Source organism: Sylvia atricapilla, chromosome 16 (genome assembly GCF_009819655.1).
Source record: "Sylvia atricapilla isolate bSylAtr1 chromosome 16, bSylAtr1.pri, whole genome shotgun sequence".
Taxonomy (NCBI): Eukaryota; Metazoa; Chordata; class Aves; order Passeriformes; family Sylviidae; genus Sylvia; species Sylvia atricapilla.
The window spans coordinates 1777726-2063571 of record NC_089155.1 but is presented as its reverse complement, the minus strand read 5'-3'; the positions used below and the strand labels follow the sequence as shown (position 1 = coordinate 2063571).

Sequence of the window (285846 nt, the reverse complement as noted above, 5' to 3'; positions counted from 1 at the left end):
CCCCAGCTGGTTTTAGCAGCTGGTGATAGAATACAAACTGCTGGTTACATCTTGCATTGCAGCCTAAGACAGCTGGTGTAGCCCAGCTTAGGAGGATTCCTATCTCCCTGCACATTCATTTCTTACTAAGGTTGGATTCAGGCTCAAAATCAACCTGTTGCTGGTCTGCTCCCACCCTCTCCTGCTGTTTCCAGCTGAATAACCAGCAGAAACCAGAGCTCGAGGCAGAAGTAGTGTTGGGATGGTGAAAGAAATCCATCTACACAAAATCCAGGAAGGAAAATGTATTTCTAGAGGGGCGAGGAACCCTCACAGGGGAAAGAGGAAACAGGGACAGATTTAATAAAGTGCATAAATCAGGTGCACAGCAGGAAGGAGCCACAGCAGAATCTCACAGCAACAGGAGCAGCAGAGGCACCTCTGGGGGCTCAGAGATCCCCTTCTTTCCTGGAGACGTTCCAGACCCTTCAGGGAATGACCCCCTGAGCCCCAGACACTCCTGCTTTGCCCCTTCAGCCACCAGTTCCACGGGGCTGGGACAAGGCAGCAAAATCCATTGGCTCCAGGAATGTGCCGTGTCCTTGGACACACAGAGGTCTCATTTAATAAAGGCAAGTGTCACCCTGGCCCAAAACAGGGGCAGGATTCAGGGAACAATAAAACACCCAGGAAATGCTCATAAAGGGGAAGCAGAAATTACAGGATTGGTGCTCAAAAAGACACACAAGCAACTTAACTGGAAATAGTTTTGTCTAAAGAATGAATATGACAGTACATCACGAAAATTGAGGGTTCTGCTGATTAATATCCAGAAAAGAGAACAGTCCAGGAGGACAAAGGTGGGGAATCTGAAGGATGAAAAAGGAACCCTGACTCTCTGTCTCTACACCTTGTCCCAGGTGAGTGCAAGCACAATCAACACTCAGCAAGACAGGAGAGATCTGCAGATTTGGAAGCATTTACATTAACAGAGAGCACTTAGAGGTATCAGTTACACCACCAGCGCTGAGCAAGGGGGTTCTTCTTTGTTCATCAGACCTGAAACTAAACGTTAATTGTTAAAGATAGAGAAGATACAATGTGTGGGCGAGCCCCTCCATTAAGTTCTCCTACTTTGCTCTGAAGAAGCAGCTATTTTAGTTTCAAATCCTGACATAAACCTAAGCAAGAGGCCCCTGATCCAGCCAGAGAAATCTCATGTTCCTCCATTGCTTACATTAATTTGAAGGCCACCTTTTGAAGTTGCATCCTTATCTCAGGATTGATCCTTTAGGTACAATCATTAAGCCAATTATTTATGCCCAGCCCTCTGTGAGAAGGTCAGCTCTTTGGATCCGCTTAGTGACACCGTGCTCTGTGCCCTTCTGTCAGAAAACTCCTGGTTTCAGAATTGTATTGTTTGATTTGAGGGAAAGGGCAGTCCAGAGTGGGATGTTCAGAGAGATTGCTGGGTGCTGCTCTGCTTGCCTTTATTTTTTTTCCCCTTTCCAAGCATTTCTCATTCTCTGGTGTCTGGTAAGTCGTTTAGGGGTGGGCTGGATTGCAGTGCCAGCCCAGAGGCGGGGTGTGGCAGAGCTCAGGGGTGACTGCTCAGCCCTGCAGAGCCTCCCTGGGCACTGTGCACACTGAGGCAGCTCCTGCTCCATCACCACGGCAGAATATCGACATCCAGCCATCTCCCCAGAGCCACTCCCAGGACTGCAAATGAGGGGAACAGAGGCGCCAGAAGACGTCCTGAGCGAGGAACAGTGCACAGAGGAGCCAGTGCAAGGTGGGGACACATCCAAGGGGAAGCCAGATTTATCTCAGCATCCTCAGCAAGCCAGACAAGCCCAGGACATGCCACAGCCTCCCTAAAATGCCAGGGAATCACAGCATCATCCCTCTGTTGCATAAATGACATTCAGAGCACGCAGAACTTCTCCAGAGATCAGTGCAAGGGCTTGTCATGATGTGACATCTGTCCCATCACATCCCCAGCACGTCACCCACGGGGAGCAGCACAGGGAGGGGGTGGCTGGGGAAGGCTTCCAGCACAGCACTTCCTGACCTTTCCTCCTCACATCTGCTACCAGGAGATGAGGGAGAAAGTGCCCAGCAGAGCCATGAAAACAGAATCAAGACGGATCTGTCTCTCATTTGCTTCTTTTGAGCAGCCAGAGACAGCTGCGGGCTCTTCCATTCCTAAAAGCACAAGAACTACAGCCTAGAGAAAGTTGTTGGTTTTTTTTTTTCTGGTGGTACAACAGAAACCTATTCAGCAGCAAATTTGATAGGAAAAAGCCAAACAAATCCTGTTGCCCAAGTTTTCAAGTCAAGTCTCTCCATTTTCTAGTAAATCTCAGCTTTATCCTGTCAGATGACAACAAATCCCAGAATTATGGACACCAAGGAACTCCTCCAAATGCTGCCCCTTCTTCCCAGTCTGACACATGCCCTGTGCTGCTGCATCCAGCACAGGCAAGGCAGAGCTTCTTCAGGAGTTCCCATGGGATCACCGAGATCCCTGCTTGGCCTGCTGGGTTGTGAGAGGATAAAAGAGCTTTTGGGAGGGTTATCCATACATCCATTTATCCAAATAAAAGCTAAAGAGCAGCAAACCCTGAGTTTGGAAGGCATCACCACCTGCTCTTCCACAGAGGTAAAATAACCAAACCCTTTGGTCCCCAAGGGCAGCAAGGCACAGTCACTACAGCAGGTTTTTGATGTTCACCTGCTCGTGAGCACAGCTATTTTTAGTAGGTCATTTATTTGAGATCAGGCTCTGGGAATATCCATTTCCTACTCAGCTGGGCAAACCGGGCTGTGTTTGCTGCTTGCTGAGTTTCTACACAAAAAAAGCTCATCAGAGCTTGGACAAACGTGTGTGAGGCAAGGGGAAGCAGCCCCCAGGCTCCAGGGATGGCCCAGAGCTGCCAAATTTTCACCAAACACCCCCACATGCCTCCAAATGAGTTTTGCATGGCCAGGGACAGCCCTTTGTGGTGTTGCACACACTGGGGAGGGATCAGGCAGCAGCAGGGACTGGGCTCTGTCAGCAGGAAGGGGGAATCAGCTCCAGCATCTCACCCCAAATCCACAGCTCACTGAGCCCAGACTTGTTGCTTCCCAGTGCAAATCCTCAGCTGGAGGGAGGAGGCAGACTGGCAGATACCCTGCTCTGGGATCCTGGGGGAGGATCTGCCCCAGCTCTGGGGGGAAAAATCCTGCTTTGCCTGGTGCTCCCCTGTCGTATGGCACTAAGCAGTCAGTTGGTTTGCACTGGGTGTTTTTGGTTACACCTTCCCAGGGACCTTTGTACCTCCTTCACCTGCTATCCCTGGATCTCCCTGGGGCAGTCCTCAGTGGTCAACAGATCCCCTCTCCCCTAGGGCTTCAAACTCCCCACATGAGGGGTCTCACTCTCCTTTGTCCTCCTGGACTTTGTCCTGTGAGTTCTACATTAAACCCGGACTGTTTCCCACGAGGAATCAGAGTGCCTTTGTCTTTATCTTTGTCCCAGCCTAGATTCCTCCCCGAGGTCCACAGCTAGCCTGGGCTGCACCTTAGGGGTGAGGCCCCCTGCACACCCTGCACTCCAGCCCCTGGGACCTCCTCCTGCTCCAAAATCAAACCTCAGCACCTGCCGAGCTGCCCCAGAAGGGACTAACCAGGGGAGCCTTGGAGTCCTGCAGGGCACAGGGACAAATTCCCTGTTCCGTGGGCAGCTCTGAGCTGAGCCAGGCACGCTCTGGGCTCAGTTCTCTGTGCTGTTTTAACATCTGCAAAGCAGATCCCTGGCAGCACCTTTGGGGAGGTGGAACATTTGCCTCAGGATGCCACTGGGAATTACCTGCTTGTTCTTTTATTCAGATTCTGATGGAACCCCAGCCACCTCTCCCTCCCTAAGTCGGTCTCTGCTGTCTGAATGCCCCCACACATCACCTTGCACCATCTCCGTGGGTTCCAGCCCATGGGAAGGCAACCTCTCCGTCCACTCCCTGTTATTTCCTCCTCAAACACATTTTGTCTTCTTCTCCAGGTCCTTCCCACCCCCTCTGAGATCCCCACTGAGCTCCCACACCTCAAGGATCCATCCCTGCACCCTGGGGCTCTTGCTCAGCCTTGTTCAGCTGTACCAAGGCTGTTTTCTGGGAGCTCCCCCATCATCTCTGAGAGCAGAAATCCCAGGGGACAGTTCAAGGGAGTTGCTCCTGCTGATCTTGCACTCCCCGGATTCCAGTTTTGGAGGTTATTAGTGTAGTTACTGAGATAACATTTGGTGCTGTTTTTCTGAATCTTGTGAGAGAAAGAAAGAGAGAAGGAGAAGGCCCAAATCTCAGCCATGGTGTCCTGATTCAGTGCTGAAACCAGAGCACTGTGGATGTAAAGCTCAAACCACACTGAGGTTCAATTTTCCATCTTACCCTGCTGCTTCTTCCTCCCCAGAATGACCCAGCTCTGAATTTAGACACCTTGAGTTCCTTTGCTGGGCAAACTCAGCACTGAATCCCACTGACACCTCTTGTCTCACTGTTATTTCTGTATTCGTTGACATCACAATTAGGGGAACAAAAACCTTTTCAAACTCAGCTGGTGGCAAGAGCTGTGAAGAGACAAAACCTCCCTGAGCCTTTCCAAGGCAGAGTCTGCTCCTCAGACACCACAACTCTTTACAACCCCCCTTGTGTCTCATGCTAAAGCTTCTGGGGTCAGTGACACGTTGAAAATAGGGTCAGCTGCCACAGATGCAAAGTCCTGCCACTGCCTCCAGACATTTCCCACCCTTACCCCAACAGGAAACATTTCAAAGCTTTCAGACAGGCTGTGTGAGTAAAACTCAGTGATCCTCCTGGCTTTCAGCACTGCTCACTTTGTTCCTGGCTGTGGGGCACAGCTCAGCACCTTGGTGCTCACAGAGGAAGAGGCACCATCTGAGCCCAGCAGGCTGAGGGCTAATTGAGGAGAGATTATATATATAGATATAGATTTAAATGAGCACCCAGGCAAAGGAAAGGATCCCACACAGCATCTGCCTACCCACAGTGTCCAGAAATCGTAAAAATATTGGATAAAAAAAAAAAAAAGAGCAATGTAGAACTTGCAAATAACAAATCAAATGTGACCAAGACTACTTAGAAGTCCCTTGCAGGGAAGAGAAAATGAAGAGGAAAAGCTGGAATTCATACTCAATCCCATTTCTGCAGGAGGGGACACTAAGAGAGAAGATGAGGTTCTGTGCAGACATGAACAGGGCCGAGGATATTCCCCAAAGATCCTGTACCTGTAGCCCCAGGAAGGTTTTGGTCCCTCCTGCAGCACGGCTGGGCAGAGTGTGCCAGCACAAAGTCAATTGAAAGTTTTCATCAGAAACTTTACAGAGCTGTCGCTGGACTGCTCTTGCTGCAGCCCAGAAGGGAAGGCTGGACACTGATCTGTGTTTCAGGAGCTGGGAAATCCATGGGGAGCCAGCAATGTCCAGGACAGGCCCATGGAGCCCATCCCAGTGAGGCTCAGCCTGGCAGCTCCCTCATCCCACCCCAGGCAGCCACACACAGCCTGGCCTGAGACAGAACACCCAGAGACAGAACCAGCCCAGAGAGCACAGGACAGCACAGACAGGGCCTGCACAGGGAGCACAGCTGGGAGTGTGAGCACAGAGCACAGCTGGGAGTGTGAGCACAGCTGGGAGTGAGGCAGCCACAGGGCAGATGCAAAGGCAGCAGTGGCCGAGTGTGGGCAGGTTCTGCAGCTGCCTTTGTGTGCCTGGGACAGCTGTGGCACAGCCAGGCAGCTCCAGGCTGGGAGAGTCCCTGTGCCAGCCACCCCCTGCCCTGGGTGGAGGGCACCACAGAAACTTTGAAGAAAACCCAATCCATGAGTGTGTCACAGAATCCAAGGATGGTTTGGGATGGAAGGGACCTTAAAAATCATCTCATTCCAATCCCCTGCCATGGGCAGGGACACCTCCCACTGTCCCAGGCTGCTCCAAGCCCTGTCCAGCCTGGCCTTGGGCACTGCCAGGGATCCAGGGGCAGCCACAGCTGCTCTGGGCACCCTGTGCTAGGGCCTGCCCACCCTCACAGGGAACAATTCCCTCCCAGTCTCCCATCCATCCCTGCCCTCGGGCAGTGGGAAGCCATTCCCCTTGTCCTGGCACTCCAGGCCCTTGCCCCAAGTCCCTCTCCAGTTCTTCTGGGCCCCCTTAGGCACTGGAAGGGGCTCTGAGGTCTCCTGGTGCCTTGTCTTCTCCTGGCTCGACACCTCCAGTTCTCCCAGCTTTTTCTCAGTGGCTCCTGCTCTGGGCACTGGGATCATGGCAGTGGTGGGGACAGAAGCAAACTCCTCCAGGTTGGGAAGGGACCCCAGGAGCACAACTTGAGGGCAGCCTTTCCTGGTGTTGGCACATGGGAGCAAGCTGAGAGTCCATCCATCAGGCACAGCACAGGCAGAGAGAATTGTTCCACAGCCTTTATGGCCCAGAGCAGCACCAAGAAATGCAGCAACTTTTATCAGGAAAAGGCTCTTCCCCAGAGGGTGCTGGCAGTGCCCAGGCTCCCCAGGGAATGGGCACGGCCCCGAGGCTGCCAGAGCTCCAGGAGTGTTTGGACAGCGCTGCCAGGGGTGCCCAGGGTGGGGTTGTTGGGGGTCTGTGCAGGGCCAGGGGCTGGGCTGGCTCATCCTGGGGGTCCCTCCCGGCTCAGGATTCTCTGACTACCCCGTGCCAATGCTGTCCCGCACATCAGCCAAGCACAGAGCTGACTGAGGTGATCCCTGTGCTCTCCCTTCACTCCTGAGTCCCTGAACCCACAGAAGACACCTTCAAACCCTTCCCAGCACGTGTGGATCTGCTTTGTTCCTCACAGCCCCGGGGTCTCAGCAGAAGGTCACTGCTGAACAAGCAGCTCCCCTTTTATTTTAATCTTTTGATGAGGAAGGTTCTCACCTGCAGCTGCCAGTCAGGACATCAGGCTCCTTGCTCTGGTTTAAAACACAAAATAAAGGAATCCACTGAGATGTCAGGCAGCAGCCTCTCAGCCTGCCTCTTGTCAAAGAGTAAGTTTAAAATAATAATAAGTAATAATAAAGCCCTGTCATCTCTGGAGTTCTCTCCCTTATGTGAGGCTGAAAGTGGTAAGAACTTACAGAAAGGAAAACCCAGTCAGAGACAACGGGGCCTTTCCAGTGGTCTTTGGTATTTTTATCACAAAGGTATTTATCACTTTGGTATTTTTATCATTTTTATCACTTTGAGCAGCCCTTTCTCAGAGGAGCAGAGTGCAGAGAGACCCTTCTGTGTCCCTGGGCCTTTGGGGATGTCACTCGAGCCCCAGCAGCTGCTCTGGCTCCCTGGGCTGGCTCAGAGCATCCTCCCCAAACCTGTGTCAGGGAATTCCAGAGCATGAGGAGCCTGGGTGAGACACCACTGCTGAAACTCCCAGAAGTGCAGATCAGGCTGCACAATTGTGGCTCACAAGCAGCCACCCTAATTACCAGCCACTGGGACAGTAAATCAAGTTCACCAGCTCCATATTTCAACATTTGTACCAGTATAGGGCTGGCAGAAACCCCTTTCCTTTGCTTCCGTTCCTGTTTAATGAGCAGCAAGGCCTCAGGGCCTGATCCTGTACTTTTCAAAAGAGCACAGGGTGTTTTGCAGGGTTACTGAACCATCTGTGCTTTGGACATTTATTGCTTCAGACCCAAGCTCTCCTTACTTAGCTTTTGCAGGAATCAAGGTATTGGGGGTCACGGGAGCAGATCTGTGCTATCACAAGCACTTCAAGGGCTGTGAATTCAGCACATTAGTCAGGAATTTAAGTCCCTAAATATCCTCAAATCGTTCAAATTATCAGAATGTTTAGATCAAACATCAAAACAGGCAGTGGAGACAATTTAACTTCTTTTACGTTTCATTTCAAAGCGCTGGGTTTTTCAAACTGATAGAATTTGACCATTAAAATTCCAGCTTTATGCAGTACAGCAGCAAAGCATGCCAATTAAAAGATGAAAAAAACGGGGGGGTTGTCATTTTTCTGACGATATCAGAGTGGCAGCCTTCTAAGGAGAAGATGATTTGAAGCAAAAATATTGTCAGAGCAGCAACGGGGCCAAGCTCCAGCAGAACAGCCTCTGGGAGCACCAGAGCTCCTGGGCAGCCCTGCTTTGGAAGGTTGGGGGTTTAGAGAAGTTCAGCTCCAGCCCAAAGCTCTGCAAGGCCAGGGATCAGCTGACAGATCAGCTTCTCTTTGGACGTCAAGGTCAACATTTCCTGACTCCAGGTAGACGTTTACAAGCACAAACTTTCAATTCACCACTCAGCGCAAGGAGAAAAGAGTCAAACAGGGCATGGAGTTACAGCTGTTAATCGGTGTTTTGTGTAGGTGGCATCTTTCACAGGAATCCCCCAGCTCTCCTGCCTTCAGTGAGCAGTTCTGCCTTTAGTTCAATACTTTATGAGGAAGAAAACCCCGAAAATCAGCACAACAAGGCAGTGCTGCCAGCAGTGACAGATGCCTGAACAAGGCCAAGAAAAGCCTGGAAACTGGTGACATTTGGCCACACATGACAATGGTGCAGGTACAGAGGAAGGCTGAAAACAGGGGGGAAATACCAGCTTAAAAATTGCTGAGGTTTGCAGCAGCACACCTGAAGCTGAAATCAAAAGAAGCACTGCTTGTTACTGGAGTCATTTGAAAGCAGGAATCTGTCAGCACAAGGAAACGTCTCTTTCACTGGCCTTATCTAGCACTGACTGGGCTTCAGCAAAAGGGGAAACATTTTCTTCCCCAATTGTACACATGTCCCATGATTTATATTCTTTACAGTGTTTTTATGAGCTTCTTTAGCACATCATCCAGTGTAATAACAGCATGGTAATTGTGTTGGCTGCATGTCCTGGCACTTAATTATAATCCTGTCATTGTCATTTCCCAGCTTGTCTAACAGAATAACCTTGCCACGTGGCTGACATCCAATGAAGGGAGAGGGAGGAGAAGGAGAGGATAAGTACACAAATATGATATCAATAGAAAAGACAGTTGCTTGATGGCTTTGTGATAACGTCCTTGAGTTACCACTCTGCACTCAGTGCCCACCTTCACCTGCAGCCTTCTCACAGGGGATTCTGTGTGCGAGGACCTCCTGCACTTCAACATTTTCCTTAGGATTCTCTTCTTCCTTTCCTTCTGGACCAGCACAGGTCGAGCTCCATCCTAACTCTGGCAAATATTTGCTGTCCTCACATGAATGGAGACTTCTCCCTTCCCTGGGTACAGCCCCAGCCCCAACCTTGAAATAACTGCCTGGAAACACCCAGGGGAAGATGCAGAAGGAAAAGATTGGTGGAGAATGAAGTGACACTTTGGAGAAGGCAGCAATGAGTTAATCCCTAATCCTGTGCATTTTCTAGCTGAGGTTTCTGTTCCTTGTCTCCATTCCTGCTGGCTAGCACAGCTGATGGGGCTGGCACCCTCCTCCAGAGCAGCCTTACTCACCAGCTCCCACCCAAAATCCGATTGAGAAGATCTGGCAAATCTGTAATAGCTCAGCTACCACCTCCAGGATGCTCAGTGTGTTCCAAACCCCAAATCACTGCTCAAGGCAGCGTCTCTTGATCAAAGCACCCGACATGCAGGACTAAACTCACCTTGTTCATCCAGCCTGTCCCCTCCTGCCCAGGGCTTTGAGGGGAGTTTGCTCTGGGGTCTCTCACAGAGGCAAGTTCCGATGGATGGGGCATGGGCCCTGCTACTACAGCTGTGTACTCACAGCTCACACAGGGGCTCCTACTACAGCTCACAACACTGCTGGTAAATAACTCATTCGTGCTTCCTGAGCAGCTCCACGGAGCCAGGGTGTGCTCCCTGGCACAGATGGATGCAAGTTTTTTGTCATCAGAGCCAGGTATTAGAAGTTCATCATTAAATGATCGTTATCTGGTCCCACAGCTCAGCAGCACAACTGAGGAGACACTGGAGCTGTTTCCCACTGGGAACTTCAGTGAATGCAGGATTGCTGTGTATTCACTGTCCTGTTCTGCAGTGATTATTTATGCAACCAGGATTAAGAAGCAAAAAAAGAGCTGTGGACAAATAACACACTTGTAAAACAACAACCAGCAGTGCTGTAAGGTATTATTAGAATTCCTCACTGCTGAGAGGTCCCTGTGCAGAAGTTTGCCCTGAGACATTTCTGTAGCTTTTCAGGAGAAAATTCCCTCTCCCACACTTCTGCCCTATATGAACAAGGTGTGAGTAAGGAGGCTTTCCATGGACTCCTCTTGCTCTTGCCTTGACCCTGCCAGGTGCCAGCAGGGCTGTGCCCAGAGCAAGGGCCAGAGCAGTGGGACTCTGCAGTCATGGCTCACACATTTCCCAGGGTGTTGTGGTTATGGTTATTCTTCCTTGACTGATTAAGGACCAAACCCTGGACACCAAAGGAAAACAGGAGCTGGAGTGAGAACTATGGGGTCTGGGGAGGCTCACTAAGAGTGCCCATCACAGCTGGCACGTGGGGTCTCTGCAGGTGGGAGCAGGAGCAAAGTGTCCTTTTCCCTCTTCCCAGGGATGGTCATGGCGTTACTGTGAGTTTTGGAGCCCTGGGTCCTCTGCCCAAGGAGCCATGAGGAGTCCCTGAGCTGCAGAGCAGGTGGGCTGAGAGGGAAACTCCAAACAGGGAGGTTTAAGTTAATGGAGAGTGGCAGAGAAGAAAGGCTGTTTCCTCTTTCCATCCAGAAAATCTCACGGGGATAAAATCACTGAATCGAAGCTGGACTTACAAGAGACTTGAGGTGACTTGGGGAAAAAGGCAACCTGCAGCTGCCTCTGGCAAGGCACAGCTGGCATGGGCAGGCATTGACACCTGCTTGCCCCTGTGGGGTGCTTCCATGGGATGCTTTGGGGCACAGCCCAAAGCTCCTGTTTGCTCCTGTTGCGCTGCTGAGGCACACAGTCCCTTCCCTAAAGGCTGGCTGTGCTCCTGGTCCCACATGCAGCAGAACAGCCCGTGCTGGAGCACAGTCCTGCACCCCAGGGAGCCTCTTTTTGTTTCCTCTCCCTCCTTGTTTTTGTTTAAAAGGCAGTCTGGTGAAGTGCTGCATTAATGTAAATTTTCCTACAACTTGCATTTAAATTGATTTATGAGCGCGCACACCGAGGGCGGCACCAGCTTAACCAAGGCAATTAAGAACCTGATGTTAGCTTAATTGGTTTGAGGTTTGCTACCAGCAAAGCTGAGCTGCTGAGCTGCCTGTCCAGGGGCACAGCACACCGCAGTTCCCGGGGTTCCAAAGGCACACGTTCCTGCTGATGTCCTTGGTTCACATCACAGCAAAGGGACCCCAACAAGACACCTTAGGGGAGCTGAGACTTGCCCAGGGTGCTCAGGGACTGGGACACTGAGTTCAAGTTTTTCAAGTGAGATCCACGTGCCCCAGTTTGTTGGATTAGGCTTTTTTTGCTTTTTTTTTTTTTTTTACTTAGAGATGGGGCAACTGAGAGGCATTTTTTAAAACTTTTATTCCGTTTTACTCTCATGTGAAGGGTGAGACAACACAGATGTTATAATTCTCTACAAATCCATTTCCCACACCAGCTGGAATCAGTTCACCTGTGAAGTGACCTTGAGTTTCTGCCCTTTGCAGCTGTTCTGTCAAAGCCTCAGGGGCTTCCTCAAACACAAACCAGGACGTGGTTCAGATCCCAGTTCAGGAATATCCCCAAACTCAATGTACTGAGGCTCCAAGAAAAGCTTTTGATTCAGCCCATCTTTCTTGCTAACTTGATAACCTGATTTTTTGCTCCTAATCAATTCTTTCTGTCCTGCAAACAGCTTTCCCTGTCCCCAGTGTGACATAAGCCCCTCAGTTAACTGGCTCTGAACCTGCTGGGAGGGTGAGCACACCAAGCTGGGAGAACTCCCATCCCCTGAGCTCGGGCTCGTTTGCAGATCTGAAGCCCAGACTTTCCTCAGCACTCCTTTGCTGCTGTTGCACAGAAATTGCTGTTTCGGAGGACACTCAGTGAAATCAAGGAGGCATTTCCCAACTAAACCACAATGTTCACAGCCTGGAAATGTTTTCTCTGTGTAGCTGATACACAGTCTGCATCTCTCACCACGAAATACCATTCTTTGCTAATTAGAAGCGCTTTCCTGAAGAAAAAAAAAAAGGTTATTCAAAGCTAAGGTGGGTAGAAAGAAGCTCTTAGTCTTGGTCAGGGAAAGGGAAGGGAAGGAGGAAGGGAAGGGTTTATTAAATCCAAATTCAATCTCATTTCTTTAAGAATTCTTCCCTGATCACTCTTTTCTGTGTATAAATCTCCATTTGATACAAGGATCTCATCTGATTTGATTCTGCCTGGAAAGCTGATGGTTATGTGTTAGTGAGAGCAGGGCTTTGCCTCTATCCAGGCAGGCTGAAAAATGAAATTGCTCAGAAGAGGCCACTTCTTGCAGTACTCCTAGAAGTCCTTAAAAACCTCCAGCTCCTGCAAGATTGCCCATCCAAAATGTGGAGCAGCTCAGAAAAAGAATTTGCCTTTTCCGTGTCTTGTTTCATGTCTGGATCTACACCACCCCTCATGGGCCTCACCTTCACATCTCCATCCCCCACATTCTCCTCGCACCAAGCTGCCTGTTTGGAAAGAGCCAACACGTTTGCCTCAGTCCCATTTATCTTTTAGCAATCAGGAGAATTAATTAAAACACCAATGACATCAACACACTCTTTGCTGGACCAAGTCATGGGCACTGAGACAAGAAGGAGGGAAAAGGACTAAAGCAGGCAAGGAAGGGATAAAGCAGCAGCTCATCTGTCCTCAGGCAGGTGAGGATGCAGACATCAGCCACCTCACAGACACAGCCCAGAAAGCACAATTCTCCTGATAAAGACATTTTGCCATTATTTTGCACTATCTCATAGTAAAAGCAGAAATTCAACTTGTACTGAAATGATTACCAACAGTTATTGTGTTTACATTTATGACTGCAGCTTTTGCTCTGAGGTCTGGTCTCACTCCAGCTTCCATCACCTCAGTGTTTGGGAAGCTCTCCTCAAGCTCCTTGCATTGAGCATTTGTTGTGTTTTGACCTCTATGAAGTCAGAAGTTTCACTACTCTTTACCAGCCTTGTTTTCCTCTTCATCCCAGTTATTTTCCCATCTGATCCAGGCAAAACCCTCTCATTTAGCAGCTGGAGATCAAAGTTAATTTACCCAGCTCAAAGGGCTTCACATAAACACAATTAAAAATACATCCTCCCAATTGGAGGTGCATCCTCAGACCCACAAACAGGTGAGACAGGAGCAGCACAAGAATCCCCCACTCCAGGATCCCACTGGAAAGGAACAAACCAGAAAGGACAAAGGCAGAAGCAGAGGAGAGATCCATGGGAGAAAAGTGATGGAAATCCCCCTTTCCACAACATCAACTTCCCACCAGATCAACTCCCCTGCCCCAGATTTGGATTCTCAGTTGTGCCATTTCAGACACAATTTTCCGAGGATAAAATCATTATTTCAGCAGCCCAGAGCTGACAGGAGCACAGGGGGTTTCCCCATCCTCGGGCACAGCCCAGGGATTTAGCCCAAGGCCAGCCCAGGTGAGGGTTGGCTTTTGAGGGCTGCTGTGGTCACAGAAATCTGACATGGGATTCCCAGGAAATGCTGCTGAGAAGGGCTCTGTCCAGCCTGTTCTTGTAGCTTGGCATTTTACAAAGTTAACCACGTGCTTTTTAAATTTTAAAGATCTATTTGGCTTTTATTTCATTATTAAATAAATTTAAATTTTATTTTTTAATTTTAATTAAATTCCATGTTATTTATTTTAGCTTCATCTGATACTGCCTCACTTGAGAGAAATTTTGGTAGGAAACTTCTGCACTGGAGAGCAGAGAAAATCTAATCAACTTGCTTATCTTTCTCTGCCACAAAGCCATGAAGATCACACAGTGTGCCCCCAAATGATGTGGAGACTCCCAGGAAAACCAGGCTGGATAAGCTGCAGGGTTTCTCCCGCCCCTCAATAATGACCCAAAGCTTTATGGAGCCCCAGGAGCTGGAAATATCAGGTACCACAGGGCTCACCAAGGACAGGCACTGCCCAGGCCTCAGGGATTTACTTCTGACCATGGTTTTCATCTTTCTGAGCTTTTCAAATAAAAGAAAAAAATCTAAAATGCAGCATTTGGCCTTGCACCACCCTCAGGAGAACATCAGTCCAACATCATGGGAAGTTACCCTTCCATAGAATTACAGAATCCCAGAATGGTTTGGGTTTTGGAAGGGACCTTAAAGCCCATCTCATTCCACCCCTGCCATGGGCAGAGACACCTCCCACTGTCCCAGGCTGCTCCAAGCCCTGTCCAGCCTGGCCTTGGGCACTGCCAGGGATCCAGGGACAGCCACAGCTGCTCTGGGCACCCTGTGCCAGGGTCTCCCCCCGTCACAGGGAGGAATTCCTTCCCCATATCCCATCCAGCCCTACCTTCTGGCAGTGGGAAGCCATTCCCTGTGCCTTGTCCCTCCATCTCTTGTCCCCAGTCCCTGTCCAGCTCTCCTGGAGCCCCGTTAGGCTCTGCAAGCGGCTCTGAGCTCTTCCTGGAGCCTTCTCTTCTGCTGTCCCAGGTTGCCAGCATGCTCCAGGTACTGTCCCAGCACTGAGTCCATGGAATACAGCACTGCCTGGGGGATACTGAACGTGGGAGCTGTGTTTGTGTCACAGGACGAGCCTGAGCAGTCCCTGCCATCCTTGGGGGCCTCACTTTCCCTACTGGTAATCGGAAGTTATTCCCAAGATCTCCTGAGCTTAGTGTTGACCTTTAGGAATGCTGGAGGAAATCTGCTCCCACTAAAATTAGGTCCTGGCTGAAGTGAAGCAGAGTGACAGACTCCAGCATAAACCAGTATAACCAGTCAGGGACAGGCTTGCCACAGGCACCAAACCAGGGAGTGGAATTGCAGAGCCACAGCTTCCAGGGGAGATATTGCTGATGGTTTGGGGCTGGGATGGCTCCAATCCATCCCCTCCCTCCTGCTCCAGTTTCCAACTAAACCCCAGCAGCCTGTTGCTTTAGTGCACCCAGATTTCCCCCATAAAAACGTGCTTTATGAGCACTTCGCATAATCAATACAATTCTCTGTTTCTCTCCAAAGCCTTGAGCAGCGTCACGATGAGGAATCGAGGTCAGGGCACTGAGTTCAGAGCCTGTAAGAGCAAAGCAGCACACTCAATAAACAGCAGTGCACAGAGAGGGCTCTGGCACTGAACTGCCCCCAGCCTCCAGACCGTGGCACTTTGCAGGTTTGTCCCTTTTCCCGTAAGGCTCTTCAAACAGGGATCTGATATTTATATCTGTGCTTTGCTGGAAGTGATTAAGCATTTCTAATGAGACAACAATAAAATGCATTTACTTTATTTGGTGCACTAACTATTTCATTTGGAATGATTTAGTACGTGGTGTGTAATTGCTGTTTCGAAACACGGCCGCCTGCTTCGGGGTTCCCAGAGGAGGTTTGTTCATTAGTGAGAACAGGTATAAACAGGGAATTCTGAAAATGCTCCCTGTGTGGGGCCAGGAGGGGGAACAAGGTCAAGATTCTCTTGCAGGGGCTTCTTGTGGGAAAATGAGGTTAGTTTATTAAAGTCATAATCCACTCAGTGAGCTTAGGTCAGCACAGCTCTGCTGAGACACCAGCTCTGGGGGAAAATTAAAATGTGCCTTGCCAGGAGCTCAACGCTGTGTGCACAAACATCTCCGTGCCTCAGTGAGAGTGGTGTGGTCACTCTGGGGCAGGGATGGCAAATCTCCCCCTGCAAGTGTTTCTGGAGGGAAACTGTTCTGCCAGCAGGAGAACAGAGGGAAGGAGAGGCACTCACCAGGGCCCTGCGTGGAACCATGGCACAGACTGTGCCCACTGGGATCACTCCACTGAGTGAAGCCTGAGGAGGGACCAAAATAGAAGTAGGAAATGAATGGGCTGGAGGCAGGATGCTCTGGGTCTGATCATCTCATGGCAGAGAAAAAAGAGAAGTAAATAACAAACAACAATAATAATGTTCTACATGAATGATGTGAACATCCTACACAACTCAACAGAAGACAGCAGCAGAAATTTTGGGGGTGATTCAGAAATACTGAAGATTGATTTCGTGATGGGTGAAGTCAAACTCCATCTGGGTTTCTTGAGCAAGACACGAGCTCTTAGAAATTGTCCCTTTGCCAGAAGATCCTCACTAAGAAATGCCGTTCTGGGCACAGATTTCCATGGATTTCCAAACAATGCTGTGCTCCCAAAGAACCTGGGTGATCAGGGCCTGAGCTTTGCAGGAGCACACAACACAACAGCTGAGGCTTGGAAATAGATTTCCCACCCTGGTTTTGTATTCAGACAGCATCGTATCACATGCTGTCTGAAACAATTAGTCATTGTTTCTTTCAGAAAACTCAGGTCAGGAGCCCAAAATACAGATTCTCATTATCACAGGGACTTTGCAAGTCAAAGCCCTGGACTTTTTCTGGCTGCTTTGACCTCCAAGCCTTTCCTTTCACCACTTTTCCTCTGGATTCTGCCTTGCCAGCTGGGATTTTGTAATACTTTCCCTCTCCTCCTCCCAGCTGCTCCTCTCCTCTTCCTGCTCCGGGACACACAGCCAAAGTTCTTGGAATAGCCAACCCCTGGTGAACATTCCTTGACCCTTGGAGAGGCAAGAACTCATAGCCAGCTTGCTTTTGGAAAGTGCAGGCAAGGGTGCAGCCTCCTCTCTTGGAGGAGAAGGGGTTTTGGACAGCGAGTTTTGTGGATCTGGAGGAAGGAGGGAGCCAAGGAAGAGGTGACCCCACAAGGCGAGGACAAGCCAGAAGGAAATGCCTTCTGATGGTGACAGAAACGGGATAGGAGCATCCAGGAGGAAGACCTTTGGCACACAGCTGAAGGAAGGGGGATTGCTCATGCAAAAGGAACTTACAGGGTTGGAAGCAAACATTATTGCAGAAGCCAGGCCAGAACTGTGGAATCTCCCAACTATTCCTGTGACAGGACAGGAGTCCCAGGGACTCCCTGTCAGGGAGGAGTCCCAGGCCAAGTCAGGCTGGTACCCCCCAGTCACCCTCCCAGCAAAGCCACCCTGTGCACCCAGGTGGCATCCCAAACCCTCCCTGGGGCCAGCTCTGCCCTTTCTGTCTCTGACTCGCTGTTGGTGCGGCAGCTGCATCACCCACCGTGTGTGGGAACATCACCACAGGCACTGCAGGCACTGCTGGCAGCAGGAACCTGCCCTGGGCATTTTTGTGAGGTGGATTTCCTCCAGAAAGGGCTCTGGATGTGGCACTCAGTGCCATGGTTTAGTTGGTGAGGAGGTGTTAGAGGAGGAAGGAAAAGAAAGGAAAGAAAGAAAAAATTCTGAAGCCAAGTAAAAACAGTAAAAGTGAATGGGATGACAGCAGGTGGAAGGAACAGGACCAGAGCTTGCCCAATTAATCCTCATTGAAATGGCAAGATTTAATTCTATTATGTGTAAGGTTCCTTTCAGGAAAGGGAATGAACTCTTAAAATCAGAGAATAAAGTCTAACAAGCAACTCTGCAAAGGAAATATGATCAAATAAAATGCAATTGACAAAACACAGAAAATTTGCAAATGGAGTGATTACAACCAATCATGGGTCATAGGTTGGACTAGAAGATCTTAAAGGTCTTTTCCAACTTTTTCAACCTGTGATTCTGGGATTGATTCTGTGATTCCAGGATTGATTCTGTGATTCCAGGATTGATTCTGTGGTTCTTAGGGGCCAGGCTGCAGGAGCACAGGGTCAGTGTGAGGTGTCAGCTGCTTTTTCTGCAGCGTGTACCACGATCCCCTCCCTCTGTCCCTGGACCCAGCTTAGCCCAGTTCCTGCTGCCCTGGAAGAAATATTCCTTTGCAAATGGATGGCAAGGAAGAAAGCTTTTCCAGGCAAGCTGCAGTTTGGGATGGGGATCCCACCACATGCCTCTGGGTAGTCCCTGAATTTGCCCTTATGTGACTTCTAAAACACTCTTTTTTTCTCAACACCACTTGGCTTTGTTACTTTTTCAAAGGAGCACAGCTCACCAAGATAATGGGAAAGAGAACAAACCCATTGTTTCCTGCAATCCAAGCTACCAATTTTTAAACCCACCTTTTTTTCAGATTCCGGAGGTATAGGAAGACATTTTGCAGGTGAATATTCTTCAAAGTTACCAGGGAAAGCCAAAACCCAGCAACTTGGCATTTGAGTAAATAATCCCAAATATGACAAACAACAGGAAAAACCTGTGTTTTCTACCCAAATCCCCAAAGAAAACTAAAAATGGGCAGAATAAGGAAGCATGAAAATGATATCATTGACACTGCAGGCACAGCAGCTCAAAAATGCTCAAAGAGGATCCACTACAGGATATATAAAGAGAGAAATAAGAAAAGCTAAGAAGTTAAGATGTTCCCTTTATTCCTGGACTCTTGCAGAAAAGCTGGGAGTTGTTGAGGAAAGGGAACATCCCCCATTTGGACATGCTGGGAGGTACTGCAGGATTCAGTTCCTGGAGTTATATGATTTCACCTGCAATTGCTGCCAACTCTCATTTTCCAGTGCTTGCAACTGCAAAGAAACCTTCCAAAAGCATTTCATCTTTCCCACAATTCTGTGTCGGCCTCACTTCCAGTCCAGAAAGAATTAGAAAAACTCAGGTTTCTGTTTGTGTGATCAGACTTGTCCAGAGCAGTCTATTGTGCCCAAAGGCTCTGGGACCTTTCCAGATGAAGAGGATTAAAAAAGCGAGGTAGAGTAGCATTATTATTATTATTATTATTTTCCACTTTATTTCTTTAATTTAATTTCATGCTTGCCTTTTGTTTTGTTGATGTAAATGTGCACTGGAACATTTATAATCAGTCATTATTCTGGTTGATAGAGAATGCACAATGTTTTAGGAGTGATATGACATTTACATTCACTTATGAGTTATTAGATGTCTCCTTATGAGCAATGAAGAATGTCAGATCTTGACATCTTGTATTTTGCATATCACTGGGGTTCCTTTGGAGCTACTTCCCGGTTATTCACTGCAGAATCACAGAGTGACAGAATCACAGAATGGTTTGGGTTGGAAGGAACCTCAAGGCTCATCTCATTCCAACCCCCTGCCAGAGGAAGGCAGGGAATCTTCCTCTGGAACAGGTTGTTCTTGCCCTGGGACTGAGGCACACCCACCTTCCAAACATCATAATAATTCCAGCATCCACCCCATAATTTACATTCTGTACAAGCAGATGTAAAACATGGTTCTGCATCTTTGTTCATGGGACCAATGTCTTTAAAGTCAAGGATTCTACTCGTGTGAGAAAGAACTACTCAAGGCTGTAAAAACAGATCTTGGATACATTGTAAAGGAGAATTATAGTGGTATTTAACTCTCAGTAATAAGCTGGAGCCTACAGAGTAAAGAAATGGTTACTGTTCTCACTTCATAAAAACTTCCTGTCATTTCCAGCCTTGACAATGGGTATTAAAATCCTTTAGGCACCTGCTGGTTCCCAGCAGCATCCTGCTGCTCCCAGCACTGCCCATGCAGGGTTTGCTGCTCACCCAGCCACCCATGGAAATTCTTCCATGGGATCAACCCCACACATCCCTGTCTGGAGCTGCACAGGGGCTTTGTGGGGACATCAGCCATGGCCTGGTTAAAGGAACTCCATCCCTACAGGATCCAGTAATGAGGGATTGTGGATAAGGAACCTGCAAGATGGAGAGAGACTATTTACAAGAGCACGTCAGGACTCAGGGAATGGCTTCCCACTGCCCGAGGGCAGGGTTGGATGGGATATGGGGAAGAATTCCTCCCTGAGAGGGCGGGGAGGCCCTGGCACAGGGTGCCCAGAGCAGCTGTGGCTGCCCCTGGATCCCTGACAGTGTCCAGGGTTGGACAGGGCTTGGAGCAGCCTGGGACAGTGGGAGGTGACCCTGCCATGGCAGGGGTGGCACTGGATGGGCCTTAAGATCTCTCTCAACTCGAACCAATTTGGCATTCTGTGATCCCTGCAGATATTTGAACATCCAACCTCTCATCCCCAAGTCTGGGAAGTTAAAAGTGGTTCTAGACGGCATCTCCCCAAAAAAGCTTCCTTCCGGAAGACACAGAGATCTCCATTCTCCCTGTGTCCTTTCAATAACACAAAAAGCCTCAATGGAAACAATCTCCTGTTGTCTACCCAGGGTCTCCCTTCTCCTCTAGGTTAAACTGCACAAAACTCCCAACAGAGGCATTCAAACCCCGAGTGGGGAGGAGGAACAGCACACCCAGACACGATCCACTGTCCCTTTGTGTCCCTGTGTCCCTGCCCAGAGGGAGCAGCAGCATTCCCGGTGTGCAGAAGCTCACTCTCCCAGGCAGGCTGAGACCCCAGCCCCGCTCCAGCCCTGCTCACGCTGCCAGCACACAGGAGCACTCTCACCAAAGGCATTTTTCTCTGTCAGGTTATTTTCTCCAGCCTGCTCTGCTGCTCCGTGGCTTTGATTTAAGCCACTGCTCCTCCTCAAAGGAGCACTGGAGCATCCCTACTGCAGGCTGGGAGTGCTGGAAGCACTTTGGGGCTGCATTCATCACGGGGACAGGCACAACCAACATCTGGGGGGAGAACAACAGGCAAACAGAGAGCTGAGAATGGGAGCAGAGCACAGAGGAGAAGCAGCTTCAGAGATAACGCTCTTGTCAAGCAGGTTACACCCAGGTGATCCCTTCCCATTGCTGTTTGGGTATGGAAAAGGCTTTTCTCCCCCAAATCAGTCTGGCAACAGCTCTCCCTGGTTCTGTACCAAAAGGTGGCAGCAGTCCAAGCAGTTAAAAATTTAGACCAGTCTCACGAGGTAAAATTTAATTTGGTTGTCCCTCATCCTGCTTCTATTTCCCAAAGCCCTGCGGAGAAAAGGACACACAAACCACAGCTTTTAGAGCCAAGAAAATACTTCCAAATGTTCCCATGAACTTCCCATTAAATTAACTTTGGTCCTTTGGGGGTCTCCCTTTGGTTGAGGTTGCTATTATCATTATCATTATTATTATTATTGTTATTATTATTATTATTAAGAAGAAGCACTTTATAGACAACCTTATCCAACCAGACAGTATATCAATATCCACAGACAGCAGATTTGGAGCTGTAGGTTCAGAGAATACAAGGAGCAATATGAAGATGCATTGGAATAGAGGAGCAGGAACAGCAGTGGGGACCAGCTACAAACACACCTTCAAAATAAAATGAAACCATTTGAAATAATTAATTCAAAATAAGGAAAAGAGGTCAAGGACAAGCATTGGTTGAAAACAAAACAAGCTCTGCCAAAGAAGCTGTGGCTGCTCCATCCCTGGAAGCATCCAAGGCCAGGCTGGATGGGCTTGGAGCAGCCTGGGATAGTGAAAGGTAGAACAAGATGGTCTTTGAAGTTCCTCCTAATCCAAACCATTCTGGGATTCTCTGATAAGCAAAAAGAAAAAAACCCAAAAACCTTAGGAATTGTTTTTGGAAGAGTTGACTCCAATGGGAACACACACAGATCCAGAACTAGAGAGCAGCCCAAGGTGGTTGAGCAGAGATGTCACTAAAAATTCATCCCTAATTTAGATTTGGGTAGAAACTCAGGAGCAACCCTGTGCAAGATTGGACCTTGAGGCAGAAGGATCAAGAGGACACAAATTAATGGTACAGGAACAAACAGCAGCTCAGGCAGCACTGGGATGATCACCCCCCTGACTGGAGGAGCAGGAGAGGGGATGGAACAGGAACCACACCCTGGCAATCAGCCCAGCTGAAGATCTGCATTCGTGCAAACCAGCAAACAATCCCGAATTCTAAACAGTTGATTTTTATCCTTACATTAATACACAGATCTCTATTCAGAGAGTCAGTGTTGTGCCCTGTTTGTTGGTGGGTAATTTTCTCCTTGGAAGCAGCAGAGGCAGCAGTCCCTGGCCCCAGTACAAAACTCTGCACAGTTGCTTGGTCATAGGACTGAGTAATAAATTCAGCTCTAGTTTCTTCACAAACTGAGCTCACAAGTTGTGCTTGAAGAGTTTAGGGCAAAAACCTGACACTGTTGGAGTCAGTAGGTGGAGGTTTCTCACTGCCTACCCTAATAACCCAGTAACTATTTTATCTGTCTCTCTCTCTCTCTCTCTCTCTCTCTCTATCTATCTATCTATCTATCTATCTATCTATCTATCTATCTATCTATTTATAAGCTAAATGCTGTAGGCAGAAGTGGTCTAAGCCAAGGCTTTCCCCAGAGTTCCTTTAGCTTGAGTATCAGCTGTTTATTGCCCACAGAGCTTGATCAGTCGCCTGATCCTACATTTGCACCCACTTTTGTAGCCAGAGATGTTGCAAAACTGTGCAAAATCCCCCAAGAACACATGCTGGGCGACAGAGAGCTTCTCCTCAAGCTTTTCCACACACAGCTGCATGTTACTTCTTGTACTTCCCATTAATATTCAAACAACTCCTTTTCTCACAGAACTTTCCACAAACACAATTTCCTTCTATGAATGCTGATGAGGAATGGACAGAACGGATCAGAAAATGCTGGGAAATTTGTTATTCTGATTGGAATGAGTGTTCCCACACATTACTCCCTTCATTCAAGCACACACTTGCAGAAGTCATGGGTTTTATTATGAATTGGCTTCAGTTCCCTGTGTTTACTGAACCCACCTTTGTGCCGAGCACTACAAGCAGCAAAGTCAACACGACACCATTAGCAACAATTACAGCTCAGGTTTGGCACTGAAATCACTTCAGACCCTGGCAGCTGCTGCAAAATCTGTCACTCAGAGAGTTCCACCTCCAAGGCACTGCAACTTCCCTCTCCAAAGGTACAGCAGGCAGGACGTGATCCCTGCAAAATCCCTTCCCTGTTCTGTATCCCCCTGGATCATCATCCGGCCACTTCCAAGGCAGGGGCTCCTCCCAGGTCTCTGAGACACCACCCAAGGCTGCTGAGAGGTCACTCAGGAGGAAAAAAACCTGTGCAGCAGCATCATTCCCTTGGAAAGAAATGGAAGGAAGAAATTAGAGGCAGATTATGAAAAATCATCAGCACTTCTGGGCCCAACCCCAGTGCTGAGCAGACTGGGACACCCGCACAGATTCTTGTCAATCGTCTGTGGAAGAACTAGATTGCAACTATTTTACTCATCCTGGAGAATGCTGAATTACATCCCCCGGGGCTCCATCTGGGGACACAATTCCCAAACATATTTTAGCACCTGCTGAAATAGTTACCAGTCAAGAGAAGGTATCTGGAACCCCAGTTAATTAGCCAGGCAACCTCCTGAAAATAGCTGATAGAAAATAGCTGATAACCAAGCACCTGCAGGGCCCGTGCTGGCATGGGCAGGACAGCTCCTGCATGCACGGTTCATTAAAAGGAATTGCATCCCACATAACCAGAGGTGGATTTACACTGTACAGACAGTGCCCAGCTTCTTGAGATCCTGACTTTGCCAACTGACAAATGCCCCCAGCTCCTGGAGTCTTATAAAACCTAAAAGCTGAGAAGAAAAAATATCCTACGGTCCAGCAGCACTGATTTCTCACACAGTTAATCAGCAGGATTCGGATGTTCTGACCCACAGCAAGTCCTCCAGCTAACCTATAATGAGGAGCAGCAGAAAGCTGCTGGAGCTCTCCAGGACCTCCAGGACAGAGGGCTGGAGATGGTGATTACCAGTTGTTTACTAGACAGCAAAGATAAATGCCTGATTAATGCCTCAGGATACTTCTTGCCATCCCAGCCTCTCCTAAAATGCTCTCCAGCCCTTGCCCATGTCCTCCTCTGTCATTCTCAGCAGATCCTCCCAAACCACCTCCCACACTTGCCCCCAGCTCTTACCTTGCCTCCCTTTCCCCAACTCCTCCTCTATAATCAAGCCCCAAGAGGCTGATTTTGTTGGCAGCTTCCTGCCCTATCTGGAAAAAAAAGTTGCCTCCAGCCACCCAGAAGCTGCAAGCCTGAAAGGACTCTCCTAAATATACATTTAATCTCTTCCTTGTGCTCCCTCTAATGCAAATGCACCCCTTTGGAGACGGTATCTGTGCTCAGGCACCTGTCACCATTAAGTTGCTTTCCCCACGTGCTGAGCCCAAGCCCTCACTCAGCTCAGGCTGCATTTTAAAGCTATATTTGGACTTTTCCCAGCCTGCACATCCTCCTCCTGTATCACCCACCCCAGGGCTCTGCTTCCAGCTTCCACCAGGCCTTGGGAATTGGGCTGCACATTCCCCAGTCAGATTAGCCTCAGCCAAAGGCTAGTGGCCCAGCCCACCCAGCTCCTGGTGCCAGCACTGCTGTGCCTTTCTCACTGATTTGGGTACGGTTTATCTGCCAGGCAAATGGGGGTGTTTTAACCCTTCCAGCCCTTTGGGCTGCACTCTGCACTTGCCTTGCCAGCAGTGGAAGAGGCTGAGAGCACATCCTGCTCCAGAAACAGCACCCAGCAGCTGTTGAAGGTGTAGACAACTATTTTAGAGGATTACAAGCAAGATTTCAACCTGACCATCAAATATTTAAAGGCTTCAAACACCTCTTTTACAGCCACTTTGAGTTCATGGGGGTGGCATGGGGAGGGATCCTGCCATTTCAAGAAGCAGCCAGTTCTCGTCACAAAGCAGGCTCTTGGTCCCAGTTTTCCTAAGATCAGCACACACTGAGGACAAGCCCTGCTGTGCCCTGCCTTGCCCTCTGTGCTGGGGTTGGGTTGGGCTGGGCTCCCAGGGCTGCCTCCTCCTCCTCCTCACTGCCAGAGAGCTTTGGCTGTGTGACCAGAGTCACATTTCATCCAAAAGCAGCTGGGATCCGCGGAGCAGGCAGGGCTCAGCAGGGGATGAGAAGGAAATCCCAGCTCTCTAAATAGATCTGGTCAATGGCAGTGGCAGCCACAGGGTCTCTGCTCCTTATCCTCTCCCAGGGCAGCCCTGGGCTCAGCCAGTTCTGCAGAGTCTCCTCTGGGCCACCTCCCACCTGCTCTGGCTGGTGAACTCTTCCCTAACCCCTAACCCCCAGGATGAGGTGCTGTTCATGCTGTTCACGCTGGTTCAGGCCAAGCTGCTTGGTCCCTCATCGCTGTGACCCCATCACATCAAACTGTACCCAGCACCTTCAGGGGTGACAGGATGGCCAGCTCAGAGCTGCCCATGGTGGCCCACACCCGGGGGGGCACAACGTGGGCCAGGGAAAACCTCCTCTAAACCCCGAAGTCTGCTCTGAGCTCTGATCTCCAGTCCATGTTCTGCCTTAGCTGAGAGGCCACTGGGCCCTGCAGAGCCTCTCTGGTCACTTCGGCTCTCATGAGATGTTGGAATCAATCTGCTCCTGGCTGGTCTGACAGGAAAACCCAACAGGATCCAGCACTGTGATCCTGCTGCCACAGATCAGGACCCCAGGTACTCAGGAGATTTCTGCTTTGGCCAAAGTTTGTTTCAAGTGAAAACCAACCACACCTTCCACAAACGTTTGGAAACCAGGTGGGAAATCTCTGAAGCCCATCTCTAGGAATAGGCAGAGTTGCTTCAGATTAATGTTCATGAGGAGTGCTTTATTTCCTTCATACCCCACATATCCAGATGTAAAACTTTCAAGGGAAATTTGGGGAAGTATCTTCCTGTGTGGTGAGGAGGCACAGCCAATGCGTTTGGGCTCCATGAGCTCAGATGAGCTGAGAAGGTCACAAATTCTAAACCACTGAAAACTAAATTCTAAAACCTGTCAGGCTAAAATAAAAATCCTTGCTGAGGTGCTGGAGAGCTTGTTACAAGCCAAGATCACAGCAGTGGAGTTTAGCATTTCCCCTACAACTGCATTAACAATAGGTCAGAAAAGGAAGAAATCACTTCCAGCTCCTATTTTGTACTATTTTCATTTGTCACTCTGAATCTTCTCTGGGCTTTCAACCCTGGGCATGGTTTGTGAGCTGCTCTGGGCTCCTTAGGCTTGTCATCTGTAGCAGGGCCAAGGCAGAGAGCTCAGACCTCCCTTTAGACTTCCCTGTGACATCCCAGAGATGCTGAGAAGGACTGAGTGGGACAGACCTGTACATGGACCCAAAACCAGACTGGAACAATTAAAGTTCTTAGGTCTAATGGCCACTGAGTAAATTATATTTTTTTACACACTAGGAAATTCACAGATTACCCTGAAGTTTCTCAAAAACATGGAATCACAGAATATCCCGAGCTGGAAGGGACCCACCAGGATCATCCAGTGCAACTCCTGGCCCTGCAGAGGCATCCTCAACAATCCCACCCTGTACATCCCCGAGAGCATTGCCCAAAACACAGAGAGAAACTGGGTTTGTTGAGCTGGGATTCTGCTGCAGGCAGTGATGTAAGAACATAACAAAAGTGTCAGAGATACTTTCCGTAATATTTAGTCAAAAAATCCCTGTGCTCCTCAGTCCATCTCTTACTGCTCTGCAGGGATGTCAGCACAGGGAGGGCTCAGAGGGATGAGGAGATGCCTGTGGAACGAAACTGTGCCAGGAAAGCACTCCTCCCTCTGGGAGAGGGTTTTGTGCCAGAAACTTCAGAGAGATTGAGGTCAGAGTGACAGAGCAGGGCCACGCTCACCTCTGGAGGGGCGTGCGCAGGGCAGTGACAAATTCCTGCAGAGCACATTCCTCTGCTCCTAAAAAATGGAGCCAGCTCCAGGCAGGTAGAAGGAGATAGATTGATGGTCAAAGTTCAGAAGAGACTGTCACAGGAGCTTGATAAATACAACCCATCAGAGCATCAGTGGCATGTGAATGAAGGATGTAAAATAACGCTGAGTAAAACTCAGCCACTTCAAATGCAGCTGGAGGACTTTATGCAACTCCTGCACTCTGTTTTTCACTGGCTGGGTTTCCCTCCCAGTGTGTCCAGCAGAGGAAGGAGAGCAGATTTTTCATCAGATATTTCATTTATCCCCTTATCAGCCCCTTTTTAAGCATCATCTGCTCACCTGCTCTGCCTAAGGAGCAAGATGGGCAAATTATTTTGCTCTTTCTTTCTGTTTCTTGCTCAATAAGCCTCACTGGGAAAGTTCTCCTGTGCCCAAAATGGTCTTCAGTGCTCAGAAACAGTGACCAGTCATTGTGTGAATCTCAGCTGAGCCCAGTAATTAGCGATGTCCCACATGGGAATGCTTTCCATCTGTCACCTCTGCACACCCTGAGACATCCCAGCAAGAGGAGGAGTGGCATAAATCATGGAATGGTTTGAGTTGGAGCGACCTCAAAGCCCATCACATTCCACCCCTGCCATGGGCAGGGTCACCTTCCACTGTCCCAGGTTGCTCCAAGCCCTGCCCAGCCTGGCCTTGGGCACTGCCAGGGATGGAGCAGTCTCAGCTTCTCTGGACACCCTGTGCCAGGGCCTAGCAGCTAATCTAAATCTCTCCTCTTGTAGTTTAAACTTTTCCTCCTTGTCCTGTCACTGTCTTCCCATGTTGTGTGTTCAGGCAGTTTTCTTCTTGAGGGAAGCCTCAGGACCATCCAGCCTGAGTAGATGTTCTCCTCACTGAGGACAAAGGCGACTCTTTGTCCCAGGGGTGACTCTTTACCCACAGCACTCCTGACTTTGCTGTCCCTGGAGCTTACAGGTTCACTTGAGTATGCACTGCCTCCACCTTTGTTGCAGAAAAAGGTGGTGTCAATTCTCAGGTGAGGCCCAGTGGAGTCCCTGACCCTGGAGGCAAAGAAAACTCTCCCCCACACCCATATGCAGGCCCCTGGAATCATACAGCATGAGCAGCAGCCATGTAGGCCGGCTGGCCCACAGGAGCCCTGCCTGTGCTCAGTGCTGCGTAGGAAGGCAGGAAAACCCCAGGGACACTTCCCAGTCCACCCAGTGGAAAAGAAGCCATCCTCCTCCCAGGGCAGGGCACAAGGACAGCTCTGTGGTGTGTGAGCAGGCACCTGGCCAAAAGGGAACAGAGAGCTGGCAAGTGGGGATGCTCCAACTGCAGAGGAAGTCAAAAGCCCCTGGGGGCCCATGTGCCTTGGGCTGCAATGCAAGATGTAACCAAAAGTCTGTCTTCTATCACCAGCTGATAAAACCATCTGGGGCAGGGTTCTTTATCCCTTCCAGGACCCATCCTCCCTCCAGGGGTATCTGCTGTCCATGGGCCAGCCAGGCTCACTGCAGGGCTCAGACAATTCCAGCATCCCACTGGGAGAGGCTCCACCCAGGGGGAGGAGCCCAGCATTCCCACCTGGATCAGCCCTGGCATTCAGAACAGCAGCACAGCCTGTGTGCACTGGATTCCCAGAGGGAGACCAGACCCAGCTCAGCCCCACTGGACCTTCAGAGGAAAACTCCACCTGCTACAGGATCATTGCTCCAACAGCCCCACATCTGTCACTGCAGGAGGACTGGACTGGACTGACCCCAACAGCCTGACCAGCAGGGGGTCAGGCTGTGCTCTGACTCTGTCAGTGGTTTCTTTTTTGTTTGTTTGTTTGTTTGCTTTTTTATACTGCTGAATTTTTATTTTTAATTTCCTAGTAAAGAACTGTTATTCCTATTCCCATATCTTTGCCTGAGAGCTCATTAATTTCAAAATTATAATAATTTTTATAATTATAATAATTATTATAATTTGGGGGAGGGGGTTTACGTTCTCCATTCCAAGGGAGGCTCCTGCCTTCCTTAGCAGACACCTGTCTTTTCAAACCAGTCTGTCCCAGGGGAAAATCCCTTCCTGACCCCACAGCTGGGACCAGCTGTTCCCCAAGCACTGAGCAGGACCTGCCTCCTGGACCCACAGGCTGGTCACACCTCCCAGGAGATGCCCAAGCCCTGTTCTCCCTCAGCCTGGAGCCATCTCAGGACCTTCCAAGTGGCAAAATCCCCCCCGTCTGATTGACCCTGGGAACAAGAATGCCCACTGTGCCTGGCAGGACACCAGTAGGTGCTCTGAAGCACCCCTTGCACATCCCATTTCTCCTGTGGCTCCATGGGGGAGCACGGTGAGTTCCAGTGTGCTCCTCACAGCAGCATTCCCTTGTCTCACCATTGTGATCCAGCTGGAAAGGCCTGACAGCCTCAGGCAGCTCCAAGTGTGGGAATTGTCTTCCTCACCCTGTCAGTTCTGCTCATCTCCCATGGAGCTCAGTGTCCCCTGGAGGGTGGCAGGGTCACAGTCCATGGAGGGGCTTAAAGCTACTCCTGCCAGGAGCTGGCAGTCCAGCAGAGCACCTCATGCAGCCCCCAGCTCCCTCCAAGTCATTCCAGGGGCTCCTCACAGAATTCTTCTGACAGCCCTTGGGCTGCCCCGGGCTGGCTCTGCCTGAGGGTGAAGTTTTCAGGCTGGCAGTGGAACATGGCAGCAGATTCCTTTGCCCACGTGTGACCTCCTGCCTGACAGGACCTCTGGCCGCCCCTGCAGGAATCAACTCCTGAAGGAAGTGAAAGCCCCCCTTTGTCCTGGAGCTGGGGATGCCACTCATGTGAGCAGCACAGCAGGAGCTCCTGCCGCTGCAGTGACATTTCCAGCCCCCCACACCTGCAGGGACTGGGGAGCTGAGTGTGCTCCGAGCACTGGACAGCTGGACCTGCTCAAAGCCATTGATTTCATGGGAGATCAATGTGCTGAAAATGGAACTATCCATTTCTGCAAAGGGTGACACACAATGGCATTTAAGGCAGAGCTAAGTGGAATTGCTCCTGTTGCATGGCACAGAATACTAACAGGAATTGATTTCACTCTCTGGAGGCCTGGCTTTGTTTATTCAGTGGCCAAGGCGGTTTTTGGTTGTTGTCCTCAATTTTGAATGCTTTGCCTAATCCCATGTTTGAAGCAGATGAGAGGGGGAATCAGGATGCCCTGTGTAAATCAAGCCAATTTTGCAGATGAGGAGAATTCAGTTCAGAGAATTCAGAAGACAGAGTTAGAAGCTGGAGTCCAAAGCAACTTCTACCTTTTCTCTCTCCCTCTGGCAGCTCAGTGCTGTCTCTGAAGTCAGAACTGCTCCAGTGGGATGCACACAGCAGAGGACAGCCCTGGTTTACTCAGTCTCAGGGGAACACATGCTTTAGACAGGCTGCTCACAAAGCCCCACACCTGACCCTGTGTCCTGAGGACTGCTGGCCTCTCCAGGCTCCTTGTTTGAGGTGGCACTTTCATCCTTGCTGAGAATTTTCCTTCCAGCTTGCTGCAGGCAGGGTCTGACAGGCAAAGCCCATATAAAACCTGTCTGAGAGGGATCCTTTGACTCCCCACCAGAGAGTAGGATAAACATGTTCACAAAATAAGCAAACCATGGGCAGTGCTGGAGCACGAGGACTGAGCCAGGAGCTCCTCAGCTTTCCCATCTCTGGGTCAGCAAGAGCTGGAGCCCACAGAGCTCCTCCTGAGCATTGCTCACAGCCCACAGGGGATCCCAAAGGATTCACCTCAGTTAAAACCCTACAAATCCAATCCACTGCCCCCTGGGCTTGGTGGAGGAGCTCCCAGTGAGTCTCCAGAGTGTTTGCTGACTCCAGATCATTTCCAGGGTGCTCAGCCACCATTCACAGAATCACAGAATGGTTTGGGTTGGAAAGACCTTAAAACCCATCCAAGTGCCATCCCCTGCCATGGGCAGGGACACCTCCCACTGTCCCAGGCTGCTCCAAGCCCTGTCCAATCTGGCCTTGGGCACTGCCAGGGATCCAGGGGCAGCCACAGCAGCTCTGGGCACCCTGTGCTAGGGCCTCATTGCCCTCACAGTAAAAAATTACTTCCAAATATCCAACCAAAATTTCCCCATTTTTAGGGGCCAGACTCCCATTTGGTTGTGGGGATGGTACATTTAGGTCACAGCTGAGGCACACAGAGTTCAGGTGGAAATTTATAGTGCTGCTGTTATCCTGGTAACCAAAAATTGCAACTCCAGTCTCACAGGCAGGGGGTAGATGTGTCTCAGGATATTTTTATTTTTGCTTCATCTGATAATGATTTGCTCATCCTTTTGTTCAGAGAGCATTCATTTAACAGGGAATGGGGCAGGCAGCAACACTCCAGGCCACAATCCACGAGGGACTCATGTCTTCCCCACATCATATCCTGCACTCTCTGTGTCTTATCTATGGGAGCTCTTGGGCCCAGCACTACCTGGGTTCAGCTCAAAGGAGGTTTAGTCTCAGCTTTATCACTGGAGCTGGGCAGTGCTGGATCTCACTGGATGGATGTCCTTATCTGTGATTATGCACGTCTCTTTCTGCTGTGCTGCAAGAGGAGAGGAAAACACAAAAACAGGCTCATTGTGTGCATGCCCCCAGGCTGCAGGCTCAGAAAAGCCTGCAGCCACACATTAGTTCCACTCATTCCAGCCTGCCCAGAACCCAGAGGGAGACAGACAGCAGCAGGGGTGGGAGCACACCTCTGCTGTCACCCGTGGGTTCAGAATCACCCACTCCATTGATCACATCCCCACGGCATGGGAGGCAATATTCCCCAATGATCTTGCTGAGCGTTTTCCACAGACCCTGCTGTGCTGGCTCTGCTGCTGTCGAGTGTTTCCACAGCTCAGCTCTGCAAAAGAAGAGAGCCATCAGTGTCGCTGCTGAAAAATTCATCCTCACACTCTCGGCTTCAGCTTGGCAGGGATTTTAAGGCCAGAAAGGCCCATTCTGATTATCAAGCCTGATCTCCCCGATAAACCAAAGTTCACCCCTGGATTTCTACATCAAAGCCAGGGACTGGCAGCAGAACTGAGTGTTTGAAAAGGGCACTGGACCTCAGTTCAAAAGGCTCCATACCCATCTCTCGATAGCCTGGCTCAGTGATTTAAGCACTGCCACTGCCCAAAAGTTCACTTTGTTTCTATTTGAATACATCTAACTTGCACTTTACAGCCAAATCCCTCTTATTTACAGATTTTGCAGTGTAACTTCTACTCAGTTGCATCATTTCCTGCAATAACAAATGAACCTATTGTTTTAGCAGTGATGGATCACCCCTGCTTGTCAGAAATTGGAAATCAGAAGGCATTTTGGCTGACAAAAGATGAGCTGGGGATTGCAGGATGCCCATGCCAAGTGCAAGGACATTGGTACTTGAAGCAATGGGAAGTGTAGGAACCGTGGTGGCTGTGAAGATCGTGATTGATACAGGTGTGATCCAGTGAGGGGACAATGATTGATATGTTTATTATTTGAAGTTCAGTTTCAATCATTTTGACTCATCCTTAAATGCATAAGGGCTTATTTGCACATAAGGGAGATGAGCTCAGCTAATTGCTGGAGGCTCTGACTGAATTTTCAGAAGGTCCAGCTCTGAGAACCACAGAGTAATTCCCAGTCAGGAATTAGTCAGGCTCTACAGCATCAGTCTGTTTCTGGAACAAATAATGCTCGAGAATATGCAGCAGCAGTTTCCTCCAAAATGGGATATTGTTTTACAGCACACACAAAAAAAATTAAATAGGAAAATGAAGTCTCTTTTTCTACATTTGTAATGCTTTTTGGCCAAACGATCCACCACAACCACTATGAAAGGTTTTCTCAGACTAAATTGGATTTTCACAGCAGAAAAATAAACAGACTTGGCTTAAAAGAGAAGAAAACCCCTTGCAAGGGTTAAACACCTTTTAATCTCTCACTTTAGTGCTCCCAGAGCCACTAAAAACACAGAGTTAAAGCCGACCTTCCCGATTTTTAGGACAATTCTTTAGGGATCTATGACTGATGTGTAATCTTCCTCAGGAAGGAGGTCCTGCTGCCTCACCAACATCCTCAGCAGGATGCCTCACCAGCATCCTCATCCTCAGTGCTGAGACTTCAGCCCCAGGACAGGGATGGCAGAAGGAGGCAGCTCCTTCAGGCTGGAAATGGCTGCAGACAAAAGGAGGCACAGGCTGCAATTCCTCAATTTCCCTCCTTCTCCAGGAAAAACTGCTCGGTCTCCTTTAAGGATGACATCTCTATGACAGGATTCGGTTTTAAATGCTATTTTGTTTAATAAATCATGTAAATTCCAGCATGTAAACTAGAGCATTACAGACAGCCTGGTAAATAATTAACTGCTCTTTTGCATGAAGGGGGAGAAAATACCCTATTCAGCAAATCAGGCAGGAAGCTGAGTGTTTACCCTCCTGAGGAATAAAGGGTTGGCTCCTAAAATTCTTGTGACTGTGCTGGGCTGAGGGAAGAGATTGTTTTTGCTTGGGATATAGGTTGGAGATTTGGAACAGTGTGATTTAACCTGGATAAATGAGTGCCTCTAAATGTGTGAGCTTTGTAAGAAAGCTCTCCTTGCACTTTAGGTTTTGTGGGGGGTTGGTTTGGAGGGGGTTTTTTTTGTTTATTTTTTTCCTGCCACCCTGAAACTTTAGGAATGATGGGATAAGAGACACAGTGAGGTGGTGGTTCTGGCAAGTGGATGGTTCTGTAGCAAAAACTGAATATATGTAGGAATTATTGATAAATATCTGAACCCACACAGACACCCTAATACCTTGTTGGGGCATCTTTTATTGATAGTAGTAAAGGAAATAGCTCCAATTCTTACAGTGATGTTGCCTTCAAAGATTAAAGCCCCCGGGGCTTCAGGGAATCTGTGCAAGAAAAGCTCCTCAACGTATTTGTCGCTCTCTCAAGAAGCATTAAGGCCTTTATGAGGCTTGAGTTTTAGGGATGGTGGTGTTTGGTGTTGCTAGGTGAAGTGTTTAATCAATTAATACTAAAGCTACTCAAGATTTCTGTGGTGCTGGATGTTCTCTGCCCTTTGGGGCTTCCAGTCTTTGAAGCTGTTATTACAGTAGCCTCTTATTTGGACAATATAAACGACTAAATAGGGAGTTGGGCAGGCAGGAAGGAAAAATCTGCCTTGGCTTTGCAAGGCTCTCTGCATCAAGGCCTCTGGACACCCAAAAGTGAGAGGTGCCAGCCTCAGGTGCCACCTCTGTGGTTAAATTGCTGCGATGTGATTTATTGGATGGAATCACAAGGGGATACCAGGCCACTTACTGTAATGTCTCAGGGAAAATAACATTTTCAAGAAGCAGCACACATTAGCAAAAAAAACTTGCTGTTGCTTAAAAAAAAAAAAGTCCTTGGCCGCCCCAACCCTCTCTGAGCAGGCTGTGTTCCTGCCCCTGGGGCAGCAGTTGATGGCTCTGTGATGCTTGTGCATATTATTTGTACTGATTGGAAACTGGATGTGGGAATGAGCTGTAGCATCATGCCAGGCTGCCTGGAAAATGGGCTGTTCTTAGGAAAACCAGCCTGTGCAGTGTGTCTGTGGTGTAACAGAGCTGTGGCTGTCGTCACACAAAGCTCTGCTTCTCTGCAGGTAACTGAGGGTTGAAAGGCTGTGTCTGAACATGTTGGTCTGTGGCTGATCCTGGCTCAGGCTGCTGCTCAGTGCTGCTGGCTGCCGTCTTCAGAGGACACAAACAGGCCAGGGAGGTGACAAGGGGCCAGAGCCACCAGCTGCAGGGCTGTGGGAATGACTCCCATCTCCTGCCCTGGATGGGACCCATCCCTGCCCTGCACACCTCTACCCAGGGGGGCAAAAGTGCTCCTCTGCCCCCAGTAAGGTGTGCCCTGGGACAGGGAAGGTGTCACAGCAGGAAGAGCAGCCCTGGGCTGTGTAGAGCATCTCAAGGTGGGGACATGGACTTTGGGCAGAGTCCATGTGTCCTTATCCCCAGCCTGATGCCCTCACAGCATCCTCTGCACTGGATTCCAGGGGAATTCCCTTTCCTCAGGAGCTGTGCCCTGTTGGAGCCTAGCACTGCTGACACAGACACTGAGAGCTGCTTCTCCAGAGCATTTCGTGCTTTCTCTGTTCCCTCCTTCCACCTGCTCTTCCAAGGGACCCCAGTCCTGCCAGCCAGCTCAGTCTGTTGCTATGGAAATTGTTGTCACAAATGAAGACTTCCCAGCACGGCAGTGGTATTAAACCCAGACATTTACATATGCCTCTGGCTCCGGGGGGGATTTGGGTCTCCTGGCTGAGCACAGGCAAGGATGAGGCTGCTTTCCTGTTTCCTGCTGGCCAGGGACACACAAGGTGGTGGAGGGATGCTGTATGGGCAGCCAGGGAGCCCTTCCCAGTGCCTGTCTGCTGGAATGTGGGTCAGCAGCCAGTCCTGCAGCATTAATGCCTCCTCCTCCTCCTCCAAACACTCCAGCTTTCCCTCTGAAGTGCCGTGCACAGAGCAGCAGTGTCAGCAGCCAGGAGAGAGCAGTCAGGGAAGAGCACTGCAAATAAATGTGCAGGGAGGGCAGCTGTAGAAGCCAAACCTGCTGCTGGGACCTGCAGCCTCCTGGGCTCCCTGAGGGGATTAAAGCTTCCCCCTGGGAAGGGGTTTAGGGGTAACAGGAGTAATCCAAACATGGCATCTTTGCCTGCCTTCTCCCTAAGCATTGCTAAGTTTAGCTGTGATGCTTCCAAGAAGAAGTGCTCAGCTAAATCCCAGGGCCTGGCTTTGAAAATTTCAGCACGTCCCCTGTACTGCAAAATCAAAGCCTCTTCCCTGCTGAATACACCTTTGATCAGAACTGTGAGAAATATTTGCAACCATGTGAAACTTGAATGATTTGGGGTTTCATTACACACTTGAAACTCAGACCATTTTCATCAAAGGCATTGCTAAAGTTCACCAACCCTCCAACAGAACCTTTGATGCTTTATGGCTCACATTTTGTGTAAAACTCGCAGGTTTGCTGGACTTTTTATAAGTGAAACTAGCTGAAAGTGGCTTTGACTGCATTTTGAGAACAGACACTCATAGAAAAGGCAGCCAGATGAATTTTGTTGCCTTTAGAGCTGCTGCATGCTGTCATCTGGCAATAGAGGGTAATTCTGCTGAACCCAGCAGTCAGGGTTGTGGCTGCAGCTGGTTGAGAGGGAGGCAGAGAACACTGGTGTGGCTGTCCTCTGCTCTTCCCTCTGGGCTGGACATCCCATGGCAGCAGCAGGGCTTGGAGTCAGCAAATTGGGCATTTCTCAGTGCCTTGCCCTAGGTCAACCTTCCACTGGAGCACTTAGGGAGATCCCAGCTTCCAAAATGTGGGATTCTATGAAGGAAAACCTCTCCTTGTCCAGGTTCTGTCCTCAATAGGGTATTTTATCCCTAAGGGTTCTGTTTCCCAGAATATCACTCCCTCCTTTCTTTCTTTCCCCATCAGTAATTTTTGCATCTCCTTTCCCGGTCTGCCACAGTCAAAATCACACAGAATTAGGTTGGAAAAAACCTTTGAGATCATCAAGTCAAACCTCTGACCTAACACCACCCTGCCAGCCAGAGCATGGCACTGAGTGCCACATCCAGACTTTCCTCAAACACCTCCAGGAATGCCACCTCCTCTGCCATGGCCTGGGAGCTGTGACCAGTCCACGTCTGCTCACACGGCTCCTTCTCCCTCTCTCTGGAAATGAGGCTCCTTCTCAGATTGGCAGCCAGGGCTCTTCTGGACTCTGCTCATCCTAGGGACAGCCTGGCACAGGCAGAGTGGGTTTTCCCTGTTCTGCTGTCCCTGGAGGGGAAGGGTGACCTCTCACCAAGCACAAAATTTTGCAGCTACAGCATTGTCTTGGTCCAGCTCAACTCCTGCTGCTAAGCAGCAGTGAGGGGGAAAGAAGTGATTTACACTAAAGGGGCACAGTCAGAGATAGATTAAGTTTGGAAAAGACTGAGTCCAGCCACAAAGCAGAAGGATAAATGTTACATTTGCCCTTTTCCTAGGCACTGGCTCTCTGTGTATTGTATTTTTGAGTCAGTTCTCTCCTGCAGATCACTGGGATGTTCTGAACAGTGTACCCCACCTGGAGGAATTTGCAAACCTCAGAAGTCAGCAGCCAGAGCTTCTGCTACATGCTTCTATCTCCCGTTTTACTTTATGGATCTAAGTTCCCTGTTCAAGAGCTAGAGCTTGGTTAGGGTTAACCCTTGGTGCAAAGGTGTAGCCTGGTGAAACTGAAATTATCTCATCTCTTCTGGGTTGGAAAGAGCTGGGAGAGTTACATCTCCATTACACGTGTCTACCAGAGCAGACATTCATGTTTCAATACAAACTTCTGATCCAAATGAAATATAATCCTTGGAAGCTCACCTGTGCAGCTGTGAAAAAACAAATACTGCCTAGGGCAAGTGCTGCTGGGGTGACACAAGGGGTGCCAGAAGTGTCCAATGTGTTGTGCTTTCTGTTCTAGGTGACTGCTAGGCCATGAAATGTGACTTCTGGCAAGATTTCATTATATTCCATATGCCAAGTAGCAGGACTTGGATTCAATGATGGGTGTGTTTAGCTTGAGTTCCAGTATCAGGCTTTGAAACGCAGAATTGGTTTCAAATGTCATCTATAGTGGTACCGCTGGTACTGGTGGTGCTGGGAGGGCCCTCTTTGCTTCTTTCTGTACCTTTTCCTCCAGTTACTTGATCTCCTCCCCAAAGACAATTTTTACAACTATAGAAATGACAGCACAAATTGTAATTAGAGCCAGAACAAGATTGTTAACTTTTGCTGGCCAAGACTTTGCAGTTATCTATTTGCCCCTGAAAAAAGATTACCTTGATTTGGCTTTGCAAAATTCAGATGATTTACAAACTGCATTGTTAAACTTTTCAAGTGTTTGTTCTATTCATTATCCAGGTCACAAATTGTTGCAAGCAAAATTGAGTTTTAGAGAAAAACCCATGCGAAGTGAAGAGCCTTTGAGTACTATAAGTCTCTTCACTGATAAGTCAAAGAAAACACATAAATCAGTAATAGTGTGGTTAAATCAACACCACACAAGGCTTCTTCTCTCTGTAAGAGCAGCAGTGCATTACAGCAGTGCATTACAGCAGACCTGAGCATTCTTCTGGTGGGAGCAGAGCTGTAGAGCCCCGAGGAGCACAGCAGCAGACTGGATGTCCTGGTTTGGGCCCTGCATCACAAAACAGAGGATCTCTGACTTGGAGAGGCTCCCCACCGTGCCTTTGTCCCGTGAGAAAAGGCAGCTGAGGTGTGGCCACCATGGGCAGCTCCTCTGAGGGGTCACCCAGCACAGGCTAGGGGAAAAAAAGGGAGTGAAGGAGGTTCCTGGGTGAACTGAAACACCTTCACCTGCTCGTGGTGCTGCTATCCCTGCCCAGGTGTGCTGGGGTCCTGTCACTGAAGCCAGCCCCCCAGATGTGTCTGTGCAGCCGGCCTGCAGCACCCAGGGGTTAGGGAGCTGCCTCCAACGAGAACATCAGGGCCAGGAGCTCCCTGCTGCTGTGTGAACACACAAAGCAGCCTTTTCCTTGTTTAGTGGAAGCAAAGCTAAACTGACACTGCTCCTAATCCCTCCAGTCTGACTCCTCAGGCCCATGCTGTGGGTGACCATGACTTTGTATGAAACCAAATGTAGTAAATAAATAGCAAGTGAGTGGTAAGAAATACACCAGGCCTTATAAAAGGCAAATTCAAGGCTGAACTTGTTGAATAACTGCTGGAGCAGGAAGGGAATCTCATTCCTACCTTTATCCATGTAGGGCATTGCATTCCTGGTGGATCCTGAGCACACTGCCCCATGGCTCAGAGGAGACAGGTGGAAGCCAGGCAGTGCTGTAATGTGAACATGGCCAAGAACTTTTCCTCTCAAGCCCTAATGACTTAAAAAATGTGGGGAAAATTATTGAAAATTTGCCACGTCTGACCAAGTGCATTCCTGGCAACGCTTTTGTGTCTTGGAGATGCCTCTTCAAGAATGAGGATTTGTAGCAGGTATCTGCACACACACACTCATCAACAGTGTACAGATATTATCATGGAGGTGTTTTTTTTAAGGTGTGGAAGCAGGAACCAGACTGGGACTAATTGTTCTACAAATCTAAGAGCCTGGGGGAACACAGGCAGCAGATGTGAAAGGAGAGGGAGGATCAGTGATTGCTGGTAGCCTGTTCTGGAGTGGAGAGCTGCAGAAGGACAGGCTCCTCAGGGTGTTCTGACATGGCAGTAGAGATGTGAGGGCATGTGTTGGAACCCTGGTCACTGAGAATGTTAGTGCTGACAGGCACTGACTCCCAAGAAAACATTGCATTTGACCTGAGGCTGTGGAGAAAGCTTCCAAATTTGAATGACAGAACTGGGATTACGAGTGTGTAGTTTGAATAGAACTGTGTAATATCACATGGTGGAAAACTTAGAGTTTAAGATTTTAGAATATAGGAATATATATATAAAGCACAATGGAGGTTTTAGGGCTTAGGATAAGTCCTTCTTTTTCACCTTCTTCATGAGTTTGGGTGGTATTTTGTAATTGGATAGAAAAATACACATTGCGGGCCACAGGTGGTTGGTTATAAGTGGGTTAAAAGTAAATATAATATAAGTGTCATTTCTTTATTGGACGGTTTATCCTTAAAAGGCCTTGGAGAGAGAGGGGCTCAATTTTTAGTTTGTTAGCTGTAGAAGTCACAATTGGTGAGCCTGTGCTATAGATAAGAATTAATAAACGTCTGAGTCCAAACAAGAAATACGGCCTGGCACATTTAATCCTGACCCTGGCAAAAAGAAGGTAAAGCACAGCAGGCATGAGGGGCTTTTAGCCCGGCCAGAGGGCAGAGAGCAGGGTCTGGTGGCGCCCAGGGTGGGTCCTGGGGCTCGGAATCCACACAGCCCTGCGGCCACGGGCTCCTGAGGGTGAGCTGAGCCGAGGAGATCAAGGGCAGCAAGGCCTGGGCTCCATTCCTGCCACATCCCCCCAAAAGGTGGGATTTGGCCAGGCAGGGGCTGAGCAAGGAGGACAGGAGAACGCAGCCAGAGAGGCAGGGAGAAGGGCAGGCATGGGGGACGGAGCTGCTGAGGGCAGAGATGTCCCGAGACAGCACGTTCCATGGAGGGCACGAAAAGTGATGGGAATCCAGCCCTGAAACCGGGCCCAGGAGGAATCTGTGAGGGAAGTTCGGAAAACCTGGCCCAGGAGGGAATTTGTGAGGGAAGTTCTGGAAACCAGGCCCAGGGAAGGAATCTGTGAGAGAAGCTCTGGAAATCGGGCCCAGGGGGGAATTTGTGAGGGAAGCTCTGGAAACCGGGCCCAGGAGGGAATTTGTGAGGGAAGCTCTGGAAACCAGGCCCAGGGGGGAATTTGTGAGGGAAGCTCTGGAAACCGGGCCCAGGAGGGAATTTGTGAGGGAAGCTCTGGAAACCAGGCCCAGGGGGGAATTTGTGAGGGAAGCTCTGGAAACCGGGCCCAGGGAAGGAATCTGTGAGAGAAGCTCTGGAAATCGGGCCCAGGGGGGAATTTGTGAGGGAAGCTCTGGAAACCGGGCCCAGGAGGGAATTTGTGAGGGAAGCCCTGGAAACCAGGCCCAGGGGGGAATCTGTGAGGGAAGTTCTGGAAATCGGGCCCAGGGGGGAATTTGTGAGGGAAGCTCTGGAAACCGGGCCCAGGAGGGAATTTGTGAGGGAAGCCCTGGAAACCAGGCCCAGGGGGGAGTCTGTGAGGGAAGCTCTGGCCCAGAAGGCGTTCAGTGACATTCCTGCCGGGGCTGTCCCAGCACAGTGGCCAGGTGTCAGCAGCAGCCCAAGGCAGGGAAGGACCTGGCAGCACACACGTGTGCGGGCTGGAGAATGGAGAGGGCAGGGAAACACCTTTTATCGCTGCTCACACGGCGCTGTGTGATCCCATCTGCGGCCGTTCAGGGCCCGGCCAGCCCCAGGGAAGCGCAGCCTGTGGCTGGGGCAGATTTTGTGTGGGTGTGCGAGTGGTGTGTGTGCAAACCATCGGCATGTGAGGGAAAGTCAGCACAGCATTGTCAGGAGAGCAGCACAGACACAGCCCTCTCCTCCTGCCGAGGGTTCCTGCCCTACCTTATGGCAGAGAAAAGAAATTCAGCAGGAGCTCCAGGAAAAGCGGTGCGTCCATTGGGAGCAGAGCGCCTGTCAGACTTGGAAATGAAATGGAAGCACGACAAATCTGGATTGTTCCTGCCAAAACCAACTTTCATTACTTTATAATTCAACATGTGTTACCAGCTCCTATTATTAGAAAGGCAAACTTCCTCCACTGTGGGAAGAAGCTGAGATGGAGCTTTCTAGCCCTCTGTAAGTTAATTACAGTACACATGTTAAAAGCAGCATCTGTCTTAGTCAATCTAGTTGATTATTGCAGCACTTTATTTTTAGTTGTTATCAAGGTGGAGGATGACACTGATATAAGTGGGGAGCTTTGCACAGATCTTGCTCAACCATGTGTTCTCCAAAACCAGATCTGGTGGCTCTCCCCTCCTGGGGCTGGGCCAGCAAAGTCCTTGATGGACTTGTAGGAAAAGAGTCCCTGCAAAGAGCTTTCACTGTGCCGTCACAACACAGATACTGAGGCCTGGCTGTGAAAATCAGTTGTGGAAATACCAGGGCTGGTGGCCCTTTCTGGTACTCCAGTGGCCAAAACCTTTGTTGCTTCACTTCTATTCTGAGCTCCCTCTGATGTAAATATTTCTGGCCTCATGACTGAATGCTTTGATTTATCACATAACAGCACCCTGTTCATGCCCTTATGTCTAATACTGTTGCTTGTGCTCTTTCAACTTCTGGGCAATGTGTGAGTGTCAGGGTGATACTGACAGGACGAACAAAAGCATGCCAGGTGAGTTTTCCTTGGGAGTGTGGGAAGCTTCTCCTGAACAAATGAGACGTCTTGAGGTTGTAGCTAAAAGTTCAAAGTCTGGCAACAACTCCTCCCTCCTGCTTTAGGGCCAGTGAGCTCTTGTGATGTTGGTGTCACGTAGGAGGGGTGGAATTAGCATTTGGGATATATTTGAGTGCTCTTGGCTGGGAGGATGGCACTGACACCATTCTCTGTGGAATGGAAACCTTGGTTTGCTTTCTATTCACAGCATAAATGAGAAGAATCTGCCTCCTTCCCAAGCTAAAATAAACAGGTAAACAAGAAAGGAGAAATCCTGAAGAAACACGCCCTTCCCTTTGGGTTTTAGAGCAGCAGCACTTGGACAGCCCAGAGAATGAGCAGTGTGGGGTCTGAAAGCAATGACTGTCCCCAGGGATGCTCCTCCTGCACCTGACCTGTGATCTTACGGTCAGCAAGCCTGTTCAATGTGTTGGAGAATGGAAAGAGTATTAACAGACCCTCATCAAATTCAAACTAATGCTACTCCTGTGTTTATTCCCAAAGGAACACTTCTCACAGCTTCCTGAGCTTGTGTCTGTAAGACCCTGAAGCTGCTCACATCTCTCTGTGTGTGGTTTCACAGGGGTGCTGCAGGTGCCAGCTGAGGATTTTGTGTGACAGACACCTCGCACAGCAGATCTGGTGCCTGTTTGCCAGATCAAAAGGAAATCTAAATGGGCTGACATCTCCGTGTCCTGTAGCAGCACAGCAGGCTGATGCTGTCTGATAAGAGAGCAAGCGTCCCTGGCTTTTGTGCAAGGGCCATTACCAGAGTGGGTTCATCACTCTTCGGATTCTTTTTTTTTTTCTTTTTTTTTTCTTGCCTTTGCCTTTGCTCTTTATCTTCCCAGAACGACAGAGGAAAATGTAGCTGGGAGAGTGATGCCTGACTTGTTACTGTAGGGTTGGATGTTAAATGTACAAGGGTTATCAGAGAGAGGCCATGATTGCTGGTGCTCCCTCCCCACCTCAGCAAGAGGAAATCCCCACCATCCCCACTTTTCCAGAGTGTCCTGGGCAGAGTGGGAGCTTCAGACAGAGTTTTTCAGGAAGACCCTCCCACTGAGTCAGGAGGTACAGCAAGGACCGTCCTTGCTTTCTAAACTCCCTCGCAGGAGAGTTTAAAGGATTATACCTTTGTCCTGCAGGAGTGAGGATGGCATACCAGATATGTTTATATAAAGATAAATTATTAATGATGATAATGATTAGACTAAAAGATCTCAGTGAGAATTATTTACGACACAGGGCAGGAGTTATACCATCAGTATAACAGTGCACTGGTTTTGAAGCTATATTGAAGCAATTCTATTAAATATAGCAAAACCAATTATGAAGTAGATTAATGTCCCTCACCCAGACCAACACCCACGGGCAAATCTAAGTCTGTTCTCCTCTCTCACCTGGGAACTCAGCAAGGATTTATGGTCCACGTGTGATGGAGGATGTGGACCTTCTGCTGGTACCACAACTGAACATCATCCCCAGGTTACTCTGCAGACATGAGGGGGGAGAACAAACAGGTCAGGTGTGAAGAGAAGCTCTTTGGGTACTTCTGACTCAGCTGGAGCTGTGGCTCTTGAAATACTTTGAGGAGTGATTATGAAACACTTTGATGAGCCACGGGCTGCTTTCCAGGCAAAATGAAAGGAAATTAAGCTTGTTGGGAGGGGAATTAATGTCCCCTGGGACACCAGAAATATAAGACAAAGCAGCCCTGTCTCCTTTAGTCCTGTTTAAATTTGGCCTGGCCTGCACACAAAGGCTATCTCGGATCAGGACCACAGGAACAGCTGGAGCAAAGCTGGAGCCGCTGTGTCCAGCTCCTACTGACCACTGAGACAACCAGTTTATTCTGAACCAATAATGGTGGTGTGATTAGAGAGAACGATTTGTCAGTGGAAGATCCCTTCCAAAGGTCACAGTTGCTGTGTGTTTACTCCCAGGAGGTCTGCAAAGCCACTCTGGCAGAAGGGATGGAGAACAACATGTCCTGCCTCAATGGGGGATGCTCCCACAGCCCTGCCCAGTGCTCCCCTCACCCTGCTCTCCCTGGGCCTTGTGCTGGGTCACCTGAGCACCAGAGGAAGTTGCTTTTCCCTTGTCTCGGGTGGTCTTTGCTGGCCAGGGCTCCCGGGGGTGCTGGGCAGCAGCTGCTGGGGGGCTGTGTTTGTTTGAGGGACTGTGTTTGTTTAGGACTGTGTTTGTTTGGGGTCAGTGTCTCTTTGGGGGATCTGCATTTGAGGAGTTGTGTTTGAGAAGCTGTGTCTGAGAAGCTGTGTTTGGGGATCTCTTTTTGGGGATCTTTGTTTGGGGAGATGTGTTTGGGGAGCTGTGTTTGTTTGGGGATCTGTGTTTGAGGGTCTCTCTTTGGGGATCTGTGTTTGTGGGGGGGTCTGTGCTTGCCCCTGAGCCCAGCACAGGAATTAACCCCGAGTCCCCTGGAAGCCGTAGGCAGTGAGTGACAGTACAAAAGCCTCTGCTCAGCGTGAGCCTTTGCAGAGCTGCAGCCCCGGGCTGGAGCACAGCACAGCCTGAGGGAGCCTTTTCCCCACACGAGCTGGGGCTGTTTGCAGACACTGCTCACTCCTGCAGGGCTGCATCCCTGCCCTGCTCCTCCCGGCGCTGCCAGGTGAAGGCAGATGAAAGGGGACTCCTCCTTCGGTAACAAATAACTTCCAAGCTCATCCCAGAGACTTTCAAGCTAGCTGCTCTCTCTGCTCCTTTCATGTCTCCTCTTTGTTTGGTGAGTGCACTAATGCAAGCCCCAAATAAGCGTCTGCACTCATAAGACAGGAACAAATAGGTAAAGGATAATAATATCCAAGGGTTTTACAGGAGAGGTTAAAAAGGGAGCCAGAACTACAGAGACTGCTCGGTAGTGGTTTGCTTGACTGATGTTACAAAGGCAGAAGACAGAAAAATCCTTGGAAAATACCTCTGAGCAGTGACTGCTTTCTCAGAAAGCCTCACAATTAGGCATGAAAGGAGTCCTTCCAAGCTTTTCAGATGCATTAAAGATGTTATTATGAAATAATTAGACTACATGGAATAATTTGATTTCCACTCTGTCCCTTACCTCCCCATCTGTTGAGTTCGCTATGCAGAGCTGGTGTAAAAGGCCGTGGCAGCCCTCAGGCCATTCAGATGATCCTGGCTCCCGGCTAAACTGGACAGGGAAGGTGAAATGAGCCTTGTGTGTTAATAACACAGTGTAAAGTACAGCCCTGCACAGCCAGAGCCCTGCCAGCGCTGACTGCTGACCTCAGGGTCTGTCTGACACCTCCCCTTGCCCCAGGGAGTCACACTGCACATGCCAGGTGAGTGTGCTGGTCAACAACCCTGAGCTTCTGCAAGGCAAGGCTGGACGAATTCATTCTGAAATCCATTTAGCAGCTGATTGGTAATTTTTCCAATTCACCTTTGCCATATTTACTCTGCTGCTGAGAATGGGAAGCCAGTGTTTCCTCAAGCAAACGTTGTATGTGATTGTGTGTTCCTGGGAAGCTAAAAAAGAGAGATTTACTAGCTCAAAACCCCACAATGGTGTCAGTGCTGAATTTGAGTTTATAAGAGTAAGGCTTTGCTTTTCCTTCCTCACTGGAAGCCCCATGGGGACCTCCTGCCTGTGTCTTCATGAAGAGGCACAGTCTGTGTAATCCTTCCTGCTGTCTCCATGTCTGCTCAGCTTTCAAATCCCACACAGTCGAGCCAGAACTCTGTAAATGGCCTCGTTCAGTGACCAAAGTTGCACTTCACAGCTATAAAAATTACTGAACCTACAGAAGCCCCATAAAACCAGGGAACTAACAATTAATGTAATTTGGCTGCCAATTCCCCTCTGGAAAAGACCCAGGTAGAGCACAGTCCTGCTTGGTACAGAAAGTGAAAGGCGGTTCTGTTGATCCTATGGAGTCTGAGCTCTGGGATTACACTGGTGGCTGCTGCTTTTTCTTAAACCATCACCCTGTTACAGCCTCTCTTTCTTCTTTCTTCTCCAAGCCCTATGTCAATTTGCTCCCAGGATGTTTTTATCCTTATCCATACGTTGCTATCTCAATATTTAGCATAAATTTCGCCCCTTTCAGTTCAAATCCGGGGATACCTCTTCCAAGGAACCACTGAGGGATCTGGCAGATGGAGTTCCTGATCCACTAGCCATCACATTTGGAAAATCGTGGCAGCCAGGTGAAGTTCCTGATGACTGGGCAAAAAGAAAATATAATCCCCATTTTCAAAAATGGGGAAGTGAAAGATCTGGAGAGCTGCAAACAAGCCAGGCTCCTAATGTATGAGTGAGGTATCCAAGCACAACTTCTGTGTGTTTGAGGAAGAAGTTCTGTGTCGCTTCCTCTGCACTCCAATGTTCTGCACTGGGTGATCTTTCCCAGAACATTCCCATGAAAAGCAGTGTACAGAAGCCAGGGTCCTTGCACGGGGTTTTCACCCTCATGAGCTCAGTGGGCTGAATTAAAAACAGAGTTTGACACAAAGGATTTGACTTGAGGGGAAAACCAGAGAGGTTTCTCGCTGGGATTTGCTGCTAAGGAGATCTGTCACGGACCAAAGGAGATGTGCAGGTTCCCTCATCTGATATTTTCTTTTATTCCCTGAACTCGGCTGAACTCTGTGTATTGTCAAGCATTTCTTTTGTAAATGCTTGGCTTAATTAGCTGCAGGACTTAATAAATATCCTGAGAAAAACACTTTCTGCCTTCTGATGCTGGCTTTAATGTAAAGTATGTTTGACAGAACGTTTCAGGAACATTTGCCTGGTGACTCATCTGATGCACAGGGGGGAGCCTGCATTCCCATTTACCTCACTGCAAGATGATCCTTTCCTGTTGGGGTGTGAGCTGTGTTTGATGGCTCCTTTGAAAGGAAACGTCATCCCTCCAGAAGATCTTTAGTGTTTAGGGCAGGACTGAGTGATCTAAACGAGGTCCAGCCTTCTTCAAGGCAGTGGTGATGCTCCCAAGCCTTGGGAAGGGAACTCCATGGAGCTGCTCAGAGCTGCAGGACCACTGGCAGGACTCGGGGTGGTGTTAACCTTCCTCTGGGACTGTTCTGCACAGCTTCAGGGGACCTTCTGCGTCATCCAAAAGTCTATCTCCTACTGAGAAACCAGGTCCTGGAGGGAGATCACCATTTGTCTTCTCTTTAACCCTGCAGAGGTCCAAGCAAAAGGCAGAGAAGCAGCTCAGAGCCCTTCCCACATTGGAATGGGATGGAACTGGGCACCAGGCAACCCCTGGGAGAACCTGCTGGGCCCCCTGGGATGGAAACAGTGGTGGAGGGGCTCTGCACCTCTGTAATGCCCCCTCTGCATCTTACAGAGCTGGGGGACAGGAGCACAGAGCTCCTTGGCTCTCCTGCTCTGCGTGGGAAATGTCACAAGGACTGGGAGGCTGGCAGGGGCTGGCAGGCTGTCACTGGAGCCCCCAGCAGCAGGGACTGGTGTCCAGCCTTGGCAACTCCTTATTCCAAGGGCTCAGATCACCATTTCAACAAGAAAGCCTGCTATTAGTTTAGATGAAGAGAATTAGTTTCATCATCAAAAGGGCAAGAAACCTCACTGAAACCTTTTTTCTCTCTCTGTTTTTATTTTTGGTTGGTTGGTTGGGGTTTTTTTGTTTGTCTTGGGAGGTTTTCTTGGGTTTTTGTTTGGTTGGTTGTTTTGGGATTTGGGGGAGGTTTTTTGTTTTGGTTTTTTGGGGGTTTTTTTGGGATTTTTTTGTTTGGTTGGGTTTGGTTTGGTTTTACTTTTTAATGAAAGCTGCAAGTCTGAAACAAAGAATAAAATCCACGGGAGTACCCTAAACCCTCAGAACTTGTGGATTTTATCCGTGCTTGAACATTTTGTGTTCCTCTGCCGGTGCAAAACGAATGAAAGGTTTCAATCGGGCTCCTGGTGGAAAAAATGCTCCCACCACAACTGACACTAATTGGCTCCCCTGTTAGCAGCTCCTTGAGAAGGTGAGCAGCGAGCTCCACACACGCTCCATCCCCTGCAGCCCTCGGGAAGGCGGAGAAACAGGTGCCGGTGCTTTGCCTCTTCTAGGGAACACCAGACTTTCACTTTCTAGGCCTGCCAACTTGGCGTTAAATTCCCTTAAATCTTGTTTGCGACGGCAGCGTCCCCCTGAGGGATTAATTGAGCTGTGAGAGGAGCAAAGGAACGTGAAGGAAAGGCTGCACTTGCATTAGCCGGGGTTAATGCAGCAAAGAGGGACCAAAAGCTGCAGTGCTGGATGGCCGGAATGCCGAGGGATCCCAGCCCTGCCTGCAGCACATGAAAAATGTTCCTGGGGAGAAAACCATTGGTATAGGCTCCCCTACAGCTGGAGGAAGGGGAATTGCACCTGGGAGGTGCCTCTGTGCTTCATCCATCAATATTAAAAATAACACAGAAAGCTGGGGCTTGCATATTATCTCCCAATGAGCAGGAGCCAGGCACTGGGTTCCATGTAATTTAATTTCAATTAGTGCACTGGAGCTTTTTAAAGAATGGACTATATATTCTTCTGCAGTTACTCGCAGACTATTAAACACAACGCAGAAAAATTTTTATGTAAATGGGAATTATCTTATTGGCTTTAGTATCTTTCTCCCTTTCCTTTCCCCAGGTAATTGGGTAGGAAGGTGCTGGGGGGAAAAAAAGCAGGTGATGGGAAATGAGAATAATGAAACCTCTGCAGCATTGCCTCCTGTTAGATGCAGGAGCCCAAAATATATGTGTGTGTCAGTTTAATTTAATTTGCTGTTAATTAGCTTAAATGGCAGTCTTACCTTCGTGTGCTTTCACTGCATTTCTGTCCAGGCTCTCATTAGGCAGAGGGATAAAGCAGGTGCTTGTTAAAAATACCAGAAGTGCCTATTTACATTACAAAGCTACTCCCAGCACTTGTGGTGAAGGAGCTGAAGCCTTGTCCCTGGATACAGCTGGTGGGAGAGGGGAAGCAGCTCCTGTTTTCACAGGTTGCCACACCAGAACAGTAATTCCTGGTCTTAATGACTGAGAATTTAAAACACAAGGTGCAGCAGCAGAGTCATGGAATGGTTTGGGCTGCAAGGATCCTTAAAGCTTATCCCATTCCACTCCCTGCCATGGGTAGGGCACCTTCCACTGTCCCAGGCTACTCCAAGCCCTGTCCACCCTGGCCTTGGGCACCGCCAGGGGCCCAGGGGCACCCACAGCTGCTCTGGGCACCCTGTGCCAGGGCCTGCCCACCCTCACACGGAACAATTCCTTCGCAATCTCCCATCCATCCCTGCCCTCTGGCAGTGGGAAGCCATTCCCTGTGTCCTGTTAGTCCAGACCTTTGTCCAAAGTCCCTCTCCAGCTCTCCTAGAGCCCCTTTAGGCACTGGAAAGGCCTCAATTAGATCACCCCAAAGCCTTCTCTCCTCCAGGCCAAACAAGGCCAATTGTCTCAGCCTTTCCTCCTAGGAAAGGTTTCCCATCCCTATAAATCCAGTAAAAAAAAGGGTATGTAGTTCTCTCCAAAGCCAAGTGGACAGCAGGCACTCAGAAGAATGCCTGGAGGATTTAAGTGTTCATTTCCCACCTATTTCTAGCTCATGTAGAGGATGACACCTCTGCAGGGATATGGAGATTCCTGTGAATGCGAATCGTTCAGAAACAAAGTTCCCAATTATTTAATTCAGGCCAACAAAGGCAATGAAGAAATCTAGGTTTGATCTAGATGAGCCTGGATGAGCTGGGAGAGAAAGCAGAGGTGGGAAAGAGGCGGCAGGGGTGGAAAAGGGCACAGAGAAGGAATGCGGCGTAGGGGAGTGTGCTTTCAAATATTGATATGGAAAAGGTATAAATAGAAACAAGCACATGCTTGTGGAGCTAATAAAGAGCTTGTTGACAAGTGAGCAGAGAGGTTCATTAAGAACGGGAGCGAGCACCTGCTCTGAAAATAAGGAAAACACTTAATGAAAGCACAGAGAGGGTGGAGAAAGGGATTTGAGGCCAAATGTGCTCAAAAAAGAGAAAAGTTCAGCACCTCTCATCATTCACCTTCAGCATTTGTGTGCAGGGCCCTAATCCATGGGCAGGGGTTGATAGGAGAGCACAGCGCTGGGCAGAGCAGTGGGGCTGGCACGAGGAGTTCAGGAAGACAGCATCTGCTTCTCACTGCTTTATTCCAAGGAGCATTAAATCAAAGCAGAGAAAACAAATACCTCAGATCATTTCTTATTTTCAATTCAGCTGCTTCTCCAATTTTTTGGTTTTTTTGTTTTTTGTTTTTTTTTTTTTTTTTCCACTTTATCTATCTCAAACTGGAAAAATATACAGGCAGGGAGCAGAGTCTAAATTCCCTGGGAGGTGTCCTGCTTCCACTGTGTCCAGTTCATGTCTTCAGCTCTGCAGGAGTGGGGGATTAGGTTGTGGTGCCATCAGGTTAAATCCTTCCTTTTACTCACCCTCACAAGGATATGTCCTGAAGGAGCAGATGTGATGAGGCTGTGAGATTCCAGCCCTGGCTGGGGAGGGAGTATGATGGCCAAATAACCTCAGAGAATCACAAATATCCCAAGCTGTAAGGAGCCCAAAAGGATCATCCAGTCCAACTCCTGGCCCTGCACAGGGCACCCCAGGAATTCCCCCCTGTGCCCTGATACGTGTGGAGGTGAACATGGAGAGTGGTGAGAAAGAACATCCATCTCTCTCCTCTGAGCTTCTCCAGAAGAGCTCTCTGGAGCATGTCCTCCATCCTGTCATGGTGGGTGTTTCTCTGACCTGACACACATTTTTTCTTCTTTTTGATTCATAGGGATTGGAAAGCACAGGTAGGACAGGTCATGGTATCCCCACGGCATTCCTTGCAGTGGGAATTGCCTGCCCAGGGACTTCCTGCCCCTTCCCAGGCCTGTGACAGCCCTGCAGCGCCATTCCAGCACCCCTACACCTCTCACCTGGAAAACAGGGACTTCTCTGGGGTTTGGTACCAGTGAAGGATAAGAATGTTTCCCTGTTGCATGGAGAAATCTCCTTTTTCCTCTGTGCCAGACAGCTCTGCCTGGGACAGACTAAGACAATATTTTGGGGATGATGGTGGGAGGGCTGTGGCTGCTCCTGGGAAGGGGTTTAAAACTGCTGCTTGGCACAGCACGGTCTGGCCCAGCTCACCTTAACCTGACATTTGGGGTGAGGATAAGCAGGGCCCATGGCTGGAGAGCAGCCTAGAAGAAAGCATTTGCTTTCCCCAGGGAATTTGTTCAGTATTCCTTGGTGGTAGGCACTGCCCTGGGGAGCCAAGTCTGGGTGGGAGGGCTGCTGTCTGAACCCTCTTTTCTTCCTACACCAAGGGACAAGGATGTCTCCTGCCCTGAGGTGACCCCTGGGGTGACCTCTGCCTGCTCCCAGTCCGGGAAGCCCATGTACCAGCCCATGCTGTTCCCCTAAAGCCTTGAAGACCTTCCCAGCCAGTGTATCTGGACAGTGAGTTTCACAGTTTGATCCTGCTCCTGGAACCAGAGCATCGAGCCTGGGGCTCCTGCTCAGCTCCCCTGCAGAGGGAGGGGGACCCAGGCTTTGACCCTGGGGGCTGCACTGGCAGCTTGGCAAGGCTTCAGGCACTCCAGCCCAGCTCTCCTGGGCTTGTGCTTCCCCACCCCGTGCCAATGCCCCAGGCAGAGCAGCACACACCGTCTGTGTCCCCACTCCTCCTCTCCTGGCAATGCTGGGGCTCTCTCAGAGGTGTCTGCCTGCCTTTGGAGGAAGGAGCAGCCCAGCCTGTCCCAGCACCAGGGCTGGGTGTTCACACCAGGGAAGAGGGATTGTAACAACTGCCCAGTGGTTACACAAAGTGCTCCTGGTGTCATCAATCACCTGTGTCTGCTCAGCAAAGGGATTTTGCTCAGTTGATGCCACATTAAGAACTAGGATAGGCTTAAATCTCGTTTCACTTCAAGAGCAGCAGTGGAGGGGAAGGTGCTGATCTCCACTCTCAGGTGATGCCAAACGAGGAGATGGAATGAAGCTGTGTCGGGGCAGGGTCACAATCTGTCACAATCTGTCACAAGCCATGAGGAGGTGAGGGTGGGCTTGGCTTTCCTGCACATTCCCACTGGGATGGGTTTGTAGGGCAGATGGAAACGAGCTCCCTAAGAGCCCCGCTGTGAGGATGAGGAGTAAAGAGCCCATTTGTTCAGTCTGCCAGCATGATCTGATTTCATACTCCGTGTTTAGCAGAGAAGCTGTTTCCCCTTGAGCAGAGTTATGCACTTTGCAGTTCCTTCTTAAAAATGACTTAGTTATACATTTGCTCCATGTTATTTTGAATTCTCTTGAAGATCAAGGACACTACAAAGCCAGCAAGATAAAATTAGCATCTGAGCTGTAGCCTTTGCTTGGTATAAGAAATGCAGATCAGCTTCACATGCAGTGAGTGCTGGAAGGTGAATTTCATTTATGTCTTCCTTCAGCAGACCCAGTTCTGCCATCCCTGTTTGTTTTGAGTGCCACCACAGCCCCTAAGCTGTCCCGGTATTTCCGTACAGCTGCTGCCAGAGAAAGTATCAGACCACAAAATCGGACCTCCAGCTGATAAGAAATCACTTTGTTCAAAATCAGTTCTTATCTCCTCACAGTGTGATCCCTGGGAGTTTCAGCAGGGCAGCAGTCAGACTGGATTTGTTTGTGCACAGCTTGCCAAGCAGCACCAGGCCCAGCACCAATGCTGGGGGATAAAAAGGCTTTTGGAGGGGAGACTGTGCCCGGAGAAGAGCCCAGGGATGACCTGAAGATGGGAGAAGTGCTCAGAAGTGGGGGTTGTAATGGTCCGTGGGTTTGGGTGGTGCCCACGCTCATGGGGCATCTGCCTGGGGGGAGGAATGCTCTCAGAGGGAAAGGGTGGGTGCTGGAGGCCACTTCAGCATAGCAGAGAGGTGAACAGTGTCTGCAGGAATCAAGGCACGTGTTAGAAGGGAGTTTAACCATCAAGAGGGTCAGCCAAAGGGACCTGAACACCTCTCAATCCCTTCTCCTCAAGGCAGGTTTCTTGGGCAGGTGCTTTTCAGGAGTTTCATACAATCTCAGATTGTCTCAGGCTGGAAGGGACCCACAAGGATCAGCAACTCCCTTCTCCTCAGGAATACCCAGAGGTAAACAGAGGATTAAGAGCACTGTCCAGGTGCTCCTTGAGCTCTGGCAAGCTCTGCCATGACCATTTATTTCCCTGGAGAACCCATCCCAGGGACCAACCACTCTATGGAGGAAGAACATTTCCCAATGTCCCACCTGAACTTTGCCTGAGACAGCTTCATTCCATCTCCTTCGTTGCATCACCTGCAAGAGGAGATCAGCATCTTCCCCTCACTGCTGCCCTGGAAGCTGAACCAAGTTGAAGCCTGTCCAAGTTCTCAATGTGGCAACAACTGAGCAAAACCCCACTGAAAGTACCAGACATCCAAGGAGGGGATCTGCCCAGCACCACTTTGGCACAGAGTGACCCCTTCCATGCATTCAGGTGTAGGGTTGGAGCAGAATGGGCCATGAAATCGTGAGCAGAAATTCAAAGTTTAGATCCTTTTTTTTTTTCCTTTGGCCATCATTAGAGCCTTTACCCATCATCTGTAGCCTTCATCTCTCTTCCTGTGCACTTGGAGGTGACAGGCCCTGTTATCTCCTTGAAAACTGTTATCTCCTTGAAAACAGACCCAGAACTGACAGTCTTGGCCCTGTTAGGTCTCACAGATGGAGCATTATCTTCTCAACCTGCGCCAGGAGGTGGGTGACTGGAAGTGCATCCACATGATCCAGATCAGAGCTGAACCCCTGGGCTCCTCTGCCTCCCTGTCCTGCAGCTCAAGAGCTGGAGCACTGACCCCAGAAGCAAAGGTTTTTTTGGATCTAGCACATCCTAATCTTTTATTCATGGTGGGTCAGTCAAAGCAGGAGGAGGAGGAGGATAGGTTAGAAGAGCTAGAAAACCACCTGAAGATGCAGATGGGATCTCAGAGGGGACAGTCAGGATTAAGAGACCCGATTTCAAAACTGGCAAATTGCTTTAAATGCTTTATGTTTACAAATTCTGCACCCAGAGGAACTTCATCTTTCCAGCAAATGAATTCCCCTGAAATAAGGGATGTCTTTTCTACCTCTGTGTTTGCAGGGTTTCAGAACAGCTCTGAGTTTTTGCACAGTATTTGAGATGATTTACTAAGATCTAAGTTGGGTTGTCAGTGAGCATAACCAGGTGTCAGTCTCTTGATCTTCATTGATTTGTATCCATTGATGCCAGCTCAGGATTATTCTTTCAAGAAGATGGCTCTGAGTGGCCAAGCTTTAAAGCCCGAGTTGGTTTAATTGGACTCTTAGGTAAAGTGTTTCATGTTTCCAAAGTAGGATGAACACAAAGATGCTTCCACAGGGTTACTGATACAAGCTCAAAGGTAGGTGTTTTTCTGGGAATTGTGCTGTCATTTGTGCTCATGGATTTACAGTGAGCCAGCAGGAAACAAGGCAAACCTGATCCCCTGGCACCACCATCCCCTCCAGCGCAGCAACCAGGTAGATCTGGATTTTGAATAGGACCAAGATATCTGCAACCACATTCTTTGTTGTGCATGGAGCTAAAAGCAGATACATGCCACAAACATCCAAATGCAGACTTTGGGTCTTTGTATCCAGATCCTCTTGTTTATCCCATTGGAGGAGTAAGGCTGACAGTAAATTTCAGCTCTGGAGCTGACTTCTGCAAAATCTGAAGGAGGTGGGAGGCTGGATCCAGGCTGATGCCTGTCCAGTTTGCTGGAGGCACCAGAACACCGTGTCCTCATTCCCAAATGCAGGCTCTGGCTCAGGGAGGATGCTCTGTTTGTGGAGCAGCCCTGCCCTGCCTGGGAGGACCCCGAGCAGAGAGGATCTTGCTCAGCCCTGGGACAGGATGAGCTGTCACCACCAGGTCACTGTCCCAGCACATAGGGACAGTGAGAGCTGATGGACTGCTGACATGGTAGGGATTTCTGTTGGTACAATCAAATCTCATTTTCCTAGGGAAAAGGATAAAGTCCTGACAAACTGTGGATGTTTGGGATTCCCAAAATGTTGCAGTAGTACCCAGCACATTTCCTGCCTTAATGTTTTATGCCAAGGGCAATATTCCCAAATAAAAGACAGTTGAGGGAGGAGCAGGACATGTCACCTTCCACCGTACAGGACTTACATTTGTGAAAAATTAAGGAGCCTTCAGTTCTCCTGCTAACACTTCCATGATTAAAACAAAAGGGAAGGGATTGTATTTCACCTCTCTAACACCTGTCTAACCCCCCCTGAAAGGGTTTGCTTCATCCCCAAGTTATTCTCATTTGAGGCTTCACACTTTTCTGTCTGCTGTTATTTTACATTTCATTATCTCTGTGTTTCCAGATAAAAATAGTCCCACCCTGGCAAATCACTGGATGTTTTTCCTCTACTGCAAACAGATTGCCTCCCTGTCCCTCCTCAGCATCCAGCCCCTGGCTGCAGCAATATCCCTTTCATTAGATGGGTCAGGAGCATCCTGCATCCTCCATCCTGGTTTCCCCCCAGATGCTGGGATTGATGTTGTGGAAATTTCCATGAGTTCTGTTACCTGTCCTAACATAAAATGCAGACACGTGTGGGTGCATTCATAGGCTGCTTTTCACCTCCTGCTTCCAAGCTGATGTGGAAGCTGTAGGGAAAAGACAAATGGTATTTGCCAGTTAGGTCTACTAATTACAGGACGTGTTTTTGGGAGAAAAAAAAAAATGTTTTCACTTGCACTCCTTCCAATCTGTTTTGAATTAGGAGACACTTAGGATTAGAAAGTGTTTTCTCATTAGAACAAATGTCACAGATTTAAAAATCTCTTCATTTAAATTCCTCCTAATGTTCTTTGGCTTGAATGAGTGAGCTCTTAATGTCCATTTTAATTAAAGCATTTCTGTGGGATTTCTGCCTGGGCACCTAATGACAGCAGGTCTCAGGGAAGTGGATGTGCTCCAGCTAATAATGGGAACTCCTGGATAGCAACTGCAGCAGAAAGCCTCCTTTTGGGGCTTTTTTGGGAAAAGTGCTAAAGGACACGCAAATTAAGATCTGCCTAAGAAATGATCCCATGCTTCCAGAGGCCAGAAATACCACATGGTTTGGGAGGCACATGCTGGGTTTGCAAAGCGATTGATCTGTGTTTCCCAAGCCACTTTGAATTTTTCACTTTTTGCTGCTGTTTTCCTGCCATCAGCACAGGCTCTGGCAGCCAGGCAGGGGCACTGGGCTCAGGTGTAGCACCCTGTCCCTGCTGCCAGACAGCTCCTCTCCCTCACCCACTGCCCCACATTTCTCTTCCCTGTCCAGGTGAAGGTTTGATCCTTCCTCCACTCCCCAGCAGTTCCCATAGTGGTGGATCCATTTATCAGTGTACACCCACGGGAGCTGAAGGGCTTTGTCAGCTTTCCCAGGGAAGAAATCCTTTGCAACACCAGGTTTCACCAGGCATGTGTCTGTCTGGTGAAGGCAGGAAAGTGCTGTGAAATAAAAGCATCGTTGGAGTACATCCACATCCCTCTCCTGAAGCATGGCAAAGGCAGTGGGAAGCATCCTAGTGGAAATTGGATAATCCTGCTCCTCAGTGTTCTTCCTTTCCAGCTGGGACAGCCCCCACTTCTCCCTTTTCCCTGGAGCAGCCTGGGACAAGGAGCTGGTCCCTGCCTCTGCCTCACCACAGGACTGCCATCCCAGGGGGATCCAAGAGGACAAGGACCTGGAGGCCAAGAGCCATCAGATGGTGGGAGAAGCACATGGACAGGTTCCCTACAGGCAGTGCAGGTATTGAAAAAAACAAACTACAGAGCCAGACCTCACTGATGGAAATCACAGGGAAAGGCAAGAACCTGCCTGGGCTCAGCCCAGTGGTGCCTGGCCCTTTCTCTCCCTCCTTCAGAGACAAATAAATCTGGAGACAGTTAATAATGAAAGGCTATTAAGATAAGATTTAGTCTTTATCGTTCTCGTGCTTCCTTCATTTGCCAGGCACTTGGACCAAACAGAACAAATGTCAATCTGGGAAACACTGCTGATACCCAGACAGTGGCAGATTTATTGGTGCTTGTGCCCAGGCACATCCAAGGGACGAGGAGCTACCTGGGCAGGTGTGTCCCTGTGAGCTCGCTGTCCCTGCTGCTTTCCCTCGGGACACTCATTCAAAGCAGTCACCCTCACTTGGTAACTCATAAACAACATCACTGCTGGAGCTGGGCAGCATTTCTGGGAAAAAAAAGCACCTTGACAGACAGGAAGAAAATCATAGAATTATGGAATGTGTTGTGTTTTAAGAGACCAAAATATCAGCTCATTCCAACCCCACCTTCCACTATCTCAGGTTCCTCCAAGCCCTGTCCAACCTGGCCTTGGGAACTTCCAGGGGCAGCCCCAGCTTCTCTGGGCAACCTGTGCCACTGCTGTTTAGCCACCACACTTCAGGCAAATTGGCTTATTTTTAATGATCTTTGAAAGTAATTTTCTTTATTTCCTCCCCCTTCCCCAACACATTAATTGATTTTCTGTCTTTTCAGAGAGAATCCTGTTTGTGCCTCTCATTCAGGCCCTGTGAGATCCTGGTGAGGTGGAGGGAGTGCTTAGCAGCAAATCTCTGATTTCCTCAATGTAACAGTAAGAAAAACAAAAGAGAATAAGCATAGGCTTTGTTTTTAGCTGCATGTGGTGTGCAGATCCTGTACGAAAAGGCACCTGGTTCTATACACAGGGCAGTGGGTACAGCCCCAAGGCTGCCAGAGCTCCAGGAGCATTTGGACAACACATTCAGGCACAGGAGCTGGACTGGATGATCCTGGGGGCTCCTTCCAGCTCAGGATATCCTTATCCATGATCCTGTGATTCTTTGGCAGGAGTTCCCGTGGGCAGGAAGCTGAGGGGAAATGCGCAGTGCTTCTCGAGACAACAGCGGTAGGGATACAGCCACCTGCAAGGCATCTGCTTTTTGAGATCATGTTCAGAGTTTTCCCTCCTTTAACATGAAGTGGCTGAGCCCCAGCTCCCCCCTTCCAACATCCTTTTATTGCTTTTAGACTGACTTTGAGATAGGGTAGAAAAAGAAATCTGAGAGAGGTGAGTTCCAAGGTCAGTGCTGCTCACCCAGCTCTGTCATCCCACTGAGCTCATAAATTGGTGTTAACACCTCCTGCAAAGAACAACAAATATGAAAGGAGAACCTGGCTCAGATGGGGAAGCAGAGCCATTAGTGGGGCAGCCACTGCAGAGCAGAGTCTGGCACGACACAAATCCAGCCCAACTCCAATGCCTGTTCAGCCCAGATGTGATCCCAGCCCTGCTGCATCCTGATCATCTCACAGGAGACGGAGAAAGTGCCTTTATAGGCAACTTATTGTTTTAAACATCACAAAGCACCTGTGTATTTCTTGCTCCTCTCCTATTTGAAATCTGCTTTGGCAGAGTGCTCTTTTTTATTTTATATTTTTGCTTGTTCTTTAAACAGCTCCTTAGAATGGGGCTTTGTGGTGTGGAAAGCACAAATTAGTTCAGAGCCTTTCATTTGCACCCCCCACCCTTTCCACTTATGATTCCCTTCAGTGGGATTCACAAAATCTATTACTGCTGCTGTAGATTGGCCACGATGTGACTGGAGAAAATTCTTTCTGTGTTGACACTGTTGCTTCATTCTTATTCTTTCTGTATGAGTGAAACAAAATGAAAAATTCATTAAAAACAGGAAGAAGAAAAAAAAGGAGGAAAGAAATCTACTGGTATTTCTCTGTCTCCCAGCAAAAAACCAAATGTGGAAGATTGAAAACAGGGTGATGAGAAGGGAAGGGTGAGAGAATAAAATGTCTGAAGGATCCAGCCACACACAGTGTCTGGGACAAACATGCCAATAAACAACAACAAAAAAAGGACCTGTTATCTTCTCAGAGTCCCACTATCAAATCAGGAGCCAGGGAAGAGTCTCACAGGTGAACTCATTTTCTCTGGGATGTTTCAGCAGGCAGCTCTGGGAGCTGCACCATGGCCTCAAGGAGCTGCCCAAGCAAGGCTCTGCCCTCAGCCCTGCTCTCAGGGAATCACAGGAGATAATGTCCTAAACTGGGAGGGACCCCCAGGATGAGCCAGCCCAGCCCCTGGCCCTGCACAGACCCCCAACAACCCCACCCTGGGCACCCCTGGCAGCGCTGTCCAAACACTCCTGGAGCTCTGGCAGCCTCGGGGCCGTGCCCATTCCCTGGGGAGCCTGGGCACTGCCAGCACCCTCTGGGGAAGAGCCTTGCCCTGACACCCAGCCTGACCCTCCCTGGCACAGCTCCAGCCATGCCCTGGGTCCTGTCCCTGTCCCAAGGAGCAGAGGTCACAGCTGCCCCTTGGGAGGAGCTGCAGATAGGTGGCTTGGAAAAAGCTGGATGAGACTTGGGCTCCAGGGAGATTAGGGATGGCTTGGACTCTACCTGGGTTCCAGTTACAAGTGGCAAGATTCCTCAGGGGCCTTTCCTGGGCCCTGCCCTAATAGCCATAGCAATGACCCGAGAAATGCACCCTCAAAATGAGACCCTCAGTGTCCCTTCCAACCCGAGCTCTCCTTGGGATCTTGTAGCTCCACAATCCTCTTCCCAAACCTGCTGCAGGCTTCCTCTGTAGCTGCAGCTTTTTCTTCTCATGACAGACTCTCATGGAGATCCGGTCTTTATCTCCACAATCACCACTACATTATTATCCATCCCAGGAAGGGGACACCTCCAAAAATAATCACCTAAATATTTTTAAAGAATAAAAATGACAAAACATTTCCCAGGATCTCTGCTGAGGAATGTCACAGGGGAAGAAAAACTCTTTTTGTGATCAAGAGACTGAACTTCAAAACACCCAAACTGCACATCTCTGCAGGGCACCTTTCTGCAGGGTTATTAATAAGAAATAATTGTTTTAAATGCAGAAAAGTCTGTGTGCTTTCTATTCCCTTGCAAAAGCCCCGCATCGCTTGTCCTTAATGAATAATGAAAGATGCTTTTGTATTGCTTCCCACCCATAGACTTTCAAGTGATTTTTAAGCAACAATAAGTAGGACTCTAAAGAAAATCAGGGCTTGATGAAAACTTAATTCTGGACTAATAAGAGAAGCACCTGCTGTTGCACAAGTTTACAGGTATTCCTGGGGCTTTGGTGGGTGGAGAGTTTTGGTGAAGCCCCTGAATGTTTCAACCCTGAGAAAATATCACTAAATGATTCTGAAATGTTGTTGTGTAGCTCCAAGGGAATTAGAATTTGGAAGGAAACTGGGAGATGCCATGCCCAGGACAGGCACTTTGATGCCCTGATCACAGCACTGCTGTGATGCCCTGTTTGATCTCACTTTGAGAGATCATGTTGAAAGTATCACGGAAAGACCAGACCCAAAGAAAAGACCAGAAAAGGAGGACAAAGAGGACATTGTTCTCTGAGAAGAGAAGGGGAGCAACATCCCATGTTAGACTGGGGGATTTGGATTTTACAGGAAAACAATGTATTCCTCTAGGAACCTGATGTGGCTTTCAACCAAAAAGCACACAGTGCAGGTGAAAAACTGAAGCTTAGAAGGGATATCATAGAATAATGGAATAATAGAAAAATAAAATGGGTTGAGTTGGAAGAGACCTTAAAGGCCATCTCATTCCACCTCCTGTCATGGACAGGGCCACCTTCTACTATCCCAGGTTGCTCCAAGCCCCATCCAACTTGGCCTTGGACATTTCGGGGGATCCAGTGATGCCTTTTCCTGGTCTTCAAAAATTAAGAGCCAGACCCAGCTAAGGGATAAGGGAGTTTTTTCTCAGTATTTTAATAAGGGTCCTTCCTGGTGCACCACTTCACCAAGGTGGAATGTGCCATAGTGCACACGCACAGATCACGGATACAATTTATAGACCTTACAAATCAGCAGATCTAACAAGGATGCCCCAATGGGAGGCCTGGATGAATGGTGTGATGTTCCCCCATCCATGGAATTCCCCCCTGGATGGGCCAAATCTCCAGTTGACAGGATCTGTTCTAGAGAGCACCTTGGTTTCCTGAGATAGTGTAGGGTTTTCCAGCCTCCTACAGTGAGGCCTTTAGGACGTTTGGTCTCCTGGGCTAAGAGAACACAAGGCCTGTGCAAAGTTATCACACGTAAGGAATTACAAGTATGCATGCTAGGAGTACTGAGGATACATAAAACGTATATAAAAGGCAAAAAATTGTCTTAGCATCACTAGAGGCAGCCACAGCTTCTCTGGGCACCCTGTGCCAGCGCCTCACCACCCTCAGAGGAGAGAATTTCTTCCTGATACTCAGTCTAATCCCTACCCTCTATCAGCCATGAGTTGCCCAAGAAAATTTAAGCTGAAAAAGCCAGTTAATTGCTCACATTTGGGTTGGTAGGTACCAAGTTCTTGCCTCTAGCTCACAGCCAGAGAGGCCTTGATGTTGATAGGAGAGTTCACCTTACTGAGGGGTCTTTACCCCACCTTCAGAGGTATCTTCTGAGCACCTCAACATTCCCACCAGTCCCATCAGGAACCAGCACTGTGTCAGATAGTTTTGAGTAACTGACCACTTAAATACCACTAGAATCCTATTGAGATCAGTGGGGAAAACTTAACTTGTCGATTAATCATTTGTGCTGTGGCACTATCCCAGGCATGTAACAGGAATAAATTTCTTTACCAAAGGGTTGTCCAGCCCTGGCACAGCTGCCCAGGGCAGTGGGGGGACTCACCATCCCTGCAGGGATCTAAAAGCTGTGAGGATGTGGCACTTGGGGACACAGTGATGGGCTTGGCAGTGGTGGGATAATGGTTGGACTTGACGGTGATTGTGATTTATGCCTCTGTGGTGGGTCGCTCCTGCTGGTGAGCTCTTGCCCTTCGCTAACACGCTGTTGAGAGCAGCTGCACAAAATTCCTTGCATCGATGTGACCTGAACAGCGCTGCCGTCAGCTGGGAGCACACAGCGGGAGCCGGGGGAAGCCGTGCGCCGCCTCCACCCGCGGCTGTCCCCAGCACCGCCGATTCCTCGCTCAGCTCCCGTGTGCCTGTCCCTCTAGCGCCGAGGCTCTCAGCCTGCCCTTCCCACGCGTCTACACAGTCTCGAAATGCTGGACCTTAGTTTCGGGCAGAAACCATCTTCCCAAGAGAACCGTTTTCTTCCCGGTGAGTGCCAAGAGCAAGCGGACACAGAATGGAGCAGCCGAGCTGAGCATCGCGCTGTTACCGAGCGCGCCCGCGGCGAGCGGCCGGGCTGGAGCCCGGGCTGGAGGCGCAGCTCCGCTCCGCTCTCGGCGGGTGCGAACTTCGGCTGCGGTGAGCCGGGCGTCGGCAAAGAGCGAGCGGTGCCGGTGCGAGCGCTGGGAGCGCTGCTGCTGCTCTGCCGCTCCCGGGCCGCGACCCCTCAGCACCGGGCCGCCCCGGCACCGGGCCGCCGAGCACAGCCGGGCCGCCGAGCACAGCCGGGCCGCGCCGTGGCCGCTCCCTCACGGGGACCCGCTCCCTCACGGGGACCCGCGCCCGGAGCAGCTCTCCACGCCCGGCCCCGCCCGCGCCCGCCCCGCTCTGGACTCTTCCACCGCGCGGGCCGCGGAGCGGGAGGCAGCGGGCGGTGCGGGCCGAGCGGCACTGCCCCGAGCGGAGCCCGGCGGCGCGGCCCTGCCCGGCACAGCCCCGTGAGGGCGGATCGCTGCGGGCCGCGCCGCGGCAGCAGCCAGAGCGGGCGGCGGGCGGCGGGGTGAGCTGTCCGCGGGGCGCGGGTCCCCCCCGGCCTGGAGCCGTGGTACGGTCGGCGGGAAGGAGCCGCGGCGCGGGGCGGTGCGCGGCACTGAGCCGGCGGCTCCCGCGGGCGAGGCGGGACGGGCCGGGCCCTCCGTCCGCACGGCACCGACCTGCCCGGCACCGACCTGCCCGGTGAGTGCTGCCGCCCCTTCCCCCGGCTGCTGCGAGGGGCCGCTCCCGCCGCTCCGGAGCGTGCGGTCCGTACAGGTAGCGCGGGTCCCCTTGCCAGTGACTTAGACTTATTATTTTATATTTTTCCCTTTTCAATCTTCTCTTTCCCCACCGGTTTTCTTGCGTGTGGTTAGGCTTTTCCGCCCCCGATGCACGTTTTCCCCGTGTAACGGGAAGCGGAGGTGCCGGTGCCCGCGGGACGGGGAGGTGCCGCGCCTGGGAGCGGCTCGGTGGCTCCGAGCCCGCCGCGGCTGGCGGTGCCTCCGGGGCTGAGCCCTCCGCGGGTCCCGGGCGCTTCGGGGGGATGTCCGCGGTGTGATCGCACGATCGCGGGGTACTTAGTGCCTCCTGCAAACCAGAGGTGCTCGGCGGTTCTGCCAGCGGGGCCTCGGGCAGCCGGGAGAGGCTTCGTAGCGAGAAAACAGGCGGAATATCGAGCCCGAGCGGCTGGGCTGCGCCGCTCCCCGCGGGTCCGTGCGGATCCCTGCGGGCTCCAGCGCGCCGTGCCACAGCCGCCGGAGCTTCTCTGTGGAGATTATGTTGGGGCTGCTGATTTCTGTCGGGAGTTGTATTTGGGGACAGGTTCTCCAGCGAAGTGGTGGAGTCACCATCCTTAGGAATGTTAAAAATGAGCAATGTGGCACTCGGCCGTACGGTTTTAGTGGACGTAGGGAGGACTCGGTTAGAGGTTCGAACTTAGATGGTTTTGGAGGTCTTTTCCAACCTCAGTGATTCTGTTGATTTGAGGTGATGTATGAAACTGCGTGTCTTACTCCAGAGCAGCTTTGGTGAGTGTGAAGCGGTGAGATCTGGCCGTGCCTTGGGAAGGGTGTCCGGCGGCCGATTCCCTCTTTAGCCATCCCGGGCGGCTGAGACACGAGCTGCCGGCACAGACAGCAGGGTGGATGAGCACCTTTATTTCCCACACTTGTTCCTGAAGAGCAAGAGCCCACCTGCAGGAACGACCCGTCGCAGTTGTGCTTGCTGCAGTGCTTCAGCACAGAATCCCAGAATCCTAGGATTACTTAGGTTGGAAAAGCCCGCTAAGATCGAGTCCAGCAGCCATTAACTCAGCACTGCAAAGCCCACCACTAAACCATATCCGCAAGTGCCACTTCTACACCTCTTTTAAAGCCCTCCAGGGACGTTGACTCCAGCACTTCGGAGTGTAATTCTCCCGTGGTTTTGGCGTGGGGAAGGGCTGGAGCCAGCCCGCGCTGGTTGTGGCTCCGGGCCCTTCCCACACTCCAGCGGCTGCTTGGGCTTTTGGGGAGGCTGAAGTCAATGGCATCACGGCTGGCCTGAGCTGACTTTCAAGGCTTGAAGAAAAGACGTTCTTATTTCATAGGGAGGAAATAGGTGTTGTTCCCCGCCAGTAGATCCCGATGGTGCCCGGTGCCAGGGCCGGGGTGGCGGCGCAGGGCGGACACTGCCGCCCTTCCCGAGCTGGCAGAGGCACCACGAGCCCTTGGCGTTTGCCCCGGACCTCAGCGCCCCGGCTGAAGCTGTTTTCCCCGGCTGAAGCTGTTTTCCCTGGCTGTGCCATTAGCCAAGGGGGGCTGGGCTGTGTCACGGCACCTCCGGATTGTCCCTGCTGTGCCGAGGAGCGCTGAGCTCTTCCACAGGTGCCTCCACTCTTGGTCTCCCTTTAGCAGTTCAATGGGAAGTGGTGCTTTCCCTTTCATTTTCCCCCTGACTTTTATTCTGCTATTTGTTGGCATTTTGCATGTTTGCATTATTCTAAAGGACAGGGAAGGAGCCTGGCTGCCAAGTGAGCTCGGGGGTGAGGAGCCTGCACGGATGGGTGGAGAGGGAAGGAGTGCTGCTGTCAGAGCAGAACCTCAGATGTTTGACCCTGTAGCACCTTCGTGGGCTGCCTGCTCTGGCTGACAGCTTGTCACAAGAGTTATTGTTCCTGGAAGCCTTTTTGTGACTCGTTCTCGGGCGCGTGTGACAGCTTCCTTGGAGAGGGGTGGGTGTTCAGAGGCTACTCCAGCTCTCTGAGCCGGGGAGGATCGCTGCTCTTGGACTTGTATTGGAGATGGATTTCAGGGGAACGGCAAAGCAGAAAGAGGTGTGTCTCTTAAGAACCGCTTTCTTTAGAAAAGGCTGATAATAGGCAGTGAGTTTGGGGAGGATGTTTTATTTAGGGATTGAAAAGAGAGGATTAAAGCTCTTGACAGAGAACAGTTTATGTGGAATAAGTGATGGGACTTGATCATTCAGAAAAAGACTCTAATGTGTTCCCATCACCAAGACAGCTTACAGCTCTCCTTGTCCCAAATCATTCAATAAAAGCAACAAAACTCCTTTAGATCTGAGTTCTTTGCTGGTAGCTACAGAAGGAATTTTCAGACCTAGCAGTACATTTGTATCTGCTCAAAGAAAACAGCCTATGGGTATAAAAATCTTCGATGTGCTAAAGGTACTGTGAATTTATCCAAGGTGTTAATTACAGGCATTGGAAGTAGCTGTGTCTGTCCTGGAGAGCTGAAGCTTTTCCTTGCCCCTTCCCATCACGTTACTGGCACAGGGCTGAGCTCCTGGATTTGCAGAAACACAGTCACTGCTCGTAAAATTACTGAAGTAAAAAAGCTTTGTGCAGGGGAGGAGAAACAGGAATCAAATTTTAGGCTCAAATTGTGATTCCAAAACGAGTTGCTCATTCTTCTCACAGCTTGAGGCTTGTGATGGAAAGGTTGAAGACACCCAGCAAGAAAAATAGGCCGAGGGGAAAAAAAATCTGAAATAAGCTGAACAGAGTGAAATTCAGAATAAACTGTCATCAGAAAGTGTTTATAAACCTGCTGGAGAAAAGAGAGGGAGTAACGATTCAGATCAATAACAAGTTCTTTTTTTTATAACCGTAGAGCTTTAATCATATAGTTTAAAAAATAATCCTAAATGTGTGCATTTTATACCTGTGCTGGTAGCTGGGGCTAAATCTGCAGAGTTCATGCTGATCTGGGTAATCTGAATCAAGCTGAATAGTAAAGAGGCTCTTAGGAGGATCTGAAACCCAGGAGGCATTTTTCAAACCTGAGTTTATGTCACTTTTTTTAGAGGTGCCTCAGGCAATTGCATTTTAAGAAGACAAAGCTTTTGTTTTCAAGCTGGCCTAGAAAAATGCCACGGATGAACCCCAAGTAAAGGCTTTCAGAAGTTGTCATTTGTGATTAAGTTGATTTTGCTGTTGTGCACAGAGGGCCGCTGCCTTTCCCGGTGTGCCGAGAGCTGGGGCTATTTTTACTTTTGCCACCAGTGCTGGTGTGTACCTGTTTAATTCGGGTGAGTGGCAGTGCCCGGGGGGTCTCACCTGCCTCAAGGTGTGTGTTTGAGAAGGTCGGGTGCCTGCCAGCTCCCCCTCTCATAGAAAATGAATTGTAGGTGCAGTATAAAAGGCAGAAGGGAGTGACTTAGATGGATGCTCTGCAGAATTCACATCTGTCTGGGCGCAGTTTGGTATTTGAGATGTTGGAAATCCCGAAGCCAAGGCTCCGAACCGTGAGCGGAGGCTGTTCCCTTTCACAGAGACCAGCCTGCACACACACAGTCAGCCCAAAGCTTTTCTTGGGGCTTCTCATGTTACTTGCAGCCTAAAACAATCAGAAAGAGTATCCTGCTGTTGCCAGGCTGTGGGTAAAGGAGAGGAGCTGCTCCTGCGGAGCCCGAGCTCAGGGAATATTGTGCAGGATGTGACAGATGATGCTGGAGCATGGATGTGGAAAAGTCTGCTGCCTGCAATCTGGAGTGCTGTGAGCTCCCAGTGAGATGCTCCTTGTTAGAGAAAGGTGAAATCCTGCGAGTATTGTAATGACTTCTTGTTCTTAAATAAAACAGAGACTAGGTTTTGTCTGAAAACGTGTCTGAAGGCAGCTCTGGCTGCAGGAGCAGTGCCAGGGCTGTCTCACCTGGGCAGGAGGTGTCCTTGGAGCCCCTCTGGCCCTGGGAGCAGCTGATTGCTCAGCCCTGGCTCTGGCCAGCCAGGGAAGGGCTATAAGGGCAGCCTGAGTCATGCTCTTGGCTCCTGTATCACACCAAACAATGCTGTTTGTCCTGCTGGCTCCGGGCTCCTGCATTGCCCAGCACACAGCGATGTGGGGCTGGGTGGATCCTCTTCAGGGGCACCTCTGAGCTGCAGCTCCTGGAGCAGCCACGTCCTGCAGTTCTCACCCTGGCACCTCACCATCCTAATGGGTTTTTATTTTTTTTAAAGCGAGCCTTGAGAATGTGTTGCAAATGTGTAGAGCAAATGGTGCTGGCTGTGTGAGGCGAGGCTTGGCCTTGCCTTTGCAGGAGAGGTCCCCGGTTGCTTTCAGGGTTTTTGGGCTTTTCCTTCCCCTCTGCGGCAGGAGCTGCCCCGCAGGATGCCCAGCTCTGTTCCAGGAGCATCCCTGCACCTGCAGCACAGTATTTCCTGTACTGAACATCCACAGGCTTCGCCAGTGATGTTGCACAACTGTCTGTCTTTTTTCTCTTTTTTCTTTTTTTTTTTTTTTTTTCATTTGTTCCAAAAGATCTGGTTTTAAAATAGAAAACACAATACCGGGTTGCTAGTGTTTATTTCTACCAAGAGTAAGGTAAAAAGGTGGCCACTTTTGGGCTGTGTCTGTGTGAATTCAGTGACTCCCGGGTGGTATCTGCAGCATCACCTCCATGTGGGGATGGTACCAAACAAAAGGAACTGAGAAGTGCCAGAGCTTTATCTGATGCTTTTGCGAGCAGCTTACATTTCAACAAATACAGGCGCACTGGGAATGAATGTGAACTCATTTTCGGGTTGGTACTGCAGGCAGAATGAGAATGGCCAGGTTAAATGTGTGAGCAGGAGTAATAACTGAGGCAGTACAGCTCCAGCTCCTGCTGTGTCCCACCTTCCCTGGAGGGAGAACATCCTTCCCCTGGGGCTCTGCCTGCTGGCGCTTAAACGGGAGACAATTTCTGCAAGAGAACGTGCTGGGGAGAAGGTGGGAATGGACTGTCCTTGTGGAGCCATTGTTCATTCTGATGTGTGAATTCCTAAGTTCAGGGTAGGCTGGTTGCAGGTCTCCCCCACCAAAACTCTCGATGTCATTATTAGTCTAAGTCCTGTGCTGCCTTTCTGTCTTTAGCAAACTTTCTTCTGGGAGGCTGTCTTGGGAGCACTGGTGAGAGGAGCCCTTTGGCAGGCTGCGGGGAGCACTGGCTCTGCCGGTTCTGCACAGGGCAGCTGTCCTGTGCCTGCTGTGTCACTGGCACCTGTGGCAGTGCCCTCAGTGCTCCTGGCTGCCTGTCACCTGGCCTTCAGTGACATCCCCCACTTGCCAGGACTTCAGGGTGACTACTGTGGCCCAGGATGTGGCCCCTGTGTAGGAGACTGCAGGTGGCTTGAACATAATTGTTTTTTTCGGATCTAGAAAAATCTCAGTGGATGCTGTGGGACAGACCTTGGTGAGCTGATGGTGCTGCCTGGCCTGAGCTGTGCTCCTGCTGAGGGGCAGCACTGGAGGGGTTCAGTGGTTCAGCAGCCCCTCATTCCTGTCCCTGGAGCTGTGTCTGCTGGAAAGCAGGTATTTTTGTTGGTGCTGCAGCACTCTGCAATGCTTGGAGCTCTTACAGCTCCTGAAGCTCCTTCTGGAGCTGGTAAAAGCTGTAAGCACTGCAGAAATTCGTCTTGAGCTCTTCTAGTAATTTAAACTTTTTTTTTTAATTTATTTATAATTTTTAACTTCTGCACTGAAGAGTGCAGCTCTTACGTTCACAACATTTCAACAGGCCGGTAAAACCTCAGCCCTCCCTGTGGTGGCTCAGAGAGAATCCCAGGATGGGCTGGGTTGGAAGGGACCTTAAAGCCCATCCAGTGCCACCCCTGCCGTGGCAGGGACACCTTCCACTGTCCCAGGCTGCTCCAAGCCCTGTCCAGCCTGGCCTTGGACACTGCCAGGGATCCAGGGGCAGCCACAGCTGCTCTGGGCACCCTGTGCCAGGGCCTGCCCACCCTCACAGGGAACAATTCCCTCCCAATATCTCATCTCTCCCTGTCCTCTGGCAGGGGAAAGCCATTCCCCTTGTCCTGTCCCTCCATCCTTTGTCCAAAGTCAAGGAACTGGCTCTGAAATTTCAGTTTAAGATGAAAAATCCTTGGTGCAGCCCACACCCTGCAGCCAGTGTCCATCCTGCGCCTCTGGTGGCACCTCCAGGGCACAGGTAAGGGTGAGGAGAAACATCCCTTGGGAAGATCCCCTGGCAGGAGCCTTGTGCAGGTAATGCTGTGGGGCATCTCCAGCACTGGGGCAGTGGCTGCTGCACATCCAAGGTGGGGTTTGTGTGTTTCCCTGTCCATGAGGAGCCGAGAGCTGCCCTGCAGCTGGGCTCCCCAGCCATTTGACTGCGGCATAAGTGGCATTTCCAGGGAGGCCACGGTAATAAGGCCGAGTTTGCTGGTGCCTCCTGTGAGCACAGCCACACCTCGTGGCAGGAGAGAGGCAGGGAGGGCTTAGATGATTTAATTAAAGTTGTTGTGAGAAAGAAATTAAATTTGGTCTCTTGCCCTGCTTGTATTAGGAGGGTGCGAGCGCAGCCTTTCTGAACTGAGCCATTCCTTGCCTTCTGTTTGCCTTGCAAAAAAGCAATTTCTCTGTCAGCTTTTAGCCTGGCTCCTGAGCCCCAATTGCTTGTTTATCTTCAGCAGCTCCCCAAATCGCTTTGAAAATGGGCTTAAACACTGATCATCTCTTACAGTCCTTCATCTTTGTTCTGCCAACAGACATTAGGAAAGATATTTTAAATTACCTTTTCCTCCCCAAATTAACAGGCTGTGTGTATGGGCCGGGAGAATTAAAGCTCTTGGAGCCAGAGTATCAATCAGCTGCTCCCCTGATTTGCCCACTTCTCTTGGATTCATCTTCCAGCCCAGTCTGCAAAAGCAGCAGGGATTCCAGGAGAGATAAAAGCCAAAGTGTGACTTAATTTCGAGGCAGAATCCGCCAGTGTTCGGTTTGGAGAGCAGGATCCTGTTTAAAAATGACTTTTTCTCCCCTGCAATAGCAGCAGTGGGATCATTCCTCTTGCTGCTCCCTAGGGAAGGGCTGGAGGGCTCCATGAGGTGATGCCATTCAGACAGTGGAGTGCAGAAGTGAGGTGATGCCTGGCTCTGGCAGCTCCTGGTGGAGAAGTTTGGAAAAGAAACTTTGGATCTCCTCCTTGGCCATTTGAGCACTGAGATCTGGAGAAAAAAAGCACTCGCTAACAGCAGAACATTTATTCTGTGTCAAACAGGCAGCAGACAGCAGAGGTGGTTAATTCAGCATGGAAAAGCCCAGAGCTACAGCTGAACAGGCAGGAAGGTTTAATCAATCATTTGGAGCAGGTTTCTGATGCTCCTTTATGCAGACACAGTTTTTTGTGGTGTTCTTGTTAACACTTTATTGGTAACAGGTTTCACCAGCCTCTCTCCCAAGCAGAGCTGGAAGGCATTAGGTTATTTAGATGCACAGTCACCTTATTCCTGATGCATGTCCCAAAATACTGCTGAGATGAGGTCCTGGAGTGCTTGGGCTGAAGAGCTGGGCTCAGTGGAGGTGCAGCAGCCTGAGCTGTGTGTGGGTTCATGATCCAGGCTGCATTCATTGCTTTTATTATCATTTATTATATCACACAGTCACAGGCTGGTTTGGGTTTGAAGGGGCTTTAAGGCTCATCTCATTCCAGTCTTCTGCAGTTCAGTTTGCAGATCCCATATCTCCATCCCCTTCTGTGTGCTGATGTCCCCTCTCTGCCTGTGCAAGTCCCCATTTGGAAGAGGCGGAAAAACAGTGTGACCTCAGAGTTAATAGATTTTAGCCTTATATGTAGCATAAGCATCTATATTTTATAGTTTGTTGTGAGGCCTTGGTGCAGGGGATTCTGGCTCAGCGAGTCAGAGGCTTTTACCCACTCAGTGAAGTGAGTAATCCATGGCTTGTCCCAGGTCTGCACAGCTGGGTTGCTGAACTACAGCATGTTGGGAAGTAAATACTGCATGTTTACACGCAGCCTTTTCTCTCCGAGTTCCCAAAAAGAGGATGAAGCACTTGAACAGGCTGCTCAGGCTGTGTAGGAGCCGTATCCTGGGGCAAAATGCAGTTGGGCAAAGCAGCCCAGCAATCTTATAAATACAGTGAATTTTAAATTCTTTCCTGGGTTGTAGCAGGAGGGGAGCATTCCTGAGCATCTCCACAGCCTGCAGTAATGTGACAGTGATAGCAAACAGCCTTTAGATCCACTGAGTTTTTGTTAAAGTGTTTTTGGAAGCCACTGCCTTTGGAAGTAGATCCCCTCAGCCCATGCTGGAATTGTTTTGCTTGTTAGTACCAAAGAGGCTGATGCTGCTGAGGTGCAGGGAGCCAGGACTTCTGCTGTCAGTGGCTGCTTTATAAATTTCCTGGTTAAATCAGGCAATGAGTTTAGATATTTTTTTTTCTCACTGTGAAGCTTGTCAACTTGTTATTTAACTCTTGAGTCTCATGGTCCTGAGCAAGAGGAATCTCCAGCAAATGGACCAGCTGATAAAATCGATGCAAACAAATGAAATAATTTTATTAGAAATATGAAATACTCTGGAAGGAACCCACAAGGATCAAGTCCAGCTCCTGGACACTCCAGCTATCCCACCCTGTGTCTGAGAGCATTGTCCAGGTATCCCTTGAGCCCTGGCAGCCTTCGTGCTGTGATCACTTCCTTCAATTCTTGTTCATCCCTCGAATTTTGCTTGCTCAAAATTATCTAGTGAGAATAAAGACAACCAGGAGGTCTGGATAAGGCTTCCCACCCTCTAGAGTTGCTTTTTGTTCCCACCTCAAAGAAAAAAAACCCAGCTAAATCTGATAAATCTGCAGGATTTGGTCCCAGTGCTGACATTTGCCCTTGCAGCAGGGTGGTAGCTGAAGCTCTGGGCTTGCTGAGGAGCAGTCGGAGCTGTGGCGTGGATGCTCTAAATATATAACAGGTAGGAGGGCATGTGACTTGGCCTGACCTTGGGCAGAGCAGAGCTGGGAAGGCAGCCAGGTCTGAGCTCCCAGTGCCTGTCTGTGACGTTCCTGTGCTGCTCTGGCCCCTGCAGCCCCCAGCCCAGGCACTGCTGCTCCCGGACATTCCTGCCCCATTCCTGGGGCTTTGCCCTGTCACAGCTGATTTTCTCGGAGGGCCTGGACTCTGGGGAATGCCTGGCACGTGGTATTTCTCTCGGTGCAGCTGCATAGCAGCCATTTCTGCCGGGCTTAGCAGTGGGTTGAGGAGCTGGCCCTGCTCTGAGCGCCCTCCTTGGCAAACCTGCCTGCAGCACCTGTTCCCTGTTGCTGCACCGACTGACTTTCCTGCCTTTTTTGGCTCAGGGTTAAACTCTGGGAGGTAACAGACACCTGAAATTACAGAATCACTGAGGTTGGAAAAGACCTCTAAGACCATCGAGTGTAACTGTTCACCCAGCACTGTGTTTGCCACATCCCCAGGTGCCTCATCCACGTGGATTTTCCAGTGGCTGTGCCACTTGCCTGCACAGCATGCCCCAATCCCTGACTGCTCTTCCAGTGAAGAGCTTTTCCCTGATGTCCAGTCTAAACTTCCCCTGGCACAGATTCAGGCTGTTTCATCCTGTTGCTTGTTCCCTGGGAGAAGAGCCTGACCCCAGCCTGTGGACTTGGACTAATGGACTTGGACTCTGTCAGGTCACCTGGGTGCTGCAGGAGTGTGCAGCTTATTTCAGGTGAAGAGGTGTTGCAGCCGTGCTGGCAGTGCTGTGGTTGTCCCCTGATTCAGCAGCCCCAGGGCTCTGTCCCTGTGCTGGTGCCATTAATCATCCTGTGAGGATCCCTGGGGGGATGGATGTCAATCCTTCACGCTCCTGCCCAAGGTTACAGGGCTGTCAGTCCTGGGAACAAAAGCTGTGTCCCAGTCTTAAAAATCATAGAATCCTGCAGTGGTTTGGGTTGGAGGGACCTCAATGATCATCCCATTCCACCCCTTCCACTAGGGAAAGGACACCTTCCACTAGCCCAGCTTGCTCCAGTCCCTGGCCAGCCTGGCCCTGGACACTTTCAGGAATGGGCAATCCTGGGAAGTGTATTTAACAAAAAAAGATGGACATGCTGCTCCTGAGCTCCCATCTGAATCCTGGTGCAGCACTCCTGTGCACAGCTGCCTTTTGTTCCTGCACATTCCCAGGCAAAGCAGGTGGTGTTTTAATTCTTTTCTGCATTAAAAAAATAATCTGTGGCGTGCTGTGCGAGGCTACTCACATCTGTGCACTCTATGTAGGTCAGATGTGTAGTTGCTTCTTTACAAAGACTAAACTTGACAGCGTTTCCTCGCTGCAGCCAGCGAGGGAGGATCACAAAATTCACATGCTGCCTCCATGAGAAATGTCCTTAGAGAAGACCCCACGGGGGCTGTGTGTGCAGGTGAAGTTTGTTGCCTTCCTGGTGCGCTCCAGATTTGTGACCATGAGCTTTATTGATGAAAGATTTATCGAAGCTGTGTATCCTGGCTTGATTCAGTGTCATATCAGATTAGCCTTGCAGCTGGAAATGCTAAATGCTTCCCTGCCCTGCTTCCAGCAGCTGCCTCTTGCTCTGCTCCCACTAAAAAGCCTGTTCCCTAATCTCTGCAGCTCCTGTTTCTCTTGCTGTGTTTCTTCACATGCAAATGCCTCTCCCTCCCCTTTCATCCCCCCCAGCCAATCCTGTTCTGGGATTCCTTGACCTCTTCTGACTCTGGCAGTGGTGGAGGAGAAAATGAGTTGGAAACAGGCAACCTGTCATGGCCAGGAGCAAGTTAGGGACCTGATCTAACGCCTTTTAGAGCAGTCCAGAGTCTCCCCTTGCTCATGGACACAGCCTCAGATCCAGGTGTGTTTGGTCTTGTTGGAGATACTCCACCAGGATGAAAGGAACAGAGGTCAAGGACACTGTTCCTGCTGATCTGCACTCATCAGGGTCCTCTGATCTCCTCAGTCCGATTCCAGCCCATGAAACAGGAAACCTCAACCAGTCTGGCTGGTTTGTACATGTTGGGAGTTTCTTCTGTCCGCAGTCCTGAGGTTCTGTGGGTGATGTAGGAACTTTCACACAGAAGGGGCTTTTTTGCAGGGAGAACTTGAAAACGGGTCCCTGACCATCCATTGAAAACAGATAAACGCAGGACCTAAGGTTCATTGAAATCTGAAGAGGGAACTGGCTTTGCTGCCCACATTACTTTTCCTTAGCTGAGATGACCTTGGAAGTGACCACAATTGGAGCAGTGGCAGCCGACACCATCCTCATCAGAGCAGATGAAGATGGGTATGTGGATGTCCTTATGCAACCGAGTGCAGGGTGGAAGATACTTCAGTTTTAGAATGGTTCCTCCTGCTCCACAAGTCTTACCAAGAAACACTTGAACTGAAAAGAGAGGCTCCACCTGCCACCTCCTCCTCTGAACATGAGCAGCATCTGTAACAAAGGAAGGATTCAGCAAAGGAAGGATTGTCTGGAAGTGCTGACAGCTTTCCAGGAGACTCCAGCTGGGATGGGAAGTTGTGTCCTGAGGCAGCTGGATGAGCACCCAGGAGCTCGGGACAGTGGCAATGAGCAGTTCCTGGTGACTGGAGCAGTAAATGGTGGTAGGTGGTTGTGGCTGATCCATGGATTTGGGAGCATTGCTCTTGGGTTGGAGTAAGCTTCCAGTGTGTGGAAATGGACTCTGGAATCCATGGAGTGGCACAAAGTTTCATGGGAACAAGCGGCATTGGAGCACGTGAAGAGAAATTGGAATAATTGAAACTTGCTTGTCCTACTCTACAGGAATTCCAGCTGCAGTCCTGACTCTCAGAGTGTGAGGATATCCCAGTGCAGCTCTCTGCTGCAGAGAGCACCTTGCTAATTGCTCTGCTGCTGTGTTCAGCCACAGATCCAGGGGTGAGACGTTTCCCATGGCTGCTCCTTCCCTTCTTCCTAAATAAGATGAAGAGCACCTTGTTAGGGGAGCTCCAGAGTGCAACCAATCTCTTAAACTCCTGCTGATCAACTGAAACTAAGAGGGGGCTAATGAAATCCCTATTGCCACAACACATTTGTTTTGACCTTTCAAAAGACAATGTGCTGGTGAGTCAGGAGTCCCACCAGGAAATCTGGGCTTGGTTTGGGCAGGAGGTGGAGTGGGGACCGTGGGGGCTTAACGTGGAGGCAGAGAGCAGAGCAGGGGCTGAGTTTGCTCTGGGTTCTGGTGAGCTCACAAGTGGAGTCCCCTCAGCTTTTGGGACTCTCTCAGCTGTACTGTTGTGAAGCAAACAGAGGTATTTGAGTATTTTGCAGTTTTCTCTTGACTTGATTTTAAAAGCAGGATGTAAACTCCTTATTTTTAGAGATGAATAAAGGGAGGAAGGATCCTGTGCCATTCTCTGCATTCACAGCAGAAGTGAAATGACTGCTTTGGCCAAAACAATGAATCTCAAACACTTTCATGGCAGAAAGTCCTTCTGAGAAAGGTTTGGGGAGAGTTTGTGTCTCAAGGGGGATGAGCCTGGCTGAGCATCCCAGCAGCTCATCAGGGCCTTTGTTAATTTGATGTAAACACAGGTTGGACAAGATGGGCTAAGGCTGAATTTAGTGCTTTGAGGAGGTTTTCCTCCTGAAAGTTCAGAGTTAAGAGGATTTTGCGTTCACCAGGACCTCTTTCCATGGAAAGTGGCCTTGTGAAGGACTGGCTATTCAGCTGTTGGGCTGCCTTTCTCCTGGCACAGACCTTGGAGGTCTCAGTTGCTGAGTAGGGCAAAGCTCAGGTGTTTGGAAGGCACAGACACTTCGGGGGTACCTCTGCTCTGCTCTGGTGAGTGTTTCCTGGGCCCTTCTCTGGCTCCAGAGCTCCAGAGGAGCACATGCAGGCAGTTCCATACTGGAACCAGTGCTGTGGTGCTGCTGGACACCAGCTGTGCTGGCCCTGGGTGTGGTGGCACCGTCCTGCCCTGAGGATGCCAAGAACCAGAGAGGCTCTCCCTGCACAGGGCCTGGGCACAGCTGCTCCCCTGGGCCAAGGAGGTGATGTGTGTGACAGCTGGAGGCAGCAGCTCTGCATTCTTGGCATTTGGGGCTGGGTTTGCTTCCAGAACCAGGCTGCTTCTCCCAGCAGCCTGCTTGTTCTCTCCCTCCTTAGAGCTGTCATGGAATTGGTCCTCTTCCTGTGCTGTTGGAATGATTTTTGTGACAGCCAAGTGTGACAACTCAAGAGGAGCAAACAAGGGCCACAGGGGTCCTGGGATTGTCAGAAGTCTGCCAAATTCTGTCCCTGACCCTGGACCACCCTGTGTGTCTCCAGTCCTTCTCTAAGAGGAAGTAACCTTCTACGTTTTCTGTCTGGCTGCTCCTTGTCCAAGGCAGGAGGGAACTGAGGTGGAACTGCCCCTGGGGCTGCCTTTGGGCTGGATTCCACACCTGCCTGTCCAGGGAGCTTTTCTGGAGGGAGCCTCTCCACATGGAGCCTTGTCCATCCCTGCTGCTGATTCAGTAGCAGACCACCCTGGTCAGAGCCCAGGAGGCACCTCAGGGTCTCCAGCACTCCACTGAGGTCGTCTCCATTAACTTGTAGTGTTAAAAAGGAGTAGGAGTCTCTGGTGCTCACTTGGGAAGTGCTGCCTGTCCCTCTGCTGCCACCAAGGCTGTGCTTTGATTTGCCTTCATGCACACATGGATTATTTTGATCTTAAATCACCTGGGAATGCCACAGGAGCTGGGAATCCTGCATCCTCTGCTCGTTCCAGTTTATTCAAATCCCCCATCTATAAACAATAACTCTTCAAAGCTGTGTTCTGCAGAAGCTGCAGTGCTGGGTCATGTATAAAACATGACCCTGCCAAAACCAGCCTGCTCCTCTGGGGGCAGCTCAGATCTGGCCATCCTTGAAATAATGCTCAAAACAAGGTGTCTTCTGCTTGTTCAGCAGAGCCTGGGACTCCTTTAAATAAGAATGTGACACTGGATTTTGTCAATAGGATCTGATTTGACCCTTGGAATGGGAATTATTTCCTGACTGATGTCAGCAGTGCCTCTGGGACGGTGGGATTTAGCTGCAGATTAGCATGAGTTACTTGGTTTAAAGGAAGGCAGAAAACATGCCAGCCCAAGCAATTTGACAAAACTTTACATTTTCCTGTATTGCAGGGGCAGTGGGGAGCTCCATCAGCCCAGGCTGGAGCTGTCAGTCAGTGCTGGTGGCCATGTGTGACACCCTCTCCCCCTTGGAAAGGGGCTCAGAGATGAGGGAAGTCACTTTTTGTGCCCCTTTGGGGGAAGAAACGTTCTGATTTCATGGTGACTGAGTGATGGGACCTTGGGAGGGCTCAGGAGTCAGGTGGGAGTCACCATTCCTGGCTGTGTTTAAAAAAGACTGGACAGGGCACTCCTTGCCATGGGTTACTTGATGAGGAGGTGTTGGGTCATAGGTTGGACCTGATGATCTCCAAGGTGTGCTCCAAGCTGGTTCATCCTGTGAGACTCGAGCAGGAGCCCTGCACATCTGCACTGTCCCATCACTGCTGCACGTTTCCCTTGGGTGGGACTGCAGCTATTTGGAGGTGGTAATCTTGGTGGCACAACCAGCTAAAATGTTGAACCAAACCCCATTCCTGTTTGTGGTAATCACTGAGTAAAATATCTTCCAATAAACTTCTGCTGTCCATATATACATCTTCCATTCTTGGTGGGTTTTTGTTACCCTTTTCTGTTCCAAGATAAATATCCCCCAATGAGTGGTCTCATGATTTCAAATTCTGGAGTATTTCTTTGAGTGTTGCACTTTTCTTTCCTCTCTGCCTTTTGCTGCCTGGCCTCCTCCGGGGATGTTGTTTTCAAGATTTATTCTGCAAGATTTTTTCTTACAGCTATTTCAGCAGGATGGCCGGCAGCAGGCATGGGGGAAAAAAAACCTTAAAAACCTCAGGATTTTCATGTTGCTTGACCTCTTGAAAGGTGGTGGGAGCTGGTTACCTTGTAGTGCATGTTTGGAGAGACCTGTGCTGCAATTTCAGGTTCCTGATGGTCTCTTTAAAATGCCCCTTTAAAATGTGCTACACCTCTGCATCTGATGAAGGTATGGGAGTTTTCTCTTATTTTTTAAATTATATTCTGATTTAGGCCCCAAAAGCCAATGAAATTCTTGAGGTTCCTTGAGGCTCCCCTGTTGTGCATGTTTTTAATTCCTGTGTGCTCATTCACCATTGCAGCAATGAACTTAGGAAGGCAGCACAGGGAAGTGATTATGGTAGATATTAAAAAGAATCAGCACTGGAGTTTGAGGTGTGTTGCAGGGGATACATCCTCAGCCTTGCTCTCTGTTAGACCAGTGTGTGTCTGTGCTTCCATGTGAAGTCTTTTCACTTCATGGGCACTCTCATATTGCTTTCAGTTTAATTCCAGTGTGTGCTGTCTGTGAGAGAATCTCAGGGTGATTTGGGCTGGAAGGGACCTTAAAACCCATCCAGTCTCACCCCTGCCATGGGCAGGGACACCTTCCACTGTCCCAGGCTGCTCCAAGCCCTGTCCAGCCTGGCCTTGGACACTGCCAGGGATCCAGGGGCAGCCACAGCTGCTCTGGGCACCCTGTGCCAGGGCCTCAGCACCCTCCCAGGGAACAATTTCTTCTCAATATCCCATTCATCCCTGCTCTCTGGTAGTGGGAGCCATTGCCCTTTGTCCTGTCCTTCTGTCCCTTGTCCAAAATCCCACCTCAGCTCTCTTGGAGCCCCTTTAGGCACTGGAAGGGGCTCTCAGGTACACATTGAAGATATCCTGAGCTATCACCTCTATCTCTGTGTCAGTTTGTCTTCAGCTTGCCAAGTTCTTGATCTTTATGGTGGCATCTCTTGAGAGACAGAGTGAGGTATTGCCTTGTATCGGGAGGATTTTATTCACTGTGCAGCTTTTCCATGCCAGAACACTTCTGCAACTGAGGAGCTGAGCTTGGCTTGCTGATACTCTGATTGAGTTGGGAGTCATTCTGGTTTCACTACAGCTGTTTTGATACACAGTAATAGAAGAATGGAGCTCTGTGATAAATGAGGCTCTGACAAGGGAGGAGTGTTGGCAGACAGCACACTTGGACCACACAGCTCAAAACCTCCTTGTCCTCATGAAGTAACCTTAGATTTGATTATTCCTGAAAAAAAAAAAAAATCACATTTCTCCTTTTCTTTGTGTTGTGCAGACTCATCCAAAGGTTTCCCTGCAGGGGTTTAGGGTATGTATTTCTGGGAATGGGACACAGCCCTTGGGGTGCTCCCTGTGCCCTCAGCCTGGAGGGTTTTGTCAGCTCAGTGTGTTGTGGGAGGCTGAGCCCAGCTCTGTGGTGGCACAGGGACCTCACAGAGGGGCTGTGGGTCAGTTACTCCCAGGGATTGTGCAGGATCCATCCTGCTGCCCCAGGAGCTCCATCTGTCACTCTGGTGCTCCATGGTCTCCACTCCCATGGGCTCATCCCACTGGTGCTGGACCAGCACAGCCCAAGGCACTTCCTGAGCCTTGATTTCCAGGATTACCTGATTCCTTGGTTGGTTTGCCCTGCAAGGGTGTGAGTCCCTCTGCTCCAAAGCTACTGAAGCCTCTGGAGAGCCTCTCCCTACTTACTCGTTCTTGGATGGGATTCCTCCAGCTGTTCCTGGAAAATCTGAGGATCTTCTGCCAAACCAGGGCAGAGAGGCCCCGTGTCCAGGGACAGGCGTTCTGCATTCCCTCTGGGAAGCCTCATCCCCAGATCCTGGGAAGGGCAGCACAACCCAAGCTGGTTGGGTTTGGCATATTCTGTGTTTTTCAGGAGCTTTCCCTTCTCCTGGGCATCTTGAATGTTTTCCATAGTGAAGAGGGCCCACCCTCAGTGCCAGCAGCTTTCTCAGGAGCAGAGTCTCTGGAATGTGAAATCCAAGAGTTAAATCCCCCCACACTCAGACACTTCTGCTGCCCATCCAGGGCAACTCTGCTCACAGCCCTGTCTCTTCTGCTCCTGCTCATGTGTAATGCTGAAAATCCAGAGCTATTTCTGCATCTTCAATTAATTAAGGAAGGATGGTTGATTATTTTCTAAATACCATCTTTAGGAAGCAGAGACTTCAGTGAAACTTCATTTCCCTGGCTGCCTTTGTCCTGTAGTTGATAATGATTTTTAAACTGCCCGTCATGTTGTGAGCAGGGTTGTTGTAGAGTTTTTTTGCAGTTGTCAAAATGTCAATTCTAATGAAAATCTCCACAGACACGCCGTACCTAAGTGATTTAAGCCTTTAGGCTAAACAGGCTGCTGGTAAAATGCTGCTCATTTTCAGATGAGTCAGAAAGGTTTGTGTATGTATTTTTTTTTAATATATTTTTGTTTGGATGGAATGTCTTCATCAAAATTGGTTGTTGAAGGGGTTTTTTTATCTTTTTAAAGGCTAAGCAGCTGTCTGTCAGCTCACCCCAGAGCTGCTTGGAATTCAGCATCTTACACAGCAGTCACATTTGGGAAAAGGGAAGTTCCTGTGTAATAACAATAATTGAAAATTAATAGTAGATTAAATTAATACATAATTAGAAAACACTAATGCTCCCTGTGAACAAAGTCTGATTCCTACAGGAGCCTTATGAACTGAGGAGGGAAAGTGTATGATGCTTTCCCTGGGCCCTGTCTATTCCAGCCTGCAGATCATTAAAGCAATTATAATTTCACAGAGGTTTGATCTGGAATTGATTTCTTTGTGATAATTCAATTTGGAACCTTGTTTCCTCCAGGGGAGCAAAGGACAGAAGATGAATGTGTAATTCCTGAGCCGTGTCCTCAGGCCTGGGGGGGCTGGAACCCACCCAGGGAGGGACCAGGAGCCTGAGACTCTCAGAGATTAATTAGGAGATAGCAGGAGCAGCTTCCTTTGGCTGGGAGTGCACAGGGATGGATGGGGGCTTTGGGTGCCTACATCCTTCAGCTGTGCCAGGGAGGGTCAGGCTGGGTATCAGGGAAAGGCTCTTCCCCAGAGGGTGCTGGCAGTGCCCAGGCTCCCCAGGGAATGGGCACGGCCCCGAGGCTGCCAGAGCTCCAGGAGTGTTTGGACAGCGCTGCCAGGGGTGCCCAGGGTGGGGTTGTTGGGGGTCTGTGCAGGGCCAGGGGCTGGGCTGGCTCATCCTGGGGGTCCCTCCCAGCTCAGGACATTCCCTGGTTCTCTGATCCCTGTGGGAGAGTTTCCCTACAGTCTTTGCCCATCTGTTTCACAGCCTCTGGTGAAAAATTCTTGAGGGTGTTCTACTGCAGGAGCCTGACTTGGTGTTTCCAGCCTGGCAGCTGGTTTGGATTCATCCTGATCAACACAGAGGCTCCAGAACCTTGGCTGTAGCTGGTAAAAGTAGGCCCTTTGGTCCTGATGGTCATGGAATCCTGGAATGGTTCGGGTTGGAAGGGACCTTAAAGCCCATCCAATGCCACTCCCTGCCATGGGCGGGGACACCTGCCACTGTCCCAGGCTGCTCCAAGCCCTGTCCAGCCTGGCCTTGGGCACTGCCAGGGATCCAGGGGCAGCCACAGCTGCTCTGGGCACCCTGTGCCAGGGCTCCCAGGGAAGAATCTCCTCCCAGTATCCCATCAAACCCTGCCCTGGGCCAGCCTCTGGCCATGGAGGAGCCGTGGGATGCAGGAATGTGCTCTCCTGATGTTTCACTGGGGCACAGCAGGAGATTGGCTCTGCCGGGCTCTGAGGGGCTTGTGGAGGCTCTTTTCCAGTAGCCAGCCCTGGGGCTGTGATAAAACAGAGAGAGAAGAGGAGGAGGGAGAAAGAAAAAGCACAGGACAGCACAATACACAGAGGCAAAGCAAATTCAAGGCAGCAGGGAAAATTGGGACCTCATGAAAAATAATGATAAAGTTTGCTAAGCAGCTGCTGAGCTCCATCCCTCCCCTCCCAATTAGGCTGCATTAGTGGCTTGTGGGAAGCACCACAGCCTGCTGAAACTAATAGAGGCAGAAAGAGCTATTCCTTGGTGAATTTGCTTTCTTCTTGGCCCAACACAACATTTAACTTTTATTTTTGTAGCTTTGTGCACAAACCCCCTCCATTTCCCTAATCTCTGAGGCTGTGTGTTTGGGAATCCTGGAGGAACAGCTACTGGGGCTGGAGTTTTGTTCCCAATTCTGTTTGTGTGAGTTGTGACTTCAGCTGCTCTTCTGTTCCAGGGCTTCAAAAAAAAAAAAAAAAAAAAAGGCAAAAAACCCCAAACCAGTAAATGGAACCTGTTCAGAAAGGAAAGAAATTGAGAGACTTCTAGCTTTAATTGCATTCATTAGGCTTGGTTATGATAATAAGGGGATGTTAGGGAAAGATGAATTTTTAAAAAATCCATTACTTCAATCAAAAGTAGGCAGGAAGAGTTCATGGCTGATTCCATAACACTTCTGAGTAGCGAGTGCTTATTCACTGAGTGCTTTTATTTTGATCTATCTTATCTCCGTATTTAGTTAGGGGGGCAAAAAGGCATCTTAGCCCTGCAGCTGTACCTTGGACTGGTTTGGGCTGGAGGGAACTTGGAGCTCGTCCCATCCCACCCCTGCCATGGGCAGGGACACCTCCCAGTGTCCCAGGCTGCTCCAAGCCCTGTCCAGCCTGGCCTTGGACACTGCCAGGGCTCTCTCCTCACTGCTGGGCACACAGAGGGGCCACAGCCCAGTGGTTTTCCATGGGGTGGGTGCTGCTGATGTGGCCAGCTGAGGTTTCCCCACTGCAGCTGCTGGGGCAGCACAAGATGTTTGCAGGCTTAGGGTGATGTGGGAAGCCCTGAAAGGGGATCCCAAGCCCTGGGATTAGGGGTTATCCCTGCTCCCAATCGCCAGAGGAAGGGATGTGACACCTCCTGGGGCTCTGTGGTTCTCCCTAAGGGTGCAGCCAGAGTGGGTCAGGTTCTGCTCCCAGGGAATGAGGGACAGGACAAGAGGAGATGCCCTCAGGCTGTACCAGGGAAGATTTAGGTTGGATCTGAGGGAAAATGTCTTCCCTGAACGGATTGTCCAGCATTGAACAGCTGCCCAGGGCAGTGGCAGTGTCACCATCCTTGGAGTCATTTAAAATCCATGTGCATGTGGCACTTGGGGACATGGTTTAGTGTGGCCTTGGCAGTGCTGGGATGTCGTTGAACCTGATGATCTTGGAGGTCTTTTCCAGCTTAAATCCCTCAATGATCCTTTGGCTGTGACAGCTCCTCGTTCTGATGCTGTTTGGGGTGGAAACTGGTTGGACCTGCAGTGAGGAGTTTGGGGCTGAATGGCTTCTGTTGTAGAGGGGAACCTCTGAAGTCACCTCTCCTGGATTCCTCTGATGGCATCTCCCACAGAGCAGTGCCCTGAGCTGCTGCTGGGGCCAGGTGTGATGAGCAGCTGCTGCCTGTGGAGAGCTTCTGGAACTGAGGATTTGTCTGTAAGAAATTCTAAATGCTTCAGTATATGACATCTTGACAAGAGCATCTGACAGACTCAAAGTGGTGCTCACAGAATAAAAACAAATTTGGAGAATTTGGTGTTTTCCACTTCACTGAGGGGTTGTGCAGTGCCATTCACGTAGCTGGGGATGTCAATAAAGTGACACATAAAATGGGTTTTTTTGCAGCTTATTCTGTTGCTTTGAAATACTGGTTAAAAAAATCAAACTTTTTTTTTATTGCATTCACATTTCTCATTATAAAAGAACCCCTCAAACTGTACATTTTCTTTCAGGGAAAGTTTGGTTGAGGATTCTTTCGTTTTTATAAAACCCCAGGTGCTGAGGTTGCTGCTCAGGTGGCTGCTGTGCCTTGGGCTTTCTCTGATCTGCATTTTTCATTCTATCAGTGAAAAGAGACAGAGCAGGATTATTTCTTTCACAGAATCCCAGACTGGTTTGAGTTGGAAGGGACTTAAAGCTCATCCATTACCACTCCCTGCCATGGAGAGGGACACCTCCACTATCCCAACTTGCTCCAAGCCCTGTCCTGCCTGGCCTTGCTTTCTGCAGACTAAATGTGTCCAGAAAAAGAATTTTGGTCCACTGCAGGTCCACTGTTGGAGTCGATGTGGTACCTTGGCAGTGGTGGCTCTGTGGCTGCCCCTGCTTGGGCACAGTTATTAAACATTAAGTTTAATAAGTTACTAATAACACAGAGTTATTGAACTTTGTGTCCTGAGCAGGTTCCATGTGGAGCAGGTGGGTTGGCAGGAGGACAGGGGTGTCGGGACATTTTTTTCCTCAGCATGCAGTGAGCACACAGAGGCTGTTCCTGGCCGGAGCAGCTCTGCTGTACTGGGCTGCAAACACCAGGCTGCTCTCTCCTCCTGGGCTCTGCTGTTGTCACCCCCAGAAAGGATGAAAATGCATCCCAAAGGGTCACTCCTGCTCTGACAGCTCATTTTTCACCTGGCACCAAGATGAATCTGTGTGATAACAAGCTCCAATATACTGGAAAAATGTTGCTTAAAGCAGCTGGGTCAAATGGAGCTAATTGGCTGTGACCTCACTAATTCAAGACCCAAATTAATTCGGTGTGTTTTGAGGGCTGGGCTTTGCTGCTCTCCAGGGCACAGCCAGGCTCTGGGTTGTATAAAAGGAGCTGGATGCTGGGCAAGGAGTTGGGGACCAAAAATGAACGATGGCTTTGTACCCAGAGCAGCTTGTGGCTGAGGAGTGTCTCCATCAAACCTGCTCTTTCATGGCAGGCCAGGTGTGACTCTCTGAAATGAATGTTATGGGAGGCTGTTTGCTCAGAGGTTGGATCCTGGCACTCTCAGCAGACATTAACTCACACTGGACCATCTCCAGTTTGGCAATGGGATGAGCACAGGGCTGCTCCAAACTGTCTTGAGCTATTCCAGATGTTTCACCCTCAAAAGTTGCTGTGAAAAGAAGCCATTGGTGCTTGGAGGTTCTGATTCTGCAGAGGGATTCTTTGCAAGGACCAGTTCCTTGTAGGTGGAATCCCCTAACTCCTGATGGAATTTCATGCTTGGAGGCACCACAGCTGCAATATCCCAGGAACTGGAGCTGAATCTCACCTGAGCCATGTGTACACAGGTTTTTTCCAGTACTTCCTTCAAGCCCTGTTGGGCACATGGCTCCAAACCCTTCCCTCCAGTGCTGCACCCAGCACGTGGAGACAGCTGCCAGGAATTTGTCCTTTCCTGCTGGAGCCACAGGCTTTGTTTCTTGCCTGCTTTGTGTGCAGGGCTGGAGCTGTCTGTGTGGGTTGGATCTGAAACAAGATATTGGGCTGCTGGAGGCAAGGTTTGAGTTGGATTCCTTCACCATTTGGGAAAGTGAGAGGTCAGTTTGTTTTGGGAGGGACCCCCAGGTGGGTGCCCCATCGCAGCATCTGGGGAGGGAGTGGTGATGCTCCTGGCTGTGTGTTCTGTATCCCACTCTGGCCTTGCTCTGACCCCCTCATAAGGCCCAGTGTGGTTACATTTATTGGGGCTGAAGTGCTGAGCCGTTCTTAAAACTGTTTCAAGATGAAGAGAATTGGGAGATTGTAGTTTTAGGGGCTGGGTGTGAGGCAGCTGAGCTTATGGAATTTGGGGCAGTAAGGGCAGCAGCTCCAGGACCTTGTAGGGATGCTCTGCCTGGCACCAGCACTGACCTGGGAGAGGAGGAGGGAGCCTGTGGGTTTAGGAGCTGAGATCTCAGTCTGTGCTGTGATAATCACGGAGTTATGGAACACCTTGAGCTGGGAGGGACCCCCAGGATGAGCCAGCCCAGCCCCTGGCCCTGCACAGACCCCCAACAACCCCACCCTGGGCACCCCTGGCAGCGCTGTCCAAACACTCCTGGAGCTCTGGCAGCCTCGGGGCCGTGCCCATTCCCTGGGGAGCCTGGGCACTGCCAGCACCCTCTGGGGAAGAGCCTTGCCCTGACACCCAGCCTGACCCTCCCTGGCACAGCTCCAGCCATTCTGTGGGTCCTGTCCCAGTCACAGAGAAGAAGTTGGTAGCTGCTCTTCCACTGCTCTGTGGGAGGATGTTGAAGAAGATTAAAGGGAAAGTCTCCCTCACTTCCCCTCTGCCCACAGAGCTGTCTTCTTGGACCAGTCTGGATCAGTGGGATCCAACCTCTCAGCACAGCCCTGTGGCCTTGGGAAGGGGTTTCTTTAGATGCTGCTTAGAGCAGCTGTGGCCCCGTGGGATGCTGCACATGATGCTGCAGTGAGCCAGTGCCTCTGTGCTCTGCTCCTGCACACTCAGCTCCCTCCTTTCCCCCTGCCAGGCTCCCTGCCCCCCAGATCTTTTGTTTCTGTCCTTGCTTCTCAGTGAGCACCTCCATCTGCAGCCAGGGAGGTGGCACTGCCCATCCCAGGCTCTCTGGATGCTGGGTACCAGTCCCTCTGTGGTTCAGCATTGCCTTGGTACCTGGTAGTGATCAGCCTGAGCCCTGCTGGAACCTTTTCCCGGTGTGCCAGGGCCCTGCAGGCTCCTGGGGTGAGGGAGTTGCTTATCTGCACAGCTTGAGCTCTGTTCTGCTGGAGAAATGCCCACTGGAGCCTGCTGAGCTGGAGTGAGGAGGGCACTGCTGCAGCCTCTGCATCACTGATGAGACAGGCCAGGATCACAGGGAGTTTGAGCTATACTGGAAAAAAATCCCCAGGAATCCTCTGCTCTGCTGCAGATTTTAAGGAGACATAACAGCCACAGTCTGGGTGAGAAGGAAGTGGAATATTGGATGATCTTTAGGCTCAGGGCAACTTGAGCAGCATTTTTTCCATGAGAGGTGAGGTGGAAAGCATCATTCCTATAAATGGGAAGAAACAAGGGAAATTTCCAGGTGTTGGCAAGTTTGGGGGGGTGAACCTCTGCTGGTCTGCAAGCTGGTCTCTGTGAACCTCTCTGGGAGATGTGAAGCCTCTGTCTGCTCTTTCCTGCTCCTGTGAGCTCTAGACTCCAGGACTGCCTCTGGCTGCTTTTTCCAGGCCCAGCAGTGCCACCAATTCATTGTCTCTGCTCTCTGACCTGGTTAATTTATGGAGCAGCACAGTGTGCAAGAAGGGCTGCTGCATTTTGATTTTTGTCCACTTTTGAACCGGTGCCATAGTTTATAAAGACTAAGAGCTTATTTTGTAGAATGAGAGAGAAAAATCTTCCAGGTCCACATGCAAGGGTGAATACTGGTGCCAAACAGCTCCAAACCACATTTGGAATCCTTATGACTTGAATGTGGCCAGTGACATGGAATCTAAATGAGAAGAGAGGGGAACAATTTCATGGATTTTAGTATTTTTATTGTCCTAGTGCTTCCTCTTTTAACTTAATGAAATGTACACCCCCATAAAAGCACTGTAGGGTTTGGATTACATTTTGTTTGGGGTTTGTAAGAGTAGGGAATAGCTGAATGTCCATGATTGTTGTTCCTCCTTGCCCATACGTCCCAGGAAGGAAGCCAGGCTTGAGCTGCAGGGTTGGGGTTCTGTGGAAGGGGCTTTGTGCCCAGTGAACAGATGGGTTGGGAAATTTGGCTGGGCGTAAAATGTCTCATGGAAACTTGTTCTTGTGGAAAGATGATGATGGCTTTTTGCAAGAGGAGAGACAGCAGAAGGCCAGGTGGGTGGGGGGTGCTGTCCTGGTGGCACCTCCTCTGGGGTTCTGAGGAAGTTGTTGCGTGGGATGTGACAATCTCAGTGCACATGTGGCTCTGCAGGTGCAGCCAGGGCAGCTGGAAAAGTGGTTTGGGCTCCTTGGAAGTGAGAGGTGCAGTAATGGAGGTAAGACTGTGCTTAGTCAACCGTGTTTAACATGGTTTCAATGTTAACATCTAAATGTAGAACAGCCAGACTTCGAGTGGAGCCCAAGTCTCTTCCTGACTTGTGTCTCATTTGCAATCCCAATGAATTCCAGGGGTGTTGGGTCACCTGCATTCCCCAGATGTTCTTGAAAAGCCAGGCCCAGCAGCAGGGGTGGGGATCAGAGAATCTCAGACAGGTTTGGGTTGGATGGGACCTTAAAACTCATCCAGGTCCACCCCCTGCCTTGGGCAGGGACACCTTCCACTGTCCCAGGCTGCTCCAAACCCTGTCCAGCCTGGCCTTGGGCAGTTCCAGGGATCCAGGGGCTGCCACAGCTGCTCTGGGCACCCTGTGCCAGGGTCTGCCCACCCTCATGGGAACAATTCCCTCCCAATCTCCCATCCAGCCCTGCCCTCTGGCAGTGGGAAGCCATTCCCTGTGTCCTGTCCCTCCATCCTTTGTCCCCAGTCCCTCTCCAGCTCTCCTGGAGCCCCTTTAGGCTCTGTCAGATGCTCTGAGCTCTCCGTGGAGCCTTCTCTCCTTCCAGCTGAACAAGCCCAGCTCTCAGCCTTTCCTCAGAGCAGAGGTGCTCCAGCCCCCACAGCATCTCCAGAGGCTCCTCTGCACTCCTCCAACAGCTCCAGCTCCTTCCCTGCTCAGGAGCCCAGGGCTGGGGCATTGGAGGGGAAAGTTGCCTCTCCACACACACGAGGAGGAATCCCAGGTTGATGTTCCTGCTTCAACAAGACCTTTACATTTTCTGAACAGCACAGGTCTGCTCTGCTGCAAGAATCAGAAACACTCTTCCAAGCTGTTTTGCTCTTTCCTTAAGCCAGTGGGAATGGGAAATCAATTTAGGACAAATTGGGCTAAATCAATCTGGGGAGGATGTTCTTTTGAAATCAGGGATGTTCTTGTGTCTCCTCCACTGGCACTGCACTGGCTGCTCCTGGATGGTGGGCTGGGGGCTGCCCAGGGGGTCAGGGTGTGCTGAGCCCTGTGTGGAGGGCATCCCAAACTCTGCTGGTGTGTGGGCAGGTGGAGGCAGCGCTGCTGCTCCTGCAGGGTGGGCACAGTCCTTGGAAGGATGTGTGGGCTGGTGTTCCCTCCTGGGACAGCACTGCTCAGGACTGTGGCTGTAGTCTGAATGGGTATTTCACTGCCAGGGGGATTCCAGAGGGGATTGCAGCTGGCAGTGTCCATTGCCAGAGCCAGACGTGGCTGCAGCCCTGTAAGGAGCCTTTGCCCTGTGATTACCTTGAAGACAATTATCTTTCTGCTGTAGTTACCACCATGTTACACCCCCTCCCGTGTCCCTGTGGCTCTTCCTTCCCACCACACAGACACAGGATTGGCCTGCCTTCCATTGCCAGAAGACAACAGTCATGGACAGTGCTTGGGAGGGGTGGGGAGCAGGAGGGGTTGGTGTCAGGACCCTCTTGGATCAGGTTTCCAGATCTGCTGGAGGCATGAGCAGAGTCCAGCAGGTTCCTGTTAATCCCCAGCAGCTGCACCCCTGTGAGGGCACAGCTGGAGTGTCCCTGCAGAGGTGACAGCAGGGAGGGCTCTCCCTTCCCACTCCCAGCTCCTATTCCCAGGATCCCAGCTCTCATCTGTCCATGGCCTTACCCAGCCCTGTGTGGAGGACCACAGTGAACAAAGATCCCCTCTTTGTGCTGAGGAGGGGTCTGCAAAGCAGCAGTGCCCAAAGTGGGGGGTTTGGAGGGAGCTGAGGTGTGGCAGAGCAAGGGGAAGGTGCTGGGGCTGCTTTGGCAAAGGAAGGAGCTCAGGACATGAGTTTCACAGTGGTACTGGATACTTGGAACGGAAGAAAAGCCCATGTTGGGTGCTGCCTACGGGACACCCTCTCCAAAACCTTTGGGGCTGTGCACAGGCTGTCCCCTCTGTGCACCCACCTGCCTCCATGTGTCTGGGCCAGCAGCAGCCACGTGTGTCCAGCAGGAAGGGGAGCCAGCAGGGGACAGCTCCAGCTGCCTCCTGCCTCCCTGGCTCACCTGTCACGTCCCCCTGCAGTGGGGCTGTGCAGGGGACAGTGGGGTGAGAAGGGACCTCCCAAGGACCCTTCTTCCCACAGCTGCTCCTTTATGGAGGTCAGAACTGTGTTGGGCTGCGGGTGCAGAGCTGGATTTGGAGCCACTGTGTGACCAAGGATTCACATCCCATCCCTGAATCCCACCCATGTGCATGATCTGCCCAGAGCTGAGGGCTGGGTGAGCAGCCCCTGGGCTTTTTGGGCAAGATTTGAGTTGCAGAAGCTGGTGGGGAGCTGCAGGGATGCAGCAGTGGATGACAGAGCACACTTGCTGTTCTGGTTTAGTGAGTAGCTTTGCACTAAAACTGGAGGATTTCTGGGTTTAAGTGAAGTGGAAATGAACTTCTGCCCTCAGTCCATCTACTCTAGGCCTGTTCTGGGAGTGTTCCAGGCCCATCATCCTCAGAAACTTCCATAAAGGAACTCCATGAGAGCTGGAGAGGGACTTGGGCCAAGGCGTGGAGGGGCAGGACAAGGGAATGGCTTCTGACTGAGAGAGCAGGTTTAGATTGGGTGTTAGAAAAGAATTCTTCACTCTCGGGGTGCTGAGCCCTGGCACAGGGTGCCCAGAGCAGCTGTGGCTGTCCCTGGATCCCTGGCAGTGTCCAGGGCCAGGCTGGACAGGGCCTGGAGCAGCCTGGGACAGTGGAAAGTGTCCCTGCCCATGGCAGAAGGTGGCACTGGGTGAGTTTAAAGGTCTCTCCCAACCCAAACCACTCTGGGATGATGTCCTGGGAGCAGCTCTGGGGAGCTCAGAGGCTTGTTTGATTCAGGTTCCTCTGCACCAGCCCCTGCTCCAGACAGGAGGTTTCTCCCAAGCTTGTTCCTCAAGTGGTTTTGGTGAAGAGCTCTCAGAGTTGTTCAGCTTCAAGCAGTGTTTGAAATTCCAGCTTTGCTGCTGTTTGTGATTGGCCTGGGAAGTTGGAGGGTCCCTGAGGGTCACTCAGGGCTGTGATTGCAGTCACTGAGCACTGGGAGCCTGACAGCTGGAGGGGAGCAGGAAAAGTGTTCTTCCCACCAGCAGGACTGGGAGAAATTTGGGTAGTAGGGACCATGAACCTAAGGAAAAGCTCTGGAAGAAAACCAGATTTTACTATACTATCTGATTCTCAGCTGGTTGTGCAATTAAACATTTTGTTTAAATTAGCTCCAAACAATGCTGCAAACATGTATTAGAGTCCTTCAGATGTTGGTGAAGGACCTCCTTTGAAGTGCTCCTTAATCAAATGCTCTTACCCTTGTGAGTTACTTGTTTGTTTAACTGGTTCTCCCTTTTCCCACCTGCCAGAAGCAGTTTCATGGAAGAAACTCTCCCGGAGAAGCCACGATTTTTGGAGCATTGGTATCTCCACTTTTAGACCTGCTCTTTTCTCTCTCTTTCAGCTTTTTTCAAATCCTGACCGACTTTTCCCAGCTGGATCTGAGCCAGTGGAGGTGTTACAGGTGTTCCCTTCTCAGAGCTCTTTGGTGGCCCTTTGGCCCCCCCTGAACCAGCCAGGGGAAGGTGTGGAGCATCCTTTGGCTGCCACCTGGTCCCTGAGCACAGCCCTGCCTGGGTGGGAGGATTCCTTGAGGGGCAGACACTGCTCAGGGTAGCAATGTGTTCATCTGACAGCAGAGCTGGCTGTTCACTTACCAGTAAATAACTCTGGGCCTGGGGCCATCTCTGGCTTCTTGCTTCATTTCCCCATCTGTAAAAATAGTCTAATGGAAAAAAAAAATATCAGGCACAAGTCTCTCAGGAGAGCATTTTCTTGCTGCTTCCCTCAGTGTTTTGTGCTGTTGGTGTTTTCCTGTGGGGTGCAGAGAGCTCTCAGCCCATTACAGGTGCCTGGTGCAGTGCTGTCCCAGGAGGAAATGCCCAGGGAGTTTGTCAAAGCTGCAGTGCCACAGGGTGAGTCCAGATCTGCTCCTGACCATGCCACAAGATGCTTTTCTTCCCTGGAGTGAATTAAAATGACTTTGGGTCCAGAGTCCCCCCCAGCTGGAGTGTAAAACCATCTGCTTGTAGCCTGCTCAGGCCAGGTTGGATGGAGCTGAGAGCAATCTGCTCTGCTGGGTGCAATCCCTGCCCACAGGGGAGCTGGAATGCCATGGTCTTTAAATTCCCTTCCCCTCCAAACCATTCCCTGATGTCTCTGTGTAGCAGTGTCTCTTTTAGCCCAGGTGATTTTGTGTCTGACCTGACCCTTGCCCCTGTGGAAAGCGGCCTGGGTCACCTCTCACTCAGCTGGTGTTTTCTGGGATAAACAACCCAAAAAGGACAACTAACTTGCTTGATCTTGATCCTGGATCTGAGTTCTGTGGGTCAGCTCTCCTGCCTGCCTGGCCTGCTGCAAACCCTTCTGATCCATTAGGATTTCTCCCAGTGCATTTCTCTGTGCTTGGTACATGAATACCTTATTCCTGTGCCCAAGCCACAGTGGTGACTTGGGGACACCCCATCTCCTGGTCCCAGCTGGGTGTCTGGGGCTCCACTGCAGCTCCAGGGCCTGCAGCATCAGCCTCCTCATTGTGCTGCTTGAATATCTCTGCAGGTGAAGAAGATACCAGTGGGAACTGTCATGGTATTTTCCATGTGGTTTTGCCTGATTTCTGCCTTTCAGCCATGCCAAATCAGCCTGATGTTAAGCATTGTGCACACCTTGTGGAGGTCCCGGAACTGAGATGTTATTTGTTCCAGGTAATCAGTCACCTCTGGAAGCTCCAGAGGAATCTTTCACTGTCTCATGTAACCCCACCCAGGCACGACTTTTTCCACTGTGTGAAATAACTCAGTGAATTTCTAATTACACAAATCTAATTAAGGGCTGGATGTAACGACTGTGCCTAATCGTGATGATACACCCACCCATTCCATTACAGAAAAGGAATTGCTTGTGTACAACAAACCACCCAGAAGAGTCCAGCTGCAGCTGTGTGGATGGTGGGGACATCCCTGGGGTCCCCTGGCCATGGGGAGTCTCCTGTGGCTGCACTGGGATCACTGGCTCCTTTGGGAGGAGGCTCTCAAGAGGTTCCTGTGATGATGAGGGTGAGGAACTGGTCAGAGCTTTGAGGCACCCTGGTGTGTGCACCATGACCAGGGGTCCAGGTGGCTGCTGCACTGGGATTTACTGGGTTTGGGGTCAAAGCTCAGCAATGGCAGAGCAGCAGTAGCACCTTCCCTTCCGCTTCAGACCAGCTCTGCCTCATCTGATGTGCTCTCAGAGGCCAAAGCAGCACAAAACCTTAATGATCCCACACTGGAGATCTTATGTTCTGTGCCTCTCAGTGCTGCACCAGCATCTGGAGCCAGCAGCATCTGCTGATGGGTAAGATTTCTTGGATGCTCTTATCCTGTGAGGTACCTCTGCCACCAGCCTTGAAAAACCAACTGCCTGCTTATCCCAGAGCTCCAGCAGCATTCCTGTCTGAAGGATGTGGTTACTTACAGCAGGACAATGACCTTAATCCATGCACTGGAGTGCCAGTTGCAGAGGGATCAGCTGCACTTACCGGTCTGGAGTTTTCTATTCATATTTTTGCAGTAGTTAGTGCTGAAATCACTCTTGCAGAAGAAACTGGGATGTTGTCCTTTCTTTACCTTGGAAGTTTGTCCTGTGGTGTGAAGACTGTGCCAAATTTCTGTCAACCCTGCAAGAATTTGGGTATCAGAGGGGAGCCAAAGATGCAACAGAGGGAATGATAATGTAGCAGTGAGGTTAAATAGACAGATAAGTGATTGTTTTCAGTTCTGGTTCGGGTGTAACTCCATTGTGGTTGATGAAGGAAGGCAAATTGAATTGAGGAGCCCTGTGTGGGCAGCTCAGCCTGGCACACAGCCAGTGCCAGAGGCTCCTGGTGGTGTTCCTTTGGTGTTCCAATGGCTCCATCCTGGTGCCACTGGGGGTTTTTTGTGCCAGGTGAGGGAAGCTGAGCTCTGACAGCTCCAGTCATGGCACAGGGTGCCCAGAGAAGCTGTGGCTGCCCCTGGATCCCTGGCAGTGCCCCAGGCCAGGCTGGACAGGGCTTGGAGCAGCCTGGGACAGTGGGAGGTGTCCCTGCCCATGGCAGGAGGTTGGAAAGAGATTGTTTTAAACGTCCCTCTCCACCCAAACCATTCTGGGACTCTGTGATGATTCCATTTGGAGCAGGCTCAGGGAGGATCCCTGTCCTTAGCACTGGCACTGCCAGCCCTGAAGTCGCATCCCAATGCTTTTGGCAGTGGAAACTCTCCATGGACCTCTGGCTCTTTGGGCTGAGCAGGGGCCAGCCCCCAGCTGTGGCAGGTGAGTCCAGGTGTGGTGGGATCACTGTGGGCAGCACGGTCCTGGTCCGGTGGGGGGGACATCTCCCACTACTAAAGGCTGGTAGAGAGATTCCATCTTGGACCCTGCTGACTCTGCACACGTCTGTTCACAGCCCTTGATGGACTGGATCCTGACTGCCTGTGGTGATGGCAGGGCGGGAACCTTCACCAGCGCCGTGCTTTCCATCCTCTGCCTTGTCCCTCTGCTCCTGCACATCACCCTGCTTTGTGCAGCAGCTAAAAATAATGGCAGGCAAGGTGTGAGGCTGCCCTGGGCAGGGGACAGCCCTGTGTGTGCAGGAAACCAGACTCTTGGATTATCCTGGTCCTGTGTGTGCAGGAAACCAGACTCTTGGATTATCCTGGTCCTGTGTGTGCAGGAAACCGGACTCTTGGATTGTCCTGGTCCTGTGTGTGCAGGAAACCAGACTCTTGGATTATCCTGGTCCTGTGTGTGCAGGAAACCAGACTCCTCCAGCTGCAGCAGCCTGTCTGTCACACAGGCACCAAGTGCCGGGGCTCGGGCTCTCTCTGGATGCTCACAGAAATAAACAGGCTCTGTTAATGCCTCTTGCTAGCCTTGACTTTTTGGTTTGTCTCTGTATTTTTAGCTTCAGGACACTCTGTCCCCAGGCCTGGAGAGGACCTGAGCTGTCTCATACCTTTCCCAACGTGTGAAGCCAGCTCTCACCCTTCCCTGCTCCCGATTTAGCCGAGGGCAGTGCTGCTGCTGCCCACGGGCTCTGGTGCAGCCAGGGCCCTGGGATGGGAATATCCCTTTGTCCAGGGGTTTATTTATGGGTCTGAGGAATGAGGTGGTTGTTCAGTGTGGAGAACAGGAGGCTCAGGGGGGCCCTTCTGGCTCCCTTCAGCTCCCTGACAGGAGGGTGCAGCCAGGTTAGTCTCTGCTCCCAGGGGAAAAGGGACAGGATGAGAGGGAACGGCCTCAGGTTGTGCAAGGGGAGGTTTAGGTTGGACATTAGGGAAAATGTCTTCCCAGAAAGAGTGGTCAAGCCCTGGCACACACTGCCCAGGGCAGTGGTGAGGTCACCATCCCTGAAAGTATTCAAAACCCATGTGGCTGTGAGGCTTGGGGATGTGGGTTAGTGGTGGGCTTGGCATTGTTGGACTCAATTATCTTAGAAGTCTTTTTCAGCTTTAATGATTTTGTGATTGCAAGTGAAGGAGAAAAACTCCGCATTTGATTACATTCAGCACATTGCACTATTTCTTTGTGTTTCACTGAGTGGGGGACAAGTTTGGGAGTTTATTCTCTTTTATTTAGAAGTACAGAATGATTTAACACAATGCAAAATTAAATGTCACTTTGAATAAAGGTTCAAATGTTCTTCCACATGCCAAGTGCTGGGATGAGCACACATTCATGATCACGCTGCTTTAGTCAGGCCAAATCCACCTTTGTTTCCATCTCTGCCTGTGCAGCAGGGCCCACCTTTCCAGGCAGCTGAGCTCTTGGATTGTCCTGGTGCTGGCTTTGGAGCCTCCTGAGCATCTTCACCCGGGTCCTTGTCACTGAGTTGGCTTTAGGCTTGGCTCCTCTCCATGGCTGTGCTCCCTGTGTGTGGCCAGCAGGAGCAGGGAGGGCATTCTTCCCCTGTCCTGGGCACAGGTGAGGCCACACCTTGAGTGTCCAGCTCTGGGTGTCTCAGTTTAGGATGGACACTGAGTGCTGTGTCCAGCTCTGGGTGTCTCAGTTTGGGATGGACATTGAGACCCTTGAGCACATCCAGAGGTGGCACTGATGCTGGTGAGGGGCTGGGAACACAAACCCTCTGAGGAATGACTGAGGGAGCTGGGGTGCTTTAGCCTTTCTGTCCCCTTTTCCCACCTTTGGCCCCCTTTTCCATCCTCCTCGCTATTTCCCACCTTTTCCATCCATTTCTCCCCTTCTCCATTCCTTTTTTATCCAAAAATCCCACCAAAATAATCCAAAAAACCCAAAACCTCCCCAAAATACCTCCAAACCCCCCAAAATTGCCCCAAAAACCATCACAAGTGTATTTGTTTGTCATCGTTCCTTCTCTCTCTCCATCCCCTTTTCCCACCTTTTCCCCCCTTTTCAGTCCACTTCCTTCTTTTCCCACCATTTTCACTCTTTTTTCCTCCTTTACATCCTCTTTTCCCCTTTCCCATCCTTTTCTCCCCTTTTCCATCCTTTTTTTTCCCCAAAAATGTCTCCAAAACTCAAAAATCACCAAAAAAATCCCCCAAATTCCCCAAACCCCCCAAAAATTGCCCCCAAAAAATCACAAGTGTATTAATTCATCAACATCACTTCCCTCTTTCCCCTTTCTGTCCCTTTCCCACATTTTTCTCCCTTTTCCATCCACTTACATCTTTTCTGACCTTTTTCATCCTTTTTTCCTCCCTTTCCATCCTTTTCTTCCCTTTCCTATCCTTTTTTCTCCAAAAATCCCCCCAAAACTCAAATATCCCCTAAAAAAACTCCCCAAATCCCTCCAACCCCCCCAAAATCATCCCCAGAAAACCCAAAACTTGCTTCAAAACCATAAAAATCGCCCCAAAAGAACCCAGCAATCCCAAAATTGGCTTTGGCACCCCCAATAACCCCATGGTGTGTGTGCTCTGACGGGCTCTCTCAAGCCTCCCCCAGACCCTGGGGGTGTGCAGGGCTCCCTGGTGGGGTCCAGGCTGCCTGTGGACACCCACTTTTGGCTCTTTAAGGGGTCCTAAGGTGTGCAGGGGGTGCTGGAGTGAGTCCCAGCAGGGCTGTCCCTGCCTTGCTGTCCCCACCTTGCAGGTGACATGGTGGGAAGCAACACCTCAGGATGGCAGAGGAGAGATATTTGGTCAGAGGGATAAAAAGCCAGAGCAGAGGCTGGTGCAGGTTTCGCTCACCACGAGCTGCTCCTCAGGTCTCTGGGGACATGGGTCACTGCTGGGTGGTGCTTCCTTCCCTTCTGGGACACTGACAGCTGGAGCTTGTCCTTGTCCTGGGCCAGGAGAGGGTGGTGTGGCCATGGCAGAGGATCATAAACCTCAGCATGGTTTGGGTTGGAAAGGGCCTTAAAGCCCATCCAGTGCCACCCCTGCCATGGCAGGGACACCTTCCACTGTCCCAGGCTGCTCCAAGCCCTGTCCAGCCTGGCCCTGGACACTGCCAGGGATCCAGGGGCAGCCACAGCTGCTCTGGGCACCCTGTGCCAGGGCCTCTGGATTGTGCTGTTATCCATGTGCTGCACAAGGTTTGGCTGAGCTTCATTAAAGCAGAACTATGCACAGATTTTTGGGGGGCAGCCACACAGTTCTGCAAAAGAAGCTGCCACTGGATGTTCCTGGGCATTTTTCCCTGCCCTTCCCTGTGCAACTGGTGCTTCCCAGCCTCATAATTCCGTGTCCGAGTGCTGAGCTGAACAAGTGAGAGATTCTGCATTTTTTAATGGCTCTCTACTGCGCCTGACTTAATGGAAAAATGAACTGAAAGCAAGACGAAGGTATTGAAGGGAGAGGATGACAAATTGGCTTTGGAGCATGGCAGCAACGAGCGCTGTCAGGGGTTCACGCACTGACCTTTATCTAAACAGAACTGTGTGTAACAGATAAGAATATTTAACAATAATTAATGTCACATCAGTGCCGAGAACAAAATGACTACATCAAACGGGCAAGAAATCCACTGCAAATTACTCAAAAGAGAAATGTCAGCTCCTCCATATCTGCAGCCTGCCTGGTGCTGATGGGGCTGGAATGAGCCGGGAGGGCAGGCGAGGAGAGGAGCTATTAAAGATGATTTAGGGACTGGGTGGTGTGTGCAGGAATGGAAACAGCAGCAGCTCTGCTGGGCCACACTCGTGTACAATCAAACACCAGATCCAGCTGGTAATTGGGTGTGGGAGAGATGTGTACAAACCAATTATCCCCACTGCTGACGTTCTGACAGGCTGCCCAGGGCTTCTCTTTCCTTCCCCATCTGTCTGCGGGTGTCCCGGTGTGCTGGGACTGAGCAGACACTGCCCTGCTCACTGAGCCCCCCTTCTGTTTTGTAGACAGGAAAAACCGTCTGGCTGGGGCTCTGCAGATGTTTGTCACTCCCTTTCTGAGCTGGGGTTATCTCAGCTCCCCAGGAGCTCTGGGGGTGTCTGGAGGCTGGCACAGCCCTCCACAGGCAGGACTGGTGCTGGGGAGGGATGCAGGGAAAGGAGCTGGCCTCCAGGGTATGCCTGTGCTCTGCCTGCGCCGGGGAGGGCACTCTGCCACCCCGGTTTGATTTCAGAGTGAATGGGGGTCCATGGACCCTTCTCCAGTGCTGGATTCCATCAGTGGCATGACAACAGCGGCTGAGTGAGGAAGAGTTAACCCCTCCTGACCTGCGTCCTGCTGCAGAGCATCCCCTGGCCCTGGACATTTCAGAGTCAGGGAGTGCTTTGGGTTGGAAGAGACCTCAAAGCCCTTCCCATCCCACCCCTGCCATGGGCAGGGACACCTTCCACTAGCCCAGGTTGCTCCAAGCCCTGCCCAACCTGGCCTGGGACATTTCCAAGGGTGGGGCAGCCACAGCTGCTCTGGGCAACCTGTTTCACTCAGTCTGCTCAGCCCAGATATTGTGAGAATATTTGGAATATTCAGCTAATGCACAAGTCTGGTAAGAAAAGCTTAACCAAGAAACGTTTTCATCCCAAATGGACCTTTGTGCCCATCCTAATGAATTATTTGCTCACCATAAATTAATTGACCTGCATGGCCATGTCTGGGAAGTGTTACCAGCCTCAGTGGGTAGAGCACAGAGCTGGAGCCCAAGGTCACAAAAGGAGTCTGGGGCAGAGCCAGGAGCTGCTCCTGAACCCCTTGAATTTTTGGCTGGTACAGTAAAGGCTGGTGCTGTCACCCAGCCACAGTTCTGCTGCCTACTAATTAGTTTTATTGTCAGCATTTTGCCAGTGGAAGGAGGCAGCCAGGTGCCTCTGGATTAGCCAGAGTGTGAAAAATGGCTTTCCAACTGGCCTGGTGACCTTCTGACAGCAGGAGAGAATTCACAGGCAGAAGGTGGAGATACAAAATTCGGGACGATGGGGAGCTGTGTCTGCCCCTTGAAGTGAAACAGGAAAACCTGTCCCTGCTGGCTGGGACAGGCCTGGGATGTGGTTTAGGGTTTCCTGGGTGTGTTACAGAAGATGCTCCTGTTTGCCTCATGGAGGGCACACCCTGCTCCCAGGCAGAGGCTCCTGCAGCAGGACAGTGTGGGACAGGTGGGAGCAGAGGCAGCTCCAGTGCACTCCCTGAGCAGCATCCTGGCCCAAAAGCTCGGCCAGGAAAAGTGTCTGATGTGCTCAGGGGCTGAAGAAACCCAGCCCAAGGTGGGATGAGCACAGAAGTGATAATTGAAGGATCTAAGCAGCCTGCCCATGGCAGGGAATTGGAACAAGATGATCTTCAAAGTCCATTCCAACCCAAACCACCCTGGGATTCTGTGAGTGGGTCCACAGGGGAGAAAACAGGACATTTAAAGATCAGTTAAGACTGAAGCCAAACTGAGCTATTGCTTACAGTGAAAGGCTGTGAATTTGCATCAGAATGCAGAAGCAGGCCTTTGACAAAACGGGCAGTTAATTAAAGTGCATCAATTAAACAGGGTTCCTCCCTAATTGTCTCCCATGAGAGGAGATGCAGAAAAGGTACTTGTTAGAAAAATAGATTTAAATAAGTCCAGAGTGTTACAGATAACATCTGGAGAAGCACAAAGGGCAGAGACCTCTGCTCTAGTGCTTGGGGCATCTCTTTTCCAGGAGGAACACTCACACTTCCAGCTGAGCCACTCTGCCTTTGGCATGGAGTCAAATGGTTTGGTTTCTCCAGGATTCCTGCCAGTCCCCCAGTGGCTCCCAGTGCTCAGGGGTCACCCCTTTTCCAGGAGGAACACTCACACTTCCAGCTGAGCCACTCTGCCTTTGGCATGGAGTCAAATGGTTTGGTTTCTCCAGGATTCCTGCCAGTCCCCCAGTGGCTCCCAGTGCTCAGGGGTCACCCCTGGTTTTATGCCCAGGAGAGGCTGGGGCACAATCAGATCCAAGCTCCAGGTCCCATGGAAAGCTGGAGGAGTTCTTAGTGTGGAGGGACACACGTGAGGATCCTGATCTGGGGCTCCTTCAGAAGGAAAAGCCACAGCTGTGGGACCTGTTTTGGGCAGGCTTGAGCCAACTGGGCTGCCTTGGATTCCATGGAGACTCCCCAGCAGCTCCAAAGATGAACTCCATGTTTCCCTTTCCTTAGAACAAGGAGCATAACACGTCCATGAGCTCTCCTTCCCCTTCTTTGGGTCTGCTCCCTGCAGGTCATCTGAAACCCTCAGTATTAAAGTGATTTATCACATGGCTCCTTCTGGTGCTGGAGCATGGAGAGAGGGGCTGGGAGACCTGAGGGAAAGCAGAGACCCTCTCAGAAACCTTCTCCCAAGGCAGACATCAGCACCCTGATGACCCCTGTCAGGGACAGACCCCCAGGGAATGGCTGGGGCTGTGTTAGGTTGGATATCAGGGCAGCTCTGGTCACCTGAACCTTGGCTGTGCTGTGATTTTCCCCTGTCCATCCTCAGCACCAGCCCTGCCCCACCATTTCCGGGGCCACTATCTTCCTTTCAAACCCCTTGGCTTTCCTGAGATGCCATTTCTTTTCACCCATTTCAAAAGTCAGTTTTGCAGAGAAGTTTGAGGGGAGAGAGCAAGAGAAGCACCCAGAGGGAGCAGGAGTTTTGGAGGCTGCACCATCTGATTGTCTCTGAGACATCATTGCTGCTGTCAACCCTCTTTATGCACATCCAGAGCTGGTGCCATCTCACACCTGCTCCACACTTGTTTATAAATGACACATCTTTATAATAGGCACTGCAGAGATGGATCTTTATCCCCAATTAAATGGCATTTTGTGTCTTTTCATTTCCTGCCCCACTTGAGGAGCAAATCCCTGGAGAGCAAGCTCCTTAATGAAGTAGGAGGTGTCTGTGACATTAAAGGTGATCTTGTCTGCAAGAAGAAAATGAGTGCTGGTTCCTGGTGTTTGCGGAGCACTGGGCGTGTGTGTGATGCCCTGGGAGTGTTTGGGGTGACTGAGGTGCTGCTGTCAGGATCCCAGGTCAGAAGTGAGAGTGTTCTTTGTGGGAATTCCGAGCTGCTGCTCGGACGTGTCTGGAACCCACTCAGCACTTGGCTTCACTTTCACTCTTTCCTTTTGCTGGAGTCCTCAGCTGACCCTGGTGTCAGGGGGACAGCCCTGGGAAGGGAAAGGGGCAGCCCTGGCCCCATGTGTCCATCCTGCAGGGCCTTTTGGCTGAGCAGGAAGGGCACTTTTTGGCAATCCCCCCAAACCCCCATCTGTTTGCAGGTGCTCTGCCCTCAGCAGTGGTGTGGAATTGTGGCTTTCAGGGAATGAGAAGGTGTCTTTGTCCAGGTGTCCATGCCCAGGTGGGACCCCAGACAGCCCATTCCCAGCCCACAGCTGTGCTGGGCACGTTCCCTTTGCTGCTCCAGCCAGATGTAGCCCAGGGTGTGGAGTCCTGCCCCGAGGACGAGTCCTGCCTTTTGAAGGGTCTGTGATCTATCTCAGTTTTTGCAGTGTTCCATCCCTTCTCCCCTCCCCCTGCTCCCTGGGAACGCCATCCAGCCCCGTGATTTATTGCTCTTCAGTGCATTTCCTTTGCTCCTGGAGAACTTCTGTTTAATTTTTATGCCCGTTATCGTTCAGAGAGAGAAGGGAAAGGCTTGGGGAGCCCAGAGTGGGAATAAACCAGCAGGTTTTAGTGCAGTCACTTTGTTCAGGAGATGCTGTGTTTTGGCAGAGCACTTGCCTCCATTCTCCTTCACTTTTGCATTGTGGGTTGAAATGATTCTGCAAAAATCATGGGATGGGGCTGGATCAACTCCAGCTTTGCAAGGGCTGGCCTCAGCTGCTTTTGCTGCCTGAACTCCAAAGGACTCACACAGTAAAGGAAAATCCAGTGTAAGAGCAGGGAATGGCCTTAAACTAAAGGAGGAAAGATTTAGATGAGAGATGAGGAAGAAATTGTTCCCTGTGAGGATGGGGAGGCCCTGGCACAGGGTGCCCAGAGCAGCTGTGGCTGCTCCTGGCAGTGTCCAAGGCCAGGTTGGACAGGGCTTGGAGCAGCCTGGGACAGTGGCAGGTGTCCCTTGATTTTGCTCTTGGGGAGGTTTTTCTGTGGCACCTCTGCTGCTTGCTTCCACTCCAGGTTATCAGTCAACTTCTTAGAGCTCACCCAGGTCGAATTTAACATCCTTGGGGGCCCAAAGAGCTGAGCATCCATGCTCTGCACTCGTCCCTGGGAGGAGCATCCCTGGACACCCTGTCTGGACCAACCCCACAGCACCAGGAGCTTCTGCCAGTGAGTGCTGAGGGTGACCCAGCCAAAAAATGCCTTAAAAAGCCCGGAGTTTCCACTTCTGAATCGTGGTTATGTCCCCACCTGGCACATCTCTCATGCTGGGCAGGTCAGCCAGGTATCTCAGCCATGGCAGGAAAAGGAAACCTTCATTTGAAGTTGCAGGAGGATTTGGGGCATCTCAGTGACACAGAAGAACTGACTGAAAACAGAACATTGCAGTTTCATCAAGGAATAGTTTGAAGCTGGCCTAACCCAAAGGAAAATCTTCAGTTTCAAAAGCACTTTTTCCAAATATTAAATAAATAAACAAAACGATGAAAAAGTTTTACTGTGCGATATTTCACTTTGAAGGAACTCTGTTTTTTCCCTGAGCCATCATGAGCAGAAATTCCTCCCTGCCTCTATCCTTGTCCTCTGTGAGCATTAACCTGATGGAGCAGTTTTTGTGGGATTTCTGGTGCCTGAGGCAGCCCAAACCACCCCCCCAGTGCTGAGCCCTGGGAACACAACCACCTCTGTCTGCTCTGCTTCCAGCTCCGTGCTAAGCAGCTCAGAGTCTTAGCTCAGAAAGTCCCAGCTCTGATCCTTGCAGACAGCAGCAGCTTTGCTCCCCAGCAGTGCACAGCCTCCCAGAAAGTGGCGGATTATCTGCTTACCCTGGCTTCATGTCCTGCTTCCCGCAGGGTGAAGAGCCACAGAGAGGAGCCGGCGCCTGCTCCCGCCGCGGGGACGGGGACAGTGAGCGAGCCCAAGTGCCCAGCCTGCCCTGGTGAGTGACTGTGCTGTGCCCTTGGCTGTGGGGTGCTGGCACACATCCCTGTGCTTCCCAGCTGGGGGACACAGTGGCGGCGTTTGGGGCAGCACCGGCCTTGGTTCTGGGGGCAGTCTGAGGATTCCAGCCTTGGAGCCTGCTGGGAGAGGTGATTCCCTCACCCTGCCTAGCGTGAGGGTTCAGGGAGTCAGAGGTTGAGGGGTTTGCTCATGGGGTTGGGATCACTTTAACCCCAGGCAGGTGGTGGAGTCCCCATCCCTGGGGGTATTCAGGGATGTGGCACTCAGTGCCGGGGTCTGGCTGACAGGGAGGTGTTGGGTCAGTGGTTGGACTCAGTGATCTCAAAGGTCCTTCCCAGCTTCATTCTGTGGTTCTTGGAGTCTGTGATTACACCCTGTGGGTTGTTCTGGACACGGGTTTGGGCAGGTCTGTGGTTTGGATCCATTGCTGGTGCTGCTCCTGAAAGGTCTGTTTGCAGTTTGTGGTGGTGGAGGTGGACATGAGTGTGATGGTGAGTGAGCTGGGGGTGAGCTCTGCTCAGCCTCTGCCGTGCACATCCCAGAGCCAGGGTGTGCAGGGAGCACATGGGGGGAGTGCTGCCCCTGGACAGTGCTGTGCTTGGGGCAGGCAAGGGGCAGAGCTGGTGTGTGGGGCTGGGGGACCAGAGTTTGGTCAAACCTGCTGCTGTCTCAGGGGGTACAGAGCAGCCCCTGGCGCCTGGGCTGGGAGGAAACATTGCCATGGTATTTCCAGAGGAGTTCCCTATGCCCAAAGGGTACGGGGGGTCCTCAGGCCACAGTTGAGGAGGTTTAACATGCCCCAGACCTAGCTTGGCCAGGGGGGCTGAGCTGAAATCACCTCTGTGAGGCACAGGTTTTCTGGAGGGATGGGAAAGGATTTAAGGATCAGGTCCAGTGGCAGCATGACCTAAGGGCTGGGAAGTACTGGCCTGGGGATGACTGTGCCTGTTGGAAACTTTCTGTGCTGCCTGAGCCATGAGGTTGAGGAGGGCTGGAGCTGGAAGGGCTCTGCTGCTCTCCTGGGACTTTGATTGTGGTAAGGATGGATTAGCAGGACTGCAGAGGAGTAAAACCTGGAGTTTGCTTCAGCAGAGGATAAAGATTTCAGGGTGTCCTTGTTCTGTGCTCAACTCCATAGCAGGAAAATGCAGCAGTGTGGTTTTCAGTAGTGGATTTTCTCTTCCAGCTCCTGGGCAGATGGATGAGAGCAGAAACTACAGATTACCAGAGTGGGGAAGGAAGGGACCTTAAAAACCATCCAGTCCTACCCCATGCCATGGGCAGGCACACCTGCTGCTGTCCCAGGCTGCTCCAGGCCCCATCCAGGAGGGCTCTGGGCACTTCAGGGATGGGGTTCTCAGTTTCCAGTTCAGCAAGGTCTGCAGAACTTGTGTTTTAATTGGGATCACAGTTGGACTTTTCCTTTGGATATTACACAGAAGAGAGAAGAAATAATTGTGATCAGATAAAGCTTCTTATCACAGAGGTAGGAGCTCTGCTGATGTGTGATGTATCCCCGGATACCACACGCAGTAAATCAGGATCTTATTTGGAAATCTAATCCAGGAAACTCCAAATAACAACAGGGAAAAGATTCACCTGAACTTCTTCAAATCCAAATGAGGCAGTTGTGGGAGAAAGGGAACTTGGGTTTGGTCAGAATTGTCTATAACCATTTCTGTTCCAGCTCAGTGTACCTGCCTGTGGTGGTAGTGAGGATATTTTGGCACAACATATTCTAGCACACGGATAGGTTGAACAAATGACCTGACTAAAAATCCATTCCTGCATGACTAAGACAGCTACTGTACCTTAATTCCATAGACCAGGATTTAACTCAGCAAATGAAATTGTGGGATTCAGCAGCACTGAAGAAATACATGGATTTTTAATACTGGAGACATTTTTACAAAGAACGGTGCCAGAAATTTTTCCAAGTTTTGTTTTGGCTGTTGGCACATTCAGTAGAGTTTCGAAGTGTGGACCCTTCTTTTTGTACAAGGCACTTACTGTAAGTGGAGAGAATTGTCTTTTGTCCAGCAAGTTCTTCCCTTTCTCAGAGCTCCTGAGCCCCTGATCACTGCTGGCTGATTATTTGCTCTGTCATTTTTCACTTCTCCCTGCACTCACTGGTGGCCCACAGAATAAAGGTAGATTCCAGGAGGAGCTGCTCCCTGTTCCCTGGGAAGTGTTTCAGTGGGGAAATAATGTGTCATTCAGGCAGTTAGAGAAGAGCACAGAGAGTGACTGAGGAACAAGGAGGGCTGATGAAAATGCCCATTATTCTGGGGATGCAGGGAAAGTGTTGGAAATTGCTGTTATTGAGTCCATCCTCACAGGGCTGGCAGTGCCCCAGGACAGGAGGGGACAGGAGGAGCATCCATGCTGAGGTGGCTCAGCTAAAATGGGATGGCTGAACTTTGCTGTGTCTCCAAAAAGCCCGGGCTGGAGGGGCCAGCAGGGCCCTGGGCACAGATAAATCCAGCCTCTAATCACCTGCTCAGGTCCTTATCAGCTCGGGCAGCTCTGTCTGGCCAGGATTAGGGGGGCATTGGGCACTTCAAGCTACAATCTGTGGTGACCTTCTTAGCACCCCGTGGGCCAAGGCAGGAAGGGATGTAACAGGTTCTTAATTTAGAGAACAGCAGGTCAGGAGGAGGTTGCAGATCCTGGAAGCAGCGGGGGCAGGAGCAGTGCCCAGGGCAGAGCAGCGTGGGGACAGGACCCTCACAGGGCTCATGGTGAGCCTAAAAAAGCCAAACTCTAGGGCTGAGTTCCCCTCTGTGCCTAAGGTGCCTCTGTCAAGGGATGGGAAAATGGATTTGTAGAGAATTCACAAAGCTTGGCAGAAGGCTTGCATAGTCTTGTGCGCCTGTAGGCACATTTTGAGGTAAAGTGTGCTGACTTAGAAAGGCCATGGAATAGGACATTGCTGAGAGAGAAATGGAACTAGAAACAAGTTTCAAATAGACTTAATAGACAAGTAGACTAACAATTTACAAATAGACTAAATATTTCAGAGAAAGAGAACTATGAAAGATGTATTGTAGCAAGACCCATGTGGGATATTTTTAGATTATTAGCTTAGAAACATTAGCAGCATTGTATAGCAAAAGCTGATAGGCCAAGGAACACTTAGAATGTATTGTAATTAGAAAACAGTTTGGCTTCTGATTGTGATGGTATGAATTGTAACACCTGTACTGTCTCATCCTTCACACAAGACTGAAAATGGAATAAAAGTTTTTAAATGCCTCTCAGGAGCCCCATCTCTGGACAGAGAAAGGGGTTTTCTGACAGAATGGGTGGTTGGGTCACTCAGGTTGAAGCTCATTCCAGAGGCTCCACAGGAGTTGGGAACCATCAAAAACCAGGCTGGGGAAGGGCACAAGCAGAAATTCCTCCCAGAATGCGCTTTTTCCAACCTTTACCTACTTTGAAAAAAAATTAATTCAAAGACACAAAAAAAATTTCCAAGTTCAAACTCATGTTCTAGGTTGGCTCCCGGGTTGCCCTGGTCTGTGCTGGGAATGATCCATGGCATGGGCAGCCCTTGGGAGTGGTTGGCTGGAGCCTGTTCCTTGGGCTCTGGAGGAGGTTTTGTGCCATGGGAGTTGGGTCTGGAGCCCACCCAGGAAAGGCAGGCTGGGAGGAGAGCTCTCCTGACACAGAGCCCGGGCCCTGAGCACTCTGCAGGGAAGCAGAGGAGTTTGGGCATGTCCTTGGCACACACTGAAAGCAAAGCACAGAATCCCAGAGTGCCTTAGCTTGGAAAGGACCTTAAAGCCCATCCAGTGCCACCCCTGCCATGGACAGGGACACTTCCCACCATCCCAGGGTGCTCCAAGCCTGTCCAAGCTGGCCTTTGGACAGTTCAGGGACGGGGCAATTGTCACAGAAAGTTTTTCATTTGGGAGTTTTCCTGCTTCTAATAGGAAGAATCAAAGCTGTAACCTTTACTGAGAAACATAAACTGTAACTTTGTGTTTTAATCTAAGAAAAGGGGGCCACTTTCCACCATCGCAGGGCGCTCCAAGCCCCATCCAGCCTGGCCCTGGACACTTCCAGCACGAGGAGCTGTTTTGGTTCAGGGTGATTTGGGGTCATTCAGTGTTTGCACACAGCAGGAGTGGGGTCTGCTGGCTCAGTCCTGGTGTTGTCCAGCCCTGAAGGTCTCAGGATGGAGCCATCCCCTCCCTGTGCCCCCAGTGGGAGTGGGCACCCAGGCAGTCCCAACGAGGATCAGGTTTTCCAGAGACAGCCAGGTCACACGGAGCTGCCATGGGGACCCTGGAGCCTTCAGAGATGGGCTCTGGGTGAATGAGGGAAGAGGGGCTGCAAATTTACTCTATGAGCACCCCATGGGCCTGTCCCTGGGCTTCCCCTGGCTTTTCAATAAGCAGATGAACTCCTCTCTCTGCTTTTCAATAAGCAGATGAACAGCTCTCAGCTCTGCCGAGGCAGCAGCAGAAATGCCCAGGGGATGCAGGACAGGAGCCTCTGCTCAGGACCTTGATGGTGCAGCCGGAGAGTGGGAGGTTGTGTGGCTCAGCTGACACCTGCAATCTGGGCAGAGCAGAGTGTTGGGAGTTATTTAAGGGCTGCAAGGCTGAACAGAAAATCAACAGAGTCATGTTTGATCCCTCCAACACGAGGTCCCACAGCAAACATGATCCAGTGCATTGCACCACTCCTGCTTTGGGATGTAAAACCTGGAGAAGCCACAGAAACTGGAGCACATATGGAATTGTTAACCTGTACATTCAGGAAAAACTCTCATGCTACAAGAAAGCCATGTGTGAAAAAGCACCTTCCTAAGCCAGTGATTCATCTCTGGAGCTGAGCTGGTTTTCTCTGATCAACCCAAATGTTTGATTCTTTTAAGACTGAGCAAGTGATTCTTAATGAACACTCAGTTCTCTGCAAATCTTGATCTTACTGAAATATGATGTCGATTTAAATTATCTGACTGGGGGATTTTTGGTTTTCTCTTTTCATTCCTGGATTTCCTTTTCGAAATCATGTTGTTTGTCAGAACCTCTCAGGACTTGGAGGTTAATTCAGATTAAGGTAGTGCGTGAATGGAAAATGTAAAATCTTTTCCCAAATAATTGCCTGTGCAAACACCAGACAGATGATGGCACGAGTCCCTACTTCTGCTGTGGCTGTGCTCAAACTCTGGGTGAAAATACTGGCAGGATGTCCTCTCCTGACTGGGTGCAGCTTTGTGGCTGCATTTCTCAGTCCTGGAGCTGGAATGTGAGTCAGAAAGGAGGGAGTCAAGGGGGTGCCTTAAAATGAGAGTACAAAAATAGATCTCCCTGCACATCTTTACTCAGCTTCCCCTTCCAAGGCTGCACTGACGTGTGCTGGATGGGATAGGATGGCTCTGGCCTTGGCACATGCATCAAATACAACATGTGAGCATGGATTTTAGGGGTTTTTTAAGGAGACAAAGAAGGGTTAGCAAGAAATGGAGAAAAGATAAATGGTGAGGTGGCCAGAGTCCTTCATCTACAGGAATTCAGGCCTGAGATTTGCTTCCAGCTCGACCTAACTGGACATTTCAGGAAACAAACTGAAAAGTTGCTTATTTTGCCATTTCATCATCAAATGTGCTGCTTCCCTGAGGCACTGACCTTTCCCAGGCAGTGCTGTGACAAAAGATGTGGTAGAACACAGGAGACCTTGTGCTGCCTGGAGAGGGTGGGCTGTGATCCACAGACACCCCTGTGTTTGTGACCAGCTGTCTGAGGTGAGGTGCTGGGGGGTTTTCTGCTAAAATCCTTTCTTTTTAGTTTCTTCCTGAGGGTGGAGGTTCCATTGAAAAGACAGAGCAGTGGATCAGTGAGGCTGACCTTGGGGTGTGCTGGCCAAGCTGGGAGGACTGATGTGGGTCTCCAACTTTCCCCTGGTGGGTGAACTCTGTAGAGATTCCCCAGGGAATGGTCACGGCCCCGAGGCTGCCAGAGCTCCAGGAGTGTTTGGACAGCGCTGCCAGGGGTGCCCAGGGTGGGGTTGTTGGGGGTCTGTGCAGGGCCAGGGGCTGGGCTGGCTCATCCTGGGGGTCCCTCCCAGCTCAGGACATTCCAGGATTTTTTGGGACAAACACTTGATCATGGGCTGTTCCTGCCCCCTTCCCAGGAGAAAGGCACAAAGGGGCCGTGGCAGCCTCGGTCTCTTGCCTGTTTTTCCTGTTGTACTGGGGAAAAGCCCTGCCATCAAACCTTGTTTCATTCCCCCACACCTTTCCCTGGGCTTGCTGTGCTGTGAGGAGCCAGGACATCTGCACCCTGCTCACCTCCCATAGGGTGTCCTCAGAGAATCTTGGCATCATTACACCTGGAAAGGACTTCCAAGATCACAGAGGCCACCCCTTAACCCAGCACTGCCAAGGTCATCACTGACCATGTCCCCAAGTGCCCCATCACATGTTTTTTGGTTATTTCCATTTATGGTGACTCCATCACTGCCCTGGGCAGCTTCTTCTGACGCCTGACCACCCTTTTAATGAAGAATTCTTCCCCAATATCCAATCTCAATCTCCCCTGGCACAACTCGAGGCTGAGGCCTCTTGTCCTGTCCCTTGTTCCCTGGGAGCAGAGCCCAGAATTGTGGAGAGTCAGGAGAAATCCTCCTTTCCCCCTCTCCATATCACAGCTTCCCTGAGCCTGTAGGAGTGGGGTGCAGTGAACCATCCCTTGGCTTCCCACAGTTCTGGTCTGAAGCCAAGGAGAAGTTTGTCAAGGCAGGGAGAGGTTTGTGGGCCACTGAGCTTTGCCTGATGTTGTTAATTATCCATCATTTCTTGCCCTGCTTTCCCTAGAAGCCATCCCTGCCTTCTCAGTGTCTGCTGGGCCTTGGGAAGGTGCTTGTGCTCCTGGGCTGGGTGCCTCAGCCCCACAGAGATGGTCTGAATCTGTTCCTTGTCCAGCTTTGCTTGTCACTGTCTGTGCCTTCAGCTTCCTTGTACCTCTCCTGCTAGATCCAAAAAGTCTGCTGCATTCTCTTTTTCTTTTTTTCCCCCATTTTCTTGTCATGGTTTTGAATGCCTTTGTTATTCCTTCTTCCCTCCTCTGGCAGAGGTGTCTCTGCTTATAATCTTCTTAGCACTGAGGCAGCCTGTTCATTTCAAAGAAAGCTGCTTTAAAGGCAGGTGTGAGCCAGACTTGGCTGATTCTTTCTTTTCCCCTGTGGCTTGAAGGGCCTGAAAATATTCCTGTAATCATTTCACAGAATCCCAGAATGGTTTAGGTTGGAAGGGAGCTTAAAGCTCCTCTCATTCCACCCGTGCCACAGGCAGGGACACCTTCCAGTGTCCCAGGTGATGGAGGGATCCAGGGCAGGGCTTTGGGCTTACCCCAGCTCTTGGGTGATGGGCACAGGACACAAAGGGGGTTTCAGCCCAGTTCTGCTCCCTCCATGCTCGAGTGCCTGAGCTGTTCCCTCCCCACCCAGCCCTTCTCCACTCTGGCTGTCCCACTGATGGCAGTGCTGTGCTCAGTGTGGAACAGCTCCAGGAGCCAAGGGCTCAGCCAGCACAGTCCTGGAGGGAAGCAGCCTGTCCCCTGTGCACTCACACGGGGCATTCCACCCCCATGGACCCAGCAGGGATGTGGCTGTGAGTCTGTGCTTGTTCTGGGGCCTCACCCAGATCCTGCCTGTCCCACCAGCCTGCAGAACCATGGCATCCATGCCAGAGCTGGGCTGCAGCAGCCAGGGCTGGTGGGTTCTGCCCAGGAGCTGGGGGATGCCTGCAGGGAGCCTGGGGGTGCATTTGGGAGAGCCCTGGGGGCAGGCAGCTCTGCCCTCCCCTTGGCTGTGTCTGTGCCCTGGAACACAGGCAGGGAATGTCCCCTGGCAGTGCCCCAGCCTGCAGCAGACCCTGTCCCTCCTGTGGACAGAGGGGAAGGTGGGGGGACCCAATACCCTGCTGCATTTGGGCTGCAAAAGCCAAGGAGTGAAGTTTGCTGTGCCAGCACCTCCTTCTGCAGGAGACTTCTCTTCCTGGATGCTTTCCTACTTTTCAGAGTCTGAAAATGCATCTGTGGTGTTTACGTGACCCTCCCATGCAGTCACAGCCTTTCCAGCCTCTGCCTTGGCTCCTATTACACTTCCCAAAGCCTCCTCATTGCCTGGCTCCTCTAATCCTTCCAGGAGCACCCATGTTTTATGCCTTGGTTATGCCTCCCTTCCTTTTAATTAATTTTTCACAGTGCCTTGCTCGTCCCTGTTGCCCTTTTTGATTTAATTTATTGCTCACTAGCCATCACAACACCTGGGCAAGCCTTTAATTTATCTCTTCCTGTGTCCCTTGCCCGCCCCCCCCTCCTCTGTCCTCTCCCATTATTGATTTCTCCAGTTTGATTTCACCGTGAGCTTGCTGGTGTCATCTCCCACCCTTCCCTCCCATGCAGAATTGCTTGGCTGAATTTCCCCCCCATTTGTGACCTTGCTGCATTGTAATTCCTAGTCCAACAAGGCTGGCATTGCTGCTTGTTGGATCCCCTCCCCTGCTGGGGGATCCCCACCCCAAATGTCTCAAAATGACCTCTGGGTAATTCCCATCCCAGTGCTGTGATAAGGGAAAAGTTCCTTTCCCAGTGAGTCTCATCCAGATGGAGGAGGGTGATGTCCATCACCTACCTGGTGTAGCTGCTGTGCTGAGTTTCCTGCAGCAGGGAGGTGTTCCAGGGACAGGGCTGGGCTTTGCTTGGTTCCAGCTCTGAACAAGCAGGGAAGTCTGTGCCCCCAGCAGCTTTTTATTCCTGCCATTATCCTGGAGATGAGGATGTGGAGCTGAAGCTGCCCTGGGCAGCCCTGGCTGCTCCCAGCCCAGCTCTCCTGCAGCTCTGAGGCTTTTTCCTGGCCTGCATTAAAACAGTGAGGAAATTGTGGAAGGAGAGAGGGAATAAATGACTTTTCTTGTATCTTTTAGCTGCCCTGTGGCTGCCACAGCCCAGCTCCTCAGAGCTCAGACAAAGAGGGAACCCCTGCTTTGAGGAATTGAGGGCTTTTATTTGCCCCCATAAATGGTCCATTTACTTAGAGAGCAGTCCCTGCCATTACCACGATGGCGTTGGAAAGCACATTACTGCAGATACTCAGGTTATTTTGTCATCTGTGGCCATGTGATTTGCAAGCTGAGCCCAAAAGTGGGAAAGGGGTCAGAGGATGGGCAGCAGATGTTTGTTAAAAACACACAGCAAGGCAAGATCATGTGCTATTACCTGCTCCCCTATAGAACAGGCACAAAACACAGCAGGCTGGGGCTCAAAAGAGTGATTATCTACATAGCTCCCTGTTCCCGCTGAAAAATACTTTGGTTAGAGCTGTGCTCATATCTGGGCTTTCCATTTTCATGGGATCTTGTGAAACCGAGCTGGTTCTGTCTGATGGAGGAGTGGGGTGTGTAAAGGGTGGGGCTGAAACTGCCTCTGGCAGGGGACACGGTTGGATATATCATGTCCTGTGGATCTTGGGAAAAGGTTCTTCTCCCACAGGGCACTGCCCAGGCTCCCCAGGGAATGGGCACTGCCTTGAGGCTGCCAGAGCTCCAGGGGTGCCCAGGGTGGGGTTGTTGGGGGTCTGTGCAGGGCCAGGGGCTGGGCTGGGTCATCCTGGGGGTCCCTTCCAGCTCAGGGCATTCCAGGATTCCATCATTCCACCTCCTGACTCCCAGGGCACCAAACTGGTAATCCCTTGAATGTAACAGCCCTGGGATGTTACCATTATATGGAAAATGAGGAAGTACAACAGGCACTGCATGGGTCATGTAAAGCCTAGAAGATCTCAGAGGAACCAAGTTGGTTTAACTGGTGTTTGGTTCTAAATGCCTGCAGTTCCACAGTAAGGTACTGGCATGGTTAGATTTGGTATGGGAATACAATGTGGGAACTGGAGGACTGTAATTGCCCATGGCCTGGAAGAGCTGCCTGCTGCACTCAGCAGAGGTGTGGAGGAAACATGGGAACTTGTTCATTCCATTGATTGATTTATTCTATTCTCTCTCTTTTATTCTTTTCTCTTCCTCATTCTCCCTGTTTCCCATTCTTCCCTCTTCAGCTGAGTTTGGCACTGCAGGTAGGATCACCCTGTAACTCCTGAAGGTAGGTCACTTCCCTGATGCTGTCAGGGCAGTCTGTGGGTGTCTGTGAGGGGCTGACCTTTTTCCAAATTAAGAAGCTCTCCATGTCCCTCTTCGACAATTTTTATCAATGCACGAGCCAAGGAGAGTGCCTCCCTTTTCCCTCTGGCTGCAGCTACAGAAATATCCTTTTTCTTGTTGGAACACCCCCCAGTCTATCCATCCTTACCTTACCCTACTTTTTACAAAGGTGTGGCATGACAGGAGAAGGGGAGAGGATTTAAGTTTAAGGAGGGCAGGGTTAGATGGGAGATTGGGAGGGAATTGTTCCCTGTGAGGGTGGGCAGGGCTGGCACAGGGTGCCCAGAGCAGCTCTGGCTGCCCCTGGCAGTGTCCAAGGCCAGGCTGGACAGGGCTTGGAGCAGCCTGGGACAGTGGAAGGTGTCCCTGCCCATGACAGGGGGTGGAAGAGTATGAGCTTTAAGGTCCCTTCCAGCCCAAACCCTTCGAGCAGTCCCTGGCAGAGCAGCTTGCAGCACTTTGGGAGGATTTGTTTTCCAGCTCTCAAAGAAAACCTTTGAAGAAGCTGGAGACCATTTGGGGGTCAGTCAGTGACACAGTTTGAGATTCAAAGTGGGACTCCAACTTGAGCAAACTCAAAAAATGAAGAGGAAATCTGTACTTTACTGATAGACTTCAAAGAGGGGATCCTGCTCTGTGTTTTGTGGAGATGGTATGGAGACAGTAACTGACAGCCAAGGATGTGTTTGGATCTGTTTGGATAATTTGTCTTCTGTTGTGAATTGTGGGTTTTTTTGTGAAACACCCCAGGCCCCTCCATGTGGTGATTGATTCAATCCATCTGCCTTCCCCTGGGAATGACACCTCTTCCCCTCTCCATGGGCTCTCTGCAAACAAGGAACTATAAATAAACACCAATATCTCTGTTTGCAGGGGGTGGAAAGCTGCACTGGAGCTTTGCCTTTGTACTTGTAAATAAAAACAGGCAGGTAAGAGATGCTCCAAGCCAAATTGGGAGCACACATAGACGCTGCTTTGTGGCACATGAAATCTGCAGGACTGTAAAATCAGATCATATTGTTTTGTAATTGGAAGAAAAAGCGGGAAAGGGATGGAGAGTTTTTGATCTGGACCCAGCCAAGTCTTTCAGTGAACTTCTACTTTCTCATGCTCATAAGCAGAGGATAAATGCTGCAGTTTATAGTGCTGGAGAGTCAAGGTTTGATGGATCGGCAGCAGTGATGCACTGGGAGGGCTGGAGGAAGCTGCACTTGCCTTCCCTGGCTGTGGAAAGTCTGCTCAGAGCCATCTGCAGGGAGATTTGGGGCAAAACCTTCTCCTTGTGGGGCCCTGGGTGGTGCCTGTGGGGTGTCCTGTGTATGCAGGGAGGAATGAAGGGCTGGACACGGGGCTGCAGCATTAACTGGAGCTGCTGGGAAGGTGATCAGCAGTGTGAAACTCGGCTGAATTTTGGCTGAGGACTCTGATGGAGTTCCCATTGGTGCAGCTACAGCTCATGGGCAGCACTCAGGGTGGGAAGTGTGTCCAGGGAAGGGAACAGGGCTGGGGAAGGGGCAGAGCAATTCCTGAGGGAGCTGGAAAGGGGCTGAGCCTGGAGAAAAGGAGCTCAGGGGGCCCTTGTGGCTCTGCACAACTCCCTGACAGGAGGGAGCTGCCTCAGTTGCATCACAGGAGGATAGATTGGATATTGGGAAAACTTCTTCCCTGAGAGGGTGGTCAGGCATTGGAACAGGGCAATGGTGGAATCCCCATTGCTGCAGGTGTTCAAAAAATGTCCTTAGGGACTTGGGTTGATGCTGGGCTTTGCAGAACTAACGGGTTAATGGTTGGACTCAGGGATCTTAAATGGCTTTCCAATGATTCTGTGGTTCCATGAGCCTGGAGGATGAGTCCATCCATCATCCTGCTCAGAGCCAGCTGCAGAGTTCCTGGTGCTCAGTTGAGAGCTGTTCTGTCACTCCACAGGGCAGTTTTGCTAAGAGAAATGACCCCAGAGAATGGGCCCCTGAGCTTCTCTCTGCAGCGCTGCCATTTCTTCCTCCTGAGCACTTCTCAGAGCTGTCTCCTTGGTGACCTGTGATCCATGGATCAGGAGCTCCATCCTAGAGCCACATGTGTCAGGAAAATCCTTCACTATCTCTTACCAACGCTGATGGAATCTCAGCAGAAAAGCCAGCCCCAGGAGGGGCTCTGCCAGCTGCCCCCTGCTGCCCTTTGCATCCTGCCCTCTGAACTCCCAGTGCTGCATCCACAGAGGGATGTCCCAGCTCTCCAGCTGGTCTCAGCTCCTCCTGCACTCTGGTGAAGTGTCCCTGGGCAGCCCTGCTTTGGGGCCAGCACAGCACCTCACAGGGAAGGAGGTGTCCAGTGTCATGATGTCTGCACTGGAAACCATTCCTGAAGGCAGGACAGGGAGTGGAGATGGAGCTCCTGCCTCTGGCCCTTCCTGGGAGCCCTCTCCAGAGCTGGGAGGGATCAGGGAGTGTCCTGAGGGCTGATCTCAGAGTCCCTCCACCCTGAAAGCCTCTGCTGGGACTGGTGCTGCAGCAGCTACAAAGGTGCATGAGGTCTGTGATCATGGAGTCATGAATCATAAATGGTTTTGGAAGGGACCTTAAAGCTCATCCCGTTCCACCCCCTGCCATGGGCAGGGACACCTGCCACTGTCCCAGGCTGCTCCAAGCCCTGTCCAGCCTGGCCTTGGACACTGCCAGGGATCCAGGGGCAGCCAGAGCTGCTCTGGGCACCCTGTGCCAGGGGCTGTCCACCCTCACAGGGAACAATTCCTGCCCAATCTCCCATCCAGCCCTGCCCTCTGGCAGTGGGAAGCCATTCCCTGTGTCCTGTCCCTCCATCCCTTGTCCCCAGTCCCTCTCCAGCTCTCCTGGAGCCCCTTTAGGCTCTGGCAGGGGCCTTGAGGTCTCTCTGGAGCCTTGTTCTCTCCCTTGGAGCATCTCTGTAGCCTCCTTGCCACTTGTTCCAAGAGCTCCCCTTGCACAGGCAGCTCTGCAGGTGGGGTCTGACCTGAGCAGAGCAGAGGAGGAGAATCCCCTCATGCTGCAGAAGCAGGGCACTACTGCACCTCAAACCAGTTCTGGTGGGCTCAGTGAGACCTTCTGATGTGTGAAGTTGCCCTGCTTCACCTCACTTCACTTGCAGAACTATTTCCAGAGTGCCTGCAATAGTCCTGCAGTCCCCTGGGATGTTTGTGCTCCTGTGCCTTCATCCTCTGCAGCCTGTGTGTGCACTCAGGGCCAGGGCTGCGGTGCTGGTGCAGAGGAGCTGTTCCCAAAATGGGATAACATCCCCTGCATTCAGCTGACTTGCATTTCCTCCTTATCCTTGGTATTAATCCCAAACTTGCAGAATCACCAGGTATTAGGATTTGATAGAGACGCTGCTCTTTGTGTGACGAGCCAGCTGATGGAAGTCTTAATACTGCAGGTGGTGAGCTGCCAATCCATCTAAAGCTGGGCTGCATTAGCACTCTGATATCTGAAATTTCCCTCCTGATAACAGAAGATCCCTCTGAGCGAGGGCTGGGGAAAGCAGAGCATTGTCTTTGTGCCTGGGCTGGTGTGGGAGCGCTGGCTCCAGCTGGATCTGCCGGCTCTGGCACATCCAGAATGCCTCCTGTCACTCTGGGTATTGCTGGGAAGGGAGAGGAGGAGCAGCATCCCGCTCCCAAGAATGTCAGGCTGCAGGGGAGGAGCTGGAGGAGGGACAGGGCTGAGGGAGCGGGTTTGGGTTGTGTCTGCAGGACTGGGGACATTCAGGACATGACCCCACCCAACAAAGGGGCTCACTTTCCATTCCTCCATCTCCCATGTCCTTCTTCCATACCCATCCTCTCCTTCCCTGCCGTGAGACAAGGTCACAACCCTGTGATAACTGTGGGGTCCTGAGCCTCCCCAGAGTCTGGGGACCCTGGATGTGTGATTTGAGCTGGTAACTACACCACTGGTATTTTAATACCAAAAACCTGCTTTCTGTTGGGCCACTTCTGTTTTCCAGTTCTAGGAATAACCTAGAACAGTGGGCAGGAAACAAAATGTTTCATTTATAAAATGAAACTGTTGTGGTCACGGTGGACAACAACATTTTCAGAAAATCCTTTTCCCCTTTTCTCACTGTAATTCTCCACAGTGACCAGGCTGGTTTTCCCCATCTGGTTCCAAAAAGCAAACAAGCAAACACAGCTTAGTTCAAGGTAAATCCTGCTCATCCCTCCAAGAGTCATCATTCCCTTGCCCTGTACCAGATCCATCACTTGTCTGGTGTTTCCAGCCCAGCTGGGAGGAGGGGCAGGCTGCTCTGCAAACCCCAGCTGTGGTGATGGAGCAGCATTCCGTGTGCTGGGAGCAGTCTGGGCAGAACAGGCACTGGATAAATATGGAATATATTCCATGAAGTAACTTGGTGATTCTCGATTAATACCCTAATTGCCCCTTTTTCTAATTATTGACTCCAAAATTACTGAGCTGAGTTGCAAATGCTGTGGAATATAAAAACGAAGAGAGGACTTTTTATTGACATTTCAGAATTACAAATTATGTTTGTTGGGAAAAAATGAGAGGCCGTCTGTTTAATTGGTCGTAGGATGCAATTTGTGAGCACTTAAGTAAAAAAATACAGCTACCTAGGGGATCATTAAAGATCCCTTTCTCTGAGTCAGCAAAGCTCAGAGCTGGGGAGAAAGCAGATCTATATTCCATAAAATTCAGAGTAACAAGGAGCTCTGTCCCAGGGATTGCTCTTGGCAGGGAGAGAGCTGCTGGCTTGGGTGGGATAGACAGAGAGGAACAAGTTTGGGGGCTCAAAAAGAAAAAGCAGAATCTCTGCTGGCTAAGGTGGCTTGGTCATGTTTCACATTCCCTTCTGGAATGTGGAGCGAGCCCCTTGGGTCAGAGGAAGTTTCTGACTGCAAACAGAAAATAAAATTTGGGATTCTTCTAGTAGTTTTTCGCTTACTGAGGATGGATTTAGATGAGATAACTGGGAGAGAATTCTGCCCTGTGAGGGTGCTGAGGCCCTGGCTCAGGGTGCCCAGAGCAGCTGTGGCTGCCCCTGGATCCCTGGCAGTGCCCAAGGCCAGGCTGGATGGGGCTGGGAAGGAATGTGATGCTGGTGCCATTCCCACAAAGCCCTTGGACAAACACCACTGGGAGTTTGCTGTTGCAGGCAGTTGTTAACAGCAGTCAGTAGGAGTGAAGCCTGTAGTGCAGGTGGCAGAAGGCTCTGCAGATTAAAATCACCATTTGGACTGAGAAAGGCTCTGCTCTTACTCACTGGATGAATCAGGATTTGGCACAGGATGTTTTTGTGGAGAAGGAAATCGGGGCTGTCTGGTGCCATCATTTTCCATCAGAGACTGGGAGAAGGGGGGTGCTGAAGGGAGGGGTGGCAGGGCAGGAGCAGGGAGGGGTGGCAGGGCAGGAGCAGGGAGGGGTGGCAGGGCAGGAGGAGGGAGGGGTGGCAGGGCAGGAGCAGGGAGAGGTGGCCCTGCAGTGAGGAGATGTGTAGAAGCAGGCAGAGCTGAGGGAAGGGTGTGCATGGATGGATAGACACCTGCATCTTGTGGCTCTGCAGGCCGTTGACTCCTTGTGTCTCTCCACTCAGAGCCTCCCGTGTGCCCTGGGGGTCTGCCTGCAGTGCATCCCACCTTACACCATCCCTGTGCTCTGGTTACTGATGGCACATCAGGTGTCTGCCATCCCTGTCCCCAGCTCATCACTGTCACCTGTCCTGCTGGCAGTGAGGCTGATGCTGGCTTGGACACCCTGATGCTCACCTGGTGCAGGTGAGCAGCACCAGCAGGACAGACCCACCCTGAGCTCTGAGCCTGCTGAGCTTTTAAGGGCTTGGAACTGCACAAGGAACGGTGGTGTTGGAGCAGGGCAAAATTACAGAATCTGGAATGGTTGGGTTGGAAGGCACCTCATTGATCATCCAGTGCCACCCCATGGGCACCCCACTGTCCCAGGCTGCTCCAAGCCCTGTCCAGCCTGGCCTTGGACACTGCCAGGGATCCAGGGGCAGCCACAGCTTCTCTGGGCACCCTCTAGGTTGCTCAGCCTGTAGGACAGGTCCGAGGTCCAGCCTTCCCAGTGTTCCTGCACCATGGCCAGCATGGGAGAGGCCACCAGGCACTCTGCAAAGAGCTGGTGAAGGAGAGGTCTGCACCAGGAGCTGCTCTTGTAGTGCTTTTCCTCACTGGAAAAGGTTTTGCAGCTTGTGGATCCATTTCCTGCTTTGGAATCCCCATTTTCCTGCTCCTTCAGGCTGTTCCTGCCTCTGGCTGGGTGCTGGGGGCAGAGCAGCTCAGGAACTCTGTCCCCAGCCCTGCAGCTCTCCCTCAGCCAGGGCTGTGCCCTCCACTCCAGCCCATTCGGTATTGACCCTCAGCTAACAGTGTTACAGCACAATTAACAGCAGCTCCTCCTCCCCGCGCTGAGATTGATTGAGGAGCAACTGTAAATCCCTCCTGTGATTTTTTTTTCCTTTTCTGTTTGTTTTACCTAGATCTAATCAATGCTATAAAGGGCAAAGCAGCAGTTTTATTTATTTATCATGGGGAGCATCACAGCAAATAGTGAAGCACTTGGCAGTTTGCTGACCAATGCTCTCGATAATCAGAATTTTTCAGGCTCTTTGCAGGGAAGTCCTGTGGAGTGAGGATACATCAATAATGCCATGATCACAGAGTTTGATGGTAAGGCCACCTTCTATAGATTTCATAGCTCTCCACAGCAATAACATTGGGGATTTCGTTCTGCAGAAGAAAAATTGAAAGGGTGAGTTTCAATTCAAGTGTTTTTGGTTAAAAATTACTTTTTCAGTGCAAATTGACATAGAATTATAGAATCACAGAGTGGTTTGCATTGAGAGAAACCTCGAAGATCATGGAACCATGGAATATTTGGGTTGGAAGGGACCTTAAAGCTCATCCAGTGCCACCCCCTGCCATGGGCAGGGACACCTCCCACTGTCCCAGGCTGCTCCAAGCCCTGTCCAGCCTGGCCTTGGACACTGCCAGGGATAGAGCAATTGTCATAGAAAGTTTTTCATTTTGGAGTTGTCATTTTTCTAATGGGAAGAATGAAAGCTGTAACTTTCACTGAGAAACATAAATTGCAACTTGGAGTTTTAATCTAAGAAGAGAGAGGCACAGTTGAGACATTTTTCTGTAAGTTTTGTGGTTTCATGGCAAACCCTTTCCCCTCTCCAGCTGCTCTCCATCACTGTCAGGGAGAATTTTCTGATAGAAAAGACAGAATTCCACAGCCAAGCCCCACTTCCTGCTGCAGGTGCTCTGTCCTCTCCCAGAGAGCTGAGAGTTCCATTCCAGGGAAGCCTCGGGCACCTCCTTTGGCTGGGTCTCTTCTCCCAGCACATGCTCCTTCCTCAAGGGCAACATTTGCTTCAACCACTCTCAATTTTCACCTCCTAATTAGCAGTAATTGCTTGACCTCTGGGGTGGCTGAGCTGGAGTTTCTCTGGACCACAAATACAAGTTTTCATGCCTCTGTGGCAGGGCAGGAGCCTGATGTGGGGCAGCCTGTGATGCCCAAATCCAGCAGCTCTGGCAGCTCCAACCCCAGACAGGATCAGCAGGGGTGGGCAGGGGCATTCCCAGACACAGGGAAAAGGGATGGATCCCACTGCTGCCCTCTGGAAAGAAAGATTGGATCTCCCCAAAACCTGCTGTCTCTTGGTTCAAGGAGCCAAAGAGATCCTTGCCCAGGAGGTTTCAGGGATCATGTCCATAGAAAGCCTTCTGAAGCCTCTGACTTTGAGCTGGGCTTTTGCAGCAGGGAGTTACTGGATGTTAGCTGTATCCTCTGCTCAGGGCTGGGTTTGGGGTTATCCCAGCAGGGTTCAGGACCAGCCCTGTGGTAGAAAGAAGCAGCCTCAGTTTCCCCCAGGCAGGTACCCTGAGGTGTCCCTGGGCATATCCCTGTTAAAAAAGCATATTTTAGAATTAGCTTTTCACAGGATGTGTGCTGTATGATTAATAACTTTGTGGTAAGGATATAAGTTTTTATTTCTGCTGTTAGTAAAGAAAACTAGGCATAGTGGTAGTGGTGATATAGTAATTGCTTAAACTGTGTGTTTGGCTGGGATAACATCCAGTGAACATGTAAAGAAGACTCTGCTATTGATACACCAACTATCAGTATCTCCCATCTGAAGAAAGCACAGACCAAGGCCCGAGCTGGAGGTGATGATGAAGACACAGCCCAGAAACACTCAGCTCTAAAAAGGCAAACCCAAGGAGGGGCCATGCAAAACAGTCCCTGGAATATGGAAATGAGTTTATGGGAAAATATGAATATTCAACAGATTGATATAATAGAGAGAGTATTTAAAGAAAGTCTCTGAAATAGCAGGGGGTGGATGTGGCTGAGTGCCAAGTCACCAGGCCATACTTTGCTTTTTTATCTCCTAATTGTCTTATTTTCTATTAAACCTATTTCTTAAAATTTACATAGAAAGTGAACCTTGTTTTTCCCATCCCCTTGTCACAGCTGTGGAAAGGCCTGCTGGCCTCTGCTGGGGCTCTGGCTGTGGAGGAGCAGCCTCAGCTCCCCGTGATGCATCTCCCAGGAATGCTGTTCCCAGCCGGGTGCAGCACACAAATATTTGCTCAGTCGAGAAGCACTTGGCAGCCTGCAGGTCAATATTGTTGGAGCAGTGACTCCATTAATGCATTCCCAGGGCTGGGGACACATCTGGCACCAGCATGAAGGAGTCCTGGGCTGGGAGAGCATCCTGTGCCCCACCAGCTCAAGGCTGGGCTCCCACTTCACCCAGAGCCATGTGCACGCCCTCCATGGGTGCTGGGTGTCCTTGGGCATCAGGGAGAATACATCCTCCTCCTTCAGCCTCTGAGAAGTGAGCTGGGTGTCACCCCTGGAATGGTTTGTAGAGGGGAGAACCCCAAGACACCAGATGATTCCAGCTGGGGCTCCCTGGGAGTGCAGAGCCACTGACCTGTGCCAGTCCTGGTGCTCCCAGCACATCCCTGGGGACAGCCCTGTGCAGAGCCTCAGCCAGGCTGCTGATGGGGTTGGATATCAGGGAAGATTCCTGCAGGGAAAGGCTTGTCAAGCACTGCCACGGCTGCCCAGAGCACTGCTGGAGGCCCCACTCCTGGAGGGATTGAAAAGGAATGTGGCCATGGGACCTGGGGATGGGAATTAGGACGTGGTGGTGGTGCTGGGTGGATGGTTGGACCCGATGGTCTCAGAGGCCTTTTCCACAATGATTCCACGGTTCTGTGCTGGACAGGGAGTGCCCAGAGCCTGTGGTGGCCATGCCCTGAGCTCAGTGGGAAGGTGGTGCCTGCTCAGAGCTCCAGCTGGGGACAGCCAGGAGCTGCTGGTGCAGGTGGTGAGAGGAGAAGCCCCGGGGCAGGGCTCCCACCCAGGGAGGACCCCGAATTCCAGGGGAGGGTGACCCCCCTGCAGCTCCAGGGTCAGTGCAGTGATTTGTGCAGCAGCTGCTGTCAGTAAAGGCTCTGGATGGGCCTCATTAACGCTGCCTTACGAGTGCAGTTGAGTGTAATTGTTCGCTGTGCTTAAAAACCAGAACCAGGGGGAATTGCCAGAATATATTCTCCTGGTGTGAAGTGCAGGAAATAATGGAGCTGGGGGCTGAAGCTGGTGTTTAGAGCAGTGTAAAAAAAGCAGAGCTGTGATTTAAGGCAGCAAATAAAACATTTCACGTGGTGCTGCAGTTTTACACAGACAGGCAGGGTCTCACCGCTGCAGAGTGGGAGGTAGAGCCCAGTGGCAGAGGGGTGGGCTGGACATGGACTCCCAAATCTGGGAAATCATCCCACAGCAGGCTGGCATCCCCACGAGGGCAGGGTTAACGTGCTGCCTCTGACAGGGGGAGGATCCCTGGGGCTGGGTTTCCTCGAGGAGAAGCCTGGAGGGTCTGGGAGGTGCTGGGATCAGCCCATCACTGTCATTCCAGCACTGTCTGTGCCTCCTGGTGCTCGCTCCCAGTCAGCCCAGCACTGAACCTGAGCGTGATTAAAGTGTCTCTTTCAGGCAGAAACGCAGTTAAGATGTCAACAGTCAGACTCCCCTGCCCCCCTTGTCACTCCTGCCAGTGGTTAATAATTTCCCTGCTATAATTTGTGCCCTTTATCTCATTTGAATTGGTTGGGCTTCAGCTTGCAGCCATTTATTCCTGTTCTGTCTTTACCCTTTTGATTAAAGAGCCCTTTGGTATCCGGTATTGTCTGCAGATGAAGGTTCTTACACACAGTAATCACATCACCTTCCCATATCCCTTTTGATAAGCTAAACAGAACAAAGTCTTTAATTTTCCCATTGTCAGGCATTTTCATCCAGCCCTGAATTACCTTTGGGGCTGCTTTTTTTTTTTCCCTGTCCTTTATGTATGTTTTTTTAAACTGTAGAATTTCAATCTTGAATTGAGAGTCTCAATTTTCAAACCAGAAGTGCAAAAGTCCTGCCAAGGCCCAAGCCCTGAGTTTAGAGTCTGCCCTGTGCCCTGGAGCTCACCCTCTGCAGAGTCCCCTGTGGACAGTTGTCAAGCAGGAGGCCCCAAAGCCCGGGATTTAGGATCTCTGCTGGGATTCAGGAGCCAGCCTGGGAGAGCTGGGGGTGCTTACCTGGAGAGGAGAAGGATCTAGAGAGATCTCAGAGCTCCTGGCAGAGCCTAAAGGGGCTCCAGGAGAGCTGCAGAGGGACTTGGGACAAAGGATGGAGGGACAGGACACTGGGAATGGCTTCCCACTGCCAGAGGGCAGGGCTGGATGGGAGATTGGGAAGGAATTGTTCCCTGTGAGGGTGGGCAGGCCCTGGCAGTGTCCAAGGCCAGGCTGGACAGGGCTTGGAGCAGCCTGGGACAGTGGGAGGTGTCCCTGCCATGGCAGGGGATGGACCTGGGTGAGCTTTAAGGTCCCATCTAACCCAAACCATTCTGGCATTCCTTCTGTGGCTTACCACACAGTCACAGCCATGAGCCTTCAGAGCAGGAGTGTGGCACTGCACAGAGCCATCTCACCAAGGTGTCCCCAGACTCTCCAGATGTGTCCCGTTAACCCCTTTTGGCAAGGCCAGCTCAGGGTCAGGACAAAGGCAAGTGCACCTGGATCTGAAGTTGGTTTCTCCAAGCTTGCTCCTGGTGCCTTCCTGCCATGACTCTCTCCACTGAGGGCACCTCCACCTCTCTTTGGGCATTTTTCTTTCTTATCCTCCTGTCAGAACATGCAGAGGAGAAAAGGAGACACCTAAAGGGGCTCAGTTTTGTGAAACTTGGCTGGAATTCCCTCCACAGCTTTTGGCCACTTCTGGGCTCTTCCAGCTTGAAGAAGGTGAAGAAGCCAGGGGAGTGAAGTGCAGGAGGCAGCTCTCCCTATAGCAGGTGGAAATCTGGGATATCCTGAGCTCAGAGAAGCTGAAGCCACTGAGGATCAAGCCCTTTAGTCAAGACTCCTGTCACTGTCTCAGAGGCATTCCAGCAATGGTGCAGCCTCATTTCTTTGCAGCAAACCTTGGAATCAACTCGAAGAGGGGTTATATTTGCATAGTCCTCACTTTCTTTTATCACTCCCTCAATGTTTTTTGAAAGCTTGGATATCTGAAGCACTTAGCTCTGCGTTGAGTGTCTCATTAAATTGCAGAACCCTGCTTTTCTAGGCTCTGTTAATTAAGCACTTGATTGAAAGTCTAAATCTGAAGGCTTGGGTATTGACTCCAGCTTTGCTAACCTGAGGTGATCTGCTCGGTGCAGTTGCAGCTTGTCCAGACAATTTGTGAATGTCCTTCCCCCTGCTCTCCCCAGGCATCCCAGATTGCTGCAGACCCTGATGTTTCCACTGCCTTGGCTGGAAAGTCTCTGAGATTTATTTTGGCTCTTGAGCTCTGCTGTCACTGGAGTTTGCTGCTGCAGTTGTTGGTTAATAAAGACTGCCTGACCATTCAGCAGGCAGCAGTTAATGACCAGCAAAGATTTTGTCTTGGATGCTCGAGTAGCCTGTTTGCTTTGTTATTTTATTTTTTAAATTTAGAGACTATTTCGTGTATTTGTGTGTCTTGGTTTAGATAGACAGGTATCTGCCAGGGAAGATTGGGGTCTCCCTTGGAATGTAAGCACCTCTCCTCCCCTTTTCCAAATTACTATAAATTTGCAATTAAAAAGCTGTCAGGCAAAGATTTTGGGAATAGATATAGCAGTTCTTTACTGGGGATATACAAATTAGAAATGTTGTAGTACAGAAGAATGAGCAAGCAAACCAACAAATAAGAAATCCTAGAAAACCCTGACAGAGTCAGAAATACAGCCTGATGCCCTGTTGGTCAGGGTGTTGGGACAGTCCAGAGTCAGCCCTCCTGGAGTGGCAGATGTGGTTCTGTTGGTGTAGAGATGGTCCTGTGGAGCCAAAGGGTCCAGAGATGGGTCCAGTCTTCCTTTGGGAGTCCCATGGGAGCACTGGATGTCTGGTGACACTGGTGACTCTTTTGTCTAGGTGAAGATGGTTTGGCTCGTCCTCCCTGGGTAGAGACCTTGCAATAGTGTGATGTAATGTGTGATGTCATTGGTGAGCTTTAATGATCCATTAACAGAAGATATCCCCATGGGAGTAGTGGGAAAATGAACAGAGACAAGCAACACTGCCCCATCTGATAAGCAATACTGCTCCACCTGGTTTTTAACAGCTGGCTTCTTACCAGAGAAGGCAGTTACCCCCTCCTTAGCAGATAAAGAAAAAATCTCCCCAACAGGGTTTTGGCCACTTCTTTGTTTGAGTTAAGTACTCTTAAGTATCCAACACCTGGTGTCCTTGGTAAAAATTCTTCAGAGTGAAAAAGGGGCAAACCTAACCCCCAACACCATGGGGCCCCAAGGAGCCCTCCTCCAGATGGCAATGTGTTTTTCATGTCAGCAATTTAAACCCGAGTATTTTCATCTGTGTGGCATGGAGGTGTTCAGGGCCAGCCTCCCCAGGGACACCCAGGTTTCCAAGGGGAGTCACCTGGTGAACCCGACCCTGAGGGTCCCACATGGGCAGTGCTGGGGTGTGGAGCAAGGACACTGCAGCCAAAATGCAGCAGCCTGCCTGCCACATGCTGCTCCTCCACCCCAGGCTGCTCTTCCATCAGCTCCTGGGGAAACAAGCAAGGCAGGAGAGCAGATGGAGGGGAGAGCAAAGGACAAGAGGTCTGAGGGGTCTCTGCTCTGTGGGAAGGAGGCAAAGGAATGGTCCCAAAATGAGCTGTGCCAGGCTAAACAGGAGCTGGGTTAGCTGAGGATGGCACAGAGCTCCCAGTCTGGGCAGTGGGACACCTCCAAGGCAGTGAGTCAGGGAGGTCTTTGCAGGTGGGTCACTGCTCTGGGTTTCTGCCCCAGTTCTGTCAGGCCCAGGCCAGCAGCACACGAGATGGCAGCGGGGTCAGATCCCTGAGGAAGCCCCAGTGCTGCCACTGCATCGACTGCAGCTTTCTGCTCCCCTGCACTGCTCACATCGAGTGGGATCTGCAGCTCAGGCTGCACTGCTCACCCTGCTGGGCACCACCTGCTGCTCACCCTGTCTCCCCCTCTCTTTTGAAAGGAAAGAATTTCTGGGGTTTGTTTTTCTACACTCTCCTTGCCTGTCTCATAATTCCTTACTTTAAATTGCCTCCTGCAACTGGTTTGTTCCAGCTGCTCCAATATCTGCTCTGATTCCTACATCTCCTATCTCCCATCCCTGGACACTTTTCCTTCCTGCTCTTCGTCTCTCCCCAGATCATACCAGAGGGGCCCTCCTTGGTGTGCCCATTGCATCCCTGCAAAGGGGGCACTCAGGGGAGGCTGGCATTTAATTGAATTTGCTTCTGAAGCTGTAAGTGGAATAGTCCTAAAGCTTAGCTTTGCCTCTGAGTCACAGCCTTTGTGATCTGTGAAAGGTTTTTTTTATTAGTTTCTTGGTCTAATCAGCGTCTCTGGCTGCTGTCTTTGCTCCTGAGGAATATTTCTGACTTGTTTGGAGGTGCAGGATTGCTGCTCTCAGAGCTTCCTGTCCGTGTGTGTGCATAGGCAGGGAAGCTTAAGGGTGGATTTGGAGGGGAGCAAAGGTCCTGCTCCATGCAAAAGTAGCCTTTTTATTTGAAAAAGGAAACAGACACTTTCTGTCCTTCTCCACCCAGTCCCAGAATTTAGAGCTCATTTAAAGGACAAGCGTGTTACAAGGTACAAATCTGCCCAGAAGTGTGGCCAAAATAAAACAGGAAGCACTGAGCAGCCCCTGCAGTGGGTTTGCTGTTCACTTGTTCACCTCTGTAAAACCTTTCCTGGGCAGGCTGTGCCCTCCCTGTGCAGGGTGGCAGTGCCCTGAGGTCACAGGTCTGGGGGGTTTTATCTCCTTTTCTTCTGTTAGAGCCAGGATTAAATACTCAGGAGACGCATTTTTTGTGTTCAGACTCAGATGTTTATTAATTCTTATCTCTAGCACAGTCTCATGAGTTGTGAGCTCTAACTAACAAGGTAGAAAATGGCTGTGTCTCTAACTCTTCCCAAGGTCTTTTAAGCATAATTTGTAAAAATAACAAGATGACACCTATATTATTTTTACTTTTAACCCAGTAACCAACCACCCGTGGTCCCCAATGCAGACCTTTTCACCCAATTACAAAACACCACCCAAACCCATGAAGGAGAACGTGAAAGAAGAAGAACTTAGCCAACACCCTAAATCCTCCATCTTGCTTTATATATATTACTATATATTAAAACCTTAAATCCTCAGTTTTGCACCCTGTGATATCACACACTTCTGTTCAAACTCCACACCCACAACCCCAGTGCTGTCACTCGATTTTGGAAGCCTGTCCCACGGCCTCAAGTCAAATGTAGTGCCTGCTTGAGATCTGTGCCTGACAGCACAGAAAGCCTAAAATCCTCAGCTTCAGGGTTCCAACAACAAGCAGTTCATCAATTAGCAGGGACTGAGGCCACTACATGGGCTCCATTTGTAGATGGCCCTGCAGAGGTTGAATAAATACCTGCCCAGGCCACCTGGGGGCTGATGGTGATGCAGGACCCAGGAGCTGGTTTGGGTCTGTGCTGGGAACAGTGCAGGTGTTCCAGGGATGTTGTGGTCACACCTGAGCAGGGCTGGCACAGAGGCAAGCAGCTTGGGGGGCACCAGGAGCTGGAAGGGGACACTTGTCCCATCTGTCCCCAGGGATATTCCAGGCCCTGTGGGATCATGCTCAGTGTGGAAAGCTGGGGAAAGGAGGAAGAGGGTGATGTTTGGAGCGATGGTGTTTGTCTTCTGAGTCACTGTTGGATGAAGGAGCCCCGAGATGCTCTGGAAGTGTCCAAGGCCAGGTTGGACAGGGCTTGGAGAGTCCTGTCTGCTGGAGGTGTCCCTGCCTATGGCAGGGGGCAGAACAAGATGAGCTTTAAGGTCCTTTTCAACCCAAACCATTCAATTAATCTATGATTGTGAAACCTGCCTGCCTATGGGAGCTGTGGGATGGATTTCTTGTTTTGCTTTGCTTGCATGCACATCTCTTGCCTTCCCTGTTAAACTGTCTTTATCCCCACCTACTTGCATTATTTTTACCCTTCCAGTTCTAACATCCCACCCAGGGGAAGCAAAGGAGCAGGTCTGTGGGGTTGAGTTGCCAGCTGGGGTTAAACCACAACAAGGTGAAATTATGAAGGGAGTGCCTTGGGATGAATGGAGGAGTGGGACACTGATGACTTCAGAGCAGCCAGATCTGGGGAAACGTGGTGTTACTGATGTGCAGAGCTTGGTTTGCACTTCAGTGCTGACCACCCACAGCTGCAGTGTGTTCAAACTGGCAGCAGCCAAACCCTCTCCAAACCAGCTGCTGGTGAAAAACCCTCTGGAAATCCTGGTGGAAATGTGCAGGAGAAAGTTGCCGTCTTGTGGAAGCTGGGAGTTTCCAGTGCTGCTGGTTTGGGATGTTTTTGATTTTCCATGGTTTGATTTTCGAGACCATGTTGGACAAGGCTTGGAGCAACCTGGTGGAAGGTGTCTCTGCCCATGACAGCAAGGCTAAAACAAAATGGTCTTCAAGGTCCCTTCCAACCCGACCCATTCTATGATTTTTGGGGAAATATGGGGATTTTTTGACACAAGGTTAGTAGAAGCTCTCAGCAAAGCCCATGGTTTTGGGGCAGGGCTGGCAGCAGTGCTGATGGTGGGTCATTAGCAGGTCAGTACCGTAGCTGGAATCTCTGAAGCTCTGCAGGCTGAGGGAAAAAGGAATCATCATTTTGGCCATCAAAGGCACACGTAGCTGTGCATCCAGGTCTGGCTGTGGAGGGTTTCAGGGGGTTGATTCATATGAGGAGGGCTGGGTGGGGAGGGACAGGGCTGGGGCTTGTTGGTAGATTGGGATAATCCCCCTTTGCCATCCTGCCTGCTGGGCAAATTGAGCACCTCCAGACCGGGGAGGAACCCCTTTGTTCCTTAGGCAGTGCCTTCCCTTTGTCCTTTGCATGGCTCAGGTGAGCTTTGTGTGGACCTGGAGGTGGTTCTGTTCAGCTGGACCTGCTCCTGGGAGGCAGCAGCTCAAGGACCAGCTCTCTGCAGGCGTGAGCTAGTCCTTTGGAGGCATCCAAAACCAGTGGGAAAGAAAGCCTGAGTCACACAGTCTTGTCCCTCCTTCGAGGAAGCGCAATCATTACATTTTTCTCTTTGACTGAAGAGATAAGATAAGGTTGATTCGTTTTTAGGTTCCATGTCAGCACAGCGTGGTGGGCAGGGGGGAGGCTGGCTGCAGGCAATGCTGATCTCCTCCTCCCTGCCTTAAGACCACAGCTCTCAGCTTTTTGGAATATAAATTGTAAACTGAGGAGGGCATTCAATAAAGGCTACATTTCTCCCTCCCGCCTTCCCCGTCAGAAGAATTTAATCAAAATCCCTCTGTATTCTGCACAGAGCCCCTGGCTTTATCTTTTTTATCAGGGAGCTGGTCCAGCAAAACACTGAAGCAGGAGGGGGTCCTGTTGCATCTAATTAGGCGGCTCTTGAGCTCAGGTTTAAACAAATAATTAACTGAGTGCCTGGACCAGCACCAGGGTACTGAGCACTGCCACAGCTGCCCCTTCTTCTTGTTGAAGAGCAGAGGGTTTCACATGGATGGACCCTGGTGACCAGGAACAGGAGCCAGGGAATGGCTGGAGCTGTGTCAGAGGGGTTTGGGTTGGATTTCAGGGAAAGGCTCTTCCCCAGAGGGTGCTGGCAGTGCCCAGGCTCCCCAGGGAATGGGCACGGCCCCGAGGCTGCCAGAGCTCCAGGAGTGTTTGGACAGCGCTGCCAGGGGTGCCCAGGGTGGGGCTGTTGGGGGTCTGTGCAGGGCCAGGGGCTGGGCTGGGTCATCCTGGGGGTCCCTCCAAGCTCAGGGATATTCCATGGTTTCCTGTGATTCCCTTCTGGCTCACAGAGAATTCCTTGAGAACTCTTCCACTTCATGGGCTTCAACCTTCACCCCAAAGGCAAACCTGTCCTTGTGGGGGCAAAGATAAAGCTACCTTGAATGGAAAACGAGGAAAATCAGAAATCTGGGAATTCACTCTGCCAAGGGGAGATTTGGACCAAGCATCACTTGAGCCCATGTCTTATTTTCCTGTTGAGTGCAGGGCTGTGTTTTATTGTGGAAGTTGCAGGAGCTGACATGCTGGGAAGTTTTGAAGAATGGATTTCCCGATTTTTAGTGCATCCTACTGGGCAGGGCATGAATTTAGCAGAACTGATGCCGTGGTACTTTGGATTGGATGTGTTATGTGCCAGAGCAGCACCTGGACTTGCAGATGGTTAAATCAAAGACCACGTCTCTGGTCTAGAAGCTGCAGTCTGGAGCCCACGTCCCTTGAAAGCCTTGGTGCCAGCAGTTCCCAGGCTTTTCCTGCCTCTCTGGCTGACAGTCCAAGGAGGACAGCAGGAAGGGAGGTCAGGGCTCATGTCAGGCAGTGGTGTGGCTGAGGGCAGAGTGGAGAGGGCAGTAGTCACCTCTGCCAGCTTCCCTGCCATGTTCTGTGGAATCCCAGGGTGGTCTGGGTTGGAAGGACATTAAATCCCATCTCATTCCACCCCCTGCCATGGACAGGGACACCCTTCACTCTTCCAGGTTGCTCCAAGCCCTATCAGGCCTGTCCTTAAAGCACTTCCAGGGATGGGAATGTTTCTCAGCTGTGTTTCTTCACTTCTTCTATGAAATTATTGCATCTATTCAGTGTTACCCTGCACACACTGTCCCTGTCCACAGAGACAGGGATGGAGCTTTGGTTTGCCCTGGGCCAGCAGTTGGGATGTTCCTGTGGCTGGTGGTGCCAGGAGCAGCTGTGAGTTTCTTTAAGAGGTTTGCAAGATGACTTCCAGCTGGAATTTTGGGAGCTGATGGCTTTATCACAGCAGCCACCCAAGAGCAGCCTGGATCCTGTCCATGGCCTTCTCCAGACGTCCTTGTTGGCATGATTTGGTGTATACAGCACATCCTCTGTGCTCTGGTCCACTGCTGTCCCCTGTCCCACTGCAAAAGGCACTTGGGTGACCTGTGTGGGATCCCAGGCAGGATCTCTATAAAGAGGAAGAGCTCCTTGTATCCAGATCACACTGAACATCTCCCCCTGCAGAAATCCCTGGGTAGTTTGATGAGTGGTGGGGAAGTGTTCACTCTGCAGGACGTTTATCTTTTCTCTTTTGTAAGTAACAGCACCAAAATCTGTGTTATCAGGCAGAAAGGGAAAGCTGCTCCCCAGAGCTCTCAGCTGGGGCATTCAGCCTCTTATCTGAGTAAGTGAAATCCCAGATATCCAAACACAGGCAGGGCCAGGCAGCCGATGGAGTGTCTGGGAAATGCAGAACAAAGGCCTCTTTGCACTCCCAATAAATTGGTCCCATAGGAATTTTGCTTTGAAATTCTAATTGACCCAGGGAAGAAAATTATTTCATGGACTTTGAACTCATTAAAAAACTCCATCATTCATCCACAGTTTATTCCTGACACTTAATCAAAAGCAATGTAATGATCTTTCTAACGAACATAATGTGATGTTGGTGGGAATGTGTCTACTCCCCAGTACACAGCACGTTGTAGGAGTGGAAGGTGTTTATTAGCTTTTTTTATTACAGTTACCAAGTGCCTCTCAGGAGTTTCAGAAGTTTCCAGAATGAAGAGCAATTTTTTTCTGGCATCTCTTAATCACAGACTTTTGTGGATTTGGGGAATTCCATCTCTTGTGGAATTTTGTATCCTTAAAACCTCATTTAATACAAAATGAAAAATAAAATAAAGCGTTAATTCCTGATTCTGATTAAGAAAATTTAGAAGAAATTTTTAAAACTCTAACTTGAGTGACCATTTTAAATCAAATTCAAGTGCACAGATGTTGAATTACAGGACATTCACAGTGCACCAGCAAACCCCCCAGAGATGGCAGAAAGCACCTGGAAGTTCAAGGAAGAATTTTCTGTTGTAGCACCCTGAATCCTCACCATCTTCAGAGAGAGAGAGAAGATGTTTTCACTCAGCAGGGTCCTCAGTGAGATAGAATTTGGGGGAAAAAAATCACATTTCCTGCTCAAACTTTGCAGACTTACTCATTTTTTAAGTGCCTTCTGAGTGGGGGATTCTCTTCTGGAACAGTGATGTCAGGCTGAGCCAAGGTCATGAGTTGTGCAGTACCCTGGGTTTTGGAGAACTGTAATTCCTCCAGTCAAACTCCCAGGACATGTTTCACCCCAAACCATGATAATCTGCTAACTCTGAGATCACAAGGTGTTCTGGAGAAGGTGCTTAAAATACAGACGTGTGGTTTTCACTCATCCTGGAAACCAGTGGGTTTGTAAATCCTTTGGCAGTTGGTAAATCCTACCATTTCTGTAGAAGTTCCTTACTGAGAGTTGTCACCTGGCAGTGTTTCCCACAGCCAAACCTCGTGTCACCTGAACCAGGGTGAGCTGGACCACATGGTGTTACCTAAAGGGGTTTCTACATCCAGCACACACCCAGGAGGAGGAGTAGAGATGAGAAAAGAGGAGGTGGTTCCTGGAAACCCTGCCCAGAGTCTCCCAGCTGTCACCTGGTGACAGCCCAGTGCAGATGTGGGGACATGGACACACCTTCCTGGGCATGGCAGAAGGTCCCATCTGCATCCCCTCAGCTGTGCCAGGACTGACCCAGCAGCACCTCACACACCAGGGAGAGACAACCCCAAATGCCCCCTGAGATCCCCAGCCTGTGTCACTGTGGCTGTCGAGGTGGGGGAGCAGCCAGAAGGTCCCACAGGAGGGACAGGGACATGGGGAGGGTCTGGAGGGGAGGTCCTGTGAGGAGGGCACTTGGTCTGTTCTGGAGGAGACTGAAGGGAGACTCATCCCAATCTGCAGCTTTGTGTGAGGGAGAGGAGGGGAAGACACTCTGCTCTCTGTGACAGGGACAAGAGCCAGGGGACAGCTGGAGCTGTGCCAGGGAGGGTCAGGCTGGGTATCAGGGCAAGGCTCTTCCCCAGAGGGTGCTGGCAGTGCCCAGGCTCCCCAGGGAATGGGCACGGCCCCGGGGCTGCCAGAGCTCCAGGAGTGTTTGGACAGCGCTGCCAGGGGTGCCCAGGGTGGGGTTGTTGGGGGTCTGTGCAGGACCACTCCGTGATCCTTGTGTGTCCCTCCCAACCCAGGACACTGTGGCATTGTGTGTTTCCATGTGTTTGCTTTGAGCCATCTCTTGGGTTCCCTCCCTGTGACAGCTCTGGACCTCCACTGGCACTGCCCTGGAGTGGAGAGGCTCTCAGGTGATGTGTCTGTCCCTGGAGGCTGTGGGGTCCCTGATGGACATACTCCACTGGGGAGCTCAGGAGACACATCTGGGTTTATTCCTGACACCTTTAAAATCAAATAAAGGCATTAAAGGCACTGCTTGCCTCTAATCCTCAAGCTGGGTTCCTGCGAGTGCACGTGCAGATGTGAGCCTGGAAACCAGGTCAGGAAATAGAAAATGACACTTTTTAAAGAAAAGAAAGTGTGTAAATCTCATAAAGTTTCCTTCCCCTACCCCTGCCTGTAAATCCTGCCAGTGCTGGGAAGCAGCAGGGCTCCCTTCCGGTGTCTAAGCTTCTCAAAAGGATGAAAATCCCTCAGTGGCAAATCCTAAAATTATTGGGGCGGGGAGTGTGAGCGGCTGTGCAGATCCACACTGTCATGTGCAGGGTCAGGGGGCACCAGGGGTCTGTTCTGCCTGGCAGAGGGGTGTTGGAGAGCTGGATGTGCCCAGAGAACCCCCGAGAGGAGGACAAGCCCACCCTCAGTCACCTGGGCTATAAATGCAGAGCTGCCCCTTGCCATCCCAGCCTTGGGAAGTATTCCAGTATTTCCCCCTGGGCACGGACACAAAGGCTGACCTGAGGAGTGCCTTTGGGGATGTGGTTTGCTGTCCCTCAGAACACTGATGCCTGGCTTTGTGGTGTATTTCTTGTCTGGATGTCTTTACCCAGACAAATTAATTCATTTGGGGGCTTTGTGAGAGCGGGACTGGTTGGGCAAAGGAGCCGTGGGAGGTAACAGGGCACAGATGAGCACTGGATCACTCAGGCTGGTGTTTTCTGTTCCCATCTGAGCCCTGCCAGCTTTCACCCAGAGGGAGACTGTCCCCACAAGACCAGCTGAGTCCCGTTCAAAACTCCCTTTGTCTGATCCCATTCATCCTGGATAAAACCCCAACCCAGTTATATTTCCTCTAAATGGAGGCATTTTTCATAGACACTCATCGCGCTGCAAAGCAGCATCATTATCCATGTGTGGTTGGGCACAAAACCCTCAGATATATTTTGAACATCTGACATTTTTGCAAGAATAAACAGTAGGAGAGTTGGAAAATGTTTGCAAACTTTTCCTTCCCACTTCCTAACCTCCAGGGAGCAGGCAGAAGATATTCAGTCCTTTCAGATGTTAATGAAATTTTGTATTTTGAAAGAAAAAAGTAACAAACATTTCTCTCCCCAGCTGATGCTGTGACTTTGCCCCTTGGTTCTGCCATCAGGGTCACTTTGTTCCTTTCATCTTGTTGAGAAGTTTGTCCTTTTGTCACACTGGGTGGGTGGAGTGGCTGAACTGCTTTAAACAGAAGGTTACAAAGTTTATTCTGGTCTTTCCAGGACCAAGTGAGTCCGTAATGGAGGTGCCCAAGAGAGGAGTGGTGCAGAGAGAAGCACAGCTCTGGGCTGGGGACACTGAGGCAGGACCTGTCCTCTCATTTGCCATCTGGACCTCACATCCCTTATTCTGGCTCCCAAAATCCCCATCATCACCAACAATAAACTGGAGTGTGGAAACTTCTAATTCAGACTATAAAGACTTTTTGATTTTGAAAGAGCATTGCTGGACACGTTCATCTGCCTCCTCAGCAGTGAGCAGAACGGGAATTGGATGTAGCATTTGATCATCATGTCTGTGTGGGTGTGGCTCTTGGGGACACAGTGGCCTTGGCAGTGCTGGGGGAGCATTTGGACTCAGTGATCTTAGAGGGCTGTTCCAAACCAGATGATTCCGTAATGTGGTTGGACCCAGGCAGGGTGCTGGGGCTGTGCATTCCAAAGTGGAGCATCTGGGCTGTTCCCGTGGTTCCAGCACTTCGGGATCAGTGGCAGGAGTCAAAGCAAGCCCTTGGAGAAACAGATCAGGGCTGCCACGGGAAGGGATTGTGAAGCATTATTTGGTTATTATTGCTGCTGCTTGTCTGGTTCTTGTAGCTGCTGCAGGGTGGGAATGAGCAGCAGCCCAGGGTGGTAGCAGCAGGTTGGGTGTGCCACACCTGGAACCACCCACGGGAAAAGCCACAGGATCTGTGCCAAAATCCCAGCCACAATCTCACTCCTTTTCCAGCCCCTAAGGGATGTCCCTGTGCAGGTGTCACCCCTCTGGAGGACAGTGACCTCAGCCTGTGGTGCTGGAGGGAAAACCTGAGCACAGAGCTCCTGAGCACAGCCCCAGATCACCGGGGGGGCAGAGGCAGAGGCTGAGTCAAGTCTGTGTCTCATGGATCTCAAGTCAGTAATTTATTCATTTCATCCACTGAGCATGGAACCCTGCCATGGAATCCCAGAGTGGTTTGGGTTGGAAGAGACCTTAAAGCCCATCCAGTGCCACCCCCTGCCTTGGACATTGCCAGGGATCCAGGGGCAGCCAGAGCTTCTCTGGGCACCCTGTGCCAGGGCCTGCCCACCCTCCCAGGGACATCTAACACTTAACCTAAGTCTCTCCTCTCAGTGTAAAACCATTCCCCTGTGCCCTTCACTCTGCCTGTGTAGAAAGTTGCTCGCTGGCAGGGCTCTGAGCTCTCCCTGGAGCTTTCTCCTCTCCAGATGAGCACCCCCAGCTCCCCCAGCCTGCCTCAGAGCAGAGGGGTTCCAGCCCTTGGAGCATCTTTGGGGCCTCCTCTGGACTCATTCCAGCAGCTCCAGGTCCTTGTCCCCTGGACCTGGACACGATGGAGTCTCATAAGAGCAGAGGAGACTCAGCTACAGCCCTTGGGTGTAACTCAGCACTTGAGGCTGTTCTGGCCTCAGAAGAGTTTTGTCAAGGATTCTGGCTGGGATCTTGGGGAGATGTGAGCCGGTTTTTGGAAGCAGGATCCTTTAATCCAGCAGTAAACAGTGCATGCCTGCTGCAGATGGTGTCTAACCCATTAGAGAGAGATCCCCTCACTGCTTATTTACCTCTGTCAGAGCTTATGAAAGAAAAATAAATGCTGTGGGATTAGTCCCCTAATGAATAGACCCGTGTGTGCATGCATGTAGTGCAGCATCTTACAAGTCCATCTCGGTAGTTTTTAGGCCTGAGAATGAAAGTTATAATGAGGAAAATATTGATTTCCCATAAAAGGGCTTTAATCAAATGCCCTGACACCCCAAGGGGGACAGAGCTCTGCTACAACACCAAATTGCACTTCATACACCATCTATTTCTCAAACACTGGATAAATGAGGCTGCCCAGTGGATCTATGAGAGTTTCCAGATGTCGTACATCACAGGAACAGGGAGAGCTGTGAGGAGAGCCAGTGCTGCCTGCCTCAGGGAGGGAATGCTCTGGCAAACCCTCTGGGGAGCTGTGGGCACAGCAGCCTTGTTCTCCCCTGGGCAGGACCAGCTGAGGTCTAAGGGAGGGATGCTTGCTCAGCACTTCAGAGTGCTAATAGCCCAGCTTGTCCCTGTGAGAGTGTTTGGTTTTTCCCTTGGGGCTCTGAGCTCTCCCTGGAGCCTTCTCCCCCCAGTTGAACACCCCCAGCTCTCCCAGCCTGGCTCCAGAGCAAAGGTGCTCCAGCCCTCAGAGCGTGTCCGTGGTCTTCTGCACTCTGTCCAGCAACTCCACATCCTCCTGATGGTGAGGACCCCAGAAGCTGGAATTAAAAGGCCTCTCAGGGTCTGGGGTTTGCTTTGTGCCAGCACAGGGGCAGAAGGAAGCTCACTGCTGCTCAGATCAGCAAACATGAAAAGAGCTTCAAGATGTTGACCCCGAGGTTCACACTTCTCTTGAGGAAAAGAACAGAGCAGTGGAGACCCAGATGAAAGCTTTGCCTTCAGGAGCCAGTTCAGGCTTTTCTGGGAGCCGGTCAGTCCCAGCAACTTGCACGATAAGCTTGAGTTTTCATTGCTGCCATATTTCTTCCTCACCATCCTCTTCTGCCTCACCTCACCCTACAGTTGGGAAGTTCTTTATTTATGTTTTGGCTTAAATCAAATTGCCTTGGCTGGCTAGCAGGGAGCCAGGAAATATTAGCACCAGGGAATCAGTATTCTGGAGGTGCACTGCATTGCTTCCTGAGTGCTTATTTTTCCATGCTGGAGGAGGGGAGGCTGAGCAGTGTCTGTGCCTCCTTGTCCTGCCAGGAGCATCCTCCCAGCCCAATAGCTCCCTCCAAATGGAGCTGGGTGCCAGGGTTCTTCCAGGAGTTATCTGAACCACTGGTGATTTGATTAGAGCAGTTTGTCCTTCCCTGCCACACATAATTCCTGTGATGATGGCTCATTTTTCTTGGCTGTAAGTGGAATTGCAGCAAACAGATCAGTTGTCTGGCTCTCCCCCACTGATGGATCGTGCTGCTGCCTGGCGCTCGCTGCCCTCACTCCTCTGCTCCACAAGAAATACTTCCACTGCTCTGTAAATCTCACCAGAGCCTGGAAAGTTTGGGAAGTGCTCTGTCAAGTCACAGTGTCCTGGTTACTGGAGTCTCCCCTCTGAATCAGCAGCTTTTCTGTACTCAGGTTGGGGGAGGCTGAGCCTTGCTGGCTCCAGGCAGGATCTGTGGGCACACCCTGGGCACACGGAGGGGCAGGAGGGCACAAAAGCCACCCCCGTGGTCCCAGGGCATCCAGCATCTTCTCTAAGGCAGCCAGAGACTGCTTGGAAAGCAAAAGAATCACAGAAGTGTTTAGTTTGGAAAAGCTGAGACCATGGAGTCCAACCATTCCCCCAGCCCTGCCAAGGCCACCGCTGACCCTCGTCCCCAAGTGCCACATCCACAGGGCGTTTGGACACCTCCAGGGATGGGGACTCCACCACTGCCCTGGGCACCCTGTCCAGTGCTTCAACACCCTTTCATTGATGAAACTTTCTCTAATCTCAAACCAAAATTTCCCCTGGCCCAACCTGAGGCCGTTCCCTCTCCTCCTGTCCCTGTTCCCTGGGAGCAGAGCCCGATCCCTGTCCCCTCCTGGCAGGGAGCTGTGCAGAGCCACAAGGGTCCCCCTGAGCTCCTTTTCTCCAGGCTCAGCCCCTTTCCCAGCTGCTCCTGGTGCTCCAGCCCCTTCCCAGCTCTGTTCTCTTCCCTGGGCACACTCCAGCCCCTCAATGTCTTTGTCATGAGGGGCCCAAAACCATCCCAGGATTCGAGTAGGTGACCAGTGCCCTGGTCCTGCTGGCCACTCTGCCTGATAAATTGGTGACAACCCCAGAAATAAATCAGGAGCAAATTACAGAAAGCAGCAACATTCACCTTCAAAATTAGGGAATGAAGGAGAACCATACCAGGAGCACTCCAGGGTGTGATTACAGTGAGGACTGATTTTTCTGCAGGAGTGAACCATGGACCAGATGAGGAAATGCAGCCCCTCTCTGCAAGGCACAGAGCAGGTGATCTGAGGGACAGGCTGGTTCCAAAGACCTTATGGTCCTGGTCAGGGTGTTGGGCCCTGGAAACCCCACTGAGCCATCCTTGCCTCCCAGCTTCTCCCCTTAATGGGTGGGATTTTGGAATTTATTGAGGCAATGAAAACTGCTGAATTTCATTAAGAGTCCTGATCTGCCTTAATTTGACTTTGCACAGGGGTTTTGAAGTATAAGTACATTAAGAGGTTTAATACTCCAGTTCATACCCTCTGGCCCTGGTTTTGTTATGGTTTATGGCATTGCAGGGGAGGCTGAGCTACATAAAAATGTGTGTCAGAATTTACACTTTCAGATTGTCAACCATTCACGAGTGTCACAAGGTTAATTACAGGGACCCAAACTCTCCTCATTTTCTCCTTCCCTTCAGATGTCATGTTTACTCCCTGCTCTGCACTGAAGTGTCTGGACTTTGGGTGGATTTTACGGGCAGAAATAGTGTGTGACTCCAGAATAACGTGTGACTCCAGCTCTACTCTGTTCTGTGAGAGATAAGATACATCAAAATCATCCAAAATGGCTTTTTGCCTGGCCATTACACACCCCTCCTCCTTCTCCTGGGACCCTTAGGACCCTGGGCAGATGAGCCCTGGCGTAAGTGACCATGAAAGAGGGTGGGGAGGCCCTGGCACAAGGTGCCCAGAGCAGCTGTGGCTGCCCCTGGATCCCTGCCAATGTTCCAGGTTGGACAGGGCTTGGAGCAGCCTGGGGTGTCTCTGTTCAGGTCCATCCAGCCCAAGCCACTCTGGAATGCTGTGGTAAGTGAAGTGTAAGCAGAGCAGATGCCTCCAGAGGCAGGGGCCCTCCAAACTGTGCCAGCAGTGTTACACACAGGGGTCTCACTGTGAGTCCTTTCCATGCTGGGGCCCCAGAGGCTGTCCGGAGATGGTGCAGCCATGCACAGTTGTGGTGGGCATTTGGAGATGGTCTCTACAAACCCACAGAGATGGTGAAGGGCCTGGAAGGGCCGTAGGAGGAGTGGCTGAGGGCACTTCATTTGTCCATTCTGGAGCAGAGGAGTCTGAGGGGCTGCAGCTCCTTGTGAAGGGCAGCTGTGACCTCTGCTCTGTGTGACAGGGACAGGACCTGGGGAATTGATCCACCCACTCCCACAGGGAATGGCTGGAGCTGTGTCAGGGAGGGTCAGGCTGGGTGTCAGGGAAAGGTTCTTCCCCAGAGGGTGCTGGCAGTGCCCAGGCTCCCCAGGGAATGGGCACGGCCCCGAGGCTGCCAGAGCTCCAGGAGTGTTTGGACAGCGCTGCCAGGGGTGCCCAGGGTGGGGTTGGTGGGGGTCTGTGCAGGGCCAGGGGCTGGGCTGGCTCATCCTGGGGGTCCCTCCCAGCTCAGGAGAGTCCAGCATTCTGTGAGAATGAGGCTTTCACTGCAGGCGCACACTGAATTCCTGATGTCACAGAATTACCTGGAATACACAAGTCAGCAGGGACTGAGCATGGAGGAAATCACACTTGAAAGGTCCAGCACAGAAAGGAACCTACCCTGGGAATTACTTCTGCAGGAATTGCATTCATGGCCAAGGAGAAACCTGCAGAAACAGGCCTGGGGAGCTTTTAGCCAAGTATCTGGGAGCTATTAGCCAAGGCCAGGATCCTGCAGCCTCTGCAGCACACCCACCCTGCCCTTCCCTTCTCTCTGCCTGGGGAGAATGGAGAGGGAAGAAATATTCTTGATCCATAAACCCTTTTTGGAAAGCCTCCAAGAGCTCTTTCCACCCCTTCCTTCTTCCAGGCTCAGTTAAATTTTGGCTTAACCAGGGCTGGATGCTGAAGTGGCCCGAGCTGCCAGTGAGTGTGGGAGCAGGGCAGGGATGGAGGTGAAGACAAGGAGGCAGCCCAGTGCTGAACTAAAACACTGCCCCACGTGTGTGTGAGGATAAAATATCTGCACTTTACTCCTCCTGCAAGTGATCCACAGGGACGTTCTGGGAGCAGTGCTCAGCCTACCCCAAAATACAGTTTTTAGTCAATGAACTACTCACGTGGAAATGTGCTTCCCAGCTCTGCTCCAGCAGTGCTTTACTCATTGTGTTCAGAAACCCGTGTCCTCTGCCCTCCTCCCACCCTTCACTCTCCTCACCTCACTGGTAAAGAAGAGATGCTTTTTGTCTGTGCTGCATAAAATATACATTGCTTCTTCCACATGGGGTGGGCCAACCATTTTACTGGTCAAATAACTTTCCCTCACAATCAAATCTTCTCGCCTTCCTGTGGGAGAAAATCCTCACTCTATTCATTTTTAAACATTCCTTGTAAATTAAGACCTTGGTTTTTTTCTAAAGCCCCTCACTTCCCTGCCTCATCATGTATAAGCTTCTAATCCCTTTAATCTCTCTAGTCAGGAGGCATCTAGGCAGCAGGGAGCTTTGTAAAGGTGTGGAAATCTCGCCAGATTCCTGTGTAATGCCCTCCTGCTCTGCCTGGCACCTTCCCTGCCCACAGGGTGGGATCGTGATTTCCTAAGATGAGAGCTGATTAAGAAGAAAGGGGTCTCTTCCTAAACCCTTTCTCTTACCTTCTGGGAGTCTGAGCCCTCTCCACCACGTTCTGGATGGAGCATGCCCCTCTTTGGCTGTTGGTACCAGCACAGGGCCAGGACACTGCTGCCGAGTTCCTTTGGCTCAAGGAGTCACAGACTCCACGTGAGGAGCTCAAGCCACAACCTTGTGCAGAGCTTCAAGGTGGCCAAATTGGAGCTTGGCTGAAGTTTTTCCACCTGTATCTACTTAATGCTTGTATTTGCCCATCTCCCCCTCATTGAGCTCCATTGCATTTCGCAGAGGCTGTAACTGATGATTTAAATAGAGTGAATGGTGTAATTTCCAGAGAAGTTTTGTTCTCCAGATGGACAACTGATTCTGAAGAGCAGAAATTAAATGTGATGGTGGTATGAATTGTGTCATCTGTGGCTTAGCCATGGAGCTTCTGCAGAAGTCCACTCAGTGGTTTGATAGCATTAGATTAATAAAATCATGGAATGGTTTGGGTTGGAAGGCACCTGAAGCTCATCTCATCCCACCCCAGCCATGGGCAGGGACACCTCCCACTGTCCCAGGCTGCTCCAAGCCCTGTCCAGCCTGGCCTGGGACATTTCCAGGGATCCAGGGGCAGCCACAGCTGCTCTGGGCACCCTTTCAAAGGGAATGGAAAGTAGGTCCTGAGCATCCTTTAAATGGGAAAATCTGTAGTTCAACAGCCAGAGGCACATTCTCAGATATCCTTTATGAAGAGTCAGAACTACCACAAGCTTTAGCAAGGCAGCTGAACCCCCTGCTTCTTCCAGGATGTCCTGATGCTGGCCAAGGGAGATCTCCTCTGGATGTGAAACTGGAGGGAGACAGCAGCATCTGCATGAGCTGTCATGTGTGTGATAAATTGCTGAATAAATTTATTAAGTTAAATTATCCCTTAATCTGCCCACCTGTATAAATCAGGCCCTGGGACTGCCCTGAATTCCATGTTAAAGGAACGTGTAAGAGGTAGCAGGTTTTTTAGGAAGATTATCTGCCTCTCTTTAAAAGCAACAGAGGATCTGTCAGAGCGAGAAGCCTCTCAGGCTGATTACCCCAGTGTTGTTTGTACCTGGTTGATAATGTCACTTTGGCCTCATCCTGCAGCTCCTGTGTGTTGTCATGGCTCAGTTATGGCCCTTGCAGCCCTCAGCCAGGTGTCAGAGTAAATGTTCAGATCTCAGAGTGAAAACACATGCCCCAAGTCAAACATCCTGAGGAAGTCTCAGTTTATCAATACCTCTTTATAAACCCATCTCTGGATCTTGCTGTAAAACTGTTTCCTCTTGACTGGGCAAGCTGTATATTGGCTGTGTGGGGGGTGATTGGCATTAATGACCCTATAGGCGTTATCTGTAGCAGATATCACTGCCATCATCGGCATTTACAGGCTGCTTTTCAGGTGCTTCAGCCTTGAGCAAACCTTCCTGGCTTCATCTTGAACCCAAAAAGCAACTCACACGGACTGTGGCACAGGGAGCTTAAAGATCAGAGAGAAGGGAAGAGAATTTCCCCAGCTTTCCCCTTTACCTTGTTCTCATGGCTGCTCCTAAGGGGAGGTTTCCATCTCCTTGTATGAATGCTCTTCGTGCAGAGCCCTTCCAGTCTGAAATGTCCTCCTGAACTGGCAGCAGGCACAGAGCCTGTGTGAGCCAGAGACAAGGAATTGAGGAACTCTGGAGGAGGTGACTGCAGGGGTATTTCCTCCTCTCTGCTCAGGAGTGAGCAGCCCTCTGGGCAGGGAGACAGACACAACTGTTAAGAATTCTTCCCTCACCCTCTTCACTGTTTGGTTTTTAACAAAATAAAGGACATTTTAAAAATAAACTCTCTTTTCTCTTTATTCCTGCCATGTCTGAGAACACGGGTTAGGGGTGACTTTGGCAGTGCTGGAATAACAGCTGGACTCTGATCCTAGAGGATATTCCAACCCAAATAATCCTCTGATATCCTGCAGTGTTTGGGGTACATTTGTTGTTCTCAGAGGCATGGTGCGAGTTGTGACTGACAAAATCAAAATGAATTTTAGTAAATCCCCTGGCACCAGGAGAAAGTCACCAGTGGCTCCCAGTGCAGGCATTAAATGGGTGCCAAGTACTGCCATTACAGAGCCCACCTGCAGAGAACCCAGCTGCTGTTACTGGTTTAACCAAACAAAAGCCACGTGGATGGGGTGGGGTTAGCAAAACCCTTCAAAATGGAATTTTCTTCATTTTTCTGTCTGTTGTGTTGGCAGTGTGCAGCAGTGGGGTCCTAAACAATAACCGTGTGTGGCACAGAGGTGTTGGCATGTAGCCTCTTGTATAAAAGAGAAATGCATAATGTTATAAAAACCTCCTGCCCTTCCAGAACCAGAGCCCAGCCAAGAATGTCAGAGGGTGCCCTGGCTCTGGGTTGGTCAGGGGGGTTGTCATTCCATGCACATCAGCACCCTGGCAAAGGGGGACATGAGGGAAAGGCTGAAATCCCACGACAGTGAACAACGAAATGCCATAAACCAGTTTAAATTCCCCATTCAACTTCATCAGCTCCAGCTCATCACCCAGCCAGGGCTGGGCCCTGGTGTTTGTGTGGAGGAGCAGGGGGCACAGGTCACAGCCGCTCATTTAGCACTGCAGATGAGCACTCACTGAGGAAATGAGTTTGGGTTGGCTGCTCAGGGTTTATCCATGAGGGTCAATCACAGATTCCTTGGGGGTTCATCATCCATCACACTGGAACAAGCCCTGGGCATCTGAGAGCTGAGACTGAGCCTTCAGCACATGTGGGAAAGGCTCTGGAGCAGGAGCAGCATGGGGTCTGTGCTCCTGGGGGATGGAAATAACAGAGGCAGACTCATCCAAGCAGGGCAGGGGGAACTCAAGGTTATGAAAATGAAATCATTCTTCTTCTGCTGCTTTCCCAGTGACTGCTACTGTTAAAATGAATAATTGTGGAGCAGCCGTGTCCAGACAGATCTGTTTCTGCTCACAGCTCTTTGTGACAGTCCAAGATGCCCTGCACAGCCAGGAGAGCAAACAGAGCTGGGAGTCACAGTGCCCTGGGTGAGCCCCAAGGGGTCTGTGCATCAGTGTGGGAGGCTCAGGCCCAGGCAGCCAGGTCTGCTGATAAAAGGTCAGTTTTGATGGGGTTAAACAGGAGAAAATAGGGTTAACCCTGTTTTAATAGGATAAATTCCTGCCTGTTTCTGTGTGAGGGTGAATGAAGGATGATCAGCTTTTGGGCATGGGGATGTCAGAGAGCAGTCAGGGGCTGTTCTTTGTCATCTATGCTGCTGTCACAGGCAGGGCTGGGTGTTGGCCACTGCCAGATGCAAGGCAGAGCTCCTGACACTGCCCTGGTCCATGGTGGCAGCCCCAGAGCTGCAGTGCCACATCCCTGCTCTGCTGTGGCTCCCCGAGCACACCTCAGAGGGCTCTGGGAGAGGAAATTCTGGAGAGAAGCTGGTCTCAAAGGTTTTAGTGGCAGATTTTGTTGCCTGGAAAAGCAAGGTTTGCCGTTGTGAGTGCTCCCTCCACCAGGCCCAACAAACGAAAGCCAACCAGGAGCTGTCCATGGACCATTACCCCTCTCTCAGAGGAAGCTGAGTGTGATGAGGGCCAAATTGCCATTTAATGGGATCTAATTGATTTTATAAGCTGTTGTGTTAACAAGAAGCTCTCCAGGTCCCCTGGCATCACCCAGGCAGTTTGTGCCCTTCTCCAGTGGCACTGGGAAAGGCTGGGAGACTCCAGCTTCATCTGTAACCCCCACACTGGGGCTGACCCTGGGAGAGGGTCAGAGAAGGGATCAGCAGCCCTGGAGAGCTTCCACCTTCCTGCCAGGACACGGGGCCAGCAGCCCGTGGTGTTTGGGGCCTGATATGAGTGGGAGCAGTGGGAGCTGTGGGGAAGCTGCTCAGCATCCCATGGGAAGGGCAGAGTGGAGCATCCCCTGTGTGTGAGGAGTTGCAGGGTCCCCACAGAGCCTGCCCTGGCACAGAATTGTGGTTTACCAGGATGATCTGTGGGGAGCCATCTCCATCCCAGAGCAGAGCCAGGAAGGTCCTGCACCTCCAGTGCTGTGTACACCACCAGCTGCTCTCCCAGCAAACTCTCCACACTCCTCACCATCTTCATCAGGAGCTGAGGAGCCACATTTCAGCCACATTTCAGCCACATTTCAGCACTTTCAGCCTTTCAGCCACATTTCCTGCTTGAGACATGCTCCATCCACCTCCCCAAAGCTGGGCCCAGGGCTTGGCTCACATGGATAAAGCCAAATGTGGCTGGTCCCTGAGCCTGGGGCTGTGGCAGGGACCTGCCAGCTCTGAGGAATGGTCCCAGCAGCTGAGGACACTTCTGGAGCTCTTTGTTTATGGGTTCCGGGGGTCTCTGGTAATTGGAAGGCAGCAACTCCTCACACATAACAGATGAGGTGCTGCTGGACAGGATTTGGCACTGCTTCACTCCCTGCAGCGAGAAGGGCTCTAAGTCACAGCTGACAAATTGGCTGATGACTTTTAAACTTCATTTACAGAAAAGAATGACCATAATCAACAAACAATGATGGGCTACTAATCTTGCTGTTTTATTAGAAGGGGGTCTGTGTCTTCAGCCCTCTCTGTGGGAGCTGGGTGCTGTCCTCAGGAAGGGCTGACAGGGAGGGAAGGGGTGAAAGCAGCACCAGCAGGGTGCTCAAGAGCCCCCCAGCCCTGACCCATCATCCTGGCATGCATGACTGCTTTGATGTCAGCTTTGGCCAGAGCCCACGTGGGAGGGAAATCCCCAGAGCATCAGTCCCCGAGGGGAGCACAGCACCCTGTGCAAAAACAGCCTTGGCTTTAGTCCTCACGTGCATGTGCAGCTGGAGAGGCAAAGGCCACTGGATCAGGAGCAGGATTTGTTGTTTTTCGGGAGGAAAAGGAATGGCTACCACCACAGGCCTTGCTGTAGTTGGCCCCTGTCCCCCCTGAGATGCTTTCCCTGGAGAGAAGGTGCCTCCCCAATCTCTGTGGAGCCTCAGAGGTGGCATTTAGACAAGCAAACCTCAGCAAATCCAACTAGAAATGAAGTGGGAGCCACATCCTGGCCACTCCACAGAGATTTGTGTCTTAATTGTTCATGTCATTCTGCATATTGGAAGTGTCTGAAATAATTGTGAAAAGCAATCAGCTGGTAATTAACTCAGAGAGAAGAAAGGAGACTGTGGCAAAACCCTCAGCTGGTAAAGGTTCTCAATGAGGCTCCCTGAGGCTCCTCATGCCATGTCCTGACCCCCCTGCCACGAGCCCAGCCTCTGGGAGTACCTGTGTGACATTGGTGGTACCCATGTGTCTTGGTTTGGAAGGACAGGTGTCTGCCAGGGAAAGCTTGAGATTCCCTTGGAATGGAGAATGTAAACCCCCTCCCTCTGAATTCTTACAGTTTTGAAATTAATGAGCTCTCAGGCAAAGATATGGGAATAGGAATAGCAGTTCTTTACTAGGAATATTAAAAATACAAATGTAGTAGTATATAAAAGCAAACAAACAAACAAGAAACCACTGCCAGAGTCAGAACACAGCCTGACCCCTGTTGGTCAGGCTGTTGGGGTCAGTCCAGTCCAGTCCTCCTGCAGTGACAGATGTGGGGCTGTTGGAGCAATGATCCTGTAGCAGGTGGAGTTTTCCTCTGAAGGTCCAGTGGGGCTGAGCTGGGGCTGGTCTCCCTCTGGGAATCCAGTGCACACAGGCTGTGCTGCTGTTCTGAATCCCAGGGCTGATCCAGGTGGGAATGCTGGGCTCCTCCCCCTGGGTGGAGCCTCTCCCAGTGGGATGCTGGAATTGTCTGAGCCCTGCAGTGAGCCTGGCTGGCCCATGGACAGCAGATACCCCTGGAGGGAGGATGGGTCCTGGAAGGGATAAAGAACCCTGCCCCAGCTGGTTTTAGCAGCTGGTGATAGAATACAAACTGCTGGTTACATCTTCCATTTCAGCCTCGGACACTGTGACAGGGAGTCCTTTGGCAGGTAGGACAGTCAGGTGGTTTTCTCTGCAGGAGAACATGGACAGGATTTTTGAAGGATCAGACTGGTCTGGGTCCCTGGGACCCCTTTGATCTGGGTGGTGACTGTCCTGCTGTCCTCAGCTCAGGATTTTGCCAAGTCCCCTGTTAGCTGAGGCTGTGCTAAAATCCCCAGACACAGGGAATCCCTGATTTCTGCTCAGTCACTGAAGGAGCACCCATTGCCCTCCTGGCCTGGCAGAGGTGACCTGGGGGATGAGCAGGACTAGTCTGGCTGGGAAGAGCAGCACTGGAGTGCTAAAGCAGCTGTGGCAGCACAGTGCAGGACCTCTGCTTAGGGGACAAGGTTAATGCTTGGACTTGGATGATCTTGGAGGTCTTTGTCAACCATAATGATTTAAGAGACTAGTAGAGCTCACAAAAAGGACTCCATCAGTGAAACTCCACCTACAGCAGCTCCTCTCTGGGAGCTGAGTGGCCCTAGAGGGGGATAAATTAAATTAATTGGCAACACGAAATGGGGCCCTTCCTGGAGCCCAGATTTTCCCTCTAGTGTAGCATTTCCCTGTGGTGAGAGTTCCACATGTTCTTCCCACAGGAACCTGCATCATGGCCTGGGAAGGGGGAGATGTGGCCCAGCCCTGGAGCCTGGAGAGCTCCTGGACAGAGGGATTTGTGTGAGGAGGAGAGCCCTGGGCTCGTGGATGGGGGCAGGGGATGCTGAAAGCAGCAGCAGCAATACCAGTTCATTACCAGCATAGAAACTTCCCAAAAACTTGCCTTGTTTTTCCCCAGAAATAAATAAATCATTTGCTGTTAAAACAACAATTGGGCTGGTGGGGGGATGTTCGTTAAGGAACATCAGAACCCATGTGAGTGGGAGAGGGGGGATGGAAACCTTGTGTTTTTCTGTTAGGCTGAGAATGATAAAGAATTAAAGAATAATTCTCAAGAAATTAGTCATGGCCAGCCATTAATGAGCATCTCGGTAACACGCTAATGAGCTGGCTTCAGCTGCCTGTAAAAAAGGCCTTTAATTAGATTAGTGCATGTAGCATTGTCCAGTGGTAGGTAATCATCAGGTTTTGCGCTGGTGGGATTATGGATGGCATTCTATTTAATTGCTGTTTCCTTTTTTTTTTTTTTTTTCCCTTCTCCTTTTGAAGATTCTTTCCTCCAAAGAATTTTGTTTCTGTTCTCAAACAGAACCTAAATGTTGTCCATGGAATTCTGCATCTGAAAGGGCTGCCAGACTGGGCTTATCTGATTCAATTGACCTTTAAAATTTATTTTGCTGCTGTCAAAAAGAATGTTGGTCTGTTCACGAGAGATTTCTGAGATGAGTGGAAGCAGAGACTCCTGAAAACTCCACTTGTTGCATATTCTGCAATCAAAGGATGCTCCTGTTTGGGGAGGCGAGGCTTCTAGGAGAAAAGTGCCTTAATTTAAAATACATTTTGATGGAGAAAATGCTTTCAAAGACTAAACTTCAGCCTTGTCAAGCAGATGGAGACAGTGGCTGCTCCATTCCTGGAAATATCCAAGGGATTTGTGCAGCATTTGGGACAGCCCCAGATGTGTGGAGACAAGGCAGGGTAAGGAGCAGGGACAGCTCTCACTGTCCAGCTCTAGGTCATCCTTTATCACACTTATTAGGGAGGATTTAATGCTCTAATGGGTAGATTTTTAAACTTCTACAGGCATAAATAATACATAGGACAGATGGTAACGAGCCGCAGCTATAAACTGAGTGCTGACCTGATAGACTTTGTGACTATTGTACCTTTAACAGCTGATTAAATGCTTATTTAAACAGCTATTGATTATTTATGGCTCCGTTATGGAGGATTTCAGAAATTTAAACCAGAGCCAGCTTTTCAAAGGATTGGCAGGATTTCTGCAGTTTGAAATGACTTGTTTTAATTAAAAATTAAAAGAGGCTCTTTGCATAGCAGGAGGAAGACTGGGGGGGAGCCAGTTGTGTCCCCAGTGTCTGGGCACAGCCCTGCCTCAGCCAGGAGCGAATCCCGGGTTTGTGGGGACATCACTGCAAACAGAAGGGGCTGAAGGAGCTGCTCCTGCCATTGGCACAGGGGCAGCAGCCCAGGTGACAGCAGCCCAGGTGACACTGTGCTGGAGCAGCTCCAGGCCAGGATGCTCCCGGTGCCAATTCCCCGTGCGTCAGCCGTGGCAGGATCAGGATCAGGGCTGCAGCCACCCCTCCTGCAGAGCCACATCTGCCAGGGGCTCTGGGGCAGGCTGGATTATTGCTGACGTCCTGCAGGACGTGCCCTGAGGAGCCAGAGCTGGCTCTTGGCTCTCCCCTTGTGTTTGCAGATGAGTTTGGGATGGAGCAGCCTCCACCTGAGCGTGGGGAGGGGAACAGGGTCGGAGCAGCTCCCCATCTCCTGCCCCATAAAGTGAGTGGGGTGAGGTTATAAACATAGGTGCAGCCCCAGTGCCCTGGGGTATCCAGGTGCTGGCAGAGGCAGGGATGTCTGGGGATGTCTGGGAGCTCTGCCATGACCAGGGGGTGCAGGGGCATCACAGCCCCTGTCCCCGGGGCTGTCCCCAGCCTGAGCAGTGACAGCTGACCCTGCAGGCCAGGTGTGCACACAGCATCTCATCCTGCCAGGGAAGATAGAGGGGGCAGCTGGGCTCAACCTGAGCCTGCCTGCTCAGGAGGGAAACCTGTGTCCTGGGCAGGACGTGGGCCCCACATTTCCAGGGGGTACCTGGGCATGCACAGGGGCTGCATTGGTGCCTTCTGCATCTCTGCTCCAGCCACACAGCCCTGATGGGGTGGTCTGGCCGTGGAGAGGGGGTAGAGGACAGCCAGGGCTCCCCAGCAGGGGCTTGGTGCACCTCCACAGGACCAGGAGGGCAGGGATTGCCACTGACAGCCTGAGGCTGGATAGGATGGAGGCTGATGGCCTCAGGTGGTGCCACAGGGGATTTAACTTGGATGTTGGGGAAAACTTCCTCATGGAAAGGGGTGTGAAGCATTGGGAGGCTGCTCAGGGCAGGGGTAGAGTCACCATCCCTGGAAGTGATCAGAAAACCTGTGGCTGGGGCACTTGGGGGTATGGTTCAGGTGGAGCTGAGCCTGGTGGCCGTGCTGGGGGGATTCTTGGACCTGATGATCTCACTGGTCTTTTCCAACCTTACTGATTCCATGGTGTGCAAGGTGGGGAAGTGTTGGGAAAAGTTCACAGGGCCTGTGGAAGGAGCTCCTTGTCTGGGGGAGAGGGGACAGCCCAGAATGGCACTCCAGGGACCCAAGGACCTGCTCTGCCTGCAGTGAAAGAATCCTCCCTTACTGGGCTGTGCTTGGTTGCACTTCCAGGGGGAACAAGGTTTGCAAAGGGACCCTCTGCTTCACAGCTCCTGCTGAGCTCATCTCCAGATTTCCAGCCCTCCCAGCTCTCAGCACAGCAAATATTTCCCCAAAAGACAGCCCTGGGCCTGTAGAACCAGTCTAATAATTGTGTCATCTTTGTCTGCCCCCTTTTTTAATAACTTCCCACTCATGTTTGGGAGGATTGAAGCTGTTTCCCCCAGAAAACCCAAGCACTGGTTTCCTCCCAGTTTATTCTGTTTATTGGGGCACACAGCAGTGAGCAGGATCTTCCTGCTCTGTGTGGGGAAGGCTGAGCCCTCCAGGTCTGTGTGCAGGACTTGCTGGGGACTCAGGAGTTATTGAAAAGGGTTTGTGTTGGATATTAAACCAGCGCTTCCCAGCCTGGCTCTTGTGTTTGGGGACTGGCTAGGAAATTACTCAGGGCTCTCCAGGGAGGAGTGATTGGCACTGGAGGTGGCAGGGACTTGTGCAACTTCCCAGGGCTTGTGCAGCTCTGTGCTGCCAGTGGAGCTGGGCAGGGTGATCCTGTCTCACAGCTGGCTGTGTTTCTTTTCAAAACTGCCTTTTTTCAGCTTTAAAAAAAAAAAAACCACCAAAACAAAACAGGACCAGGTTGGCCAGAGCAGCTGTGGCTGCCCCTGGATCCCTGGCAGTGTCCAAGGCCAGGCTGGACAGGGCTTGGAGCAGCCTGGGACAGTGAAAGGTGTCCCTGCCCATGGCTGGGGCTGAAGAGGATGATTTTTAAGGTCCCTTCCAACCCAACCATTCTGTGATTCTGTGATTCTCCTAAACCCCCCAGAGCCAGGGAGAAGCTTGATGGGTGCCCCAAGTGAGACCCTCCCTGTGGGGCAGCCATGCCAGTTGTAGGGAATGGTCACTGCCCAGGCCTTCCCTAAAACTCATCTTTCTGACTGCAAGAAAGTGCAAATCACTCCTGTGGTGGATTTTTGTCTTCCAAAGTAATGCTGCTAATTTAGCCTTTAGCTTCATAGAAACAGAATGGTTTGGGTGGGAAGGGACCTTAAAGCCCATCTCAATCCACCCCTGCCATGGGCAGGGACACCTCCCACTGTCCCAGGCTGCTCCAAGCCCTGTCCAGCCTGGCCTTGGGCACTGCCAGGGATCCAGGGGCAGCCACAGCTGCTCTGGGCACCCTGTGCCAGGGCCTGCCCACCCTCTCAGGGAAGGATTTCTTCCTAATATCTAACCAAAACTGACCCTCTTTCAGTTTAAAACCATTCCCCTGTGTCCTGTCACAAGAATTTTGTCCCCATCAAGTTCCAGAAATTTTCTGTGCCGCTCCCTTGCAAGTGGCAAGAAAAATGTTTGGATGTGAAAGGTTTGGGTTGAAAGCAGCAAGGGCAACCTCCAGACGACAGTGAGGTCAGGGCTGGAGTTTGCCCTGCACAGGAGGATCTGAGATGGTTAAAAAGACCTGATCAAGGTGCACCCTACTGCCACTGGAGCTCCATCCATGCTGGCAAGACACAGGTTGCTGGTGCTTTTCCCAATACCCCAAATGCCAAATTTGCCCCAAACCTGGGCAGAGTCCAGGTTTGTCCCTGTGCCCCATGCAGGATGTCTGCACTTGTCAAACCTCCAAGCTGGAAAAACATGTGACTGGTGTTACTGGGTGGAGATGTGGGCAGGATGGAAAACCACATCTCCCCTGCTGTGAGCAAATGTGATGAGGAGGGGACAAGAGCCCGGCTGCTGCTGTCACAGTGACACAAAGAGCTCCTGCAGGAGACCTGGGTTTGCTTTTTGCTTTCCCTTCCCCTGCCATGACAGTTCGTCACTCAGCCGGGCCCCTGGGGTTTGCAGCCACCTGGCTCTCAATTCACCAGCTAATCTGGGAAACAAGCACTGAGAGCAGGGAGGGGACAGCTTATCAGCACACCAGTGCCAGCCTTGGGCTGTTCCTGTGGAATAGCAGAATTTTTAAGGGATTCCTGCACGTTGGCAGCAGCAGGGACAGTGTGTGACATTGCTGCCAGTTGTGCTGTCACAGGAGGAGAGGAGAAGCAGAGGCAGGGAGAGGAGTCTGTTGGTATCCATCCCCTCCCAGCGTGGAACAGGGGCATGTGCAGGTGGGCACAGCCTGTCCTGGGCTCTGGGAGCTCATTGGGACCCTGAAGTAGTCCTCACCACCCCTCAGAAATGGCACAGGGGATCCTTGAATTTCTGGGGTGCAAAGCTCAGTTAATCCCTGTTGTATTTTCTTCTCACACTGGTGCACTTGTGCCCAGAGGGATGAACCCCTGGAGAATTTTGGGAAAATCCCAGGCTCCAGGGGTGTGTGGAGGGTCAGGTTGCAGGGATGGTGTGGTCAGAGGGTGCTGGAGAGCCCAGCCTGGGTGCAGAGGATGTCCCCAGGTGCTCCTTGGGGTCACGGTGGTGTGGTCTCACTGCTGTCCCCTGTGCAGAGGGGATGGCACAGGCAGGAGGGAGGGGAGGAAGGAAGCAAGGAAGTAAGTATAGATCAGATATTAGGAAGAATTTCTTCCCTGTGAGGGTGGGCAGGCCCTGGCACAGGGTGCCCAGAGCAGCTGTGGCTGCCCCTGGATCCCTGGCAGTGTCCAGGGCCAGGCTGGACAGGGCTTGGAGCAGCCTGGGACAGTGGGAGGTGTCCCTGCACATGGCAGGGGGTGGAATGGGATGGGCTTTAAGGTCCCTTCCACTTCAAGTGATTCTGTGATTCTAGGAAGGGTAGAAGGAGGGAAGGAAGTATGGAAGGAGAAATCTTACTCCTGGTCATCTCATCCTTAAATCTCCTTGTGTCTTTGGGAGCATTTGGAACTGGAAGTGCTACTGCAATAACTCTGGAGGCTTTGGTCAGGCTGGGGCCACACACCCCTCCACGCCAGACCTCTCCTGTCTGGACCTCAGTTTCCCTTGCAGAAGACAGGGATAATCCTAATACTCTGTCCTTGTGTTCTCTGGGGTCCTGGAGGTGAAGAACCCCTTTACATGTTTCTTTATTCATGTCCAAGTATTACTGCTTGTCACCTTTTCTCTTTTCTCTGTCCATCTTGTGGCAGTTGTGGGATGGGGGATGAAAGGTGAAATCAGAGCTGTGGCAATGCACCTGCTGATGCCAGCAATGGTTATTGGAATATCCGGGAATTACCAGGAATGTGTGTGTGCTGTGTGTGTGTTCCTGACCACACACATCACTGAGTTCTGACTCAGCCCTGCTGGGTGTTCCATGGTATATCCAAGTGATGGTGGCTGCAGAGGCCACTCTCCTCCCCAGCTGTGGAGCTGTGCTGTTTCCCAGCTGATGCCTGTGCTGGATTTCACCTGGACACACACATTCCCTGCTGGAATGCAGAGAGAGGGAATATGAAATATTAACTGCCATGGTTAAAATGCCCTTTTCCAGTTGTTACAGTAAGGGGGCCAGTAAGTGGTGCCAAGTGACTGCTGTGTTTAAGAAGAAATCCCAGATGAGTGGGCCAGAGGAGAAAGGGAGGCTGATTTCTCCAGGGAATGCCTGGCTGGTGTGTGGCAGCAGCAGGGTGCTGACACATGCAGTGCCCAGGGGGCTGTGAGACACCAGTGATGGGGCCCAAACCCTCCAAATTCCCCAGCCTTGGCCTTCCCTTCTCCTTCTCTGCTGCCAAACCCCTGCTCCCTGCTGGGGCAGGGCCAGCAGGGCATGGGCAGACGGCCCTGGAGAGCTCCCATCTGCAGAGACGTGGTCCCACTGCCTCCCTCCCCAGCCCTCCCAGCAGCGTGGCCATCACCTTCCCTGACCTTGGCTTGGCCATCTGGTGGCCCTGTCCCATCTCCCATCAGCCCAGGCACGTCCATCAGCACAGACCTGCCATGTCCTGAGGTGACACTGGGCATTCCCAGGGATGAGCTCCATCACTGTCCCTGCAGTGCAGGGGGTGTGACCCATAGGTAAGGCTTTATAAAGCCTTTCCACAGGGCTGTGAAGTGCTCATCCCATGTCCAGCTTGATGGGATTGTTAGGACCCAGCCTCCCAGGTGGGCAGGAGAGGACGAAGCACAGGGAACAAGCCCAGCCCGTGCTGCTCCAGCTGCAGGAAGCGTGGGGAAGGTCACAGGGGCCAGATAAGGAGGGTGTGGGTGGGGATGGGCAGCAGGGACCTGGAGGAGGCACAGATTCCCATTTTCCAACCTCCCCAAGTCCATGGCAGCCCAAATCTTTGTCTTGGGAGAAACTTCAGAAGGTTTCCTTCTACCAGTGAAGATCCATCTGGTACATTCTGCCCCCAGCTTCATCCGGATTTTTTTTTTAATAGCAAACCTACATGGGGAGGGGTCCACTGACAGCTGCAGAGCTGGTTCATGTGGTATCTGCTGAGAGCCCATGGAATCTGGGGGGAAAGCACAGTTTTGTATCTCCACCCTCCCCACATCCCACCTGAATCCTGCAGCCAGCCTGTTCCAGCCCAGGCACAGAGGCAGCTTAACCCACATCCTTAAGGAGCTCAGCCCCTGATGTAACTGGGGTTTGCAGCTGCAAACAGCTGGGCAGAGCTTCAGGCTCCTATAAATAATACCTGACTGGGCTGATCAGTCCTTGGGCTTTGCCTCATTTGGGACTGGGGTGTAGCAGCAGTGAAGCTCTTCAGTGCCAGGGTGTGAAGGCAGAGCCAGGGCTGTGTTGGATGATGTGAGTGCTGTGTCTGATTTTGAGGAATTCGTCAGCAGTGCCTGCAGCAGGCCCAGATATGGAAATTTGACCAAACTCCTTTTTTTGTGTGACAAAGTGACGTGGTTGATGTCTGCCTTAACTTAAGGAAGGCTTTGGACACGGTCCTGCAACACCCTGGTATCCAGGTGGGATCCAGGCCCTGGGACAGTGCAAGCTGGATGGGTTCCAAGGATGGGGAGAAGGGCTCAGACTCTGCCCAGAGACCAGGGGAATTTCTCTCAGGTCTGGGGGAAAGAAGGGCCATGGGTGGGTAGAAAACGGGTTGGAGACTGGCCCAGACCCCACCACACGAGGATGGAAAAGTGAGAGTGCATCCTGTAGAGAGGAAGCAGCTTAGACAGACCAAGGGTGTCCCCATGGCATGGCCTGGGGTGGGAGAAAGAGGTGCCAGGGTGGGCTGGCTCTGGAAGTAGAAAATACAGGTTTCAGGAGCTGGAGCCTCCAGAAGTCACCAGGTGTAAAGCCACATGCTGGAGTCACCTGTGTGACACTGCTGAATCCCCAGGGAAAGGAGAGCTGTCCATGGGCTCACTGCAGGTCTGATGATGGTCACTGCACCTCAGGGCAGCAAGGCCACCCAGGGCCATCTGGCTGCAGACACTCCAAAGTGTGCAGGTTCTTTGAAGGTCCTGCACAGCCTCAGCCACTCCCAGCATGTTCAGGATGGAGATTCTCTGGGCACTGGCCACCCTGGAGCAGCCTCCAGCTGGGCTTGGTGCAGATCCTCAGGATTTCTTTGAAGTGAGTCCTCAAGGCTTAAGCTGGGTACTCAGAGTGACCAAAGAGCTGGAAAAAGCCTCTGTTTCTCCCCATCTGCACCAGTTTCCTTTGGGAACCTCTTCCAGGTGGCACTGCAAAAATAAGTAAAAATAGAGAGCATTAAACAAGAGCTGATGTAGGGGTGGAAGTTGGAGCACCACTTACCAAAGGTTGAGAATTGAATTCACTTAGATTCCTTTAAAAGTCCTGTCCTTTGGCTATTTTCCCCACTGTTTTTAGGAAAACTCTGCCTGCCAGGAATTGGTTTTAAAGTAATAAAACAAGAGTCTCTGGCTCTTTCAATCTGTAAGCATGAAAGGGAAGATATGAGCCAGACTCAGACAAAGTCTAACTTTTGTTTTTTATGATTGGATTTAGCAGGAGGATTATTTCCAGCCTCAGTGGCAGGTTAATGGAGTCGCAGGGGTTGGAGCCAGAGGAGATTTATTGTGGAGCCACATCCTCGGAGAGGCTCAGACTTGCCAGGTGTCTCCAGTGCTCTGTGTGGTCTGGCTTTAAGTGGTGAAAGGGATGGAGTGTGCAGCTCTTTGTGCTCTCAGGTGGGAAGGTGGAGGTGCGTCCCTGGCAGCTGGGCACAGAGCCCATTGCTGCAGGATTATTCCAGCATCCTGTGGCTCCTGGATCAGGCTGCAAACACCCTCTGCCCGTGGGGATGGGGCAGTCTCCTCCCATGTCACTGTCCTGGACTGGAATTCCAGGTCCTGGGGTTTGGAGCAGTGCTGCTGAGCCCTAACACAGGCTGGTCTGTGTGGGACTGTGGCTGGAGCAGATCCTGAGGGAGCTCAGAAGGGAAAACATCCACCCCTGAGGAGCCAAAACGGGGCTCCCCGGGCAAAGGGTGAGGTGGCTGTGATGATGTTCTCCCTTCTAACAGAGGAGAGAGAAGCAACCAGAGATTCTGTGTCCTGTGGGGAATCTCTGTGCAGGAGAGCACAAGAAAGAAGCAGGACTGGGGTTTTGGAAAGTCTCGGATGCAACCTCAAAATATTGTGGCTTCTTGCCAGGCTCAGGCTGCTGGGGCAGGAGTGTAGGAAAGGGAATCCATGGCTTAGGGCTCAGCAAAGCTGGAACATCCCACAGTGCCCTGTCAGTTCCTTGAGTAGCCTGGGCTGGGGCCAGCAGAGCCTGCCAGGGCTTGGGGACCAGGGGGACAGCGTCCACAGGGGCTGCACCAGTGCAGGCAGGCAGCTGCCACTGTCCCCACCTCGGGCCAGGCTGGTCAAAGTCGGGCTTGGAGCCCAGACAGCCAAAACCCCAAAGCCAGGCAGTACCAGGGCAGGTGCTGGGGACCACCAGGCAGGGGACACCAGACCCTGTGGTAGCAGTGCAACCCCCGTGCCAGTCTTGGGGCCCTCCAGAAGTTGTGGATGCCCTGGTGGTGTTGCCCTTGGGAGTGGGAACAGCTGTGGTTGCTGCTGGAAGGGGCTGGGGAAGAGCAGCACCTCAATGTGCATCACAAAACACCTTGCACAGCTCCAGGGTAAGTCCCAGCCCTGTGTGTGCTGCACAGCGGGGATCCCAAAGCATCCCTCTGGGTCTGGAAGGGATCAAGCTGATCTCTCTGGACAGCTGTGGGTTTTGCTGGAGTTTGAGCAGACAGGCCACACTGCCTGGGATTTCTCACAATTTCCAGCCCTGTCCCTCGTGCTCAGAGGGCAAACCTGTTCCCAGTGGCTGCCCACAAGTTACCCGAGGCACGAACCGGGAGTAGAGGTTTGGAGTGGCTCCCAGCTGATGTGATGGTGATTTCTGAGCTAACAGTGACACCTCCTGTTTGCACCAGATCCAGCCCAAACTCCGGTGTGTAAGCAGTGCAGTGCAGGTGCCAGCAGGAGCACAGGGGCTGATCACTGCTTCAGTCTCTTCAGTTACATCCAGAAATCCCAAGTCCCTTTCCAGGTGCAAGTGTGGCCCCACAGGGACAAACCCATCCCTGTGCATGGTGAGGGCTGGGCTGGGCTGGGAGATGTCGGCTGGGGAAAGCCTGGAAAGTGAGCATGAACCAAAGTGCTGGATGCAGACTGTTTCAAAGAGAGCCCTTTGAATTGTGATTTAGCATAGAGAGGTGAAAGTTTTGCTATGACAGCATTAAAGCTTCTAATTAGATGTGAAATGGATTTAAATCTTGGTTTCTCCCCTTAAAATAACCTTAGAATCACAGAATAGCAAGTTGGAAAGGACCCACAAGCATCATTACAGTTCAACTCCTGGCCCTGCACAGAACCAACTAGGTGTCAGCCTGACCTAATTTCTAGCAAGCATTTAGGACTGACCGTGCCGGTGGTCTCCCAACACTCAGAGGCTCCTGGAGATGATCAGTTGAAATCGAGAAGCTGCTTCCTCCACCAAGAGATTTGTTTCTCTGTGAATCCCTTTGCACGCCCTCCTGACTCCCCACCTGTCCTTGCAGGCCTCCAAGATGTCCTTGAAGGTGCAGACCAGCAACATCACCAACAAGAATGACCCCAAGTCCATCAACTCGCGGGTGTTCATCGGCAACCTCAACACGGCGGTGGTGAAGAAGTCGGATGTGGAGACCATCTTCTCCAAGTACGGGCGCGTGGTTGGCTGCTCCGTGCACAAGGGCTACGCCTTCGTGCAGTACTCCAACGAGCGGCACGCGCGCGCCGCCGTGCTGGGCGAGAACGGCCGCGTGCTGGCCGGACAGACCCTGGGTGAGTCCTGCCCCCCAGCCCGCGGCCTGGGCTGCTCTCGTTCACTTTTTACACCCCCAGCCCAGTTTGGGAATGTGTCAAGTTTGAGCAAGGAGCAAGAGTGGCTGCTGCTTGGTGTTAAAGTAGTTTGTTGCATGGTTGGATGAGTCTCGTGAGTGTCAGTGTTACAGTCTGTGCCATTGTGCAAAATGCCTTCTAGCACAGAGTCCCCGTGTCCCAAACAGCAGCAGCAGCATAGAATGCATTCTATTCCTAAATCATCCAGCCAGCCACAAACACGATGCTGTTCCTGTCTTTTTGCACCTCTCCTGGTCTAACCCAGCTGTGCAACAATGGTCATCATTTCTGACACAAGGCCTACGGCTACAGCCCACCTATTCCATCTGTGTTGTGTTTATGTTACATCTAGGACTTAGTTAACTTTGTTAAAGGTAATGCTGCTGAACTTCAAACTGGGCTTTAGGGCTTTCTGTTAACTAATACAGTCTCTTATTTGCTTAAGGCACTTAAGGCATATTTTTACTCACCTAAAACTAAAACTTACATTCCCACTTCATGTCTGTGTGACTTTATGTATCTTAGTTTCTCTGAGGGTTTCAAACCAGCCCCTGCATTCTTTTCTGCCTCTAAGCCTGTGGGCACAGGGTCCTGGGAGATTCCTGTCTGGTTTCCAACAGAAATGGAATTCGAGATAATTTTAGTAAAGCAGGGCGGGGGGTAGGGTAATATAAAAAAGTGGATTTTTATTTTAAGGCTTTCAGGAGCAGTTGTGGAAAGATGTCCACAAAAGCCCACTCAGCCCACAGGCGTGAGTATATTTTTAATAGTTTTAGGAAATTAGCATAATTGATAAGAAGTCCCAATTAGGAGGACAGGTGGTGAGGCAATTCCCTCCCAGGCCAAGCCCCTTCTCTGGAGCCCTCCCTTGGCCCTGGCTGTACTTTGGCCATGAAATGGATCTCCAAGAGTTGTTCTCAACCTTGGTTCCCAGGAAGAACCAAGATAGCACTGCGGCCTTGTAGCTCCCTCTGGAATTTGTTTTTTCTTTCTGCCTACAGAAAGGCCATGGAAAATCATTGGGAAAATTAGTGATTAATACAATAGGCTACAGAGCTACAAACAGATGTGTGAAGAATAAGGAGAACATAGAAAAGAACAAAAAAGGCAAAACCCAAAAGAGCATCAGTTCCACAGGAGATGGTGAAGGGATGGGCAGTGCCAGGTCAGACTGGGATGCTGGATCTGCAGAGCAGGTCAGAGATGGCCCAGCAGGGCCAGAGTGATGAGACAGGGTCAGCGGGATCCATGGCCAGGCACAGAACTGGAGAGCAGCATCCCAACAGCACCCCCAGGCAGGGGCTGAAGGCTCCCTGCTCCTGTGAGGGATGGGATCAAAGGCACGTGTGACATTGTGGCCCAAAACCTCAGCTCTGGGCTGTGAGTGTGTAGGAGCCAAACAGCAAAACCACAGCCCTTGTCCTGGGACTGCTGGGGGAGAATGAGGAAGGACATTGCCTGGTATCAAGGACACAGATAGGACAAGGGGAATGGCTTCCCACTGCCAGAGGGCAGGGATGGATGGGATATTGGGCAGGAATTGTTCCCTGTGAGGGTGGGGAGCCCCTGGCAGGTGCCCAGAGGAGCTGTGACTGCCCCTGGATCCCTGGCAATCTGAGACAGTGGAAGGTGTCCCTGCCCATGGCAGGGGGTGGGACAGGGTGGGCTTTAAGGTCCCTTCCAACCCAAAGCATTCTGGGTTTCAGTGATTCCCTTCAAGGAGCAGGCCTTACCCTCAGCCTGACTTCAGCCAGCAGATGTTAAACGAGAGAACTTCTCCCCATGTCTGCACTTCTGTGGGATGAGAACTAACAAGCAACCCCCCTCAGCTGCATCTTTGCTTATTCAGATTGCTCCGAGGTGTCATATTCTGAGGTGCTCTTGTCACCGGCTCCAGGCTGAGAATTGGAACTGGGGACAGGATTTTTAATGAAAAATGGTGATTTCCAAGCCTGCTGTGGGCAGCAGGCACCCAGGAAAGCAATTTGCAGCCCATTCCCACCCTGCTGCTGGCACAGCAGCCTGACATAAGAAGTTGTGCTGGAGCCATGCTGCTTCCTCTGAGGTTTATCCAGATTCCAGAAACTTCTGCTCATTTCTCTGGAGCTCCAGAGAGCAGTGCTGCAGACCTGGCATAGCTCAGTGTGCCAGGAATGCTTCCAGCCCAGATGTTGCCCACATGTGCAGCCTGAGATAGGATGCAGAGGGCCTTGGGGAACCCAAGAGCTCCTTGACAATGCTCCAGACAGAGGAGTTGTGGCCAAGAGACAAGGGAGCACTTGGTGGCTGAAGAGAGAGATGAAAGGTTTGCCATGAGAAAAGTCCCCTTTTAGAAAACCTCAGCTGGAGAGATGCACCCTGGCAGCAGAAAGTGTTCACAGCCAGGGGGCTGCAGCTGGGCAGGGCTGTGTCCTGGGCTGCAGCAGGGGAGGACTGATCCTCTGTTCCCCTGCAGTGCCAGCAGCCTTGGTGGCTCAGCAAGGTGACTTGTGAAATGTTCCTGCTGGCAGCAGCTGGCCCTGCCCTGTGCCCACGTGCAGCCCTCTCACCGTTCTCTCAGCTGCTCTCCTGCAGCTGGGAATGGCAGGGTGGAGGGAGGAAGGCAGCAAGGAAAACACAGGCTCTGATGGGAATGTGCCTCCAGAGCAGCACTCGGTGCCATGCCTGAGCCAACTACACCACATTTCTTGTTTGAGCTCAGAAAGAGGCCAAGCTCCAGCTTCAGCGGGAATAAGGTCTCTTGACAGACCCTAAAAGGCAGCCAAGGAGCTGCACAGCAAGGCCCTGGGCAGTGGGAGTTGTCATGCTCCTCCAGAGTCGTGTCCTGCGTGTGCAGCCTGTGCTCCTCCTGCTCAGCTCATCCCAGCAGTGCTGCAGCCTTCCCATGCTCCTGAGGATGATTTTCCTGGTTAATACCTAAGTCAGCAGGATGTTCCTTTGGCTCACTTTGTAGGCTCTTTATTTTGATGGTGTGTCAACCCACCTGTCCACATTTCCTCATGAAGTCCCTTCATAAAGCATGGAAAAATCAGAATTTTTAAATGGCCTGATGTGCTAAAAGTTGGTTGAGTGTCCCCTAGGGTGCAGGTAGCAGAAAGCAAGGCATCATTGAAGAAATTCCTCCCTGTGATGATGCTGAGGCCCTGGCACAGGGTGCCCAGAGAAGCTGTGGCTGCCCCTGGATCCCTGGCAGTGGTTGGACAGGGCTGGGAGCACCCTGAGCTAGTGGCAGATGTCCCTGCCCATGGCAGGGGTGGAATGGGATGGGCTTTCAGGAAAGATTTCTTCCAAACCATTCTGGGATCTTTTTCTCTCATCACCTCTCTGGTCCATCCCAATGCTCCTGTGGGACACTGGTCCCATGGAGCTGCGGGATGTACCCAGGGGTGGGACATTCTCAGCCCCTGGTTCTCTGTGGGTAACCAGGTCCCTCAGGGCAGATCAAGACAGGCCTCTGAGGACCAATAGGTTGAGTAGGTGACCCACCTCTGATGAAGTCTCCTGAACTCACCCAGCCTGCTCCAGAAACACAAGTGTGGCTCCTCCGAGCTCCTGGAGATCATTGACCTCACACCAGCTGAAGAAGAGGGTTCTTACCAACCCCATGGACTCAGCAGCTGGTCTTCCACTTCCTCACCTTCCACTACCTGGATTTTTGATACATGGGGGGAGAGGGTTTACAAAAATACTCTTTTCTCTTTATTCCTGCCATGTCTGAGGGCTGTGGTTTCGTGGTGGGCTTGGCAGTGCTGGTCCACATGAGGAAATCCTGTCTTGGCCAGCCCAGACCTCACATGCCCAGAGGTCTGACACCTCTTCATACACATAGGACCTGAAGAACCAACAGGGTTTAGGGCTGACTGGAGAAGGCAGCAGGGCATTTTCCAGTGCTCACCTCTGAGTTCTGGCTCTACACCCAATATGGGATTGCCAGGCTCTTGGCAGCTCCATTAGTCTGTGTCACTTGATTCTCACATCAAAAGCACGTTTGGCATCATGGCCAAGGAGTGACATTTCCTCAGGCGATTAGAGGAGCTTGTTCTCCCCTCCCTTGGCAAAAGATGCTCCCCCAGGAGCAGCTGCAGGCACGGGCACCCTGTGCAGAGTTGAACGCAGCCAGATCCACAGCAGTGCCCGGCTGGCTCGTGCCCAGCATTCCTTGTTATTCCTGAAGGATCAAGGGGTGGATGCTCAGCTGTAGCACCATGCAGCAGGTTTGGATTTTGCCACATCATATCAAACTCTCCCAAGAAAGCTGTCCTGGATTTGTGTGTGTGGAGTGGGCTGTGTACAGGGTGCTGACTGCTCAGGGAATGGTGAGTGGCTCTGGAAGGGCAAAGGAAGAGGTTTGCCAGTTGCCAGGAGTTTTTCACCTTCGTGTGGAACCCCAGCAGGCCTCAGACGTGCCAGAAGCAGGTGGGGATGTGTGGGGGAGCTCATTTCTCTCTGGCAGGGCTGTGTGCATCCAACCCAGCTCCATGCCCAGGGAAGGTGAATGGTCAGGGACATGCCATGTCACAGCTGCGTGTCCCTTCCTTGCAGACATCAACATGGCCGGGGAGCCCAAACCCAACAGACCCAAAGGGCTGAAGAGGGCAGCCTCTGCCTTGTACAGGTAGGTGTTAAGCACAGTGGCTGAGGTCTCTGGGCTGGTGTTCGCCTTCCAGCACCCCCCAACCACTGCCCTGAGCTCCCTGCTGCCTGCCCCCAGCAGCCTGGCACTGCTGCACATCCAGAGCTTCTCCTAAGGGCTCCTTCCCTTGGCAGTGCCCTTTGGACAGTGGCAGCCCCAAGGTTGGCCAAAGCCTGTGGTGGTGTGGGGGATTTCCTGGGCATGGCCCCACCCGTGCAGGTGTTGGACCTGGAGAGGGGTGGGCAGTAGCTGCTTTTACCACGCCACAGGAGGGGTGACAAGAGAAGCACCTCCCTCCAGCCACGGAGCAGGAGTGAGCACAGAGGTGCTGGGTGTAGAGGAAAAACAGGGAACAGGGAAAGAGAAGAATGATTGTAGAAGGGAGAGAAGAAGGGAAGAAAGTGGGAAGCCTTTGGGGTGACAAATAGGGATGAACCAAGGAGGTGGCCGGGGGACATCCCAAGGGAGACTGTTCTGAGGAGCACAACTAGGAGATCAAGGAGACAGGAGGGACAGGTGGGACGTGGAGAGGTCTGTGGCATGTGGAATGTGTTGCAGGTGCCAGTGAGCCCTTAGCTCTAGAGAATTTATCATTATTTCCACAAGAGGTGAAGATTTGCATTTAAGCCCTTGACTGGGGTCAGGGGAATGCAGGAGAAACTCATTTTTCTTGCATCTGGTTACAGAAGGGAAAACTTGAAAAGGTGTATCAGGAGTGCCCTGCAGGTTCAGGAACCCTAAACCAGAAAGCAAGTCCCCAAATGTGTTTTATTTATAAATTGTCATAAATTTGATGCCAGTCTCATGGTGAGGAGACTGAGGGACTGACTCAGGTGTTGGAAGGTGTGAGGTTGGGAGGAAAAGACTAAAATCAGTATTGGGGTTATAGGTGGGTGTAGCAAAAGGGGAACTCATGAGAGAACTGGAGATTTTTCCAGAAAAAGAAGAAATAAGTGTGAGGGATGAAGAGAACTTTGTGATTCAGGCTCAGCCATGTGGTGCTGCACCAGTGTGGTGTGGAATGGCAAATCCTGGTTAGAAAATGCAGCTCTGGCGCAGCCAGAGCCCCAGCAGCCTCCCACCACCCACAGGGCATCCCTGGGTTCCTTCCAAGAGCCTCTCAGCCAGGCTCCCCCTGGCAGCTCCCAGGCACATTTCTCCTTGCCCCTGGGACCCTTTGACCTTTCACAGGACGTGGCTCTCTGGGTTCCCAGGGGATGCTACTTGAGGGGAAGGAGGTGGGAGCAGAGATGACACAAATCCTGCTGTTCAGCTGCACATGGACTGCTCACGTGGGGCTGGGGCCATAACACACATCAGCTCCTTCCATACATCTTGCACTAACGAGCTTTTCATTTACTGCTCAGCTGTGCCTGGAGCACTAATCCCTTCCTCTGGAATGACCAATATTTCAGACTTCCAGACTGCTGAGAGAGATGTTTACTCCCTCCCACAAATATGGATATGCTAAAATATGGGCCAGAGAACTGCACTGCTCTGAGCTCCAGCAATATTTCATCCCAGACTAGCTGTCAGATTAAAACTTTGCCATCTGGACTGGCAGAACTTACGATATCACCTGGAAAACAGGGACCCCAGGTTTGCAGTGAGCTGTGGTTACAGCTTCCTGAACCACCATCAATTTTTCTAAATGTTAGACTTCAAAAATCACAGCACTGTAATTTATGGAAGTGCTGTGTTAAACACAGCAGAGGATTTTTTCTAAAGACCGGATTTTGCTTTGCCTCACTCCCAAGTCTGCATGGGAGAGTCAAGGGGAAGGCAAGGCAAGAGAAATTCTATTTTTAACACACAGGAAGCAACAGTTGTGACATTTTCACCTATCCACCAGTCTGGGTGGGTATGCAGTGTTTAACTGAAATCCTTGGGGATGTAGCCTCCCATCCACCTCCACCCAGGCTCACGCCACCATCAGTTTTCTCAGGTGTCTCCACATGAGACACCTTATTTCTTATAAAGCCTTGATGCCATCGCTGCTCTCCTCCACTCTTGGATCTCTGGGCCTCCCTCCCTCTGGCACTTCCCAGAGCATCCCTTTGCGCAGGGAAGGTCCCTGGCTGCTCCTGCCTGGCACCCTGGTCACCACCACAGACGTGGCCATGCTGGGCAGTGAGCTTCTGTGACCCTGTCCCCAGGGAGTCACTCACTGCCTCTCCAAATCTGCCTTCTGGCAACACTGGTTTTTTTTTTTCTTTCCTGCACAGCAAATATCTGGACAGGATTTCCTGGGGCATTTAGGGCCACGTTCAGGTCGGTGCCAGGGATCCCACCCAGATTCTGTCAGCTGGCTGGGAAGGGAAGGTGGCTCTGCCAGTGCCACTCTGGGCTTTTGGAGGCACAGATTCCCTGCAGGGCTGGGGCTAAAGCTGCTCCATGGCCAAAAGGACAGACAAGACAACCCAAGCAAGAGCTGCTGGGTGTCTGCAGCTCAGTGGCCCCAGAAGGGGTCTCTGAAGTGGTGACAGGAACAAACCACTGCTGACTGACTGTCACAGCCAGTGAACACTGACATCCATCCCCTGTTACACCCAAAGCTGGTGTCAGCCCATCCCCAAACACCCATCCCAGGCCCTGGTGCTAGAGCAGTGACATCCCAGTGCCAAATCCACATGGACAGGGCTGAGAGCAGCCCCAGGGCAGAGGGGGAGGTGAGCAATGATGTCCCAGCCAACAGCAGCCCCAGCACTCTGGGAATGCCAGGCTTCAGGGCAGGGCCTTATTTCCCACTGCCGTGGCTGTGTGCAAGAGGAAGGAGTCTCACACAGCTCCACAAGATCTCTGTTTGATCAATGCCACATTTTCCAAGCAGCGTTCTAGCAGGTATTCCTTTGCCCACTGCAGTAATGCCATGACAGAAGGGTGGGAGCTGAGCTCACTGTGGTGCTCATGATTAGCAGTATCAGGCAGTAATTAAAGCACAGATGCTGAAATGCTCATTTGCTGTTCAGGTCCAGGCTCAGAAGTGGCCCCACGAATGTGGTGGGGAGGCAGCACATGCAAACAATTACCCCTCAGTTATGAACAGTTGCATTTTGAACCTGAGGCAGTAGAAATGTTGTTTGGTTGCTGAAGGCCAGCAAAGCAGAGGCAATACATCAGGAGGTGGAAGCATGGTGCTCTTAAAGCCTTGCTCCTTTCCAGCCTTTCACTCTGGTTGTCCCTGCTTTATTCTGAAAGGGTGCAGTGTCACCAACTGACTGAAAAACAACAAAAACTCTTCCAGTACACAAAGAGCTGCCCAGTCACTGAGGAATCATCCCTCAGTCTCACCATGGTTTGTGCTACGTGCAGTGGAATTTTCAGGATAAATTGCTGATGCTAAGGCACTCCCTTTAAGGCACTCCTGGATTCATTCTGGAAGACCTGCCCTGTGCTCAAAGGCTGATTCCAGGGGTGCTGCTAAAACCATCCAGCCCCTGACTCCCTGGCATCATCTGTTAAGCCATGAGTGACTGGTGTGTTACAGCAGGGTCCATTCAGCCACAGGCTGCCCTAAATCCCTCATTCCAGCTCCCTGCCTGCCTTGAGGGCTGCCCCATGGTCAGCAGGAATCCAGGCAGCACTGCAGAGGCTGGGTTCGTGTTTTGGGAGCTCAGGACCAGCTCCCTGGGATAATTATTCCCCTAATTTCCTTTGGAAAGGGTGGAAGTGTCTCCAGTCCCGTAAGGATTCAGGGTCAGGGCAGAAGAACCCCTCACCCTTGGGCTTTGCACCCACAGATACTCTGGGGCCCCTGCTCTGCAGTCCAGCCATGGTGTGACCCCCTCCCTGCCTCTGGGAATGCCCTGCAAACCTGCCAGAGGTGATTCCCACCAGGAAAACACAGGGCTGCCCAGCTTTGCTCCCACATTCCCTGCGGAAACGGGGAATAACACAGTGCAGTAACAACAGAGGTCATTGGCCACTCCATCCAGCGGATGGACTGGTCTGGGAAGAGGCTTCACCTGAGCTTTCGGGCATCTCTGTCCTTCGCCAGCTCTTCTCCAAACTTCTCCAGGTGGGATCTACAGATATTTGAGGCTGAGCTTCATCCTGTTGGTGCTGGAGCCAAGCTCCCCCCTCCCAAACACCCCCAAGCTTTGTGTTGTTTGTGAACAAATGCTTAAAGCTGCCTCGTGGTCTCCAAGCCACAGGGACCCTCCCAGCAAGAGCAGCTCCTCGTGGAGGGAGTTTGTGCTGTGGATGAAGGCTCTGCCTCATCCCACTTAGAGCCCTGGAGCCACGGGGAGATGCCACTGTCTCCTCTTGCCTGGGACTGGGGAGAACACTGGCTCTGCTGAAGAGAGCCAGCAGCACTTCACCAGAGCCTGTCAGGATTGAAAATATTACAAAATTGCAGCAATTTCATTTGAGTTGCATCTAAGGAGGGGGAAAAAATTGGAGAGGGAGAGTCTGACAGCATCCTACCTCAATTTTCCTTTCAAATGGCTTCCTATTTTGATGGTATTTTGTATTTATTGGATTCAAACAGACCTGGAGTCAAACATCCTCAGTGATCAGAGTGAATTGGCAGGCTGAGAGGAGCTATTTTCTTGGAGAGTTTTTGTATCTCCAGGTTTCACCCAAAGTTAGAACAAAAATCCAGTTACCCATCACAAAAAGCCCCATGGAAGTGCCTCATTGCATGTTATCCATCCCCTCAGCCCCACAAACAGCTGGGTTCAGTCCAGCAACAGCTGCCCTGGGAGGAACTGCCTTTCCCTTTCAATCCAGAAGAGGGAATAAATAAGCACAGCTCATGCAGTGATTGGGACAGAGGCTGTGGGATATTCCTGTCTCCTCTGAGCTCAGCAGGAATGTTAGCTACAACTCAGGTCAGAAGGGGAGGGCGCCTGAAAAGAATCTGGAATTTGTCAAAAATGGCTCTTTTCCACCATGCAGTGGAATCTGGGAGGGTTGTGGTGATTACACCTCCACAGTCACATTTCCCTACCACTCTCCGTGCTCAGCAGTGAAACCCTGCACTGGGAATGCCACAGGCAGCAGCTGCTCAGGGATAAGGCCCAACTTTATGGAACATCTCCTCACTGAAGTCCCTGTGGCAGGGCATGACTGGGGCAGGAGCTGCACAATCCACCTCCTTGTCCTTAACCCTGGCACCAGCTCCTTGGCCCCAAAGGATGGTGTTTGTCATCCACAGGTGCTCAGGTTGCCCCTAGGCACAGGCTGGGTCTCCAGATGCTGCCACATCTGAGGAACCAGATGTGGCACAACCATCTGGGGAACCCAAGGAGCATGGAAAAATCACATTTCAGAAGCCAGCCAGTTACTGCAACTAAACACTGGCTGGGAAGCTCAGTGCCGGAATAGGCAGGACAGACCTCCTGGGTCCAGCCTGGAATTCCTGGTCCAAACCACACTTCCCACCAGCCATCCCAGTCAGCCACACATTGTTCTTGTCACTTTTGTCCGAGATGCAGAACACCAAATTAACTCTCAGCTCCACACTTGGGTGGTCATCCTTCCCTGTCCCCAGGCCCTCGGGGCTTAGCCCTTCCCTCTCCCCCATCAATCTCTCATTCTTTTCAGCCGCTTCCAGGAGGCAGGACAGTCTTCCCTGGGGCTGCACTAACTCTGTTTGTTCAGAGCAGAGAGGAGATCACCAGCGTCCCCTCTGACCCAGCCGTGTTAACCCTCGGCACAGCCGGGCAGGGTGCTGTGTCCAGAGTGTGGGGTCAAACCACCCGCTCTGTGCTGCCTCGTGAAAAACTGGCTGCAGCACGGGGGAAGAGCTGCCGGGTCTCCTGGGAGTGGGGAATGCTCCTATTGTGGGTTAAAATGCAGCTCAAGCTTAAGAAAATAGGACATGGTCATTTCCTGGCTGGGTGGGGGAGAGGTTTAAATCAATACACATCCCTGTAAGTATCCCCTTGGTCCCGACTTTTCTGCACGCACACCTTCTTGCTCCTCCCTGAGACCAGCAGGTTGTAACACTCCTCTGCCACCATCGCCCCGCGCAGTGCCCTCAGCCCCGCACTCTGCCCCTGGGCCCAGCCCAGGAGTCCCTCAGGAAGGGCACCCTTATTGATTTATCCCCGATGGCCCTGGGGGCGCTCGGCAGGCCGTGAGGGAGCGAGAACAATTAATTACCATCCCTAATTAACCCCTGATGCCCCTGACTCTCTCTGCAGCGGCTACGACTTCGACTATGACTATTACAGAGACGACTTCTACGACAGGTGAGGCCGCAGCCCGGGGGCTCCGTGGGGCGGGTCTGAGGCCCGGCCCGGCCCGGGGGTGGCGGCGGGGCTGGTGCCCGGGCGGCCACCCGCCTGCTCTTCCCGTCCCTTCCCTTCCCCTCGTTACACCCTCAGGATCTTCGAGTACCGGGGCCGGGTGTCGCCGGTGCCGAGGGTGGTGCCGGTGAAGCGGCCGCGCGTCACCATCCCGCTGGTGCGGCGCGTCAAGGCCTCGCTGCCCGTCAAGCTCTTCGCCAGGTCGGCCGCCATCGCCAACAGCTCGGCCAAGATCAAGTGTGAGTGTGGGCCAGGCATGGGGGCAGCACAGGGACCTCCCTAAAAACCTCAGGATGCTCCAGACACCTGGGAGCAGTCGCCCCGCTGCGGGTACAGCCCGAGCGTGCCAAAACCTGGGGTCAGCCTCCGCAGCCTGCCTGGACACAGCCCGGGCCCACGGGCTCTTTGGGGAGCAGCCTCCCAGCATCCCTGCCAGTTTCCCAGCAAGTTTCCAGCCTGGGGTTCCTCTGTGGTTTTGCTGCCTGTTCAGGGAGGTGCCCTGAGCCAGGCGTGGGGTGGGGCTGCTCTGCAGGGCACTGAGAGCCTTCCTTTCCTTCCTCCCTGCAAGTGAAGAGCAGCGAACTGCAGACAATCAAAACTGAGCTGACACAGATCAAATCCAACATTGATGCTCTCCTGGGGCGGCTGGAGCAGATTGCTGAGGAACAGAAGCTGTCTGCAGGTCAGTGGGGTGCAGGGATACCTCGGGGCTGGCCTTGGGCTTCACAACTTCCTCCAGTCTCTGGCAGGGAAGTGTCAACCCCCAGATTCCACAGTAGAATCACATGCCAAAATTATACACCAAAATTGCTGAAATTATGGAGTTGGGGTTTAAAATGATGAAATTTCTTTTTCTTTTGTCATATAGTTTGTATTTTTTGGTTTGCCTTTTTTTTTTGTTCTACTATTCTATTTTACTCTGTCATATTCTATCATATTGTATACTATTCTATATTCTATTCTATTCCTTTCTGTTCTTTTCTATTCCTTTCCCATTGCTCTCCTATCAATTTCCTATGCTATTTTATCCGATTCTATCCTGTTCCTATCCTATTCTATCCTAATTTTATCCCACCCCTATCCTATTCTATCCCACCCCTAGCCCTATCCTAGCACTATCCTACTTCTAGCCCTAGCCCTATCCCTATCCCTATCTCAATCCCATCCCTATCCCTACCCCTATCCCTGTCCCTATATCCATCCCATTCCCATCCTTATCCCTACCCCTATCCTGTCCCATCTCTATCCTTGTCCCCTGTCCCTGTCCTGCCTGGCTCCCCCTCCCTGCTGGGGGATGTAGAGCCCTCCGTGTCCCTCCCCGCTCAGTGCAGGAGGCGTTTCCATCGCGGTCATTCCCGCAGTCGGTTGGGGCTCTCTGTGTCCCATTGCCGTGTCCCGTTGCCGTGTCCGGGGCCGTCCCTGACGCGCTGTTCCCTGCAGAGGCGCGGAAGAAGGCGGAGAGCAGCAAGAGCGAGGTGTCCCAGGAGGACACGGCCTCCGAGGCCGAGGCCGCCGCCGAGGAGCCGCTCAACGGCGATGAGGACGAGGGGCTGGCACGGGAGGAGTGTGAAGATGAACTGGTAAGGGAGCTTGGGCAATGCAGCCCTGCAGCAGAGGAGTCAGGAGTGGGCTACAGCTTCACTGGAGCTTGCTAAATCCCCAGGAAAAGTTGTTTTCCCTTCATCCAAAGAAATTGCTGTCTTTAAATCTGATTGTTGCTCACAGCTTGTTCTTCCAAGCCACTCTGCTGCCTGCAGAAGCACTGCCCGTGCAAACACGTGTGGAGGTACTGAGGAAACGTGGTTGGCTCTTGAAATTCAGACATTTGTCCTTGATTTCACAGCAAGGAGTGGTTTAAACCACGTCACTCGGCTTCCAAGTGATTCTAGAGGGATTTAAACACGCAGCAAAGACAGGCTGTGTTAGATGAGCTGCATTTGCAGTGCCCTTGCAGCTGAGCAGACATCTACAGAGTCACAAGAGAGTTTGGATTTGAAGGAACCTTAGAGAACTCATTCCATCCCCTGCCATGGGCAGGGACACCTTCCACTATCCCAGGTTGCTCCAAACCCCGTCCAGCCTGGCCTTGGACACTTCCAGGAATCCAGGGGCGGCCACAGCTTCTCTGGGCACCCTGTGCCAGGGCCTCCCCCACCCCCACAAGGAAGAATTCCTTCCCAGTATCCCATCTAACCCTGCCCTCTGGCAATGTGAAGCCATTCCACTTGTCCTGTCACTCCAGGCCCTTATCCAAAGTCCCTTTCCAGAGGCCGTTGTCCCATGGCACAAGCCAGGGTCTGACCCTGGGGACACACATCAGCCCCCCTGCTCCTAGTCCTGCCCCAAACAAGGATATTCCTGGTGAACCCGGTGACGCATCTGTGCATTTGGATGGGAGCCCAGTGTTTGGGTACAGAACAGGTAATTCCAGGCACTGTAGTAACACTGGCAGCACTGTCATTTATCCCAAACCAAAACTTTGCTAAGAACATTATCAGCTCCAGATCCAGGCTGAGGGCAACAAAGGCTGCAGGGTAGAAAGACGTGACCTGCCCTGAGTGGGCCCTGGAACAGCTCCAGTCCCTCCTCACCCAGCACTGGTGGCAGCAGAAGTGAGAATGAAGCTCAGCATCTCTCTCTTCTTCCTCACCTTCATCCCTGGGGTGACCATGCCAGACATCCATGGCACTTTCCAAGGCCTGAAACTCCTCCAGCTCCAAACACTCCCAACTGCTTTGTGCTGGTTTGTGTTCTCTGTCCTGTCCTGCCTGAGCCATGATGGGGGAGGGCTCTGAACGAGCTCCTTCAGCTGTTTTGGATCTGAGGCCTCGTGGTTGGAGTCCATCAGTCCTGCTGGAGAGAGACGTCATACCAGGCACTGGGAAGAAGAAAGGCACAAGCTCTGTGTCAGGAAAAGGAAGGCCTGGTTTGAATTACATCAGGGCAAACAGATGGTAGGAATTAGGGAGAAGCTTGCTGATGTTAATGATGATAAAGCAGCACACAACCTGTCAACAAAAAATGTGCACTTCTCTGCCTTTGCTGGGGTAAGAAGACAGTGGAGAGACATCTGCTGGCAGTGGTTTGGGAAAAGCTGGTCCTCATTAAGAGGAGAAGAAAAAGATGACTGTTTCAGCTCACTTACATCTCTGTTTTCTGTAACCACCTGAACCTGATGTGGCATCAAGACCAGAAATATTCCACTGCCAGCCTCAGGCAGACTCCCAAGTAGTCTGGATGGTCAGGGCAGTGTGTGCAGGTCATGTGCAGGGAGCTTCTTGAGCCGTGCAAGGCAGCTCACCAGAGCTCACAGCACTGAGCAGCTCTGAAGTCCCTCCAGTTCCTGGGAGTGGCTCCTTTATCCCACACCCTAGGGTGGCTGTCTCCACCTGCTGTCCATGAACATGGCACCCACATGGGGGCCCTAAAATCCCTTTGGCTCTGTGGGGCAGGGGAGTGGCAGGAGAAGAGCCAGGGGTCACTCAGACAGAGTTGAGGGAGTTTATTGAGTTCTGAGCCATAAATTTGGATATGGGAAATATTAAGTGCAGCTGGGTTGGTGGTCAGTACTATTTACTACACTTAGTAGGAGATACAAAGATTATTGTGTACATGCCTTAAATGTCACTTGTGTGCAAAACAATGTCACCTGCCAGCCCATGCCTGGTGTCAGCTGAGGGGTGTCTTGAGGGATGGCCCTGCTCAAGGCACACAGATCCTGATGTGTTCAGGTATTTACAGCACACAGTGGTTGATTTGCAGTCAGATTTTCTTCTGTTTTTATGCAGTTTAGGTCATTTATCTGCATCTAAACAGTTTTTGGGGTTGGTGCTGGGTGCCCACTGGAAGTCACACCATAGTAGTCCAGATGTCCCAGCCTCCTTGGCCTCCAGAGCAGTCTCACATGGAATTTTACCAAGCAGATCCCTGAACAACCCAAAATCTGCTCTCTTAAGTTCAGGGGTTTGATTCTGCTTTTGATGTTGGTCACTTCTCTGGGGTACTCAGGTTCACAGTCCCATGTGCCCTGCAGCCAAGGCTTTTCTCCACCTTCACATCCCTGACCAGGTGCTCCTTGGCCGTCAGGAATCTGGACGGTGTCTCCCCTGCTCAGTTGCCTCAGAACTTACTCTTGATGCTCTCCAAAAGTCTCCTGTGTCTTGTTCCAGCCCTGCTCCATCCCCCCAGATGCCAGGGGGGTGGAGGTACCCCCAGGGGCACCACTGCCACGGTGTCACCCACACTGGGCTGGCCTGGTCCTCCCCCACAGGCTCCTAACTGGCTCCCAGCCTGTTCCAAGGCACATCCCACTGCAGCTGGGCTCTGCCTTGCCCAGGGCAAGGCCACCTCCCGTGGCTTTCAGGCAGAGCCTGTTGCCTTGCCTTTCCTTTTGGAGCCCCTTATGTCCCCTGCAGACAACTCCTGATCCATTTCCATCCCTGAAATATTCAGCCTGTGCAGGAGGTTAAACACCACTGCTGAGCACCCCATTCCCCCAGTGATGCTGCTCTGCACAACAGCTCCAGGAGGAAATTCCACTGAGAGCCCTAAAGGCTGGAAAATACTTCCAAGACCATCAAGTCATCCAAACACATGCCATGTTTTCCAAACCCCTGCATGGGGAGCAGTTCAGCACCATTATTGTGGCCTTTGGAGTGATGGATGAGTGTTACCATTCTGGGTAATGAGTTCTGCTGCAAACTGGGACCAGTTCCTCTGCTCAGCAGCAGAATCAGGACACTGATTTGCCTTAGTGGGCTGATGCATCTTGGCAGCCCTGGGAAATTCCAGGGAAGAAGAAACAGGGTGAGAGGAAATGGCCTCACACTACTAGGAGAGGTTTAGATTGGAGATCAGGGAAATTTCTTCACTGAAAGGGTGGTCAGGCATTGGAACAGCTGTGCAGAGAAGTGAACGTGGAGGTGCTGGGTTAATGATTTGACTTGATGATCTTGGAAGTCTTCCAATCTAAATGATTCTGTGATTTTATTACTTCCAAGCCCTGGAGAGAATTACACACCCCAGGTGTGTTTGGCAGAGCCATTTCAGAATAAGAAGGCAGAGTAAATCTGTGGTTTTCCCAGGCCTCTGCTGTTCCAGAAGGCACAGCCCTAGCCCCTGGTGTCCATCCCAGGTGTGTTTTGTAGCTGGTCCATCACAGTGGGCACGCTGGCACTGCTTTCCCACAGCTGGTGAGCACATGTGAGGTGTCCCAGGCAAGGCAGGAGGGACACAGGGTGATTCACTGTTTGTGGTTCCCTTTTCCCTGCAGGAGAACAGCCATTACACAGACGTGGAGGATGCCAGGCTACAGTAACCAGGTACAGCTCCCTGCTGCTGATGGAGCCAAAGCTCTCCTTCTGTGCCTGTTGGGCCTGGGGGTTTGCTGCTTCAGGAGAGGCTCTTTTCCACTGATCCTCTGTGTTTTCCTAGCATGGAGCTTGGCTGCTCAGCTGGGTCACTGGGCAGCCCTTCACCCCCTTTCCTGAATGACAAATCTCTGGGGTTCAAGGACAGTGCTGTAGCTCCCCCTTCTCTCCTTGCAGCTGTGAGCAACAGTGTGAGGAAAGCACGAGGCTAAACCCTGTCCTGGCACGTTGAGCAAGACAAGCTGAATGGAAGTGCTGCTGTCATCTCTACCTGGCATTCAAAGGAGAAACATGGCCCGACATCGTCCATCCATCTGTAAAGCAAAGGCAAAGAAAACTCATCCTCCCAGCAGATCCCCACCACCCCTGCAATGGATTCGGAGCTCTGCAGCCAGCAGAGGAGGCAGGAGCCAGACTTGCACATCCCAGAGCCACCACAGAGACCAGGAGAGCAGGTGTGTCCCCAGGAGAGCCAGAGGTGTTGTAGAGCTGCTTGCAGGAGAGCAGAGAGAGCTCAGCCCAGCTCAATAAAGACATTTTTCCTGTGCGAGGTGAGAGCCAGAGCATTTCCTGAGGGAAAAGTCGTGTCTCAGTTTGGACAGTTTGTGTTCTTGTGCTGAAAATCCTGTTGGGTCAGAGGCTGTGGAGTGAGCTGTCCCCCAGCACGGCCACCTCTTGTCACCTCTCTTGTGCCCCATGAGCTGCTGTGTGTCCCTGGTCACTCCCAGGTGGAAAGGAGTTTGTGCTGGAGGAGCTGCTGTGCTCTGGGAAGCTGCTTGGAGAGAGAAAGGGAGAGAAAGCTGCAGGAAAGTGAGTGATCCCAAGCAGGAGAAAGCAAGCAAACGTCACCCTCAGTGGTTTGGTGTCCTCATTCTCCACCGTGTCAGGGCTGAGCAAGCCTCTGCAGAGTGAGGGGTGCCAGCAGGCATGGATGAGACCCTTGGACCAGCTGCTCCCCAGGAGGGATGTGGAGCACCCAAACTCCTGCAGCCTGGAGACACCAGCCCCTTCCCTGGCTGCCCACGTCTCCTCCTGCCCCAGCCAGGACACGTCAGGAGAGTGGTGCAGGTGCTGCTGCTCCTGCCTGAGCTCCAGCGCCAGGGTGACAGCGTGCCCGAGGCTGGGGACAGGGAGCACCCCAAGCACGATGCATGTGGGTGTGCCAGCACCTCCCCTGCTCCCTGGATCCCGGCTGCTTTGCCCCGTGCTGTCAGCAGAGGGCTCGGCGTGGGAGCACCCGAGAGGCCTCAGCCGTTCTCCTCCTTTCTCCTTGCTGGGCTCGTCCTGTTTTCCCGGGGTAGACGGGACTGAAACTCACGCAGCACTTTATTCAGACCTGGTGTGTCCTGCCTGCCCCTTCCCCTCCAGAACACACACACACATCAGTGCTTGGAACCCAGAGCAGTGTCCACACCTTCCCCTGGCCAGTCCCTTCCACACAACACCTGTGTGGTCCTGAGTGCTCCAACCTCATCCACAGCATCTCCTGGAACAGTGAAGGGAAAACAGTTCCAGGGGTGACACTTCCCTGCCCCTGGCACCATCCTGGAGCACGCATGGCTCTTGAAACACAAAGTTTTCTTTGCATTTCTTAGTTTGGGCTGCTTGAGGAGGGGTTGGAGGGAGACCCGTGCTTGCCCTGCCCTTGCCCGGTTCCTGTGCAAGGTCTGCACTGTGCTGTTCTCCAGGCCTGGAGAGATGAGCTGCAGGTTTGGCTATGAACTGACTGTGCTGCTGCTGTTTGGGAGAGAGGTGACCTTGTACATACAATCCTGTATAATAAAAAAAAGAAATCTAATTTGCCTCCCCTCTCTTCTCTCTGCCATACACACACTCTTGGTTCTTCTATTCCAGAGAAGTCTTTTTTCCCTTTCCAAGGCTCAGCTCTGCCTGCAGATTTACTTCCCTGCCCAAGGTATATCCCACTGGGCTGAGCAAAACATCTATGTTCACAGGGATTCTGGGGTTTTGCCCTGGAAACTTCTTTCATGCAGGAGAGCAGGGGCCAAATCCAGGCCTTTAATCTCTAGACTTTGCACTGGTCCAGCTCATGACAGACTGGAAAAATCTGGCTGCTTTGCCAGTTTGCCACAAGCCATCAGTGCCAAAAAACTGCTCAAGCACAGTGTTGGTCTGGTTGGCACCAGAGCAGTGTCAGGGGGGAGTGACCACATGGGGAGAATCCCAGAATGGTCGGGGTTGGAAAGGACCTTAAAGATGATCTCCTGGGGACACCTTCCACTGGACCAGGTTTCTCCAAGGCCCATCCAACCTGGATGGGTTTGTTGTGGCTGAGCCACCATCCAGCCCTGGAGGCCAAAACTGCCTGAGTTCATGGTGTTTATGGAGTTCATGGTCTGAGATGTTTGAACATCCCCTGTCCATCCATCCTGCCCTCAATCACCAGTACACTCCAACGTGAGAAAGCAGCAGCATCAGACTGATGGATGTCTTTGTGGCTGGCAGGAGGAACAACAGGAAGGGGGGAAAAAAGCCCCAAAAGCAAACCAAGTCAAACTGGCTGTCAAGAAGATGGGAATCAGCCAGCCTTCAGTTTGCTGAGGCACAGACCCAGCTCTGGGAGCTGCAGGGGCTGAGGCTGGGTCACCCCAGCTCAGCTTTAGAGCACAGACAAGGCCTGCCAGCAATCCCAGGTTTGATTTTGTTCATTGTTTTGGGAGGAGAGCAAGGGACTTGGGGAGCTCCCAGGCAGGCCCCTGCAGGGCAGCTCACTCTGCTCTTGGCTGTAGGTGGGGCCCCAAGGAAATGAGTTCTGGGATTTTGGTGCTCAGCGAGGTCTGTGCATGACCGTGCAGAGAACCTAGAGGGGGCAGTGGGGGTGGGAAAGGGACACCCCCCACCCCTTCATTCACCCCTTGGGCCATAAAGCTCCTGCAAAGCTCCTGCAAAGCTCCCTGCTGCTCCTCTGGTCCCTCAGGAGAGGAATGGGGGCCCAGGAGGAGTCACCCTTGCCCTGAGCATGGTTTTCCCACAGACCCGTTTAGGTTGGACAATCCCTCTAAGGCCCCCCAGTCCAACTTCCCCCAGCTCTGCCAAGGTCTCACTGGCCCACATCCTCAATCCTGCATCACCTCTTTTAAACCCCTCCAGGGATGGGGTCTCCACCACTGCCCTGGGTGGCTGTTCCAATGCCTGACCACCCTTTCAATGAGAAAAATTTCTATAATACCCAACTTAAACCTCCCCTGGTACAACTTGAGGTCATTTCCTCTTGTCCTATCCCTTTATATCTGGGAAAAGAGAGGAGCCCCCAGCCACATCTCATAAAGGAGGGAGATTGTCATTAGCCCTACTGTTGCTGTTGCATTTACAACCACATTTTTTGTTTTGTATGGCAGTAGCCAGATTAAGTTCAAGCTGAGCTTTGACCCTTCTTATTTTGTCCTGCATAACCCCATGACACCCTTGTAGTTGTCCTAAATTGCCTCTCGGTCTTCCAAAAGTCAAAAATTCTTTTCTCCTCAGTTCCAGGCAGAAGTTCAGCCAAGCCAGTTTTCTTCCCCATCTCATCTTCTGGCACACAGGCACAGCCAGCTCCTGGCCTTTTAGGGTTGTCCTGCCTAACAGAGGTGTGGTTCTCCCCACGGCCCTTTAAACATCCATGACATAAAAAGATGTGTCAGATCCCATTAGCTCTTGAATGAATGTAAAGGGTCCCACCCTATTTATACCCAACCTCCTTTTCCATGGTCCAGTGTTCCCAGAGTCGCTCCCTGTCAATTGTCCCTGCCCTGTTGGGATGTGGGAAGACAGGGGTTGGGCCAGCCCATTCTCTCCAGAACAACCCCACAGGCAACAATTAATTCAACATCTGCATATTCTGAAGAAAAGTGACCAACATAAATTGAGCAGTTCAACTGAACATACACATTTGACATGGTGTGAGCCAGACTTTCCCCACCACCCACAGAAGGAAGGTCCCATTCCCAAGTGTCCTGGACCTCACCTGGCTTCTCACTTGAGCTGCTGTTTGCTGCCATCCCATCAGTGGCAAAAGCAGCGTGGTCCTGGTTAGAAAAACCACCAAAGTCTCAGTCCCTGCTGCCTTGCCTGCACCTCTGCAAAGGAATTGGGAATATCTGGGGCTGCTGACACGCTTTAGGTTAAATGGTATGGCACAGCACAGGATCAGCAGATGTGCAGGAAGCTTTGGTGCTCTGGTTTTCCTACACGGGCCTGGGCAGGCATTAGAGCAGCAGAGCAAGGTTCCTCCAGTCCCAAATGCTCCTTCCATTGCTTTTGGACATGGGCAATCAATCACTGGGGCCAAAATGCCTGCAATTATTCATTCAGTCTGAGTCAGGAGATGCAACAAAAACCCCTGCAGACTTTAATAAACTCCCATTAACTTTAATGAGTGTCACAGTTCCAGGCTTGTGCAGCACTTCGGGAACATTTCAGGTATTGCAGCTGTAACAGGACTGTCCTTTGGGGAATTTGTGAGAGCTAGTTGCTATGTCCATCACAGTGGTCATAGCCCTCCTGCATTGTTTTCTTGTCACCTGCAGGAGCTTCAATTCCCTCCTCTCAATAAAGTTTTGCATGTGGGGATGTGGTCGAGGACCCCACAGGCCCCTGGTGGGGTCTGACCATCCCCTGGCAGGAAAACACCCCCAAGCCTTGGATGGGGACAGTGGTGCCAAAGGGACTCAGCTGCATTGGGAATGCTCTGCCTGCCCTGGACAGGGGCAGGATGGACACCCTGCACTGAGTGCACACCCAGCAAGAAAACCCCGAGTTCAGCACCTTTCATTGCCCAGATTTCTTCCCAGGCAGGGGCTTGTTGCCTCTCCCAGGCTGGCCCAGGCACAAGGGTGCAGAGCCCCCCCAGCACTCTGAGGGTTTGCTCAGAGCTTCCTCCTGCTGGGTGAGCCTGAGCCAGGTGGGGTGAGGAGAGCAGGTCTGGCAGCTCAGCTGGGACAGCCCTTCCCTTCTGCCCACACAGGCCAGAGCATCCCTGTGCTGCCTTGGGCCAGCCCAGGAGTCACCTCCATGCCTGTGGCATCTCCAGAGGGAGAGAGGGGCTCCAGCCCCAGCACACTCCACCTGCTTCAAGTCCAGGGATGTTCTTGGCCAGGGGTGGGATTTAAAGGCCACCTCCCTCATCCAGAGCAAAGAGTAGAGGGAGGGAAACAATGTGCTTCAACACGTGGTTTAAATGAATTTTGGGAAAGTGGAGAAGGTCTGGAATTAAAAACAAACTGCCATTTGTGGAATACTGGAGACTCCACAGGCAGCCCCAAACAAGCACTTTCCCACCAGCAGGGAAACCTCAACAGCCACACTTGGAGCCCAAATCACCACATCAGAACCCCAGGGCTGTCAGCACAGCACCTTCAGAATACAGAAAGCAACCACTCCTGCCTCTCTTGTCAGAAGAGGGTGTCAGGGGGGGTGGGGACAAGGCATCAAAGAAAAATGTTTTAAGCTTCATTTCAGATGAGCTCACATTTCTCAGAACTTATTTTTTCGCAGCCTTAGTAGAAAAAAGGCAATTTTGGTGCTGAACAAAAACATAGCACAAGGCCTGCAGCAGGTTCTGAGGAACCTTGAGCAGCATAGAGACATTTCAGTCTACAAAACGAAAAATGTAACTGAAAATTTATTTTTTATTTGCCTTCTGTGCCTTATTTTCAAAATGAATCACATCTAGATTTCTTCCTGTAATAAAGCACCTGACACTGGTGACAGTCAGTGCACAAACTGCTTCGCCATCAGTCCCACCGTCCTGCTCACCCCCAGTGCAGTGCTCTCACACTGAAGAAAGAAATACACCAAACATATGGGATAATTCCCCAAAACAGGGCTGGGAGAAGAAACAATGCATTTTAAAGGTGGCTTGCTTTACTACAGAATGTAGAATTAAGGATGCTGTTTTTGTGAGAAAAAGCAGAACTTCTGTGAGTCCAGACAGTGCTGCGCGGGATGAAGATGGGCTGAAGAGCGCGAGATGGAGGTACCACACATTTCTGGAGGGTACTGGGTAGAAAAATGCTTCTCAACACAGACATAAAGTAGTGACTGCTTTATCTCAGAATTAGGCAGGTGTTTGCAATGTGCAAAAAGGAAAAAGGATGAACAGGAAGCTCAGGCAGCAAGGAATGAGTCTGTCCTTAAAGACAAGAGCAGAGGGAAGAGAGAAAGTATTTCTTCTGGTCAGAAAAACCCAATTCCTTGGGTCTCTTGGGCAGCAAAACATTTCCAGGGCCAGCTGGAATTTCTCCTTCTGTATAAAGGACTGCTCCTTTGGGCTTGGGACAGACTGACAGCCATTCTGTATCAAGGATATGTAAGAGTGTGTAGGGTTATGCTGTGAGACCTCTGAGAATGTTTATGTAGAGCTTAGTTATAACCCCAAGTAGTAAAACACCTACGGGAAAAGATGTTCTTCAGGCTTTTTCTATAAACTAAAGACTGGTTGAATGACCTCTGATGGCACTGCCCTGTCTTCATCACTGAAATAGATAAAATAATGAAAGAGCTAAAATAATGACTAAAAAAACCCCTAAAATAATGAAAGAGCTCCAAACACCAAACTTCTTAACCCAGAGACTGAAGCCAGGTGAGGTCCCTTCAAAGCAAAAGCTTGTTCAGGTGAGATAATGTGTGTTAAGGATCAGCACCAGCCCCTGAACTTGTTTCTCTTAAGGAGAAAAAGGTGTTTCACTTTAGGAGGAAGATACTGCCATGTATCATCTTCCCAAAAGTCTTTTTCGTCCTCCTGTCACAAGATGATTTAGGCAACTGATCAGAGCAACCTTTCTGCTCCCTCAGCTCCCTGCATTTGAGGGAATTGTGCTCCTTTCTCTGCCATAGGATTGACTGTTCACCCCAAATCCTCGCAGCTGTTAACCCAAACCGGAGCCACTTGAGTTTTCTCAGGGTGGACAAACCCCTGGAAGCAGAGCTAGCTGCAAACTGTCCCTACAAATGCAGAGAGCAGAATGGGGCAGAGGCAGACAGGCCCAGCCTAAACCTGGCTGATGCTGTGGACACTGAGGGAATCCAGCCCTCCCCAGCTGTGGGCCCCCTGCAAACACCAGGAGGGGTTTCCACCAGGACAGGCTTGTCCTGCTCCTCTGTGACCTGGATCCTCTGCTACTCTGGCAGCAAGGCACTGACCTTCACCACAGCAGGAACAACTCAGAAAATCCAGCAATTCTTTTAGGAGCTGGAGACGCTTTGCAGTTTGCTTTCCATCCAGACTGAATCTGAACTGCTAAACTCTCCTGCAGATACTGATTCCTGTTCTGTGTCTGAGTTTAAATCCTTCCCAAAGCCTGGCCTCTCACCTTCTTGGATACTATCCCAGTAATCTGGAATCACCTCTAGGGGAAAACTGAGCACAAGGGCAGAACAAAAGGCTGGAGAAACGTTATTTAGAAGATGAACAGATCAATTCTAATGATTCTCAGCTGTCAGCATCACAGTCAACTTCCCATTTTCATGCTTTTCAGGAACTTCCTGCTGTTTCTGTTCCTCACCTGCCCCCCAGGCACCACTACAGGCCCTTTCACCTGATTAAAGCTCAACACTCCCTGCAGTCTGTGACAAACCCTGTCCTGGTGGCAGCAGCTTTGAAAATCTGCCTTTTTGCTCTCCTTGCTGACAACCCCAGGTGCCTCAGTTCTCCCTGAGAAGCTGCCCCAAACCAAGGATCTGGGGGTGTGGTGGCCACACCTGGAGGACCCACTGCAGTGTCACAGTCCTGAGATCAACCAGACACTCCCAGCTCTCCATGGAGCCATTTCATAAATGCTCACCAGCTGTGATTACAAAAAATGATCAAATTCCTGCTCTGGTCAGAAGCTGCCAGCAATGGAGTTTATTCTGATTTTCACTGTAGCCACCAGTTATTTCAGCAAAACAGAAGCACATGAGCCCCAGGGCAGCTGATCCCACTGGATTTGTGCTCAATTAGGGAATGAGATGTTCCCATTTCTCTGCCTACTTCAGGGACATGAGCAAAGTCCTCAACCCTCTGAGCTACAACCACCTGACAGTGGAGATAAAAGCACATCCTGGCAGAAGTGGGGATAGAGATAATGCCTTGGAAGAATTTGTAAATGTCAGGCTGACTGACCACAACAGCAATTGTCTATTCTCCCAGCACCTCCAGGAACAAGGCTCAGATGAACTTCTCTTCAATGTTTTGGGCTGGAAGATGTTTCACCTTCACTGCTGGGAATGAACAGCCTGCATTGCTCAGATTACTTGGATCAGGTGAAGAAGCGGGCATAGCAAAATCCATGGAAAGGAGCAGTCCAGCTGTTGGTCACACAGGGACTTTCAGTGCCTAAAATCTGGTTCCCACATCAGAGCCAAATTTCCACTCAGAGAGGAAAAAAACATGAACAAAACCAGCTCTGCCTCCAAAAAGGTACCTGCACACAGACCCAGGGCAACCACAGCTACCCCCTCCTCTGTTAAGAACTCCATCCCTAAGCTGCTTTCTCACAGCCAGCTCAAGTGAAAACGTTTTTGCCTGTGAACACAACTGCACTTCACATCAGCCTCACAATCAGCATGAGGCATTTGTGTTCATACAATATTATTTGAATGTACCCTGGAAGTTTTTTCATTAAAAAAAAAAAACTCCACCAATATCTGCTCCTAGAGAGACTTTTCCTGCATTAGTGAGGTTATGGCACAGCAAGATCTCAGCCTACAGCTCAAGATGCTGCACTCAAATATCAGTCATTAAAAGCCTTCAGGATTTCATGCACAGAATACACCTATGAAACTCTCCTGCAAGCCAGAGCTCACAGCTGAGAGGCTGGAACTCCTTTATTAACTTGGATCTTTTTGATCCAATTTCACTATATCAAACTTTTCCTTTAAAACTCTGAAACACAGCACCAGCTCAAGGCCACACTGCATTTTTTTTGAAGTATGTTAAAGTATTTGACCCAGGGAAAAACAACCATTTAAAAACAAAGTATCATTGTTCTTCAACTATCTCAGGGTGTCTCACCAGCAAGTCACCAAAACAAAAAGGCAACTCGCACTTCTCCAAGGTTTTACTCCTAACACAAGACCCTCTGCTAGAGGAAGAAATAAGAATACAACAATAATGTTACAAGAGGCACTGATCCTGGCTTTATTCACTTTAAGATACATCCAACATTGTTATAGCTCACTTGAAATTCAAAATGCTTTTAAGAAACCAACCATAAAACCTTGATTTTTCACCTTACAGCACTGTTGAAGTTTTCAAATAGTGAGTGACTCCCCAGCAATACTGTGCTCTGTGTTATTATACAAAGGTTAAAACTTAGTAGAAACCCTTCAAGTTGTGGTGTTTGCTGTATTGCCTTCAGAAGGACCAGCTCCCCTGGGGAGGAGGCTGCTCCCCTGACCCGCAGGGGTGACTGCCCAGGGCCCTGAGCTGCTGCACCTTTCCCTCTCCCTTGGCCATTTTGGCAATCAAGTGACAACTGTCCCCACTTCTGCAACCCAGGGGGGACCTTCACTCCACACCTGCATCTTTGTACTCCCCAGCTGGAACTTCTACACAAAACCCAGCGAGGACAGCGCCAGGTGTCCCCTCGAGGTCACTGACACTGCCAGCAGAGGAAGGGCATGGGAAGATCCTGAAGCAAAAAGTGTTAATTTGGAACCCAAATTACTTGGCAGTGTCTCCTGCAAATTCAAGATTTATAGAAGACTGTGCTGCAGCCACCATACAATGACATTTAGACCTATTTGTTTGTTTGTTTTGCTGCATTTAGATTATTTTTAAAGTGATGAAGAGTGCAGGACTTCAGAAATATAAACATTTCTCTATTAGAAACTGCAAGATTTAGTACTATGACAGTATGAAAATTTACAGTACAGTTTATTGATTCTGTGTTAAGATTCAGCACCAATCTGGTGTCTGAGAGCTATTTTTGCCTAATTAAGCAATACCAGCATCCCCTGACCCCCATCTGTGCACAAGGCACCCAGGGCTGTACAAGCAGGAGCAGGGCTCATGTTGGCCTGCCAGCCCTGGGACTCTGTGACTGGTTCCTCTGCTTCATGACAGCATAACTAAAATAAGCCTGTTATGTCAAAGCAAAATAACCTTTATCTTAAAACTTCATTCTGGGTCTTGGACATAGCTCAGTGACATGATCTGCAGAACAACACACCAACCATTCCCACCGGTGTTTGAAGCGGAAACTGAAGGAAAAATCCAAATCCAAGACACTCACTGTTATAGTATCTTTAATTTATCTTGTGTTTTACAGAAGTCTGAACGGATTAAAAAGCACCTCCTTTCCCACCACGCTCCTTACAGTTGGTAAAATATATTCAATGAGCAAATGTATGTGAACAGCTTGAGGATCTGCATCTTGCAAGGATTTCACAGACCAATCAATCAAAAGCCAAATTTCTTGTTGTTTTTACAACCTCGCTTTAATACAATGGTAAATCCACTCGGATCGCAAACCTGTCCAGTCCCATCTCCCCAGAACACTTTGCCAACTCCAGTGTTGATTAGCAAACCTAGTTAGCTTTGGCACGAAGCTGTGCTCTCTTGCCTGTGACAGCCTGGAAGCCTGTTTTGATGCTGGCCACGGAGCAGCGGGAGTGGCAGGTCTCACACTGCAGGAAGTATAACCGGGTGTCCTTCTGCAAGATGGTGTCGGGGGAGCGGCACGTGTGGCAGGTGACATACTCCTCTGCAGGGAACACAGGGGAGTTAACCCAGCAGCTGCTGCACAGCTGTCTGCAAAAACTCTTCCAACACACCCACCAGCTCAGAGGGGCAGCTTATGGGAACCTAAAAATCGCCCCTGGTTTATGAGGAGGTTTTGTGTGGCACGTTTTGCACTGACGCTGTTTAAAGTTAATAACCAGTACAGAGTTCCCACTGAGGCTCCCTGAGCTGCTCTGCTGAGGCAGCACTGCCAGGTGTCAGCAGCTCTGGTACTGACACAGCACTAAAGCAGGAGCTTTGTGACTCGTAATCTGAGTCCTCTGACCAGCCGTGGCACACAAACACTGTATCTGTCAATTCCTGGGTACACAGACTGCAAAATTAACAACTACTTTTGGTTTCCACAGTCCTCATCAAAGCCCAGACATGAAGCTCAGATGAAAACATGCAGTTCTCAAAAACTCCGTTTTTCTTGGCATGTTTTAGTGCAGGACAGAGTACAGCCCATGGTCTAACCACGGCAGGATCACCTGTATTTACATCATTCCATGATAAAGGAAATTGTGGCTCCTCAGCCTCCCCCATGGTGGGCACACCCTTGGGCCACACATGGGCCTGAGAGAAATCTGCAGTGGGAAAGGGAGTTATACTTACTGATATATCTTCTCAAGACATTTTCTATCTGTTTTTGCTGGAATCTTCCTTTGATTACCAGTTGGTTGTTACCATCTATTGAACCACTAATTGAAAAGAGAAAATAAATTATTTGATTTGCAGGTGTGAAGCATTAAAACAAATCAGGAACATGAAGCAAGATAAGGATGTGTCCTTCAAGAAGAGCACAGCCACAATCGTGTCGTAGGGCACAAAAAAAGGCAAAATTCTGAGGTACGCAGAGCTACTTCCTACAGGAAGTTTTGCCCAAGTACCTCAGGGGAGTGAACAAGACCATTCCCTTGGACTTGGGAGTTTCCCTCTGTACCTCCTCACTAAAATGTTCTCTCCTCAATCACCCAGCACAGCACTGAAGTGTAGGGAACAAAGGCCTCATGTTCCAGCACAACTATACAGATCTAACCCCAAGAATGTTATATTTAACCAATATCAACCCTAAGCATACCCACAGCCCAGGAGCCTTACCTTGTACCCAATTCTGCCAACAGAAATGCCAGGAGATGTTTTGGCTGACGATGTAATCTGAAAATAAAGTAAGGAAATGTTTAACCTTCCCGCTTTAGAGAAATTTAGTTTTTATACAGGAGTGGCATTCTAACTTAAGTTAGAAAGTTTCAAAGGGAACAGTGCCAGGGGTCTGCACCAAAGACCACACACACAATTACTGAGGACACAAGAAGCCTGAACAGTCCACACAAAAAAATCTCCCACTATCCCCAACTCAAGATGACAGCAACTAGTGAAAAGAAGTTTTCTATTAAAGATTTTTCATTCTTACTGTCCCATCCCCTGAAACAACATTAGTAGCTACCATTAAAAACTCCCTTTAGTGCACAACCCAGATCCTCTCAGCAGGGTTTCACCAGGCCTGTTTTCTGGCACACTTCTGATACCCATCAGATTTGCATTCCCAGAAGTGCTCACAAAGAGCAGAGCTGCCTTCACAAAACATAATTATGACATAGATATCACTGCAGAAAACAGTGGGGAAACACTACTGGAGTCCATTTACCAAGAGAGCAGTATTTGTAGTCAGCTCAAATTAGAAAGAAAGAACTTTTCCCACCCTTCTCCTCAAGACTTGCACACAAAATGTCACTGGTGACCCAACCTGACAGAAGTCAATGAACTCACCAAGTTTCAGCCCATGTACCATTTTCATAATTTAAGTATAAAATTAGAAATTATCACAGTAAATCATGTTCAGAAATATCTTCTCACAGAGAAATGTAATGAGCTCTCTGACTGAAATAGCTTCCACTCCTGGTTTGCCACAGTCACTTGCCAGAAAACTCTGCCTTCAACACAGGAGCACAGAGCAGTGCATCCATCCGTTATTCCTGGGAAACCCAAAGGGGAAACTTACAATTTGCAGATATCTGTGAAGTTGACAAAAGATGTTTTCTTGGTCCCTACTCTCACAACCTGCGGGGGCTTCATGACAAATTTCCGCTTCTCTCCAGCCACCATGTCCGGGTTCTTTTCCCGCATGATGTTAAAAACTCTGTTGAGCAACTGCAAAACAAGGGATTCACACCCATGTGAGCATTTGCCACTTCTCAAAGCATCTCACCTCTAAAATCCACCTGAAACAACATTCACAGTATCAGACTATCTTTGCCCAAGAGCACTTCCCCACCAGCTTCAGAACACCTGAAAATGTTCTGATAAATGCAAAATCCCAACACTGTTTCCCCAAGGGTTTTGCTCTGCCCATGGCAGAGGTGTTTGAACTATGACCAATACTGCCCCATGTGAAAATTACTGTGAGAGAAGACATGTCTTGTTAGAAGCTCATGAGGAGAAGCTAACTATAAGCACTTCACTTGGAAGTTAGAAATAGGAAATATGAGCATAAGGCTCCACTGATGCAGATGAACATGGAAAATATGTTTTAAACGTCTCTGGTACATTACCTCATCATATGTGTAGTCCCTTTCTGAGCCTGCCCACGCAGGTCCTGACTGAAGGCTAAAGGAAATTCCATCATCTTTTTTGCTATCTTCATCCTCAAATGCTGTAAAGAAAGTTTTTGGGGATTCATTAAGAAACATTCTTTAACCTCAGACTTACATGATTTCTAAAAGGTACACAGGAGAAAATTCCACTAAGATGTGGACTCAAGTCTTCTCTGTCAACAAGGGATATCAGCACTCATGGGAATTTTATACAGTGCTTTTATAGAACATTTTTCTGATAAATTTTGGAACAAAAAAAGGCATTAGAACAGAGCTTATACAAGGTGGACTACATTTCACGTTCGACATCTCACAGAGCTGGGCTATACTTCTACCTTCATCCTTCTCCATTATTTCATCTTCATCTGGGAACTTCACATTCTTCTTTTTCTTCTTTTTATTCCCCAGCATGATATCAAGGTCATCTTCAGGTTCTACTGTCTCTGGCACATCTCCTTCAATTTTCAATTCCTGCAAAGAAGTAAGACTGTAGTTTATCCAGAGTTAACCACAGCCCTCCATTGCACAGCATCAGAAATAACACCAGCTGCACACTACAGAGGGGAATACTGGTGACATCCACCACAGCCCTGAAACCCAACAGGTAAGAATGCAATTCCAGCACGTTAGAGAGAGCCCTATACCCTGCATTACTGCCATGAGCAGGGACAGATTTATACCTTCTGGCATAACTTCTGGCTAGCCAGGAACAAGGTCAGGCTGCACTTAAAGGCAGCAGCCATCTGAGGACAGAAGAGAACAAAACACCCCTCGTGGAGGCAGCAAGGGAAGGCAAAGCTGTGCTACTCTAATTTGTTATCACAATTCTGCATACTGAAAGAACACAGAGCAAGAATTTTGTCTTCTGAGGCAGATCAGAGGAACATTTTCTTCCTCAAAAGGCAGAATCTGTAGAGGAGGTTTATGCATAACATAACATTTCTCTATCCTCTTGCTCTCTGGGCTTGCCAGTTACACTGACATGTGATACAAAAACACTACTTGGAATAAAACTTGAGAAGAGTAAAAATATCTTGTACACCTTCTGGAACACAGCACAGTAGCCAATCCTTTCCAAAGAAAACACCAGAGTTGAAAACACATTTCTTGGCAGAAATGTGCACTTTATTTGAAGTGCTGGCCTTTAAAGGACTGTCCTGTGTGTGGCTTCTGACACCCAGTTACCTTCCTAACCCCAAAAGACAATTAACCTTGAGGTTAATTAGCCCTCCCTACAGACTGGTGAATTACTTGCTGGTTGCGCAGAGCGGGCAGTTTTTTCCACTTCTGGACAAAAAGCCCAGGCAGGAGCAAAATGTTCATCAAAAAAAATGAAAGACATGTAAAGTTTAGTTATGAACTGCACCAACAAACAGTGACAGACTTGAGACAACCCTTGTACTGTCACTCTCAAGAAAATGGAAGCAAGAGAGTCTTCAGCCATAGTCAAGTTACATAAACAAACCTTTACGCCTTCTTCTGCTTCATCTATATCAAATATCTTTTTTGTTTTTTTCTTTTTTTTTCTTTTGATTGAAGAAATTTAAATCATCCAAGTCATCTGTTGTATCTAAAAAAAACCAAAAGAAAGGAGTGTCTAAAGAAGTCTAACTGCAGAAACAGTTCAGACATTAAGGTTTCTAATTCACATCCAAATCTTTAAAACATTACAGCAAGACATAAGCAACAATCTGTAATCCCTGTGGATATCCTTGGTTTGAAGAGATCATCCTCCTCTGCTCCCAAATGCTGTTTTGGTTCTGCATATTCTAACTGTGTCTTTTGATTCTGTAAATGTTTAATCTTTCTTTCTGCTGTACAAGACAAATTAGTCACTTTTGTCATTAGAGATGCTTGGACAAAAAATGAAAAGTGCAGGAGGAAGGTACAGTTTCTTTGGTTTGCAGCAGGAGGCAATTTTAACACCAAACTGGATTTAAGTTAATGGCACTCTCTGAATTAGGTAATCTTGAAAAGACATTGGCCTCAATTTAAAAGGCAAGCTTTTATACACAATCACACACTTACTTCCTGAAAAACTCCAAAGAACACTTGGGTCATCACACTCAGAATTGCCCAAAACCTAGAAACTCCTTTAACCATGTTTCTGTTACTCACACTATTGCTTAACTGTTCCAATGAAAAAGAGCCATAATTGTGGAATGACTGCAACTGCACGTGGAAGATTTAAAACTTCACACTATTTTTGAGAGTCTCTTTTCAGTGCTTTACACAAAGGACTGCTTGAGTTAGAAAACTGGAAATTACATAAGCCCCAAGGAGTTTGGTGATGTCTGTAAACGTGATTCCAAGCAGGAGGGCAATCTGCCCTCCAAACAGGCAGCAGAGATTACTCACAAATCTCTGAACAAACCAAGGCTCTGGCATATTTATTATATTCTGGGATGTCAAATTCTTGAAACTGGGCTTGTAGTCTCAAAACAGCACCTTTGAGAGTTTATCTATATGGATTCACTTTACCTTTCTTCCTGCTGTCTTCTTCATCTGCTTCAACATCTTTGTCTTCTGTTGGCTCTGGTTCAACTTCCTTTGTTTCTGATTGCTGAGTCTCTTCCGCTTGTGTGTCTCCTCCTCCTTCCTCATCCAGCATGAAGGGCTTCTTCTTTTTCTTCTTCTTCTTGCTCATAGTAGGATCGAAAATCATCTGTAAAAGTCAAGAGCTCCTTAGCAGCTCAATAATCATCCCCCATTTATTATTTGTAACACTTTTCCCAAACTGCTCCTCTGCTGCAACCTCAACCGTGTGAACTACAAGGAAAACTGACAGAGTTCACAGCATCTGCTACTTTTCCTGTAGTCCTGTCACCTCTTTATTAGTGCAGCTGAAAAGATGTCAGAGCTGTGACTCTCTGACAGACTGGCTACCATCTATATTTTATGACCATTATGGACTCCAATTCTGCAGTATTAAATACAGCACCACTCAACACATGGTCTGATCACAGATCACTTCCACTTGTAAGACACATTAATTCCCAGATTTATCCAAGGCAAGATTTGCCAACAACTCTCTTGACAAGAACACTCTGGATGAGGAGGAAACCTAGAAGAGGCTGGTCATACAGCAAGACATCAGCTCTAAACACTGTGGAATGGCAAAGGTCTCATCCTCCTCCCTCCCCAGACGAGAAACTGAACTTCACTCACCAAGTGATTAAAAGCTGTTAATGAGCTCTTTAGCCAGCAAAGCAGCTTAATTCACCTTGTCTGGCTGTGAAAAAAGCACTAACCCCAGACTCACTTTTAACCTATTCAGCATCTGCAGCCCTAAGGGATTCTTCCCAACACATTAAAGCCTTTTGTTTCATTTCAGATGCAAGGTAATATCTCAACTGTTGGTCAATTTGTTACACACATCTGCCTGGACTGTCACACCATAGTTTATATTAAATACAACAATTTTAGACACTTCTCCATTGTTTATTTTTTTATCCAGTAATGGAAGAATGTTCTCACAGAGCTGTACTTCACCACCATGAACATCCTCACTTAGGAAAGAACCTGCACTTCACCAAGGAGCAGTTCTCCAACTTCTTGCCCAGGTACCTCCTGAAGTCTGGTGGCTTCCCTCTCCCCACAACACCACCTTTCCTCACACTTCTAATTCTCTTACACACGCTGTTGTTGTGATATTCTTCCCATTTTCTGAAACATGCTTCATACAGGCTCAGCTGAAGGCATCAAACTGCTCATATGGGTATCTGAGGCACAACACTCCCAAAGCCTGCACATACATGGGGGCCACTGAGGCTTTCAGACTGCTCAAGAGGGTCTTCAGTTGCACACGTTGTGCTGGAATGATCTTCAAAAGAGTTCTGCCAGAGGGCTTTCCTCTGCTGTTTCCTTAGACAGTGGTGCGAACCACGCTGCTGTAACACAGAAATTACAGCATGTCCAACTGGCTCCACATCTGCTTCCTCCTGGCCCTCCCCAGCCTGCTGGGACAGCAGGAGAGCTGCCTGCATGGCCACACTGCAGCCTTGGGATCAAGCACAAGTGGCTGACTCATTTCCATGAAGATGCTCTGCAAGACACTGAAGAGGTCTTCATTGTCTCATGTGAAACAAACCTAAGATTATGCCTTGATCAGATGTAACAGCCTCTAAGAAGGAACCAGCCCACCTAAATCACTCTTTTTGTGAGGGAAGAGCCATTCTGAACCACCATAAAGGACCTCTTGTGTCTATAGAGACTGAGTGCAGCCAAACCACACTGAACTGAACACACCAAGACAACTGGATGCAGGAGACTGGTTTTCAGCATAAACCCAGAAGACCTGAGCACCCAGGCAGCAGGCCAGGCTTCTGCACACCCAACACCTACTCAGAACATGTCACACGCCACAGCCTGAGGAGAAGGAGGCCTAAGCTTGAAATATTTTGTTCACCAAGGGCTTCAACAAGCACTCAGCAGGAGCCTTAGGTCACATTTGCTTTAGTAAGTCATGACACAAACGAACCAGCCTGATAACCCAGCTGGTCATGTTCTGCCTGTCTAAGGCAGGCATTTCCAAACTTTCTATACTCCTTTTCTCTGCTCAGCACATCAGCTTAGTCTGAACTTCATGCTACCATTTAGTGGTGACAAACTACAAAGTTGCTGGTTTTCTACTGAAGGAGCCACACCCCCAGCACAAAAACAACAAACCTGGATGCTTTTCCGGTGTGGAAAAAAAAATCATAAATTCCCATCCTGTTCCTGCTCTCAGAGCCAAATTCCCATATGGGGTTTTCTCCTCTGCAGACCACATGGTTCCTTCTCATATCCATCTCCATATATCTGCTCCTTACTTCAAGTGCCTACACAGTCAAAATCCCAACTTACAGAAAATTTGCATGTGAACAAACAGAAAAGGGAAACAGAATCAAAGTTTCGTAGATGAAATGCAACTCAAGACTGAAGCCAATGATCCTCTGAACTGCTGTGACAGCGAAAAGGGCTGGGATTCCAACAGAAGTCACAAATAAAAGCCACTTCTTTAGTCTGAATAAACACAGGCATGTCTAAGCAGACATCACCCCTGCCCTGATCAAGTCAGTTCAGGTGTCTTTACACTACACTGACTTATGTCTAGGCTAAGAGGCAAAATTATTAAGACCAAGCAGCACCTAAATTTTCTGGCTTTTCAAAACACACAGCACTCTACTGCCTGAAGCTTCACAAAACTGCGATTCAAAGAACTTCTAGCTCTTCAGTGGAATGATGTACTTTGTAGAATTTTTAATAAAGTAAACAGACATTAACAGAGCACTTCCCCCCACAAACTGTGCCTGTGCTGCCCCTGGCTGTGCCCCAGCTCTGGGCAGCACTCAGGGATGTTCCCAGCAACGAGTTTCATTCATACACAACCCTGAAAACTTTAAGCTACAGCTCAGCACAATGAACTTCTTACCACCTATCCCAGTTCCAGTGTTAATTTGTCTTCATGAGATGTGACCCTCCTCGACTTCACAGACTTTAAGAAGTTTCACCAACTTAACAGCAACACCAAAGTATTTGGCTCCCAGCAACCAGAGACACAGAAATTCTGGAAAGCACCTGCACTCACTGAGGAGCAGTGCCAGCTCGGCTGTGTTATCTGCCATCCTCTTTATTTTCTGCCACATAAAGCAGCCCAGAGGTGGAATTTCACTATGGATCCCAGGAATCAGCTCAATATCAAATTAATCCACTATGCAAGAAAAACAATTTTTACTGATACAAACTAAATACAAACCAGGACACACCATGAACTGCTGCATGGCCCTGTGATCACCTGAGTCAGACAGCACCTGATGCAAGCATTCCTGAGTGCCGAGAACAGCCCAGACATGAGAACTGCAGCTCCCATGACACAGGCACAAAAATGCAACGTATTCATTCTAGATATTAAAGCAGCTGAGTAAGTCTGTCACAGCTACCACTAAAGTAAGTCGTAATTACACCGGTTCTCCCTTATGACGTAGGACAAGCCTGACTCCAAGGCTTGAGTGATCACTTTGCTCTGAAGGAAACAGGCCACACAGGTATTTTAAACAACACCAGAAAGAAGCTACAAGGCCAGAAGCAGACATCTCTTGGATCCAGCCAGAGCAGCTTCCCATGGGCTACACCAGGCTGATGAGCACCTCACACACGGAAAATTTCCTTTTCCCCAAGAGAACAATGGAAATGAGGCCAGTAAAGCTGCTAACACAGGGCATTTACAACAACTGAAAAATTTCTCAGATGTATCAACCTCCCTAGTACTGCGCCTAGACAAACACCACCGTATCTGGAAAACGTGCAGTTATCATTTGTTCAGACGTTGCTACGCGGCTCTCAAGGTTAAAACCCGAGATATGAAAGCTCCTCAACGCTGCGTTTCGCTACAGAGCGCAGAACACGATGGAGAAGCGGCGGCGGTGCCATCTGCCTCCGTCTCCGGCTCCTCCGTGCCAGGGGCGGCCACCGGCAGCACACCGGGAGCTCCAGGCGAGCTCCAGGCCTTCCCGGGACCGGCGGCACCAGCACACACCCGCGGTTCCGGCGGGGCTCCAGGCAGGGCGCCGGCGCCGCGTCCGGCCCGGCCTGCGCCCCCCGCGCTGCCTCAGCCCCGGCCCGGCGGGACCCCGGCCCCGGCCCCGCGCAGGGCGGAGGCCGCGCTCGCTGCAGGCCTCAGGCCCGGCGCCCACATGGCGGCGGCCCCGGCGCGGCGCAGCCCCCGGGTGCGGCTGTCCCGCAGGTGGCGGCGGCGGCCCGCGAGTCTCACCTCGTCGCCGGACATGTCTGCGGCCGGGGCCGCGGGCCGGAGGCGCCGGGGTCGGTCGGTGCCGCGGGGTCACTCCGTGCTCGGCTCTTGCATCAGCGCCGCGCGCCCGCCCCGCCCCGCGCCTGCGCGCGCCCGCCGCGTCGCCTCGCGCGACTTGCGGCGTTCCCGCGCTGCGCACGCGCCGGGCGGCGGCGGGAGCGCTGAGGGCAGCGCTGAGGGGAGGGGAGCGGAGGGGAGGGGAGGGGAGGGAAGGGAAGGGAAGGGAAGGGAAGGGAAGGGAAGGGAAGGGAAGGGAAGGGAAGGGAAGGGAAGGGAAGGGAAGGGAAGGGAAGGGAAGGGAAGGGAAGGGAAGGGAAGGGAAGGGAAGGGAACACTGCCGTGTTCGCACAGCCCCGCGATCCCGGCACGGACCGGGACCACGGTGCGGCGTCTGGTCTAAACTCCCACCTCCGGCGGGGGCATCCCAAAGCATATCGCATGGGATTGCGTCTAGATGGTTCTGGAATGTCTCCAGTGAAAGAGACTCCACACCCTCCCTGGGCAGCCTGTTCAGGGCTCAGTCTCTGCACAGGAAAGAATTTCTTCCTTCTGTCCAGGTGGAACTTCCTGGGGGCATCAGGTCCTGCCCATTCCTCTGGTGCCATTGCTGGGCCCCAGGAAGCAGAGCCTGGGCCCTGCTGGGAGCCCTCCCTGCACGCAGGGACACACAGGGCTGGGGGCCCCTCTCAGCTGGGGCTCCAGGCTGAACAGCCCCAGCTCCCTCAGCCTTTCCTGGGCACAGAGATGCTCCAACCCCCTCATCAGCTCTGCAGCCTCTGCTGGCCCTGCTCCAGGAGCTCCCTGTCTGCTGTGCTGAGGAGCCAGAGCTGGACACAGCACCCCAGATGTGCCTCCAGGGCTGAGGAGAGGGGCTGCAATCCCTCCCTGACCTGCTGGCAATGCTTCTCCCAGTGCTTTCCAGGATCCCAGTGGCCACCTTGGACACAAGGACACACTGCTGGCTTGTGGAAAGTTTCTTGTCCACCCCCAGGTCCTTAACCACAAAGCTGCTTTCCAGCAGGTTGGCCCCAGCCTGTGCAGTGCCTGGGGCTGTTCCTCCCCAGGTGCAGGACCCTGTGTTGGCCCTTGCTGAATTTCAGAAGGTTTCTCTCTGCCCATCTCTCCAGGCAGCTGAGATCCCTCTGAGGGGATGCACAGTGACCCTGATGGGGAGGCATCAACCGCCTCATCCAAGTCATTGATGAACAAGTTCAACAATAGTGGGCCCAGGGGTGAATCCTGGAGGACACCACCAATGACAGGCCTCCAGCTGTGCCACTGTTCTCTTTGACTCTTCTCTTCTCTGTTCTCTTTGTTTGGTGTTGGGATGTTGGCATTCCCATGCAAGTCTCCTTTACTTGCTGAGCTTTTCCTGACCTGGCCCTGAACAGAGATTTCCACCATGTCCTAAAAGTGAGCCCTTGATGTCTGTAATGGGACATTTTGTTGTAAATACCCCATTGTCAGAACATCAAGGGCTTTTTTTTTTGTATGTAAGAATGTACATTCTGCTTTTTAATAATGTGGAAACACCTTTGGAGATCACGGCTCCTGGGACACAATCAGTTCCTATGGCAAGGAGCCTATACTTACTCTTGAATACAGAATCACAGGATCACAGGCTGGAAAAGGCCTCTGAGATCATTGAGTCCAAGCTATGAGCCAACACTGCAATGTCAACTAGATCATGGCACTGAATGCCACATCCAGTCTTTCCTTATGCACTTCCAAGGACAGTGACTCCACCACCTCTGTGGACAGCCCATTCCTATGCCTAATCACCCTTTCTGTGAAGAAATTCCTCCTAAACAGCTTTAAGCCCCCAGGCAGGTGTCACGTACCAGCTGGAGAAGAGATTTGACCTTCATACAGGTGCAGGTTGGTTGATCAGCCTGTGAGATCCCCAGATTTGGAGACTTGTGGGTGTAGGAAAGGACTCTGGAGAGTGTCTGGTACAAGATCCTTGCTCATACAGGGGCAGCAAGAACAGGTTTCTCAGGACCTTCTGCTGGGTTTTGAGTATCTCTAAGGATGGGGCCACCACAACTTCTTTGAGCAACCTCTTCCATCTTCACAATAAAATGTCTTTTTTCTATGTTTAAGCAGAATTTCCTGTATTTCAGCCTGTGCCTTCTGCCCCATTTGTCACCCAGAGGAGTCTGGCTCTGTCTTCTATTCACCTCTGTACACACTGATATGATCCCCCTGAGTCTTGTCTTTTTAGGTTGAATGACCAGGCTCTCTCAGCTTCTCCTCATATGTCAGATCCTCCAATCCCATTGCCATAAAATCACAGAATATTTTGGGTGGGCAGGGACCTTAAAAATCATCTAGACTGAGCCCCCTGCCGTGGGCAGGAACTCCTTCCTCATTCCATTTTCCTAATACTATCTAATAAAAGAATATGGCACCAATGAAAACATCTATTTACCGTGAGGTGTTAAAATTCTGCCTCCCTCCCAACCTGACATTTAAAGGTCACCTGTTTCATGCAGGATATCGTGTTAGAGCAGGTAGAGCCAGCAGCCCAAACATTGTTACATGATTTGTTTTACATTTTAGTATTTCCAGACCATTTGGAGTCTTGAAGGCCCATAGATAACTTCCCATTAGGTGATGCAAACTTACGCACACTCTATCATTTAAACTTTGTCATCACTTACAAGAAACATCTTGTCTATCCTTGCTCTTCCTTTCCTGTGCCTTTCCCACTTGCCTTAGTGGGCAGTGAGAGCCCTCAGCATGCTCTGTTAGCAAAGCCATCACTTTGGAGACAAAGCAGGCACCAGGACAGGACCAGTTTTAGCTTTTACCAAGATGACTACAGTACTTTTCTCTTAACCCCCTGAAAACCAGCTTCAAAAGATTACTTTTCTTTCTTGTTTCTTTACCACTCTGTTTCTCTGGGTATTTGTCCCACATTTGTGTCTTTGTGACTTGCTCTTGTGTCACAGGGATGCTGCGGATTTTCAGGTGCTGCAGGCAGCTCTTTAATCAGAGTCACAGAGAATTCTGAGCTGGAAGGGACCCCCAGGATGACCCAGCCCAGCCCCTGGCCCTGCACAGACCCCCAACAACCCCACCCTGGGCACCCCTGGCAGCGCTGTCCAAACACTCCTGGAGCTCTGGCAGCCTCGGGGCCGTGCCCATTCCCTGGGGAGCCTGGGCACTGCCAGCACCCTCTGGGGAAGAACCTTTCCCTGATACCCAGCCTGACCCTCCCTGGCACAGCTCCAGCCATTCCTTCAGTCCTGTCCCTGGCCACTGGAGGAAATACGTTGATCAGATACATTTGGTATTGCTGTAACACTGCAGCTGGTATCCCACCAAATTCTTCTTCCTTCTTTTGCTGCAGACTCTTGCTTTGATATTGCTGTCATATGAGACTGTCCACTCTGGGATGCTTTTCTCTGGCATGAGGCTGGAGCACATGGGTTGCTGATGGCTGTGCCTGTACTGCCCCAACACCTTCCTCACTGCCCAGGACTCACCCAGATCAACCTCCTGTCCTGAGACAGGATAATGATATTTTTGTATCATCCCCAGTTATGTGTGTCTATGCTGTTCTTAAAAACCACCATGGACAGAGATTCCTTCCACTGCCTCTTCAAGTACCTGACAACAAAATATCATCACTCTTCTTGCTGAGACTTTACCCAGTGGCTGTTGCAGTGTGTCTGAGGATACACCAGCTCAGTGTTCCCTGTGTGATGTCACTGTGCCCCTTCTTGTCTTGCCCTCACAGCCTTCTTTTTCAAAACATTCAAATCCAGCCCCTCCAACCTTTTTGTTCTTGATTCCATTGCTGTCTTCTGCACCTCACTTAATGTCCATATTCCTGAACCTCAGTGCCCTGTTCTGGGCATAGCACTCCCATCAGATTCCCAGGCAGTAACAGACCAGCTCAGATAATTCCCTAATGCCTCATCCATAACGTATCTGTTAACACACTCTAGAATAAGATTCTCTGTTTTCTTTGTCAGTAATACTTGAGCACTGTGTTTTATTGATGACAGATATCCTGAGGTACTTGATGATCAAAAATCCCGAGTTTCCCTTCAGCTGGGCTGCCTGGTGAGTAACACATAACACAGTGCTGTGCATGGTGCTTGGAAAGTCTCAGGACAAAAGGAGCTGCCAGGAGTGCTGGGCTGCAATTTCTCCACACAGACACCAAAACACTGTATTTGAAGCTCCTGGTTGTAGCCCCACAACATCAAAGCGTACCCAGAAGATCACCTTACATTTATTTTTCCCCTTTGTGTGCCAACAGACTGTTCAGGATACAGGACTTCCCTGTTCTTTCTTCTTCCTTGCTTTCTGTGTGAATTAATTAGGTTCCAGAAATGTAAGAGTGCTGGTGCATTATTTGTTAATTAATTGTTACCAATTACATTTTGCCAAGACCAGGTGGACCTTGTATCTTTGATCTAATATTTTAGGGAAAAAAAAATCATACATGAGTTTTGGTAAGAAAAGCACAATCTGGGTTACAGAGCTTGTAGAAACACACAGAATTAAAGATTTCTTCTACTTTTTTTTTCTTATTTTATTGATGAGCAACCGTTGTGACAATAAGGAAGAGGCCTATAAGACAGCAGGTCAAATAGAATTTTAACTTCAGTAATTAAAGCTCAAATCCTTAAAGCTCAGAATCTGAGTGCAATACAAGTATTGTACAGTTACCCAAGTTACAGGGATGAACAGTCACAGTCTGGCAGGAATAAACTTCAAATGCAAACTTGAATTTGGGAGGATGGCACTGTGGAAATCCCAATCATGGGAAACACTCTTGTGGAGGTTGTGAATGTGTTTTTGAGTATTATGCAGCCCTCCAAACAAATTTCCCATGGATTTGCCTGGCTGAATTTCATGCCCTGCTCTTGGGCTTGTTGTGATGCTGAAGCCAGACTGTGCCACGGTGCTAAAATCTGAAAACATCACATCAGTTTGAGGTAGATATCACACACCTAAACTGAGATTATGGAATCATACGTGGCTCATGTTCAGCCTGAGGAAGAGAAGGGTTCAGGGAGACCTCAGAGCCCCTTTCAGTACCTGAAGAGGCTTCAAAAGAGCTGGCCAGGAACTTGGGACAAGGTTTTGGGGGCAGGAGAAGGAGCAGTGGCTTCTCACAGCTAGAGGGCAGGGTTAGATGGGGTATTGGGAAGGAACAGGTGGTGAGGCCCTGACGTGGATTGCCCACAGAAGCTGTGGATGCAGAACCCCTGGAAGCGTCCCACGGCCAGATTGGATGGAGCTTGGAACAACCTGGGATAGTGGAAGGTGTCCCTGGCAGGGAATGGAATGAGATGGCCTTTAAGGTTCCTTCCCACTCTAACCGTCCTGGAATTCTCTGATTCCTGTGGGTTGTGAGTGGGAAGAGCCACGGGCACAATCCCAGAGGGCCGCGTGCGGCGGCTCGGAGCGCTCCCCGTCCCGGGGATCCGCGTGTGGCCCCGATCCATGAGCGGATCCCGAGGGAAAGCCGCGCCCCCGCTGCCGCCAGAGGGCGCCCGCGCCCAGCAGCTCGGGCCCGCGGCGGGAGCGGGGCGGAGAGCGGCATTCCATGGCCATTCCACGGGCCATTCCCTGAGCCGTTCCCTGAGCCATTCCCTGAGCCATTCCCTGAGCCGTTCCCTGAGCCATTCCCTGAGCCGTTCCCTGAGCCATTCCCTGAGCCATTCCCTGGGACTGCCCGGGCGGGACAGCGGCATTCCCTGAGCCGTTGCCTGAGCCGTTCCCTGAGCCGTTCCCTGAGCCATTCCCTGAGCCGTTCCCGGGGACTGCCCGGGGCAGCGCCGCAGAGCTCCGCGAACAGCCCGGACACGGCACCCTGGGCTCCAGCAACGCAGGGATTTTCCCTTTTCTCCTGCACCTCGTTCGGTAAGGGGCTAAGTGGGGGCACGGTGGCTCGTGGTACAGCTCAGAGCACTATTTTTCCGAGAACATTGGAAGACCAGTCAGCTCTCAGTTCAAATTGTCCAGAAACAGTGAGTACAGACTCACTGTTATGGTTGAAACCACTTGTGCGTTCTTTGCAAAGGGAAGTTTAAACACAGCACTCGCTATTTCAGAAGAAGAGGGGAAGGCAGGACTTTGTTCTTCTCCTGACTCTCTTACAGCTCTTTCCTGGGATTTGAACATGGTGTTTACAGACATATTCAACAGCTACTGAACAAACCAGGTACGCAGAATTCACCAAAAATTGTAGGTATAGAGAGCCCAACTTCCCTTCTGTCACAGCTCAGTTTGCTAAATTTTCTGCCTGGACAACCAAAGAGAGTGTCTTTGAAATAAATGCTTTGTCCAATGTGTGAGAAATGCTAATGTTGGGAACTCTAGCCTTTGTCGTGTAACTTTTACAGTCAGATTTCTACCAGCCTGCTTTGGTAGCCACAGTGCAGAGTGTGTCCAGGAAGGAGGTACCTGGAGCTCTAAATCACAGGTTGTTGCTGTTCATTGCTCTGCTTGTCAAAATCACAGAAAAAATCCATTTGGGAATAAAATAATATGCAGATGGGGCTTTTGGTAGCTTCCCTTTCCAATATAGATTAAAAAAAAAAAAAAAAAAAAAAAAAAAAAAAAAAGGCGAGAGAGAAAGAGAGAAAACATGTTTGGGTATTAAAAAAGCCAGGAAAATGAACACACAGCTTGGACAAGCTGTGGCTGAGAAGGAGCAGGTGAGACTGAGAAGGAGCAGGTTGGTCCTAGAGCCAAGAACAAGGTTCGTGTTCAGCCCCTCCTGCACAAGGAACAGAGGACTATGCCTTTGGACATAATCAAAACTGCATCCATATTCCCTGTCTCCATCAGCCTTTTCTCTTCTTGGAGAAAACAGGTGCAAGACTCACATTTGTAGAGGCGTTACTTTTTTCACTCAAGACTTCCCTTGAAGGCTAATTGAGATCAAATTAGTGGTCCATTGTTCAAAGCAGCACTGCAGTTCTGGGCTCACATCTCACTCAGGAGAAATTGTCACTAGCTGTGGTCCAGGCCCACTCTGTGTACACAACATTTTAATTGCATCCATTGAAGGAGGGAGTGAATCCTGACTGAATGGCCAGGAAACACTCTGTTCCAGGTTTATATTACAGAAAGCTGCATGTGGATAAAAATGTTGAAGATATGTCTAGGAATGATACAAGAGCATAAAAAACCTTTTCTCGATCTCATGGAAATGCCCCCTTCTGTCATAAGTTGTGAGCAGGAGGAAAATGGATACACATGGACATGATTTAGGTTATTTTCTCTTTAGGTTATTTTCTCAGCCCCTTAACTGGAAGTTGACACATACCTATTGGTGATAATTTGTAATATGAACAAACACCAGGGTTTAAGTGTTAACAGACCCAAATTACATCTTGGTTCTGGAATTCCAGCAAAGTCCTTGACGAAAATAAAAACAATTAGATCCATTTTTAAGCTGTGACAGATCTGTGAATGCAGATATTTCACTGAATCAGCTCCTTGTCTTCCTATTACCTAAAGTTTTAAATGATTGAGTTAAGCCCAGTCAATATAAATCTGCAGCAGAGGAAAAAACAAATGTTGAGTATGTTAAATGTTAAAGCCATTCCCATCTCCCACAGACCATGGATACTTTGTTCCATGTGCAAGGCTTGCTACTCTAGCAGCAATCTACACTTTTGCAGGGATAGATGCACTGCTCAGACCAAGTGACTGCATCAGCACACACAGAGGGGCTGTCAGCTCCAGGAGAAAAATCAGGGGGATTTTTCAGGTAAGAGTTCTGCTCAGTCTCTAATGAGCACGTTACTGTACAAGGTAGGAAAGAATTGCAAACACTGGTGCAGTCAGCTGGGTTAAGGGACACTATACAACTCACCCACATTCCTAAATGGGATTTCTATACAGCTGTAGTTGTCAAATGGAGGCTCAGTGGATTTTGTACACAGTGAAAAGAAAAATGAAAAGTGTATTCTGGGCATATTGTGGCCTTGCTCACAGAAATGCCAATATTGCCTACAATATCCTGAAGTTGCTGGCCTGAAAAGAAACTCTTTTTTTCTATCGTTCTGACAGTAAGAATCTTCTTTGATTCTGTGAATTATTTAAAAAGGAAAATTTAAAAATGTTATTTGGTTCTTTGATCTTATTTTCAAATGGTGATATCATGGAAGCAAGCTGGAAATGCCCTTCCTTCACCGGGAGAAGAAGCTGTTCAATCTATGAAAGTCGGTGTATTTGGCAAATTTTGAAAGCCTTTGCCTTTCTTAGTGGTAACAGCAGACCCACAGAAAGCCTCCAGTGAATCACAAAGGAGCTGATTTGGTTAATGAGGGGATGGTTTCAGTAGTCACACGTTTTGATACATTCCAGTGCTTTGGCACTCACAGCCATGGACGAACAAAAAAAGTCTTTTAAGAGTCCCTGTGTGTCTGCACCCAGCATCACACCACCTCAAACACACCTTTGGCTTCACACAACACCTCAGCTGGCCCGGGAGCATGGCATGCTGCCCCTCTGAGGCTGCTGGTGCCCCTGGAAAGCCAGGAGAGGATGTGCCAGAGATTTTTTGTGAGGCTGCCCAGGTGTTGTGGCAGTTCCTGGGACTGAATCCTCCCTCCACAGTGCTCTTTACGGCAGTGGCCTTTTGGAGCACAGAGCCAGACGGAAACACTTGGAACTGCTGACACTTTGCCCCAGGCTCTGAGATTTTAAGTGCCCAATTGCCATTCATTTCTCATGTGAATATCTGGAGCACACATGTGGGCTGTGCAGCCCCTGTACAGGGTACACCAGTGCTCAGCCTTCCTTAGGAACAAGCTCTGACAAATGGGCAGTTTTGAAACAAAATGTAGTAATTTTTTTTTAAATTGTCCAGTGTTCAGATGGATCCGAGAGGCAGGTGAAGTGCTGAAAATAAGAAAAATTGTTTTGTAAAACAGGCAGAAGATTCAGTTATGCAATGAAACAGGAAAAATGTATCTTAGATGAATATCAGACAGGGCTTTCTCTACGAACAATATTTTTAGCCTATTAGCTTAATGAAATTGCCTTAGAAATCCTAACTTCAGGCCAACCTGTCTTCAAGGTACTAAAACAATTTACAAACTGTTGGGCCAAGAATGCTGCTTCTGTTTCTTAGAAGCAGTGTCAAAGGAAATGCACAAAGATTGTTTGTAGTGTGAGCATGCAGGCACCGCTATCATTAAAATCCATATTCAAAAAAATAACACTTGATTTGCACCAGACACAGGCGAGTGTCTGGACCTCGTGCTAGTGACAAGCTAGCTTAGACAAGATGCTCATCCTGGGAACTGAGGGTGATTTCAGTGCCTGTTGTCTCCAGAGAGTCAAACATTTGCAGGATCCAAATGTCTGGGAGTTTAAACCTGAGCCTGTGCTTGTGCACAAAAGCAAAGAAAGATCATAGAATGCTTTGGGTAAGAAGAAGGGACCTTACATCTCATCTCGTTCCAATGCCCAAGATTTCCCATAGGAAGTCTTTCCCATAAGGATAACCATGGCTGTGTTTGCTTTGCTAACAGCACCTTTGGGAGAACCAAACAGCACCCAACACAGCGGGGAAGCCTCACGGAGTGTTCAGGGCACATGAGCACATCTGGATCTGCTGGATCTCAGTTGCTAGGCAGCTCCTACAGCTGGGACTGTGACACCCTTGTCCCAATAACTGGAGGTACAATTCAGCTGCAGCTGGGAGAGAGAATTCCAGAGACAGCTTCATGTGTCCCTCCCTCCCCTTCACAGGCTCTCACAGCAGCAGGTTCTGGACTGGAGCTTTTACAGAATGGAAAAAACAAAACTGTCTCCCAGCTCCATGTTTGAAGGAAACATGAACACTTCAAAGAGCAAGAACCCATGCTCCCTTTCCATCCTCTGTGCTGTCTAGTGTGTGTATCCTGAATCAGCCCTGTTCACCCGCAAGAGCTGATGTCCCATCTCAGCAAGGGACATGGCAAGGGAGTGTGCTCTGGCTGCTGCTTCTCTCTTCAATCTCTGCAGGTGATGGACAGCTGCAGAGAAAATATTCTGTGTTACAGCAATAAGCCTAACAGACACCGATTATTAGTCATAAACCAACAGATTGCTCACAAACAAAAGACAAAAGAGGTGAAGACAAACACAACTGACACCACTCTAAAGCAAAAGAAGCCCCAAAAACCAACCGACCCAAAACCCAATAGCAACAACAAAAAAACTCCCAAACAAACAACAACCAAACAAGAAAACAGAGAGAGAAAAAGAAAAAGGAAAAAAATATAGCAATTAGCCTTATCCTGGTGGGCACTGGAACAGAGGAGGAGACCCTTCTTAGGGTCTGTGGGATACACAGCAAAGGGAAGGGCAAAGGCTGCAGATAAGCCCAGGGTTTCTACCCACCCATCTAATGGGGTTTATCTTTGAACTGCAAATACAAAGCTAAATACAAATTCGTTCCCAGCTCTAGGTTTGAACATAAGGATGCAGGTCCAGAAAAGAAAATAATTCGGTGGAAGAGGGAAGCAGGCAGCCCTTCTGATCTGCCAGTAGCACCATTATCTTCCCAGTGTAGCTGTCTGGCAAACTCTGGGCTCCCAAAAAGTAATTTCAGTATAAGTGTTTCCCATAATAGTATGCTTTCCCATAAGTATTTCTTTTATGGTAAGAGAGCCATGACATTTCTTACAAGTAAACCTCTGCATTGGTGTTGAATACTTTTATTTATACAGAGACAAGTGAGAAAGAAAACAAAAGTCAGGAGCTCAAGTTGCAGAAGTGAAAACCGTATTTCTTCTCTAGATATCTTGATCCCTAAATCATCTGAAGGCATCGGCAAAGCAGCTGAAATGTGCCTGATGATTTATGAAACATTGCCTCACACCCAGCTGCTTTGTTGCCCTCAAACACTACACTCTCATTTGGCTGCATTTTCCACTCCATGCAATAGATTTTAATTTTCAGTCGGGTGTTAGCTTAAGAATACAAGTGCCACAAAGATTTATCCATCCCCATCTACATCTTGAAAAGGTTCAAGCCATTTACTTACTAAAATATGCTCTAAGTGCATCTTTTAAGAGCTGGGAGGTTTTCACAATTTGAAGGCCTCTAATAGCACCTTTGAGAGCACCTTTCATTTTTGCTGACTTTCTAAATAAGGGTGCAACAGTCACGGCCAAGGCTGGACCCAAGTCCTGCAGGAAGATGATGTTTACTTGAAACACTCAAATGATTTAGCCCTGGAGACTGGTTTGAATCATGCCCTGTGAAGGGACATGATTTTGGCTCAGTGCAGGAAGACTGTTCATTCTATAATGAAACCCTTACTCCAGAGAAGCCCCTTGCAGGAGTTCCAGCATATGACTGTTTTAGCATTTCCTGCCTGGCCTATGAGCACCACATCTTTGCAGCAGCACTGGGAAAGGAGTAAAATCCCTTTCTACAGGCCCCTTTCCCTTTGAAAAATTTGCCCATACTTGGGAACCCTGTGCACTAAAGCATCTTGGACTATCTCACTTCAATTCCATTGCTTGTCAGAACATACTCCAGCTTTGCCATGGGTGACACTGGGTTTGTGGTTATTGTTCTGCTCTGGATTACACATTGCTCCCAAACCACAGGCTGCAGAGCCCAGGGATCCTGATGTTCAGCACTTCCCTGCCATTTTCATCTCCTTCTCTTCGGCACCCCTTGAGGACACAACTCAAGTGATGTTTTGAGCTTGGTGGCACAGTTCACACAGACAGGGCAAGCACAGATTTGTGCTGCAACTCAAGACACTGGGTGGAAGGTAACAGGCAGCCCAGGCAGGAGCCATTTGGAAAGAGGTGCCTGAGGGGGACAGAAGTTCCTGCTGTCCCTTCTGCACAGGAGGAGCTGGGAGGCCTTCATTTGTTGAAAGATTTCTTCAATAACTGACTTAAGTCCCTTGCAGTAAGCAGTCACCATCCCAACATTACTTCCCTTTCTTGCCAGGAGGGGAGAAAATCCAATTCACTCACCATTGTTATCACTGCCTTTTTCTAGGACAAACAGATTTTCCTGCGTCATGACCAAATTTATGACTTTATTATTGTTGCAACAGTTGTGAAGCTAAACCACAGTAAACAGCAAGGAACAGTAACCCAGGAGAGAGATAAATCCAGCCTATAAAGTTATGATTAGCTCATCTGCTCACTGGTAAATTGGAGATTTCTTTTGTCCCTGATCTTGCCTTTCCCTTGCATGTATCTCTCTTTTAAGCACAATCTGGAGCTCCCCCCACCCCTAGAGAGGAACAAGCACATGGTAGGTGGCCCTGGCTGGACACCAGATGCCCACCAAGCCTCATGGAAATGCCTAAGACAGCATCCACATGGAGCAATCCATGAGGTAATTCCTTAGACTGGTTCCCTCATGTCCATGGCTTTTTCACAGCATGGGCTCTGTAAGTACATAGGAAGACTATTCCTGCCCTGAGAGATGTAGGAACAAATCTATAGAATCACTCCAACCATTTTCTCTTTGGGGATGCATCCTGTGCTTGCAGCCATGTGTTTCATCCAGGTCTGGTCCACAGGCATAAATCCTGGGATGGGATTTACCTGCCTGTTAGACCTGAAGTGGCATTAAAGAGGTTCTGACAATTGCTGTAATTTTTAATACACAGTGAAATTTAGAAAACCCAGATCAACAGTTATATTCTTTCTGAACAGGTAACAGCAGAAAGATTCTCCCTGGAAAATCTAGGACAAAGTCTCTTCATATCAGAAAATAAAAATCCTCTTTTACAGTGATAATTGAAGCCATTTGTTGCAAGAAACTTGAACCTGAAATGAAAATAGAAATAACAACCTCATCATACACTTCCGCAGAGAACTTCAGCTTGCAGACAGGAAGCAAACACTTTCTACAACTCAAACCAATAACAGGTTTCCTAAAAAATATAGCTTATTTCCACACACTTGCCACCAAGAACTGTTTTTAAACCTCACTATGAAAAATTGCAGTTCAATATTGTTTTACAGGAGAGCTGATAATTCCCAGCAAGTGATATTCATCATCTGGTAATGAAGTCAATTTTTTTACCAGGGAACATTTTTCACTCTTTTTGTTGTCATCTTTGGCCTCACCAGACAATTTTTTGCAATAGCTTTAATATATCTATCATGTGGTTTTAATGAGGTTTATGTGCAACTTGGAATCCTCAGGGAAAAAAAGGGTTGGAGGGGATAGAAAAAAGAAATGTAGCTGTTCAAGAAAAATCAGAGATACTTTAATCTCCGCCAGTACACTTCTTGTATTCTGAACCCACTAGTGCTGTTTGGAAGGCAGGCACTTGGTCTATCCCCAGAGCAGCATATCTGCCAGCACAGGGAGCATATCAGCACAGTGCAGGTTTGATTGTGAATGGGTCAGTCCAACAGGGTACCTGTAAAAACAGCTTCTGTTGGTCTGTAACAAGGATCACACCAGCAAATAAATATCCCTCTGGTCCTTGACCACTAACCATGAGCCAGCGGTGCTTGGAATTGTGTCCTGAGGCCCAAAGTGGCCACTGGGATCCTGGAAAGCACTGGGAGAAGCATTGCCAGCAGGTCAGGGAGGGATTGCAGCCCCTCTCCTCAGCCCTGGAGGCACATCTGGGGTGCTGTGTCCAGCTCTGGCTCCTCAGCACAGCAGACAGGGAGCTCCTGGAGCAGGGCCAGCAGAGGCTGCAGAGCTGATGAGGGGGTTGGAGCATCTCTGTGCCCAGGAAAGGCTGAGGGAGCTGGGGCTGTTCAGCCTGGAGCCCCAGCTGAGAGGGGCCCCCAGCCCTGTGTGTCCCTGCGTGCAGGGAGGGCTCCCAGCAGGGCCCAGGCTCTGCTTCCTGGGGCCCAGCAATGGCACCAGAGGAATGGGCAGGACCTGATGCCCCCAGGAAGTTCCACCTGGACAGAAGGAAGAAATTCTTTCCTGTGCAGAGACTGAGCCCTGAACAGGCTGCCCAGGGAGGGTGTGGAGTCTCTTTCACTGGAGACATTCCAGACCCCTCTGGACACACTCCTGTGCCCTGTGATGGCCCTGCTGTAGCTGGGAGGTGAGACTGGGTGTCTCACCATGGTCCCTTTCAGCCTGACCCATTCTGGGATTCTGTAATACAGCATTCTCTACTCCTGCCTCAACATTTTCTCTTTCTGTCTGCTTTATCTTTTATGTATTGGAATATATAAAAGATTCAGAAAGTACTTTTGTGCATAACAGACACTTAAACCAGGAAGCCAGACATGAGGAATTTAGGGTGTGAATGGCAAGCTGCCACATCTGCTGTTCACTAGACCACACTCACTAAAATCCATAAATTGTGTGTTTAAAAGTTTAGGCAATGGTAAGTTCAGAGTGATGCTGTTTAGCTGAGGACTCCTCAGTTAGGGATGAAGAAAGGCAGCACCATCATGGTAGAGAACGTGCCATGGATAATCCCCATGACTCTGATGCACAATGTGGGCTATCCTGGACATCCTGTGGGCCAGAGTTGGATGCTTAAATTAACGCTCCAGGGAGAGCCAGTCCTGAGAGGGAGGTGACAAGATTGCACTGAAAACAATACAACAAATGTCAGCAGCAGCAATGTGACTCCTGCCCTGGGAGCTGCATTCCCACACGGCTGGCACAGCCTCCTGTCTGTCACCTTGCCAAAATCATTTATCCATTAACAAATAGCTGAGTTTTGCAAAGGTCACCAACTAGGTGTTGGGTTGAGATTCCTGAATTACTTGCTCTGGGAGGCTGTCCAAGTTGGTGAGGATTGGATTCACAGCAGCCTTAAGGAAAAGCCTGGCTGGAGTCAAACTCCTGAGTCACGTGCCTGAGGTGTCCAGTGCAATGGATCAGTGCAGCCAGATGGACCAGAGCTTCAGGGCCTGGAAAAGGATTTTGAGAACAACATGTTCTGAGGGAGCAACAGAGTGATTGGGGAGACAAAAATGTACTTTTCAAATCCCTCCTGCCATCTGATGCTTGGTTGAGCCATAAATATGTCTTAAGAGAAGGCTGCTGCATTTTAAATACTTTGTTTGATTAGGAGGAAAGCCCAAACCTCTTAACAATTGCAGTACCATTCTTATCAAATATTCCAGTGAGTCACAGCTTGTACTTCATAGACCCCCACTCTGCGCCGCCAGGAAAATTTGAGGTGCTTATCTTGGAGATCATCAGGAAAAACATGCATAAAATGGGCAGGGGTGTGGTGGGGCACCCAAAGGCTTTGAAGTCCTTTCCATTTCAGGCCAGTTGTGGGGATCTCTTGGGAAGGCTGGGAGAAGATTCCCTGTGCAGACCCAGCAATCCCAAAAAGTGACACAGTTTGGGAGGAATATCCCTTCCTCGACAAGCAGCTAGGTGCCATCTTCCTCAAGCCATTTCCCACATTCCTGATTAATTTTGACTCCTGTTCCTTCATTTTTTTAAATTTTTTTTTTTTTGCTTCACAGTTTTTTCTTTGCATGTTGCTGTTCCTCCTTTAGCTTTCACATCACTTAAAATGATACAATGGTGTTTAGGATTTGGTGTTTGCCAAATTGCAACCTTCAAAAGGAAGACTTCAGGAGAGGTATCTTGGATATGTAAATGTATTACTGTTTTGGAAACTCTAAATATAGTGAAAGGAAACCAGAAACAGGGGTGGCATGTCTGGGGAGCAGGAGGAGCTGGTAAGGCAGATTGTCCTTCTGCCTGAAGATATTTAATGTAATTTATCCCATCTGCAAGCACTTCATGCACTCATGCAAAACTCCATTCTGGGGATTATCACATTATTCCTCGTGAGGTTTTGTCTCACTAATGACTCAGTGCTGTTGCTCAAATCCTTGCCAATGGCTCTGAGAAGCAAAGGACTAAGAAACCACTGACACTCCAGGCTGAAAACAAGCTCATAACCACACCTTGAGATGGTTATACCCAGGAAAATCAAGTTGTTTCCAACTGACTGTCAAGAAAGAAAGAATTAAAGAAATGTGAAGCAACATATCCCCTCCCAATATTTATCTCTGCAAATAGAATGGAGAATTATCATAAATATTGCAACAAAAAGCACCCACCCATCCCTCAGTCTCATATGCCATTAGGTTCTATAAAGTTTCGGTGTCTTCTCTGGAAAAATCACAGAAAATAATTGAGTTTCTGGACAACTATTCCCTTATGATCAAAAGTAGGCTCGCATCATTCTTTCGGGTTTGAGAAAAAAATTTGATGTCTTTGTAATTGAAAGATTGCAAAATCAAATGGTTCTCCAGGCAGTGACATCTCTTGTTCTACCAGAAAGACTTTAAGGAAATGAAATCGTCTCTGTAAGGTTTCAATAACAACTGAAAAATCCTGATTTGACAAAAAGGTCCCAAACATGAAACTTGATTTTGAAGTTGAGATGAAGCTAAATAGCTTCAGTCTTCATTCTTTTAATTGCATTCTCTTCTCTGAAATTCCAACCACATTGTTTACTTCAGTGCAATCCCAAACGAAGCTTTATTTATTGAAATGAAACAGAGCCATTTACAAAAACAGTATTTCTGACTATAAAATATGTTCCTTGTGTTCAAAAATATGTTAATGTTTGGACTGACAAATGACAAAAAATAAGAAAATAGCCAAGTTTCCAGAAGTTCTTTGCACTGAAATATCTTTCACATTGTTTGTTACATAAAGTGCAAAGGTACAGCTATGCTAATTTGTTCCTTCATTCCAGTAAGAATTATAAGAAAAGAACAAGTGTAAATATGAGAGACTTACACAAGATTGTGCCTATTACTGGGGAAAAATTGAGTAATCTGGAGCATGTCCAGAGAAGAGAACAGAGCCGGGGAAGTGTCTGGAGCACCAGGAAGGGCTGAGGGAGCTGGGAAAGGGGCTCAGCCTTGAGGAAAGGAGGAGGCAGCCAGGGCAGGATGAGGTTCTGTTCCCAGGGAACAGGGACAGCTGCAAGTTGTCCCAGGGAAGGTTTGAATTGGATATTAGGGGAAATTTCATCATGAGTGTACTAGTTTGAAGACACACCAGCAGGAGACTCCAAGTCAGAACTATAATTTAATAGGAAAATTGAAGTAAAGGCAGAAAACACTGGCCTAAAACTGACAGAGTCAGGATACAACCTGACACCCTGGTGATCAGGGTGGTGGTAGCAGTGTAATTAAATGGTGGCTGCAGTCCTGTTGAAGTGACAGATGTGATTCTGTTAAGCAGTGATCCCGTAGAAGGGTCTGGTCTTCCTCTGAAGGTCCAGTGGAGGTTATGTAGCTCCTGTCCCCTGGGAATCCAGCAGGTAAGGCTGTCTGTGGTGTTCCAATCCTCAGATTATATCCAGGTAGGAATGCTTGGTTCCTCCCCCTGGGTGGAGCATCTCCCAACGGGATGATGGAATTTATGAGTCATGCAGTGAGGCTGGATGGCCCATGAACAGAAGATATCCCCAGAGGGAGTTATCAGGCCTGAGCCATGGAGGAGATAAAGAACACTGCCCCAGCTGTTTTTAACAGTGTTTATGGAGATGGTGTAGAATACATATTTGTGGTTACATCTTACTTTGTCACCTAAGACAATGGGAAGGGTGGTAAGGCACTGGAACAGCTGCCCAGGGAAACAGTGGAGGCATTCAAAAACCATGGATGTGGCACTTTGTGAACAGTGGTCCTGGGTTAGCAGTTGGATTGATGATCTTGGAAGTGTCTTCCAGACCCACTGGTTCAGGTTCTATTCTATTTAATGGAAAATTAAGAGAAGACACAACAAAGTAAAGACAGCAGGAAGCAAACAGAGGTTTTCTTACCTCAGTGATATAGATTGAAAGTCATAGACATGAAATGAAACTGTGGTTAAGAACTGACGAGGATCCAGAAAAGGGCTAGAGAGTCATAAGACTAACAGGAATATTTGTATTTACCAAGAAGAGAACAGACATTGTGAAGCTGACTGAGAAATTCTGGTCCATGAGCTGAGCCCTTTCCAGGTGTCAATGGGAAGCTCCTGGTGACAACACCTGGGCTGGCTGAGTCCCTTTTATGTATTTACAGGTTGTGTGCCATCTGACCCTTTTGCACTTTTCCATTTCTTCAGATGAGGAAAAAGCTTCCCCTCACTATCTGCATCATCTCCTGGGTCACTGATTTTGCGGTAGCAGTAATACTAAGGTATAGTCTGGATTTCTTTTTTTAGAAGAGATCCTGTAAATCATGTGGGTTTTCAGTGCACTCAGGTCTGGTCAGATTATTCAGAGAAAAATGGGGGACATGAAAGAAACTCCTGTAAATTTGTTCTGTGTAATGCAGAGAAAAGAATTTTCCTGTTCCCAATGTAGAAGTCAAGAGAATTAAGATCAGAGCCATGTAATAAAAATGGCATGCACTGGAATAAAAGAAGTTAAGATCTGTGCACCACCTGAGGTTACCCCAAAGGTAACATGGAAATGGTTTACTCTTCACTGCCCACTCATGCTTAAAAGTACATGTTTGCCCACACCATGACCTTTAAATCTTATATTTCCAAAGAATGAAAAAAGTGGTCTTTATAGCTTAGCAAAGAATTAATTCAACATACTATATACATTAGTTATTATCTACAAAGGATGTACCAGCCTTGCTTCCATGTTTATTAAATATTTTATGATGTAATATCCCTCTTACTTGACTTTCTGGTTTTAATGCATTTGACACGGCTTGGGTATGACTGCAGCAAAACACATTTTGATTCTTGCAATGTGTGAAAGAAAAACACAAGAGAGGATCAAAACATCAACGTTAGCTGAATAAATCTACAGTAGAGTTCATCCTTATTCCCTGGGATATAGGACTTGGAAGCACATGGAATTGTTTGGGTTGGAAGAGATATGAAGGATCATCCAGTGCCACCCCCTGCCATGGGCAGGGACACCTTCCACTGTCCCAGGCTGCTCCAAGCCCCTTCCAACCTGGCCTTGGACACTTCCACAGATCCAGGGGCAGCCACAGCTTCTCTGGGCACCCTGTGCCAGGGCCTCCCCACCCTCACAGGGAAGAATTTCTTACACCTTTACTTGTAGGACAGAATCATCAACAGCTAAATCTTATGGAATCAGAACAATTGCAGATGAAAAATAATGAACCCCGGTAAATCACCCAGTGGAAATGCCCCCAGTCATTAGACCATTGTCTCCCTGATGAGAAGGGAAAGAGCCTAGAACTAGATGTACTGTTATATTACCTCTGCACAGCTGTGCTGCCACAGAAAAGCGCAGATTTTTGAAACCCGAGTCTCTACAGGAAAGGGGAAAAAAAGACTGAATAATGTATTGTGTAAAAAAGGGAAGAAACAGAAAGGAAAAGGAAAGACTAGACATATTTTTCTGTAAAGAATGTAAATCCCAGCTGATTGGAGAATTCCTGGGAAGGAGAAGAAAGAAAATTTCTGGGTCCTTAAAAACAAAGATGGGAAAAAGAAACCCAGGTAAGTTTCTCTTCACCCCTAAACCCTGTTGCCCTCCACATCTCCACTCCTCATTTCCGGAGCCTGCTACTTCCAGTGCCTCAGCCTCTTGGCATGCAAGAGATGTGAATGGAAGTGACATTTCTGTTCCAAATTTCCAGTGCTCCCTGCCTAATCTGTGGTCCTATTACAAGTCTGAAAAATCAACATCCAAAAGTGGAATAGAGATTAGCCAGAGTGTCCTGACACTGTAGCTCTGCAATTCTGGTCCTCCTTCCCATCTCTCATCCAGGCTGGAGCCTGGGCAAACTCAAATCCGTGTAGTAGAAATAATTCCCTTCCTCATGCCACTTTAACAGGGATCCAGGACAGGCACAGGCTGTCCCAGGCAGTGTCAGGATGCCACTGGGGCTCCACAGGCAGGACAGGAACCATCCATGGGTGCTCAAGGGCTCAGCAGGGCTCTTTAGGCTTGGAGGCTCTGCTGGTGGTGGTTCTGCCCCATATGGCTTCTGTAGTCTGTCTTTAACAGTTCCATATAAGAAACTAGATGAGCTGTGTAAATTTTTGTCAGCTTTTGTTGAGAATTTAGCTGAGAATTTCTCGCCTGAGGTGCAGGACAGAAACAAAATACAATTATTTTAAATCTAGCAAGTGTGCCTCTAATTAGATGTATTTGAAATTGAGAAGAAGGAGGAAATAAGAAAATTATGTACATAGCATTCTAGTTCACACTGTGAGAATTCATCAAGGAAAACTGAATTTAAGCCATTGAAGTTAAGACTTATACAAGCTCTAATAGCTTAGCCACTCTCTTTCAAATTAAGACCTTAGTTTTTACTCAGGTAACTCCTGAGACTGACAGGATTATTTGCACTTTTGGGGACGTTAATGTGCAGTTTGAAATGTGAAGGCTACCATTTCATATTCCCAATTCCTAATTTTGCAGCCAGCAGAAAAACCCCCAAAGATCAGAAGAGCCCCAAGGGGAGGATTCTGAGACAGGGACAAATGACAATGACTTGGACTGTGCCTGCAAACAGGTAGGACTTTACTATTTGCCAGCATGGGACTTCAGCTCTGGTTTGTCCTTGGTTTGTCCTGTCTGGTTTGCCAGCTCTCAGTTTGTCCTTGAAGTTTTTTCTTTTTTGAGGGGAAAATATAAATCAAAAAAGAGAAACCAAGAACCAGTGGAAGGAGAAATAAATATCATAACCCTAAGATATGCCGCAACCTATGAGTAGATACTCCCCCATCATTTTTATTTGGGCTGCATGGGTCAGAGCAATCGTCTTGAATTTCACTCTTCACTGAGGATATTGGGTTATCTGACAATGCGAAGCACATCCAAATTAACTTATTTCTACTGCTGCTCTTGCCCATGGGTATGGCTGGAGATCTGCCATCATTCACAGCCTCCTTGCTGGCACAAGGCCCTTACAGCCACACTTACCATGCTGGCACAATTCTCTGCAGACAATTCCAGTCCAGGTTCAGAGGTTTGTGCAGGTCTCACCAAGCTGCCTCACACACCATGGCTGGTCTGAAATAAGTGCGTTTCCAGAGGACCTCCTGCAAAATCAGCCTTCCCACCCAAATCTACTTCCAGGCAGTTCATTCTGTTCATACCTGTTCTGGGAAGGCAAGTCCCTTCCCAATTGACTTTGAATTCTGTTTCCATGATTATAACTAGCACTTGGGTAATTCAATTTTTATCTTGTGTTTGAGTGACCATGAAACACCACAGCCACATACAAAACACAGGCTTTGTCAACTCTGGGTGACTTTTCCTGCATCCAGATGGTGCGAGGATAACACAACTGGCCACTGTGAAACCCTTGCTGAACCCAAGCTCTGCTGCTGTTCTTTGCCAAGACAATCTTGTAGCAACACCTCGTAGTAGCAGGGTGAGTAAAGCACCTGCAAAGTTTACTACACTTTGTCCCAGTGACACCTGTCACACCAGTGACAGTCAGGGCTGCCAGCACAGGTGTGAGCTACAGCAGGTGTTTGGTACATGACAGCAACAAATCCTAAAAATCCTTAATAAAAATCTTGTTGATACAAATTCCCACATGAAAAATTAAACTGGAATTGTTGATAACCAGAAAGAGGTTTGCTGACTGTGGGAAATCCAGGCACAGAAAATTCTCAAAACCTTGTGGATGCAGGCCCAAACATAGAAATGAATATAGGGTTCAACTTGAGACCTTGGAAAAGCCTTCCAGATCTAGAGACCATAAGCAAGTGGATCAAATGCTAGCAAGTGCTAGTTTAAGCAGAAACATGTCAGGCTGGGTAGTGGAAAGTTTTGAAGTTTCAAAGTGTAGATATAGAACTAATAGATGTAGATATAAAAATAATAAAAGATTTTAAGGTGTAGCAAGTAGGTTTGTGTGCCAATTATATGGTTTGTTAAGAGGGTTCACATTGCAGCAAAATCATATAAGACAAATTAATTAGCTCTTGGTGTGAAAGTAGAAACAATCTTTGTGGCAGTAGTTTATTGGCTAATAAACCTTTAACAGACATTTTAGCTATAGATCTTGTGACCACTGACCACTGACTACTACTGACCTCTAACTTATGCTGTGAAGACGTTCTCACTCCTTCATGACACCGTAGAAGATGGGAGCAATAAATCATGTTTGGAACTTCTCTCTCACATAATCCTGGCAGTGAGGAGCCCTGGCAGCTGATTTCAGGATATGCTAAACAGCATCCCTACAGGAACGTGGTACTTTACCACCAGTCCTTGCTCCAGTGAGCCTCTCTGGGTGGGCTCCCTGCTTTCCACTGTGGCCAAGGGTGTTTCAGCTTTCTCTGTGACAGAAGGTGAGGATGTTGCTTTGCTAACCCCAGTATTAATTCAATTTGCCTGAAAAAGGCTGAAGGTCTTGCTCCTGCTTTTCCAGTAGTAGCATTAGGCTGTGCACAAGCTATTCTAACTCCTCTTCTGAAGCCAATGTGAAGTTCAGTAGGTCTTGTGGATTTTGATGTGCATTTGGTAGCAGATTAATGGTTGTTGTCGGGGCCTCACCTGCAGAAGGTGGGGATCCAGATGCCTGCATTCCCCATGCTGGTGGGCACACTAGTACCCAGCAGCATCCCTTTATTGCCCTGACACCTTGGGAAGTCCCTGCACCTGCAGGATCCAGTCCCTCACCTCCTTTTCCAGCACCTGTGTCATCCACACCTGACAAGATGTAGGCCCTGGGCTTACCTTCCTTTTTTCCAGCCTGATCTCTGCCCAGGGATCAAGTAGGACACATTCTGAAACCTGGTCTTATATCCTCCCCCATCCCTCAAGGCCATTTCCATACTGACCTGATGTTTCTCCTGTTGCAGATCCATTCCTGTATTATTTATCTAAAGCTCCCAAAAGTCTTAGATGTTTCTTTTTACCTAGTCACTCTCCTTTTATGTCCTTCTCCAAGGTAATGTGCCAGGGAGTTACAGCACAAAGGCTATTCCTTTTCCTCACATTTCCTTTGTTTTTCAGCTGTATTCATTATTTCAATCTATTCCTGCCTGCCCCAGACCTTCTAATACATCCCACACATCTACACACTCTAAGGGTATACACATGGACACATTTCTGGGATCAGGCCATCTACTAAAGTTGGTTTAGATGCCACCTGGTTATAATTTGGAGCCCATCCAGCTCTTATTTAAAAGACCACAAACAGAAGCTTTCAATCACAAATTTATTTCTTTGCTTTCATTGGACTTGTGCTCCTTTAGATAATCTTTTCCCCTTTCTATTTCTGCTCTTGCTTTTGAAGCTCACATGGCAGTCTGACCATTTACTACCACAAGAGCTGCATTTAATGGAGTTTACACAACTGCTGGGTCAGAAGCAGTAGCACTGCCTTGTGGGGCTCACTGGGTCATTCCTTGAGCTCCCTCCTCACCTAACAGCACACAACACATCTGGTTCTGCCTAAAGGACTTAAGTGCTGCTCTGAAGCTTTTAATTGTTTTGGGATCACATTAGCAGGCACATGTCTCTTCCCTGAAAATCTGAAGAACTGACATTTTTATAGGTTCAGAAATACCTTGAAAGTGTTGAAAATAATGTGGTATTTTCACATTTTTGCCTGTTGCTCAACCCTTTCTACTTATACAGCAGCCAGATAGTAACCAAAGCTCCGGGGTTCATTCACTGCAGTACTTCCAGCTCCCCTAAATCAGGAGTTCTTTAGGTCTCAGTCTCCTTATTGAAGAGCCCTTACTACTCTCTCCTGCCCCCTTTCACAGATCCCCATTTTCTTATTTCAGTGTCCAGTTCTGGCTCTCTCCCTGCAGCAATCCCTGAGTACCATGTGGAGGGGCAGATCTATTCCACATTTGTTTTATACCATCCAGCTGCTTCCTCTTTCCAGTGCCATTCCTGCCTTTCCATCGTGCTGTGATGCCATGGGCACAGGGACTGTGATGGCTCACAAGCCACTGGTCCCCTTGATGCCTTTTCCTGGTCTTCAAAAATTAAGAGCCAGACCCAGCTAAGGGATAAGGGAGTATTTTCTCAGTATTTTAATAAGGGTCCTTCCTGGTGCACCACTTCGCCGAGGTGGAATGTGCCACAGTGCACACACACACACAGATCATGGATACAATTTATAGACCTTACAAATCAGCAGATCTAACAAGGATGCCCCAATGGGAGGCCTGGATGAATGGTGTGATGTTTCCCCATCCATGGAATTCCCCCCTGGATGGGCCAAATCTCCAGTTGACAGGATCTGTTCTAGAGACGGCCTTGGTTTCCTGAGATAGTGTAGGGTTTTCCAGCCTCCTACAGTGAGGCCTTTAGGACATTTGGTCTCCTGGGCTAAGAGAACACAAGGCCTGTGCAAAGTTATCACACGTAAGGAATGACAAGTATGCATGCTAGGAGTACTGAGGATACATAAAAGGTGTATAAAAGGCATATAAAAGGTATATAAAAGAAAAGGCAAAAAGTCGTCTTGGCGTCACCCTGATCCATGTTTAAGGAACTGATTATCCCTGCTGCACATTAAACACCCTCCATGCATCCTTCCTTTTGACAGGGAGCCTGTTGACAGAAGTTGCACACAATTAGGAGCCTCTTCAGTGAAAATTTGGGTTCTGCAGAGAACACAAAATTTGGGTGCTGCTGGTTTGAACACAACTGCCCTTATGTCCTATTTGTCTGGTTTTCTGTGATATAAAAAACTATCAGTCTTGTTTATGCAGGAATATTTCCCCAGGCAGTATACACTTCATCCCAGAAAGAATATGGGCACAAGAACCTGAAAATTCTCCTGAATATGGGGAAATCCCTATGCTAAACCCCAAGGATTTGGTGTTTTCCTCTGTCAGGACTGCAGTCAGTCCTCTTAGAGGCAGAAGATGGAGACACAGCAGTTCTTTGGGGATGAGAGAGTAAACCCTGGTGGGAAGTTACACCCCCTGAGACCTCCAGGCTGCAGGAGGAGTAGCTCCAGGGGTCTTTATGGAGGATTGATCAACAGCTTGGATAATGTTTATCCTGCAAACCTTAACTGCAGGATTAGGGTTTATCATCACCTCATCTCAAAGGGTAAAACCAGATTCCCATCAGTTCTATAGATTGCCCTTATAATTGTCGCTATTGGCAATTAGTATTAATTGTTAATGCTGTTAACAATGCAATAAAAAGCCTTAGGCATCTTTTCTGATGAGTATTTTTCCCTCCATCAATAATCTGATTCAGAAAAACAAATCAGCAGGAAGAGACACTAAGTAGGAACCAAACCAAAGCTTTCTTTTATGAAATGCTTTTATACTTCTTGCATTATTCTTCCTCAGTGCTAAGATGTTTAGCTCATTCTATAGGGTCAAAGTATCTCTTTTTCAGTAATCATGATCTCTTTTTTGATTAATAATTTTAGATTGAGATTTGGGCATGTAATCTTGAAAAATCTGTATTTTCTTAAAGTTGCCTTAACTCTTGTATTCTGGACAGAGTTACATTTTTGTGTTAACAGCTTCATCTGCTGCAGCTTGCTCAGGTGTCTCTCAAGTCCTCATTCCTGCATCAGGTAGAAGTATCCAAAGGCAACTGCAGATCATGCAAGTCTTTTCCTTGACTGAATTTCTAAATTCTTCTTGTGCACCCCATGATAGAAGCAAAGTAAAATAGCCCGAGATGAGCTGGGTATGACCAAAGCAGCTTTGAATATTAGTTTTGACTTGTTTATAAACTCCAATGTGCAAAAAGGTTAAAATGACATTCTGGAAGAGTCTCCTGCTTTCAGAAGGGCTTCCTATAAAGGAGACTCAGGGTCTTTCATTCCTCTAAATTTGCTGCTTCTTTTTGACTATACCACTGAGAGGCCAAAGTTGAGAACCTACAATTCTGGGACTTGCATTGCACACAAGGGAATTGTTTGTGTTCAGTGAAGGCGTTTAAAATAACATTCGTATTAAGTGGAGACAGGTTCTCATTGCCTTTCTCACAGAAAACCTCTATGGCCTTTAAAATTTGCCCAAAATGATGGAAATAAGAAGCCTAAAAAAGAGACTTGGTATTGTCCTCCCTTGCATTGCTGTAGGAGCCTGAGGTTCCATGAGGACAGCAGTCCTGACCTGGTTTTGGGTTACTGGCAAGTGAGGCAGAAGAGCTCAGGGATTTTCTGTGAGGGGCACAGCAGCAGACCTGAACACCAGGGAGCTCAGAGCCACGTTTAGAGCATCAGGAAGCAGTGACTGCTGAAAGTAGAGAGAATGTGCTATAAAATATCCACTTTTAAAAGCTGAGCAGAAAAAATGTGTGCATTTCTAATTACGTGGCAAACAATTCCAAAATACCACAGTAAAAAAAATTGCCTTGGAACTATAAATGTTGCTGGGTAGAGCTGAGCTTAATGAATCATGTCACTGTTAAGAGTCACTTTACAAAAAGACTTAATTTTTCTAAGATTTAGACTGTTCTTTATATTACTGAACTTTAATTTTGACAGTTGTTTCCATTTATGGTTTCTAAGCCAGGCTGTCTCTGTATTTAGGGTGCTTTCTGTCTGGACTGCAATTGTACTTTATGGTCTAGGCTTGAGTATTCTTTTCTTGGCAGTCAGCTTTGTTTTCATCTTGTTTGGGTTTTGTTTGGTTTGGATTTTTTTTCCCTCTGGTGGCTTTTTTAAGCCTTTTCCACACTTCAATCCCTTTATCATAAAGACTTCTAATAACACTGAAAATTCAAAGCACCCATTCCATTCTCAGACCATATCATGGTTACTTTCCATATTTCTTATGTATCATTCCTGTCTTTCTTTCACCTCTTGCTGGCCACGTAATCAAGTAACCTTTCATCATTTAGAAAAATATTCTTTTAAGTTTTACTTCGTGGTCCTGAGGCAAATGCTCCATCTGCACACTCAGTGCAGACATGCAGAGCTTGAGGCTTGAGATCTGTCCATCCCAGGCCTCCTCCTCCTGCCTGTGGGGGTTCCTGTGCCTGTCCCAGCACCTTGCATCAAGCAGACAATGCAGAAAACTGCTGTGGGGTTGGTTTGGGCTCACTCAGCATCTCCTCGGTGGCTGAGTGACAATTCCTGCAAGTTCAGCTCTGGAAGCACGTCCTTACCCAGCACAGGCTCCGTGACAGGGGCCTCCAAGCCCTTTTGAGGTGACATTGTGACCAAGTGACGCCTCTGATCATTGTCATCACCCCTAAGGAGATGCTCAGTTTGAATTCTTGCTCCCCTTGCAGTGACCTGAAGGTGAACCAAGCAGACTTCAGAGAGAATGAGCTTCAGAGCAGCTGAAGCACGGAACATCTCAGGTGTCTTCTGCTCCAGCTGCAAGGCCAGAGAGAGGGACTGCTCACAAAACACCTGTTTTATCCTTGCTCTTCTGTATTCCATCACAAAGGAGCTGCTGTGGCTCATGCTCCATGCAAACACAAGCCAGAAGGCAGCTTGTAACCCCACAGGAAGCCAGCAATAATTTGCTGGAACTCCAAAATGAGGATTTTGCTACAAGATGCATCAGAAAGCACCAAGAATGGGGCTTCCCCAGAAGGGAGACAAGCCAGGAGCCAGGGGTGGCCCCAGTGCAAGCCATGCCCTCACTAGCAAACTACAGTCCCACAGGGTGCAAAGAGAATCCATCAGCAATCCTGGACAAGGAACCAGCTCCAGGGTCCCTCCAGGATGCCCCAGAGCTGTTAAAATAGTGGTGAGACAGTGTTGCTACATCATGGTCAAATTTCCATCATTAGGGCTGGATCTGCAGATCCTCTCTGTTCCATTTGGCCGTACCACATCCCATGGGAATACACAGCTGCTGTGACAGGACAGCCCAAGGCTCCCCACCTCAGCTGGGGGACCAGGAATGAGGCTGCCTCTATCCCAGATCCCAGGCAGACTAGGGAAGCAGAGCCAGGACTAGAGTTTGGGGAGGGTTGGTAATGTCTTGGGGAGGCAAGGAAGAAGACAGCATGGGTTTGTCCACAGAAAATTTTATTTTAAAATAAAACAAGCAGAAGATGAAAGGAAGTGAAGAAAAAAAAAAAAAAAAAAAAAAAGAAAGAAAGAAGTCCTGACAATGGCACTGCAGGAGGAAATGCTGAAACTCAGCAACATGCAGTGAGGAAAGGATGGAGGCACAATAACAAGGATTTAAATGCTATTTAGGGTGAAGATCAAAGCCTGGGCATGACCTTGAGGAGCACAATCCATACTTTGGTTCTGAGTGTCCCGGGCTGCATCAGGCTGCTTGATGGAGGTGACTCTGTCCCACTCTGTTCTGCACTGGGGTGGCCTCATCTCGAGTCCTGGGGGCAGCTTTGGGCACCACAGTATAGACAAGATTAAAGCTGCTAGAGAGTGTCCAAAGGAGGGATAGGAGGGAAATGAAGGGCCCTGAGAGGAAGCCCACGAGGAGCAGCTGAGGGCACTTGGTCTGATCAGCTGGAGGAGCCTGAGGTCAGATCCCATCAGGGTTTGCAGCTCCTCATGAAGCTCAGCTCTGATCTCTGCTCTGGGACAGGACCAGGGAATGGCTGGAGCTGGGTCAGGCTGGGTATCAGGGAAAGGCTCTTCCCCAGAGAGTGCTGGCAGTGCCCAGGCTCCCCAGGGAATGGGCACGGCCCCGAGGCTGCCAGAGCTCCAGGAGTGTTTGGACAGCGCTGCCAGGGGTGCCCAGGGTGGGGTTGTTGGGGGTCTGTGCAGGGCCAGGGGCTGGGCTGGCTCATCCTGGGGGTCCCTTCCAGCTCAGGACATTCTGTGATTCCATGATTCTAAGTGCTCTGCTTAGCTCATGTTCAGCACTCTTTAACATTCAAAGGTAGAATTTATGTTATCTTTTCTTTGCTTTTAAACCACTTGTGATTTCCAAGTGTGGGTGCTGGGGATGGTACCCGTATAACCCACAGCTGCTCCAGTCACAGCCTGCCCACCACAGCTCGTCATCCTGAGCTCCTCATCATTCACAGCAAAGACTGGAACAACTCTACTTCTTGCTGTTGACATCCACAGAAGAAATTGTTTGTTTTGAGGCAAAATTAGTTCCTTGCAAATGTGCAAATTATCTGGGAATATGCATTGCATTAACTGTCATTGTGTATCGACCGTAGCAAACAAGTTACATGGGTAAAGGGAAATCCACAGTGTACTTTACAAACCTGGAGTAAGCAGTGATGAAGGATGAGAGGAAAAGTGGATAACTGCATCCTTATGGGTTAGGCAAGTTAATTCTTCTTTTTCTGTATACCAGTTAATTCCTCTTTTTCTGCATACCAGCTATTTCCATTGATCCTAGAAAACCTCCCAAGATGACATGTAACAATTCTATTCCACATGCCTTGTCCAGGGTGTGCTTCCCATATTATGGTCGTGTTTAAGCTGTATTGTGTTTTCCAGCACTGCTGGAATCGTAAAAAATAGAGAAAATAGAGATTCTTTTGTACAATAGTCTGGATTAGCAGATTGAGTGAGCTGGTAAATGTAAAAGCTTGTAGATGACATTTACATGTGGCCTATGCTCAAAAGGTGATTGATCTTTTAAAATATAATTAGCCTATAATTGCTTTGACATTATTTACCTGTATCCATCCCCTTAGGTTATATCTGTCCAGTATCAGGTAAATTAGAATTTGTAGAGGGTTCCCTAAAATAAGGTGGGGCAGAAGGGACTGGAAATTTCCAGGATGCCTGAAATCACACAACCTTAGCCAGGAAAAAAAATCCTGATATGCCAAAGAAATCACATTAATATTTAATATTTTATTCAAGAGCTGTGTGATCCAAGCCAACGAGAAGAAAACTGACCAAATCCAGTTGCTCAGAGCCTTTTCATCCATCAGTGAGAAATATTTGCTGAAGGGTTGGTTTTCTTTCTACTTAAACTTGAGAGACTATATTTTAAATGGACAGAAAGCGCCTGAAACCATAACATTGTTCTTTGTTCCAGCATTAGAGTCAGCTTTAGCTTAGGCCAAGCTGTAAGTGGCACCAGCTGGGCACAGTCTGGGTGTGCAGAGGTGACGAATGGCTGGGAAGTGGCAAAACCACTCTGGCCATGAGCTGGAGCCAAGGAGCTGGGGGGGAAGAGCTGCAGGAATTGGTGACGCCCTGAGGCACCAGCTCCAGCCTTCCCATGGCAATTTGACAAAATCAATATATACTGTTTTACTTAGTGAGATTGGGGTGTTTCCAATGTTGCAAAATCTATGGATCATCCATTTCATTTATTTCATGTCGGTGCCTTAGGAATTTAGCTTGTATCATTTTCATATATTTGTGATCCTGCAATTCTTTAGTGTATCACTCTAAACTCCATGTACAGTCTTAGCTGCTGCTTTTCCGTTTTGGAGAGGCAGAACAATTCCTCTCTAGGGATGCGAATCAAGGACACCTCACTGCCTCAGGCCCTGAGAGGTGTGAACAGAAGTGAATGGAGGGGGAGCAAACTTGGGGTAAATTACTTCATTACCTGAAGCTGTAATTGGAAGATTAACCACAATATGCAAATTGACCAAAGTTCTTTGTCATAAAGTCAAGCTCTGATGCAAACCATTGATTGATACTCAATGTGTCAAAGCAACCCTGAAACAAAAAAAGCATCTTTCTAAAGCTCTAATAAAAACAATGTGTTTTCAGGTTTTGGGTTGGATTTCTTTTTTCCCTCCATTTTCTCACTTATTATTAATTTAGAATGTGACAAAACATGAGAAAATACATCTCAGTTTTAGAAGTGACTGTTTTACCAGCTGAACTTCCTTCAAATTCCCTGCTAATAAAAACTGTGCTTTTCCTGATAATTGCAGGAATGATGTTCTGTGCATTTGTGAAGCTCCTCAGAAATTCCTCTTGGGAATGGCTTGTTGACTTTGCTTGCTTGCAGTATTGCAGGTGCCTACAGAAAGATAAAATCATCCCCATAACCACAGGTGACTTTAATACTTGGGGGGAAATCCACTGAGTTTTAGGGGTGTTTCTCTCTAAATGCCAAAAGTATCTGTTGCCAAATCTGACAACGAGAATGGAATAATGTTTTTTTGTTTTTAATAGAAGCTGGGTCCAAACTAGTGGTTAAAGGAACTGTTCTGTTCTGTGAGTGACACATGGAGTTTCGACCAGTCTGCAATCAGTCAGTGACTGCTACTAAATCTACCTCAATGATACCATTTGGATTTTCCCTTTTTTCTATGTTCTCTGTATTCTTCACACATATATTTGTAACTCTGTCACCTATTGTATTAGTGGCTAGTTTTCCCAGTAATTTCCCATGGGCAAAAAGACAAAACAAATTGCAGAGCTCCAGGCTCTGGGGGTGCAAGGCCCCGGGTGCTATCTTGGTTCTTCCTGGGAACCAAGGTTGAGAACAACTCTTGGAGATCCATTTCATGGCCAAAGTACAGCCAGGGCCAAGGGAGGGCTCCAGAGAAGGGGCTTGGCCTGGGGGGGAATTGCCTCACCACCTGTCCTCCTAATTGGTGCTCTTTATCAATTATGCTAATTTCCTAAAACCTATAACAATGTACTCACCCCTGTGGGCTGAGTGGGCTTTTGTGGACATCTTCCCATAACTGCCTCTGAAGACCTTCAAATAAAGATCCTCTTTATATCACCTCATTGCTAAAATTATCTCGAGTTTCATTTCCAGGTTGGGAAAAAGGCAACACTAAGTTAATTAATTATGTTTTTCCCATGGTATTTCTGACTGCTGGCCCTGGAGACACTGGAGAGATCAGAGGGAAACAGTGACATTCACTGCATTTTTCTGTATTTCTTCTTGCCCAAGGGAAAGAGAGAAAGAAATTAGAGAATCTTTCCCAATTAAAAAAAAAAGTGAAAAACCAAAATTACACACACCAAACCAAAACACAAAGAGGAAAAAAAATTGAAGTGATTGAAATAAGAACAAATATTTTACATTGCAGCAATGTTCCACATTTCCATCCTTATTCCAGATGATTTCTTTGATCCTGCTTGCTCTCAGCCAAAGCCCAGCAATTGGTGCATCCCCTGCTCCCTCTGGATTCTGAGTTTTGGAGCTGAAGATTTCCCAGGAGGAGAAGGATTCACTCAGTTTTGTACCTGTATGGAAGGGACTGTGCTATGCAGAGATTTTATTTCTCTGAATTTTAAATTGGCCAGCAGAAAGGGCTGCACAGCTGCACATTGTAGCCCCTGTGTAGATCCACTAATGGATTTTTATTCCTGTGTTCAGACTGTGGCATTGTTATTTTGTTATCCAGCCCAGCAACCATGCCACTTGAGAACAAATTTCATAATCCCGCTGGATTCCAAAATTAAGTGAGTAAGGATTAATTGTTTTCTATCATTGTCCTCAGCCCTTTCTATCTGATGTAACCAGATTGAAGCCAGTCCATTCCATCAAAGCGCTCAAGAGGGGACTGAATTAACTGACTTTAAACATTCAAACTGCTTTGTTTTCTAGAGAAAAACCAGAACATATAGGCAACTCTGAGTTTCATAATAATTAGTTACATTTGTTTTCACCGAGTTTCTGTTCATGGGACTCAGAGTTCCAACCTGTAACTGGGAAGTGGCTGGGAATCAGCAGATCCTGCCTGTTTCCACCACTGCATTTCCACACAAAGGTCACTCCACTCCCTATCTGTAGTGAAGCTGATTCGTCTGTGTAAAGCCTTTGGCATTCTAAGGGCAACAGATGAAATGTGTACAGGTTATTCTTAAAGCATTAGTGCCACAAGTCTCAGATTTAGAGAGTGATGCAGTGAGTGCCGAAGAGTGATTGAGAAACTACAACCAAACAAACCAACAGTGACACATAAATAGCTTTAACATGAGCAGTAATGAAATTAGAATCGAGTGCAGTTGGAAATGGAGAGTTGTAAGTCAGGCTGTATTTTTGTTTTCTTTTAAGCATGTAAACTGAGAAAGTATAAATTGGGATGGAGGGAGAGGGACAGAGAAATTGTTGGTGCAAGACAAGAGGGAGCTGGGAAAGTTCCATCTAAGTGGCTTTGGAGAGCTGAGCACAAATCAGCAGGTCCCTGTCTGTGCAGGACACAGAAGAGCCTCTCAGAAAACCACAGCACTTGTCAGACATGAAGATGTGGCACTGAGGAACATGGTTCAGGGGTGGCCTTGGCAGTGCCAAGGTTTATGTTTGGACTTGAACTTAGAGGTCTTTTCCAACCTCAGTGGCTCCATGATTCTAAACCAAATGAAAATAACATGGGAAAATTACATAAATGAAACACAACACAGAAACAGGCAGAAGAATACTCAGGGCCCTTCTGAGAGCTTGGAGCCAGATTGAAGCAGTTGGCAAAGCTTGTAACAAAAGTTTAAACAGAAATAAGGGAAATTTTTAGAAGGGGCTTTCAGATTTAATTCCATTTTTTTTTCCCAGGAAACAAGCAACAACAGAACTGCCTTGGACTTAAGAAATTAAACATTCAGATGCACAACAGTCACAAACAGGAGTCTGCCAAAAGCTTGCCCAGGTTCACAGGGATGATCATTTATCACCTTTGGACATTGCTACAAGATGAACAGAGCAAGAGCAGATGATAGGGCATAGACAGAAGTTCTTGGTGGAGCTGCAACAGCTATGGATTGGATTGCTTCTGCACAGAGGTAAGGATGGATCCTAGAAAAAAGCTGTTTTCCCTAAAAGCCTCTTTATGAAGGCGGGGGGGTGGGGGGGGGGGGAATCAACCCAAAAGCACCACCACCAAACAACCAGTTGAGCATTTCAAATCACTATTCCAAAATAAGCACAAAGCCAAGGCAAGAAGTCATCAAAATCAAGGCAAGACTGCATCAAAACCTGGAAGTGCTTTGGAGAAAGTTCATAGAAATTTATACATTTCTGTAAAACGTTTTGATTTTATGAAGAAGTATTTTCTGATTTATGCCTAACTGGCACAATATTTCCTTGCCCCCATGTTCAGTGTATCCAAAAAGTCAAATTCTTGAAATCTCTGTACTTCAAAATTCTTCACTACAAAAAGCATAAAGTAAATCTCTTTAAGTTATTACTCCTTGATTCAATAATTCCACCCATGCTGGTTTTAAAACCAAACTTAGAAAAGAATAGCAGAGTATAAAATTACATCAGAAGACAAAGAGATGTGGTGGCAAAAATGCAAAGGAAAAGTGTCTTAAGATTGAGAGCGGAAAGTAATAACCATTACAGATTGATTTTGCAAGTCCAGAGAGTCATAAACACCAGAACTGCTGGCAGAAGAAGTAGAAGATTTATAAGAAACCAAAGAATTTAAGTTTGGGGGACTTGGAAATAATGATCTTCAAGTAGTCTCATCATTTTGAGTAAGGGAGTAGCCAGAAAGTGCTTTTTAAGTGGCTTCAATAATGTGTCAAAGTGGTTTTTTTGGCAAGGTAACAGCCACAGGAACACCTCAGTGTTGCCTTTCTCACAGGTTCTCTTTTCAGAAAAGACTCCAAATCCTTGCATGAAATGTGCATTAAACAGAATATCTATTTCTCTTTAAATCTGGCTAACATATGCTTTTGAGGTGACCTGACCTGGAGAGTACTTGTTAAAAAAATTGCCTTACAGTGACAAAATTCAATGCAGGCTGCCTGTTTGGATGGGGGTGGGTACAACCACTATCCCTCCCTTCTTCTATTCCTCCTCAGGAGGCCAACAAAGAAGGTTTTGGGGGTTTTTTGGGTTTTTGGGGGGGGGGGGGTTGTGGTTTTTTTGGGTTTTTTTGTAGGGTTTTTTGTTGTTTTTTTTGTTTGTTTGTTTGTTTTGTTTTTTGTTGTTGTTGGGGGTTTTTTTGTTTTGTTTTCTTTTTTTTTTTGTCTTTCCTTTGTTTTTCCCACAGTACTCAAAATAAAACATCATGAACATGAGTTCAATGAAACCTATTCCACATTTTCTATATTCATAAGGAAGAGCCAAACTTAGTGTATTTCTTCCCGAAACCCCCTTTTTTCAGTAAATAAATAAAAAAAGAATAAACTAGTGAAAAAATTAAAATAATCTACCTTTCTAGCCAGGCAGAAAGTAAAAGAAATAAGAGCGACATCATAGTCACAGAGTTTAATTTCCCAAATCCAGCAAAAGTCACCATATTGACTCATTAACATGAATGCAGATGTACTGGAGAAAATCTGAAACGTCTCCAAAGAGAGTATTTCACTTAGAGCCTTTACATCCCCAAATCTGCTTGCTGTGAGCATCATAAGCTTGGGGGCTGAGGGGTGGGTTCTGTAATTTGCACAGCAGTGTCACCCCCATCTGTGGCATTTAAAGGAGTCATTAACATCATTAAAGGGCACCACTTTAAAAGCCAACTCCTTCCAGCATTACATCTGATAATTACATCCCACAGGGCTCCAGAGCCTGTTTGTCCATGCCACAAGACCACTTGCAGAGTCCAAAGCTTCACCCCTGCCCTGCCCCATCTGCCTTTATACTCCTGTTAATCAGGTAATTACATTTACCTTCGTTAATGATTGTTATTAAGATGCTCCTTTGCTTTCCCATTGCTGCAACCACAGCAGAGCCTTCAGGAGCAGGGGCTGTTTCAAAAGTGTCTCCTTGCTGCTGAAATGCTGTTCAAAAAGCCCATGATTTCACAGTGAATTTTGTGCTGTTTTTCCCTTGAAGCATTAGGCATTGCAGATGGGTAATTGTATTAAGAGCAACGCTGCAGATGTCTGGTTTTATTCCCATTACCCTGTCTCTCCATGGCAGTAACTGAAGCTTTTACCTCTCCCTCACCCCGAATTGTCTGACTTTGATCTTGAAACTGGGCTTGTTTCAATGCCCACAGTCAGCTGTGTGGAAATTTTCCTGTCTCTTTGTATTAGCCCAGATAAGACAGAGAGAAGACAGAAGAGAAGGGATCAGGTCAAAAATGCAGCTGAAACACAGCAGTCAGGGGCTGATTTCTGTACAGCTGGATGCCATCTCTGCTCCTGCCAGAACCCCTCCTGAATGATGAAGACAAGATCCAGGTCCTCCTCCCTGTACCCACGAGAGTGGTGTTTTTGAAAAAGGGTTCCCTGGGAAGTAAAGCACACCCACAGCTCTCATCACATGAGACTTTACAGCGAGAAACACACAAAATAATTCTAAGCCATTCTGTTCTCAGACCTGAAGTTCTCTCTGACTTTTAACTAGCTGTTTTGATTCTTGCCACAGACTTCCCTTTTCCCTAATTACGTGTTCAAACAGTGTAAAAATACGTTTCTGTGAGGTTATTTAAGATAAGTGACAGATGCCATGGACCCAGCATTCCTAACTCCATCCCCCACAGATGCAGAGGAGCTTCACCCTGCCCACCAACGTGTGCATTTATGAGCCAACCCTCAGTAACATCCCTCCAGTCATAAATTGGGCTGCAAATATCAAGACACAACTTTCCTGGTATTGACAAGAACAACTTAAGGAATACACCTTTACAGTAAACAGCATTTTTCACAGAAATAGGATGATATTTGATTACAAACTGAAGTTGGAACTACCAAGAGGAAAAAGAAAATTAAAAAAACCAACAAAAAAATAAAAAAGCAACCAACACCAAAAGAAAACTCCCCAAAAATCTCCTGTCTTAAAAAAGGAGCCACGAGAGCCACTTTTAGTCATGCAATAGACTCTTTATCCCCTTTTAACGCATCCAGGTACTCAAATGATTGAGGGCCAAATTGCTTTTATGTGGCAATACAAGGTTAGCCAACAGAAAGACCTGTGGGTTGCAATGAACAGCTGGTTTTGTATCCAGGTCTGCAAGAGCAAGGTGTATTCTTTGATTTATGGGAAGAAGTGGAGTTCAGGTAATGCAGACACTGTTTTCTTTCTCTTAAAAAATCCCCAACAAGCCAACAAAAACCCCAAACCAACGCACCAACCAAAACTTCTCCATAGCAGTGGGGCAGAAAAGCCTGAAACCAAAATGTAAGTGTACACTAAAGCCTCAAAATATAGAAGAAAATAATCCAGTATTTTTCAAGTTCCTGAATTTCTGCAGAAAACCACCACTTGAGTCAACTAATATTGTTTCCTCTGGGTTTCTTGTCAAATATTCCCTTTGGAAGGGGCTCTGCAGCCTGTAAGCTTCAAATGTTGTTGAGTGCACCTGATTCACTCAGAGTTACAAGAATATACACAGAGTTGATCAAGCTCCAAATTCTCTCTGTGGAAAATAAGTGGAATTTGTGATAAAGATTCACTCCAGAGCTGGGCCACTGTGAGTCAGTGAGAGAGTCAAGGGCAAAGCATTAAACTGCTGGAATTGCTTCAATAGATATATAGAAATTAAATACACAACACATTTGTGGTAATAGGTGATATACTAATGCATGTGAGAGAGGCATCCAGCCTCTGAAGGAGTTTGAGGGACACGTGGGGGCACAACTGGCTTTGGCTTTTACTCAGCAGGCCTGAATAGAAGTTGAGTGTTAGTAAGGGGACAAATACAATAAGGTGGAACAAAGCAGTGTTATTATCATCACCTGATGAGGCCAAGAATTCCTGTCACACACATGAAGCCACTGTTGTGCTCCTGCCAGGCTCAGCCCTGCTGCCAGCCCCAAATGCCAACTCTCCTATCCCCACACGGTGCTGTGGCCTTTACAGATGGCACTAAAGCCATGGTGATCCCAGATACCTTTTCTTTTCCTGTAGAGATGTCTCAAAATTAGTCCAGCTTTCTTCACTGGCCATACCCAGCAACTTCTCTCAGCATCAATTCATTTTGTTTTTAGCACTTTTTGATAAAGACATTCCCCACACCTCAAAGCTGTTCTCATTCAGCATTAGAGCTCTGCCTGCATGTGAACAAGACCCATTTTTCTTGGTGGAGATCAGGCTGGTTTTGAAGGCTAGAGGGTGCCAGAAATACCAATCCCAGCCCATGAAAAGCATTTCTGCCATTCCTTGGAAAGGAAGTTTTCTTCTCTTGTTCTCTTTGTACTGAAGAAGGTGCCATCAGTCTGGCTACTTGGAATCACAGTCTGCATGCTCTGTCATAACCTTCATTCTGAATTCCACTTTCTGTACAGCTACTGCCACAAAAACCTTCAGGTCACACGAAATCCATTCAGAGCTCTGAAGTTCCAGGAAACCAGATAAATTTCAGATCATGCAGCTGGAATATAACCACTGTTGTGTGTCTAATTCAGGATATTGAACTGTGGGGGTGAGAAAGAGGTGCAGTGGGTGTATCAGTCAGTGGGGGTTTCTTGGATGTACTGTATTATTACCTGAAAATTAGCCAAACTGGGGAAAGGGGCTCCCTTGGGACACTCATGACTTAGTTTTCAGTTCTCTTGAGTGTGAGCATTTCAGCATGTGCTGGTCAGCACCAGAAGGGTGTCTCTGTGGAGCTGAGAGCTATTACCTCCTGACAGGTATATTTTGTAAATGACTATTATTAATTCTAGCAAAATTTATGTCATAGTTCAATTTAAGATGGAAAAAAAAAAAAAAAAAAAAAAAAAAAAAAAAAAAAAACCCCAAAACAACAAAAAAAAAAAACCAACCTCCAAAAAACGATGCAAATGAAAAATTCCCATCACACTGTAGTTTCACAGAATCACCAGATCTCCTGAGCCGGGAGGGACCCCCAGGATGACCCAGCCCAGCCCCTGGCCCTGCACAGACCCCCAACAACCCCACCCTGGGCACCCCTGGCAGCGCTGTCCAAACACTCCTGGAGCTCTGGCAGCCTCGGGGCCGTGCCCATTCCCTGGGGAGCCTGGGCACTGCCAGCACCCTCTGGGGAAGAACCTTTCCCTGAAATCCAGCCTAAACCCCTCTGACACAGACCCAGCTGTTCCCTTAAACCACTTTGTCCTGACAAACCAAAACTGAGCTGATGGCAGCAGAGCGACTGTGGGGCTGGGACTGAGGAATAATCAGCAAATGCTGGTGGCTAAATGCTCTTTTTGGATCAAAGTTGGAATTCTCTGAGAGTGTTGACCATGGGCTGGGGTGAGAAGACCAGACAGGGAATCTCTGCTTCTACACCTCTCACAGTACTAGATGATGAAATATCAATATAGTTATAGATGTATAGATATTTGGTCAAGACTCTTTGCTTCTGCACTGCTGGAGTCAAAGGAAGATAAAAATCCAGACTAAGAACTTGTCCCATGAGTCATGCTGAGAGACCCTAAGGTTTCAAGAGAATGGAATCATGAAGTAAAGCTTTGTTCTACACAACCTTATTTAAGCAAGGGGAACATGCCTCCAGCAGCAGGTTTACAGCAGTTATTTGTCAGGCTTGGGCAGAAAGTTGCTTTGCTGCAGCAAAGCTCAAGTTGCTGGGCAAGTCCCACAGATTTCAGCTCCCACTATTTCATCTCAACCCCTCTGCCAAGCCTCATTCAAGTGCAGCTTCTCAAACACACCAGAAAGCCTTTCAGTTTGTGTTTTGAAGACAGAAGGTTTCATAAATTATAAGAACTTCACTCATCCTCAGCAGTGGAAAAGCTGCTGGAAAACACCAAAAGGTTTTGGGGTTTGTGCATTCACTTGCAAATTGGCCAATGGAAAAAGGACAACAGAAACAGTCACAGGACTGAGCAGTTTTCCAATGATACCATAAAAATCTCATTTCTCACAGAGAAACTCAGCACTGTGTCACTTCCAGATGTTGTCCTACTGTGGTCCACGTTCAGTTCTCAGCTGCCATCCACCAGCAGATGTTTCTCTTCATGCTATAGTCTGTAAACATTTTGCCTTCAGCAGAAATCTATTTAAGCAGTATTTTTGAAGTTCAAAGAACTGCTTGATTTCTTTTTCAGTCCTGTGTGTGTTTCTATCTGCAAGGAAAAGCAAAGAGCTGTAACTTCTTTCTTTTTTAGTTCCTATGTCACCATCGAGCCTCTATTTTAATCTTTCAGCTCAGCCTGGGGTTTACTACAGAACTGACTGAGAGGTTACATTTTCTGAGATGGAGTCTGTGGAGTCCCTTGTGCCCTTAAAGGAATTCCCAACTGCCTTGCCCTGGAAAAGCAAAGATTCAATATACCCAGGTGTAACAAAGGCTTCTCCCCATGGATCCTTGCAGACATTGTGCAGTTTGCTCCCTGGGTTTCTCACGTCCCTCACCCACCCCATGGCACCCCCTTTCCCTGTTTCCCCACTGGGTATGGAGCCTGGTGGGTAGTTTTTGTCTTCCCTATGGTCACTTGCCCCCGGCCCTGCCCCTTGTACACCCACGAGCCCGAGGCACGGTATAACTGAGAAAATTCACATGATCCCTCTCTTTGCCTTCTGGATCCACCTTGGGCACATGGAATAAACGCCTGCTGGAACTGATCTGGGGCTGGGAGGCTTCTGCCTCTCTGCTGAGCTCCCCTGGTGTGTGGATGGATGTGTCAGCTTGAACTGCTGCCTGAATTCTTCTCAAGCAGCTTCTCCCCTGGAGAGGCTGACTGGGATCTAATTAGGCTGTAGCTGCACTCCGAAAAGACACACTGTTACAGCAATCAGTGATCAGCAATCAGTCTTCAAGAAGCATATTTAACCCCCTCCTGAACTTTCACTGAGGGAGTGCATGAACCAGCAGAAAGCTGTTCCTTGAACAGCTCAGAGAAATAATACAGGAGTATTCTTTGATGCTACAATCTGCATCTCACAACTATTTTAGGAGGTTTTCCCATCTCCATGAGAAAGAATTTCCTTTTTCAGAATTTGATTAAAACCAGGTCTTTGATAAAGATATTAGAAGGCATGTTATTAAGCTAATTAGAATTTTATTTACCCCACTATTCTTATTTTTCCCGAAGTTCATTAAACTTACTTCAGAATTTTTTCCATTTATTTTTTATTAAAAACCCCTTCTAATAAATTATTAGAAGCTTAGTAACTTATTAAATTTCCAGTAACTTATTAAACTTCTCATAAATTATTAATATTATAAGCTCATATTAAAAATAATAGGAATGGGGTGGTAAAAAAAAACAGACAAAAAATGCATTAAATAAACTTCTAGTGAGTTTAACTTATTAGAACTTTATTTATTTTCCCCCTGCCATTCTTATTATTTCTGAAGTTCAATTTCTTGAGTTCAGCCAGAATTTTCTACAGAAAACAATAGATTTTGTTTCACCAGAAATATAAATATATGACATGTTTCTGTTCGTTTTTCTTTTTTGTGTATTATTTTACTATTTCTTCACAGACAATTTTGCATAATAAATACTTAAAGAACAGATGCAATAAATGGATTTATTGTTATTTCTAAATGGCAGTGTTTACTGTTCCTAAATATACAGCTGGTTGTTCTATATTTAGGGAAATACTGCAACCTCTCAACCTGTCATTTTGAAAAGTTATAATTCTGAATATTTAGGCTTAAACCCAAGTCATTATTTCATATAATCAAAGTTGTATTTATGCAAACAAGGAGAAAAAAAAACCTGAAGGCTGCTGAGTCCCAGCAGCCTCTTTGAATCAATCCAACATGAGGAAACATCTCCAGATATTTTCAGATATTTTGCTGTCTCTCCTCTTGCTTTGGGAGCTGAAAATAACTGGTTTCATGCAGTCTGAGAGAAGTCAAAGACAACTTCCCTCAAAAAAAAATTAATATTTGAAATATTTACCAGATAAAAGGTGTTGCACTGAAACACACCCAGAGCAAGTCAAAGTGACTACCTGGGAAAATCATTACCTGTTTGTGGACCCTTTAGAAAAAGAGATGTTACTGACTGGACCAGGTCATAAAAACGAATGTTGGCTTTTGTGTAGACGATCTCAAAATCCCAATTTATAGGCTCTTTTAAAGATTCCAGAGCCCAGCTTTTAATTTCCTCTTCTCACCCTCAAGCCCACACAAAGACACACAAGCTCAAATCCCATGCCAGAGCTCAAGTGTTCTTCGGTGCCTTTTTTGCTCTTCCACCTCTTTCCAAGCATCATTCTGGGATTTCTCTCCTGTGTGCACTGTTAGACTTCCCCTTGTACTGCTCATTCCCTGGAGGTCTGAGCAGAGTGGATCAAGACGGCAGTTTTCCCCTCTGACATCCACCATGACAACTCACAGTTATTCTTCCTGATTTCCAGCTTCTTTATTACACTCACCTTGGAATGGAGAACACAGAGAGCAGGCGGGGCAAAGCCAGGGCAGCCCTCGGGAAAGTTATCCTGCTTGGATGTGTCCCAGTGGTGTGATTTGAGCACAAAGGAACTGTCAGAGGACGCCTGAGGCTCAGAAGGAAGTGTCAGGTCCCTGAGCAGGGTTGAGTGAGGGAGGATTTACTCCTCTGATTTCCTCTAAGGGTCTTTGGCACAGGTTGATCTCCTTGATACCAAAGTTATGAACTAGGGCAACTTCAAAGGCACAAAGGCTGGGAACATATGAAAGTAAATTAAATTACATAATCAGAATAATTGTGACCAACAAACTGAAAACATATTCTAATCAGCTTCCTGGACTATTTTACAAGCAGTTCCATCTAGAGAGAGAAGTGAAAGAGAAATGCAAAATAAACTCACTGATTTAGAAACACAGACTTAGTTCAGCTGCTGCTCTAATTTTGTTGACAGTTTTTTAAGCTCTTTGAATTATTTTTCAGCCTGCACTGCATAGCAATCTTCATTAGGTCTGTGGTGACAGCCTCACTGGATGTCACTTCTGGCCTCCTTTTTTCTTGGTTTTCTTTTCCATTTCGAGTAAGGTTTCCATGGCTGAAGAACATCTGTTCTTGCCAGGTCAATGCACTTAGGCTGGAACTGGAATTTGCAAGCCTCTTTCTCTCCCTGCATGAAGGCTACAAGGCCTGTATGTCAGTGATGCTCCTTTGTCCAGCTGAACTCTGAAAACAAATTTGGGCATTGGTCTGTGGTCTTTAAATTCAATTTTTTACAAAAGACAGGAGAAATGCCACAAATCTCAATATTTCCAGCAAAATCAGAGACATACAGAATCACAAAATCATAGAATCATAGAATGGTTTAGGTTGGAAGGACCTGAAACCCTCTGCCATGGGCAGGGACACCTCCCACTGTCCCAGGCTGCTCCAAGCCCTGTCCAGCCTGGCCTTGGACACTGCCAGGGATCCAGGGGCAGCCACAGCTGCTCTGGGCACCCTGTGCCAGGGCCTGCCCACCCTCACAGGGAGAATTTAATATTTTCCACTGAGGATGCCTTCAACTAGCCACAGCTGGCAGGAGCAGAAAGGACCTTACCTGGCCACTCACTCTCATTTTGACCTGCTGGTCACCAGATCAGGGTAATATTAATTATGTACTATTAATTTGGTAGGATTAATTTCAGGTAGCCACATGCAAGTAATTAGTAGAGACTCAGGTTTGGGAAATTGGAATCAGGAAATTGATATATGTGGGTAAGGGAAGAGCAGAGGACGCCAAATGCCACAACATCCTTCTGCCCAGGTGAGCACATGAGAGCTCACAAGTGGTGCTGGGCCCCATGTGCCCTTTGTGGTGACTCAGGATTTCCCTCACTTCATTGCCCATCCTTGGGAAAACCTACACCCATGTGGAGCAAGAGACAGAACCTACACAAAGCACTGCAGCATTGCACAAAACTGAGCCCTTATGGGAGGAGAAATGAAAAAAAAAAAAAGTGTCACTTATTTAGAGAACAACAATAAAGTGTTGACCTCTGCAAAAACCAAGGTACAAAGAACAGAGAACAAGGTACCAAGAACAAAGAACATTCTTAATGTGGAAATTATTTCTCGAGGACTCACCAGACTTTTGCCTTAAACCTTCCCTCAGCCCCAAAGACTATTATTTCAAACTGACTATTTCAAGGAGGTGCCGCCAGCTGAAAGAAAGACTTTATGGAACATCTGGAGGGGAATGTGACCTTCCCACTGCAGGATTTCAAACACCAGAATTCATCTATCCTAGATCTAAGAGGATATCAAGGCCAGATGCTGCTATGGATAGTCAGCCTTAAGTGGGGATAGTGTTTTCCTTCCATTGCCCTTTTCAAGTGCTCAGATCTTTTACCAGGCTTGATAAATCAAGCCTTTCAAACCCTGATCCAAACAGATGAATATTGTTTTCATTTTAAGGATTAAAAATGGGGCAAATCTTATTCTGAATCCTCGAAGACCTGCAGAATCAAGAAATGGCATGGTAATTACATGCTTGCTAATTGTGTTCTAACAAACCCACTGTTCTGTTTCTGGAGACTCAGCCTTTGAAGTTTTTCTTCAATTCACTATTTACATTGTCAGACACTCAAAGTTTGAGTTATTACAAGTTTCGTGATTTTCACAGGAAGCCCATAAGCACAGATGCCCCCACACACAATGGATCATTTACTAGATGTTGTCCTAAAGAACCAGATTAAATAGTACAACTGCTTATTGCTCAATGCCTGCCTAACAGAAAATTCCTCCTAGTCTTGTTCATTGTTGCTTCATTAGTGAACACACATTCACTTAGGCTTCCCAAAACATTTGCTGACAAAACAAAACTTTGTGCATCTGTTAATGGCTTCATCACTCACTGCAAGTCGTCTTGGAGGTTCCCAAGTTGTTTTGAGGAAAAGATAGTCTAGATGCACCGTTTTCTGTCTTTGCACAGTAAAAGTGGAATCCTTTTAATTAGACCAAGTTGGTCCAAGCACCATCCCTTGAACCCTTCCAAGGATTGGGCAGCCACAGCTTCTCTGGGCACCAGAAAAATAACTCCATGATATAAGTTACATTCCTAAGAAGTCATGTATATTTTAGCATTTTTTCACTTTTCTTTGCTCTTTAGCAGACACTTTGAATACAGTATAATGCTGAACATGACTGCTATAACTGAAAGCACAGTAAAATATGTGTATTCTCTGACTAGGATGAGATAACTAAAATTACCTGACTCTCTGGCACAGGTAAGTCACACTGCAGTATCAAAATGCCACAGCATTCTCTAGGCATGTGACAGATGGAGCATTGCAGCTGAGAACACCAGCTTTGTTCTTTTAAACCGCACTTGGGGTAAAATGAAACTTCTGGCAAAAATACCAGGTCTAGTGGAACTTCTGCTAAGTAATGTAATTTTTTCCACGTCTGTGGGGCTGCACACAACCTATTCTTCCACTACAAGCTGAGTTCAGGTGGAAGATAAGGAAGAGATGTTGAAGAAATTGTGTGTTTTCCATGGATTTCCCAGAGCTGGTAGTCTCCTCAGCGCAGTAGCCCTGCTCCCTTCTGCCCCCACTGCCGCGAGGGAGATGCTGAGCCTGTGCCATCCATTGACAGCAAAATGAAGATGTTGTGTGCTGCTCAGGAATGTGTTTGTGGTGGAGAACTGGCAGGAACAGAATGTCCCAGGCACTAGCAGCTCAGCTGGAGCTGGAGCAGTGTTGTGGCTCAGATGCCAGGACCTGGCAGAGCCCTGCCCATGCCAGCTCTGCTCAAACCTCCTGCTCCCTCCATGTTGCCCCTAGATTTCTGTCCAGGATTTGTGGACAGGAATACAGATACCCTGTACTAAACAAAAAGAGAAAAGTAGCTTTAGGCTGTCCACTCAACCAAACCAAGAAACCTCCCTTCAATGAAATCTATCATATTATTGTAGCATTTCTGTCCATTCACAGAAAGGCAAACAGTGTGCTCCACAGCTCAGTGACATGTCCCAGCCTCAGTTGAGGCTTTTGTTCTTCCCAGTTCCAAGAAAAGCACCAAGGCGGGACCTGCCATCAGCCGTATAAGCATCATCTTGGCAATGATTAACATTTTTTCCATAGACACAAAAGAAACCAAGCATCCATTTCTCTTTATGTAAAACCTTTCATTAAATGCAATTTGACTTTATAGATGACACTGGTTATAAATAAGACTGGCAACCTTATGGAAGTTTGGAGCAGCACATCCCACTCAGAGCACTTCTGGAAACATCTTTTACCCAGGAGTAGAAGAGGGGCATGTTTAGCTAAAGCCACAAAACACACTTCCTAGAACTCTTCTTAGAAGACTTGGATGGCAAATAGGAGAGGTAAGTGTGGAAACACTTCAGAGAGGTGTTTTGTGCCAGCTCTTTCTGGGAGACACATCTCTGTGGGTCCTGCAGAGGTAAAGGGTGTTCCCTCCTGCATATTAGCACCACCAGGTGATGCAGAATCAGCCAAGTTTCTCGTGCTCTGCAAGCACCACCATGGTCATTTCTGGACTCCACCAGCCCCACAGCCACACTGGACTGGGGCTCCTCCAAAATGTGGCACTTCTGCTTCCATCTTCACTGTCCCACCAGTTCCAGCCCTACACAGGGGTAAGGAGAGGATAGAGCTGTCACAAGCACCCCCATGGTGTGGAGTTAACTAGGCCATCTGAGAAAAGACATGGTTTTCCTTGATTCAAAGGTAGTTTTTTGTTACAAAGTTGGTCCTTTGTGCCCATTTGCACAGGCTTCTCAAACTGGTATTACTGGGAGTTTCTACACTGGACACACAGAGGCATGAGTCAACATTTACAGATGGTAACAGACCCAAGATTTACAGATGGTTTAAAATGACCAGCCAAAATCCACTCGGACCTGTTGACTTCAATCACATAAAGATTTGGTTCTCATTATGAAATATATTTACTCAGTGCTGAGTTTTATTACTTCTAGGCTGACAGAAAAATGACATGATAAAATTGTGTTGCTTAAAAGGGGATGGTAGAAAAATATGTAGATTGAGAGAGAAGAGATTGCATCCCATAAATATTATATTATCTTATATTGCATCTTCAGTCAGAATTATAACACTTTTAGGAAAAAAAAAACAGAAGATTTTTTTAAATAGCTTCACTTTCTCAGCTAAATTTTCAACTACTATGCACCTGAAGAGGCATGTTTGGTGAATATATAAACAAATTCCATGGGGGAAATTCCCGCTGTAATCACTGTCATAGGAACCTGAAAGAATCAGAAGTTTTGTGGGGAAGACTCCAGCTTGTTCTGGCAAGGTTATTTGCTAATCATATATAAGGCCAGGCTCAGTCTGATGCAAATGAAAGAAATTTGAACAACAGAAAAATCAAGTGAGAATACTGAAAAGGAAATAAAATTATACTGTTTCCCCTTAACAATGAAATACAGATTTTCTGTGGTTACATCTTGAAATTAAGTACTCTTTAAATTATGAAGGATTAACTGTACTTGGTTTTCTGTCTTGACTGCATACAACAAAAGTCACTACAAAACAATTTCATAACCAGATAAGAGACAATATTTTCATCTACTGAAAGCCTCACTCTCGGCTATAGACCATCATTCATCCAAGGGCCTGCATTGCCCCAAAACTTGTGAAAAAGACCCTTGACATTTCTTCTCACTGAAATAATGTCTGAGACATTATTTCACCATCTTTTCTATGGTTCAAATCTTTATGCTTTTATCTGCTTCAAGGGGTTCTGTGTTCTTATTGCCTTCTTGGGAAGAAGTGGAGGGAATAGATTGCTTACATGTGTAGCTGCAGTGCCCATCCTCAGCACTGACCAACATGCTCTCCCAGCCTGTGTGTGGTTCAGCTGGGGCTGTGAAAAAGCACAGTTCTCCTTGTGCAATGCTTTCAGCCCAGCACTGCTCTCATGCCGCTAGCAAAAATAAGTATCCACAAGTGTTGCATGCAGTAAATAGAAGAAGGTTTTTAAGGCTGCACAATGCTTATTCATGCTTATTTATTGCTAAATAAAAATTTCCATTGAAGTAAAATGCCCTTAGACTTGAGAGAGGCAGAGCTGAGAAAAGGAAATTGAAAAGAACCTACCCCAGGCCCTGGTGGCAGAGGTGATGGTCAAGGAAAAGTTGCAGGAGCAGGACTCACTTCACCAAAGTGCCCTGCCCAAGCACCAGGGAAGCAGGAATTGGTTTGGATGCTGTGGCTCCAGACTCCTTCCTCTCCCCTTGTCCTGGTGTCATCCCCTTGAGTGCCATCAATACAAGCCCCTTGGTGGCTGTGAAGGGCAGCCTCTCCTGCCAGTCCTTGACTCACACAATGGAGCATGGTGACCAAGGGCAAGACAGAGGTAGAGAACAGTTCTTTCTTTCTGATGTTATCTACACCTTTCTTTTCTGTAAGTATGGTTCATACAAGTGGAACATTTCATCATTAGAGCATCTTTCCTGTAAAGAAACACTGAGAGAATTGGGATTGTTCAACCTGGAGAAGGCTCTGGGAAGGTTTTATTGCAGGCTTCCAGTGCCTGAAGTTGCTCTGAGAGAGCTGGAGAGGGATTTTGGACAAGAGTCTAAAGTGTCAGGACAAGGGGAATGGCTTCCCACTGCCAGAGGGAAGGGATGGATGGGGTATTGGGAAGGAATTGTTCCCTGTGAGGGTGGGCAGGCCCTGGCACATGGTGCCCAGAGGAGCTGAGGCTGCCCCTGGATCCCTGGCAGTGTCCAAGGCCAGGTTGGACAGGGCTTGGAGCAGTTTGGGATAGTGGAAGGTGTCCCTGCCCAAAGCAAAGGGGGTGGGATAAGATGAGCTTTAAGGTCCCTTCAAACACAAAGGGTTCAAGGAGTAAATGAGTCAGGCTGTACAAAATGCTGTGGACTTTTCCATGTGCTGCCCAACATCAGAGGCTTTTGGTCACCTCCCTGGAGTCAGCAGTGCCCTGGCAGAGTCTTGACTCAGGTCACTGCTGCTGGAAAGCATCTGACCCACAGTCTCCCAGTGTCAGATGGATGACACCAACACCACAGCAGCAGCAATGCTGGCCATGCACTCCAACCCAAACACCCACAGTGTTCATTGTGGCAGCTTTATGCAGCAGCCTCGTGCCCTATGTGGCCAAGTCAGACTCTGTTCTGCAATACTTGACCCCTGACTTGCTGTGCCCCTGCCCCATCTGTGTCTCCAGACCATGACAGTCCTACAGTATGTCCCTTCTCTCCTTCAGGAACGGGAAAAGAGGAGCCAGTGCCAGCCTGCACAGCTCTTCCCCCTCCCCTTGGTGGCCATTAGTCCTTCTCCATCTCCTGAGCAGGTTGCTGGAGCAGCACCGGGGCATCCTGGGATCAGTGAGTGTCCTGAGGGTGGGAGAGAGGGAAATGCTCTCCTGCTGGGGAAGGAAGATGTTTCCCACTGGAGAAGGGGGGAAAAGAGCAGCAGTCCCACTGTCCTACAAACCAACATCTTCCTTGGCAGAAGAGGCCAGGGTCTAATCAGAACTTCCTGGCAAAGGATGACCAAGACAGCAAGACAAAGAAGCCAACAAGAGCCCTTTGCCTTCTCTACAGACTGAGAAGGTCAGTGGCCTTCTTTCATTCCTCACAGATTAGTCAGAAACCCGGCACTCAGTGGCTTGATTTTAGCCCTGGATGCTTGTAGGTTGCTGTTGTCCACCATGACTGAAGTGGAAAGAAGACTGGTGGCCATGGGACCTCATACCATGCAGCAGGTGAAGTGCCTGTTAGCAAAGCCTAATTTATTTTTTGGGGGGGTGTTTTTTTTTCTTTAAAACTCATTAGACCATTCTGTTTCTCTGAGGAAGAAAGTACCTTCTTTGAGAAGAGACACTCCAGGATGACCTAATAGTGGCCTTCCAGTACCTAAAGGAGCTGACAAGAATGATTGAGGGAAACTATTCACAAAGCCTGAAGTGATGGGACAAAGGGAATGCTTCCCACTGATGGGAGCAGGGTGAATGCTAGGATATTGGGAAGGAATTGTTCCCTGGGAGGGTGGGGAGGCTCTGGCACAGGGTGACCAGAGAAGCTGTGGGTGCCCCTGGACCCCTGGAAGTGTCCAAGGCCAGGTAGGACAGGGCTTGGAGAAGCCTGAGACAGTGGAAGGTGTCCCTGCCCATGGCAGGGGCTGGAACTGTAAAGGTCCCTTTCAACCCAGGCCACTTGATCACTTTGTAATTCATGGAAGGAAGGTGCCAAACCGATAGACTTTTTTTTATGGTGGGGCTTTGTCTTCACGCTATGAGAGCTGACAACATCAAAGGCACAAAACAAGCAACACAACCCACAAAGCAGAACAAAGTCAGAAGTTTCTTGCTTCTCCAGAAGTGCCCATGGATGGGTCTCCTGCACCCTCCATACCTGATGTACAAACCTCTATTGTGTAAATAAAGGACGGGATGAACTTACAGCATAATTCCCAACTGACATCGGGTTGGAGAGGGAGGAAAGAAATTATAACCCTTCCAAAGTACAGCCCCGCCAACACATTTTGGATATTCATTATATATAAGCAAGACCACTCACATCCTTCCTTCACTTCCCATCTGATTCACCAAACCTGGAAGCCGGACCAGCATGTTCTAAGTGCAGCCAGAGGAAGGTCCATGAGAAAGGTAAGTGATGAATGCACTTGGAGATTCATCTCTAATGCAGCTGAAAAAGATATACTGAGCACATCCTGCTGTGCCTCTCTCCCCTGAGCTGACACCGCAGTGCCAGGAGCCCTCGTGCTCTCAGAGCTCTTCCCTTCCCTCCTTTGCTCCGGTGGCTCCTTTTCAGGAAAAATAAATCTAGATAGAGGCGTTAAAAGCTGAGTAACCTAAGAAGCTCTAGATAAATCAAAGGATTTATTAGGATTAGTTTCACCTGACTTGCAGTGGAATTTCTTGTCATGAGAAAAACCAGAACTGCCAGTCAACGTACAGCACTTTTATGACATTCCAGTCTGGCTGGAAGTAGTTTCCTCAGCTACATTCCCGAGGTGAGTAAATTCTTTGTGGTGCTAGCGGAAGTTTTGCTTTTATTTATAAGTTATTAATGATTTTATACTTTGCATTATTGTCTTAAATTACAACAAAATATTTTCAAAAGATACAGCTCCAGCGAGAAGTCTAGATGTGATATGAATTGTTTAGCAAGCTAAAACAAAAATACAGGGACAAGAAAAATCTATGGTTTAAATATTCTGCTTAAATGTAGGCATAAATAGATACGTATGTTTTACTTTCAAAATAGCAGTACACGTTGGTTGAAGCTTGAAGATTACAACTACTCACCATTTTTTGTGAAATATGAACCAAAAAAGGAGATGAGTTTTTATTAAATTAAAATGTTAATTTCTGCAAATGTCCTTTATGGGCAAGACAGTGTTTTCTTTCTGCTTTTTAAATTATAAGCTTGCCTTTAGAAATTGGACAGCTAAAGTTTATAAACATCTCTTCATATGAAACATACTTTTACTTTTTGCAGAGTTTTGCCACACACCCGCATGAAATTCCTTATATTATGGGGGGAGGATAAGTGGCTTCTTCAATGTGGAGGGTTTAGTTTTCTGTTTAAGGAGAGATTTCATTGAATGTTGAGTTGGGTTGTGTTAAACCATTTCCAAAATTTTTTTGTTGTTGTAGCAGCAACTCTTAACAAATTCATTAAAGTGCTGCATCATCATATATGTTCAGATTTATACAAGATGTTTTTATGACCTACACAGAATTCTGAAACCTGTAAACACATTGATAGCATTAACAAGGATCAGATGTCCGCTGCTTTTCTGGTATAGAAAACAAGAAGGTGGAAGTTGGGAATATTTGAAGAATTCAGTGCCCCCGTCTCTAAATCCGCTGCTGGTTTCGCCTCTGCACCATTTGCGGCTCTCGCATGAGCGCTGAGCAAGTTTTGCGCTTACAGATTAATTCCAGCAAGTTTCTGAGACCTTTTTCTTCATTTGTTGAGGGAGGATGGCAAGCCCAGATAATTTTTTTTTTTAAATTGGAAATTGGGTAATAAACTGATCTTTGTTTCCAGCATCTTAATTTTTAAATGGTAGGAAAGTAAAAGCCAGAAGAATTGTTAAAATAAAAAATGTGTTGCGATGCTGGTTTTGTAGTGGATTTTTTCCCCCTCCATTTCAAACTCCATTGCAACAAAAAAAAATTATAGTGCTTTGTCTCAAAACATACAGCAGTACTACTGAGAAATGTCTGATGCTGAAAAAATGGCAATCATTACTGAATATTATGGGGTCCTTAAAATCCTTTTCTGTGATTAGTTAGAATATGGCCTTAACAGAACAATTAAATTTGATTTAGGACATTCCAATATCCCAACAGTACCGCCTGTTTTAGTGTTCAGATACATCCTTCACAGCACAGTAACTCAGCAAGATACGAAAAATGTTATGAACATAACATGAATTATCAAAGCTATGAATGCTGGATGTAAATTAGGTATTTAGTTAAAATGTTGGGTTTTTTTAATTGAGTTGGTCGTTACAACATCAGAGCCTGTAACTTAAAGTGCAAAGAATGTAAGAATTTCATGTAAAATATTGAAGCACTTAGCAAAGCTCATTTTCTATCTACAGAATATATATATATATATACATAGTGAAGATATTTGACAATTTGAGCCATAGTGATGCACCAGGTTTTGCAGTGATCAGAAATACAGCAGGTACTTCACAGAGGAATGGAAATTCCTTCCCTCAAAACATGTACAGTTTAAAGTCCTGAAAACTTTACTGACAATAAAAAGTTTAGAATACATCTGCCACCTTTCAGTTCACTTTTCAATTGCCCCTCTCTTCTCTTCATTGTTCCTAATGCTCCACTCTTGCTGCCTTTATTCTTCAGGCAAGTAAAGAAACTTTTAACTAAGAACACATCCGCTAAAGTTTTTCCTTTTATTTTTTCATGAAAGCAGGATCAAGCCAGACAAGTTTATGACACAAATTTGAAACATTCAGTCTTCTGTTAAAACTCTTTCTAATCAAGTATGAAAGTGAAAGAGAAGGTTAGGATTAACTGTTCATGGGCAGTTGCCATTATTAAATTACATCCATTATTAAATAATGAAAGGCAATATGGATAAAGCTTTTCAATAAAAATTTTACCTGTAATTGTTCCAACCCAAAAGCTCTGACATTTTCAATACTTCCATCATCAATACACTCTGTCTATTTCTCTTTTCAGGGTTTTAAAGTGTTTTAATTACAAAACAAAATCTTTTCCTATATTGGCCATAAGGTTCTGAAAATGAGGGTGACAGGGTAAAGAAATTAAGTCAAATCTGGCTAAAATATTTTAGATTATCATGAGAGTGAAAGAGAACTCACATTGAAAAGGAATGAGAGAAGATGGGGAAAGAGTAACTAGAGAATATCAAGTGGGAGTGGGAGGTTGGGTTTTTTATGTTGCATAAACCCAGCAGTAAATCCAGTACCAACCTGTAGCCATGTGGATTTCAATCCTTTTGACTGCTTCTATTGAAACAGCATCCTTTGATTTCACAGGCTTTCAGAGGAACCATTGGACACCAGACCTCTTGAGCCTAAAGGTAAGACATTCTTCTGAGCTGTAGCATTATTACACCAAAATGCAATGCAGCAATTCACAATATTTCACTCAAAAACGTAAATGGGATTGGTTTCACTTTCACTTCATGTGTCACTTCTCCCACTGCCAACACTGGGGTTTCTCTAAATGGTCTCCAAACACACCTGTCTTCTCCATTACTTATCACAGGGAAAAAAAACCCATCCAGTAGGGCTTTCTGCAGAACCAGCAGCAAGAAATGTGCCACTGAAATTACAAAGGTCTTAAACTGCTTTCCACTGACCTTTGCAAAGACAGATGTGCACAATCGGATATTTCTGGGATATTTGTTACATCTACTCCCATGCAGAAATAAGAACCAATCAGATATAACCTGTTTAACCAAGTTGGCTGCTTTTAGGAGGGGTGAGGAGCTCAGATGTAAAAGAATGGGAGTCCTCATTGAGTGCTGGTAGCCCGTCTGCAAAGGAATTCTCATGACTCATTGCACTGTTCAAACCTCATCCTGTCATGATGCTTCAGACCCTTCATTCCTCCATTTTTGATTGTTATCCATTTTCACACATATTGATAAGGATTTGCTTGACAGTGATAATTTGCTCTCTTTAAAATGTTAGGCGTAAAATCTGCAAATTTCTATTCTGATGTTCCTTTTACTGAAATGCTTTTGTTGTTTGGCGGCTATTTCACACTTGCCTTCCCAAGTCTCTGATGAATGTCTGGATTTGACATGGCACTGGCTTCAGCTGATTCCCAGGGCACTGGGACCCCCTTGGTCAGTCATTCCTGTTGTAGATGGAGGCAAAGAATGGATGATGGACCACGGGGTCCTGGGGTCCTCTGCAGGAGGACCAGGATTGTTAGAGTGATCAAATGCCAGTTGACCCTGAAATTGTGCGGGAGCTGCTGTCAGAGCTTGATCCCTAAAAATCAATGAGGCCTGATGGGATTTGTTAAAAAAATCTTCAAAGAGCTGATAATGTCATTGTAAAGCTTCTCTTGATGATTTTTGAGTGGTTTTGGGAATCCAGAGAGTTCCCGGCCAGCTGGAAGTTGGCAGATGTATTCCTGATTTTTAGGAGGGGCAAGAAGGTGGACCCTGGAAACTTTGGGCCTGTCAGTGTCCCCTCAATGCCCAGTAAAACCACGGGAAAAGGTTATTCTGGGAAGTATTAAAAAACAGCTGGAGGACAATGCAGCCATTGGTCACAGCCAGCATGGCTTCATGAGTCCTTCTTGTCCAACCTGATTTACTTCTATGCAAGTATGGAACAACACCTGGTCAGTCTAGGAAAGCCAGTAGATGTAATTCTTTTGGACTTCAGCCAAGCTTTCCATACTGTCTCTCACAAGATTCTTTTGGGCAAAATGTCCATTCCACCACTGGACAAGCACATCATGGGGCGAGTGAGCAAGTGGCTCATGGGCTGGGCACAAAGGGTGACAGTGACTGGGGTGACATCAGCCTGGCACAGGTCACTGGTGAGGTTCCAGAGGGCTCCATCCTCATCCCTGTGCTCTTCAACACCTTCATAAATGACCTGGATGCAGGGCTGGAAGGGAAACTGGGGAAGATCAGAGATGATGCAAAACTGGAAGGAGCTGTTGACTCCCTTAAAGAAAAGGGAAGCCCTGCAGGGAGACCTCAACAAATGAGAGAACTGGGCCACATGAAGCTCAACAAGAAGTGGCCAATTCTGCACCTGGCATGGGGTAACCCTGGGTGTGTGGACAGACTCTGGAATGGGATGCTGCAAAAAGCAGCTCCAGGAAGAGCTCCTGGCCAATGGCAAGTTTGATGTGAGTCAGCAGTGCCCTGAGAGCCAGGAGAGACACCCCTGGCTGGAGGGCCTCAGGCTCAGCATCTCCTCCAGCCAGGCAAAGGAGGGCATTGTGCTGCTCTGCAGAGGCCTCACCTCCACTCCTGGGGGCAGTTTGCACACCACAATATCAAAAAAGACGTAAAGCCCTTAGAGAGCATTCAAAGGAGGCCACAAGGATGGGAAAGGGTCTGTTGGAGCTGTGTGAGAAGTGGCTGAGGGGATTTGGTTTGTTCAGCTGGAGAAGAAGAGCCTGAGGGGAGACCCTTTGGGGTTTCCAACTTCCTCATGAGATGCAGCAGAGGGGCAGCTCCAATCTCTGCTCTCTGTGACCAGGAACAGGACCCAGGAAATGCCTGGAGCTGTGTCAAGGGCCTTTTTAGGCTGGGTATCAGGGAAAGGCTCTTCCCCAGAGGGTGCTGGCAGTGCCCAGGCTCCCCAGGGAATGGGCACGGCCCCGAGGCTGCCAGAGCTCCAGGAGTGTTTGGACACCACAGCCAGGGGTGTCCAGGGTGGGGTTGTTGGGGTCTGTGCAGGGACAGGGGCTGGGCTGGATGACCCTGACTGGTCCTTTCCCAGCTCAGGAGATTCTGTGATTCTGTTTTATAACTGTACACAAGTATTTTAAGTAGAGGACTTGCATCGCACCTGGGTCTGGAGCACAGTGCTCTATGTGTGCATGTATACATTTTTATCTTTCTCTAGAAACTTTATGTAAAATAAGATAATAATTCCTGTCCTGCTTATTTTTTTCTACCATGTGATCCCTGGTTTAGACTGAACTGTCTCAGAGATGTGTTTGATCTCCATTACAGTGGTTGGGAATCTTGAAAGTCACCAGAACAAATTCGTCTCTTAAATTACTCACAGGTCTTGTTGCTTCTGTCCTGCCTTGACTAGCAAGTTTTGACAAGTAAATTAGCAGATGAATAGCCCTTCTCAGATAGGGCTGATTGAGAAAATTGCAAGCAGCTTCAAAGCACAAATTATTAATTGTCTCAAGAAACATAGGTAATCTTTGGGGATGCTGAACCAAATTATCCATACCTTCTTTGGATAATATTTCAAGACAATTACCCAGAGTTTACACTAATCTGACATCAATTTCACCTAGTTCTAATCAACTAGAACTTTTGCTCTTTGGCTTTGTTTATCTCAACTGCAGTGAATTTCACATCTGAATTACTGCTGGGTTTATTTACATCACAGCAGGCTCATTGGATGACCAGGGCAAGATGCTTCGTAACTTGATATTGCACTTTATTAGTGCTGTCATTTAATATTAGAGGATGAAAGAAAGTTTGAGTACAGAGTACTCTAAGTCCAGAGGTTTGAGAGCTTGTTTTTCCATGAGAAGATTTCAGCCTGGCTTTAAAAAACCAAACTAAACCAAATCTTAAAGCATGAAAATGCTGAAATTTGACTTTGCTCTGCCAAGGTTTCCCATCCTTGCACTGTCCTGCTGCCCAAAGTCTTACATTCTTTTTCCTCTTAGGAGTGAGCAGCAAATCATGTGAAATCTGTAACTGTCCCTTCAGATGGTCCTTCGAGTAAATACTTTTAGATCATCTGCTGATATTGGCATGTCACAGAAGCAAAGAACCTTCTGCCTACTGAAACCTGTGGCAGACTTGTAAAAACCAGCATTTTAATTTAACTTTCTTGTTTATATATTAGAAAAAACCACCTTTTAAGCCAAGATGGGAAAGTTTTCAGAATAGCAATGTTTTCCCAATTAAAGTATTTACAACTGAAATTGAAGTTTAAAATTTAATAATAAATTAGATTTTTGCACTGTAGAAATGCAGCAAACCAAGGACAGCTCAGCTGCTGTTGCAGGAACATGACTCCAAAAATCAAAGAGAGGTTGCTGAGAGAAGTCAGATTTCATATATCCATGAAAGACATCAAATCCTTCTACAAGGTGGTACAAGGCAAATAAAACACTTGGTCTATAACAATCTGCAGATGATGGATGCACACTCACCCTGGTGTGACTCAAACACACCCCAAATGTACCCAGATCCTTGGGGACTCTTTTTGTCTCAACCCATTCCCAATGCCAGTAACTGCATCTGCAGGGAGGAGGTGGCACAAAAGAGTCAGAGAATAGAGAGCAGTGGTAGGGCATGGTTGGAGAGCCACAAGAAATTATGAGAAGATGGAGAGGTTGACAAAATGGGGGAATTGAGAGAGATCAAAAAGTATGGATATTAGGAAAAATGATGTGGACAAAGGAAGGCCAGATAAAGACAGGTGGATAAGGGAGAGTGTAAAAGCACATCAGAGAGGAAAGGAGATGACTGGAAAAATGGGGGAAAACAAATATCACAGAGGAAAACATTCATGTACGGAAGAGGAGGAAGAAAAGCCAAGATGTGCTAACTATGAATAAAGGGAATATGAAAGAGCAAAATGCATTGCTTTTGTTGTAATGCAAAAGAATGGAAAAAAAAAAAAAAAAGAGCAAATCAAGGAGAAAATGAAACACTGACTGAGATAAAGCCAAGAAAAGAGGCCCAGATGTGCTCACACCCCAAATTTTTACAAGACTGGTAGAGTGAATGCAAACCAGGTGTTCTGCATCATGTCTGACAGGCCAAACCACAGTCCACCGTGACAGCAGAGTTTCTTTACAAAGCAGCACAGAACAAACCCCTGTGATTTCTTTCTCTTTTAAATGAGAAAATTAATTGCATCCCATAAATGTCTGCAATACAATGAGTTGCAAATTCAGGGGCTCAAAGCTGGAAGGTAAGCTAAGAACAGAATTTGGCCCTAATTTAGATAATAGCAGTGTCTAAAAAGTAGGGGGTTTGTAATGGGAAATTTAGACTAAGCTTTTATTTTAACTGGGATAAAAAAAACCAAAACACATTTTCAACATGAACTGTGAAATTGCACTTTCAAAAGGAAGGCTGCTAATGCTGTAAATTCCCCTACAGATACCAGCACATAATTCTGTAATTGAAATGCTTTCAGATGAAGGATTTGGTTGCTATTGAAGTTTTTCATGCGATAAATGCCAGTTTCAGAAACTAACATCCCAACCCTCTGAAATTCAGCCAGTTCTACCAGTGTGCCCCATTTCTAATGCATCACATTACAGAAGTGAAGCAGAGAACGAGGGAAAAACATCTCTCAGGAACCTCAGAAATTCCTTGCAGGTCTGTGTTCGCCCTGCTGTTCCAGGTGTATTCACACAGCTCCTCTGAGAAGCTGCTCCCAGCACCACTCAGGTCTTTTTCTTCATCAGCTTCCTCTCCACCTGGTCCCTCAAATGTTGCTTCTCAAGCACTCACAGTCCCAGTTTGTCCCCAGTATTTCTGGTGGCTGGCCATATTTTTCTTCATGCAGGAACTCTGCTGGTGTGTAATCCCTAAGTGTCCCAAGATCCAAGCTAACATTCCGGATGCTTTTTGGAAAAAACCCAGGCTAAGCACTGTGTATCTCCTTTAGCAGATGTTCTGCACTCTAAAACGCTGCAACATCATAAACTGCTAGTATCTTCAATCAGAAGCAGTAAAAAAGAAAATAAACATCTTTAGATATTTACAGAACTTTCCAATCTGGGGGATTATAAGAACTGCTTCCTGCTCCAAGGCAGCAATTCCCATGGCCCTATGTTTCTTCGCAAATTTTTCAAGTCTTGTAAAGTCAGCTTTTGTTACCTTTCTATCACCTTTCTCACCTCAATTGCCACAGTGTGGGAGGGTGTATGAAAGAAACAAAAAAAAGTAATAAAAAGACCTCCCTGAGAGGTATTTTTTCCTACCCCAGAATAGTTTCAATGAGATCCTCAGCACTAAAAAATACAGACTTGCTAAAAAGACAGAGAAATGCAAGGAGGCTGCAATTTTATTTCATATCAGAGCTTCAACCCTTCAATCAAGTTTTATTATACAACTACTCTTGAGGCTGTTAAATCAAATTTGATCATTCATCATCATTCATCTTCCAAAAAACCCATCGCTGCTTTGTCTTTCCTTCCAGTCTGAAGCTTTTGGTGCCCCAGGCTGCAAACACGAGCAGGGCTGTCAGCGGCTAAAGAGCTCAACCACTCCTTGTTTCTATCTCTCCCCTTGCACAGAAATCACCCAAGTAGGCATAAAAAGCCCGAAAAGCCAACCCTCACGGCACACATGATATGCACGTGGCTGCAAAATGGCCAACAAAAAAAATATTAATATGCTACGGAGATGTATAATGTAACCCTTGAAATTATAGAGGGACATTTGATATGTTTTGCATGGTTGCGCCCACATTCGGGTAAACTCATCTGGTCTTTGTGCATGTGCATTTATCAAGCCGGAGAAAAACAAAAAAGCCTTTCCTCCGTGGCATTTGGACATTTAGAACTATCTCACTGGAGTGGAGTTAATCCATGAGGAGCTCCCCGTTCTCCTGGGCCGGGAATGGCTGAGGAGCGGCTCGTGGGATGCCCTTCACAGCGATCCTCGGGAATCCTGTCAGGAGAAGCACGACAGACGGGGTTTATCAGCAGGCCTTTGCCCTGTTATCTGTCCTTTTCTACCCGAGTAACAGGACATCCTCAGCTGGAATCGCCTCTGCCCGAAGCCGGCGGGACCGGGTCTGTCCTGGTGCGTTTCAAACGGGAGCAAAAAGGAGGGGCTGAGGGTCAATTTTCCACTAGATTTCTTCTTCTTTTTCTCCATGAGACAGCAAAGAGAAAAGGAGGGGGGAAGAAAAAGGGGGGGTGGGAACTGAGAAAAGGCAGCAATGGAAGCAGGGCAGGGTGACCATCGGCGCTGCCGCTGTGGCCGGGGACAGCGGGACCGGGACAGCGGGACCGGGACAGCGGGACCGGGACAGCGGGACCTGCCCGGGCCTTGGCCCACCGACAGGACACCTCCTGCCTCGGTAGGAACAAACCCCCATTGCCCTGGCACGGGCCGTTTCCCTGCGCTCCGCTCCCCTTCTCCCGCCGCACGGGTTTGGCTCTTGCCTCCCCTCACCTCAGATCGGTCCCGCAGATCTCCCTCACGGCTCTGGCAAGCCGCAAAGTTTTCAATCTATCTGAACTTTGTTATTTTATCATTCTGCTCTTCTGCATTTATTTGCTCCGCTTTTCTGTTCTACTCCAAAACCTTCTTTTCCAGGCGCTGCCTGCGATTTGGGTTGTTTGATGTTTCTGCCTCTTCAATGTTTTCAATTTTTTTTTCTTTCTTTTTTTTTTTTTTTTTTTTTTTTGGTGGCAAATTTTGCTTTTTTGTTTAGTCTACTTCTTTTTTTTCCTGAAATTATTTTAGATGTTATCTCTCGTCACTCTTTTATTGCATGATTTTAAAATTAACAATGTGCATTTCCTAAGCTGTATTTTTACACTGTTCCGATCGATTAGCTATGTTATTTTACGTTAAAATACGTTATTTTATTCCCCTAAGTACAGTAAATAAAATTATGATATAATGTTAAAATAAGTATTTTTTTCCCTGAAGCTTTCATAACCCTAGAAAGATAAAAGGCTGGATTTTATGTATTTGAGGAGTGATACTATTTTTCTTTGAGCATCAGACTGTAATTATTTTTCTGTATGGCCCTGTCAGCTTTCTCCGTAGCACCTCATAAAAATCATCCTATACTACACATATCCCATTGTTCAGTCTTCCATTAGTATTCTTAATATTCTTTAATTTTGTGCAAGTTCCACAAGCAATGGTTACCTTGCACAGTTAACAAGATACAAAATGCAGACATCATTTCCAATTGCTCTTTGCAAAAGCATTTTTGAATTTTTCTTTCAACATCAATTTGAAATTTGAATTTTTCCTTTTTTGAATTTTTCTTTTTTGAATTTTTCTTTCAACATCAATTTCTATGTAATTTTATAGTCCCTATCAATTCTATCTATTCTATCAATTTTATAGTCCCTGCAATCACTGGAAAATGAACAATCTAATGGTAATTTTATTGCAGTTGTTATTTTCCAAAAAGGATTCATTTCTTTCTGTTGTCCAGATTTTTGTCTACTTTTTCCTGCTTTATTTCTCCATCTATACTTTACAGTTCTCTCTTTCTGCTGCTTTTCATCCACACCACGAAGGCAAAGGAGAGATCACTGCGTTCTAAAGTGCTTTTGGTGCTGTGCCTGGAAATTTTGGACTTTCTGGGCATCTTCTTAATGTGAGAAATGCTCTGACCAAGCCAGGGAAAGTCCTGAAGAGGCATCACAGGACTGTACCCCTGCCTGCCCCTTTAAAATTCCTGGCATTTTCCCTGGATACTCTGAAGCCTCTCATTTTAGACGGTTTAAGCAATCTCTTTCAGAAAGGTCTTTTGATGCTCATTAGGGCTTGAGAGAGATTTTTGTTGTTTGGTTTTGGTGGTGGTTTGGAGCCTTTTTTGTTATTTTTAGTTGGACTTGGTTTTTCTTTCGTTATTCGTTCTGGTTTGGGTTTTTTCCCTTAAGAACATCCCATGTTTGCTTTACAAATATCAGTTTCACTTCCCGATGAATTTCTCACTTCACAGAATAATGTTTTTCCCCACTGAAGCAGGCTCAGAAAACTTTCCCAGCATTCTAGTCCAAATGCAAAAATGCCCAAATAACAGGGTATTTTCCCTAATTATCTTTTCTTTTCCTTGCACATAAAAAGCCCCCATTTCACTGAAAACTGAAGGATTTTGCCAGCTTAAAAATAGATTTTTTTTTTCTTTAGCATTCCTTTCAATATGTTACACATAGACACAGAAGCAGAGATAAACATGAACCACTCCCCAGTATTTTGCAGAGTGAACACCTACTAAAACCCTTGACTAAATAATTAATGCCTTCTTCATTAAGTGTACATACTCCTGGAGGATATTTGCATAGAAGAAATATTAACTTTCTTATTTTTTGAATATTAATAACATTCCTTAAAAAAAAAAAAAATGAAATTTAGTGGGAAAAAACCCAACCTATATGGAATAGTCCTCTTATTTTTTTCTTTCAAATCAGACAGCTTCAAATTTCTTTACTCGGGTGGTTAAACTTTTATTTAATTTACAATCAGTATATTGAATTTGAGTGATTAGGAAACAGAAGGCAGCCCTCTTTGCAGGGAACAGTCAGTACACCCTTTCCATTTGCTTCTCTCTGCACTTTGAAATGCTCATGCCATTAAAAAACAACCTGGGTTAATGAGAAAGACATTACAGTACAAATAGTGTTGAATCAAGCATTTTGAATTCATTCAACATGATAACTTGAACTGTTTAGCAAAATATAAAGTATGGGTTTTGTCCTGACAATAAAAATATCCCAGTTAAGAAATGTCTGGGTGTGCATATCAGCCTCTTATCTCCCTGCAAAGGAAATTTGACATTAATTTTGCCATGAGCTTTTGAAAAGTTCCCCTAAGTAAGGCATTTCGTGCGCCAGTGGAAAGCAGCGCTGGAAGGAGGAGCTGTGCTGGGAGCAGCTGCAGGTCCCAGATCCAGCTGCTGATGGCAGCAGGGAGGTTCTTTTGGGGGAACACTCTGGGGAGGCACAGCCGACAGAGACATCCATGCTTTTTGTGGGTGGAAATGTATTTGCTTAAAAGAAAAATTCAGAAAGTGGCCAATTCCCAGGAAAGAATATCCAGTGGCCCACAGGGAATCATCAGATGCAACATATGTTAGCGCAGATCATATATATATATATAAAATAATATCTATTTATCTATTATTATTTAAGATTCACATTGAGGTTTTAATGATTTATATGTTGAATTTCAAAGCTTGTTCTTTCAGAATATTCCTAAGATTTTGAAATGGGCTGCTTCAATAAGTCTAACTCAATACCTGACACTCTGGAGGTAACTTCAATTTTCCATGACCTAAAGTGGGTTCAGATATATCAAAATGTAAGAAATAAAATATAAAAACAAAACAAACACCAAAGCAAGACTAAGAAACAGAAAAACATCCAAAAATAATATAGAAATTAAAAAAAAAATGGAAATAAATAAGTAGACAGGCAGGTCAAGATGGTAGAAAAACTGTAATGCCATAAGTATAAAAGCAACATCTTTGTCGCCATGATTGCATGAGTCCTCAAAATTCCAGAGTTGAAATGAACATCCACACTCCTGGCACAGCTTCAGAGACTGGTAAGATCATAAATAAAATTGAAGTTCTAGTCATTAGTTAGCCTGTAACACAAAGAATGATGCAATTGCCAGCAATTTCACTTAGAAGCTGTATTTCTTAGGAAAAAAAAAATTAAAACTCAAGTTTCTGTAGTAGAAAAGGCAGAAGTTTCAAAGTATAATTATTACTGAACCAGAATAGTCCAAATCCTGGAAATGCTTTGGCCTGGCTTCTACTTCTGGCAGCTTCATCTCATTAGAGCTTTGTCATCTTGCTTGAAAACTCATTTTTCATCCCATTCTCATTCCAATCCTGCCAAGCACACTCAGGAACTGAGACACTCTTCATTTTCCCTTTGGAATTCCAGGAATTGAGCTTTGAGGCTCTTTTTAGACACACTTTTCAATTTCTTTGGTTTATCCAAATGTTTTCCAATAAATTCATGGTGTTCTTGGAGTGCCTTCCAGACACAGCCATGCTGATCTCAAACAAATATCCCCCCTCCTATTGAAGCTGCTCCAATTTTCCCATTTGAGAGCTCCATTTGCAGTTTGACAGCAGTGTGAGCTCATTTCCACCTCAATCCCAAACCCTTTTGCATTCCTGCTTCCCAGAGCAGCATTTCTCAGCCCTAATGCACAATGCACTTTTTTTTTCCTTGCATGTGTTCGCCCGTCATGACTCTGTTCTTAGAATGCTTATTGTTTTCCAACAATAACAATATTTATTGTTAGTCCATTAATATGGCACTTCCAGAAATTTGTTTTCATCCTTACTCCCCACTAAAAGCTGTGCCTGACAGCTCTTTGTAGAGACAGTCCAGGTCTCTCACTGATCTTGCACAGATATCTGAGTGCCCCAATGTCTTCAGTCCATATGGGACATGACATCTGAGTCCCTGATGCCAGGATTTTCCCCACACAGACAAGAGCAGTGCAAATAACCTTTTTCTTATTTTCCTTTTCCACACTTCTAGCAGGGGCACGTGAGTACAGCAAATAAAGTTTGCAGCTACTCCATGCAAATCCAATGGCTCCATGTGCTCTTAAACGTCTGTGCCACAGTCAGGATAACACAACCTTGCCAGGATGTGGAAGGAATGCCCAGAAACCTCCTTTTCTCCCCATCAGCAGCCAGGAAGGTCTCTCCTCCCTGCCACTCAGCACTCTTAGCTGGGACAGGCCAACATGTGTCACCAATATGCATGTGCTACCCTCAAGAAGAAATTGTGTTTACAAACCAAGATTAATTTGAGTCAGACCCTCTCACTGAGGATGTCAAGGGCACAGGCAGAAAAAGGGATAGGATATTTTGGAAACCCCATTATACATGGAACACAAATGAAAGACTTTTAGCATTCTCTTTTAAATTTAACCCCTTAATCATAGCCCCTTCAAGTTTCCCTTCAGCAGGTGTGTCTGCCATCAGCAGGAATTCCTCCCTTCTCCACAGCATCCAAGGGAAGCAGGGAGTTCCTGGGGGGCATTTCCCAACTTTGTCCCAGCATCCTGATCCCAGGGTACAGCTGTGCTGTATCACAGCCAGCCCCATCACCTGGAGCAGGGGAGAAACACCCAGGGCCCCACCAAGTCTGGGATGCATCACTCTGGTTATCATTCTGATCTCCTGATTACCAGGAGCAGCACGTCTGCACCCCATCTCCAGGGCATCTACTGCACAGTGGGAACCCTGCCAACACCACAGCTCCTCTTCCTCACTCTGCTTCCCACCCTCAGCAACAGGTACCACATGGACCTCGGCACCTCTCCCACTCTGTCCTCTGAATGTCAAGCAAGTTGCTCAAAACTGATCAGCAAAAATAGCCAGACAGCAAAGTCATTTTGTTTTTACCACCAGATATAAACTGACCATTGTTTTTAGTTATCACATTACCCCATGGCCAGAAGGATTGTTGTTGCCCAAAGGATTTCAGAGGTGAATCCACCATCAGCCTCCATCAGTCACAGACCAAATATTCTATAAAAAACAAAACCATCACATTCTAGATGTCTCAATTGTAACATAAAAGCCGCTTTGTTTCTGAATGTACAAATAGAATGAATCCCAAAACAACAGAGGCTTCAAAGAGAATACCAACAGGAAATCTCACACATCCATGCCCATAAAGCCTGTATCTAGTCATGAATCAGAAGAGAGGAGAAGGACATGTCAAAAAAGTAATGTCTTACAAGATGAGGCATGCTCTTACAAGATAGCAAAGGGATAAGTATTTTAAATAGGGGTTTCTCTAGAAAGTGAAAATGGAGCAGCAATAGTTTGATAGCTTCCTCTTTCTTAAAATATTCAAAGGCACTTTCCTGGCTTTCCTTCCTAAGGTTTCCTTCTTACATGATCACCCTTCTAGAAACAGTTCCCTAGAGCTGGAAATCATATCTTAGATTTCCCCCAAATAAGCTAGAAAGACTTAAACATGCAAAAAATGAGGAATAGGAGAGACCACTTAAAGAACATTTTTGAAAAATCCCCTAAATCTCAGTATGAAGGCATGAATACATTTTCAAACAATCAAAGAGTCCTTTTCCTCAGCTGCAAACAACCCTGGGACCAAGAACACATGTCATTTTAAATGGACAAAATATTATAAGAGGTTGATGGCATTAAAACAGAATGTAAGAATTACTTAAAAACAGGAAACAATCTTCAGAGACAGCTTAAATTTCAAGCTGCACCTTGAAGGAAGGCTAAATAGCCATCTCAGATCAGGTGTTAGTTGTTAAACTGGTAAAGTTGAGTGAGCAGCTCATTTTCAGGAAGAGGGAATAGCCAGGTAATTATCACTGACTTTTTGGCCCTGTGGATAATTCAGCTGTTGTGTGGGCATTGGCTTGATTCAAATCTTAGCAAAATTTTGGAGTAAAAGATAGAGAACTTGATTAAAAATAACTAGAGTGGAGTAAGGAGATTAGTTGGCACAGTCGAGGTCAGTATCTCTGCTTGTAATGAAAAATCAGCAAGCTGAACAGGAAAGCCATGTGGCTAACCAAAGAACTGGAAGAGAAGTAATTAATATTTAGCAATTCTACAGTCTCAACCTGTTCACCTGAGCTGGGAGATTATTAGGAAGTTACTTGCTCATCCAAGCACCTCTCAGAAGGGGAAAAAGAAAGTAAATGCATTTTCCACAGTGAAGAAGAAGGTTTAGAAGGATTCAGTTCCTGGAAATTGAAATAAAACAAATTTAGAGCAATGAATTACCAGATATGCTATCACTTGGTTCAATTAAGCCTGAACTAGTGTAATCTAGGGAGGGTTTCCAGCCTGTCCTGGAAGAAATCAGACCATGTAATCCCAGTGGTTTTGTTTGCTTTTGCAAGCTGCAGTTTCATAACAGCATTTCTGCCTCCTAGGTATTTAGCAGCACTTTGTTTATTCAGTCTTGTTCTGGGGATTTCAGGTATTTTCTCAAGGTTCCTCTCAATTGTGGGTCCAGTAGTCACTTCTAAAGCTGTTGCAAGCACAGTAATGAGCACAGTAACTCTGTTACAGGCCACATGCCTGAAACCAGTTACAAGAACCACATCATTCATCCCCATCCCTGCAAACAAGCTTTAGAATTCTTGTATTCCCTGGGCCTTTTCCACTTGGATAGAACAAAACTCTCATCAGAGTTTCTTCTTTAAATGTTAGTTCTGTCTAAGTATTTCTGTTACTAATCTATTTCTAGTTTTAAGATTCACTCAATTGTGGCATCTGACATCTATATGGAAAGTGAGACAGAGATCACACTGGATAGTTCCTGGGGGGGTACAACTTTGTCTGGTTTGGGGGTTCTTTTTTAATCTGTATTAGTTTTGAATATGAGAAGTGTCAGAGCAGACTGACTGACAGACATCTAATTCATTTCTAAATCTCCCTGACTTTGGAGACTGAATAATTATCTCCAGGCAAGGATTACTGTGCTTCCCCACCCTGCACGTGGCAGAAGTTTTCCTTATGTCTCCTCTGAACCTTTTCTCCTGTAATTCAAACCTCTGCTTGTTGTTCTGTCCATCTTGAACAAAGAGCAGAGCATCTTTGAGCAGGGATGGCCCCAAACAGGCAGTAGGAGAGAGGAGAACAAGCAGAGTCATTTATCCTGAGTTGTAGAAGCTATGATGGACAAGTTTTTCTTCTAAGAGGACTCTTCCTTTTCAGTCTTAGCACAGCTGTCTCTGAAAGCCAGTGAGTCTTGGCTCCTCGCTGCCATAAAGTGTGGATTCCCACCTTTTTTACCTGGAATTTGAGCTATGATGGCACAGAGAACTCAGCTGAAGATCCTCCAGAAGGAAATTTGTTTTCTTCACTTCCAGCCTATCTAAGCTCAAGTGGTTTTGGTCTAAACAGTCTGATATATGCCTGATTACAGGGCCCTTGATAAACCAGCATAACTGAGAGAGAAAAATGCACACAGGGTGGTTTGAAAGAGCCTATGCTGAGCTGTTCCCTCCCTCACACACACACACACACACACACACATACACAGAGTTTAAAATGGTTGCATTTATATTTATGTGCACAATAATATATAGAGTGTCTGTAAATCAGGGGCTTTAAATATATGCAAGCCCAATTATGCCTGTCATTGGACATTTCTGCACATGGCAAATATTTTCATATTGTCTGACCTTCCTAACTGCTCTGTAGGCATCAAGGAGCCCCAAGCATTTGGAGATCATAAGAAGGACTGATCCAAAAAAGGGAACTTTTACCAATGGAGTATAAGGAAATTGGGTGTAAAGCACAGGACCACTGATGGTGTTGCTGGACTACCTTTTATCTCAAGCAATTATTATCCTTTGCTGGCATTCATTCTGACTTACACACATTTTTGCTCCACATGGGGGACCAAAATTGGACATGATTCTCTAAATGAAGACCAGTATGTGCATGAAATGTTAAACACTTTCATATTTCAGTTACAAGATCCTTCTCTAGATATCCTAGAATTCATTTGCCTTTTTATACACAGCTGCATCACATTCTCACTCTTGGTCATGCTGTAAACAATACAGCCGGTTCTTCTTTTATCATTTGAAATCCAGAAGTCATTACCTTCAGAAATTAATGGTTTTTTGCTCTCAAGCTGAAGTGTTTGAATGTGGCCTCTCCACTGTTGCATGTCATCCAGTTTCACAGCTCCATTCTTCAGGATTATCCAGATGGAGATGCTGAGGACAAAGGTAGGGAAGCAATAAAAGTGTGCAAAGGAAAAAGAACTAAATAAATGGCAGGCAAGAGAAAATTGCCTAAAGGGAATTCTGTCAAAAGTAACAGGGCACAGTGAATGGCTGAAAATGAAAGAACACAGAAAGTAGGGCTAGAAAATGGAAATAAAAGGAGCAAGAAGGGTAGATTGAGTTCAGTAAGTTAAAAAAATGTTAACGGTAAAATTGCACAAAAACAGCACATCAAAAACTACAGAATTCTCTCTGGTACACTTCTCTCTGTACAACAAACACAATTCATTTTAGTGAACTGATTGTGAGGTTGGTATAGAGGGACTAGAGAAGAGAGAGTGCCTCTTGGACCAGGCCGCTGTACTGCGGAATGACAAAAAAATACAACAAGGACCAGACAGAGTCTGGAAGAAAAAAAACCAAAGGAATGAGAATGAGCTGAGAGCAGGGCTCCAATGCCACTTGCCAGTTTGACTTTGGTCAATAGTATATTACAGGCTTTTTTTTTTCAATTTAAGAGTGAAAAGGAGCAGAAATCTGGATGTAACACACTGGCATCCCATAGAAATCCCAGTCCTAGAAATTCATGTCCTATTTTTTGCTGTTTTAAAACAAGTGAAGGTTGACACCATTTTATACAGATGAATAAGGATTTAAACCCATTTTATGAAGAGGGAAAGTGAGTTCTTTCAGCCACTTGGCCACTGCAGGGAGGAGTTTGGTATTCTGCCATCCCACCACACTCCAAGTGAGGGTCTTGCACAGGCAGCAGGAATGTCCCTGTCTGACAGCATCTGAGCACATGGATGAAATCTCTGACTGCAAGGGGTGTAAAAACCAAGCTTCACTTGCAGCTCTGCCTCCAGGGTCATTCCTGGGGAGCCTAAGGGAAATGATGTGGGCTGGAGGAGAACATTAGCTGGTAGCTTTAATTAGAGGTATTAGAGGAAAACTAAAAATAGCCTCAACTGTTACTCTTAAAAGAAAATTATTTTGGACCTAATTTTGTTTGAAAACCTGAAAGATTTTGATTTTTAGCTACAGCCATGGCTGTCTCCATAGACAGCACATGGATCAGTTTTAACCACACCGAGTTTATATTTAAAGCCAAGCACCACAACTGAGTGCTTTGCATGTTTTAAAGATGAGCCAAGACGGAAAGGTAGGCCATGAAATAATGAAGTGTGGACTGGGACACTCTTGGGACCTGCTTTCCACAACCATGGGAAATTTTTTAAGAGCAAATCAGAAAAGAGAAGTTAGAATGAAAGATGCCCAGAAACAAGTACACAAAGGGATAATCCAATAGTGACATTTTGAATAGCAAAAAACAGATTTGGGGGGAGGGAGATGCAATCAATAATCATTGACTGACAAATAAGGAATCATATTTGGAACAAACACAACATCTCTTGTGGTTTTTGTAAATGCATTTGTGCAATGACTACTGCAGTTATGTGTAAAGGTTAATCTGAATTCCTGATTCAGTGTCAAACCCCAGTGGGATTAGCATTGTACTAATACACTGCACCATGGATTCATGGCTTTCAGAACAGCTGAGTTTGGCAGAACTGGGGTAATTATAACCCAAATGATCAGAACTAATGAAGTGCAAACCCTGCAGAGAGATGTCCATGCAAGCACTGGGGCTGGCAGTGGCCACAACATTTCTCTCCAAGCAATGTAGTGGTATTTATTATCCTGCATCTTGCTGTGCTGCAGAAAAGAGGAAAACTGGAAGTATATTGAAGGTTTCCTATTATGATCAGTAGCAGATGGGGATACATGGGATATCTCCCAAAGGGAAAAGCCACATGTGTACCAAATCTGCACTGAAGGTCAAGTGGAAGGGATGGATGTGCACACAGAGAGCTCCCTTATTGGGAAATAGCCTTCCCCTCTCCTGGCAAAGTCACCAAAGGTGAAAAGATTAGAAAATATTTGGAAACTGGGCTTCATGAGCAATCCCAGAAAAAGTCATCATCTCATTCTGTGAGCAGGCTGTATAAAACAACCTGTTTGGGTCCTCCTTCAACAACAGGAATGGTGGCACAACTGCCAAGTGGAACTTGAGTAAAACATGAAGAGATCCAAATGCTGAGGAAAACATATTCGCTGGTGTAGAATCATAAAAGCATGGAATCACAGAATGATTGGGTTGGAAGGGATCTTAGAGATGATCCAGCTCCACCCCTTGTCATGGACAGGGACGCCTCCCACTAGATCAGGTTGCTCCAAACTCTGTCCAGCCTGGCCTTGGACACTTCCAGGGATAAGGTATCCATGTACCTGCAAAATTAGAAATTCCTTTCAGTTTTGTTCTTTTGGATGTGCTCAAGAATTCGCCTTTTGCAATTGGATTTGAAGTGCACAAAAAAATTTCATTCCCAAATGGTCTAAGAATTAAGACCAGAACACAACAGGGGAATAGAAACATGCTGCATTTTTCCTTCTCATGCTTCCAAAGATCCACTTCGACTCATGGAGAGCAGGCCCCACTCTAAACCAGCTGGAACTGAGCATGTGTTGAGTGTATTTCCAATCCACAGAGTCACATTTCCACATTAAGGTTGCACTCAACTTTCCTCTTATTTTAATGGCATGAAAAACAAAGGCAGATGTGATGAATGTGGATGGCAAAGAGCTGTCCAGGAGAGAACAAGCAGAGGGGATTGTGGAGTTCAGACACCAAAAGCTGTCTGCAAGGCCTGCCCCTGTCACTATTCTCTCAGAGGTGTATGGCAGGCCCATGCCAAAAGGGGCACTGAGATTATCAGCCCAGTCCCCCAGCACCGAGTGAAACAACTGAAATTCAGTGAGATTCAGGTCAGAATCCAAACAGAACCACCAGATTGTTCTGTGGGGACACAATTTCAATCTATTTCACTTGCACAATTTGCATCAATCTCAATTTAAATTATTTTGTGGTTTAAAGAGGAGTAGCAGCTATTGCTTTGGTTTCCTCTTTGGTTTCCTCTTTGGTTTCCTTCACATTTTTACAGTCCTGAAAAAGCACCTATCTTTTCTGTGCATTCTGTGCAGTCAATCCTAAGCTGCTGTTAGGAAACTTATAAAGCAGAGGAAGCCCTGACTGGGTCAGCAGAGCTCTGCCTGGGGCACTGGTGCTTCCCATTTGTCTCAGGGGGATCCATTCCTTTCCCTCCAAGTGCTCCTTAACACACCATTTCCCTTTTTACTGCTATTCCTTTGCTGAAACCTGATGGTTGAGGTGAGATTGTTCCACAGACTGGCTAGGATGGTTCTAGGTGACCATGGAATTCCCTCAGGAGATTCCCAGTTATCCCTTTAACTTTCATGTTTCATTTCCCAGTTTTTTCAGTCTTTCACCCTCTAAAAATCTCAATATTTTTCAAGGCAGCCATTAATTATTGTTTTTTTCTTTGCATTCCCTTTTTCTTTCTGTCCTCTCCTGTGGTTTAGTGGGCATGATGGTGTTTGTTCAAAGGTTGGACTTGGTGATCTTGGAGCTCTTTCCCAGCCTTAATGATTCCAGGATCCTTTTCAAAGCAGAAGCTCAGCAGCCCAGTGTAGGTGGGTTTTCTGTATTTTATAGGTCTTTGTTCCCTACTTTAACATCTCATTTTCCCAAGCAGCTGTTTTCAGCTCTTTATAAAGATGCTGATTAATTTGAGTCAATCTGAAGATGACAGAAAATCTGTCTAAGAAAATTTCAACTTGTCCCTTCCAGTGTTCATAGCAGACTTTTAGCATTAATGTCTCACACTCTTCACTCTGTTGTGGATGAAGATAAATCTCTGAAGAGAGTGAAGCTGTGACAAGAAATGAGTTCTCCTCAAAAGTGTTGAATATACCGGGGTGTTTCCAAGCAAACCAAATTTCCATGAAGTCTTTTAATATGACACCACAAAAAAATTCACTAAAAAAAGAAAAAAAGTTGTTTCCCATCATCTGTCATTTTCCAAATTTGCATTCAGGAAAATGTTTGTGAAAGACAATAATTGGGATAAAGATCAAAATGCTTTATTTACATATTGAATATCATAATCCAAAGCAGAGAGGCAATGGTGCAGAAAAGGGTATTGTGATCTCTGACAACTGTCAACAAACTTTCAAATGTCTGACTTTGTTTAGGTTTTAAATAAAATTCTGTAATTCCCTTGACAGTCAAGACCACTGCAACATGTTAACTATTTCGTTACATAATTTGCTAAACTGCAGCCAAAGTTCACTGCTTAAATTTCATTGCTGGGCAAGACTAAGTCTCCAGAACCAAAAATTTAAAAATCATGTTTAAGTTCTCCTCACATATTTTAGCAACATTAGGGAACTTGGAAACCTCCTCTCAAGATTCCACTATTAAAGCTATTTACTTCTAAATTGTTTGGGGCTCAAAAAGAAAAGAAACTTTTAAATTTAAGCGCTCAGAGAGAAATAGATGTGAATATAGCTAGAGGTAAGGAAAATAGTCTGATTGCTTTAATCAACTTTTGATGAGTCCCGGAAGGAAAATAATAGGCAAGATGGAAAAGCAAATCTCTCTGTAATGCCAGAAAAAGAAAACAAACTCAGGGAAGGGTTTTGCAATATGAAGCAAAAGAGAAAACTCAAGATTAATCATAGAATCATGGAATATCCTGAGGTTAGAAGGACCCACAAGGAATATCAAGTTCAACTTCTGGCCCTGCACAGACACCCCACCAATCCCTGTGCCTGAGAGCACTGTCTAAACACTCCTCAAGCCCTGGCAGGTTTGGGGCCATGAACGCCTTTTACTTCACTTCTGATTTCACTTTCCTCCTCCTTCATCCTTCCATGAACTCGGCCATTTGCCCTTCGCAGACTCCACTACTCCAGGGAGAGTAGCTTTTCCAGCCAATGGACAGAATTTTGCAAATCAAATGCATATTCCCCAAATATTTGTGATTTCCAGGTTCAAACACCCACCCAAGGTCTGCACAATCCCTACCACCAAGTGCTTGTGACTAAAAACCCTCACATGCATCAGAGTTCAAACCAAGCCAGGTTTGCATTTCCACCCCAGCCATCATTCAGGAGTCATTGTTTGAAGTGAGATGTCAGCTGTAAAATTTTACTGTTTGCTCAGACAAAATCACGTGCATTGGGAATTTTGCCAATCACACGCATTGGGAATTTTGAGATAAAGACAAGGAAATACAACAAAAGCAACATTTTGGGGTGGAAGCTTGTTTAAACAGTACATTAGGGGCAGGCCAAGGTGGTGTGCATCAGGCAGCTTTGTGCCAGCTGAGCACAAAAAACTTTTCAGGTGAGCAGCACACACTGATCTGAACACCACAGGTATCTTACAGAGCATATCCTAAAATGAGGCTAAAAAGTTGCTTTAAAACCCAATATCTGCAGCATGAACACCACTATGGGCAAAGCAAAACAACTTCCAGTTGCTGTTTGCTGCAAAACAACTTACAGTTTGCTCTCCTCACTCCAGCTCAGGGCAAGGAAAGAATTAGAGCCCAAATGTCTCCATCCACCTGCCACAGACAGGCCCTGTGTCATGGAATCATGGAATAGATTGGGTTAAAAGTGACCTTTGGAGGTAATTTATTGAACTCCCCTGCCATGAGCAGAGACATCTTTATTTAAATTAGGCTGCTTAAAGACCCTCCAACCTGACCTTAAATGTGTTCTGGGATGGGGCATGACCACCTTCCTGGATGACTTGTGCCAGTGTTTTATTGCCCTCACTGTAAAAAAATTTCTTTCTTCCCTTTAAACCTAGATCTGAAAAATCAGGAAACTTTCATGTTTAGCATGCTAAGATTTTTAGGCAGTATATGATATTTGACCAACTGTATATTTGGAAAACATAGACAAACTTTTGGGCACACAAGTCATTACTTAGTTCTTGTATGAGTTGTAAAATCTACCTAGAATATGAACATCACTAGGGATACTCAGGCTGGTAAAATCACTTAGATGAAAAGAAATCACAGTTGTGACCTGAATGGTTGTGACCTAGTGGTTATTTCCACATGCACATATGTGTTAGAGCAGTCTTTAGGAAGCATCAAGAAATCTCAGTGAGGTTTGGACATCTTTTGTGAAAGGAGATGGGGAAAAGCCAATAAAAGGGAAACTCTTCTGAAGAGAAGAAAAGTATGAGGGTGGGATCCTGACTGAGCAAATATTTTCACATACTCTCATTATAAATGGGCAATTGCCACGGGTGAGGGCTGAGCCTCTGTACAAGAGTTTGCAAGATCAGAGCAGGTAAAGAATTAACACAGAGGTGTCACCTTGTTACTTTACTAAACTGCAGTTGCTGAAAATTCAAGCCCACGATTTTACCATGACAACAAAAAATTCTCATGGCAGGATTTGTTCTTTTTGCTTTGTGGAATTTTTAGTCCTCTAAACAAGATGCACCTTCTCTCAGAGGTGATTCAGGATCCAATCAAAGGCTCTTCACATCTGATATGACAAAATTTGAATCAACTCATTTAGAGGAGACTCCTACCCATAGCCATGACTTGGATCCAGCTGGGGTCTGAACTTTCACATCTGCTTCGAATGACTCCAGCTGTGCAGCATTTCAAGTGCAGACACAGCAGCACTGCCTCCCCAGAGGTTAATCCTCCCCTGTAAAATGCCAGGTTCAGATACATCTCTTTCAGTTGCAGCTCATGCATATGTATAAACCACAAAGGATCCAGCACGTACGTCCCTGCAAATCCCAATGGAGCCCAGACAGATCCAGGAGTGAATTATGGACTGTCAGAACAGTTTGAGATGGGAGAGACCTTTAAGCCCATCCAGTTCCAACATGGGCAGGGACACCTTTCACTGTCCCAAGCTGCTCCAAGTCCCATCCAACCAGGCCTTGGGAACTTACAGGGATCCAGGGGCAGACACAGCTGCTTTGGGCACCCTGTGCCTGTATCTCTCTCTTTTAGTTTAAAACCATTTGGCCTTGTCCTATCACTCTCTGCCTGGATAAAAAGTTGCTCTCCCTCTTTTTGATAAGGGCTGGAGGGGTTCTCCTGTCTCCCTGGAGCCTTGTCTTCTCCAGGCTGAACCAGCTGCCAGCCTGGCTCCAGAGCAGAGATGAGCATCCTCTTGGCACAGCTACAGCTACCAGTGGAAGCAGCCTCGATGCCCCCAGCACTGATTTGTGACATGGCCTGCAGAACAGACAACTCTAGAACTGACCCCAAGCACTTGGAACTGAAGCATGATACTGACCATCTCCCAGGGGAGGGTGGTCACTGGGGCTAAAAAAGCAGGTGCAGAACAGACTTGGTGTAGCAGCAGTGACCTGATTGAACCCCTCCCAATGCAGAAACGTTTCATCTTTAACTCCCCAGTAATGAAGTCATTACAACCAGACAAATGGCCCAAAACATTTGGTTTCGTTTGCTCTTTTTACTGCGTCCAGTAGCTTTTCACTGACACAAAACCTCCCATAAATCCAGAGACTGGCAGTGCCTCTGGGGGAGCAAGGCTCCCATAAACCCGACACTGCAGAAAACTGATGCACATGGAAATAAAAATCAGCTTTGAGAAACAAGGAAGTACAAGAAAAGGAGTCCAGGCTGGTGACAGACACACTGTGTACCCTGCAGGGACTGTCAGCTCAGGTGAATGGCCAGACTCCACGGCTCAGGTGCCTCCATAAGCATCCCCAAATCCCAGACCTTGACACATCTTGGAAGTTATTCAGTGCATGAACCCACGGCACATAAACACTTACAGCACTGGCCTTTTATAATGCACATGAGTTACAGCCATGATTTATATGGGATTACAGCAGTCACTTGGAGGTGTAATAAAACAAGATATCACTTCATGATTTATTTTTAAGACCACAGTTGGGGGGTGGGGGGAGAGGGTTTGAATTGTCATTATTTTTCCATGTTTTCTAGCGCAAATTTGTAGACATGATTTTCTGGGCAAAATTTGATGATGTGGTTGAGTTTCTGCCGTTGGCTGTATAATAACCATTGTAAAGCTCAGTTGGGAGGACCCTCACATCTTATGGGAAATAAACTTTGTGAGAAAAGAATCAGAAAAAAAGACCATCTCGGGGAGCTGTATTTAAGATAGCACTTTTCCACTCTTACAACTACAATCTTAGGTATTCCACTGCCAGAGGCAAGGTGCTAGAAATAAAATAATTGTTAGAGATTTGTGCTAAAGCTGCACAACGTGACAGAAAACCATTGCTGAGATTCATATCCCTGCATCACTTCTACAGGTTTTGACCAATTTTGGTTTTCATGACAATGGAATTTTTGCTCCCCACGATGGCAAGAAAGAACCTCTTCCTCAGCTTCCTGCTCTGCTACAGCCTGTTCAGAGCTGCTGATTCACACTTGGTCATTGAGGAGAAGACAGAATGCAACCTGTCCAGGAGGAGCAAAATGGACCTCTCAGATCTTCCACCCATCTCCATTGTAGGTGAGTTAAACCTGCCCTTCGGTGCCCAATTAACAAGATTTGCAGGAAATATTGCTGTTGATTATTCTGGATTATCTGGATAATTTTGCTTGGCTTCAAAGGCTGAAGAACTGTGGTGGCTGCAGCCCTCAAGAATGGCAATGTGGCAAACCTCAGTTTAGAAGAAAAAAAAATATTCAATTTATTTTAGTTTTACAGGTTTCACTTCAGCTTGTATCACACTATAAGTCTTTTCATATTGAAGAGAAGTGGTTTTGTGCTAATATGAGAAATAACCTTCCTTTGAAAATCTTATGCATATGAGAAAAAAAGAACATACTGTGAGGGTTTTAAAGGTCTGCTCTTGTGGTAGAAAAATCAACAGTATTAACAGGTATTAATATAACCTCAGTTTACCTGACCTTTAAACAGGGGAAGAAAAGATTACTGCAAGGGAGAGCCAGGGGTCATTTATTTATCTATCCAAGACAGGACCAGCTCTATCCCTACAGTCACCTGTCCTGTTTGGGAAGAGCCTCTTTAGGGTGATGCCTAACTCTTTTCTTCACAAAATTATTTCCTCATGTCTGCCTTAACTCTTTCCACGTAATTTACACAAACTTCTTCTCTCAAGAAACTCACAGGTGTTTGGAGATAATCAGCTACAGAACATTCATAACTGTGTCAAAATGCTAATAATTAAAAAAATAAAGCTTCTCTTGTTTAGCTCCTTTCTGCGGGTTTTTAGGGCTTTAGTTTAAAGCACTCTGGTTCATAGCTTGTTTCCTGTATTTTCTCCATGCTCTTACTCAGGGCAACATATTTTTAAGGAGAAACAGTTGTCCCCCATATGCATTTCCAGAGAAATCTGAACCTCTGAATCCTGAGTTAACTCGTTGTTGTTTAACTGAGAGTTTAGCGAAACTTGTGCTGTCCTGCAGCCTCCCAAGCTGTACCATTTTGTGGGCCTTGTGATCCTTGATGCCTTCACCCTCACAATTCCAATAACTTTTTTTACCCCAATTAAAATCAGAGATATAAAATACAATCCCTTCAGTTGATTTCTCCATCTTCTCACAGAAGTCAGCCCATGCTTTAGACATGGCAGATGGGCTGAGCTGTGACACATTTCTCCCCACTGCTTCTTAGAGATGCATAACCCTAACTTATAAAGATACAAAATATATAAATGAAACCCCCCAAACCAGCTCAAAATACTTTTTATTCATTCTGCAACTCTGTAAATCCTAGAAATTAGTAAATATAAAAAAAAAATTCATAGAGGATCCTGGAATAGATAAGGAGCCATCATTCACCCGTGGGCATATGGATGGTTTTTATCTCAATCATCCATTACATACAGGTAGTGCTTATTATAAGACTCACACACCCAGAATAAAGGTATCAAAAATACCACAGTAGTTTGATGAGCTGGGAAGAGTCTCACACTTTTAACAGTCTTGCTGTGTTAGAGCCCAAATCAAGTCCCAGTCATGGAATTTACATGGTTAAAAATATCTAAAATTAGGTATAGTGACAAATAGAGAGAGAGAGAGCAAAGTTACAGGCACATGGATGAAACACTTGTGCAAGTATCATTATGTAAAATGAGGTCGTGGGGGGAGAATGAACAAAGAACTGCAGAATGAAAGGTGGCATCACAGATGCAGAGTTTATGCCAAATCAGCAGAATTTTTGCTTGTGGAAAGCAGTGTACACTTGTTAATTCCTTCCAAAAATATACATGTAGCAGCACCTTTTAACAGAAGAAATTATGGAATTCTAAAAATCTTTCATATTTTGTTCATGTGACTACTATGCATGAGCACCCCAATCTTTTTCACAGAGACCTTCAATTTTATTTCTCTAAAACAATTAATTGTTTGCATCTACCAAACAATGTGTACAAAAATCCCTTCTAAAATTCAAATATCAGTTGCTCTTCTGCTTCACACAAGCAGCAGTGACAGAGTTCAGACACTCTGAATTGTGATGAACATCACTGCAAAACATGCAGCAATGAGGTGGCAATGCAGGTTATCTGCCTGCTGTCACACAAAAATAGGATTATCTCATTGAAATAACATTCTGTAAAATTGATTCCACATTTTGCTGTGCTATTCTCATTGAAGATTTAACTAGAAAATCCCAGAAAGTCAGCAGGAAAGAGGCAGAGAACAAGAAATCTTCCAAGGTAGGTGGTTGTTCAGAAAACTTTGTTCAATTAGAACAATTTGTTACCTCTAGAGTTTCCCTAGTGCATTCATTTGCAAGGCTTTTACTGTCATTCTGTCATTTCCTGATTTAAATAATTTACATACAGTTTAAAGCCCTCAATGTTGTAAAAATAGATGTGAAACCATAATGGTGGAAAGAAAATTAGAAGCTGTGGTTGCCCCATCCATGGCAGTGTCCAAGGCCAAGGACAGGGCTTGCAGCAACCTGGGATAGCAGAAGGTGTCCCTGCCCATAGCCAGGGATGGGATGAGATGGACTTTAAAATCCCTTCCCATCCAAAGAATTCCATAACTCTGAGCTCCAGAAGTGCACAGGGCGCCTGCAGCCGCTGGATCCAGAGATCCCTCCCAGGTCCCAGGGACATGCTGAGCAATCCCACATCTTCCACCTCTCCAAGATGCCAGCAGAGAAGCCACACACCTGGGGGAGATGAGAGCTCTTTTCCCACTCCCTGAAACTCCCTGAACTGTGTGTGCAGCTGGGGATTCCCATGGATGGAGGATCACTGGGCTCCTGAGACGGAGTGTTGCCAAGGCACTCCCCTGCTCTCTCAGTGTCACAGCTTGGCAAACAAGAGACTGACAGGGAGTTTTTACTCATCTGAAAAGCTGGGAGATCCAAACATAACACCTTAATTGGTTTTACTGATGACTTCACCAGCTGAGTACATTTTTGCACTCCTTTCTTCACTGCTGGCCACGCTCTTTCCTACAGACCCTTTCCAGAGCTCCATCCAGTCATGGTCAAAATTAGGTTGGTCATTTTGCTCAGAAGATTGGTCTCAAGCCACCCTTTCCCATTTCCCAGCCCCACTATGCCTCTGCATTGCTAGCACAGCTCCCACTGCCACAGCCACCTGCTCATTCCCTCAGAACCTCCCGTTGTTCCCCATCCTCATTTCACCTGTCTATGAATTCTTGTGTTTTTGTCTTCCAGAAAAATGCTAAACGCAAGATATCTCCAAAGCCGAGGCCCTCACCTGCTGCTAACTGTGTGCCAACCTTCAAAACCTGCAAGCCACACTTGAATTCCTGCTGTCACTACTGTGCTTTATGCAAATGTCGAATTTTTCAGACGATCTGCCAGTGCCTGATGTTAAACCCCAAGTGCTAAGCCAAGTCAAAAACACAACAAGCCTTCTGTCTTTCATTAGCTTCTCAAATGGATATTTCAAATTGCCCCATGTGTACAATAATCAAAATAGAGAGCTTTGAAGCTCGAATTTTCCCCTCTTAAAATTTAATGGACAGCCTTTATTGTGTAGTTAATGTTTACACAAGCTGGATGTTATTTCAGGGAAGAGACAACCAGGGAGACAGGCATTGATTAGGCATTTTTAGGATAAGAGCTGTGTTTTATGATGAATTCTGGATTCACATGGGTTTGGGGGGTCATATTTGAAGGGTCATATTAATGCCAGTCTGCAGAATTGTCTAACCAGTACCACAAAACCTGCCCCCATGGCACCCAAATGGCCACTAAAACAGGACTGGTTGGGCCAGTGAGGGACTGGAGCTTGGCTTTGCCCACAGGGACATCACCAGCCCTCAGCAAAGCCAAAGTATCAGCCTGAAAACGCAGGGTTTGAGGCTAATGCCATTTTCACATATTCAACAAAAATCAGGACAGGAATTTCTGTAGGTCATTCCAACTGAAAATATGGACCCAAGGCTATAAGGACATTTTCTAGTCATCCTCAGCTAAGCACTCACCTTCTGGGGTTTTGGTCATTCTGCCACCAGGCAGTACCTCCCAGGGGTATGACATACATGTGTACTTGAAACCTAAATGCATTCATGCCTTGGAATATAAAAATCAGATTTATTTTTTTTTTCCCCCAGCCATATCTGTAGGAATCAACTCGGTCAGCCCTTCTTCTCCTTCTGCCATGGACACTGCATGTACAGAGCCCAAAAGCAGGAAGACATATCTTGGACTTTGAGGAAAAAAGGAAAGATCAGCAGAAGATGAATGTATATTCCACATGTACATCTTGAAGCAAACCATTCCAAACAATCAATCCCTTTCTTTGCCTCTTCTTGCTGCAGGAACTCCCAGAACCATCTCCAAGGGTGAATTCAAATGGGAATGTCCAAGTGCTGCAGCAATCAGGGGAAAAAAACCACATTACATGCTGTATCAACACTTAAAGGCTTAGAAAGAGAAGCTCAAGGCAACAGAAGATTTCTTTCTGTTGTTCTTAAAGCTCTTTGCCTTACACTTGAGGTATCCAAGATGGCACAGGAAGAAAACCCTTCTTGGTTAAGCTCCCAGGAGAGCAAGGAGGGAGCAGACCCAGAAAATATCCCTGACATTGAAGACTTTTTATCTGCCAGATGCCAGCTCTTGCTTTTTACCTCCTCTATTCTGCACTTAGTGTTGCTCCCCTACACTCTTTTTTCTTCTGTGCTACTTCCTTGTTTTTAGCATTTTCCCCTTATCCAACTGCTGGTTTTCATTAGCACAGGAGACATCCAGGGCTAACCCACATCTCCCATGTTTTCTCCACCTGCTGCACCAGGGTACCTTCCAGGGTTCTTTAGCTTTCACAATCAGATTTTTTCTAGCCATGAATTTCTAATCCCAGTCAGGAATTTTCCAATCCCCTGTGCAGGTCTAATTGAGAAGACAGTTGTTTACTGATTTATTTCTAAATACAGCTGAGGGCTACAAAAATCTTCCAGGCAGGAAAAGATGATACAGATGACACTCCAAAGGGGCTCAAGTCATATAAAGTTTTTTTTTTAAAAAATTCCAATAATCAGTCTAAAGCCCAGAACTCAAAACTAAGGTCAGATATTGACAGAAATTTTTGTTCATACTAGATATATCTATAGTTGTCAGATTAATCTAAGAAAGAGCCCTAATGATGAAAGAATGTCATTGTATTCTTTATCTCCTCCTAATAAGGCACATCAATTAACATGTGTGATGTAAACTTGAATTCTTGTAAATATATGTAAGTGTGTCTTTTAGCCAGATTTCTTGGCTCAGGAATGTGTAAACCACTCAGTTATTATGAAAAAGAAGATGAGAAGGAAGAACAATACATTATAATAGATTTCAGAATGTGACTCCTTCTTTTACTAGGTAAATACTTATGTTCCATCAAATTGTTTCAAAATTCTCATAACTATAACAGGCTGTTGTTGATTAATACAAAAACTTTCCAAAATTCACACTACTTCTTACGTGGAAACAAGATCATTCTCATACCAGGAAGTCCAGCTGGTCAGAAAAATTACATTTTACCATGGTCAAGGGGAGTGGGACCAGAGGGAAGGGAATGAAGGAGAGCCAGAAATCCAATAAACTGCAGCTCCCACTCCAGCTTTGCAGAACCTCTGAATGGTTGAGGTCAGGGGACCTCTGGCAGCCATCCATCCGGACCTGGACCACATCCAGGCAGCTTTTGAACATCTCCAAGGAAGGAACTCCACCACCTCCCAGGGCAACCTGTCCTGGTGCTCAGTCACCCTCACGCACCATTAAAGACAGAAAAAGAAATGTTTCCTGATGTTTGACTCTCTCCAGTGTGTCCCTGTGTCTCTCGCACTGGGGAGCCCAAAGTGGACACAGCAGCCCAAGGATGAGCTCCACAGTGATGAGCAAGGAGGGATCTCCTCCTTGACCTGCTGGTGACAATGCTCCCAACACGTCCCAGGGCACAGTTCACCTTCTGGTGATTCTTGTTCAGCTTGATGCTCACCAGGTGCCCCAGGGCCTTTCCTAGCTCCCTGCTGGGTATCCTAGAGAGTCCTGGGCTTGTTCCTCCTCAGGGACAGGAGTTTGTGCTCGTCCTTGTTGAGCTGTCCAACCTGGCTGGGTGTCTCTGGACAGCAGCACATCCCTCTGGCCCATCAGCCACTCCTGCCTGTGTGCCCAGACACCTCTGAGGGCTCCCTCTGCCCCATCACTGACAGAGATGTAGCACAACTTGGGCCTCTCAGACAAGGAAATCAAAGTGCCAAGACCCACCCAAGGACCTACAGACACGGCAGCTGACCCAGACAAGACAGGATGGTGTGTGTAGGCAATGAAGGAAAAGGAAAAAAGCTGTCATTGACAGTAAAGGGATTTGTTTTTCAACATGTATGCACATACTTTTTAACATAGCATCTATCTGTAGTGTATTTTTAAATTTGATTTATTAATAGGTCTTCTTTGTAACTGGAATTGATTAGAAAGAGGCTTTGTTTTCTTTGCTGTTCATCTATCACACCAGAGAATACATATAATCAAGTACTCTGAAATTGTTATTAGCCTTAGTGACTTGGCTTTCCTGGGTAAAGATTACATTGCATGAGGTACTGACACAGGATGCAGAAATCAGCAAAATATGTACAGCAAATATTTGCTTCAATGTATTTAGTTTGAGCAGTTACTTATACTGAGGGGGTGTTTGTCAGTGTAGGAGCCCCCCAGGGTCCCATCTGAAATGTCATCAGCACACAGATGATAAAACATGCACATGACAAAGATGGAATATGTAATTTTTACCTGTCACACACCAAAATGTCTCCACTGAAAACTGAATTCAAGTGTAGAGACAGTTCCAGGAGTGCTCTGTGGCAGAGTCAGTGTCCTCCTAGAGACTAATGGAAATTTTACCCCTATTACAGGTTAGTAGGATAAAACACAAATAAATCACTGTTCGCCTTTCCACGTATCACCTGCCTTGTGTAAATTTAAAACAGATACTGTATTTTCCTGATTTGAATGCTTATTGTCACACTCAAAGCCCCTAAAATACAAGTTTACCCTGATAAAACAAATGGTAGAATTAACACCTTAATGGCTATACCAAACTACCTCTAAACACGTCATAGTTTTTCAAGCTAATCGCTCAAATTCTCCTGAAGATCCCAAAAGGAAACCAACCAAAACCTTTAGGAATTGCTGAGAGAAGGGAAGATTTGACGTAAGGTAAAATTACTTTTTCCAAGTTCTCTAGAAGAGTCAGCAGTATCTGTGATGATGCTTTTGCTGAGGGTGGTAAAAGACTGAACGAGGCCCCTTTGAGATGAGGACAGCATTAAACAGATGATGAAAAGAATTATTGGAGCAGCAGAAGGAGATTTGTAAAACCAAACTGAGGGACCTTGGAAGAACTTGTGCATGACATGCTGAGCTGTGACTCTGTGGGAGGTCCATTTTACAGGGCACAAATGACATCCACCCCAATGCTACAGCAAAGAGCCTCTCAGACCACTGTGGGACACGCTCCTCATGAGGTACTGTAGCCTCCAGTTCACTCCCTGGGTGGGTGTAGACACTAAATGGTACTCAAGACCAGTGCAAAAACCCATTAAAACATAATATATTTCAGCAGAGCATTTTAAGAATAATTAGACCATTCTATGGACAGAAAGGACTCTATAAACACACTAAACAGACGAATTCAACACTTGTCCACACCAGTGACCTATTTAACTCCAAGACACGTCTCTGAGTTTCACACTCAGACCTGGAAAAGAAAATAACTAACAATGGATTCCCCTAACAAACCCAGGAACATTTTTTTTCTGTCTACTCCCGAGCTCCAACCTGCTGCTCTTCTGGACAGTGCTCCCCACACAGTGATCTCCAGAACCCAGCAGGAAATACATGAGATGGCCTGCTGTGGTCACTGCACTCCAAAATCTCAGTTAGCCCTGAAATACCTGTAGGAGATTTGCCACAGGCACCTCATTTTCAAAACCAAGAATGCACAGCAAGCCGCTATTCATTGCCAACCAGAAATATAATCTTACATTTTTGTAGTACATTTAACAGTTGGAAAGAAATAATTGCTTCCTGGGTGAGCTGCAAACCACTTGAAGCACCATGTACTTTTCTAACTGTGGGGATGAGAAAGTCACCAGCCACTTTTGGCAAGCTCCGGCCAAAGACAATGAGTGAAGTCCCCAGCTTTCACTAAAGGCAACAGTTGGCTGGTCACAATAGTCATAAAAACACAACTGGGGATATCACAGGTGGGCAGACACACAGGCAGTGTTGAATCTTGGCACGCCATGAACAATTCTTTCCTCTTTTTGTACAACCTCCACTGTTTCAGCTTTCATTTTGCTGGTGTCCAGATTCCAACAGGCATTTTTCAAAGGCATCAACAGCTCCTGGGACAGCACAAAGAACAGAAATACACACAGAAGTCCCACAGTGCATTTCCTTGCTCTTACAATCACAGAAGGGTTTGTGTTGGAAGGGTCTTTAAAACGCCCACAGTTCCACCCCCTGCCATGGGCAGGGACACCTTCCACTGTCCCAGGTTGCTCCAAGCCCTGTCCAACCTGGCCTTGGACATTTCCAGAGTCCCAGGGGCAGCCACAGCTTCTCTGGGCAGCCTGTGCCAAGCCCCACCACTCTGCATTGTGGGAAATCAAGGCACAGAAAATTCTCAAAACCTTGTGCTTCAGCCCAGACTTAGAAATGAATGCACGGTTTGATCTGAGACCTTGGACAAGGCTTGCAGATTTAGACACCAGAAGCAAGAATGTGGATTTGTAGTTTAAGCAGAAACATGTTAAGCTAGGTAGTGGCATGTTTTAGAGTTCAAAGTTTAAGACATAGGAGTAGTTATCAAGGTAATAAGAAGTTTTAAGGTGTAGTACTGTAAATTTGTGTGTCATTACGTTATTGGTTAATAAAGTCCACACTGCAGCAAAAACATGTAAAACAAAACAATTAACGATTGGTTTAAAGACGTAAACATTCTTTGTGGCAGTCATTTATTGGCAGTCTTTAAAAGGCATTGTAACTAGAGATCTTGTGACCTCCAACTTATCTGGTGAAGACATTCTCACCCTTCATGAGACTGTAGAAGATAAGAGCAATAAATCATGCTTTGGAACATCTCTCACTGGTCTCATCTCTCTCAAACAATCCCAATAAGCATAAAAGGCAAAAATGTTTTTTATCTAGTTTAGATCTACATTATTTCAGTTCACAACCACCACCCCTTCTCCTGCCACAACAGGCCCTGCTAGAAGGTCTGACCCCATCTTCCTATAGGCCTCCTTCAGGTATTAAATGGCTGCAATTAGGTGTCCCCACAGGCTTCTCTTCTCCAGGCTGAGCACCCTCAGCTCTCCCAGCTCACTGTCATGTCCTTCTCCTGCTGTGGCAGCCCTGGGTGTGCTGAGAGGAGAGGCAGGGTCCCCTCGCTGTGGGGTGAGCCTGGCACACGGCGGTTCTGGACTGCCAAGTGCATGGGGCCACTCACAACAATAGCTGTTCGACCTGGAAAATGGAGTTTCACTGCTAGAAAGGTGCTTGGTGGTGTTAGAAATGATTAGAAGCCGGTTCAAAATGAAAGAATTTATTTAGCAATTTTTCCAAAATCAAATTGAAAGGCCACAATAAAACCGGACATTGATGGAATGCTGGGTGGGCAGAGTGACAGTAACAAAGGTACCATCCAACCTCTGACCACACACCACTGGGTCCAGTGTAAGGTTTTTATACAGTTTATTTATCCCGAGGCTAAGTCCAATGAAAGTCCAAATATTCATGGATTCCTTTATTTCCAAGCAAGTTTTGGAAGGGGTTCCCTTAAGTATGATAAGATGATTTGATAGTCTCCCTGGATTTCATCTTTGGGGTGTTGATTTGATCATCCTCTGGATCCCCCACCAAGATTGATATCAGATGTCAAGCAGCTGTGAAGTGGAGGCCCATCCTTGATGAATGGGCCATCTCCAGTCCAGCCCTGTCATTTCTGTTGCAAATTTTGTGGTTTCACAGCTTGCACAATAGGCCTTGGAAGCTCAGAGATGCACTCGAGTAGCTTTTAATAGTCCAAACTTTTGATACAATATTATATACACGAATTTATACATTACATTTATCACAGTGGGATATTCTTCCCCTTCACCAGCAAATTAGCCCTGATCTAGGGACAAAGACACCCCAACATCTGGCATGACAGGCTAGTTCAAGTTTTCCTGGTCCTTCAGAATCAACATAAGTATTTTCTGCCTCTTGCACAGTCACAGCAGGGACGGTTGGAAGAGGGAAACGAAATCCTGCCCCTTGTCTGACACGCACTAGAGGCCCAGTGCTGTGTCACCACACCAGGAGAACACATGCAAGGCTGGCAGATGTGACACGAGGCCTGTGGGACACCATTCCCACCCTGAGGAGCAGCACCAGGCTGGGGACACACCTGAAAGCACCATCAGCCACTCTGAAAGTGCCCCTCCAGAACCCACAGGGCCTGCAGATTGCTTCCTGAGCAAATACAGAGATTTTATTGGCAAGCTTCTCAGATGATACGCAGATGGCCAACATATGGTCAAGTCACTCTCTCAGAAGAAGAGGGAGGCTGTAGTAATTTCTGCAAGTTTGTTGGGTTTTGTTTTGTTTTGTTTTTTTCAGTGAAATGAGAAACTATTTCAATTGCTGCATGGCATATGCACATGTCTTTCCATCCAGGAAATCCTTTAAGATTAAACCCTGCCTGAAATATGGGAGCCCTAAAATGGCTATATTAATGTCATAACACAATTCACATGTGGCTTTCATTTAATACAGATAAAGGCAGGAAAAGACTAAAATATACCAGTCCCTTGTGATTCACTGCAGACCCCTCTGAATCAGTAGAAATCATCTATTGACTACAATAGACTCTCATATACTTGAATAACAACTTCATCACTCACTCTCTACATTATAGCTAATCTATTAGATCTCCCTAACAGTGTTCTTGTGGTACCCTTGCCATTTTGGGCAGTTTTCTCAGCTAAATACATATATGAGAACTCATATGGGCTCCCCTTCATTGTGCACAGTGGTCTCAAATAGATGAACAACATTATGTGACTTGCAACAGTAATAGCCAGAACTGAACCATAAGAATACACAGCCTCATTCTTCCTTGTGTTCTTTAACAAATCAGAGTGGCATTTTATATATATATGTATTATATATATACATAAATTCATTAAAAGTCTTCTAAAGTGGAAATAGGAGCATTCCAAGTAATTCTACAGCCAGAGATCCTTCACCTTCGGAAAAGATCTCAGAAATATCTGACAGAGCCAGACCACTTAAAACAAAGGTTTTAGTGTTTCAAAGTTTTCCTTGCTATAAAGTTGTGATTCAATTCATATGAATTTCTCTGTTTGGAAAGCAAATATTTGGAGCACTAAATGAGCAGAGCAGATGGTTTGGTCCCCTGTATTCCCTTCAGCATTCTCCATCACTGCTCCTTTCCTTTCAGTCTGGAGTGTGGTCAGAGACTTTGATATTTATCTCCAAAATGACATCTCAGTGGCAGGAAGACACCCAAAAAAGGTCAAAGGAGTCTGGAGGCAGTTGTTAATAAAATACACATAGGACATAAGTTTTGGAGAGGAGGAAGAATAGGAACACCAAATATTTATTTCTTAGTGGAAACAATAAAGATGCTGACATTAAGGCCTTGTCTCAACCTAAACCCTCATGCCCAATTACTAAGCATTTAAGGTGCCTGAACCTCTGCAATCTGTTCAATTTAATTCCAAAATGCTGCTGCTCCATTAGGGAAAAGGAGCACACACCTATAACTGTGAATATTGAATATTCCCATTGAATATTCCCTTAAAAAAATTATTATCCAGTTAATGAAATCAAAACCAAGGTGCTACAGAAAAGTACCAGGTTTGTTGAAAAGTGTCTCTGGACTCTGCAGATGGAGCAAGGAGTGAAAACATTACTACAAACTTTGTAAGTATCCTAAAGAATTTAATCTTTCTGCTGTGCAGTTTCAGGGAATTAGACAAGAAGTTCGGGTGTGCTCATCCCATAAAAAGGATGCTGCAGAACCTTCCCACTCACTTCTGAAAGTATTTTTTCACGGGGTTGGGTTTTTTTTTTAATTATTATTCTGTCAGTATATTGTTTGTTTCTGCTTTCCCAAAACTGGCATGCAAACCACAGGCATAAAGGGATTTTAAAAGAGAAGAAAAATAATTGTCATTGTTACAGTGGTGCAAAGCTGTCCAGTGGCAAACAATGCTACTGCAGACCCTGCTGAGGCTTCCCAGGCTACATTTACTACATTTGATTTGTCTTAGCAAAAAGCCCCATGGGCTAAAAAAACCCCACAATTAGTTTCTGAGAAGCTTCATATCATCTGCAGGAAGAACCACTGCTATAAAAACAAGCTCAGCCACGAATCTCAGAGTCATCAGTGCAGCATCCATTCAGCCATGTCTTGCTCTCCTCTGCACTGATCTGTATTTCCCAAGGCAACCTGTGCACCTCCATCAATCTCCATTTCATAGAACTCCAGGTTGAAAAAAAAAAAAAAGAAGAACAGGGCCTAAGAAGACTATATTGTAAATTTGAAAATCAGAGTCTGGAATTTCTGGTTGAGATAAATGGAGAAAAACATACAGTCCATGCTCTCTTGCCACTTCTGATTCAACAGTGGAGGGAAAATGGGCAAGAGGTGCCTTATTTACAAGAGTATTTTCACTGGTAACAATAAGGAAAGCATTAGCAGAATGTTAGTCTGACAGACATTTAAGAAATACTTGATTACTTTTGGCTAAATCAGAGCTGTCTGAAGAGACCAGGAGTACAATCTTTCATCTTTAATTTCATTTGATCACCAGGTTCCATCAATTTGCAGGGACAGATTTCCCGGGATGACAGTGCTTTTTACTACCCAGAACAACCCAACCCCACCCAAGGCAATGGGACAGTGAAAACCACTTGAAGGTGCTAAATAGCAACCTGAAACTGGACACAGCATGAAATAAAAAGTTTTCCCAGTGTGGAAACAGATCTGGTTTAACACTACTTTACTACTGAGGGTTTTTTCCTGATCAAGTACAAAGAAACAGTAGGAAAACCTCCCTGGCTATATTAATAGTCAGGAAAAGCTAAATTTAAGGAACAAATTAGCTATTAACTAGAGTGGTCCTACTATTTCCCATTTCTCAGCCAGTGGTTGCTGGTATTGGGGAGATAAGGTGTGGGAGGAAGCTGCAAATCTGAACCAGTTGTTGTATGAAAGAGAGCACCAGCTCTGCTCATTCCTCACCCAGTCCCCACACTTTCCCAAACTGCATCTCCTTTGGGCACACATGGAAATCTCACTTCTTGAATTTTTGCCCCTCAAAATGATCCTGCAAACAAGGCTTGGGGAAGAGGCTGCTGAACTGAAGGCAGGGCTGCTTTGGGACTTTGTCCATTTGCTCAACCTGGTTGGGACAGGGGCCCAAGGGCTGCTCTAGGACACCCTCTCACAACACCTTCCATAGGGAGCAAATGCACAGTTCTGTGCATCCCTCCCCTGCTCGCCTGGATACCAGACCTGCTGAGACTGAATCTCACCTTTGCTCCCCTCTCCCTGTGCACTCTGTGCTTGCAGTGACCCAGCTCCCCCGCTCCAGGATCCCCCAGCCAGAGCCAGGGAGCCCATGGCTCACATCTCGCCCCAGTGCTGGGACATCTGCTGTGCAGAGACCCAGAAGTGAGAAAAGCTGGAGCCTGTCACTGTCCTGTGATTCACCATCCAGATGTGGGATGCCAGAGGAGCCCATTTGAGGGGGTTTGGTGCTGGGAGAGGACACTCCCCAGCCTGGGCACCTACAGATGACAGTTTCTCCTCAGTGCTATTCTTCATTCATTAGCTCCTGCTAAAACCATTGTA

The 285846-nt window shown here is 48.4% G+C and overlaps 3 protein-coding genes across 4 annotated transcripts; 2 read left to right on the top strand and 1 right to left on the bottom strand.

Annotated features, from left to right (window-relative positions):
* The first annotated feature begins 62425 nt into the window (after positions 1 to 62425).
* RALY (RALY heterogeneous nuclear ribonucleoprotein) lies at positions 62426 to 177206 on the top strand. Of its 2 annotated transcripts, none has more exons than XM_066330543.1 (9): positions 62426 to 62528; positions 158828 to 159092; positions 163692 to 163764; positions 169935 to 169982; positions 170118 to 170278; positions 170608 to 170721; positions 171480 to 171619; positions 175312 to 175360; positions 175586 to 177206. In XM_066330543.1, the coding sequence occupies exons 2-8, from the start codon at positions 158837 to 158839 to the stop codon at positions 175354 to 175356; spliced, it is 837 nt and encodes a 278-aa protein (XP_066186640.1). In that variant the 5' UTR covers positions 62426 to 62528; positions 158828 to 158836; the 3' UTR covers positions 175357 to 175360; positions 175586 to 177206. The 2 variants fall into 2 exon arrangements, with proteins under 2 accessions (XP_066186640.1, XP_066186639.1); XM_066330542.1 differs by lacking the exon at positions 62426 to 62528 and adding an exon at positions 102715 to 102776.
* An 8415-nt stretch (positions 177207 to 185621) lies between these two features.
* EIF2S2 (eukaryotic translation initiation factor 2 subunit beta) lies at positions 185622 to 195617 on the bottom strand. Its single transcript, XM_066330541.1, is given in 10 exon segments — positions 185622 to 186096; positions 186729 to 186814; positions 187215 to 187271; positions 188116 to 188264; positions 188666 to 188766; positions 189043 to 189178; positions 190173 to 190232; positions 190234 to 190277; positions 191189 to 191372; positions 195459 to 195617. Coding segments are annotated over 10 exon segments (1008 nt in total). The 5' UTR covers positions 195474 to 195617; the 3' UTR covers positions 185622 to 185920.
* A 76190-nt stretch (positions 195618 to 271807) lies between these two features.
* Positions 271808 to 275318, top strand: ASIP (agouti signaling protein). The gene is made up of 3 exons (XM_066330416.1): positions 271808 to 271988; positions 274100 to 274161; positions 275142 to 275318. The coding sequence occupies exons 1-3, from the start codon at positions 271808 to 271810 to the stop codon at positions 275316 to 275318; spliced, it is 420 nt and encodes a 139-aa protein (XP_066186513.1).
* The last annotated feature ends 10528 nt before the right edge of the window (positions 275319 to 285846 follow it).

Bases quoted from the DNA above. Each gene is read 5' to 3' on its own strand.
- ASIP (XM_066330416.1), top strand. From the start codon at position 271,808: ATGACAATGGAATTTTTGCTCCCCACGATGGCAAGAAAGAACCTCTTC. The intron at 271,989-274,099 runs GTGAGTTAAACC...TTCTCATTGAAG, and splicing joins TCCACCCATCTCCATTGTAG to ATTTAACTAGAAAATCCCAG. The intron at 274,162-275,141 runs GTAGGTGGTTGT...TTTGTCTTCCAG, and splicing joins AGAACAAGAAATCTTCCAAG to AAAAATGCTAAACGCAAGAT.
- RALY (XM_066330543.1), top strand. From the start codon at position 158,837: ATGTCCTTGAAGGTGCAGACCAGCAACATCACCAACAAGAATGACCCC. The intron at 159,093-163,691 runs GTGAGTCCTGCC...CCTTCCTTGCAG, and splicing joins GCTGGCCGGACAGACCCTGG to ACATCAACATGGCCGGGGAG. The intron at 170,279-170,607 runs GTGAGTGTGGGC...CCTCCCTGCAAG, and splicing joins CAGCTCGGCCAAGATCAAGT to TGAAGAGCAGCGAACTGCAG.